Here is a 274114-nt window from a genome sequence, read left to right as displayed (position 1 = left end):
AGCTTACTCTAAGTTTGGAAAAGCGTTTTGTGATTTTGAGGTTGTTGTTGTTATCCTTCAGAAATGCGCGCGCATGCTCACGCTGCTGCAGTGAAGCACGCGATCGATCGGACTACAAACACACTCTTCAGGGGTCTTGTGTGTTGACAATTTTTTTAGTCAAATTTGTGGAGCCTTAACCCCCTTCAAGAAAGAACACACCGAATCTGCACGAATCACCTAAATCTACGTATTTTGGATAAAAAACGGAGACGCGTTTCCAGCACGGTTCACGGATAGCAAGCAAGCGAATTATGAGGTAATGTTGTTTACACCAATCGTCATGTGGACACTTTGTTTTTGCATTTACTGTGTTGCATCCTTTAAAACTCAGAGCTCATATATTTTCATCATTGTTGGCCAATTCTTAAACCACATAGGCTATTCTCTGAACCAATTGATTCCAGACTAGGCCTCTGAGTTTGGCTAAACCAGCCTGCTCGGAGGTCAAAGTCAGTCAGTCAGTCCAAACCATGCAGCAGCAAGTTGTGTAAAGATTAAAAAGTTTTTTTTTTTTTTTTTTTTTTTTGTGTGTCAGGCATGTTCTTTTGTCTGGCATTCATAGTTTGTGAGATTATCCAGCATCTAACACTTCCACGAGAGAGTCTCTTTGACTCTCTTACAGAGGTGTTAAGGGTTAACCTTATACAGGTTGGAGGTTATGACCAGTGAAAGGTATAGAGGTCATGCACAGCCATCTAAATATCTCTGCACATAATAGCTTAAGGGCTTGTTCATATATGTTGATCCTGAGTTGTTGTGTGCACTTTTTTTTTAAGAACTCAAAAAACAGTTACTTAAACTGGAGAGTTTAGCTGTTTTTTGTAAACCGGTTTCTTTCTGAATCTATTTAACAAGCCTACTGCATCAAATGATACATGCATTTCTAAGGACTCTAACTTATCAACAAATTATCAAAAACTTGCTCTAAAAACTGTTGTACACAATCCTCTGTCTTTCTTTATATATATGTTTTGCCACACAACATTTAAAAACTAAAGATCTTTAATGACAAAACAAATATAATCTTAGTAAGACATATTATTGTACTATATATACTGTAGAGAAGGGTTCACCTAGAAAACCTGTAAATCCTGGAAAACACATGGAACATTAGAAAAAAAAAACGTAAAATGACGGACAATCTGGTTATTCCTGAATCCGTTGCAGGCTGTTTAATTCCTAAAATGTATTTAAAATGAAAAATGAATTAATTAAAACTGAATCCATAAAATAATCTCATGATAGGAACCTCTAAAAGCTTCCATGAAGCGTCTGATGACCATATTTGGAACCTTTTCTTTTAGGAGTATATGGGTCATAAAATATGAGAATGTGCAAAAATGATATGGGATACACCACTAATTCTACCCAAACGTATAATACACACGCACCCCACACCACTACTAAACCTACCCTAACCAACAAATGCGTATCCTTTGCACGTAAAAACTCATTTTCGCGTATAAATTGCACGATAAACAGACTGCGTGCTATAGAGACGCATTTAGTGTGATCGGGTTGGGCCATTGATTTTGGTCCAATTATTATTGGACATTATTAGCACTTATTTGTATGATGGAGGAATTCAGGCGGCTGGTTTTGATGTGGGAAAAGGACTCTATAGGGCCAGAGGGCATTGAGAGAATTGGCCATGACCTCAGTGACTAACACCCTTACCCTAACCTGAGATACCATCACTAATTCAAGAGCCCGCCCTTGTTTTGATCCAATCAACGTTTCCCACAGAATTTAACTGTTAGTTTTAGATGTCTGTGATAAATTTGTGCTGTTCTCAAGATTGTGATGGGGTTGAGTCACCTGCAATATGCATGTATGTGTCTGTTATTTGTTCCATTTGTAGGTCTATTAACAGTTTTCAACATAGAAATATTGAAATATTTTTGTGATACCACAATAATAACATTTTGACTTCAGAGAGGGTATACTTTGATAGAAGAAAATCACATCATTTGGTAAATGTATCTAAATAGCTATTTCATCTAAAGCAATAAACTAATCCAAAATTAAGCTTGCTTCATATTTTCCTTCTTTTGATGACTCAATTTTTTGCATGCAAATCAAAAGCGTACAAAATTAAACTATAATAGATCACATTAAAATCAAGAGACATTTATCTAATTTAATCTAGCCCAGGCCTGTCATTAAAGCGCACTATTAAACCTCAGACCCTTGACAATTGCTCTGTATTCAATGAAAACCATGACTATTGTTCCCCTTTGTTTTGGATTATTTAACATGGTATGAGTTGTAATTAAAGTAGTCATGGACAGTGTTATTATGAAACTGAAGAATAGCGCTATCCCACCTGGACAAACACTCTTCAGTGTGACAAACTTCAGCTGGTCACGTACAAGTTTAATTATGTGTTCTAGGAACAACATAAAAGTCATTATTTACATGGCAATTAATCTCAGTGAACTGGGGAAATACAGTGTAATCTGATAGCTGTCTGTCCATGTCTATTGCACAACCTCTGACATGAAATGTACAGTAGAGTGAATTTGTCAATGAGCCCCTCTCACGTATAACAATGTATGACAATAGCATCGCTCTGTGGAAAGCATGTGCAGGGTATCAACTTACACGAGACCTTCACAAATACATTCAAAAGAGCTTTATTGAAAGAAATAAACTAAATTATTCAGCAAGGACGGATTCAATTGATCAAAAGTGACTAACACACAATGTATGAAAATAGTTATGTTACAAAAAATACTTGTTACAAATGATTTCTTTTTCAATAAATGCAGTTTTGAACTTTATTCATCAAAGGATCTTGAAGAAAAATGTCATGATTTCCGCAAAAAAAAGCAACACGCCTGTTTTTAACAATTATAATAAGAAATATTTGTTGAGCACCAAATTAGCATATTAGAATGATTTATTTGCAATCATAGGAATTCGTAATAAAAGGAACTTTTAATATTAATTTATATATTTAAATATATATTTTTATAACAAATGTATATAATTGAATAGATAACATGTATGTTACAGTGTAACAATATTTGTTTTTACTATATTTATGATCAAATAAATGCAGTAAGAATGGTTTTCATAGAAGTATCTTGGTGAACGTTCCGGGTTACTTGACTGTAACCCTGTTCCCTGAAAAAGCGGAACGAGATGCTGCGCTGCTTAGCGCATTGGGAATGTCTTTAATCGTGACCCGCTGTGAATATAGTGTGTAAACACGTCGATAGAATCGACCGGAAGTAATATAGCCTCGGTCGGTGACGTCATCGTCGCGCGCCCGCGTGCACTCGCGCACACTCGCGTGCACCCGCGAGGCTATAAATAGATGAGCCGCAGGTGCATCGTCAGGATATTTTGTCTGAAGAGCAGTCCTGGGACATCATCAGCACGGCAAAGTAGCGCAGCATCTCGTTCCGCTTTTTCAGGGAACAGGGTTACAGTCAAGTAACCCGGAACGTTCCCTTTCAAAAGCTACAATCGATGCTGCGCTGCTTAGCGCATTGGGAACGAGAATACCCACGCCGCCGTGCTTGAAGGTGTCTGGACTCCTTACGGTTGTGTAGGTGTGCTCACAAGAACGCAAGAAAGCCCTAGACATTAGCTTGTGATGTCGACTCAAGGACATGAGAGCCCGGAGTGGCATGAACATCTAAACTATAAAACCTTATGAATGTGTGCGGAGAGGACCAGCCTGCCGCATCACAAACATGCTGTAAGGGGGCACCCCTTGCCAAAGCAGTAGAGGAGGCGACTCCTCTGGTGGAGTGAGCCCTTAGACCCGTTGGCGAAGCTTGGCCGCGCGCCTCATAGGCAAGAGCAATAGCATCCCTGACCCAATATGACATGGTCTGTTTAGTAGCGGCAGCACCCCTGTTACTGCCCCCATAACAAACAAATAGTTGCTCTGACTTACGCCACTGGCTAGTACGGTGAACGTAGGCCTGAAGAGCACGGACTGGACACAGTCTGTGAGATCTCTCCTGCTCCAGCGTTGTGAACGGTGGAGGGCAGAAGGCCTCAAGAGTGACCGGATGTACAGCTGAAAACGGTACTTTAGGCAGGTAATCAGGATGAGGATGCAAAATCACTTTCACCATTCCTGGGGCAAAGTCTAAGCAGGATGGCGATATTGACAGAGCCTGCATATCCCCGATTCTTTTTAGAGAGGTTATAGCCATAAGAAAAACCATCTTGAGGGTCTGAAGTTTGTCAGACGCTGACTCTAGAGGTTCGAAGGGGGTCTCAACCAGACCCTCTAGGACTATAGCTAAGTCCCATGAAGGGATCTTGGTTCTTACGGGAGGCCTCAGTCGTCTGGCCCCACGAATGAAGCGAGCGAGCAAAGGATGTCTCCCAAGTGGCACCCCGTCAACCAAGGCGTGGCAAGCCGAAAGAGCGGCCACATAAACCCTGAGAGTGGCGGGGCATGTGCCTGTTGATAATTTTTCCTGCAGGAAATCCAGAACTGAAGCAATCTGGCAGTTGACCGGATCTGCATTATGTACAACACACCACCTTTCAAAAACACCCCATTTGTTGGCATAACTCTTTCTAGTGGAGGAAGCCCTAGCACTTAGAATAGTCTCAATAACGGCAGGCGAAAGCCCAGTGTCCCTCAGTTGGTACCCATCAGGGGCCAAACATGAAGGTTCCACAGGTCGGGCCTGGGATGGAGTATTGTGCCCTCTGCCTGGGACAGAAGGTCCCTCCTCTCCGGAATCGCCCATGGCGAGCCGTTGAGGAGAGATATTATCTCCGAGAACCACATTCTGTTCGGCCAACGCGGCGCTATCAATAAGAGGCAAGACCCTTGCTGGCGAACTCTGGCTAGAACACCCGGGAGCAGAGCCACTGGAGGAAACGCATACAGGCGCATTTTGGGCCATGTGTGCGCCATCGCATCCAGACCCAGGGGGGCTGGGTGACTCAGAGAGAAGTAGAGGGGACATTGCGCTGTCTGATGGGAGGCGAAGAGGTCCACTTCCGCTTTGTAAAATCTGGTCCAGATCTGATCGACTACTTCTGGGTGGAGTTTCCATTCCCCCGTCAGCAGTTTCTGTCTGGACAGTAAATCTGCTCCCACATTCTGGTGCCCAGGGATGTACACTGCCCTGAGTGACAGGAACTTCTCCTGGGCCCAGAGGAAAATCTGCCTCGCTATTTTGTTCAGATTGCGTGAGCGCAGACCTCCCTGGTGTTGTCCACCCGCACTAGGACATGACAGCCTCTCAACTGAGGGAGAAAGTATTTCAGGGCCAGAAATACAGCCATCAGCTCGAGGCAGTTGATATGCCAATCGAGCTGATGACCCTCCCATTCCCCTTGAGCTGGACGACCATTTAAGACCGCTCCCCAGCCCAACAGGGAGGCGTCTGTCGTTAGCAATCTGCGACGACAAGGCGCCCCTAGAGTGGGACCCAAGGCGAGGAACCGGGGTCTGAGCCACAGAGATAGTGTACGAAGCCCGTGGCGCGTCATTTTTATTTGCCTTTGAGGATTGGCCCTTGGATGAAATCCCCTGGCTTTTAGCCACAACTGAAAGGGTCTCATGTGCAATAGCCCCAAAGGAATCACCGTGGATGCTGAAGCCATGTAACCTAACATCTTTTGGTACTGACGAACAGTACGATCTTGACCTAGCCTGACTTTGCTCATAGTTACCCGAATGGTCTCGATTCGAGCGGGGGACAATTGTGCCCGCATCGTAATCGAATCCCAAACAATTCCGAGATAAGTCGTTCTCTGGGCAGGACAAAGAACACTTTTCTTGGTGTTGAGTCTCAACCCTAGAGAAACTAGATGAGCCAACACGATGTCTCTGTGTTGAAGCACCATCTCTTGCGATTGTGCTAGTATTAACCAATCGTCGATGTAATTCAAAATGCGAATGCCCTGGAGTCGCAATGGAGCCAGTGCTGCATCCATGCATTTTGTGTATGTGCGGGGTGATAAGGCTAGGCCGAATGGAAGAACCCGAAATTGGTATGCTTCGCCCCCGAAAGTGAACCTCAGGAACTTCCTGTGTTGTGGCAATATTTGTATGTGAAAATATGCGTCCTTCAGATCGATCGTGACGAACCAATCGTGATGTTGAATTTGCGACACGACCGTCTTGACGGTTAACATCTTGAACTTGAGCGCTTTGACTGTACGGTTTAAGCCTCGAAGATCTAAGATTGAACGCAACCCCCCGTCCTTTTTGGGGACCAGGAAGTATCTGCTGTAATAGCCTGACTCCCTCTCTGGCAGAGGAACATGTTCTATGGCCTCTTTGCTCAGAAGAGTTTGTAGCTCTTGTGATAGTACATGCATCAGCTCCGGTCTTACGGAAGTGGAGACCACGCCGTTGAAACGCGGAGGACGATGAATAAATTGGATTCTGTATCCTATTTGTACTATGCTTAATACCCAAGCAGAAATGCCTGGCAGAAGTTGCCACGCTGCCAGACTCTCTGATAGTGGTATCAGTTTTAATACTTCCTCTTGAGGGGATGTTAGATGTTCCGTGCCCTGGATGAAAGCAGGGAGCAACGGAACATCTAACATTTCGCTGGAAACCGCTGCCCCCCGAAGCACCAAAGGTGGCGGGGATGGAGAGGTTTTGTGAGGGTAACGAGAAGGGGCGGTCAGATATAATACGCGCCCCGTCCCGCGGGGGGCTACCCCCACCAGACTGGGCGCCAGACCATCAGGACTTCTTCTTTCTGTTGATGATAGTCCTGAGGTCTGGCTTGGGAGGTTGCTGAGCCTGACGAGCCTGTCTCCAGTTCTTACTAGGAGGAGCACGGCTCGCCACGCTCTGCTTTTTAACCTCCCTAGGTCTTGAAGGACCAGGGAGAGGTTGGGTGGCCGATGGCCCCTCCCCTTGAGTGCGGCGAGGAAGGAACTGAACAAACGCCTCCTCATGCTTCTTGACCTCCCTGAACCTGGTGACTACTGAGTTGACCGAGTCGCCAAACAGGCCAGAGGGAGAAACTGGAGAGTCAAGAAGAAAGACACGATCTTTATCTTTGATGCCTGTGAGGTTGAGCCACAGATGCCTCTCCGTGCTTACCAAAGCGGACATAGAACGGCCGATGGCACGGGCCGTTTGCTTAGTGGCACGAAGAGACAGATCTGTGGCTCGGCGCAGTTCAGAAAACGCTTCCTCATCTATCGTTGTACCCGCACTCAAGTCCTTCAAGAGGTCAGCCTGGTATGCCTGTAACACAGCCATTGTGTGCAGCGCAGCACCAGCCTGACCTGCAGCTTGGTAAGCTTTACCCACAAGCGAAGATGTTATTCTACACGGCTTTGAGGGGAGGGTGGGTTTTTTAAGCGAAGATGCAGACCCAGGCGAGAGATAGCTGGCGAGCGTCTCTTCAACCTGGGGCATCTCCGCATACCCTCGCGCCTTTGCACCCACGATAGTCGAAAAAGTCGACGTCGAAGGCACGAAGACACGAGAGGTATATGGTTTTCTCCATGATTTAGATAGCTCATCATGGAGGTCCTCGAAGAAGGGGAGAGACTGATGTTGAGGTCCCTGCCACCGGACAAAAACCTATCCTCAAGCTTACTGCGTTTGGGGGTCTCTTGTTCACGAGGCCAGTCAAGCTGCAATCTGGCCACCGCGCGAGTAACCACCTCGAGAAGCTCCTCAACAGATTTATCGTCGCGCGAGGAACGCTCAGAAGTTGGCTGCTCGAAGTCCGTAGACCCAAGAGATTCATTATCATCCCCCGCGTGAGCCGAAGAAGCACCGGGATGCGCTTCGGGATCACGCGAGGGAACGAGTGGATCTGGTGAACAAGCAAGCGAAAGGGACGGACCCGTCTCTTGCTCGTCAGCCAAATCCATTCGGGAGCCCCATGATGATAATGCGGGTGCGGACTGAAAATAGCCAAGACGAGCGCGAAGCATTTTAACAGTGAAAAGCTCACAATGCTCGCACTCCCCTGACTCCAATGCAGCGGCCGCATGCTCCTCCCCCAAACGCACAAAGCAGTAAGCGTGTGTATCCAGTTCTGACATGGGTCGAGAACATGGAGGGACACAGCGCTTAGCTTGCTGACTCATTTCTCTTTTTGCTTTTTGAACTCTTTAAATGACGTTAAGAGATGAGAAAGAGTGAAAATTCTGCACACTGTCAGGTATAAAGCTAAATAACTCCTAACAAAGATCTGTAGCAGAGAGAAAATAGATGCTTGCACACCAACACAGAGAGGTCTCTGAAGACAAAAGACCTGACGATGCACCTGCGGCTCATCTATTTATAGCCTCGCGGGTGCACGCGAGTGTGCGCGAGTGCACGCGGGCGCGCGACGATGACGTCACCGACCGAGGCTATATTACTTCCGGTCGATTCTATCGACGTGTTTACACACTATATTCACAGCGGGTCACGATTAAAGACGTTCCCAATGCGCTAAGCAGCGCAGCATCGATTGTAGCTTTTGAAAGGGAACAGCGTATATGTGTGCAACTTAATATATTTTATTTTTTAAATGTATTATATGAATCATTACAAATGCATGTAATAGAGTAATTATTATTACTATAATAAATGATTATTTATATTATTGTTTTGTTAAATTATAATTTAATACTGTAATATTTTTTCTATTTTTTATTACTGTATTTTATTATATTTTTGATATATTAAGTGTCATGATATATGATATATTAGCAAAATCATTGATCAAAGGCTAAAGACTGAGGTTTTGAGTGTCCACGTACACTGTAAAAAATATTTTAGCAATTTAGTTATTTCAACTTTTTTTTTTTGTGTAGAGATAACTAGATTGTCCAGACAACAAGAAATTTTAAGTTTTCTTGTCCTCAACTTATCGAAATAATTTAGTTAAACTAAAAAAAAAAACATGCAAAAAGATAACACAAAATAATGAGTTAAGTTTTTTTAAAGTGTAGTTTTACTTTTGAAGTGAATGTTTGAGAACCCCTGGGTTAGAAACTTGCTCTCCTGATGGATAGGCAGCCTGACTTCTTGGTGCTCTTTTACAATCACATTTACGTGAAATTCAATAGCAAAGAGCTTGTTCAGGTTTCTCTTTCAACTTAAGGTTGAGGATTGAGAGAGGTTTACTCTTGAGGGTGCACTAGCTGAACATGCATTAAGCCATAATACTGCAGAGAATAGAGAATCAGCACTATAGTATTTTACCTCAGATACTCCCCAGTAAACTACAGACACCCTGAAAATCTCAAGCAGACAAGAAAAAAGAAGTCAATCCACAGTAAATATTCATGTCAACAGCCAATAAATGAGCTGGTGAAGTTTCTGCCCTTGGCATAATTTCTGTAATGTTGCCTCTATTCATTATGGAGTTCTAATTCCACCAATAACAGTCCTATTTTGTGAACACTCAGAAAGCCATCTCTGTCTTGTAAGGCTTAAGTGGGCTCTCCAAATGTCGTCCTGGTTGGAGCTTTTATTGATGATGCAACCCAGTCAGGTTGAAAAATATGCTCTTGTAAGTAAGTATTTAGCCTTGTTGTAATGACCTAGATTGAGAGAATCTTATTTCCATTTTCTACACCAGTTTTAGAGTGCTTTTCTTCTGAAGTTACGTGCGAAAGTGAGGATTTTTATAGTCGATGAAATGCAAAGAATCACTGACATCTTTTTATCGCATCACTTTTAACAATCCTATATGTTCCTAATGGATTTGTTTTGTGTGTATCCATGCTGCCAAAACAGACCATGAGGACAAGGATGGCACACCTGGAGTGAATTCAGCTTTTCGAAGGCTGAATTGAGTCTTTTCTACTTTCGCTGCATCAATAGTCACATGACCAAGCTCTGGGAGCAGTATTCCCTGCAAGAGGACCTCTGGGTAATGTTCAGACCAGACAGTGAACAGGATTAACTCTACACAATCAATGCAAAACATTGAATCTGCCAAAATCCAATCTGCTGACTTCTCAATTATTTAAGCTTCCTTGCCTTCCCAATGGAGCTATGCTTAGCCTCCACCTCCTCGGTCGGGCTATTAAATGTTTCTTTAACTGAGCTAACTAAATGACAACCGATCTGGCTTGGGGACTATGTGGCAGGCTGACCCAGGGTGATTGACCTGATAATAACTTGTTTTCACTGGGTGAAAAACAGAGGGCCCTAACATGTCACTGCTTGACCCGGGCTGACCTCCAGTGAGATATTATAGGGTCAGCGTCTGTGTCAGGTCATCAGTGCAATTATGTTGCTTTGATGTTGGTGTGACTGTGTTACATGGGAGTGAAAGCGCTAAGTTAAAGAACTATTTTCCTTTACATTTAAGTATTTTTTTTTTCTAATGAAAACGTTCTACTGTTCAAAAGTTTGAGGTTAGTAAGACTTTGTTTTTGTTTTTGAAAGTGCTCACCAAGGCTGCATTTATTTGATCAAAAGTACAGTAAAAAATAATAATATTGTGAAACAATATTACTATAAAAAAAAAAGAAACAAACTTTCAAACAACAACAATGATGGCAAAGCTGAATTGTCTGTCACATGATCCTTCAGAAATCATTCTAATTTGCTGATTTGGTGCTCAAGAAACATTTCTTATTTTTTAACAATGTTGAAAACAGTTGTGCTGCTTAACATTTTTGTGGAAACCATGATAATTTTTTTTGTATTCTTTGATGAAGAGAAAGTTCAAAAGAATAGCATTCATTTGTCACAGTATACAAAAAATAGTCCATTTAATCAATTTAATGTGTCATTGCTGAATAAAAGGATTCATTTCTTTGAATTTTCTTTAATTATAAATGACGAAGAATTGTCAGACAGTGGTCATGTTACAGAGTTACTGCTTGTTTCAGGAATTGCACCACCAGAAGGTTCCTTAAACTGCAATAATACTGATCTTTGGTCTACAGATCTTTCTGTTGTCATACTGATATATCAGGAACATTAGCTGAATTAGAAGTTCCTGACCCTTTCTGACCCTGACATCTTATGATAAATGGATATTCATAACATAACATATCCACCTCCATATTCTCTAGTTTTGTATTGGCAGATGTATTTTCTAAATGACTCATATAAACCAAAAATGAACAAGCACAGTTTTTACTCCTTCTCCAAAGCTTTGTAAATATAGATTTTCAGTCTGGCTCTAAAATACCACAGTTAATAATTAACCATCAGGACATTTGTAAGAGGGGACCTTTTATACGATGGGTCAGACTGGTAAGGTTAATTGTTGGATTTGCCAACAGCAAATCAGCCAATTGTCCTTTGGTCTGCAGTAATAAAGATGGATTTTAAAATGAACTGCGCTGAGCTAATAAAAGAGCTCTCAATGTCTTTTCTGGCTTAATTGTTGGGTCAAACAATCCTTTCTAAAACTAAATGAGTTTTTTTGTGTACGATTTGAACAATGAATTATGAATTTAACAAAATGTGCACATTATGTTTCGACTTATTCAAAAAGACGACGTATTAAATCTCATGTACAAATTCTCAATTTATTTCTAAAACTAAATTGAAATGGCTGTTTTTCTGACCATTTTTGTTTTCCTGGCCATTTTTCGTTCATATGAAAACAAAATCTCTTAAATTAATTATTCACATTCGTTCAAAAACACGCAGCGATGTGATTATTTAATTGATTATTTTATTGAGTGATAAGCAGTGGGTTTAATCAGTGACATTATTAATAGATTCGCTAACTGGCGTCTTATCATCCCCATCTGCTTCCCTTAGTGTTTTTACACGTAGAAAAGACGTATTACATTGTCCAGTTGTATAATGTATGTAATAATGTAATTATGTAATTTTTTCCAATAATGTAATTTACTATGGCATTTCTCGAAGCAGCAATGACAATGGCGACATTTTTCACAATCATGACAGAAAATATTTTAGCAAAAACTCATTAGCAAAAACGCAGCACGATCTTCCTAATTTGGCGTCTGAACAAGACAGTTACCCAGAAGTCAACTCGGCGTGACGTCAGCTTCACATTCTCTATTGCGCTTCAACGGTTTAAAATCACTTGTTTTTAAACAGCAATGCTTACGAATGCATGCAAATGATAAGCTTTCGTGATGGCGCAGCACAGCAATGCCACATGAGGGTGTAACCGCGATAGAGACAATAGTCCAAAATCTCTACTGGTATCGCTCACCTCTAATTTTAACCCAGCGTACTGTACTGTTCATCTAATTTTGGTCAGTAATGTGTTTAAGAAAAGCAATATGTTTATATATTAATATGATTACTATGAATATTCTCATTGATTCACTGATTCATTGATCTCACAATATTTTTCCATTTTAATGTTTTATTTTGTGCCTCAATATGCAGAACTGTTGACCGAGGTGGTGACCACAAGCAGTCTTCTTACATTCATTCACACACACATCCCACCCCACCCATTCACACTGTAACCACCTTGAGTGATGTGAACACAGAGGCTCAGTGTTCGCTGGTGGCTTCCATCACCCACGGCTAGGCTTTTGCCCTCTACGCCCGCTGCCTCATGTGTTGACACGATAAGCAGAGTCCTCATCCGGCTATGGCGCTAAAAGTGCGTGTCAGTCCATGTTTGCGTTGACGTACGAGTGTGTGCATATGCGTCGACTTGTGTACGTGCACGTGTGCAGACGTTTTTAGTTTCAAAGCTTCAATGTGGCGGATGGGTCGCTGGAGTTGCCGGGTCACAACGGACGTGCGTGGATTTCCCTTCCCTTACCCCCTCCTTCTCCTCATTTGTCATCAAAGTCAGGGTACCCTCCTCCCCCCACATGCCACCGTGCACTTCCTCTGCTGAAAAGGGAGGGTTGACGTGCTTACGTTGAGCGCCAGCCACCCAGAGCTGCCATACATCACGATGAATGGCACTTATGTTAAATTGCCCCTTGATGCCTGTATTTCACATTTAGGTTAATGTTAGTTTGATGATTCAGGCTTCACTAAACTTTATTTTATGAATGTATGGGCTCTTTATGGATTTCCTGAACTTCATGCGTGAATTTGTTAATGAGCAGAGGAGTAAGAAAGCGCCGCCGTTCAATGCATAGAGCTACTGGATGAAATTGACAGTCGCTTCCTTAGCCTGCTTTATAGTCATGACCTGTTCATTTTCACTCAACTTAGATTTAGTGTAACATAAGCCCTCATCTCAGTTGTAAATCAATCAAGTGTGGAATGGCTTTTCCACAGCTTCCAACCATCAGCACAAATGGCAACCGAAACCGACACAGGAGAGCTGTGTGTTCAAAATCATTACAACACATTGTTATTGCCCTAAATCCAAACTCTGATCCACTTGGCAGCTGCTGTCAATCTTAAACGGAACTGATACACCGGGATCGGCCCGATATGTTTCACGTAGCAGAAAAGAATACTTTGACAAAGGCCTTTAGGAGCAGGTTGAAAAATCGGCAAGCCCTGACAGAGAGTCGAGTTGAGAACCATGCTGGAATGAGACCTCGCTCGCCTGAAGCCAAAGACAGCTGCCCACAAACTGCTTGCCCGGTGGCTGGGCGCTTGAAAGGAACTGCAGGTCGGTTCTTGTCTTCTGACGCCTCTGGGAACACTGAGTTCTCATGTAGTTTTCTAGAGCATTTGGAGGACTTGTCTTTCTGGTCAGGCATGGCAGCGGATGTGATAGTATTGCAGAAACTGGCACTTTGTTGAAATTGGCAGAAGATTTGATGCTCTCAAATGAATTCATGGTTGAAATGGTGCCCTGCAGACATTTATATTTTGTTTCTCACCACGTTAATCAACACTAAACCAACATATAAAATGGCGAATGACTTTCTCAGTTTTGTGAGAAACGTAATGCCAGATCTAAGTAACAAAACTAGCCCAATGGCCAAAGGTGGTTCAAAGGTAGAAGTCGTCATAAACCTCTATAGCGGTGAACGGAAATTACAACAAATATAACTTTTGCCCTCCCATTTGTATCGAAATCAAAGGGAAAAAAGGCATTTCAATGCCTTTACACAAGAGAAAGAAAATATTGAGGGTTTGATTAGGTTGGCCAGAGGAGAGAAAGATCAGATTTGCAGTCACTCACGCAGAAGCATTAACCAGGTTTCTGTATTTAATGCCAAGGTAAGGAAGCAAAGTGTAGTGTTATAAATGTACATAAAAAAATGGAAATATAAAAAAGTTTGCCAGATTTACAATGTTAATAACTGTGGAAATGACTGTTTTCATTAACAAGCTCAAAGCTTTCTACCAGTGCCCCCTTCCTTACAAAAATCTCTTTTTTCGTCTCATCGTCCAGCACTGTTTTATCATTGGCAGAATATGAAATGGGTCAAATATTTCAGTACAAGCATTTCAGTCATATATAATTTATGCAATATGTCAGACCTTTAACCAGCAGGGGAAAAAATAACCTGTGGTAACAGTTTAAAAGTAGCCCAATTCTTGGCAACCCTGAATATGATCAAATAACTCTTGGTACCGAACTCTTGGTATGATTGCAAGCCAACAGCAATTGGAAGAGAGCTCTATTAATAGATCACTGCTCGACTTAATGAAATTAATTGAAAAAATCAGAGAGCTTTTCTACTTCTCTATGTCTCCAAACAGGTGACAGCCATCTTTAGTGGTTATGACACAGCTTGCCCCTCCAGATGATGTTATATGGTCCTAATTGAGTTAATGAGTGATGCCCAGAGAGTAAGTGTGTTTCAGCACGAGCTTACATCAGTTTCAAGCTGTTAATGATCTCAACAGGGAATCACACTCTAAAACAATAAACTAATCAACTTGGAAAATGCGCTGGCCACTCACGTTACGGAGCGGCGATACCCAATGGGCTTCATGCGATGAGGGATTCCTCAATAGAGATTGGCTGCAACACACCGTTTTTGTGGTTTTGAGTGCTGATAGGTTGACATGAAACAGTTGATGGGGCATACGCACAAAAAGTCCTTGCTGCATGTAGAGATTTTGTCCTAAAAGAAAATTACATTTATGCTGAGTATATGATCATGTCATGTGGTATGCTTGATTGTGAACCCAAAGAAGAGCATTAGAGGGATTTGACCAAAAAATCATAATTTACTCAATACTCGCCATCATGTGGTTTCAAACCTGTATGATAACTGTGATGAACTGGCAGAATTTAAGTCATTATTCAATGATAATCTCCAATCATCTGTTAATTGTTCTGACTGGTTTGAGTCTTTGGCTGCATCTGAAATCGCATACTTCCCTACTATATAGTAGGCAAAAAAACAGTATGTGATAAAAGAAGTATGTCCGAATTCTCAGTGCTAATAATAAAGTAGGCAAGTAACCAGGTGACCTACTACTTCCGGCGAGATTCTGAAGTGTGTATATGAAGGACACTTTACTATCCCATGAAGCCACGGGAGAGGATTTATGAATGGCAGTGAAGTGACGTAACTGATGCTGGAAGGTCACATGATAATGACAGCATGGCGGATCGGATGTAGTATATCCAACGCATTCTCATCCTTTGGCGTCATATAGGTGACGCCATATGACATTTCGTCGAAATCTTACGCACATGGCATCCTTTAGCGTCAATATAACACGCACTGTTATGGGTAGGTTTAGGTCTGGGGTAGGGTACGGTTATGACGCCTTGGGATCTGCGTCTCATATTGACGCTAAACGATGCCATGTGCGTCGGATTTAGACGAGCGTCACCTGTATGACGCATTGGGTTCTGCGTCTCATATTGATGCTAAAGGATGCCATGTGCGTAAGATTTCAACGAAATGTCCAAAGCGTCACATGTATGATGCCAAAGGATGAGAACGGGCTGGTATATCTGAATTACATTCATACTACACACATTTATACTATATAGAACATACCTTTTTAGCAGTCGTGGAGTAATTACTTATTCAAAATAACTCAAGAGAGTATGCTATTTCGGATGTAGCCAGAATTTGAGGACTGGATCAGTCCATGAATGAATCATTCATAAGGGTTCAGTAAATGTGATCAGCTGATTCACTGAAAAGATCTGATTTAACAATTTGTTCAGAAATGGAACATTGCTACTTTAATAAACTCATATGAATGTGTTAAGGGGAGCTACAGTGATAATGTCAAGGTTTCTTGTCACATCATATTTACATTCATTGTAATAAAATTAGTTTCAAGGAATATTCTTAAAAATCAGCTTTTGTGTTCCATAGAAGAAAGAAAGTCATACAGGTTTAGAACAACATGAGCTTTATGACAGAATTGTCATTTTGGGTTAAGAGGTTTTCTCACTCTCAAAATGCCTACATCATTGAATTGCTTGCATGCTTTGGTCAAAAGTCTATGGCGCTAAATCAATCATTCTGTTTGTATTAACTGTGTCTATTTTTATGCCAGTAGAGCTTCTCCCCCATGGTGTGTATCCTGGCGCTTACCTTCCATTTAGTTTCTTAGTTTGTTTTATTGTCTTTCAACCACAAACCATTTATGCTAAGGCTGTGGGTAACCAGCTCTCGATGAAGACGCACAACATGAAAATCTCAAATGACAAACTCAATGTATTCATTGGCCATTGCAGTCAAGGAACATTCTGGTATGACATAAATCCATTCATGCCATGAACCACCGGTTATAACTTAGCAAACTTAGCAAGCACAGAATGTTCACTTGTTGATAAATGGAGGGCTTTAAAATGCCCTTTTTTGTTTATGGGTAACTACTTATGCATTATCTGCATGGTTTAAGAAAATGTCTATACAGATGAGAAAATCTTGATTCATGCCGACTTCATGGTTTAACGCACGAGACGCATTCATGAGAGATGAGCAGAAAGAATTTGCCGTGTAAATCGTTCACAAAACCATTCTTACGTAAATTGCCGCATTCAATTCAATGCAGTAATTCATGAATTGTGTATATAATGTGCTATTGTGCATGCATGCATGTGTATGTATGTCTATATGCACGTGTCCAGAGTGTCACGGTGGATGGGTGACAGCTGGAGGACAGAAAGCACTCCATCATTAGTACAAAAAGCTGGGAGGAGAAAGGGAGGAGCGGCTCGGTTAGCAGCACTGCACGCTCCTCTTTCAGTCTGCCAGGAGAGGTGGCAGTGATCAAGGACCCGCTGCTCTCCACTGTCAGGGCCAAAGGGCCGAGTAGCAGGTGTATGTCTGTGATGCCATTGGTGGGTGGAAATGTTTCAGTTGACTTATGTTGGAGATATTTGAGGAAAGTGTTTATTTTTTATCTCTTTATGATAGAATATTGTGATCCAGCAGCATTTGTGTGGTCAGGCTTTGGAATCTATTTCATATACCTCATCACCACTAAATCCAAATGATTTAGTCAAGCACTTTCTGTTTTGGAAAAGTCGGATATCCTGGTCCCATTGAGCAGAACGGCTAAAGCCAGGATCATAGTTTGGATTCAGTTTTGCCATAATTGTGCTTTGAGCTAGATAATATTTTGAAACATGGCTTAAATTTAATAGGATGAAATGACACTGCCGGTATTTCATATAACAACTGTCTAGACATCCACATCATTGCTATACGGCTTCTGTCGAATGAAACATTGTGCCTCCACATCTGTCTTTATTTTTATATGGCTCTTTCACTGTCTATCAGGCTGTGGCTTTTCTTACTCACTGGGTGTTTCTGAAAATCCCCAAACAAGAGACCTATAATAAATTTATTACCATATTTTCCCCCATGGCTAACCATGTATATTCTCCATGTTCTTGTTTCAGTAGTTCTGTGGGTAAAAAAATGAATTTATTTCTTACGCTAGACACGTTGCTGAAAACCATGCAATGTAAGCAATCAAATGCTTTGATACAACCGTTTGTGTTCTATGTTTTGAAGAAATACAGTAACCCATAAAAGAACTGCCCATGTAACTGCATTCATATGATAGATAGATAGATAGATAGATAGATAGATAGATAGATAGATAGATAGATAGATAGATAGATAGATAGATAGATAGATAGATAGATAGATAGATAGATAGATAGATAGATAGATAGATAGATAGATAGATAGATAGATAGATAGACAGTTCTTTTTGACCAATTTTAAAAATTGTTCACTTTACATATTAATGAATATTTATTTATTTATTTATTTTTATTTGGCGAGATTAGATAATTAGTTTCTCTATTATATTTTATTCTACTATATTCTATTCTATAATATATTATATTGTATCATATTCATAGGTTATTTTGATGGTACAGCATGATTTTATAATATTGTATTATAATAATAATAATAATAAATTTTGTTTCATTAATTAATTAATTTATTTTTATTTGGCGAGATTGGATAACTTGTTTTTTATGGGATATTTTATGGGATATATTATATTATATTATATTATATTATATTATATTATATTATATTATATTATATTATATTATATTATATTATATTATATTATATTATATTATATTATATTATATTATGATAAAGGTTCCTGGAAATAAAAAAAGAGGAGTAAAATGTGGGCAATATCCATAAAATTAGAAAGATTATTATTTTTTAATTCTCCCATTTTCTTGTCTTTCCATGAATTATGTGAGAAGCATGGCTGGAGGTTCGACTTGACTGTGTCTAATCACTTGGTCTTGTGTTTGAACTCGCAGGCTGATGGAGCAGGTCCCACAGTCTTGAATTAATTAACAGAGGGATACTCCCACTTTTAGGAGGCTGGCATGGCAGAGGCTGATGTTTTCCTAACAGTCTTTTCCACAGGGATAGGTTTGCACTCATCTTTGATAGTTAACCCAGGCTGACCTTTCCTTGACTCCCACACCAATTCTGACCTGCTTCCTATTAGTGGCTGTCCAGCCGTTCAGCCGGCCAACCGACTCTGTGGGCCGATTGTGCAGACATATTACACACACACACACACGCACGCACGCTCAGGGTGCTGGGGTGGAGGTTTCTAAAGTGGGAAGCCTAACACATCATCAAAACATGCTCGGAATAAACAGTGTGGGCTCATTTTTTCATTTTTGCGTCTGAATTATACAGTCTGGCCTTTTACAAGGGAGAATTTTAAATGTAATACGCTGTGTGGTTACTACAGATGCACAAAAAGTCATCTAAAAAATATCAACTCAGAAATACAACACAGCGGCGACTGCGTATGGACAGATTTAGTGAGATTTTGTGTTGACTCTTGAGTCGGAGGAATTTGTTTGTTTATCGGCATCTCCAACACACCATCACTTTTGTTTTGTTGTCTGCTATAAGGCCAAATTGTTGAAATAATGATTGTGGCTACGTAATCATGCTAATACAAAGGCTTATAAAAGCATTCTAATACAAAGCACTTCTGAACCTTCATGTTGCCACGGCTGTTTCAGAGTGATATTTCTCAGAAAATCCAAAGCCACAGTCGAGTCTGTCTGTGTGGATTGCCGTGTTTGAGATCCTCACTTCTCTTTAAACTTATTGTCCTTTACAAATTGTCTCATATGGCGGGGGAGCTCTGAATCAGGGCATCCATCTTCAGCGGCGCTAGCTGTTACTGTGTGCTGTGGTCGGCATTTATCTTGCAGACTCGCAGAGGCACAATAAACAGGGTGAAGAAACTGGCCCGAGGCTCTGCCGAGGGGACACACTTACTAAAGGACACCAGACAGCTACCACCTGCATCTGAGTCCCCATGGAGCTGTGCGTGTGTGTGTGTGTGTGTGTGTGTGTGTGTGTGTGTGTGTGTGTGTGTGTGTGTGTGTGTGTGTGTGTGTGTGTGTGTGTGTGTGTGTGTGTGTGTGTGTGTGTGTGTGTGTGTGTGTGTGTGTGTGTGTGTGTGTGTGTGTGTGTGTGTGTGTGTGTGTGTGTGTGTGTGTGTGTGTGTGTGTGTTTGTGTGTGTGCGGAGGGAGAGAGGGTTGTGAGCTGTATTTATGCTTATGTGTTTTTGGGCAGATTTTGTTGTCTGTTACAGTTTTGTGTTATGCATTTGCATGTGCTTTCAACAATAATGCAGCTGGGTTTTGCACCTGAATTCACCCTCAGGGATCAATAAAGTATTTCTGTTTATCTACAGTATCTATGGGATATATTTTGGATAGGAGGAATGATTGATACTGGACATCAGTCATTTAGATTTACATATCTATATTGTTTATTTGAAGTCTTTGCTAAAATAAAATGAATATCATGAGGGGGAAACAAAATATATATATATATATATTTTTTTTTTTACAGAAAAATAAATAAATATTAAGAAATATCCCAATTTTCATTATAAAAACAGTCATTGGTTTTGCCCACAATTGATACAAAGTGCTTTGATATCCCATTTGTAACTTCTTAAAGTAATTTAAGTAATTTTTAGCATAATTAAATCTTTTTAACAGTAAACAAAATATTTGCATTTTAATTTGCATATTAATATTGTTTGTTAAAGGTCTAGGCTCAGTTTTAAAAAAAGAAAAAAAATTCCACAAGGGCAACAATTCTGAAAAGTGTAAAATTTCTTTTAAATGAAAAAACTGAAAAAAGTAAAACAACAAATAATAAATTACAGAAATATTCACATAGATATACACAAATATATTCATCATAAGAATAAGTGTGTGTTTATATATATATATATATATATATATATATATATATATATATATATATGTATTTTTATATACACATACATGCAGTAGACACACACACACACACACACACACACACACAGAAATATTTTTTTTCAGGAAAGGGTCCAAACATCACAGGAACAATAAGAACATTTCTACACAATTGACACAATTTAAACACAATTTAATAAGCTTTATACCAGATTGCTACTTTAAAAAAAAATTATTTGCAGCATAATCAGATCTTTTACGCTTAACGTAATCTTTAAAAATCCAGACACATTGGGAGACCAAAACAGTGTTTCCTTATATTTTTCGTGCATGGCTAAATTAATTTAACATTTCTCTCCTATTAAAATACTGTATTGAATTACATGGTCAGACTTCTATGAATGGTGTTAGCAGAAGTGGTGGGAGTTCAGACCCCAGTCGGGACTTTACAATAATTGGACCAGATATGATTAAAACATTCCCCAGTCAGAGCTAGCCAGGCTGAGTTACTTGGAGCGCTGCATGTGTCCCAAACTATCAACAACCTGCCACATGCTATAGACTAATGTGGCATATATGAGCGACTGAAAACACCTTGTGTTCCTGCTGTCTCTCAATCTACATCACATTCTGTGATTGCCAAGGAGAGATCATTTTGATTGTCTACTGCATTTTACCCAAATAAACACACATCTGAAACCAATATCATTAAATATTTAACAACTGCTCCAAAGCAAATTCTGTTTATGAAGTCTATGTGATTGCACGATTAGACTTTATAAAGTGTTGCCAATATGAATTCCATGTTTGTGTTGACCTGTTGTGCAAGTACTAACATGTCTATGTGGTTTAGATGACTACATTAGAAGACATAAATCAACACCATAATAGCCGGCAATCTACGTCAGAAAAACTTCTAAAGTAAACTCTTTCAATCTTAATTATTACATTTAATGTCAGGGAGGTATTCTACTCATGACATTAATGATTGGCATGATAATCAACTTCAAATAACAGTATGGCATATTTTACTATGTGATTCAGACCATGTACTCAATTCTAAGTTGTGGTTCCTGCCTTAATATTTCAGTGTTTTAACAAAAAACTGTTCAACCTGTGTAAGTCCATGTTATGTCACTGGTGTAGCTGCAGAGAGAAGAAACCAATCCACAGCAGCTCAGACCCCATGATATGGAAATACAACTTTTCTCAGTTCAATAGTGCCCCCTAGATCTCGGCCTGTGAACTACAGTTCACTACAAGAGGAGAGACTTTGTGTACATAAATATATGTAGATGGGTAAAGTTTGTGACACGGTTATATTTTTGTTTTATTTATTTCATTATTTTATTTTATTTACGTTTTTTTTTTTTTTTTTTTTACCAAAATCCAACAGCATTTACATAAACAGTACACATCAGTCCCTTAGAAAAATAACAATAACTATGATTTAGATTTTTATTTCCTTTCTTTTCATATATCCCATTAACTAGTTTGAAATCATAATATCTTGGCTGACATTTTTTAAAATGTATTGCCATATAATAGGGTTGCTGACATTATTTAGAGTTTATTGATGTCTAACGCCTTTTCCAAACAACCAAATGATAATTATGGTGAGGGACGGTATTGATTGTGCTTTCAGTGATTTTCTTCTGCAGATGCACACTATTGTATTCAGTGACTGATATGTTAATGATTCCGAATTTTACTGAGGGCTGTTCGCGCTGTTTGACTGCAAAATGCAGTAATCTAATTTGTGTTTGTAATTTTATTAGGTGTAATCATAAATGCTCGTCAATGTCCAACAGCAGCACAATAGGGAAGGATGAGTGTGAGTTAAAATTAATGCTATTAAGAGAAGCTTGCCTTCAATCAAAAGGCCATAAAACTCATCATTATCAGGCATGACCCCTCTAGAGACACATCCACTCGCTCGCTAACCTGAGTTATGGCTCAAATCACTGCTTTCATATTCTACAAGATATTACACTACGTCCACGATCATTCCTGAGAACAGTGCTCAAATGTGTTTTAGTTTAAAATTCTTCTCATCTACGTCCTTTCCTTCTCCTAGTCCATCTCAGTGTCACATTTGGCTTACTTAGTTGGGGTTTGATAGACACTTAGGACCAAATTTACTAAATTAGGGTCTGGTTTAAGACATGCTTTTTGGGGGGGGTGTTAAAAAATGGCGCAAATACCAGTAATTTGACTAGTGTAAACCGTAGTAAATCACCTTGCTTGATTAATTTAAATGCTCTTCTGCCATAAAGTTTGTGAAAGGGAAGCTCCTACAAATGCATATGCAATAAGGTCAGCCGCAAAAATAACCTCGTCCATGCCTTTTCAGTGCAAATTTTTCACTGCGTGTCTTTAGTTAATCCCTTTTTAACTCCAAAAGTGCGTTTGCGCTGGCACAAGCTAGTAAATCTGGCCCGTATATTCAGTAATATTAACGATTTGACTGCACTGACAATATCAGATCAGAACAAAACTTCAACTGAGTTGAGCTGGATGATGACACTATTGTCTTTCTGCTTATAGCTAAATCAAATTAATTTCATAATTGACTAATTTTGCAACATCGACATTTGACACTGTTATTAGCCGAAATGAATCAACCTGGACTCAAGCTGAATAACAACACGTTTGGCTGCAATAGAGCTGCGTATAGCTAAATTGAGCTTGTTTAATATTTAACTTTACACAGTTTTTGAACTGAACTGAACCAACACTGAGCTGAATAATGACTCTGTCTTTTTTAGAAGTGTTTTACAGCAGGTTTTTTTTCTGTTTATTACTGTGAAGCTGCTTTGAAACAATCTGTATTATATACTGTATAAAGCGGTACATACTGTAAATAAAGGGGTAACACATGCCCTACTCCCTTCGAAGGGCAGAGCCCTTGATGTGGGGACTTTGGAGGGAGAAGGGCACTTGTTTGCCATCATGTAGCCGTTTGGAACGCACTTGGCGAAGGGAGCAACGAAAGACAATGTAATTTCCTCATTATTTTCACCTGGGATGTTCCCATGACAATGCAGCATGGTGTCCATCAGCTGAATAGCTGTTCCTATGACTGAAATTTCTTATTATTGCTGTTAACATAACTGCTGCAAATAAAAATATATTTTATACGGAAAAAAGGTTTTAAATATGCGTTATATATTTATAACTTTAAAACTTGCTGTCTTATCTTTGGACCCTGAATTAACTACACATTTCTTACCTATGAAACTTATTTAAACATAACATGACAAAAATGTGTGAAATATATCACGAAACAAAACAAAACAAAACATAAATTGTTCTGTTTGTAAGTTAACTCGAACTCTCCCGCCATCTAGCTTAAAAATGAATCAGGAGTATGTACTCGGTCACATGACCATGAATGATATAATGATGTCCTTGAAGTGACCATCGCATATAACCTTAGCTAACGGCCTTGTGGAAGGGCCCTTCAAGAAGGGATCCAGTTGTTCACTTTCGTTTGGAACACCCCTTCAAATGCCGTCCCCTTCCCAAAGGGCCCTCCAAGGGCACAAAAAGGCCGTTTGGAATATGCTCATAGAGCGCACAAAGACGAAGAATGCAAGGAAATAGTCCTTTAATTAAATAATACACAGGAGACAAGGCAGAAACACAGGGTAAGACATCCGCTACATGAAGACGAGACTGGACCAAGAACTGAATAAAACGGGGAGTATATATACACAGACTAATATATATATATACACAGACTAATTAACGAAAGACCCGTGAACTGGTTCATTAATCAAATACGCTAGGAAACCGAGTCAAATTACAGGGCACAAAGGCAAACAGGAACAGAACTAAAACACACACAAAAAAATAATTCAAAACAACATATATGTGATAGTACGCCCCCTCCCAGACAGGAGCGTCCTCGCGCCATAACGGTTAAACTGAGGAGGGAGGGCAGGGGTTCTGGAGGAGGACAGTGAACAGGAAGGGATGGACACAGTTAAGGGCAGGCAAAACAGTTATTGGGGGAGTGAAAGGAGAGAGGAGCCAGGGAGGGGCCAGGAGCAGAGGGAGCTGGATGATGAACCAGAGACCAGCCAGGGAATATGCCCACGCCAGCGTCAAGGGAGGGAGGAGCCATGTTGGAGAATCCCTTGACGATACCATGGCGACGACTGATGGAGACGGAGGAGTCCCAGGTGGATTGGATGAGACGGAGACCCGAGGTGACACCAGAGTATCGGAGGGCCGAGACGGAACTGCAGGCTCCCAGGACTGAGGTGGAGACGGGGACTCAGCTGGCCGGAGCGGAGCTGGAAGGAGTGAAGACCAAGGTTGCCTTGGTCCTCCGCTCCGCTCCGGCCTGCCGAGTCCCCGTCTCCACCTCGGTGGAGGAAAGGAGCCTGATGTAGCCAGAGGGATGGAGGGACGAGGCGCAGCCAGAGAACTGGAAGACTGCAGTGTAGTGGGGTCGACACCAGACCAAGTCAGGGCCGGAGGGACGAGGGAGCCCGGTGGAGTCCGAGGTCTGACGAACCCCAGTGGAGCTGAGGGAACGTGGAGCCAAGGACACACTGAAGGGTTGAGGTGGAGTCAAGGGCTCTACTTTAAACTAATCCATGCCATGAATGTCCACAGAGACCTGATCCAGCATTTTCTCGACTTCGGTGAAGCAGGGCTCCACTCCATGTCCTTGAACTCCACAAACAGTCCTACGGGAATGGTCGATGCAGCCGGCACACACATGGACAGACTCTATGGGAGGTTTTGACTCTGGCTTCTCGTGGCAGGCTCATCATTCTGTCTGTGGTGGGATCATGCGTAATCTGCGTCACGATTGTGGTTGGTGGCTGGCTGGTCGCTTGGCATGGAGTGGGGCTCTTGATGTCCTCTTCGGCCGGTTATGGTAAATGGTGATACGTTACATACCAGCACCCACTCCACAAACATGACAAATTGTTCCCTTGGTCCGTAAACTGGGAGATGTGCCTTGGTCTGGATAGCGAGTCTTGCACGCCAGGTTGATAAAGTGCAGGGTATGGTCTTCCAGTGTACGACCCCTCTTCTCCAAGTTGAGGGGAGTCCATGAGGTTAAAAAATAGATCAAAAGGGGAGAAGGATAATGCCTCAAAATTAAGTACTTGTTTGGGTTAGGTCTTCTGTCTTGGGTGGCTATATAAAGAGTGCATGAAGACGAAGAATGCAAGAAAATAGTCTTTTAATTCAATAATCCATAGGATACAGGGCAGAAACATGGGGTAACACATCCGCTACACAAAGATGAGACCAGACCAAGAACTGAACAAAACAGAGAGTGAATATACACAGACTAAATGAAGTAACTATCGAACGACAGTTGAACAGAATCATTAATCAAACACACTAGGAAACTGGGTCAAATTACAGGGTACACAGGCAAACAGCATTGAGAACTTTGTAAGTGTACAGACCGTTTAATAAGAAGATAAAGATAAAGACAGTCCACTTCGTGTATACAGACAGGAGCCATCTTTAGAAAACAGTCTCGACCAATCAAACCACGAACGCCATTCATACAGTTCAGAAGTTCACTGAACTTCATACAGTTCAGCTCACTTAGCACGTCGTTCGTGGTTTGATTAGTCGAGACTGTTTTCCAAAGATGGCTCCTGTCTGTATACACGAAGTGGACTGTCTTATCTTTATCTTCTTATTAAACGGTCTGTACACTTACAAAGTTCTCAATGCTTCGTTTTGCATGTAGGGACCCTCATTATGTTACTGTGTTCGTGTGGGGCTATTTTGAGCCTTGTTAGTGGTATTAACTAGCGATTTCTTTTTACTTATTAAATGCCCCCATTACTAGCGTTATACGCTAAACAGTTTTTAGAGATAAAACCTTTTACATTCGATCATCATGAAAACAAATCTCAGAGAACGGTTGACTAGGTACCAATGTTTTATTAGACCAAAGGTTCATTTTGCGCCGGAGTTCTCCTTTAACTAACATCAACAAACATTAATAAATACTGTAACAAATGTATTGCTCATTGTCAGTTAATGTTAGTTAACTAATTGGACCTTATTGTAAAGTGTTACCAATAAAGGTGACTTGATTTGACTTGATTATAGTTACTGGTCTAAACTACCATCCTGGAATTCCTAATATGCCCTACAGTACACTAACGATGCTTTAACCTCTGACCTTGGCTGAGAAAACAAGCATTGATTTGGAGAATCATAAAGGCAGGCACAGTGCTCCACGGGATCCCAGTCCGGACAATGGAGAACGAACCGAGGGCATAAATCCCCCTCCCAGCTGCGGGCCTGGTCCGATCCCCATGCAAAATTCCTGAGAGGGGTCTGGAGGACCCTTCAGGGCAGAGAGGGCTGGCAGGGTGCAGGGTTTGTGGGAGTCTGAGGAGCCTCAAGATTTAGGTGGGGACACGGTACCGCAGGAGGCCTATTTGATGCACATTCTTGACCCCCTCGTGCTTTTGGTGTCTCGTATGTGTAAGTGAGTAGGTTCAACGAAAGTTGGACCGCGCATCGCCCCCCTCGTTGTAGTCTCATCTGCGTCTCGGCTTGCCTCATGCCAGGTTTGATTCCCAGAGTTTCCATGGATGAAGCTCGGGGAGCAGGAGTAATAATGTGCGCCTTTGTGAGGAAGTTCAGACAGAGGAGCGGTGCACGCAGAGTTCAGAGCAAGGTCGCGGGCTCTACTCTAGGGCCAGACACACATCTCATATCAGCGACTCGAGAGAGAGGAGAGGCACTGTCTGTCTATGAGAGAAAAACAGCATGAATCACTACAGGGAGTGGGGATGGGGTAGACGGGACAAGAGACAGCGAACGGTGCAGATTTTGGTAGGCCCTCGAAACGCCTGCATTTTCAGTGAGGATTTGTTTACTGAGACGAAAGTGTACTTTGTGTCTGTTTGTTTTAATAGTTATCAGAGCTCTCTCATACTCTGGAATAGCACTGAGCATTTAAAGAGAAACAGGAGCGGATGTGGCTTCTCTGGATGGAGAGAAGAAAAAAGGATTTACATTAGAATGTCTTTACTGTCACTATTGAAAATGCAATGCATCCTTGCTGAATAGAAGTATTAATTTATTTTAAAAAAGAAAACCCTTATTGACCCCAAACTTTCGAAGGGTAGAGTATATCAATCTGGCCTTGTGTTTACTGATGAATCACAGTTCTGCTGATATTCAGTAAAACAGATCATGTAATTTGGGTAATTATTCGATTTTTGTTAACTAGCAGCAAATCCCAGTTTGGGAAACCCTGGTATAATATTTTAAAATTTAATTTATTCCTTTGATGGCAAAGCTGAATTTTCAGCATCATTACTCCAGTCATCAGCGTCACATGATCCTTCAGAAATCATTCTAATATGCTGATTTGTTGCTCACGGAAAAAAAAACAATTATTATAAAAAAGCTGAATAAAAGTATTAATTACTTAAGTATTTATTTGAAATAGAAATCTTGGTACAATAAGGTTCCATTAGTCAACATTAGTTAATGCATTAAGTTAACTAACTGTAACTAACAATGAGCAATACATTTGTTACTGTATTTATTAATCTTTGTTCTGTTCATTGTTAGTTCATGTTAGCTCAGGTCTATTGAATAATGTAATAGATGCACATTTTTATAATAATGAAATTAACATTAATTAGGATTCATAAATGCTTATGAAGTATTTTTTCATTGTTAGTTTATGTTATTTAGTTAATTAACTAATGTTAACTAATGGAGCCTTATTGTAAAGTGTTAGCAAAATCTTTTGTAACATTAAATAAATGTCCCTGTCATGTTTGATCAATTGAATGCATCTTTCCTTAATAAACATACTAATTTATTTATTTTTAAAATCTTACTGACCCAAAACTTTTGAAGAGTAGTGTATATCAAATATATAAAAGCGATATCACATTGTGATTGTGCGAATCACAGTTCTGCTGATGTTCAGTTCAACAGCACATTTGCTCAAGTGATTTAGGTAATTCTCAGGCATTTGTAGCACAGTTTACAAAGCCTGCGTTTTCAGTGAGGATTTGTTTACTGTGACAAAAGTGTTCTCAACGTCTGTTTGTTTTAATAGTTATCAGAGCTCTCATCACATAATACTCTGGAATAGCACTGAGCATTTAAAGAGGAACAGGAGCGGATGTGGCTTCTCTGGATGGAGAGAAGAAAAAAAGAGGTTTTCTGGTTTGATGAAAACCAAATCCTGTACGCTGCTGCTTCAGCAGAATACCAAAAGAGGAGAGAGGGGGACAGATGAAATTTTTGCCATGTCTACCGTTCTCTTCCTGCATCTTGATGTACAGCGAATTTAAGCAAGATGTTTAGCAATCGATTCCCTCAGTCAAATAGTAGATTCTCAAGCAGTTGTTTGTAGCATATTATAGAACGGTTAGTTTTTAAAACCAAATCCCTTTGAAATAAAATATTTCCTCCAAGAGCCCCCTGAAATTTTAAGTTAATATTTGAATAATTGAACAACTTATTCACATGTTCTCGGTTCTCTGATGTCAGTTAATGATCACATGGCTTGCAGGTTAACAAATAAAATATTTCATCTTTTTTTTTTTTTAGTAAGTGTTTTATTTTGAAATTAATTAATTAAATTGTACCTTTTTATAAGTATAATTTAAGTAATTTCGTCAACTCGCAAAGCCCGGTCAGGGAAATCCTGGTATACTTGTATAAAATGAATAATAATAATTAAACTATTTAATTATTAAAAAATATTATCTGGAAAATAGTTACTTTGTATTAAGTTGACAGTGTATTTTTTCCCCTCTCGATCCAGTATATGTATGAACCTAAAGAGAAACATTTTTAATTCAATTCAAATTTGTTTGTGTTGTACTTTTCAAATTAAATATCATTCCAAAACAGCTTTACAGAGAATGTTGTTTTACAACCTCCAGTGAGCAAGATAGAGGTGACTGTGGCAAGGAGAAACACCAGAAAGAAAGAAAAAAGATGCTTACAAACAATCAAAAGTTTGGGGTCAGTCGGTAAGATGTTTTTTTTAAATGTAATCTCTTATGCTCACCAAGGCTGCATTTATTTGATCAAAAATAAAGTAAAATTAAATATTATTACAATTTAGAATAACTGTTTGTTTTCTATTTCAATGTATTTTCAAATTTAATTTATTCCTGATGGAAAAGCTGAATTTTCAGAATCATTACTCCATGTCATGATCCTTAAGAAATCATTCTAATATGCTGATTTGTTGCTCGAGAAACATTTCTTATTATTATTAATGTTGAAAACAGGTGTGCTGCTTAATATTTTTGTGAAAACTGTGATACACCTTTTTTTAGGATTCTTGGATAAATAGAAATTTCAAAAGAACAGCATTATAGAAATCTTTTGTAATATAAATGTCTCTTTACTGTCATTTTTGTCAATATAATGCATCCTTGCTAAATAAAAGTGTTTATAAAAAAATTGTTTTCACTGACCACTTTCACTTTATATGGTAGTAAACCTGTTATATAAAAGCAATATCATGCTCTGTGGCCGAATCAGTTCTGCTGATGTTCAGTACAACAGCACATTTGCTCATGTGATTTGCTTAATTCTCAGGCATTTATAGCACATTATACAAGAGACGTCCCGTAGGTCTTCAATGCAAATGGTGCTCATCAGAAAGCCCTTTGATTGTGAAGCCTTTCTGGATGACAAGACCACAGTTCGATGATACAGGCTCGTGAAGAGGAGGAATGTGCATCTCTGCCGCGCTAGCAGGCAAGCGATCCCGCCTCAGCCCCACCGAGGGGGCGTCTCTGGTCACTGTCCATTAGCTCTGACTGGTACTGCCCGCACAATGGGCGCACTTTGTCCAGGCCTGTCAGGGATGCACTGCGGTAGGCATGAGGGGGTGGTTCGGGAACCTTTGATCCGCAGCAGCTCACTCACTGGGGTGTGCCGTGTTGGAAAACCGATCCTCTGATATTTCTGTCTCTGTGCATCACTGTGATCCAAACTATAGAGCGAAAGAGGGGGGAGGTCGAGAAAGAAAAAAAAATGTAAAAAATCTGCAAATTATTAAAAGTTCTGCCTTGAACTGCTTCGTGTAGCACGGGGGGGACACACACATTTTTTCCTGCTCTCTTTTTGTGTTGTATGTCTTAATTAGAAGGGCTCAAGATAAAAGAGATAAAAGGAGCTTTTGTGAGCATGTGTATCGGTAATGTTTATATAGATCTGACCCTGAGTCTGACTGTCTCAGACAGTATTGTTGAAAAGCAACGGGTTATGGCCTCTGCATGTTCTTATGTATCAAATGTACATGTTTGAACTCGTGCGTGCGTATGTGTGTGTGTGTGCGTGTGTGTGTCTGTGTGTGTGTGTGGTGAGGGTAACCACTTTAAAGTGCTCACTGAAGTGTGATGACACTGAGACATGCTGATCAGTGCGCCCGTGAAACGGAGAATGGGAGTCTGTGTGTGAGTTTAAAGGCATAGTTCACCAAAAAAAATTATTTGGTCACTGTTTACTCGCCCTCATGTTGTTCCAATTCAGGCAGGGGTGCATTTCCCGAAAGCATTGTTAAGCCAGCTATTGTGGCCAGTTCCGTCGTTATCAGCATAGTTCAACAAGTCAGTGTTTCCCGAAACCAGTTCCAATGAACAGTCGCAAACAGCATCGCAAAGTTGTGTGGTTGGAAGGACAGCTCTCAATCTGTGGTTAGAAGCAGAGTTTCTTGTTTGCATGACATGTGGACTTAAAGGCCCACTGAAGTGCGTAATTTCCACTGAAACAAGACAGGACAGGAGATATCGAACAGCTCCTCTCCTTTTTTAAAATAGCCAGTAGCGTTTCGTTTATATCACAGCTCGACCAAAGCTGTTGAGCTCAGTAAAGCCGCAGTTTCCTCATCTCTAACCGTTTCTCCTCATAATCTCCTCCATATCGCTTAATAGAGCATTCTGTGCAGAATTCAACTGGGTCCGATACGTTTTCTGATATGCTATCGTGTCTCCGGCTCAGAGCAGACTGTGTGCATGCTGTGATGGTTTGCGTGACACTGACGGGGAACCAGACTTCATTCGCCCCAATGGAAAGCATACGCTGTCTGAATGTTCCCTGTCCCCCCTCGTGCACTGTACCATTCACCATGTAGAAAATAGTAAATGTGCGAACAAGTGACCGATTTTAGCCGCTGCTTCAGCGTCTATTTTTAATGTAGAGGGCGGGACGCTTTAGATTCTAGGGAGCATTTGATTGGACACACAATCTGATGAGAAGCTAAACTGCAGAGTGCCATGAAGCTTAGCCCTCAGATGCCATCCCCATAATTTATATAGCAAACAATCTGGAAAAGAAAAGATCTCAAAACGGGTTACTAAGAAGCTATTACTCAACCACGTGCGTGACATCATTAACTAAAGTGGTTGAAAGACAAATTTGCAACAATGCGGTTTCGGGAAACAGTCGTGACTAGCTAGTTGATTTCTTTAATGATGCATCGTACTATGGTAGTGAAGCAGTGAGTTAAGCAGGGGGAAGTACCCCTGTTTGGCTTTCTTTCTTTGTAAAAACATGTTTTTTGTCTTTACAGAGAAAGTCAAAGGGGTCAGATGTTGTTTTGGAACCCCTTTACTTTAATTGGCAGAAAGAGTTGCAACATTTTTCTAAATAATATTCTTTTATGTTCCACAGAAGAAAGAAAGTCATACAGGTTTGGAAGGACATGAGGGTAAAGAAATCTTTTTTTCCTTTTTTGGATGAACTATCTCTTTCTGTCTGAGAGAAAATCCCAATGTTTGTCTATTCCCGTAGCTCCTCATGACTTTTAAACTCTTTGGTTTGTCTTTGAGAAATTTAAGCTGTTCCCAGAATGTATTTAATTCTATTGTGTTTTCATCCAGTTATCTTTCTTGCTTTCTTTCTTTCTCTCCATATCTTCCACCCTCGTCTGTCCTCTCCTCAGTTCCTTCCGCTCATTTGTAGATGGTCTCTTCAAATTCCTCTTGATAACAATTGCTTCTCGGGTCAAATTTTAACTCTTGGTGCGGCCCTTTAGACATCTATTACTTCCATTTAAATATTTAAGCAACAAAGTTTTACAAGCTCTCCCTTGGGTGCATTTAAGAGGGCCGATACTGCCTGCTCACTGTCCCATGATGAGATGAATGGCGTGGTGGTGGAGTCATCCCAGATCGGGTAACTGGCCAAATTATGGCAGACACTAAGAAGCGCTTCTCACAATGACCTACAGAAAACAGTAGACAAAAGACTCTATTCTAGAGCCGGACAATGAAGGAGGTCAGGGAAGACACCTGAGACAAGCGTCGGCCCATAGGACGGAGTATGACACTGTGAGGTGGACTCCCCAGATATACACAAAGACAGTATGCATACAAACACACATACATATGAAAACAGTTATCAAGAGGATACTACGTTGGCACTCATAAGAGTCCGATAGTGCGGATTGGCAAGATATTGTCTTCTCTCTTGTGCTTTTACTGATGATTAGAAAGCTAAGCTTCAATCAAATTTGCCAGAAAAGCTTAGATTTACTTTGTCAGATCATTTAGATATTCGCTTCGAAATATCAAGTTTGTTTTTCATGCTTGTTTCTATTCAAGGTCAACATTGAGAGAATAATATTCAAAGAAATGTTATTAAAACACATTTTTACTTCAACATCGACCATTGTGACATCGGATGTGTCAGAACTGAACGGATTAGATGAAATGACATCAAATGCTGGACTGAAAATGAAGTTTTCTGCTTTTAAACTGAAACTTGCATGTCTGTTCCTGTCATTTGCATATCACATGATTTCTAGTCTTATAATCATAATCATATTAAATTAAGCAACAAATTAGTCAATAATATTCTTAACACCTTGTGGTCCAAAATAATATATATATATAGAGAGAGAGAGACTTGTTAATGTTTTTTATTATTATTGTTATTATTATTTCTTATGCTCACCAAGCCTGGATTCATTCATTCAATAAAAAAAATTAAAAATATAAAATATAATATTTATTATTTTTTGTTCATACTTCTTAGTTCTGGTTCCTTCTGGTTTCAAGTTTTGAGTAAGGCTTGGCACTTTCAATTTTGGCTTGCTTTGACTTGGTTTTAAATATATACATTTGTGAAACTTTGAAAAACCTATAAATGTTTTATAGCTCTATAACGTTTACAAAAAAATGCTATAAAGCCACAAAAAAAAGTTTTTTTGCATCACTGTCTTATTGAGGCACCTACCCTTGAGTCAGGCGTGTGTCCCTGTGAGAGGCCTCCTCAGCCCCGCTCCATATCATCTGTCATCATCATACTCAAAATTCTTTCACCTGCACCCTAATCCCTTATTATTTACCTGAGAGCCAGGATGACAGCCATCTCTCTCTCTGTTTCACAATCGTATCATTTCACTGTTCTCTCTTTACTTTTGTGCAATGATGATTAATTTGAAGGGCATAACACAAATTGGACAGAAATTACACAGATGACAGACAGTAAGGGGTCCTCATCTGGGTGGAAGCCAAATGGACTAATTTGTTAAGAAGTTTTAGTAGGCATGTTATAGATGCCACACTGCTGTAGTCCATCTAAATTCCCTGCAGACAGGAACTGTCTGAATTTTTTTAGCGCGCTCTGTCCGTCCACATTATCTTTATGTGACCCTTTGACCTTATGAGGTTCCAAATAAGGTTTAATACGATTCTGTTTTCACAGGAGAGAGATTCATAGGTAAGCAAAGAGACTATTAATAATGCACTGTGGCGTTTTGTCAGCTACCAGTAAACCACAGATCAGAAGGGAAAATGTGAGGCCATGGAGAAAAAAATCTTCACCATTGATTCACTAGCAATTTCCCAGCATTGATTTCCCTTTGTTACCACCTTCCCATCTGAGACATTCTGAATAATTGATAAGAAAACGACATTCTCAGCCCAAAGCTTCCCTGTTAAACATGACAACTTGCTCATGGATGGTTTTCCTATAGCTTACGTAGAGTCTTGAAATGTACAATTATGGAGGCATTGTTTAGGTTTGAGGGATCATTAAAATGTTTTTATTTGTGTGTTCTGTTCACAATGTCAAGGATTTTTATTCTATTTCGTAATATTGCACAACTGTTGACACATTTTTTACTATATTTGAAGCTGTTTGATTCAAAAGCAAAAATTAAGGTTTCACAATGGCCCTTTAAATAAAAGTGTACAATACACTGTAAAATACACTGATTTTTGCTAGCTACACAAAATAAATATTGTGCCTGTTAACAGAAGACTTTTTACATGAAGAAAAAAAAATTACATTAGTGATGAAAATAAAAAATTTCGACAACTTTACAATTAAAAAAAAATACACGTATGCATTATTCTCAAAATATTATTTATATCATATATGCTTTAACCAAAAATAAGAGCATCACATTTTTCTTTTAAAACTTTTTTTTTAAAGCTGCTGGATGAGCTCCTATGGTAATCTAAATCATGCCACAACCCAAATAGCAAATGACATCTGGCCCAGTTGTGGCTGTAACAGGGAGTCCACTGAAGGCAAGTTGCAGAACCCAAGTGCAGTTTTATTAATAGCCAAAACCAAGATCAAACTTAAAACAAAGGCATGGCGTGGCATGAAACTCAAAACAAAAACATGAACATGACATGGAGCTTACCACCAGTGGTTACATGAAACAATACTTGACAAAGACACGTGGTAAACACGAGGCCTTAAATACACACGACTGAACAAGATACCTGTACACAATGAAACAATAACAGCACAGAACACATCAGGATCACATTAGGGCCAGGGAATCACATGACAAGACAGTGGCATTGTGACAAGAGACATGAAACAATAACCAATACTACCCGTGACAGTGGCCCATATCTCCCACATTCTTCTGGCCCCACATACTGCATGGAATGACGGTGATGACTGACCTGAGTGTGGTTGGCAATAGCATATCCGAGCCTCATTTGGGCCACCTATGGCACATATGGCTCAGTTCTGGCAGTGGCAGTTAAGGTCACAATACAACTCACACTAAATCCGGCTTGATGTGTATGGGTCAGATACGGCCCATATGACCTTTGCAGCTGCGTCATCATAGTTGGCCCAGATGAGGCCCGGATTTGTATGCTTGCTATCTGGGAAGTGCTGTCGATAGAGCTTAAATTACTAAATTGACTATATCACCTTTTTATGGATTTTATAAAAATAGCAATTTGCATTTATGAAAGTAGACTTCACAGAGTGCTTGACTTTTGCATTTTCAATACAAGATCGTGACCAAAAATTGATGCACCTCTTGATGGAAATAACATCACAACATGTATTTCCATCAAGAGGTGCATACATTTTTGGTCAAGATAATGCAAGAGTCGAGCTCTGTAAAGTCTCATCCAACACATCCCAAAGACTTTCAATGAATTTAACGTCTGCAAATTCATGTGTGAAAATGATTCTTCATGCTCCCTCCCAACCATTCTGTCACAGTTTGAACCTGATGATTCTTGCTATTGCCATCCTGGAATATGGTCATGATATGATCTTCTTACATGGTTGTTTAAGAAATGAAAAGCTACACACTCCATCATTTAGGGTTAGAAGAACTGTTGCCAAACATATAACATGCTAGAAACATAATAATCACTGCAATAATGATCCAATCATTGACTTTTATGCATTTGCCTATTTAAATCCAAAAAAAATAATAAAAAAATTGTATATACTGTATATATATACACTCACCGGCCACTTTATTAGGTACACCTGTCCAACTGCTCGTTAACACTTAATTTCTAAGCAGCCAATCACATGGCGGCAACTCAGTGCATTTAGGCGTGTAGACATGGTCAAGACAATCTCCTGCAGTTCAAACCGAGCATCAGTATGGGGAAGAAAGGTGATTTGAGGGACTTTGAACGTGGCATGATTGTTGGTATTTCAGAAACTGCCAATCTACTGGGATTTTCACGCACAACCATCTCTAGGGTTTACAGAGAATGGTCCGAAAAAGAAAAAACATCCAGTGAGCGGCAGTTCTGTGGGCGGAAATGCCTTGTTGATGCCAGAGGTCAGAGGAGAATGGCCAGACTGGTTCGAGCTGATAGAAGGGCAACAGTGACTGAAATAACCACTCGTTACAACCGAGGTATGCAGCAAAGCATTTGTGAAGCCACAACACGCACAACCTTGAGGCGGATGGGCTACAACAGCAGAAGACCCCACCGAGTACCACTCATCTCCACTACAAATAGGAAAAAGAGGCTACAATTTGCAAGAGCTCACCAAAATTGGACAGTCGAAGACTGGAAAAATGTTGCCTGGTCTGATGAGTCTCGATTTCTGTTGAGACATTCAGATGGTAGAGTCAGTATTTGGCGTAAACAGAATGAGAACATGGATCCATCATGCCTTGTTACCACTGTGCAGGCTGGTGGTGGTGGTGTAATGGTGTGGGGGATGTTTTCTTGGCACACTGTAGGCCCCTTAGTGCCAATTGGGCATCGTTTAAATGCCACGGCCTACCTGAGCATTGTTTCTGACCATGTCCATCCCTTTATGGCCACCATGTACCCATCCTCTGATGGCTACTTCCAGCAGGATAATGCACCATGTCACAAAGCTCGAATCATTTCAAATTGGTTTCTTGAACATGACAATGAGTTCACTGTACTAAAATGGCCCCCACAGTCACCAGATCTCAACCCAATAGAGCATCTTTGGGATGTGGTGGAACGGGAGCTTCGTGCCCTGGATGTGCATCCCACAAATCTCCATCAACTGCAAGATGCTATCCTATCAATATGGGCCAACATTTCTAAAGAATGCTTTCAGCACCTTGTTGAATCACTGCCACGTAGAATTAAGGCAGTTCTGAAGGCGAAAGGGGGTCAAACACAGTATTAGTATGGTGTTCCTAATAATCCTTTGAGTTTGTATGTGTATATATACACTCACCTAGTGAAGCAGTTACATCAAAAACGGCATGGTAATATTTCTCTGTGCTATAAAGTAAGACACTGAGAACATAACACCCTGACACAAACTCTCCATGGCTTGAGGTTTCAGGGGTGCATTGACTGTGAAGTTTATGAAAACAAACAGCAGACACTGGGCATTGAAGAGATCTCTGCTTACATATGGTTTGCATTTCTGAAATCTCTCAGTGCTATCTTTCAGTCCTTCTCACAGAGACATTCTCAGATGGTCGGAACGAAAGGCTCGGAAATCCAGTCTTAGATGGACTGGGAGGATCGGGACACTGGACAATATGTATCGAATCAAGCAATTCTCTTATTAAAATGCTAAGTGCTTGTTGCTTTTGGAATTTTTCAAAGGCTTCATTTAGGGGAAGTTGTTACGCTGGGAATTATAGAAGCAGTCGATGGAAGAGGACAAACGCCATCTGTGTAAACACACAAGATCTTAGCATGGCTAGCTGTAGGCGATGCACTGAATGGCCTACGCTAACTCTACTTTGCGAAAAAATGATGGTTAGCAGAGATGCTAAGTTAGTCAGAGACAGTAATTCTGCATGAGAAGCTTTAGCTCCATCACATCAAGGAAATTTAAGAGAGAAGATAGGAAGGTATTTCTTGTATTCTGTGCTGTGTATATGAAACAATGATAAATCTAAGGTCGGAGTGAACATAAAATATAACTACTGTAGCAAATCTGGCTGCTTTCATATGGATTCATTTCACCCGTATGTCCAAAATCCTGTTTCTATGCTTCATATATTGTAGCGTTGACTGCTCTTTCCATCAAAAAAACAAATGTTCTGTCATGAATGTTTTTTTTTCTTGACATTTGTATTGTGAATGTCAACTACATTGCGTTATTGTTGCCCTTTTTTGACAGGTCATCCTCCAACCTAATCTGATGCCGATAGTGAGATGAGATTTCAATCTTGCAATGCAATATCATCCAAGATGGTACAATAAACATATATTTCATGCACATCTGTCCTTGTGTGCCGTACCTGTCAGACAAACCACCTTTTCATCATAACCATGTCATAATGTTGGATGAATTTTTGATTTCTGGCCCTTTTTTTGGACACTAGAATAACATCACATTGAGAAGAGATCACAGAAAGCATATACTCAAATAATTGCGTGCAGATTTTCATGTCCACTGCCACAGCAGTTAAAAACAGCGACTTTTCCAATTGCTACTGATTTATGCATGTCCTTTACGGAGCTGTCACGACATCTCACAGCATGCAATAAATTCGTATTCTTGTTCAACTTGTTTTCCTATATCTGCAGCGCACTTTCTCCTGCAGGGCCAAACAGCTGTGATTTCTGTCGTTTACAACTCTATATCATCATCCACAGTGCTAATCCACAGCTGTGAAAACACACCTGAAATATAACTTAAATAGATATGAGAGGTTACATTGTATAATACAATAATTATATAATTTAATTTTGAAATGTAATATTTAATAATTATAAATTGTGTATGTGTATATATTACTTTAATATTAAATGTAAACATATAATATAATTAATATATAATATAATATAATATAATATAATATAATATAATATAATATAATATAATATAATATAATATAATATAATATAATATAATATAATATAATATAATGGCCACCCATTCCAGGACGTCTTCTTGCCTACAGCCCTGGATCGAATAATATAATATAATATAATATAATATGAGTATTAGAATTAATATTACCCTTGAGCAGGTTTTGAGCATTATTAGTGATTATAAATCAGTTAATTTCATCGGAAACATCCTTCCGCTGACAATTTGAACTTTGACCCAAAGAGGGAGTGAGTCCCTGACTAATTGAATTAGGCTTTTAATCTCAGACATCGCTTGTAAATATTGTTTTGAACTTCTGCCCCTCTTGAATCATCACTAACTTTTCATTGTATACATTAAATGAATGTGTTTTGCTTTGACCTTCCCTAAAGAGTGATTAAGTCATTAGGACTTTACTCTTTGCAATAAAAAAAAAGAATGAAAAACAAATAGGATCACATCTGTCTGTTTATCAGTGTACCTTGTTTTTTAACTTTATCCGCTTTAACTTTGCCTCCTTGTGGTTCTGTGCTGAACAGCAAGTGCACATTAATCTTTCCAAACCTATCAAATGTACTAAGAACAGTGCCAGGATCTCCGTGTTGCAGTCAAGTATGTGCAAGTATTTCCACATCACCGTCATCCACCTGTTTGATCTGTACCTGTATTGTTTTTCTCTCGTGTTCTTTATACGAGGCCCAAGCATGCATATCTGGCTCAGCTGTGTCCACATGGACATGTGTCTGTTTTATTTAGGAAACCGGAGTCAAGATCCCACATCAGTAGGAGGGACTTAGGGACACATGACAGACACGGTAAAGGCCATGACTTTTTGTGCCTTGGTCGGGGCCACGGTCATGTCACTTATTGCATTGCTCTGGAATGAAGTGTGAACAAAACGTCTGCCATCATTTGTGCTCCAGAAAAGCCCCATTTAAAAGCAGGAGACTGGCGTTCATCTCAGGTTTATGAGGAGCCTTTAACAACTCACACATCATATTGGTTGAAACAGCATTGGGAAAAATGGAAGATGGTTCTGGGTAATCCAAGTTAATGCACGACGCTTACCGCATCTGTACAGTTGCCATGATCATTTGTCGGTTGTGTGGAAATACTGCACACATCTAAAGACCTTTCATTATCACATTTCTCTCAGTTCGTATCAACCTTCTGCCAAGTGGCTTTCGCAGTCTTTAGGTTCCTTTCACAGACATCTTCAGGGAGCCAATTAAATGGCAGTGCGCTTTCTTTATTAAAGACTTAAAACATCATTGCCTATGGGAGACTGACAAGCCTATGCGCAGGGAGCTATATAGTTTGCCGGCTCTTGTGAAATAAAATTCATACATATTTACTGAGATATTCAAAAAAAGTGGCATTAAAAATGATTTCATCCGTTGGCATCGTGAAGAAACCGTGCAATTAAACAGGAGGGAAAATCTGTTTGTATTCCACAAACGGTTCCGTGAACGATTCCACTCAAAAACCATAAGAATCGGAAGATTTACGGCTGCCACTGACCCTGAGTGCTCGTGGTAGAAAGCCTCAGGAGAACCCGACTCAGGCTTCATGCCAAACACTTTAAGATTTAAAGAGGTGATGAGGAAACTATCCAGATGAGAAAGGAACACATACTGTAGGAGCACAATACCCTTTCTCTTCCCATCTAACGCACACACACGTGCAGAAATCCTTCAAGTGGCCGACCTGTTCTCTCCGCGCCGGGCCCGTCCCATGGGGTCGGGGTAGCTGTGGAGGTGAGGTGTTACTCAGTGGCCACTCAGCCGGTGTTGAGGATTATGTTTATAGAGATGGAAAAAGAAGGTTGTTTTCACTACGGGAACATTGACCACCACAGGAAGAGCTGTTGCCAGAGCCTCCAGTTAGGACCGGAAATAAAGAATTTGTCAGTGTAATCGGAAGGTAATTAGGTGAAGCTAAGCAGTCGGGCCAGCAGAACGTAGGTTGCCCCCCTTTGCTCTATGAGGTGTCAACTGCTAGCTGTCTTTGCTTAACCCACAGCGGTAGGGTTTGGGAATCTGTGGTGGAGCTGCCGGCTCGACCGCTCTGCTGAAGCAGTTTTTGTTCTGATGAGCCAAACAACATGACATGATCACAAATATCCTGGAAATAGTTTTAACCCAGCTTATCCTCTGCCAGGAAACAGGGTCATGCTCAGAGTCTTCGCATCATTTGTATTCTCAGCTGCTAATTGGCCAGCTGTTGAGTATGATGTCATTAAAGATAATGGAGAAGGAGAAAGATGCTTTCCATTCAGAAAGTCCTTTTTTGAACAAGTTGATACTTGTTCTTGTTGATGCTCAACTTTTCTGTTACACAATGAATAACGTGCATTATAATGTGCATTTGAAAATGCAACACAAACCAAAAATGTTTCCAATTTTGTAAAATGAAAGTTTATAATGCTTTAAGGTCTCCAGTTAATTTATTTGTATAGTGCATTGCAGAAAATCCTGATGGTAATGTTTGTAATATCTTAATTGTACGGTTGTTCTGTAAAATATTATTATTATTATTAGTAACTGTTTTTACAGTACAATAGTATTATTGCTATAGTAATTTATTTCTTCATTGGTTTGCTTAATTTTTATAATTTAATAAAATAAAAAACATTTTATTAATAATAATACATTGGTAAAACTTTAGTTTAGGGTCCAATTCTCATTATTAACTAGTTGCTTATTAACATGCATATTACTAGGATATATGGGCTGTTTAACAGTACTTATAAAGCACATATTAATGCATTATTCTGCATGACCATAGTCTACTTCCCTTAATCCTACCCAATACCAAAAGTCAAAAGTCGTAGTTAATAGTTAGTTAATAGTGAGAATTGGACCCTAAACCAAAGTGTGACCAATACATTTATTTTATTTGTATAGTCATATTGAATGGTTTCCATAAAAACTATAGGCCTATAGAGTTTTTCTATATCCTCTTGCTAAAATCGACTGCAAGACCACATTTTAAGGTTGAGTTTTCCTTCCTGTACCTTGATAAAGTTTTGATTCAGATTCACATTCTGCGATCTTGCATGCCAATGGTAAATATTTATATTTTTGTTGATAATCGTACACCCGCGGAACAAATGCTAACACAGCATAGCATTGTTTATCCTTCACAAATCTCTTCACAAACTGCACAGCTAACATCTAGATATTTAAAGTAGAAATATCCCACATCTGATCATTTGAAATATAATAAGTAACAGAATAAGAAAACTGTTGACCTTTTGTTTGTATGGTGGCAAGAACAGATTATTAGGCATTTACATGTAGTCATACTACCAGCTAACATTTATTGTAATGCTTTTTAAATGTAATTGTTACTTTTATTAGTAAACAAAAAAAAGCCTACTCCCATTAAAATGCCATGACACCACCAAAGGTCAAAGGTTGATTCGGTCAGGTGCAAAGGTTAACTTGCATTACACAGCTGTGGGTATCCACCGCCACTTCACCGGAATCAGCTGTGAGTGAGCTCAGCCATGGCTCAGGCAGGGCTGGTTCAACTTGGTACAGTCCAAAGGGGTTTGTATTCTCTCAGACGAGTGCCTGAGCTCACTGTCTGCTCCCCGAGCGCTGACCCTTCATGACTGAGATATTACTGCTCCGGGCTGTTGCTCTGTACAAACCCCCCTCCCACCCTTTCTTTTTCTTCTCCGCTTTTTTTGCTGTCGGCAGATTGAGCCTATAAATGGGGGGCTTTCAGGCAAGATCACAGGTGCTTATTTAGAAAATGACAATTTTGTCTTTCCATAATTTCATGTTACAGCATTAGCAGATCTTATCTAGAGCTGCTATCTTATTTCTGAGGTTGTGTAAGTTAATGAAAGATCATTTTCCCTGCTTCTCATACAGCATATATACCCTGCTGTAGGATCTATACTCTGTCGTTGGAAATCTGCTTAGTTCTGAACAATTACTTCAGCCGAGTACTTGTTCTTGCAGATTATTTGGCTTGAGTCACACGATACTGCTTAAAATTGTAATCCCATACCATAAAAAAACATTTTCAGTTATCTTTTTAATACATTTGAAAATGTACAAAAATACCACAAAAAAATAAAATAATAATAAGAGATTTCGATTAGTTTTAGTTGCTTATAATTCTTATATTTTTAAATTATATTTTTAGTCTAAATATATTTATTATGTCCAAAATATATATTTGGTATATCGCATACTGAAAATAATATACACTCACCTAAAGGATTATTAGGAACACCATACTAATACTGTGTTTGACCCCCTTTCGCCTTCAGAACTGCCTTAATTCTACGTGGCATTGATTCAACAAGGTGCTGAAAGCATTCTTTAGAAATGTTGGCCCATATTGATAGGATAGCATCTTGCAGTTGATGGAGATTTGTGGGATGCACATCCAGGGCACGAAGCTCCCGTTCCACCACATCCCAAAGATGCTCTATTGGGTTGAGATCTGGTGACTGTGGGGGCCATTTTAGTACAGTGAACTCATGTCATGTTCAAGAAACCAATTTGAAATGATTCGAGCTTTGTGACATGGTGCATTATCCTGCTGGAAGTACCCATCAGAGGATGGGTACATGGTGGCCATAAAGGGATGGACATGGTCAGAAACAATGCTCAGGTAGGCCGTGGCATTTAAACGATGCCCAATTGGCACTAAGAGGCCTAAAGTGTGCCAAGAAAACATCCCCCACACCATTACACCACCACCACCAGCCTGCACAGTGGTAACAAGGCATGATGGATCCATGTTATCATTCTGTTTACGCCAAATTCTGACTCTACCATCTGAATGTCTCAACAGAAATCGAGACTCATTAGACCAGGCAATATTTTTCCAGTCTTCAACTGTCCAATTTTGGTGAGCTCTTGCAAATTGTAGCCTCTTTTTCCTATTTGTAGTGGAGATGAGTGGTACCCGGTGGGGTTTTCTGCTTTTGTAGCCCATCCGCCTCAAGGTTGTGCGTGTTGTGGCTTCACAAATGCTTTGCTGCATACCTCGGTTGTAACGAGTGGTTATTTCAGTCAAAGTTGCTCTTCTATCAGCTTGAATCAGTCGGCCCATTCTCCTCTGACCTCTAGCATCAACAAGACATTTTCGCCCACAGGACTGCCGCATACTGGATGTTTTTCCCTTTTCACACCATTCTCTGTAAACCCTAGAAATGGTTGTGCGTGAAAATCCCAGTAACTGAGCAGATTGTGAAATACTCAGACCGGCCCGTCTGGCACCAACAACCACGCCACGCTCAAAATTGCTTAAATCACCTTTCTTTCCCATTCTGACATTCAGTTTGGAGTTCAGGAGATTGTCTTGACCAGGACCACACCCCTAAATGCATTGAAGAAACTGCCATATGATTGGTTGATTAGATAATTGCATTAATGAGAAATTGAACAGGTGTTCCTAATAATCCTTTAGGTGAGTGTATGTTCAATTATATTTTAAATACATTTGAAAATATAAAAAAATGGCAATAATAGATTTTAAAATATGTCCACATATTTTAGATAAGTTTTAGTTGCAGTTCTTTATATCTTTATATATATTTTTTTTTAAATATATTTTTAGTCTAAATATATTTATTATGTCCAAAATTTATATCTTGTAAATCGCATATAGACGGTTTCATCGAACGCACGCGCGTTGCCCGGGTTACGCGCTGGCCCGAAGTTAACTTCTGGTCTGTGTTTGTTAACCGGTAATATCATAATATCATAATATCATTCTCTGGTAATATGGCGCCGACTACAAACGCAGTGAAAATTAAGGTGATGAGCAGACTGAAGTTGGGCTCAGGTTGTTGTGTTGTGGGATGCAACCTGAGGCTCTGGGACAAATACCTTATCAAAAATAAAAAATTTCGTTTTCCTAAAAACGAAGGGAGACGGCGAGCGTGGATCACCGCTGTGCGATGAGAGGCTTGGCAGCCAGGCAAGAATTCAAGGATCTGTAGCACTCACTTCGTTACAGGTAACAAACTCATGATAAGCAACAGATAATTATGGAAGCTTGTTTCCGGCCATGAAGAATAAAAAAATAATAATAATTGAGACTTTTTATCTCATAATTGCGAGATAAGAAGTCAGAATTGTGAGAAATAAAGTTGCAATTCTGAGAAATAAAGTCGCAATTGCGAGAAAAAAAGACAGAATTGAGACTTTTTATCTCACAATTCTGACTTTTTTCTCACAAAAAGTCTATGGTTTCTACAGATGAACTCTGTTGTTATTGACTCTACCGGAAGTTAAGTTTGGGCCACAAAAGCGCGCATGCGCAGTAACGTTTGTTTATGTTGTTGCCGTTGAAACCGTCTATACCACAAAAAAAATGTTCGGTTACAATTTAAATACATTTAAAAACATACAAAAAACTGCAATAGATTTTAAAATGTTCATATATTTTTTTAAGCTTTAGTAACTTATAATTCTTTATTTTTTTTTTTTATATATATTTTTAGTCTAAATATATTTTATATGTCCAAAATATATATTTTAAAAATATATGTAGCATTTACCCAAAATGTATTTTAAGTCAAATGTATTTTCTGTATTTATAGTTGAATAAATAAATACATTTTGGCATCAAAATATATGCGTTTTGAAACAAAATATCCTTTTATCAAGTGTGCACTTCACAAATGTATAGCATATATATATATATAATTTTATTTATTTATTTTTAGAAAATTTGACTAAAACGTTCAAAAGTAAATAACAACAATAACATTACTAACAATATGGTATGCAAAATCTAATTTGAATCTGCAAATAAACAATGTTTTGGGGTAACAATATTAATAGTATTAAAGGGATTGTATTAAATTAGAAAAAAATGAAAAAAATACAAGCATTTACACTTGTGGTCTCAGACATTTGAACCCCTCTTTATCTTATAAACCACGTTTTGTCAGATGTAACTAAGGCATCATATACCAGGCAGTAAATCATGGACAGCACACAAGCCTGACAGGACTAGTGGAAGATTTAAAGTGAGTGGTCAGCACCCTGAAGAGGTGTGTGAAGAGTCAAGACACTTCCTGCTGCGTCCTTCACAAACAGGAAGTTTAAATCCTGGGAGCAGACAGTGTCTGAGACGCATACCGAGGTACTTGCGTTTGGAGAAATATTTTTACAGGATTAACCCAGGCCTCAGCAAACTATTTTCAGTCAAGGACTTTAGGGTCCACGAGAGTTGAAGAAAACATCTCGGAGGCTAGAGGTGAACTACCATGTGTTGACATTGTAAAAGTAGTTACCAAATATATATATATTTTTTTTTGTACAATTTCTTAGTTATATAATGATCAACTGAGACAAATTTCTTCTTGTTCTTCCCTCCTTCTTTTTTTTTTTGTTGAGGCTCCATAACTCAAATACCTCCATCAAACCTCACATGTTTTTCAGGGGATGTAATTTCACCCACTTAAGGATCATTAAAAAGAGATCATATTAAATATCGCCGGTTAAGAGGCGTACTGAGGGGGACAGAAATAATGAGGAGATTTGTTTGTCAGTCAAATTCTGAGCAGCTCAATCCCTTTAGCTGTCTGAGGGAGAGAGCGGAGGGCCTGCGCCGCACAAATGACCGAGGCTCTTTTTCTTGTGCGAATCTACCGATGAAATGTTGACAAAACAGACAATTTTGTGCAATTTTCTTCGTGGCACTCTCTCAGCGAGCCGGTCACTCAGAACCCCCTCATTTGATGTAGCACCACGCCGCGACCTTTGACATGTAGCTCGTCTTGGACTTCTTCTTCTGCGACGTAACAGTTGTGCCTTTCAGGTCAGGTGGACGCGGCCTCGGAGTTTAAGGCTGGAGGACTATAAAGGATCTCTTTGTGTGTCTTTCCCCTGTGGAGCATGAGCAGAGGGATAAGAAATGTGGTTAATGGCTCAGGAGTGGGCTAATCATCGGTTGCCATTACTGCTCCAATATCAGCAGGGATGACAGACTTATCAATGACAAAGGGCCCAGGTGAAGACCCAGACCGGCCCCCTCAGTTTTGATCTCTGGTCCGCAAAGCAGGAGCTTTCATTTGAGCTAAGCACCAGTCAGTATACTTCTCTCGCTCTTACTCTTTCTGTCTCCTTCTTTCTTTCTCTCCGGTTGTGCCAGGAATCACTCATCCGCTCTCCCCCCGTCCAGGCCCTCACGTTGTGTTCTCTCAAGCCTCAGCCATTATAGCCACAATTTGGCTTAATTTCTTAGGCAACTGCAATGTGATAATGCATCTCTGTGGAGAGGATATAGAATCTCATGATTGCTCTTTTCATTTAACCTTTTTTTGTTCCTCGTACATTGTGTACATGAAAACGGGCGGTCTGACGTTTACTTCTTTTTATATTATGACAACGAAATGATTGTGTTCTTTTAAAAACCACGACAGAGAATAATAATGTCCATTTTATTTGATCACTTGCTGCAATTTCAACAGTATATAGTCATAGTGTTAAGAATATACAAAATAAAATATAATCTAAAAAAAAAAAGATTAAATATAAATAACAATTGTTGGTGGTGAAAATTCAGCTTTGGCATCAAGAGAATAAATTACAATTTAAAGTATATTGCAATAGAAGGCAGTTGTTTTGAATTATAATATATATATATATATATATATATATATATATATTAGGGCTGTGAAACTATTAATCGCATCCAAAATAAAAGTTTGTTTTTACATGATAAATGTGTGTGTACTGTGTATAATTATTTTATATAAACACACATGCATGTATATATTTAAGAAACATTTGTTATTTATAAATAAATTGTTAATGTAATATATATATATATATATATATACACACAGTACATGCATGTGTGTATTTATATAGGCCTACACAAAATAATTATACACAGTACACACAAATATATTATGTAAACATAAATATATATGTGTGTGTGTATATATATATATAATTTCTTTGTGAAGACAACTGAATACAAACTGTGACATAATATAACCGTTATGTTTTCTATCTGCGTCGCCTTGTGCAAATGTTATAAAACACAAAAGCAGAATAACTCCAATCACCCATTGGGTGCCAAATGAGAGCGCTTTATTTCCTATATTCAATCACCTCATTGTTTCCGTGTGGGAACCCTTACATCAATATTCTTCAAGCATATATTGCATAATTATCATCTGTCATTACAGCTCGCTAAATAGGGGTGCAGAAGTGGCGATTAGGTGTAATATTATCAGGAGAAGAGACCATGAACTACAGATGGGAGTTTGAGCATGCCGATCATAACACACATGCATAACTGCCTGGGAAAGGGCTGAGTGTGATGTTAAATTAACGTTTTAGGATTACATCACAAACTTTTACATCATACTTCACAGTGATGATTGTGGGGTTTTTTTTGTCTTACAGAAACTCTCTTTGAATTTTTAGACTCCAAATAATTAGTCTTTTTGTTCATATTAATAAAAGCATTGTGGCTTGCAAGTATCTGAGGATGTTGGTCTGTGGGATTGTAAGCGGCTTATGAACACACTGAAATGTGTCCAGGGAGGAAGTTCGAAATGAAGAAAATTGAGTTTTCAACAAAAACATTGGTCTTTTTTAGCAAAGAAAACACTGAGAAAATGATTTGAGAAACAGATTTTTTTTTTTAAATAAGAAAAACACATTCAACAACCCTCAGCACACAGGATGTTAAGACGTTTTTTAAAAGTAATTTATTTCTAAACGTGTGAAATAATGTGAATTACACAGACAAAATGCATGATATATGAATGTGCTTAATAGTCTGATCGCCATATAGTATGTTTCAATCCCTAGCTTTGCCAAATAGTAACCTTAGAGGAATAAGTCCTGCACACACACACACACACACACACATGCACATGCACACCTGGACAACCCGAGCCTTTCACCGGCAGTCGTGGTGAGGAGCAGGTACTGACAGACTCAAACACCTGCTATTGGAAAGTATGTTCTCCCTCAGTGATCCTGGGTTTTACAGGACTGGGAGGCTATTGTTCTGTCCCGGTGCTGACAGCCAAGGTATTTCTGGACTCCTAGAGCACATACAAAAAAAAAAACACAAAAAAACAATGGCCAATTCATGTAAGTTAGTAGCCTATAGGAAAAAATAGCTTTACTATTTCAACTCACTTTCCAGCTTTGAAAACAGTGTGTTTCTATCATTTTTATAGTATAATGTGAACCAACGTGTTATTTGAATTAGAAAATGTCTGAATTCCTTTTTAATATCCTTATCTGAGGGTCAAGCTTGCCTTTTGAAGACATCTAAAGATCCGTTAACACCCCGCAGTGACATTCACCTGTGACACAGCGCTGGCTGGCCAAGAATGCAGTGCACCTGTAAACCTGAGTTACTCTGATCTCTATCTTCAGCATCAATCATCACTGGAATCTTTGATATATAACACTTTTTACGTGTATTAAATGAGCAAAGTATAAATCACATTAGTAATGACAAACATCCATCTCTTGGTTGATTTACTGACTGATACAATTGAACACTACTATTCAAAGGTATTTTATGCTCACCAAGACTGCAAAAATACAGTAAAATGGACAATTATTTAAGACAATTGTTTTCTATTGTAATATATTTGAATATATACTTTATTCCTGGGATGGCAAAGCTGAATTTTCAGCATCATTACTCCAGTCTTCAGTGTCACATGATCCTTCAGAAATCATCAAGTGATCAAGAAACATTTCTGATTATTAGCAATGTATCAAGCAGTTGTGCTACTTAATATTGAATTTATTTCTTTTTTAGGATTCATTGATGAATAGAAGGTTCAAAAGGACAGCATTTATTTAAAACAAATATTTTGATCGATATAATACAGAATAACAACTTCTTTCAAAACCCCCAAACTTTCAAACTGTAGAAATTCTTCAGTCAAATAATATCGATAGGCGTTTTAATCACATTCATTTGCTGTTTTGGATCCCTGATATGCAGACTTGGGAAAGTCTAGAAAATGACCAGTGAGGCCCGTCTTAAGCAGGAGGGGAATTTGCAAAGTCACCTGGGCTACAAACCGCCGCAAGGCACCTCTGAGCTCCGGGGCCACCCCGCTCGGGTCCCCAGCTCTGATCCCCAACGCCGACCCCGCTCAAAATCATCCCCATTAGCTTACTGCTGAGGAATTCTCGGTCAAGTGAATGGCACGGTGGCTAACAAAGCCCTGTTTCAAGGAAGATTACAACTTCAACAGGAAACCCTTTGATGAGTGAGACTGTTTGAAAATGTTATTAATATCACCATCACCCCTTGGGGTCAACAAAAACCATTTCTAATCACCCTATACCTGTGGCTATGGATTCTCTTGTGTTATTGTGTGTATGTGTGTGTGTGTGTGTGTGTGTGAGAGAGAGAGAGAGAGAGAGAGAGAGAGAGAGAGAGAGAGAGAGAGAGAGAGAGAGAGAGAGAGAGAGAGAGAGAGAGAGAGAGAGAGAGAGAGAGAGAGTGAGAGCGAGCACGAGAGAAAAAAAGGGAGAATTATCTTACTGTCAGAGAATAGAGGGGATACTTGTTTAACATGGACCGCGCTCAACAGCACGTGCGATGACAAAGCGATTTTGCTCCTTACAACGGTCACCCACCTGCACTCAGATTAGGTCAGATATTTGTTTCTGAGGCCAAGCTGTCCCTCAAATTAGATGATGAAAAAAGCTCATTGTGGATAACATTCTTTCTCGGCTGAAGTGGAAAAAAGTGTGGGGGGGGGGGGGGGGATGTAATACCTCATTATGCTGCTGTGGGAGGATCAATGGTGCGGTTTTAGAGACTTTAATTCCTGAATCTTTTTGGTTACATTAATTACATTTTTTTTTTTTTTGACAAAATTACCACCAGTATTTTTAAGACATCCGGGGGCCAAAATGATTTATGTCTGCCTGTATATTTAGTGCAAAAACTACAATATTTGAGGGAATAGAAAAAGCCAAATAAGGCATGATCATGTGACTGAAATGGCATGCAAATATTTTAACTAGATTTTGAAACACCTTACATTTTTTAACATGTCACAAATTTCAAGACAATTCAGTCCAACGTTCAATTTGTACACTTGGAGATGATTGTAGAATGTGCTCAGAGGCATCCTGTATTTGCAGTTTAAATATTTACTTCCAGTAAATAAACACATTATAAATGAACACATCTGTGGATTTTCAAACAGACCACTTTGCATACATTGGTTTAGTTCCAAATATATAGGCCTACAATTCTGTGCAGGTTTTTTTTGAGTTGGCTTTGTGATTGATAATGCCTCGGTCATGTTCTTCGTATAGTGAATTGGTTAGCTGAGTTCTTTAAAGCACCAGTACATAGGCCTACTTAGAGAACTAGAGAATTAAAAAAAAAAAGTTTGTTGAGGAACCAAGTTTCTAATATTGCATTGCATCCAGCTGAAACGTTTCGTCGACTGTCATAAAATTGTTATGTGCTGCAATCAGCATACAAACATATAATATATATAATACGTTTTTCTACATCATATTATAGAGACTATTATATAATTTATGGCTATAGAGTAGCCTTTGTGAACACGGTTGTTGTTTACCGAGTAATGTGAACGGACGTCTTCTGTTTTCGGCTACTTGTTAATTTAGGCGATGGCGCCCTCTGCTGTTAGATTTGTATTAAAGCAGCTTGAAACTTTCCAGCTGAAGGAGGCAGATGGGTTATTTTGACTTCATTCTGAGTTTGATGATTACACTTTATTTCGTTTAATTAAGAGTTTAGAATTTTGAAAATGCAAATATTAGGTTAACCAGGCCAGTTCTTATTTGTGTTTCATCATAAATGTATCATTTAATTTATATATCTCATTGTGTAACATTTTAGCTACTCTCCACCAATGATATGCAACAAAAATGATAATACAACGATAAGGATAATACAATAAACACATGTAACTGTAGTAGCCTATGTATACGTGGGGGGAAGATCTGTGGCCGGTTGCATAAACTGCTAAAACTAGTCTTACAAGTTAGTCTTCAATTGTTTTTCTTTAAGATGCTCATAACTTTTTAAGTCAGTTATATAAAAAACACAGATTGGTCTAATTTGAATATGTATATAATAAGACTGATTGCCCCCTGGTTAACTGCTAGTTGACAAGTTATTAAGACACAGTGTTATGAAACTGTCTCTGATTAACCTAATATTTGCGTTTTCAAAATGTTAACTCATGTTAAAATATTCTGAAATAATTAATGAAGCTATTTACTTTATTACTTTAATTCATAATGTATATTGTTGTATTGATTATTTATAATACACATATGATAATAATAATTATTATTATTAATATTATTATTTTACAATTGTATAATTATTATATTTATAAAATTAGAAAAGAAACATAAATATGAATAACTATAATCAATACTACTACTACTACAAATAGCCCTAATAATAATAATATCAATAATAATAATACATATAATAAATATGATAATAATAAAAATAATTATTATTATTATTGTTTATAATATTATTATTATTATGTAATATTATAATAACTCCTTTACTAGCCCTAATAATAATAATAATGCTAATAATAATTTTGTATTATTATAAAATATTAAATAATTATTTAACTTGCCCATAATAATGATAATAATAATTATTATTATTATTAGTATAGCCTTTATGGTCCTTTAACGATTTATACCGGCCTCCCAATCTCGTTTAGTCGGTATTCACGGAAATGAAGACTGGATACCCTTCATTGAAATTATTGCAACAACAAAGCTAACATCCTTAAACATACACTCCCCGACCCTTGTACCGAAAAGTCGGAGGGAAGGGGGCGAGTCCTACCGCTGATCCCTATAGCATCCACAGGAAGATTTCCTTGACAGTACGTCAAGAAACTCGAGAGACAGAGCGCGTCCACTTCCGGTTTGGCAGAGAGCTGGAAAAATAGCAACGGCAGAGGAGCACAGCTGGGGAAGGAGGAGGCCAGGCTGGAGCTAAAGCGAGTCGCTGTGCAGAGGAATGGGCGACGTTTGATCGGAGAAGGTGAGACGCGACTTTATTAACGGCGCATTATATCTGCTCAGACGTCACCGTTGGTTTATTTGGCGCAGTTCTATCGGACGCATCTAAATACATGCCTCTAACCGGCTAACTTGTTAGCATTCCGTGACAGCTTTGGTGCGAGCTAGCATGGCAGCAACTCGGCTGTCGCAAATGTAAGGAGGGAGAGTTCGCATGCAGCGCTGGGCAAATTAAACGGTCACGGGCCGTTTTACACCGTTCGATAGCTGTTCAACGAAGCTTACGTGTTTATTTTCCCTTCAGATGCAGTCAGTTAACTGCCAACCTCCACATTCCGCATTCCCCTCAATCACAAGCAAGAGGGCCACTTTCACACCCTGAATTTGTTTTAGACAAGTAAAACTTTTGATCACAGCCGTAGAAGTGATGCAAAAGTAACTTACGTTAACTAATTGAATTAAGGTATTAAAAATATCGAAAGTGTAAGACATTGGCTGTCACAGAAACCAGCGAGCTGCCTAACGTTACCTAGACCGTTTTCTAGATGCGTTTGAACGTGCCTGTTATGCTTACAAATTCTGTCTAAGTAGGCAGCTCACTTGGTTTTAAAAAACAGTCAGGGACTGATTCAATTCAATTGAGCTGTTACAGATTTATTTGACAAGGTGGTAATGATTTATTTGAAGTTAAAGTGAAACTACATTTAATTGGCTTAGTATCTAAACCATGATTCATGTATTAAATTCGTAACAGTATTGGATGCAGTTTACTGTCTTTAAGCCAAGGGTTAAGTTTGGGTCTGAGTTAGTTTCGTTTTTGTTAAATGGTTAGTTCACTCAAAATGAAAATGAAAATTAATGTGAATGGTGTCCCTAACTTAAATTCTGCCTGTCATTTTTGGGTGAATTGACCCTTTAAATTAGACATAATGTCATAATGTATGCAACTATAAGATAACTTTAAAATATTTTACTTTTTTTAAATGTACAGGACAGTAAAGTGTGAGTGTTTCAGGTGAATGTCAAAAACATAGTTTCACTTTAATAGGTTGTTCATGTGGCATACAAATTCCTTGTCGTTAATGTGTTTTAAATCTTTTTGTTAGAGATGAGTAGTTCTGTTTGTACTGTCCATCATTTTGGACTTTTATCATAAGACTTGGAGTAAAGCCATACACCACAAAATATATAACGGGTTTAAAGGGCAGGACAAATAGGGTTGTTCAACTCAGCTGGTAGTTCACATGTACAGCAATGATCCGTGAGTTATTTGATTGGTTACTTTGCTGTTAACAAGAGTAAAAGAACATGTATCTTTTATTTACCTTTCAACATTTAAGTTTTTTTTGCACTAGCTTTTGCAATACTGGTAATATTGTTGGTTTCTGTGTGATAAATTGCTTTCGTTTTTCTATCATTTGCAAGTCATTTTGGATAAAAGCAGCTGCTAACTGTATTTGGAAAATGCAGGCTAATAGGTAAAATGGACAGCCTGACAAACAAATTGCAAGAATAATATAGTGCAACAGTTGGGCTCCGGAAGTAAAAATCCCATTTAGGGGAACTGATTTTTAACAATTTTTACCATTTCACACAGAATGAGTTTTTGCTGTTAAAAACATGAGATGCAGATCAGTGGAACGGAACAGTTCTGAACATTCTTGCCTCGTCACGCTGCTGGTGTTTTTAAAAAACGTGGCGCTTCCATTGACACCCCCCATACCTTTTTGATAAAGGTATACGTTCAATGATGTTGAAATTAGCCTCTGGCATATGTTCAAGGTGATTGTGTGCCTGAAGAATTTATTTATTTGAGCAATAGTCTGAAATTGAAAGTACATTTTTTTTGCATTTGCTCATCAGGAAGTTCATAAGAAAGTGTCTTCATTGTGGTTTTCCCCATGTCCTTGTCATCTTAAAAGCCATGTTATGGCATCTCAGGAGTCATAAATGTCCCTCCTAACCACTCAAAATGTTTTCTCAACCAGGCTTGTCTGAACAGACGGAGCAAAACCAATTAAGCTGTGTGCATGAGTAGGCATTATTGTTTTGCACTCGATAAACCTTTCATTTTTGTGGCCATGTCTGCTTAGCTTCAGTATTAGCTGTTAAATGGTTTTGGTTTGTAAATTCTCCTGTTATGGCAGATTTATAGCCCAGAAAAAGAGAAGGATTTTTCTTGTACCTTACACAAGACATCACCTCCGCTGCTCAGGATCTAATGCTCAGGTTTCTGAATCTAATGACATCTGCTGTGAGTATAATACTTGAATGTTTTGGGAACATTGATGAGCAGTTTGTCCCTGAAGCTTGTGGTTCAGTGGGCTTTGGCTGTGTATTCCTTGTCTCTTGGCCAGCTTCAATGGGGATTGACTTGGGAAAGAAGAAAGGATGCCTTTGACCTGCGCACCCGAAGCAAAACAGAATGACTTGGTGGTATTTTTATCCACTCTGATTATGCCTGTTAGATATGCAAAGCCTGGCTGATTTCCCTTGCCAGTTCCTTTATAGCGATTCTTAATTATCCTTTCAAATTTGTGCAGCAGATTCCCTTTGATGTAGCTTTTCTTTTCTTGCCATTAAAATGGCTGGAGTCATGGATGGCGATGGGCGAAGGCACAGAATGGGCCTGGAGTATGTTCTTAATGCACATTGGCCTTTTTATGATCTTTCTCCTGTCACGATCAGGAGCAATACGTTAGTGTTTTAACTGAAGATTCCTTTGGTGTAGCCTCATGCCTGGGAACAGGGATGATACCCAGAGCTTCTGACCCATTTTTCGTTAGCTACCGCTGTGTTGTTGAGCTCTATATCTTGATGTATATCACTAGTAGTCACATATTTCTATAACCTCCACTGTCAAAACATTGCTGTAATGTTATGCTGCTAGCATATCAAGATATGCTGTGTTTACGAGGGTACTCGCCAAGATGGGGATTTTTACATAATTTTGTGTGTTGTCTGTTGAAGTGCAAGATGATATGAAAGATAACTCAATTTGGTACTTGCACACTGTTTGAGAGACGGCCCTGTGACTGCACAAAAATACAGAATTTAGTTCTCTTTTGCGTCCTCTTGCGCTTGAATGTTTAAATCGACACAACTATCACTTTCGTGATGGCGGACCCGATCAGGGCGGTGACAATTCCGTTAACTCTCCTGAGAATATTTCGTGCTGGCTCCGGTCCATTGGGCAGGCCTTATTGTCAAGCCCTGTTGTTGAATCAAAGTGTTGTTGAGAGAAGTCATATTGCTCAGCATTCTCGTGGTAGTTATTGAAAACAGTTCCCCAAAAAGTTTGCAAGCACTTCTGGCAGCTTTTCCGCCCTCTCACGGCCTATCGGTTTCCTCCTGCCAGACTGTGCATGTTAAGCATTTTTGGCAGTACTGGACTAGGTTTTATTTTGCAGAATAGGCTAAAAGCTGCTTATCTTGAAGCAGGCCTTCTGCAGCGTTCATTTGCCAATGCTGATATGGCAGTTTCCACTCTTAACGGCTTGCTCAGTGAACCGGTATAATAAGTTTTCCCAGTTAGCCATGAGTTTTTTTTTTTTTTACTGTTGTTTAGGGATTCTGGGTAGCGTGTGTGTGTAAATATTTCTTCTGTTTACTGATATTTGGGAATTAAATGGGGCTATAGTACAGATTTTGTTGTAATTGTGTTTAAAAAAAGGCTAATTTAGATTAACCTAAGAAAGATGAATTTGGCTGAGATGGTGTTGTAATTTCAATGTCTGATTTGGTCTGCTTAGTTAGTAATACAAATACTTGTAAAATTGCCGTTTTAGAATATTTAACTTGCTGATCCACTAGTTAAGAGATACAATAAGTAACCTATGGTTAGATATGAAGATGTGTCATGGAGTGAACCAAGGCAACTCGATCTCTTCAACTGGAACGGCTCTTTGATGCAAAAAAAAAAAAAAGCTTTGATATGCATATTATTGGCTGTTGCCAAATCTTTTACATGACGTTGGCGTCTTCTCATTTTGATGACCTTTAACAATCAATCTTTTCACCAATCCACCATATAATATGCCCCTACTTGCAATCCAGAGTATAGTGAGGAAGTAGTTTCATGATTTGATTGTTGTCAATGCTCAAGAGCTGTGTTAAAATCCCCCTCAAGTCACCCCGGCCTCAGGACACAAGCCTGAGTGTGAAACCTGCATTGCATCTCGCTGGAGTGTAGCCAAGACACTTGCCCCCTTGGGTCCACCAGATCAACTGAGTATACGTTGTTGGTTTTCAAGTTCAGCTTGGTTTTCATAGAAGTGGGGAAGTGGCACAGCTCCTTTTTGACATGGCTTCCCTCTGTGAACGTTTGAACGTAAAGGAAATAGAATTTAACGTCTACTAGCCTATATGTCTAACATGATTTTCCACATTTTTTTTCACACCCATTTTCTTTCCGGATTTCTTTCTCAATCTGTTTTTATGTAGGCCTACATGTTTAAAAACCGTCAGCATTCAGCAAATATGCATTTATCATGTAAACAATTTTTTTGAATATCTAATAAACGTTTAATTTCACAAACCTTGCAGACTTAGTCGAATCCAGCTGTCAGATATTCTGAAGTGCGCATTTGTAGCCTGCATGAATGTGTTACTCTGTGAGTGACGGTCGGTCCATGTGATTGAATGCGGACAGGAGAGTTCAGCTTCATTGAGACACACGATCGACAAACTTAGTTTAAACCCTTGATTTCAAACTATGCTGCACTATATTCAGTTGCCCACTATGTCATATTTATGACATTTTTACTGTGTGCTGCATGTAAAATTAGTGTTACCTTGTCTCTATTTGAAAAAAATATGATTCCCAGTATGCACAAATTTACCAGATTACTTGAGTGCCCTGCTGGTTACTGTTTACTTCCTTTCCATCTAAAGTAAGTCTGTTTAATTTAGAGATTTATTTTTTGGTTCATTTATACATAATATACAGTATATATTTGACAGTGTTCCTCTTACTTTCTGGTGAGTCCTCCCCCCTCTTTTCTCTTGACCATGGCAGAATGACAACATATGGGTGGTGAGACGGGTGTCTTGGCAAGCCCTGCCAATTGGAGAAAGTGTTTACTCTCCCAAAATTGCTGACTGAGACTCACGTTGAATCACTAGTCTAGAGAGTGAGAAGATGAGCCTTTAGGTGGTTGGAGGTGTAGGAGGGCCTGGGGAGAATGTAAAGAGGAAGATAAGAACAAGAAGTTTTCATTTAGGCCTACAGAATTCTTGCAAATTTGCTTTTTCCCATTTCTTTTTAAATGCAGCTTTTATAATGCGGTGTTCTGTTCAACATATTACTTGCAAGCTAAGTGGCTGCAGTTTTTACTTTTATGCTCTTATTGATGGATCACTCTTTCTCCCACATTGTTTTTGGCCATGTATCAACTTGATCTAATGAATTCTCTGCACACACCCTTGAAGATCTTATTGGTTCATTTCCCCCTGCTTTTTAGACGTTGCTCTTGATGACACCTTGTGAACTACTCTAATACTTGATGGATTTAAGTGGGTTTGAAGACCAGTCATGGCCATAGGCTGTCTTTGTCATTTAAATAGGTAGAGATGTCAGTTGAGTCTTTAACGTGCTTGAGCTTCAATCTATACATCACACGGGGGATTCATATTTTCTGTTTTGGATTAAAGTGTACATTAGATGCTTCACTAAAACTTGCCCTCTGGGGCCACAGTGCAACTGGCCATATATTCACTAGTCTTTTTTTCTGATTTATGAAGCTTTGTGAAATTAGTCAGATGTTGTGTCTTATTACGCATTTACTTGGGATGGACAATATATTGGCCACCATATCGGTATTGGCCAATATATTTTCATTTTTAATGTTATTGTTATCGAAGATATCGAGTAAATTAGGCCGAAATATTAAGGCTGATAGTAGGGTTGGGCCGATGGATCATGTTTAGACGGCATCGGCTAAACATCGTGTGTCCCCTGTTTCCATGGTGACGCGTCATGCTTGGCACTAGAGCTGGGTTTCGATTCAAATTTCAAGAATCGATTCGATTCCGATTCTCAAGATCTTGAATCGATTATCATTATTCGATTCGATCCGATCTGATCCGATTTTCGAGATTTAGATAAGTGTTTGTTTTTTTCCAGCTGTTACCTGAATTACAGGACTGTAGTTATAGTTATGCAACATTGATACTATTAGGCTATTATAGACATTTAACTGCTTGTTTTGAACTTCATGCATGTGTATTGAATGTTAAACAAGTTCATAATGATAACAAAAAAGACTGTTTATTATCGTGGTGATGTAGCTAGCCTACAGAGGCTTCGCACAGAGAGTGAATGAGAGAGATCGAGAGAGATCGGCAGAGCGCGTGCGATTACCTGCGTCTGTCTTTGAAGTCATATGTATTCGTGAAAAAGGTTGCCGTGTCAAAGGAAAGCAAAATATTTGTCGTATCATCCTTTTAACGTTAACGTCACGGGTATTTACCATAAATGCGCGTCAGGAGCAGCCCTGGTCAGCATTCCACAGCGCGAGGAAGCCGCGGGGAAATAAAATCAGCGAGTCACGCATTGAATCAATGCCATATTGGTCTCTAATAAGTGAAGCATCAGCTTCAGCGTTACCCATGCGACGCATTGCTGCTCAGCTGAGCCTTGAAAAGTGGAACTCAAAGTTAAAAAATAATTAACACCTTGTTTCATTACATCTCTTTTAATGAATCAGCTTTTTTGAACGTGTTCGTTGAATGAACGAATGACTCACTTAAAGCCCGTTGTTGTAACAGTGTGCGCGCTGAGTGAAAGCCTTTCAATGCGCATACAGGGATCTCCCAGTCGCGGCAAGTTAAAGTTCACGGGGAAAATGTAAGCCTATTATTAAATCGATCCTCTGAGTTACGGATCGATCTTTAGAAATTAATATGAAAATCGATTCAGAATTGGTGAATCGATTTTTTCAACACAGCCCTACTTGGCACGTGATTCACCACAGCCAAAATAGCGCTGTATGACAGATTTAGCGCTTTTATTTCTAAATATTAACAAACTTGCTTACCATGTCATGAACTATCTTCTAATCCGATTCTCAAATATGTGTAAGTGAGGTTTTGTCGTTTAAAAAAACGTTATAAATTATCTTGATCTGTAACGTGAGATGGGCGCCGTGTTTGGGCCGCAGTTCAGAGATTTCTGTCTGTTGGATTTATTACAGCGCATGAATTCACCAGTTTCTCCCGAAATGCATGAAAGTAAGTGGCCGGTGAACTGGGAGAAAAATAGAGTTGACTTTATAGTTATTTATACTTTGTCTCTCTGATATGAATAAAAACCGTCGTCAAATATATTTGAATGGGTTGTTATTGCTGCTTCCATAGACACCACTGTGTATTTTACAAACTATAAATTAGGGATGCACGATATATCGACCACATATCGATATCGGCCGATAAATGATCTTTTTTGATGTTATCGTTATCGGTCCGATAAGAAAATTGGGCCGATATATCAAAGCCGATAGATAGATTATTTACTTCAGTTGAGAGATGCGCGCTGTTTGCCATGATGGTTCTGAATGATTGGATTCACTTCGAAAAGGAAGATACAGTTCAGTGCAACATGTGCAGCACAAATCTGTCACATTGGCTTCATAACATTATAATAAAAACACGCAAAAGAATGTTGTGAATTGTTGTTCGCCAGTGTTTCAGCGCGACGAGCGCGTTGTGGCGGAAAGAGCGCGTCTATGGAGTTTAGCCTTCATGACAAGCACAGTCAAGTTCTCTTGAGCATTCGCAGCATTCTGCGACATTGTAAGTTGTAATTAGGGCTGGGCGATATGGCCAAAAAAATTTATCACGATAATTTTTTTTATATCAGTCGATATCGATAATTATCACGATAAATGTCAAATCTTTATTTCTTTCAAGTTTAAAGGCAGATTTTTGCTCTTAAGTGAAAGTTGTATAAACCAGAACGTTGTGGTTTTAAAAATCTGAGGTAGAACATTCAAACATTTGTCATTTTTCCTTAACAAAATAAATATCTGAATAGAAAAATATTTCTTCAGCACAGTTTGCAGTGCAGGCTGCAATATTCAAATTACATGTTTTGTCTCGAAATGCATATTTGACAGTGAGTTGACAGTAAATATACATCCTAACTCAAGCTAATGCTACTATGTTAAATTTATGTTCATTAACAAAAACAGTAACATCTGGGTTTTTTTTTTTTTTTAAGGACCACATTTTTATTTGGTAAAATGTAATATTCTGACTGTTTGAGTTTTATTAAAATTAACCATTGGTCATCCAGTATCATGCATTTATAGCACCTCACTATCATGGCAAAATGTAACTATGGTTTCTATGGTATTTGTATGAAAAACAGTAGCCTAACAGTTAAATACATTATTAAATACTGTAATTATATTCCATTAGTCATTTAATACATTGTCTACATTAATAATATTATACAATTCAATATGTATATCCCACATTTCATGGTGCAGTTAATATTACTAAGCTAACGTTACAGTAAATCCATGGTAGGCTAAATGGATTCAGTATCAATTCAGATTCTGACTTTATCGTTGCCCGCAGTGTTTCTCCTGTTTGTCAGCGGTGTTTCATCTGCCTTTAAACTGGTTTAAATCACTGAGACATTTGTGTTCTTCGCTGAATTCAATCGCTTCTCACTGGGTCTCGTGAGCGAGACGATCAGAGTAAACGCGTCTGCTCTAGTGAGCTCGCGCTGCGCTGCCGTTTGGACTTTGAGCCGAGCGGATAAACGGTCCGTGTGGCGCGCGCGGTTCAAATGAGTTTCGTTCCGCTTTTGGCGCATAAACATTATCGAACATTTATCGACCTCTTGATATCGTTTTATCGAGAAAAGTTATATCGCGATAATTATCGTTATCGTTTTATCGCCCAGCCCTAGTTGTAATATGTTTATTTTGTGTATATATATCTGATTAATCTAATATAGGATGCGTTTGGTTGAGTTAATGAACGATGCATTAGCGCTTCATTGTACCGGTGATCATCTTTGCTGTGATCATCTTTGATCATTTTAGCGTTGCACAGCTCAGACAGCAATGCACATTTATAACTATAATTGGGACTGTCATATACATGCCATTGTAATGAGAACACTATTGTAATAAAACGTTGTGAATTCTGTTTAGTTGCCGTTTCAGCGCGTTGTTGTGAGAATAGCGCGTCCAGAACAGGGATTAGCCTACACATTATGACCAGCACAAGTTCGATTATGCATTCACGTCATTTTGCGCAGATAAGTCGTAATATAAAGTTGATGTAATATAAATATCTGATTAATCTCACATATGATGCGTTTCGTTCGTGGATTTAAACAACCTGCTAGAAAAGTTCTTCAGTATTTGCCGGTGCTCGTTCTCTTCAGCTTCAGCGCGCGCAGATTAAACAACAATGCAAAACATTAAAAGCTATGATTGGGACTGTCATACAATTATAATTGTATTCACTATTGTAATACATTTGTAAATTCTTTGGGTTTGCATTCTTCAGCAACCGTTGAGTTGATTAACCTTCTAGCAATCACCCTTCTCTTCAGCTTCAGCGCGCGCAGCTCACACAGCAATGTCATTTGAAACAGTTAACCCTCTGGTGTTCTTCGGTCGTTTCCGACCGGAATTTTTTAAATAAAAAAATGTTAAAAATCGTAGCTTCATCGGAATGGTACGAAACTTGGTGACTTTTATGGTACTTAGTATATGAACACACAAAAAAATTGGGGACATGATTTGAAAAGTCTAAGTGGTCGTAAAAAAAATAGTCACACTCATGGCCTTCGGTCAAAAATGACCGGCCATAGGATATGAATGGGAAAATGGCAAAAATATGAAAATACAGAGGTTTTTTGTGCGTACAATCTACAAATCAGCCACGATGCAGAAAAAAAGCATAACACAGTGAAGGGGTGAATCTCTAAAACATCAAGAGTGCAAAACAGACAAATACACTCACACACACACACACTTATACACACAAAAACACACGCACACACAAATGAACGTGTGTCATTGCAAAAGCTAATTTTGGGAAATGTGTGAAATAAAAGCAATTATTCATCAATGTAAGGAATAAAAAGCACACAGATATGAAAGCATGAGACTGTAAGCCATCAAGGTTGCAAAATAGACATGCTCACACACACACACACACACAGACACAGACACACACACATAGGGAAATATGAGACTGGTGAAACTGTAACAGAGAAATGTGAGAATATGTGAAATCAAATCAATGAATCAAATAAAGGGGAGACATTGGGTCCAAAATGCAAAGGTCACACACTATGTCTCTCTCTCTTGAACACACGCACACACACACACACACACAGTGTAAGATCAAACGATGGAATTCTTCCCTAGTAACCTCCAGGCCTATTGCAGCACATATGTGCTCTTTTGATGTGTTTATTAGAGGTTGAATTCAAATCAAATACTGTCAAACTACCCATACTACTTCTGAATAGGATGTCTACTTCATAAATTGTATGAAAATTATGGAAATACATGGTTCAGATCACTCAAAACATATATGAAAATGGAGGCGCCCTTATATGGTCAGTAAGGAAGCTTGGCGTTCCATGCATCTAGTGAAAAAGTTTGGTATGCGCCAAAATAAAATCTTGACTGAAAGCTTATTTTTTGAGATATCAACCTAAAATTTGGAACACAACTTCTTAAGATTTTTGGCTTTCATTTTCTTGCAGTTTTAGAGTAAAATATATTTTATAATATATATATTTTATATAAAATATAAATAATAAAAATTTTACATTGTTCATTTTTATTAACTCAAACTTTCATAACTTTTTTTCTGTTTCACTTTCATAATTTCTTTCACTTCTACAATAATCTGGCAAATGTCTTCTTTAAAACAAGACCAACCATAGGTCTATATTCCAAAGCATTCTTGAATTACAACCATTTAAGTTTGGATAGTGATTTTCATGTCTATGCGAAAATAATATAATTTTTATTTTATTTTTTAAAAATAAAATAAAACAACCAAACAAACAAAAAACTTGACAAAAATAGTCTTTGAGAATCACTTATTATAAATTAAAATCCACAACCTGAAAAAAATAGGCAAATATGTGCAAAAACAACTAGAATTCACAAGCCTTTCTACAGAGGCTGTAAATCCATCTAGTGGTTAAAATATGATATTGCATGATAATTATGCTCACTACATCCACCAGATGGCTCCAATGTGATTTAAAAAAATGTTTTCTATAGGCCAAGGATCCACTTTAACCTGAAATACAGCATTAATTAAAAAATAATAAAAATAATATATATATATATAAATTTTCTATTATATTCAATGGGAAAAAATTGATCATAATTATTGCATAAATATTAATTATTTTCATAAAATTCTCTCAAAACACAAAAAAGAAAAAGAAAAAATATTATTGAACAAAAATAAATTTCATTGATTTTACTGAAAAAAAATAAAAATTGATTTCAGGGGTCCGGTCACTTTTGACCGCGAAGGTCTTGAGTGTGACTGGAAAACGAAGAACTCCAGAGGGTTAAGCTATTAAAGATGTTTACTATCAATGTAATATTAAAAATGTTTAATTTTTTTCAAAAACATTGCGTTATAATTAATAACTAACATTATTTTGTTCTCGTATTATTTTTTTATCAACGATATGGTTTGATTAAAATATTTTTTTCTTATTGTCCGTGCGGAGGCGATTCCATTTTATTGATCCATGGGACATGCATTTTGTTTCTTTATATGCAGCCCAATGTTATCCAATGACTTGTTTGCATTATTTCTGTATTTTATTTTTTGTTAGGCAATAGATTTTTTGATAACACTTTACAATAAGGTCTCATTTGTTAATGCATTAACTAACAGAGAGCAATAGCCTTTCTTATTGTTAGTTAATAAAATATGTGCGTTCATGTTAGTTCAAAGTGCATTGACTAATGTTAACAGATACAACTTTCTTAAAAATGTTTTATAAAATTGTTGGGTCATGCTAACTAATGTTAACAAAATTAAACCTTATTATACAGTACCATTTTTTACAGGGCTCCAGACTAACTTTTTGCCTTGGTTGCACTGGTGCGCCTAAGTTTGGTGCACCAGCACAAAATTTAGGTGCACCCAAATGTTTCCTCGGCTCGCGTCGCCTTTAACCCCACAATTTCAAGCTCAGCTTTTTATCATGCTCCATATACACTCACCGGCCACTTTATTAGGTACCCCATGCTAGTAACGGGTTGGACCCCCTTTTGCCTTCAGAACTGCCTCAATTCTTCGTGGCATAGATTCAACAAGGTGCTGGAAGCATTCCTCAGGGAGTTTGGTCCATATTGACATGATGGCATCACACAGTTGCCGCAGATTTGTCGGCTGCACATCCATGATGCGAATCTCCCGTTCCACCACATCCCAAAGATGCTCTATTGGGTTGAGATCTGGTGACTGTGGAGGCCATTTTAGTACAGTGAACTCATTGTCATGTTCAAGAAACCAATTTGAAATGATTAGAGCTTTGTGACATGGTGGAAGTAGCCATCAGAGGATGGGTACATGGTGGCCATAAAGGGATGGACATGGTCAGAAACAATGCTCAGGTAGGCCGTGGCATTTAAACGATGCCCAATTGGCACTAAGGGGCCTAAAGTGTGCCAGGAAAACATCCCCCACACCATTACACCACCACCACCAGCCTGCACAGTGGTAACAAGGCATGATGGTTCCATGTTCTCATTCTGTTTACGCCAAATTCTGACTCTACCTCTGAATGTCTCAACAGAAATCGAGACTCATCAGACCAGGCAACATTTTTCCAGTCTTCAACTGTTCAATTTTGGTGAGCTCTTGCAAATTGTAGCCTCTTTTTCCTATTTGTAGTGGAGATGAGTGGTACCCGGTGGAGTCTTCTGCTGTTGTAGCCCATCCGCCTCAAGGTTGTGCGTGTTGTGGCTTCACAAATGCTTTGCTGCATACCTCGGTTGTAACGAGTGGTTATTTCAGTCACTGTTGCCCTTCTATCAGCTCGAACCAGTCTGGCCATTCTCCTCTGACCTCTGGCATCAACAAGGCATTTCCGCCCACAGAACTGCCGCTCACTGGATGTTTTTTCTTTTTCGGACCATTCTCTGTAAACCCTAGAGATGGTTGTGCGTGAAAATCCCAGTAGATTAGCAGTTTCTGAAATACTCAGACCAGCCCAACAATCTTCTGGCACCAACAATCATGCCACGTTCAAAGTCACTCAAATCAACTTTCTTCCCCATACTGATGCTTGGTTTGAACTGCAGGAGATTGTCTTGACCATGTCTACATGCCTAAATGCACTGAGTTGCCGCCATGTGATTGGCTGCTTAGAAATTAAGTGTTAACGAGCAGTTGGACAGGTGTACCTAATAAAGTGGCCGGTGAGTGTACATTCATATGTATTATGTAAATGATTTTAAACAAGAATAAGGTGTAGGTAAATACTTTTTTTTTATTTGAAGCACAATTATACTGTATATAATTTTTTTTTTTTTTTGAAGTGCTTCACTGAGCTGCCAAACTAACTATTTTGAGTCTCTAGCTCAGGCTCGGTAGGCTCTACCTCTTGAGTCGGATGCCATCTCCGAGGAAGGACCAGGGCTTGGCATCTTACAGGGACTGGGGAGACGGGTGGCTGAAGTAGCTATTTTTCGTAATATTTTCGTAATATTTTCATTTTCCACTAGATATTTTCCTCTATATCTCATCAGCAATTTCGATTTCGGCAGCTCTGCAGCAGCTGAGCACTAAGGAGCGAATGTACAGTGACGTGACATCACTGCCAGATTCAAACTGCGTGCTTTCACGCTATGGCTGGCGCTGAGCCAAAGACGGACGCGCTCAGCGCTTGTCATAGGCTATATCACAACTGTTCAGTGTTTTTAATCACATAATGTTTATGTTAGGTTTCAGACATTTAAATACATATAATTTATAGCAAAACAATACAGTTATAGTAGGGATGCACCGATTTGAACATTTTGGCCGATACCGATAACCGATAATTCTTTACATTTGAAAGCCGATAACCGATATATTGGCCGATAAATCTAAATACATTTTTTTATATACTTTGATAGCCTGTATAACAAAAGGCTCACCATTAAAAGCCTTGTCTCAAACACCTTTAACATAAATCAAACCTATACAATACAGTATGGCCTAGTTTGAACCAGTGTAAGATTCCTTATCTTTTAAAATTAATTTTACACTCATATGGACAACTTTCTTTATTAAAACAGGGCTCTAGAGTGCGACCAAAATTTGTAAGGGTGCGACTAAAATTTTTCCAAGGTCGCACCGGTGCACCTAACGTCCTCGTGTCCGCTGCCTCTCCACGAGCGAAGCGCTTGTTCTCCTTTGTCGGAACTCACACTCATGGTTGGATCATATCGTGGTCTAAACCAATCAGAGACAGAGATAGGGCGGGTCTTTGCCTCTGATTGGCTGTGGTAGGCCTACACTGCTCCGTGCTGTGTGACTGAAATTGCGACCTGAGCACCAGAGAATCAGTTACGGCAATCAGCATCAGCAAAAGAAACGCAAGAAAACAGACGACGAACAATGAAAAGAAATAGACCCATAGAGTTTTTTCTTTAAGAAAAGTAGGCCTGTTTTCCCCAACACTCTCCCCGGTAGGGATGGGTACCGAAACCCGCGGTATTCAACTTCTGAAAGACCGCTGTATCGAACAGCTCGGACGTGATCGGTTCTGATGTCGGTAACTTACTAAAGAAATTAAGAAAATACACATACTATTTATTATTACTATAAAGACGTTATTTAAAAAAAAGAATTTATCTTGCGAGCCTTTTCTGTGTATAATAATATTACACCATTTTTGCTATTCGCAGTCCAAGAAAGAGCTAGATCTCTCACGCGGAGCCACAGCGGGCAAAACACGACAGCTCTGCTTAATGAGTGACGACACAGAACTAAACATTCAAACGTAGCCTAGTTACACTTTAGGTCTGTGATATTAGTCTGATTTTATTTTAGATGTCGGCTTCCAAAGATTAAAAAAATATATATTGAGGTAAAACCATTAAAAACTACAGCCACATTCGGTCTTGCGCAGCTTCCTTCCCTTCGCAGCAGTGCGCTGTCACTTCTCCCTAAAACTCAAACTTAACGACAGAATCAGCTCGTGATTGTTGTAAAATGCAGTCCAGCTACTGTTGCTAAATTGCGGGACGCGTTTAATAATAAAAGAGCTATTAAAAGCACAAAAGTCTGCACAACAGATGCTGTTCCCAAGGCGACGCGCGCTCCGAAACAGACCGTAACGAGACAAGCAAATTATACTTTGGGTTTCATGTGCGTGTCTAAACTATCAAATGTACACAAAAATATGTCACAATGACCGGCTTGTATTCACAGCTCTTGAATTAATAACTTCAGCTTTAATAAGCATTATAAATATGCAGTGTTTGCCATGATGGTTTTGAATTGCGTGAAATATGATTGGAATTACTTTGAAAAGGAAATACAGTTAAAGGGTTATGTGTAGGTTTTTACTTAAAAAAAATCTTTAAGATAGAGTCTTCATTTGTACATTTATGAGCCAACCATAATGTAATAGAAAGAATGACACCATGACTGTCCACCACGGTTGCCTCTATCAGCCTGTAGGCTCAATTGTGTGTGGAGGAGTCAGGTCCGAATTGGTGTGAAAATTCACAAAATGTGTCGTCATGCGCGTTCTCGTCTACTTGGGCTTACATCCGTACGGCAGCCATTAGTAAGCAGCGGCAATCGCTAGCAGTAGTGTTTCAAATGGACTCTGCGGATGGAAAGAAGCGACCAGCCTCCAGCACAATCCAGATACCCACGGAAACTCCTTGTAAGTAAAAAAAAAAAAAAAAAAAAAAAATCTAGTGCGGCCAACGAGCGTGCGCACCGAGAACGAGCATGAGACTGGCTGCAGTTTCTCTAACGGCCACTGGTGTCAGTAACGGTACGAAATTTCAGAACTTCCGCAATGCTCCTTTAAGTGCAACGCAAGTCTCTCTTGGCTACACTATAGGCTGTAAAATAAAGCTGTGAATTCTTGGTTCGCCCTGTTACGGGATGAGCGCATCCACACCTTCATGACACGCACAGTCATGGGCGCTGGTGCATTTGCAACCTATTGTGCAATTGTAAGTTGTAATATCATGTTTATTTTGTGTTTATATATGATTTATCACATATAGGATGTGTTTGGTTAAGTTAGTTAACGCGGTAGTAAAGCGCTCCAGTTTACAAGTGATCATATTTAGCTTCAGCACGTGCAGCTCAAACGGCAATTAATGTTGCATTAACTATGACTGGGACTGTCATATACATAATGAGAACACTAGTAATAAAACGTTGTTAGTTCTTTGGGTTTAGGCTAGTTAGCGTGTTTCATCCAGCACAGGAGTTACACATTCTGACTAGCACATAATTAGTTAATTTTGTGCAAATGTAAGTTGTAATAATGTTTATGTTGCATAAATATCTGATGAATCTAATATAGGTTCTGTTGAGTTAATTAACCCGCTAACAAAGCGCTTCTGTTTCCTGGTGTTCATTCAGCTCTTCAGCTTCAGCGCATGCTGCTCAAACAGCAATGCTGTTATTTGAAACAGTATTATTAGTTTAAGATGTTTCTTTTTCAAAAATAAAAACAAATTATGAATAACTAGCACTTTTTTTCCTCGTAATATTTTCATAAACAATATGGTTTAATAAAATAATTTCATACTACATACTGTCTGTATGTAGACTAGGGGTGTAACAATATATTGTGTGACAATATATCGCAATGCAAAAATGCAACAATATGTATTATGGATAGTGACAATACATAGGCTATTGTGTATAGTTCTCAGTGTTTTCTCAAGTTTTCAGAGTTTTAGTTTTAGTCAGTACTACATTAAACTACTATATATAATGTTGAATATAATCTATAATAATGCAATGGGGGAATATTTGTGGGTCCTGATAATGCCAAATGTCTTATTTTACCAGTAAAAAGTGGCCTACATTATTTTAAATATATCTAGCTAGTGACAGAGTGCAAGAATATTCGTCTAAAATAATTCTGTATTTTCAACTTCAGAATCATGAATATTTTTATTCTGGTGTCACTATTGTCCTGTGCATTGGGTTTCCAGCACCAAGTCCAACACTATTCATTTACACACCCACAAAGTAATATCAAATTTAGCATTTTAATCAATAGTACTTTTTTTGTTAACCTTTTATCATGTCTTGGAGTATCGCAATAATATCGTATCGTGAGTTCAGGCACGTGATATGTATCGAATCGTGACACGAGGGTATCGTTACACCCCTAACGTAGACTATTCCATTTTATTTATCCATGGCACATACATGTTTCTATACATGTAGTCCAATGACTTGTTTACGTTTTTTAGGCATTATTGTATTTCTTTGTAAGGCAATAGATTTTTTTATTTTAATTTTTTTTTGATAAAGAAATTTGGCCATCGGAGTGTAAAGTTAATTTTAAAAGTTAAGGTTTCTCACACTGGTTAACTATAGACTACTGTATATGTTTGATTTATATTGAAGTACCTGGGACATGCCTTTTAATGGTGAGACTGTTGCTTTTGTAATCAGGCTCTCAAAAAATTATATAAAAATTTAGATATATCGGCCAATATATCAGTAATCGGCTTTCAAATATAAAGCATTATCGGTATCGCCCAATAACCCTTTAAGTACTAGTATGACCAACTAGCAGTTAGTCAAAGGGGTAATCAGTCTTACTTTTTGGTTGCATTTGCATTGTACAACAGCATGCTTACTCTGTGTAAAAAGACTGGTGAATTGTGGTTAGACACTAGGCAGGTTGGTGCCAAAGGATCAATGGCATATTTTGTTTGTTTATAGGGTTAATGTGTAGATTTGTACTGTACTGTTCTGAAATGGCTGATTATTACTAGATCTTTATATAATTGGACCACACAAGGGTTGAGTAACTCAAAACACAATACACATTGCAATACATAAGTCACAATGAAACACATCACAATATCATAATTGGATCGCAATCAAAACTGTACCAAACATGTGAGCAAGAATGAACATGCAGGATCCGTTTCAATATCTTGGTTTATTCCAGAAATATAGGTTCAAGAGGGTTATGCTTTTTAATGTGCTTCTTTGTTAATTTAACCATATGAAATTTAGAAATGAACACATAAATATAACACAATGATACAAAGACCTGTACACTGGGGAAAAAGAATCCTGGGGAAAATACTTTGTCTGTTGATAAATGGCTGTACAGCAATGCCCACGTGTCTTCATGCTCAAAACTCAACGCATATTTCCACAGAATCAGGATGGCTGTTATTCATAAAATTCTACTAATTCAGTCTTTTGCATTTTTTTATAAGTATGTTGGCTAATTGGATTATATATGCAAATACCAACAAGATTGCAGTACTGTCAGCTTTAACAAATTTCACCTGGAGATTTCAACAACTGTGAAAAAGTATGCAAATTCCATCTGTGCTTAACATATAGTATATACCATTAGTTTAGCTTAATCTTTTTAATATCTATAAATGTGTTTCCTCACACATTGTTTTCTTTCATTCAGGTTCTCTACAAACCAGGAGAGACGTCAGTGAGTCATGGAGGACTGTGGTAGCCTCATAGAGTTTGATGTACCTGAGTTCAGCAACACCGTCCTGAACCAGCTCAATGAGCTCCGTCTCCAGGGCAAGCTGTGCGACATCATCGTGCACATTCAGGGCCAGCCGTTCCGAGCCCACAAGGCTGTTTTGGCCGCCAGTTCACCATACTTCCGTGATCATTCAGCACTAGGCACAATGAGTGGCCTCTCCATCTCCGTAATCAAGAGCCCTGAGGTGTTTGAGCAGCTGTTGGCCTTCTGCTACACTGGCCACATGGCATTGCGCCTACGTGATGTCATCAGCTTCCTCACGGCTGCCAGCTTCCTCCAAATGCAGGCTGTGATTGACAAATGCACACAAATTCTTGAGGGTATTCACTCCAAGATAAGCATCCCAGTGCCTGATGGGACAGATCCAGATGACGATTGCACCTCCTCAAGGTCTGGACCCAATGGTGTGAAAGATGGTGGTATCTTTTTAAACCCCACTCAGATTTCGCCACCCTATTATCCTCGCCAGAATCATTGCGCCGAAGGGCGGAACTCAGGTAAGGGGATGGTGGAGGAGGGTCAGTCAGACCGAGGGAGCAGCGACGGGATATCTGAGCAGGAGGTGTCCATGGAGGTTGAGTCGGAACAGATAGAACTCATCGGGAAGGATGGGCACGTGACAGATGTCCATATAAAGCTGGAAAAAACCGACCGGCCCAGCTACTCCGATAGCTCGTCGGCAGGTGACGATGGCTACCACACAGAGCTAGTGGATGGTGAGCAGGTGTTGGCTGTCAGCGTGGGATCGTACGGGCCTGTGCTTTCCTCTGCCAGATACACTTACTCGGCACTACCTTCCCCCTGTTTTGTCAGCCTGAGTTCCTCTAGCCCATCTCGTTCCTTGCTCAGCAGCGTCCGGGGTGGTCGTGCCCGACCGAAACGTCCCGTGCCTCTTCCAGCCGATCTACTAACTCAGCTCAAGCCTGGTGCCGACGAAGGAGATCCACCTGCGACGGCAACTACCTTCGAAAACGACGTAAGGGAGCGTAGTTTCCGTGGACAGTGGTACCCATACAACGAGCGGCTCATCTGCATCTACTGCGGCAAGTCCTTCAATCAAAAGGGCAGCCTGGACCGTCACATGCGTCTGCACATGGGCATCACGCCCTTCGTCTGCAAGTTCTGCGGCAAGAAGTACACCCGCAAAGATCAGCTGGAGTACCACATCCGCGGCCACACGGACAACAAACCCTTCCACTGCCAGATCTGTGGCAAATGTTTTCCCTTCCAAGGCACACTCAACCAGCACTTGCGCAAGAAGCACATGACCTCTGGCACAGAAGTTAATAATCACACTGACTTGCTGGGAGAGGCACCAGATGGCCAGAGAGGGGAGCAAGAGGATACCTCAGAGGGCGAAGTAGCCTCCGGAGCAGCGTACCCCGATGATTTGTCGATAAAAACCGCCAGCGAAGAGAGTGGCAAGTGTAGTCCGGAAGAAACCCCTGCGTCCAAACCCCTGCGTGGATATTAAGCAAAACCTTTTCCATTTACTTGGTTGTTTGTCCTACTTATCTAATAAGGAAGCTTAAATGGTTACTCTTTTCATAATTAAGCCCAGCTGTTTCTAAAGAACGACAAGAAATAACCCGCCTTGCGCATTTTCTACTTGTCCATTTTTGTGGAAGTTCTACACAGGACTAAGACGGAGAGAAAGAGTTTTTAAGGAGTTGTTTTTTTGTTTTGTTTTTTTTAAAGGGAAGGAGTCCTATAATCGGGGAATTAAATAACTGGGGAGGGGGTCTCTGTAATCAAGGCCTCCTAAGAGTTTTATCACATTTTTATATATCTATATATATTTCCATGTTTTTCAACATATTTACAGAGTAATATAGGCATGTTGCAATAATGAATAATGTGAAAGCTCAGATGAGATGCTTGTCATATCACGCTTTTACCTGACCTGTTTTTGCACATGTGGCCTGTAGTAGGTCACTCACTCACAAGGAATGGTTTATCTGCCAGTGCAAGGCTCTTTGTGACACATCTGTTCAATACCTCATTACACAACCTCAACATACTCATAATGGACAGTATTTGTAGCTTGTCATCAACTCCAGCCAGGTTTTACCTCATAGCAAAGAACCTGAACGGAGGGGAAGAAGCTTCTCTCAATAAAGTTCTGTTTGTTTTTTAAAGGGTTGGAATGCGGAGGCAAAAAACCCTGATCAAAACATCTCCACTTTATACTACTTCAGTGAAATATTCTTTAGTGATTGTATGAATTCTGGATGAATCCTGTTCAGTTTTCTCTAGCAGCCATGTTATGTATGTCTATGGGAAAATTGCTAGTACAAGGTGTAGCTGTGGTGTATTTTCAGGATCTAGGATCTACTACATGTGATGCTGTTTTCTTCCACTTTTTCATTATTATAATGCCATATTTTTCCTAGAATCACAATCTGTCGTTATGGACTCTTTCTGTAACATTAGTCATTTGGTTAGAATATCAATGGTATAGTTGCAAATTTGTGCTTGAGTTAAGTCAAATTGAATGTTAAGTCAAATTTTTAACTTTTTTTTTGCTTTTGTGCCTCCTTTCTTTCTTTCTTTCTTTTGCACAAAAAAAACAATTCTATTTAGCAATTTGAGTTTTCCCAGACACGAGGAGGGTGGGTGTGCCTTTATTATAAATTAATATATTTGTGAATGCTTTTCTAAAAGGGGTTCATTCAAGATATGAAAATTGCCTAAGGGCCATACCATCATGGGAAGAAGGGAAAAAAAAACTTCTTGGTGAAATTTATAGTATTAATGTCCACACTTGATCAGTGATTAAAATTTCAAACAGCTTTACTTGTTTCGCTGGCTCGAAAGAGCTTCAGTTTTTTTCTAGTAACTTTTTGTGGAACGGACAGCTGTGATAAGAATCTCTCTTAGGCTTCTCACACTTAATGTTATCTGTTGATTTACAGACCAAAACGTATGGTGTTTCAGTACAAGAAATTAATAATTGAACAAGATTCACTTACTGCTGGTATGCTTTTGTTAATGTTAAATAGTATGGAGGTGTATTGTTTATGCTGGGAAGTATAGTGTTGGGTTTCATACTACAATAGTGCAGTAATAAGATAAACCGGCAGTGTCAGTACCACTGTTGTGAGCACTTTTATGTGTCGAACATTATGAAGAGAGAGAGAGCCCTGGACAATATCTCTTCCTATCCATTTTCACTGTTATGTAACTGGTGCAAACCGTCATACCTCACACTTCTTTTTTTTTTTCTTTTTTTTACCTGTGATTGAATAAGGCTCCTTGTTGTATCACATGCCAATTTTAGATACATTTTGTTATTTCTCATCACCACACTGTCTTATTATTTCTAAAAGATAAGCCGCTGCATACGATGCAAAACAAGTAAAACAGCTTTTCTTCGTGAGCAATATGCTAGACTATTTTATAGTCATCACTACAGTTGAGCATCTGCCTCCCTGTCTGCAATATATTTGATTTATAGTTTTGGATGATGCTCAGACAGATTAAAACATGCTCGCCCTCGTTCTCTCAACATTCAAGTGTTTTCAAGTTTGCTTGACATACCATTTAGATATTTACCTTACCACACCCTCCATAAGTTCACTTTAACAACCACCAAGGATACTTACCATAAGCAACATACCCTTTTGTTTAGAGACTGCGGTATTATCCTACCAAGACAACTCCTTGATTCTGTGAACCGTCACCAGTATCACGCCTTGGGCAAAACTTGTTTCTGAAAGTATAAGTTAAACTACTCTGTGACTTACATTAATGGTGCTCTTCTATGTTTTTTTTTTGTTTAGTGTTGCAGTCACTTTCTTTAGTTAAAGTATTTTCAGCACTGCGGTAAAAGTAGGTGGGAAACTTCTGTCATTTTTTTTCTCTTAAAATCAATGCATTTTATTTTACTCAATTCATATTTTAGAATACTAAATTATTTATAATGTGCCATTAAAATCTCGTCATGTGCTTGTAAAACTGGCAGATGAGTGAGAATGAACCTTATACCTTTGATTTTTTTTTTTTTTTGGCTCTGAGCTTTGAATCAATGGCAGTTTTGAACAATGAGCCAAATGTGATAACTCTATTACAGTTAACAAGAGCTAAAACGCTCAATGCCGTACTACTGACAGAGCATGTTTGGTGTCATTCTGTGACATGTTTGTCATTTTGAAGCATTGTAAGCCTGACTGCTTTGTTCGCTGAATATGTTTAGATTTGCTCTGTTCCTTTATCATAATGTACCTGTTCATGACTTTGGCCACTAACCAAAGAGCAAACCAAAAATTGTAAAGGGTTTGTGTAGTATGTTGCGCAGTGGATGAGAGAGACCAAAACCAAGCCCTGGAACAAACGATTCTGTTTTAGAGGTGTCCGTACATATTTTTCTTCTCATTTCCCAACATCATAATGCCATTTATTACACACACTGGCGTTAAGCAGAAAAGTTTTGTTTTACAATGAATGAAGCTGTAAGCATTAGCTTTGCTTTTGAAGAACAGACTTTGGATGTTGTTGTGTGGTCTTTAAAGAGGTGATGGTACAAACAGAGATGTTTTGTTGAGGACGTTGATTGAACTGGTGCCTTGCTATGAAACATAGGCTACACTACCATTTGGGGTCAGTATGATTTTTTTTTTTAAGAAATGTTTATTTTTATTCATCAAGGATGCATTAAATTGTTTAAAAGTGACACACTGAAGACATTTTATAATGTTACAAAAGATGGTGAACAGAAGAGACTTCTTTCAACATTTCACATTTAAAAAAATCTTACCGACCTCAAACTTTTGAATAGTAGTGTACGTGATCACTTACTCAGCAGGTCATTGTATTTTAACAACAAATATTGAACTAATGGGTTATACACAAAAGCAATATGCCTGCTAGATCATAATCAAAACATGCAGTAAGGGTTCTTTTTTCATGTCTTTTTTTGTTTCTATGGGGAAACATCCCCTTTGGAGGGGACTTGTATGCATTGAAGCAACAGAGATTTTCGCATCAGAGTCATTATGCAGTTTGGACTGAAAGTGAATATGCTGAAATAAAATGGGACAATCAAACAGCTTCACAATATGGAAGCTGCCTCTTAAAATAATAAAAAAAAAATCATTTTTGTCAGTTGGTTTTTGCTTGGCTATAATCTCATCAGAATAATGATGCTTTAAGGTTAGCAGATCGCTGTATTATGTATATTGTTTGGTCTAGAGAGGGGAAATATGCATGCCGGCCCACTTATTGTTCAAGTAGAATTGCATGGTGACCTCCGCGTTGTAAAACGAAACTACAAATTACCTTTTTTTTTGTCTTAAGACTTGAAAGTGATTTTCATTTATAGCTATATCTTTTGTGATATTTCACCTGGCATGCACTTAATGACTCTTTCTTAAATAATAATCAATAAATGTATTCCATGTGGGATTAATTGACCATGTAATACTCCCAACTTATGGGACGCATAAGGCCTCAAATATTTTATCGCTTGGGATGCGTTTCTCCTTTAATGGTGCTTTACAACTGGTCAGGTTTCTTTTCAGTTTTTATAATGTGTAAGCAAAAAGGTGATGTTAAATCGGTGATATGGAACAAGACATACTCTTGTTAAGGATTTTTAATGAACTGTAGTCATACTCCGCCAACTGACCTAGATACTCATGGTCCATTTTCACTCGCTTTGTTCACATAAAACCAGTTCAGTTTGTGCCATGCACAATCGTCAAAAAAGAAGTGTTTACAGGGAAGGCTGTTGGACTACTTTTTGATTGTGCAGCTCGTCCTTTTTAACTGTTGAAAATGTTGACTTTACTTCAGGTAGTTTATGAACACTGAGCTAAACCTAGAGATATTGAAGAAAAGGAAATCTTGAAGTCTTCCATCGGTTCTACACTTCCAACATGTCTCCACTGTGTAATATGCAAAAGCAATAACCTTTTTAAAAGCATTTTTTCTTTTTCTTTGGTGTCTTTCTGCCTCAGATCGCAGGAGTATCATGTGTCAAAATGAATGCGTTCAGGAGCTGAGGTCATTCATAATGAGATTTTTTATATATATATATATATATATATATATATATATATATATATATATATATATATTCTTTTATGTGAAAACTTGGACAGGTTGGGCAAATATGCTTCTACAGTGTGGCTTGTTTTTGCGGTTACAACAGTCCATGTTTTATTTGTACTTCATTTACCTGACACCTCAGTGTCAGTGGTGAAGTCGCATCTTTTTTTTTATCCATGTCAAATATGAAAGGGATCTTTGAGATATGTAACCTGCCGCTATGGTGTGTGCTAAAGATCTTCTTTCTTCATGCATCGAGATTAAACAGCCAATCAGAGGACTTCAGCAAAATTGTTAACTCAAACTCTTGTTCTCTCATGTATCCGGGACATTGCAAAAAAGTAAAAAAAAAAGTAGAACTCAGGGTTTACTAGTATTCAGAAAATGCCATTTTGGATGCGCAGTGATCTTTGTGTGTCCAAAACTAAGCTTGCACTTTTACTTCAGGTGGGGAAACAATTCCTCAGTCATTGGTTCCCAAAACAGTCTGCCTCACAGGTGTAGTATGATGCACCTGAATGTTTCCGTTCTTGCTCTTCCTGAATGCATGGGACGAGTGCGGAGTTTCACAGCTGAGGAAAGCAGATCTTTAGCTCTCATCGTATCAGTAGCACTCTGTCCAACCTTCTGTTATCCACTATATGTACAACCTCACAACCCAACTGTGAACCTCAGAACTCTACTGTTTTATACAACTATGAAGTACATGAAGCTAGCTGACGCCGATGCTGTAACAATTAACTCGCCATTTATGAATTTTATTTTATAGCATGAAATATAAAAGTATATTTATTCAAATTCTATATTTTACTCATAATCATTCTGTGCTGCTTTTTATGTTCGTTCTTAAAGCTTGTATATTGCTTTTTTATGATACAAAGAAATGTCAATAGATTAAACAAATGCATTTGTTTGTACAATAAAGATGCTGATTTGGCTAAATGTCTGGACATCCTTGCTTTGCTCATTCTAGTAAAATATGCATTGCAATTTGTGTGTTTGTGCTTTAATGCTGATGTCCACTAGATGGAGCACATGCACAGAAAAAGTCCTGTTAATTAAAATGGCAATAATAATATGCTGAAGCTATGCAATTACAGTATCCACGTAATAAACCCCATGCATATTAATTTTGGAATAAATCATTCACTTTTCAATAATGGTATACAACTTTTTTTGTTCTAATTTAGTTCAAAGTTAAACTTTTTAAATTTAAATATATTAAAATAATTACATTGTATGTGTATTGCAAATTAATACATTTTAAAAGACCTATGTAAATTCTATGTCAAAATGCAATGCAATTGAAATCTACAAATTATTGTCCGTTAGGTGACATTTGCCTTGACTCCATGGTGTGTTAAACTGATCTAGATGAATGATCAGATGGACTACCAGCTGGTGGGGACAACATTGACCTGGTAAACCTTGATCAATCTGGTTAGAGCTGGCAAACCACATTGGACCAGTAACAAACCAGCTGCCATGTTCCAAAATCCAGACTGGCCACCATAAGCTGCTTTGATATTTTTTAATGCAGGGACATAAATCTAATTCAAAGTCCTAAATCACGTTTTTATATACATAAAGAAATGTCCCACTTCACCTGAAAATAAACATAAATAAAAAGTTTAAGTGAAAACCAGTGCACATAGCCTAACTATTCAAATGTGTATCATTATAACTTTTTGTGGTATCACAAAAACTTAAAGGCTAAATTATAAAACTTTAAAAGTAAACTTTTAAAGATTATAAAGCCTATAGGCGCAGTAAATAATAGCATATAAAATATCTCACAATACAAATTTGAAAAATCAAAAGAATAGCTCTATTTCTTCAATAATGAAAAAAAAACACTACATTTCTTCAAAGGAAAAATAAAATAAAAATGTCACCCTTTTAAAATAAAAATATGTCCACACATATTTCCAACGCAGAGTGCACAAAACAAAGAGAAATATATTAACCTAATTAATGATTGGTTATTCAATTATAGTAGGCGGACCCTGGCCTGACGATACTCGATTGGTCAAAGCTTCTGTCTATCAAACGTACAGCACTTCCTGATGTCGATGCCCAGCTGTTGGCAAATGACCCGCATCTCCCCCATCCGGCTGCATCGAGTCTATACACCGGACTGCCCTCAGTGTTTGACATCATACCTGCTCAAAACACGCTGCTTTGCCAGGACAACGTCCATGTATGGAGTAGAATAACTGAAATAGGCTTAAATAGTCCAGTGGATGAGAGGGAATCCTTTCAAATGGGATTTTTGTGTCCTTAAGGTCGTGCTGCAGTACAGACACATAGTCTACGCTTTGCGTTGAGCCGCGCGTGCATCTCAACCGCGGACGAGGACGGTGGCGGTGGCGGTGGCGTATTTCCATTGACAGGTGAGTTGTATTGTACGTGCCGTTGGCATCTGTATCTCTATCTGTATAGAAGATGAAGCCCAAAATGAAAACGGTAGCAGCAGGGATGGCGTTGCGTCACGGGGGGTCGTCTGCTGTCTTCAGCTGGGTACCACACTGTCAATATGATGCATGACGCCATTACATCTAAAACAACATGCTTATAAATGCAGGATGCTCGGTATTTTGTTCAGATGTTATGATGCCAATTTGCTGTAAGGATACTCTTCTATTTGATGTCTTATGCAAACTGGAGGATGGAATAAGATTTTTTTATGTGGTGGCCCATCAATATTTAGAATTAAGCTCTGTCAGTTAGACCAGCACTGTGATATTATTAAAACAACCATTATAAATATGAATGAGAATGAGAATCACAACAATACAGTAACTGACATTATGACAGACAGCTTAACCAATAAAATACTCCCTGAAGCTGTTCTCTATGAATCTGATGACATTTTATTTTGTGGTATTCTCAGAAAGAACCAACCTACTGTGTTTGTTTACGTGGCTGTCAGTTTTGTCCTGGAGAGAGACTACCTTGACTTTGGAAAGCACCTGTATTTACAGTAGTTCTACTTTCACATTGGCATAGTGAAAAGTGCTGAGAGTCCAAGGTACATATTGTAATTATAGATCTAGTTTATGTACGTTTTACAAATATTTAAGAGTATAGCAATTTTAGATGAGTGATTAGCCTCAATATAGCAACTTATTAGAATATTAAAAAAGCAACATACAATTTATGTTATATATGTTAAAGTAAAATCGATTTACTGCCTTGGAATTCCTTATCTGGCGAAGACAGAATGATTTCTGAAGTAATGGGATCAGAAGTAAACACACAGTGTGTTATCTAGTTTGTGTGTGTGGATTATTTTATTATATTCATATTTTAGTTTTTTCTGGGAAAATGTAAATGAATTTACAAAAGTTGCAAATTTCCCATATATGTAGCTTTCGGGCACACACTGCACTTCTGTCTTTTTGCAAAGGCTAATACAATATGTCACTACACACATTCTCCAGCAGTGGATCTTAATTCAAAGGCCTCCTATTTAAGCTTTAAGAGCTTTAAGAGATTTTCTCCAAATAATATAGTTCAATTAATTAACCATAGTTTAAGATCAATGTAATGTAACAACAATAATAACAGCCATCCTGTGGCCCCTATGGAAGTTTGCTGAGGCCCTCTAGTGGGCCACGGCCCCATGTTGAGAACCATTACACTACCGAAATTGTTTGTCAGTAGCAGAGTTAAGTAGAACGATCCAATTGTTTTTTTTCTAAATTATACAAATAGCTTTAAATAAAATTTGTGAAGTTATATTGTGGTTCAAATACACAGTTTGTCCAGAAAGGTTTGTTACTTGGGTGTAATAAGATTTAACAACTTAATTACATAATTCCTAATGTATAAGTAGTTAGTCTACTCTAAAATAGTAAGAAATGTCATGAAACTGATTGTATTATTCAATATTATACTTATCTGTTAAAGGTAAATCTTAATGACTTTAGATGAGTTATGAATGTCATATTTACTTCTGCAGAGCTTGCAGACTTAATTTATTCCATTTGCATTTAAATTCTTCGGCACCTCATGTTTATTTATTGCATTTAGTTCTCTCCACTTTACTTATTGTAGGCTACTTATCTTACTTATTTAACAACACTGACAATGTTATCTTTTCATCAAATAGTGGTGTGACTGTGTTATTTGTAAGTTGATTTAGCTCTGCTATCTCAAATCAACATTTACCCTAGTAGACATTTACCTTTAAATTGCTGTGTATTGCTCCCATACTGGAGTTGATGGCAAACCTTCAAGATTGTGCTAGTGAAGCCAAATAATCTGCTATACTATATTTTGTTGTTTGTTACGCCTCCGTGAAATCTGCTGTCTACTGCAAGTGCTGATGAGAAAATTATTGTTTCAGGAGCAACCCATGTTTTCTGTTTGTTTTAGACCTTAGAGTTTTGTGTGTAGCTTGACTGGTAGAGCACAGCCCTAGTATTGACAAGGAAGGTCATGGGTTCAATTCCCAGGGAGCACTGATATTGATAAAATTAATACCTTGAATGCACTGTAAGTCACTGCCTGTCACATGAAATAAGTGTATTATATTGTTGAGATTCATACTTTTGCTACTAGAGAAAGATATTAGGTTCTCTGGAATCAGAGACAAGAAACATTGGCAATGTTGAACATGTCAGACATCCAATGTGGCAGATTGTTGCCTGCAGACTGCTCTGCCCTCATGTGTATAATATAAAAAATATGAACAGTGCACACATTACAGCTCTTTCTGTTGCCATAGAAACTATAGATGTCTCAACAGCAGGTGATTCAGCTCAGATGAAACGGGGCAAAATCACACTGTGAGTCTTTAGAGAACAATATTGTTTCAATAACAATTTTATTTGTTTTAATATTTTTTAAGATGGTTATTTGAGCTATTTTGAGCAGTTTTATTTTAGTCTTTTTAGTGACGTAATAGAGAATAATACGCTTGATATTATTATTATTATATTATTATTTTGTTTGTAACTTATGCGTTTATATTATATTATATTATTATTTTGTTTGTAACTTTTTTGATTGTAATTAATCGTCAGCATAAAATTCATGATTGTGACAGGCCTAGTTATATATATTAGCCTAATACTAATTATTGCGATAACAGTGACTTCACTTCTATTTAACCCTCTGGGGTTCTTCGTTTTCCAGTCACACTCAGGACCTTCGCGGTCAAAAGTGACCGGACCCCTGAAATCAATGTTTATTTTTATTCAGTAAAATCAATGAAATTTATTTTTGCTCAATAATATATATTTTTTTTTTTTTGGTGTTTTGAGAGAATTTTATGAAAATAATTAATATTTATGCAATAATTATGATCAATTTTTTCCCATTGAATATAATAGAAAATTTATATATATATATATATATTATTTTTATTATTTTTTAATTAAAGTCCCCATGAAATCAAAATTGACCATACTTACTTTGTTTGCCTAAATTGATCGTTTTGTGGTGAACAATTCATCCATGCAAGTCTATCCACACAAAAAATGTTTTTGGCTTCGTAATCTTTAATCAAATTTTGAAAATGCCCCTCCCCTCTGCATTGGAGGACCTTGGCCGATGACGTAGGCTTTACGGTTTGGGTGTCTGCTTAACATCCATAACCACGCCCCTCCAACTGACAGTAGACAGGCTGAATGAAAACACCTACTTTTCTAGATCCAATCGGGTGCTAGTTGGAAAAAAAGCCACGCCCACTATTTTGCCTCATTTAGTATTCCGTTTCTCTCGTAAATACGTCACAACACTGGAGAAAAGCCGTTTGCAACTTCCGGTTCACGGGGACTTTAATGCTGTATTTCAGGTTAAAGTGGATCCTTGGCCTATAGAAAACATTTTTTTAAATCACATTGGAGCCATCTGGTGGATGTAGTGAGCATAATTATCATGCAATATCATATTTTAACCACTAGATGGATTTACAGCCTCTGTAGAAAGGCTTGTGAATTCTAGTTGTTTTTGCACATATTTGCCTATTTTTTTCAGGTTGTGGATTTTAATTTATAATAAGTGATTCTCAAAGACTATTTTTGTCAAGTTTTTTGTTTGTTTGGTTGTTTTATTTTATTTTTTTAAAAACTGCAAGAAAATGAAAGCCAAAAATCTTACGAAGTTGTGTTCCAAATTTTAGGTTGATATCTCAAAAAATAAGCTTTTAGTCAAGATTTTATTTTAGCGCATACCAAACCTTTTCACTAGATGGAAAGCCAAGCTTCCTTACTGACCATATAAGGGCGCCTCCATTTTCATATGTGTTTTGAGTGATCTGAACCATGTATTTCCATAATTTTCATACAATTTATGAAGTAGACATCTTATTCAGAAGTAGTATGGGTGGTTTGACAGTATTTGATTTGAATTCAACCTTGAATAAACGCATAAAAAGAGCACATATGTGCTGCAATAGGCCTGGAGGTAACTAAGGAAGAATTCCATCGTTTGATCTTACACTGTGTGTATGTGTGTGTGTGTGTGTGTGTGTGTGTGTGCGTGCGTGTGTTCAAGAGAGAGAGACATAGTGTGTGACCTTTGCATTTTGGACCCAATGTCTCCCCTTTATTTGATTCATTGATTTTATTTCACATATTCTCACATTTCTCTGTTACAGTTTCACCAGTCTCATATTTCCCTATGTGTGTGTGTGTGTGTGTGTGTGTGTTTTGCAACCTTGATTGTTTACAGTCTCATGCGTTCATTGCTGTGCGCTTTATTTCTTACATTGATGAATAATTGCTTTTATAATTGATTTTTCCCAAAATTAGCTTTTGCAAGACACGCGTTCATTTGTGTACATGCGTGTGTTTTTGTGTGTATAAGTGTGTGTGTGTGTGAGTGTATTTGTCTGTTTTGCACTCTTGATGTTTTAGAGATTCCCCCCTTCACTGTTGTGTGCTTTTTTCCTGCATCGTGGCTGATTTGTAGATTGTACTCACAAATAAACTCTGTATTTTCATATTTTTGCCAATTTCCCATTCATTTCCTATGGCCGGTCATTTTTGACCGAAGGTCCTGAGTGTGACTATTTTTTTTTATGACCACTTAGACTTTTCAAATCCTGTCCCCAATTTTTGTGTGTGTTCGTATACCAAGTACCATAAAAGTCACCAAGTTTCGTACCATTCCGACGAAGCTACAATTTTTAACATTTTTTTATTAAAAAAAATCCAGTCAGAAATGACCGAAGTACCCTATCAATACTTACTATATATATATATATATATATATATATGTTGATCATTATGGTCATGATTAGATGTAATGTAAAAGGTTGCCATATAGGGATAGCCTATATCAGCCACCATATCGGTTTTGGCTGATATATGTTATGATAGACAGTATGATATATGTTAAAATATGATAACATTTTGATTGTTATCATTATCGATCCAATAAGAAATTTTGTCTGATATCTTAAAGCCGATAAATAATGGATTATTTTATGTTATCCATGGCATTTGCAGTTTTATTCTTTATTCGCAAGTATGTTGTCCAATGACTTGTTTGCATTATTTAGGCATTGTTTTATTTATTTGTAAGGCAATAGATTTTTTTATAAGGAAAGTTGGCCATAGTAGTGTAAAATACATTTTAAAACTTACACTGGTTCAAACTACGCTGTATATGTTTGATTTATGTTGAAGTGCTTGGAACAGGGCTTTTAATTGTGAGACATTTGTCTTTGTAATCACTAATCAGGCTCTCAAAAACTGTAACATTTTGGATTTAGATTTATCTGTCAATATTTCGGTTATCGGCTTTCAAATATAAAGAATTATCGGTATCGGCCAAAATGTTTATATCGGTACATCCCTATTGCCATAGTTAGTGAAGTTAGAATAACTTAAAGCTCCAGTCCGTAACTTTTTGGGGTTAAAAAATGATCCAAAATAAATTTTTGAGCAAGTAAATTACCAGCCAGTGTTCAAAACTATATGCTTGCCGTGGCTCGGTTCAAAACGGTAAGCTTGTAATAATGTTTTTAATTCCAGTGGTACTGGTGGATTTCCGCGGGAGATTCGAGCATGTCTTTGCGTCATTACGTCACATCTGTACACATAAAGAAGGAGTCTCGGCTAGTATAAGCTATATTGCGTGTGAGGATGCTGGAGGTGGAGATTTATAGCCTTTTCTCACAGCACTTGATATAATTAAACTTATTAATTTGATGGCGGATCCAGAAAGGTTCAAACAACAATCATCAGTGATAACTGGAGATTCACCCGTTGTAAAATGCAAAAGACTTTGGAGTGAGAGTTTGGAAAAAGAGATTGCAACCGGACCCATGCGAAAACAAGGATAAATATTTGAAGGGCATTAAATAGTCACGCAATGCTGATGTTGAACATTAACAATTTGAGAACAAAGTATAATTTGCACGGTTTGACGTGATATGATAAGCGATCGTTAGATTTAATCAGCACGATTTACTGCAATGCTTTTTTTCCCTTAGTTGGTCAGAACAAAAGTGGATGTTACTTACTTGTTCAGATGACATTTTCCGGTGAAAATTCTTATGTTGGTCATACTTCCAAAAAGTAGAATCTGTGATTCTTAATGACAGTATCAACACCGGCGCGGCGACTGACAGCCACACATTCTCCTCAATACATTGGATTCATCCGCGCTGTGCCGTGCCGAGGCACAACTCTTGTAAAGTTGATAATTCCAGATGTGGATAATTCCACATCTGCAATTGCAGATTTCGAACAGAGATGGCGACAAAGAGGAAAAACTGTGGACTGCAGCTTTAAAATGATCTTTTTGGCACTTTTATTGATTAGAAGGTAAAAACAAGACAGGGAATAATGAGTTGAATATGTCCACATGACCACTACAGGCTTCAAAAATAGTTTGTATTGACCTTTCGTTTGGTTTTAAGCCTAGTTCTTTGCACAGCCGGTCCATCTTTTCCAGCTCACTGCTTATGCTGAGCACATCAGCATTTATCATCAAAAATGCAGAAGGTGTTTCAGTGGGAATTCTGTAGTTTCTCTCCACCACCAGTGAGAAGCCACCAGGCAGAGAGTACTTCACTGTACTGGTCCAGCTGTCACACATCTGGATCTGGGCCATTTTCAAGTTCTTCATGGTCATGCTTTGTATTTAATTGTGGGTCAGAGGGAGTTGGAGACACTTTGAGAGACGTGACATGATGGCACATAGGTCACTCAGTTCTGTGTATGTTAGAGACGTGTCCAAAGATGTTCTCTGAACTTGGCTTTTGCACTTTACCTTCTCGGGATGCTCATTGCTTGATGTTTCTGTTAAAACAGCACCTGTTGCTGATCTTTCTTCTGGTGATGAGTTGAGTATTTTGCTTTTCTTCAAAATGTTCATCTTCTGACATCTTGGTGTCATCTGATTGAAGCTCTCGTTATTCTGCCAGGATCAGTCCCCACTGGCCATTTTGCTGATTTAACCAGGTCTGTGTAGAAGCCAGTTAGAAGCTGTCAGTGTCGTAGTAGTACTCTACATCTAAGGTTTCCCAAACACTGCGGACACCCGTCACTCTTTTCAGCATTAAAATAAACAGCATTGAGAATATCATCAGACCTAATATATTTTGCAGCCTATATGTGGATAATCTCACAATTGAAAGGCAACTGCAGTGATGTATTCACAAAATATATCAGTGGTCAGTTGAAAATGGATTCAAGTTCTCTAAATCAAAAACAGTCTGTACCCACTTCTGTATCCAGCGATCCCTTCATGATGATACAGAACTCTTCATTAATAGAGAACCGATTAATGTTGTTAAGGAAATCAAGTACTTAGGTCTTCTATTTGACAACAAAATGACTTTCATTCCTCATTTGAAATCACTAAAAAATCAAGTGTCTTAAGCTATTAATATAATGAAAGTATTGGAAAAAAAACAAAACGGGGAGCAGATTACATTGTTCTTTTGAGACTCTATAGAACACTAATCCGTTCTCGTATGGACTATGGAAGCATACTATATGACTGCCAGAAAATCATATAAGCAGATGCGTGACTCAGTACATCATCAGGGCTTACAACTTGCCTTGGGAGCATTTAGAACTTCGCCTGTGCAAAGTTTGTACATAAAGGCAAATAAAACCAATCCAGCCTATTCTACAGTCTTTAACCCACAATTTACTCCTTTGTATGAGAACAAACCTAAAAGCATCAGATCCTTTGCTATTCGTTTTAAACCACATTTGGAGAACTTGAATACAAATTTGAACATTTTAAATCAAATTCAATTCTATATCTCCCTGGAAATTAAAGAAGCCTAATATCAATTTTGATTTGGCTCTTCAGAGGAAAGGAGTGACTCATCCAAATGTATATAGACAGCAATATTTGGACATAAGAAACCAATTCCCTTTTCACGTACCTATATTCACAGATGGTTCGAAGCTGGAAAATTGTGTAACAGCAGCAATGGTGACTGGACATCAACGCTATGAAATCCGTATTCCAAAACAGTGCTCAATTTTCTCTGCTGAAGCACGTGCTTTACTTTTAGCTTTGGAACATATTGAAAATACACAACAAAAGGATTCTATAATTTTTACAGACTCAAAATCTTGCCTTCAAGCAATAGACTCTTTAAAAATTGATCATCCTTTAGTGGACTGCATTTTAACCAAAGTGGATTATCTACTAAATCAGTTTTTCAGTATTATCTTTTGCTGGGTTCCAGGCCATGTTGGACTTTCAGGAAATGAACGCGCTGATGCAGCTGCTAAGGAAGCTCTTAATCAGGGAGTTAATGAATGTCAAATTCCTCATTCATATATCAGACCAATTATTAATCGATACATATTAAATAAGTGGCAAGAAGCGTGGAATATGTGCAAGAATAATAACTTGTACGAAACTCATCCGGAAATTACAAACAGACTTTTTATCACTCTTAAAACTAGACTTGATCAAGTGGTCTACACCAGATGTTGTATGGGTCACATAAGTTTGACCCATATTTTTTTACTTAAAGGTGAAGACCAACTTTATGCATGTTTTGTAAGATTCCCTTATCTGTCAAACATATTTTATTGAATTGTCCTGGACTTAAAGGGTTAGTTCACCCACAAATGAAAATTATGTCATTAATGACTCACCCTCATGTCGTTCCAAGCCCGTAAGACCTCCGTTCATCTTCGGAACACAGTTTAAGATATTTTGATTTAGTCCGGACTTACATCATCAAAGTAGTCCATGTGACATCAGTGGGTTAGTTAGAATGTTTTGAAGCATCGAAAATACATTTTGGTCCAAAAATAACAAAAACTACGAATTTATTCAGCATTGTATTGTCTTCCGGTTCTGTTGTCAAGCCGCGTTCAGTGATGCTGATGACGTAAGACGCTACTGACGTGTTATCTGGTGCGCCCGAGCTTCGTTTACAGTGACGCACGCTGTAAACAAAACAAACTTTGCAAACATGTCTAAGGATTTCGACACAGCAGTGTTAATTTTGTCAGCAAATTTTGATTTAGTTTTAGTCTTAGTCTTTTGACTAAAATGCCATTTAGTTTTAGTCATATTTTAGTCATTTGAATTGTTTTAGTTTTAGTCTAGTTTTAGTCGACGAAATACAATAACATTTTAGTCGACTAAATCTACAGTAGATTTAGTCGACTAAAATATAATGGGTTTAGTTCAATTGTAATGCGTTAATTTAGAATTTCTCTAAAATTTCCAAACCCATATACTCCCGGAGAAAACATCTATTAACCTGTTAATATGAATGATTTTTAAGTTTGAACATGCAATACAGATACAGATTTAACTGCTGTTACTTAAAAAATATCTTAAAATGAAATAAAACCACTTTTCCTAAAGTACAACACAGTCTTCTTTACAATGAATGATATATTCATTCCTTATAACTACTTACACATCATTCTTTATTCTTTCAAGCAGACATATTTATTTGTATGAATTAAATATAATTAATCCTTATTAAAGCTATTAACAAACAGTGAATGCTTTTCTCTTTTTCTTTTGTTGCTTGATCAAAATTAAGGACACGGACCGCATTAGGTTTATTGCCACTGTCACTTTAAGACGTCGGATCATGTCCAATGACATGCGGATACAATTGCACTGATGCACATCCGACACACTCACAGTTTAAGACATAACCAGCATAGTTTACATGAATACTCTCCAAAAAGGACATTTAGACATACTGTTGTGTATTTCTCCATTCAGGCACGAAAGAGAGCTCAATTCAGTAGCCTACTCGCGCGCTGTATGTGTATTGTGCATGACTGCACGCTTCGGGTTAGGTGTGTGCGCACAGAAAACCGCACCGAATAGAGCTCTTTTTTGCATCGTCACTCTTATTCAGAGATCTATATGTCTGCTCTACTCATTCTCCCAGACGTTCACATTTTTTAACGTTTTATGACCGCGGGGTAGATCACGTTACAGTAGCCAAATGTGCGCATCTACCACACACGCAGGACATCAGTTCTGACGGATCGCTTCCCAAATCGTCACTATCTAACATTTTCGTCTAGTTTTTATTCGTTGACGAAAATGTCAATAGATTTTCGTCATAGTCTTTGTCATTCAAAACTAGGTTTTATTTAGTTATCGTCTCGTTTTCGTCTGTGAAAAAATGTCGTTGACGAATAATTTTCGTCGTTATTTTCGTCAACGAAATTAACACTGCGACACAGAGGAAGACTTGCATTTTTTTTGCCCAGCCATATTTATTTGAACACGAATACACGGACGCACCAGATAACACGTCGGCTGCATCTTACGTCAGCAGCGTCACTGAACGCGGATTGACAACAGAACCTTAAGACAATACAATGCTGAATAAAGTCGTAGTTTTTGTTGTTTTTGGACCAAAATGTATTTTCGATGCTTCAAAACATGCTAACTAACCCACTGATGTCATATGGACTACTTTAATGATGTCTTTATTTGCTTTCTGGACAAGGACAGTATACCGTACATACATTTTCAATGGAGGGACAGAAAGCTCTCGGACTAAATCTAAAATATCTTAAACTGTGTTCCGAAGATGAACGTAGGTCTTACGGGCTTGGAACGACATGAGGGTGAGTCATTAATGACATATTTTTTGGGTGAACTAATAACCCTTTAATACAAGCAGAATGCTCTTTTATGAAATTACTTCACTTAAGGACATATTTAATAAGATTATGCCTGAAACGGTTTTTTATCATATGTTAATTTAAAAAATCTTGTATAATATGACTTGCTGTTTTTGTATTTGTTTTTTATTGTATTTATATGATATTTGTATTTTTGTAATTGAATTTTTGCCATGAAAATAGCTTTGAATGCTGACGTCGCATTAAATAAAATAATCTGAATCTGAATCTGCTGACAGGCGTTGCTCTGTCTGCACTTCCAGCTCATACTCCATCTTCACTGGAACCTGCATGGTGTCTTCAAACACTTTGAGGATTTTGTGGTATTATTTTTTTGTAGTTTCCACAAAAATATTCAGCAGCACTACTTTTGTGCTGACTCAACATTGATAATAATAAGAAATTTGTCTGAGCACTAAATCAGCATATTAGAATGATTTCTGAGGGATCATGTGACACTGAAGACTGGAGTAATGGTGCTAAAAAGTCAGCTTTGCATTACAGGAATACATTTAATTTCAAAATATAATCAGACTCAGAAAGAGCTTTACTGCCAAGTATGTTTGCACACACAAGGAATTTGTTTTGGTGACAGAAGAAGCTTCCAGTGCACAGTCACAACAACAGTACACATATAGTAAAATAGGAAATAAAGATATGTGAATAAGATACACAAACTGTGTGTGTGTATATATATATATATATATACACATGTGTGTGTGTAAATTTGTATGTACAGGTGTGCTATATACAAACAGAATAGAAGCCCCTTTTTCACACACTGGATGTATGCTATTCTTGGAGGGTGGACAGGGGATCACCAATAATCCTATATGGTATCACCAATAATCCTCCCAGCAGTCTAAACCGTCCTCTATTGAGAATGAGAATGTGACGTCACACGTTTCACTCCGCGTTGCATTGTGGGAACGCGTCGCCATCTTGGAAGGATACGCTATCCGTTGTCATGGTTACTTCGACAGTGAGACCGAGAGAAATAGCGACAGAGAGAGAGAGCAGCTTGATATTTGTTTGCATTTTTGCGATAAGGCACAGTTTCTTGGGAATAAATGAAGAAGGGGAAGCAAAAGGAAAGGGGCTCTATCGGGAGAGACTTAATAACAACACCAAGCAGCGTTATTTAGAGAAACTACTTGACATCAACATGGACCCGTACGACCTGCTACAGAATGGACGAAAGACCCAAAGCACTACCACCTTTCACATACCCTGACATAGTCAATTACCTGGTTTATGGTATCAGTGCCTAACGTTACTGCCTACACCATGCAAGAGTTCAGAAGCTGTCATTAGAAGCTTATGTACAATTCTGCTGCGGCTGGGTGCAAGACTTAGAAACCCCCAAACCTGTAACGTTAAACTGCGAGAGTTCAGTCATCCTTGATGTTTCAGGCCTCATTCATATGTGGAAATAAATCTGATATGAATCCGATACGTGCATTTGCACCTGCCGTGCAACGTCAAGCGGACAGATTGGACATTCCCCTGTCAATGCGAGTCGTACGTCATTAAAAAAAGTGTCTTTTTAAAACATTTCGCGGTACAGATATATCTATAACAAATTAAACAACTCTAGTTGAATAACAGAGTATTAATTTCGTTCGTTTTTGTTAAGTAATAGGCGAACTGTGCTGAAATGTGTTGCTTTTGAAATCATGCTTTGCTCGCTGTTGCTGCTGTCAGTTTATTGACAAGCAGTTTCTCTAAATAAAGCTGGCTAGCATTGTTATTTAGTCTCTCCCGATAGAACTGTCATGTTGATAAAAAATAACGACTAGTTTCAACTTTCAATGCATAAACTCACTCGTTTATTTTCCGGAACCCACACAAACAACCGCGCACCTACGGTGGCCTCACAGTGTCAAAATGTGCAACGTAAAACAGACATCCTGAATAGCAGAACTAGAACTGTATATATGTATACTGTATGTATTATGTGAACACAACATTCCCCCCCGCCTCCGAATGTTCAAACGTGAAAGGTAGCAACAAAGTCTTCGAAGTGCCCAGGGTGCGTACGAACCCTGACAGGCCGGGGCTCAGAAACAAGGGGGGCCGGCAGCGGGGCTGAAGCAGGAGCGGTGCCCTGAGCGGCCGGAACAGCTTGGGCGAGAGGTGCCGCCATGGGATCCGGCACATGAGGGGCCGGCTCAGTTGCTGGGTTGCTCTGCTCCACCCCTGCCAGGTGAGGTTGGTGAAAAGGGGAGGGCACTCTGCGCAGGCAGCTAGCTTGCCAACGGGAACCATCAGTCAGCTGAAATGAAGCCGAGCTGCCGACTGACCTGGTACGGAGCCAACCAGAAGGATGACAGCTTGTTAGCTCTGTGGGGCCGGCGGGCTCTGACCCAGTCTGACACTCTGATAGCAGGCCACTTAGCCTTGTGCTTCTCATCGAACCTCCGCTTTATGGAACTCTGTTGTCTCTTGACGTGAGCCTTTACTGCTGCTGGGCATGGCCGTGGGCCCGCGGCCATTGGTGGACGGAGTCTTGACAGGGGAAGCACAAGCTCCCTTTTCAGCATGAGTGCGGCAGGGGAGACCCCTGTTGTAGAGTGGGCAGTTGCTCTGTAGTGAAGGAGGGTCTGTGACAGTGCGGCCATCAGGGAGTATCCCTCAGACATGTGAGCAAGCAGTCCATTTTTCAGGGATTGGTTGAATCGTTCCACCCCTCCGTTGGCTTGGGGGTGATAGACGGAGGTTCGGATATGGGTGACACCCTTGTTGGCAAGGAAGGTGGTGAACTCCAAGTACAGGAACTGAGGACCATTGTCCGTGGTAATTGCACGAGGCAAGCCCCAGCGGGAAAACAGCTGGTTGAGAAAGTTGACCACAGCAGCAGAGGTAACCGTACCCATGGGAGCCACTTCAGGCCAGTTGGAGTGCAGGTCGTAGACCACTACGAGGAACCTCTGATGGTGTGGCACATTGTACAGCTCACCACAGATATCAAGCTGCAAGTGGTCTCATGGTGCAGACGGCCAGTCTACTGGCTGTAATGGAGTTGAAGCGGGTGGCCCAGTCTTCCCACTGGTGAGGCACGCTGCACAGGAGCGGATAAGTACCTCCAGGTCACGGTCCATGGCGGGCCACCACACGACGTCACTGCACCGTTGTTTGGCTTTGACGATGCCAAGGTGTCCCTGATGTGCCATTTGCAAGACACACCCTCTGAGGGCCACTGGGATGACAGCACAGAGGCCACGAGCGATGCAGGCCTCACCCCAGCATGACAGTTCATGCTTCACTCGATAGTATGGCTCCAGTTCTGGTGGGACGCGGGCAGGCCAAGCATTTTGGATATAGTCACGAAGCATGCTGAAGACTGGCTCGGCTGCTGAGGCGGACTCCAGGTCGCGGAGGGAGACCGTGTCCTTCAGTGGTGAATGGACCAGGTGTACTACCTCCTCCTCATCCTCTGGAGAGACAGCAGAGCACTGGATGGCGGCAGGGCGGGACAGAAAATCTGCTACAACATTGGTCTTGCCAGGCGTGAATTGTAACTGAAAGTCATATTGCTGCAGGCGGTCTGACCATCTGTAGAGGCGAAGGGGCCTGTGTCCTCCGCCCGAAGTGGACTTCAGGGCTGTCAGGGCCTGGTGGTCCGTCCGTAGGGTAAAAGACCGTCCATACAGGTACAAATGCCACCTCTCACACACCCAAATGCATGCGAGGGTTTCCCTCTCACCCACTGAATATTTCTGCTCGGTGGGGCTGAGCGCCCGGGAGGCGAAGGCTACGGGCCTCTCCGTGCCGTCATGGAGCTGTGACAGAACGGCGCCCAGAGCCACAACAGACACATCACAGGTCACGAATGTGGGGCAGTCCAGCTGGAAGTGTGCCAGGATCGGAGATGTGGTGAGGAGACGCTTCAGTTCGTCAAACTCTGCCTGGTATTCAGAAGTCCAGGTCCAGGGAGCATCCTGCTTGAGCAGCATCCTCAGCGGGGCTGTGACAGAGGAGTACTGTGGCAGGAAACGCATGTAGTAGGCTGTCATCCCCAAGAACGAAGCCAGCTGCGAGGCTGTCGTGGGGTTGGGGACTGCGCTGATGGCTGCCACATTCGACTGGAGAGGGGAGATGCCATCTGCCGATACACGGAACCCGACAAAATCAATGGCTGGTGCGGAGAACGTACACTTCTCCGTGTTCAAGGTGACATGATGGCGGCTGAGGAAGTCAAAGACCTGTTCCAGGCGGGCGTTGTGTGTGTCAACATCTGGCCCGTGTACCACAATGACGTCCAAATAGGCCACGGTACCGGGACAGCTGGCGAGGATTGTGGACATGATCTTCTGGAAACAGCTTGGCGCTAGGGGTGTAACGATATTTGAACCGAACCGAAAAACCGCGATACACCACTCACGATACGTATCGCGATACTCTCATGGCGAACCGAACACGCCCCGCCCCCTGCTGCCCCGCCCAGCCCCGGCTCATTGCACCTCATGTGTTATGTGTACACAACGAATACAGGGCTGTTGCCTAACCACCATTAACCACATATAATCGCAATAAGCTCAGTGTTTTGTTACTTTTGATAATAAGCAAGGTGTAATCTTTTAAATTATGTCTATTTGATCACGAAATGCAAACAATAAAAGCCGTTTTGGCGCTCTTAGATGTGGCGTGACAGATATCACTGTATGCATGCGGCAGCGCGGAGCGCCATCATCTCTTCCTCAGTTACAGAATAAACATGAATGGACACCCGAAGGTATGTTGAAAGATACAGTATACTTACTGAAAGGCATCATAACTCGTGTAAACACTCAATCAGTGTTTCAACAGCGGAAATACGTCAATAAAACGCTTAGTTTTTCACATAGCTTTATATTTACCTCAGGCAAGTCATTCAGTGTCCACAGCTTGCTGGTTTGCTAACTCTTTCACTAAATAAATGCTATATATTAGCCTATATATTATATTTTACTTAACCTGTTTATGATATCTTGATTATTTAATGTATGTTTAAAATAGTTGTCATGAAAATAACAGCAACTGTGTAAATTATTATATAACATTAACAAATTAGAGTAAAAACATGTTAATGTAAAAATTGCCTTATGTGCAGTTTACATGTTTTCATACAATTTGTTATTTGAGTGTTGATTATTATTATATCATTTAGGCTAAAAGTCTAGGCTCTGTTGTTAAGCTTTAATGTTATAGTAATGTGCAAGTAAGGGCTGTAGTTTACAGCATTAGCAGATAATTTTGTTATCCTTGAGAAACGTTTACTTGTAATGGAATTAATTTAAAGACAAGGACACAATTTGTTCATTAAAGCACTGTTTAATAAAAAATAAAAGCAATTTTAGCTTTCTAAACCCCCCACCCCACCGAAATGAACCGAACCGAACCGAACCGAGACCTCAAAACCGTGGGATGAACCGAACTGTCAGGTTTGTGTATCGTTACACCCCTACTTGGCGCTGAACTGAGCCTAAAAGGCATCCTCGTATAGCGGTACAGGCCAGTATGGGTGATAAAAGCCGTCAGGTTCCGACTCTCCGGGTGCAGAGGAATTTATAAGTAGCCCTGACGTAAGTCCAACTTAGTTAAGACCCGGGAGCCGTAGAAGTGGGTTGTCAGTTCTTCTGTCGTCGGAAGAGGGTACTTGTCAGGCACCACTGCCTTGTTGACCTGGCGAAGGTCAACGCAGACTCTCAGTCCACCTGACTTCTTCCTGGCGATGACGAGGTTGGACACCCACGGAGAGGCATCAATGGGTTCTATGATGCCATCAGCCTGGAGGCGTTGGAGCTCCTGTGTAACGCCGTCCCGCAGAGCCAGGGGAACACGCTGAAGGGGCTGGACCACGGGAGGCACACTGTGGTCCAGGAGTGGTTTGTGTGTGAATGAGGTGAGACACCCAAGGCCATTGAACAGTTCAGGTCGGCTTTGTTGCCAAGGGGAACCCACTTGTAGTATTCGTGTTTCGTTGTTGTCCTGTAGGGTAAAGCCAAGGCTGAGAAAGAGGTCAAGGCCCATGATGTTCTCACCGTGGCGTGTGATGTGGAATGGGAAGCGGTCCACAGTTGTAGAGGTGTAGCGAACTGGGAGGTAAAGTAAGCCAACCACGTCGATTTTGTTGCGGCCGTGGCCACAGAGAGCAGTGGATGGGGGCTGCATCTGTCTGTTTGGGAAGAGTAGGTTACAGGTGTCAACATTCAGCAGTGACACCTTGGCCCCAGTGTCGAGAAGAAGAGGGACACAGCGGCCATCCAGGTATATGGGGCACCTGGAAAAGGTCCCTGGGTGGGGGCCTGTGGTGCGCACTGGCACCACCGGGTCATGTGACTGTTCAGAGCAGTCAGCCGGAGCAGACCGGCACCATTTAGCAAAGTGGTTAGGTTTCTGACAGCGTCTGCATGTTTGGCCCCAGCAGGGCAGACCTGAGCCCTTGTGGCATGACGGGTGGAGCCACAATTCCCACAGCGTCTCTGCTGGCGTGTTTGCTGGGGCTGTGCAACCTGTATAGCAGCAGGGTCAGCCAGGTTGTCTGAGCTTGATAGCTGTTTCACTGGCTGTTCAATAATGGCAGTATGAGACTTGTTTTCTGCTATTTTAGCAGCACATTGAGTTGCCGCCTCCACTTGTAAGGCGAGTGTTAATGCATCCTCAAGTGACAGTGTTGCATCTTTGAGTAACAACTCCTCCTGGACTCTGGGATTAGACGTTTTTTCAATGAGCTGGTCTCGAATAAGATCATCCCTCATGACGCCGAAATTACAGCGCTGTGCTAAGGCTTTTACTACTACTACAAACTGCCTAGCAGACTCACCAGGGCGTTGACATCTTTGTCTGAACTCCAGCCGCTGAAAGAGGATGTTCTGTGACTTCACAAAATGTCCTGTCAAAGCCGTGATTACAGCATCGTAAGTGTCCAGAGTACCATCGAGCGTGTTGAAAATCCTGTTCCCCTCCGCTCCCAGCAAGTGCAGTAGGATAGCGCGCTTCCTCGCACTAGTAGCGTTATCCAATCCAATGGCTAAAAGGTACAGTTCAAAAGACGTTCTCCACTGATTCCAAGGAACGACAGGTTCGCCAGGGAGGGGCAGAAAATAGTCCGGAGGTGGCAGAGAAAAAACCGGTGAATCAGCCATCCTCGTCGCCAATGTTATGTTGATAAAAAATAACGACTAGTTTCAACTTTCAATGCATAAACTCACTCGTTTATTTTCCGGAACTCACACAAACAACAGCGCACCTACGGTGGCCTCACAGTGTCAAAATGTGCAACGTAAAACAGGCATCCTGAATAGCAGAACTAGAACTGTATATATGTATACTGTATGTATTATGTGAACACAACAAGAACCCCTTTCATTTCTCTTCCTTCTCCATATCTTCCAAAGAAACTGCGGTGTATCGCTAAAATGTAAACAAATACTAAGCTGCGCTGTCTCTCTTTCGCTATTTCTGGAATGTTTAGTCGCGCCTCTGTGAAGTTCTGAAGGCGTTGCCCCTGGCAACCGATAGCGTCTCCTACCATCATGGCCGGCCGGCTCAGACCCCGCCCAAATCGGCACGTGACTCCTCACTCTCAATAGTCTTCTGATGTCTGATTCTGAGCTGAGGCAAACCAGACAGTTATTGAAGTGCAGAGGACAGGCTGAGTAGAACTGCATCAGCAGCACCTGTAGCAAATTGAACTTACTCAGCTGGCAAAGGAAGTTGAACTTCTGCTCGGCCTTTTTCACAATGAAGTCAATGTGATTGTATCATGCACTGCAGGTCCTGAGAGATCCTCTCATCGAAGAAATCAGGACAGAATGGTCGAAAGTGGACAAACGAGACGGATTAAAACACCAGGTGTAAGGAATGTGTCTCCCTCGTCGTCTTGTGATCCGATCAACCAAAATGCCTCTTAATAACAAGTGTAAACAGTGCCCTTGTCTTCTGTTTCCTTAAACACATCCTCTTCATAGGGGGGAGAGTGGGGGTGCTGGAGGAGGCGTTGATGGTTGTGCAGAGTGACCCTCAGAGTGGGTCTGGGGTGTGAGATTGAGATTTTAAAATCTGCAGTAAAACTCATTCAGGGCATCAGCCAGTTGTTGATTCCCTGCAGAGTTGGGGGATGGAGTCTTGTAGTTTGTCTTTCAGGCCTTTCCACACTGAAGCAGGATTGTTGGCTTTTTAGAGTAGCTCCTCTTAGCCACTCTAATCTCTTTTGTCAGTGATTGTACAAAATTTTGTCCCAATTCCTATAGGGATCTTCTTTGGCCTGGCGAAGCTGTCTGAGTTTCGCTGTGAACCATGGTTTGTCATTGTTGTATGCTAAATAAGTACTGGTAGAAAGCTTCAAAAACACTCTAGTGCACTCGAAAAAGCCTTGTAATTCCCACTCTGCTTCGTTGATCCATCTCCTTACAGTCCTTACTACAGGCTTGGCAGATTTAAGTTTCTGCCTGTAGCCTAGGTGGGGAGAAGATGAACCAGACAGTGATCAGAGAGACCTAAAATGCTCTTGGGGCATAGCGATATGCATCCTTTATTGTGGTGTAGCAGTGATCCAAAATATATTTGTCTCTGTTGGGGCATGTAATGTGTTGTCCGTGGATGAGGTTTGCTTGATTAAAGTCACCACAAAGAATAATCAGCCAGCTGTTGCAGCACTGCACTCACACAAACTTGCGGAAGACTGTCACGAAAGAATGAAACACTTCGGGACAGCATATATTAACATAGAAAAGGGTTATAAATTGTAATAATATTTCTGTTTTACTCTCTTTTTGATTAAAAAAATTAAGCCTTGGTGAGCATAAGAATCTCCTTTAAAAAACATTGAGAAATCTTAACAACCCCACTCTTTTGAACATTAGTGTAGCTACAGTATGTCTAATTAATGCCATTAGGCATTCATATTCAAGCCATGTGGACAAATACAGCCGAATAAACTAATACAGGCATCCCTGTGGACGGCAAACATGAGTGTTAACAGTATTGATTGAATTCTTTACACTCGATTACGCTAGTTAAATGCTGCTGCTTTCAGGTAAACAGCAAGTGTATCCACGCCTCTGGCTGGTGTATTTTAACTTTGAAACACTATAGTACATTTTATCAACGTTTGCAATTGTATAACTTGATGCCTCACAAGTGTGTTTGTTTGAATTAGTCTGAAACGGAGGAATTCAATCTTTATGATTTCCCAAAGGTATTTGTATTTTAGTCACAAGTCTTTCTGTTGTCTCTCTTTCTCTTTCAGTATTTCTAAAGATCTGCCGCTTGGGATGGCCTTCACCAACACTACCATGCAGATATTAGCCATGTGAAAGATCTGGCGGAACATAATGGGTATGAATGTCTGTACAAATTGTATTATAGTGTTTACCGATCACTTGTTTTGGAACTAAATGGTCATGAAAAACCTACATGTTTAGTACAAAAACACTGACTAACATTATAAGTAGATTGTAATACAAATAAAAAAATTATGATATCATGACCCATTAAAAAGAAATTAGTAGGTCTGTCAAAATTAATTTTGTTATAAATTGTTTTCGGTTAGGGTTAGCAGAATCCATTTTTTTCTGTCATCCTTTGGCTGTGCTACAGTATATGATCGCATGCTGCCATTCATTAAAGTGCCATTAAACCATTCAAGCGCGATAAGACGCATACAAAAATAACTATTGGCATGTTGTCTGTGAAGCAGCTCTCTGTGAACAAACACCTGAAACACGCGCACATAATGTTGTGTCAGCGTGCCAGCACCACATTGAGTTCTCTTTCCTTTTGCGCTTGAATGGACGAAGACACACAATGAGTTAAAAATGAATGTAAAGAGTTGTGAGAGAAGCGTCAGATCCGTGGCAAAAAAAAAAGTGGATAATAACCCTGGGGTGCCATACTTGGGGGATCACAACCTTTTGTTTTTTTATTACTGCAGGTATGTAGACTCGCATGACTTGGACTTGACTTGGGACTTGTCTTGACTCGAGAATTGAATGCAAAGACTTGAGACTTACTTGTGTCTTGCAAATCAATGACCTGGTCTCACCTCTGCAATACTGTTCTGAAATCAATCCTAAATGCAAATAATACAAATATAATATATAAAAATAAAATGCAAATATAAAAACTTTAACACATCTACAAGTCTCCCAGTGGTTTGAACGGGATATAATGTTAGCTTCTGCAGTTGATTTCACAAAACATACAGTTGATCAGTCTTTTTAATCTACATCATGTTGTTAATTTTAGCATATTTTGCTGGCCCTATGTGTTTTTGGATAATTTTAATACATTTAAAACCTTTTTTAAAGGACAGATTTGTTTACTTTTGCACTGTAAACATTTTTCGTCAACTGTTTAGTGGCCATTTAATATACAATTTTAAATGTGGTTCCTGAAGCACAACCAAAGCAACAATCTGTAGATATTTCTTGTGTTACCCGTGCACTTAAATTCTGGACTCTGCTTATGGCCATACAGACTGAAACATTTCATTCAGTACTACAGAGGAGAGCAGCACGGCAGGGTCTTTTCATGATATGGCTATGATATGTATGAACAAGAAATGGCTGGCTGACTGAATGTAGGGCAGATCCAGGAGTCATTTTGAGGGGAGAGAGGCAGTATTTGTGGTGACGTCCTCCCTCTTCTGGCTATATTATGCATTGCTCCACAGAATGAGCAGATCCCAAATAGAGTAATACTGTGTTAAATCATAATTATGACAGTAAAAGAACAGTTTTCTTTTAAAGTCACAATTCCTATTTAATGGGGTTAGTAAAACAAAATCAAAATCTTTCCAAATAGCCAAGTACACCAAGTCGGGCATGAAATAAGGTGAAATATGTGTGTTGCAGGGATGGCTGAGAGGTCGTGTGTGGCGGTGAGCAGCTGAGGTCGGCTGTGATCTGGGTCTTCTCTTCTGACTGAGAGCATGTACAGGAGGAATGGACTTCCTGCCAGCGTCAGCATCACCTCTCGCCACACACAGGTACTAAAACATATCCCATTTGTTTTTACGAAAGAGTTTAACCACGACAGCATCTGTCCTGAAATGTATGGTTATTTATGACAGTGCGTGCTTTCTTAATTTATCTAAACCTTTTGACCTGGCAACCTTTTTTTTTTTTACATAGCTGTGAAATATAGTTTTATCTCTCTTTTTTATATTATTTAATTGAATTTAGTCTTATTGCCAGGATTAATATCAGAAACATTAAACTGTGCATAAAGGATTATAAATGAGAGATTTATTGCAGCTGATCATTACAGCTTCGCGTTGCGTGTGATTGTTCAATGACAGCGCCCAAGTTAGATCACTTGATATTGGCTTGCTAAGGGGAATCAGATCAGAGAAATAGCAGGTTGTTGGTCCATACGTGCTGGTCCGTTCAAATGCACACTGGCAGGATGCTGCTCCAGTGAGACAGTGTTATGTCATTGTCATGCTGTGTGAACTGGAACTCATCTAGAGAGTCAGTGATAGGTCAGTAGATGCGACACATTTATTTTTGTGAAGCAAATTGACACAGTTTCATAAGGTAAGAGGTTAAACAAATTTCTGTGAAGCCAGAGGTTTTCTGCGCTGGGACAGGGGGCTTACTAAAAGATTTTTCAACACCATTTTCAGATTGATCTAGCCCAAACGAATCGGCCAGTTAGGAGTTTAATTGCAGTTGTGGTGCATTATGCCTCATTTTCTCTTTGTAAAACAGTAAGATTGTGAAATATTATTACAATTTAATGTTTTATATATATATATATATATATATATATTAAAATGTAAATTCTTCCTGTGATGGCAAAGCTTTTTTTTAGCAATCATTTCTCCAGTGTCATTTGATACTAATATGTTGATTTGGTGCTCAAGAAACATTTTTTATTATTATCAATATTGAAAACAGTTGTTCTGTTTATTTTTGTGGAATCCTTTTTCAGGATTATTTGATGAATAGAATGTTCAAAAGAACAGCATTTATTTGAAATAGAAGTTTAGTAACATAATTTCTTTACTTTCAACTTTCAATTTAATTGAATGCATACAAAAAAAAAAAAATCTTACGGACTCCAAACTTTTGAATTGTAGTGTACAGCGTTTGTAATAACCAGAAACGAGGGCATTAACGAATCTGCTAGCAATTAAGAGTGCACACAGAACAGATAAGACACTGAGAAGATAAGACTGAGATTTTACATCAGTACGGATATTACTGGATGGAATGGGGAGACTTCAAAGGGGATCTGTCAGGATCATTTGCAGTGGAGAAATCGTTCTTTTCATAGTGACTGTATCTGTCCTTCTCAGGCCTTTGTTATGTGGTCTATTTTTGTCTGGCTTTAATTATCATATGGGTTGGATTGGCTCATTGCCTGTTAATAAAGTGATGTGGTTGCATTCTGATCCACTTTTACCATCTGGGCTGAATAATCAAATGGAATAAAGTAATTCAAATGGACAATGGTAATTAAACTGATTAAATGTCCGCAGGAAGAGTGCAACTGGCCATGATTCTTTGTCCATGTGGATTTTATAGGTGTATGAAATATCATCCCTGATTTTTCTCCTGAAGTTTTTTTCTCCCTTTCCTGCCTAACTGTTTTCCTCCTGTGTTTACAGGACAGCAGTAGTTCTGAGTCCCTGGATGGACGGAGCTTGGACTCTGCCAAGAGCTTTGACGCGGTGGTGTTTGACATGCTCAAAGTGACACCTGAGGAGTTTGCTGTAAGTTTATAAATACTCCAGTTCATACCTGGTCTCATGAGAAAAAAACACGGTCATGCATACTTTTTTTTCTTACCATTAATTAAGTTTCTGTAGGTATGAATTGCTGCATTTTCTATGTGAAATGACCACTAGGGGTGCTAAAAGCCCTACCAATTTAACTCCCATTGACCAATACAGAGAGGAAGTTCTGTTCCTCACACGAAGCTTATGTTCGGTGTCTTTTGAGGTTGAATGTTGTTTTAAAATTATACTTAAAATCCAGGTAGATGATATGGGTTTAGGGTTGTAGGAATAAAATGCATTACTTTTGGTTGATTTTAACACTAGTTGATAGTCGACATTTATCTGAGATAAGTTTGAAAAAATAAAACTCATTTTTGTGCCACTCAGTGAGGGTTTGACATGGAACCTGCAGTGATTTGAAACTAGGGCAACACATTTCAGTTATTATTTATTTATTTATTTATTTATTTATTCATTTAAATACTTATCAGAGTTTATCAGTATATATTATTAGACCATTGCTCACACTTATTCATGTCAATACCAACTCTGACTTTAAGTGCACAGTGGCCTAGTTTTTACATTTTAACTTTCCATCCCATAATTATAGTCAAGGCAAGTATTTAATTACCTATTCATTTTATGTCTCTTTTTATATTTATAGAAACCCACTATGCTCTATTAAAGGGGAACTTGGCAACTATTTCAACTTAATAAAACCGTTTAGAAATCATTTGGATGGTTAAATAACCTGTTCTGGTGAGAATGGTGACTTTCCCCGCTCCCCCCAGCGTTCCCAGGCGGAAAACCAACCTTGCAACATGGGGACTAACGTCCCGGTAAGTTGAAAATAGGAAGTCTCGTGAGAAGCGAGAATGAGTGAGAAACACAAAATGCTTTACGGAAATTCGACATTAACACATACGCCATATGATACTGTGTATGATGTATTATCCACCTCGGTAGACATAGCTCAACACGATAAAGTTGGCCGGCTCCGATAATAACAAATGCACATGAGCAGCGGTAGAAAGGGGGAGGAGGGTGCCACAAGTGAGTTTTTTTTACGACAGTGTTGTGAAATCTATGCCCCACAGCTGTAGGCGGAGCTCGATGAGACAACATGCGACAACAAAAGTGAAAATCAGCGAAGAAATGGCTAGAGTTGCCAAGTTCCCCTTTAAAGGTGCATTAAGTAACTTTTTCCACTGCAAAAAAAAAAAAAAAAAAAAACACACCCCTAAAAAAAGTCAAAAGTACTTTTGTACAATATATTTAAACCTGTACATTCACACAAGATAATCACTGACGAAAACGTGCAAGTAAAAATGCTAAAAATTACTTGCTGCATCTTTTATGTGCCCTGCAATGTAATTTTAAATGTTAAAGGTGGGGTATGTGATTTTCTTTTTTGACCATTTTTTTTTTCAAAATCACTTGAAATCCTATTCCTAACCCACTTACAGCCACTGAGTTAGAAGCACTGAAATGAAAATTAAGCAATTTAATCATCTGTGGAACGGGCAGGACTCGAAAAACTCCAGCCAATCATTTCCAAGACCACCTAGAATCATTGGACAGAAAATGCGTCAATCAAACGGTTTTACCATACCCCCATCCCCCTCGCGCGCGTGTCCCCTTCGTGTAGCATACTTAAAGCTCGCGACCCAGTCACAGTAAGTGCAAGTCGCCCCGGTACAGAGAGAGAGAGAGTAAGTGCAATCTCGCGCATCTGAGTTTTGCAGATGCATGATTGCGCGTCCATTTTTTTCGAATGGGTGGAGTCAGGGCCAGCGTTGGAGGACAGAAGGTAGGACCTTTTGAGTTGTATATTTTCAAAATCTGCCGGCCGTTTTGCAAATCCCATACCCTACCTTTAATGTAATATTTCACCCAACAATTTACTTTTTCCGAATTCATTGAAATGGTGACCACAGCTGACACTGGTATCCATCTGCTCTTACTGTATGGAAAAGAGCTGCCTGGACGTTCTGCTAAACATCTCATTTTGTGTTCTTCACAAGAAAAAAAGTCATACAGGCTTGGAACAATTTGAGATGATTAAATTATGAAATAATTTTTATTTTTGAGTGAGCTATCCTTTTGAAGCTTGAAATTGTTGTCAGTTTAACATTGTAGCTTTTATTTTGCAGAGTCAGATCACTTTGATGGATGCTCCTGTATTCAAAGCGATACAGCCTGAGGTGAGACAGATATCCATGGCAACTACATACACATCCTCTGTGTTTATCAATCCGCATGAGCCTCACAGCTGTGAACTGATCTCATGTGCTCTCTGGTGCTACAGATTAGTGTGACGTGGCACTATAGCAGTCACACACAAACACACACACACACACAAAGACCACAGTGCCCACAGAGTCTAGCTCCACATTCTTCCATTACTTTAACCAGAGCTTATCCTCTGCAGTTACAGAGCCCTCAGTACTTTCCTTAATTAACATTTTATGTGAAGATGGGAAGGTGCTCATAACAGTTATGATAGATTTGGACCAGGATCAGTGAGAAGTTTTTCCACAGGTAAAAAAAACAGGTCTGCCAAGGCACTTTTCAGTTTTCTGCGGGTTTTGTGTAGTTTTCAGCGAGATCAATTTTCATTGGGCATTTAGCAGGTTAGCTGTTATTCATAACATAAGTGTTTAGTATTCATATGTTATGTGGTCTATGGTTGTATGGCAGGTTCGGGAATATATAAAGCAAACAGAGAGGCACTACCAATAACATATGAACCTTTGTAATGAATATGTATATTCATTCTTTCACAAAATTCTGACAGAATGAAGATTATGAATATTTTCAGGCTATAAATGCCCTTAGATCAGTGGTTCTCAACCAGGGGGACCGGGAACCACTAGGGGCCTCAGGAAACTCAGGAAAGGGGGCTGTAGGATGACTTAAAATTATTCAAATAATAATTATTATTATCTTAATCAAATTGGATAAAAATACTTAAAACCAAAAATCTAATTAAACTGGAAAACAATTTCATCACAAAGACACATTCATTGTGGAATGTCATGTGAAACGACTACATAACATGAAAAATTGGATAGCCTGACTCACATTTTAGGGTTTATATGAGTATGGTGAGAAAACAGTTTTACCATTTTATCATGAAGAAATATTAGCCAGGCTTCTTTCAGGTTTCTGTCGTGTAGACAGTCTACCCAGTGATGGCGTAATGCTTGAGCAGAGAATGATTTGGCAGTCTGTTTGCCAATTAGTCTTAACCAAGCTACTTTTCTTAACGTGAAGTCTGGAATCATTTGGTTTCCATTCATGGTGACCTTGGTGTGGATCTCTGGCCTTTTTCAGAGAAATGAGCCCATGGATCTTAACATTTAGTAAGAATGAGTCAGGGTTGTGTAAACTTTATCCAGAGTATGAACTAGTGATGTATGTCTCGAGACCGGTCTTGGTCTCGAGACCGGTCTCGAGACCACTTTTACGTGGTCTCGGTTTTGTCACGGCCTTGACGGTCTTTGGTCTCGGTCTTGTCTTGGTCTCGGACCTCTCGGTCTTGTCTAGGTCTCGCTGTCTCAGACCGACATAGTGGTCAGGGGATTGAGCAATACAATACTACAATATCCACGACGATATCCGCAACGGATTGAAGCGCGCGTCCGAGTGAAGACAGTGCGGTGCGCGCGAGCCACGCGAGAAAACACTGTATCCGCGCCACTGATCGCAGCGGCAACGAGCACTTTAATCACTTGATTTAAAAAACACATATCATGTACAGTTTTTGATATATTAATATTTAGTAAAACACATATCAGTGACATGATGGGATTTACCTTCATTCAGGAGATTTTGGGTAACTGCACAACTGACAGATGACTTTGAGCGCACCGCCAACGGTCTGTGTGTGTGTGTGTGTGTGTGTGTGTGTGTGTGTGTAACCATAGCGACAAAAACTACCAACTTTCGGATCCTGCACTTAAGCCTATAATTTCGTTTTTAAAAATATAATTATGTATTTAAAAGTTGCAGAATGGATTCATTTGGAGACTTCGAAATCAGCAGAGATAGGCAGGCAAATGCAAAACAACATTTGACAAGTTATTGCTTAGCTTCAACACTAATGTTTTTTTCCCCTCCGGTCTCGACTTGGTCTCGGTCTCGACTTGGTCTGTCTTGGTCTTGGTCTTGGTCTTGTCTTGGTCTCGATACCATCTGGTCTTGGTAGTGTCTTGGTCTCGGTTTAGGCGGTCTCGACTACAAGTCTAGTATGAACTAGCATGAGTGATGTGAGTGTTAAAGTAGGATGGTGATTGGCCTACATCTTCGCAGGCCTTAGTTAACATGACATCATCTCTGTGAGCCGTGTGCATTGAGTCAGTGTGGATTTGAGTTCTCTTGTTGGAATCATTTCTCACTAACAGCCACAGACATTCCAGAGGGAATCCATTTAAAAAAGACCGTGGGTTTATTGTTATTTATTGTTTTTCCACGTTATTAGGTAGCTTTATGAGTTTCTCAGCAACCATTGCTGTGTGGTTGGTTTGGTGTGTTGAGAATTTGGATTTCATGAATAGGAGACAAAATAGGGCCAGAAACTTCAGTGCTTGCTTAATCAAAATCAGATTTATTTTTTATATTTAATTATACTCTACCATTCAATGATTTAGGGTCAGCAAGAGTTTTTTTGGAAGAAATTAATACTATTCAGCAGGGATACATTGATCAAAGGTGACAGTGAAAACATTTGACAGATTTTCTAAAGATTTCTATCTCAAATAAATGCTGTTCTATTGAAATTTCTGTTCATGAAAGAATCCTTAAAAAAATGTTTTCAACATTGATGATAATAAGAAATGTTTCTTGAGCTCTAAATCAGCATATTAGAATGATTTCTGTTGGATCATGCGACACTGAAGACTCGTGTAATTCAGTGTTGCTATCCTCAGGAAAAAATACATAATAAATGCAGCCTTGGTGAGATTACTATCAAATACATTAGAAAATACCCTAACTTTTGAACAGTAGTGTATAGTTTTGCAACACAGTCTAGATATTTAAAATCTAAAATCTGTATTGTTTTCTAGCAATACACTTTAACTGTAAAAGACTGTTAAAAATGTGAGAGTAAAAACCTGTTTATTGGTTAACATAGCTGGGTTTCCATTCAAACGTGAAGCAAATATTTTCAAAGTTCAAAAAAAAGAAAGAAAAAAAAAGTTGTTCGAGCGGTTGACGGTTGTTTGAGTGGATGGTAACCTAGTAACCAACTGTAAATAAAACACCATCAGCGGAAATAGCCGATTAGTCACGTGGGTTTAATGTTCGCTACGTCAGAATTTATTCAGCAAATGCGTTTCCATCTCCCATTATTCGAATTTACTCTTTTTTGTTTTTTTTGTCATATCACGATGCGATACTTCAAAATGTTTTATTTAAAAAGCTACTTGTGATGAACCTTGATTCATTGTGTGGTTTTCTCTTTACCACCAGTGTTATGGTGGATGTCATGTAAAAAGTACAGTTTAAGTAGCAACATGGTCTTGCTAGTTCATCAGAAAAAGGCTGTAGGGTTTACTTTATTTTTATTGTATTTTATTTTTAAATTGTAATATTTACAGGTTGTTCTATGAATATGTTTACTTTTTATTGTATTTTTACTCCATTTTTCTGGCAACCATAGCTGCCAGTCAGTAGTTGCTAGCTAATTTGAGATATTGTGTCAGGTTTGTAGTTGAGTAACAGAGAAAAATAATTGGGTAACACTTCATTTTAAAGTGTCATTGTTACATATGTTACATGTAGTTACTATAGTAATAACTATAAATTATGCATAATTACATGCAACTAAACTAAACCAAACCCTAATCCTAACCCTATAAGTATATGTAGTTACTTATTATTACTCAGTACTTAAATATATAATTACAATGTAACAAAGACACCTTAAAATAAAGTGTATTTATTAATGTTCATTTTGGGTACAAGTTTTAAAGTTTGACAGATGTGGCAGCATAATACAATTCACTAAATTAATTGAGATTTATTTAATTGCATGTATTCTTAGGTGTCGTAATTTTTTTTAAATGTTCCTTTTTTATAATGAGGAAACCAATGCAATAACAGGGTTGAATGTTTAATATTGCACACTGTTATTGCTCTTCTCCCTGTATCATCTAAAAAACAACTAAATGAAAGGATACTTAAAAAGGCCTGCTTTTTGTGCAGTTTGAATGTGTAGATATTTGGCACCAAAACATTAGTCTGGATTGAAAACAGCAAAGAAGTATTTTACCGATTTTACCTCATCCTCCCTCTGAAATCTCTTCAGTCACGGGTGAAAATGTTTTTTTTTTCTTTTCTACAGCTGACAGCGCTGTCATGTTTATCTTCTTGTACTCAAGGTGTTGCCAATGGTTTTATTGCTGAAAAATGTCAGTTCTTGACTCAAAGTGGTGTTAATTGGTGTTGAGGGAAATTATTTCATTTGTGGAGTATGAACTTGGTTTATGTCAAGATGAATCTTCCCCCTTCATTCCTTTAGACATGTTTGCATTGCGACAGCTTTCTGCACACATACATTTTTCAGTTGATTGATTTTTTTAAAAAGTAACAAAACTTCTATCATGGTATTCCTTCTCTGAAGAGGACTAGAGTGTGAAACACATTGAATTAATATCCCTACAGAAGAAGTTCCCACTGGAAAAGAGCTAATTTTAAAAATGCTGAGTTTGACCTCCCCAGCCACTAATTCAGGACCCGTCCGTTACACTCAGTCTTTCCGACCCTGACATATTTAACAACGTAAGTGGTCTTGTTATTGTTGAGCCGTTTGCCTGTAAGTTCCATTGGCCTGTGGAAATACTAGTATAAGTACATTTTTTGCGTTCGACCACATGCACATACATTCATTCATCAATATTTCAGCTGCATGCTTCAAGGATTATTGCGGATTCTAAAAGGAGATGTTCGTGAAGTTGACACGGGCATCTGGATTAATAGATTTCAGATGTGCGTCGGTTCTAGAACCACTACATTTTTAGTGCTGTGTGAGTAATGTGAGCAGACAGAGTCTCTTTGCATAAAGTGGTGTGCTGTACAGTTTTCTTTGGCTACAGACATTTTAAAGAAATGATAGTCAGAAAGTTTGTAGACTTTGCATCATAAGTGGTCTTGTATGTGTAAAAACAATCTTTTGAGATAAAATGACAATAAAACATACTGTAACTTTCAGAAGTCAAAATAGTCTGAAGAACTAGTGATATAAGAGAAAAATGAAGCATAATTCATTAATCTTTGTGCTATACATATGGCACTGATCATTTCAGTTATATTTCAGTGGGATTGTTTGGTGATCCTGTCACAATGTAATGCTGACTCTGCAAAGAGGCTGTTATTGAAGGATGGAGCAATTAAAGTATATGTGATGAATGGTGTAGGTATAACATCTACCTGTAGGGGTGTTTCTTAAAAGGGCCAGCAGCAAAAAGAAATACAGTATATATATAAAAAATATATTATTCTTAGGGTCAGAGAGAAGGTTGTAAAATGATAATGGAAAAACTGAAATATGACTATTTTGGGTGCAAAATAATAATTGAAATGTACAACTAATATACACTAATCAAAGTTTAAGACCAGTACAATTTTCTAATGTTCTTGAAAGAATGCTGACCAAGGCTGCATTTATTTGATCAAAATAATTGTGAAATATTATTACAATTTAAAATTAATGTTTCTATTATTTGTATTATAAAATGTTATTTAAGCTGTTATTTATTCCTGTGATGGTGAAGCTGAATTTGTAGTAGTCATTACTCCAGTCTTCAGTGTCACATGATCCTTACTAATAATTTTAATATGCTTATGCTCTTTGATGCTCAATTTCTTTGATGTTCAAGACACATCTCTTATTATCAATGTAGAAAACATTTGTGCTGCTTAGGGAAACCGTGAACCCTTTTTTCCAGGATTCTTCGCATGATAGTATTAATCTATTTAAAATAGAATTCTTTTGCAAAACATAAAAGTTTTTACTTTTTTTTTTTTTTTTTTACTTAAATGCATCCTTGCTGCATAAAAGTATACATTTTTTATTTTCTTTTTTTAAAGTATAAAACAAAAATAAAATCTTATTGAACCCAAATGTTTGAATGGTAGTCTATAACCAAACAAGACTTCTTGTGTCCCACTCCCTGACTGTTCAATCCAACAAAATGTGTGGCTTTAAGTGATGACTTAGCAAACAGACCCAAAATTATTTTGGTAAGGTAATGTACCCAGACTGAGCTGCTTATTCACATGGAAACCCCACTCCACTCAGTCCATGGCGAAACTGAAATGCCTTCGAATGTTTCCATCTGCTCTTAGTCTGCACGATACTATAAAAGTGTTAGTGTTCATAGCTCTGTGAACCTAAGGAAGCTTAGAAGCATGTAAAGTCCCCATGCAAAGCTTTTTATGTCAAAGAGATGAAGGCAGTGGGTGTGTTTTTGTTCTGTGCATTCTTTTCTCTTCTATTCTACAAAATGTAATATTCCTATAATTCATTTAGAAATAATTTCTAAATAAGCCTACAACAAAGGCCTATAACAAATAAGGTATGGGGCCTATACAGCAGGTATGCATTAAATTGATCAAAAGAGAAACTAAAAACTTTTACATTGTTATAAAAAAATCTATTTGAAATATATACTGTTCTTTTGAACTTTTTATTTATCAAAATAAATAAATAAATACATAATCATGGTTTCCACAATATAAAACAGCACAGCTGTTTTAAACTGTGATGATAATAAGAACTGTTTCTTGAGCACCAGATCAGCATATTATTATGATTTCTGAAAGATCATGTGACACTGAAGACTGGAGTAAAGGTGCTGAAAATTCAGCTTTGCATCACACAAATACATTACATTAATGTATTTCAAAATGTATGATAAAATAGAAAACACTGGTTTTAAATTGTAATAATATTTCACAATATTACTGTTTTAACTTTATTTTTTATCAAATAAATGCAGCATTAGAGACTTCTTTCAAAAACATTAAAAAAGCTGTACTGACCCCAAACTTTTGAACGGTAGTGTAGATAAAATGACATTGCAGTTTTATGTCACTTGCACATCTTAGACTTAAATATTACAACACTGTTGAAAGGTTAAATTGACTATTTGTTTGTTTAGGAGCTGGCGAGCTGTGGATGGAACAAGAAGGAGAAGCACAGCCTTTCACCCAACGTTGTGGCCTTCACGCGGAGATTTAACCAGGTAAGCAAATCTGCACTAGCAAAACTTCACTGAAGTATTAATTCCCTGTTTGCTAAACTTGGTGGTGACTGGAGCTAAAGACTAACCTCCTGCTGTATGTGTAGTTCTGGCACAAGGAATTGTAATTTTAAGGTATTTTGTTTGATTTAGATAATACTGAATATTTCACTGGTAGTTTCCTGATATAATGGTCATTTCAAAAAGATCTCAGGATTGTTTCCTTATATAGCAGCTTGAAAGACATATTTATAGCAGTTAACAGAGGTATAGAGTGTAAAATTGCTGATCAGAGGTGGATTTACTGTTCAGCGCACTCTTATTCATGTATCGCCCTATCCAGGGTGTAAGACTTGGCTCCACCTGCACCACCAGAAATAAAACATATAATGGAGGTCAATGTGTCGTCATTATACTGAAAGAGGAATGAGAATACTCTATTGTGACACTGTATTCTAGTTGCAGACATTGCTGATTTGGCATGGGTTGTGTTCAGAAATCTCACTGTATTGCTAATAAAGAAGATTTAATGTAGATGATTTAGGCTCTAAGTTTAACACATAAGACTTTTAACGTAATAGGTGTCCACTTGTACACGCTTAATGGATTTCACAGCTTTGGCTGTTTTAAATGACATGATACCTCTTTACTGGATATTACAGTTCTCTTACGAGAGGTTTTCTCGTATTGCGTAAGTTTAGCTTACGCTACGGGTAAAGTTCATCTTTTCTCGAGATACTGAAGCCAAAATTATCCTTAATTTTGTAAACTTTGTCAACGTAGTGCAGCAGCTGCAGACCTAGAGGTTTGTCTAGCGCGCTCATTGGCTGCTCTGCGGCAAGTGCAGCAGCCTACCAGTGAGCCTGGCGTGACGTTACGCCCAATGGTGACGCTTCGCGCCCACTACGCGTCACAGCCCGCTCAGTGGGTGTGGCTTAGCGTATAAAAGCAGGGCTCGGAGGCTGCTTCCCTGATTTTCATCACTTCGGCGAAGCTCCCGCTCAAACCCGTTTTTCTTTTGGCTCTGTCATCAGTCAAACGTGTGGGGGACTTACACGCGCTATCTGTTACCGCAGCATGCCTTGAGTTTGGTCCAAATGACTCTAAAGTCATCCTCAAACCAAGACATGGCTATGTCCCGAAGGTGATTGGCACTCCCTTCAGAGCACAGGTCAGTTCTCTGTCGACTCTGCCAGCATCCGACAGTGAGAGCAGCGCCAGCCTCCTCTGCCCCGTTAGGGCACTGAGAGCTTACGTTACGCGCTCCACCCCTTTCAGACGCCCCGAACAGCTTTTCGTTTCGTTTGGTGAGTGCGCCAAAGGTCTCGCCGCCTCGAAACAGTCCCTATCCAGATGGATAGTGCACGCTATTGCTGCTGCTTATGCGTCAAAAGGTCTGCAATGCCCTCTGGGCATCAGGGCTCATTCCACAAGAGGCATGGCCTCGTCGTGGGCATGGTCCAGTGGAATTTCCATTCACGACATCTGTATGGCGGTGGGCTGGGCCTCCCCGTCTACATTTGTGAGATTCTATAACATGGAAGTTCCCGCCTTGCAGGCTAGACTTCTGTCAGTCTAAATATGTGTATGATCTGCCCACTTTAGCTCTCCTGGTTGAGCTGCACTTATATGGGTTAATATATGTAACATGCAGCCCGGCGACGCCGCTCTGCATTCCCCATGGGTGCTTATGTTTATACATGTGCCTGAATTCCCACTTTTCAGTGTTCCCCGGACTCCCTGGGACTCATAGAGTGGATTCTTGGCGCGCACGGCCTTGACAAAGGGTTCCCGTAGCGTAAGCTAAACTTACGCAATACGAGATAACCTCTCGTAAGAGAACGTACTCGGTTACCTAACGTAACCTCGGTTCTCTCTAGAGAGGGAACGAGTATTGCGTAACCGGCCGTGCTAGCGCCACGAGCGATTTTCACTTCAGATGATGAAAACCAGGGAAGCAGCCTCCGAGCCCTGCTTTTATACGCTAAGCCACACCCACTGAGCGGGCTGTGATACGTAGTGGGTGCGAAGCGTCACCATTGGGCGTGATGTCACGCCAGGCTCACTGGTAGGCTGCTGCACTTGCCGCAGAGCAGCCAATGAGCGCGCTAGACAGCCTGCTCTAGGTCTGCAGCTGCTGCACTGCGTTGACAAAGTTTACAAAATTAAGGATAATTTTGGCTTCAGTATCTCGAGAAAAGATTAACTTTACCCGTAGCGTAAGCTAAACTTACGCAATACTCATTCCCTCTCTAGAGAGAACCGAGGTTAGGTTAGGTAACCGAGTACGTTTTGTAGTGCAACAGGTGCTTCAGATAGACAAATGCTGGTCCATATAGTTAATTCATCCAGCAGCTGCTGCATTAACTCATTTAAATAACAGAATATATAAGAAACAGAACTGGAAACATCTAACAGAAATGTCTGTTGATGGGTTTTTCTAAAAAAAAAAAAAAGTCCAGACTAATGGCATCCACATTTCTCTTTCTACTTCAAAGGTTTTAGGTGTCTTCTACAGTGGCACACTCATGGACATTAAAGGCATTACTTTATTGTTTTACAACAGTGGATCTTAAATATTCAGACAGAACACCATCTTTTGAAAAAATCAAAACAACATCCAAGAACCACCTAGTCAACAACAATTTCCCTAAAAAAAAATCAGCATTGAGCAAATTGACATGTCTTTGAGCGCAAACTTTGAGTAGATCTGAACTGGTTCAAACGGTTGCAATTCATGAATGCTTTGGAATACAGACCTAAGGTTGTTCTCTTTTCAAAGAAGACATTGCATAAGTGAAAGCACTTCAAAAAATGAAAGTGTCAAAAAAAGTTTGTTTACTGTAAAGCAAATGTACTGAGCTAATAATTTTTTTTGTTTCATACAAAATCTAAATTGTACGAAATAATTTTGACTCAAAAATTGAGAAAGCTAAAAAGTTTAAAGTACCGTTTGGATGGTAAAGCAATGTCCAATTTCAAAGCCGTTTTGCCAGGATGAATTTTGAGTGTTTACGCTTTCAAATTATAGATGCATATATCTACCTTATGTATGATTACTAAAATATGTAATCGTAAAAGAAAGCACGACAAGTGTCCAGCTGACAGTTAACCGGATATGGGCCATCTGTGAACTTAATGCATTCATTTATAAGAAGTATTGATATTCCAACTCCTACTCTCTCTCTCTCTCTCTCTCTCTCTCTCTCTCTCTCTCTCTCTCTCTCTCTCTCTCTCTCTCTCTCTCTCTCTCTCTCTCTCTCTCTCTCTCTCTCTCTCTCTCTCTCTCTCTCTCTCTCTCTCTCTCTCTCTCTCTCTCTCTCTCTCTCTCTCTCTCTCTCTCTCTCTATATATATATATATATATATATATATATATATATATATATATATATATATATATATATATATATATATATATATATATATATATATATATATATATAGATATATTTACACCAAATATCATGGCCGTACGCAGGGTTTTAGAAATACCAAAGTTCCACAGCACCACAGTACCACAGCGTGTCTGCCCCTAATTTCGAATTTGATCACCATTGGACATTGCAATACAATGTCATTATGCCAATCAGGCTTCAGTATTGTAGGAGAAAGGTGTTTCCAGTGTCATCGATGACGCAGCGTTGAGAGACTGATAATAAAAGGGAACAATAACTTTAAAAAAAAACAATAGATTTTGTCAGTCTTTTTCATTTTCATCTGTCTCAGTGGGAAAAAAAGTAAATACATGGTGATGAAAAATAGCTTTTGGGTTTTGAATGACAAAATAGAATTGAATAGGTAAATGATAACAGAATGATAATGGAATATTCTCGTTTTTAGGTGAACTATCCCTTTAAATTTTTAGCACAGACCAGCCATGAACCTGGAAATATGAAGTTGTAGACACTTGGGGGTTTCTTGTCAAAAATAGAAGAATTAAGGATAATTTAGTAGTATGCACATAATAATATAATGTAATTATGTTATTTCTTTCTTGTTTATATTTTGAAGGGCATCTTTCGGTTGTTAGTTAATGTGGCATTGCCTTGAGTCCCTGTGTCCTCTCTCTGTACACACACACACACACACACACACACACACACACACACACACACACACACACACACACACACACACACACACACACACACACACACACACACACACAATAATGACCTGACCAATTCATCTATTCCCACACCCTTTACTGTACATGCACAACTCTTTCTTTATCCCCAGTTCTGAAAATAAGACTATAAATATCGGCTTATGAAGGTCAGTATACAATAGGAATGAATGAGATTTATTTACATGGCATTTCATTTTGAAAGAGCTTAAATGTCTTGGAAGTGGCCGTTTGAGGTCTGCAATTACATTTGCCATTTCGGTCTTTTTAATGTCATCATTAACAACAAATGTCTTATATTTCCAGGAAAAAAGAAAAGATTCAGTTATGCTGCCTAGTCTTATTCTAAAAAGGTTTTCTGGCAAGCTTGTGAATAAGAGGAAATGCTGTCTCTATCTCATAAATTTAGATAGATTTCCTTTATTTTTTTATGATTTATTTATTGTTAATCTGTCTGCGTCCATTTTTGAGTTATGTTTGCTGAGAACATTTGGTATTTGTCAGCAGAGCAATTATATAACATATAACTATAAATGATGTAAACCTTCAGGCTCTGCCTTCACTATAAATGGTCTGAATCCTTAGTCTATTGTGCAGAGATGCTATTGAATTTCTACTAGTGCATTGTATCTCAGTTCTTGTCTTGAGTGCTGTCAATCAATTAAAAAAAATTAACTAGATTAATTTTGTCTGTCAAATCGCACGCCTTTGACGGGTCAGTGTGCAATCAGACGCCCGACCAGGCATAATATGAATACTTTGACTTGCCATAGCATCGTGCGTGTGTCAGGACAATTCAATGCGTTAAACTGGACAAAAATGTATCGCATGCGTTAACGTTGACAGCACTAATTTACATATGACCTTTTCTTCTCCTAGGTCAGTTTCTGGGCAGTGAGGGAGATATTGACGGCTCAAACACTGAAAATTCGAGCAGAAATATTGGGCCACTTCATCAAAATTGCCAAGGTGAGACATTCTTTGGTTTTCACTGTTCCCTCAGACAGTGTAGCTTGGTTACTTTATTCATCATTAGTTCTCTTTGCTTTGTGCTTGTTGCCATGGCAGCAGATATATAACCCTATAACTTTGATCAAGTTCAGTAAAACATTTATTAATATTTGTATTCACATCTGAATTGCATTTGATATCCTGGTAATTGTCTTTGGCACTGGCGTTACTATAACTTGTGTTATTAGAAATTCATTAAACATAAAGGTTTTTGTGGGCACTTTAACAATGGGCAAATTTAATGATGTTATGCAAGTCTTGATGGATTAAAGCCTTCTGTTTTTGACCAATGAGAACGAGGAGAGGGGTTGTGCAGGAGTGGTAAGTGTTTATGGCATGAATCGAGAATGGTCTCCAACTGTTAGAAAGACGGAGCCATTCGGTTTCTTAATTGTCTTCAAATGACGATAACAAACAACACAGGGAGAATATAACAAGTATCAAATAGTGTCAAAAGTGCCTATAGTGTCAAATATGTCATCACTGTTACTCCTGAACCAAATACTGTAATTTCTCATCACAGCTATTTTCTCATCTGAAAGTGATTAACTACACAGTTCAGTATAACTGCTATTCTTAATAACTTCTGTCATATCATTTCACGCAAATTTGACTTTTTATCTGTCTTGTAATTGCTTTTAAAATGTAATTTATTACAGATAGCAGAGTTGCCTTGGAAATTAATGTGTGAATGAACTGTAAAATGATATTTTAAAATGAACTTTTTCAAATTAAAAGTTGTGGTTTTATATTTCCAGTCCACTTCTATTGTTCATAGTAAATTGCTATCTACTGAATATTTAAATTGACAGTAGCATGGAATTTATTGCTTTTGAGTTTTGATTTCCAAATCAAAATAACACTTATATGATCAAGATTAAAATTTTGATTGGAATGTCTCAAATAAAGTCCAGTAATTTTTATTCTGCATGTCCTTATTAAATAGGATATTTTGCTTTAATAAAAGCATAAAAAAACTTCAATTTTATACATTTAAAAATAAATATTTCTATTGAATTGATACTTGAGAAATTTCACAAACAAACGATTTAGATGCTTATCTTTTCATTCATGCCAACAGTCACACAGAGAGCCACAGACTGCTGTGAATTCAATCAGCCTACATGCTCTCCTGAAACTCAGTGTACCATGATACAGGAAACCCGCTGAATGACTCCTTATGGTTGAACACTCACCCTGCTCTACCTGCCAAACCTGAAAGAGCTGCATACCCTGCTACCTGCGGACATGCCCTAGTTAGCCTGAGTGGGCTACTCTAACGGCTACGCTAATGGATAAAGCAGATCGGCCAATGACTAAAAGAAAAAAACGTAGTGCTGCTTTCCTTTATTCCATAAAGGTGGCTGAAACAGTGCTTTACAGAGGTCAGCCTAGAAGAAAAAAAAAGAAGAATGAGACTAGCGTGACAAGACCAGATCAAAACATTGAGTGAAGACCGAATATAAATGAATATAAAACAAATCTTTGTACACTGACTTTAAGCTTATCGCATGCCGGTCAAAATGACCTTCTTTTTTTTTCCAATTAATTGAATGTATGGTCTATATTTACATTTGATAATGTTTTTTTTATTTAATATTTAGTATTTTAGGGGATTTTATGGTATTAAATTATATTTATACAGTAGTTCTAATCATATTTATTACCTGTTAACCACTTTTTGAGCGTAGACTTGAAAATAATATTTCCAACTAAAACTTTCATAAATATTGAATGTTTTGAAGCACAGACTTAAGTTTGGTCTGTTTTTAAAGAAGACACTTGGCAGATTATTGATAAAAAAAAAAAAAAAATGTATATAAAAAAATGTATTGTTATGAAAAATGCACAAAAATATGAAAACTTGTTTCTGCAATGGAATAAAAAAAATTGGAGGTAATTGTGACTTATCTCACAATTCTTACTTTTGTTTTGAGTTGCGTAATATACAGTCTGAATTGTGAGATATACTGTAAACTCACAATTCTGAGAAAAAAAGTCAGTCTTTTTTCCTCAGAATTGGACTTCTGAGAAAATAAATCACAATTGCAAGGAAAAAAAGTCAGAATTGTGATTTTTTTTTTTCTGCAATTCTGACTTCTTTTCTCAAAATTGCGAGTTTATATCCTGCAAATCTGACATTTTAACTCTCAATTCGAAATTCGATTGTGAGATTAAGAAGTCGCATTTCTTTTACATTTTTATTTTTTGTTATTTACTTTTTACCTTTTCGAATTTAGTTCAGTTAGTTAGTTAGTTAGTTAGTTAGTTAGTTAGTTAGTTAGTTAGTTAGTTAGTTAGTTAGTTAGTTAGTTTGTTTGTTTGTTTGTTTTCACATAGAGAGTACCAAAACCTCTATCAAGTTTTGTACCATTACGATGAAGTAAAAAAAAAAAAAAACACCAGACCTTGAAATTGTTCGGTCAAAAATGGCCAAAGAGCATCAGAGGTTATGGAAATCAGAAGGCTTTTAATTTAGTGGCTCCTGATTTATATGAAGACTACAGTCTTATGTAAGTCATGTAAGTGGGTTATGTTTATTAAGACTGTGTGTTATCTGTGTTTTTTATAGAAACTGCTTGAGTTGAATAACCTGCACTCTCTGGTGTCGGTGGTCTCAGCCCTTCAGAGCGCACCCATCTTCAGACTGAGCAAGTCCTGGGCGGTAAGCAAGACCTATGCAAGGTTTGGGTGTTTTATTTTATTTTATTTTTTCATTTTGTTTTTGATTTTGTACATCTATATTTATACATTTTTATTTATGCATCTAGTCAACAGTTTAAATAATATTTATTTAAATAGAAATTCATTAAGCCATAAAATAAAAGGTTTTTAAGTATAATAAATATTGCTTGCATGGAAATTTAGTGTTTAGTTTTGATATACCTGAATATGATAATAAATAGGGATGTCCCGATCCGATACTCAGGATCGGTATCGGCTCCGATACTGCCATTTTTGCGGGATCGGGTATCGATCAGCATCGATCAGACGAGGCCGATCCAAATCCGATATTGTGGGTATACTATTATGTGTTATTGTTAAGCCCCACAAAAGGCACAAAAACATTCTAAAGTACCATAACGTTTTCGTGCACTCTATTATAAGTGTTCTGAAGCCATTATGTGAGATATAAATTAATATTTAAGTCATTAAATTCAAGTTCACGTAAACTTTTCCCTCTCGCGGCTGTCAGTCATTCTCCATTCAGCATTCAAACAGCGCGTCGCGTTCGGTTACAGTCAATGATGAAACTATCTTCAAGATGATTCAATGTTAATACTATTATACTTGATCTGTAAGATAAAGGTCTATGTTTTCGCATAAAACAACTTTATCTTGCTGGACTTTATTGCTGTAACTCAATCGTGTTACTCTCTACCGGGTGTCGGACGCTGTCGGTTTGATCACAACACTAGAGTCAGAGCACTATAATTGTTCTTCACGCGCACAGTAACTGAAATTTAAAACTGTTAAAAGAAAAGGCTCAATAAACGATTGCATAGATAGATACTGTATAATACACTGTCCATCAATATGTATCTCCGTTGTGCTTTTAACTTTTCAAAGCGGACTCGACGCGCTGCGTGCTGTAACTCCACGTGGCTTCAAGCGCATCATTCTCCGCTCGGGATGCGCATAAGCGCTTTGTGCCGCACTGTATTGGAGCCTTTCATATCATAATGCAGTGACGCAATTAAAGCTTATTAACATTAATAATTATTAATGTTGCTGCCTCATTAAATAGCTGTGCAATACACTTAAAACATGTCTCAATTGTATAGCAGATTTAGCTATATCTAAAATAATTATCTTTTTCATTTTTGTTATCTTGTTTTTCATGAATGTATTTTACAACAATAAAAAGAGCCATGTGTATTATCCACTAATCTAGTTTATAATAGCATTTTTGTCATAGATTATGATCATATATTTTGGGGATTTGTTGTTTATCTTTATAATGAAGCTGTCTGTATTAAGTAGATTGTGTTTAACACACACAAGAGTGATAATCAGTTTAACACACAGTTATAGAAATTCTACTTGATTTAAAAAACAAAAACTGTACTGGTATTTACAATGTAGAATGCTGCTGTTTAAATTGTTTTAACTTTAAACCTGTTGGTAGCTAGCTAGCTTTAAGTACTGAAGTACCTGTATTTTCTTTCATTTATATATTTCTTTATTTTTTTGTAGTGTTTGAATAAAGGGTGGCAATCTTTCATAATCAACTGTTGTTGTGGACTATATAGGAGGTATATTTTAGCTGGCTAATTGAGAAAATTGCTATATTTTTTATTAGTTTAAGAATAAAATAAAAATATCGGATTAATATCGGTATCGGCAAAAGCCAAAGCTGCGGCATCGGTATCGGTATCGGAAGTGAAAAAGTGGTATCGGGACATCCCTAATAATAAATTATGATTTTTTTTTTAATTTGTGAAATAGTATTAGAGTATCATAGCCTCTGCAGAACATACTAGAGGAATTGTCCATACTATTTTGTATAGGGCGGAGGGCGGAATCTCTCATTTAATATTCTGTTGACTTACAGGGGATTTATTGTGTATAACCACCAAATGCTAGCCTTTCTGCTGCTTTATAATTTAGCTGACAATGCAGTGTTTGTGTTTATTTCTCCTGGGAGCCCTAGTGCTCTTGGATTTCCATTGATCTTATTTGCAGAGATGCAGATGAGAAGACTGTCTGAATGCATGAGGACAGGGAAAGAATTGGATCCCTTTCTGAACATTTAAGTGGCTTGGAAAAATTTGAAAGGGCTGTTTCTGAGACCTTGTTTAACGTTGCCAAAGCTTTAAATCTATTTATAAGTATTCACATTACCCCAGTTTTAGGTCCAAAACCTTTTGACCTCTTTTCTTCAGGGGAAAGGCTAAACTCTATATGCTGTACTGACAACACTTACAACCAGCCCAATGAGTAGGCTACAGCTTAATTAGCTGGGTACGTCAGGATACTTGTAGAAAACAAAATGCATTTAATCAACATTTACAGTATAATTATTATTGAAATACATTTTTTTCATGCTGTAAACTCGCGCTCGATCGATCCAATGGCGGTATTCGATCAGCACGGAAGGTCTCTGCGTGTTACTGTCTTTCCGCGTGGCAACGGGATTTTTATTAAATGCAATACATTTCTCATATGTATTTTCTCGTTATAGACTCAATGAAAAGGTTTTTAATGATATCTGTACATCATTAAATATGCGTGAATGTTTGACTATTCCTTTTAACTCTAATGAAAATAAAGTCAAAGTCTGTTAGAATAATCAAATATAACAATTTATTATGTCAGGTAAATCTATTATTACAATTTTATAATCAATTGAAAGATAATCAATGCAAACCATCAAATGTTCTAGAACAAAGAGGAAAATCTTTTACCTGACATTATGAAATACATGAATACTGAGTCTCTGCGACCCTCAGCATTCACAGGCCGATCTGAGATACAGAAAAGGGCCCTGATCCTTCCGCTGCATTTCATTATACAGTATAGCCAGACCTCATTTCATATGTAAACATGAGTTCACAGTGGAAATTTACTGTGTTCACCCTCCCAGACTTACTGGGGGCAGAAGTTGATTTACATGGTACCATTTGCTAACATTGGGAATTAGCATTGAGTTCACACCTTCTGAGAGCAGGAGGGTTTACCCATCCACGCTCCTTTGTGTGTATGTTATCTAAAAACCTTATTACCTTTCGTTTTACTTATTTGGAAATAGGACACCTGTACCAGTCACACTGAGACATTTCAAATAATACTAAACACATGTATAAAACTGTATGATAGCTGTATGAAAACCATATAGATTCTTATGCGAGTTTGGGTGATCTCTGCAAGAGTGGGGGATGTGGGGAAGAAGTGTGTGTGTGAGAGTTCAAATGTTAATTTGCAGCAAGGTCCTTCGTCTCATAGACCAGTGGTCAGGTCTATCTCTTCAACCAGTTTTTCCAGTCTTACAATGCTCAATCAATATTTTATCTGTAGGATCTAGGTCGGCATATCTTTAAAAAGCATTAAAAGCTTCTTAATTTGTATGGCAGAAATGCCACTTCTTTCAGATTCTATTTAAAATCATTCTCCATACTTAAATTGATGGCTCGTTTAATTTCTGTCTCATTACTTTTTACATGCATGTTACTTTGAGAATCATGATATTAAAAAGGGGTAAACAGTGTAAACAAATAAAGATCCAAAGAAGCCTTAATGATGGCAGTTTTAGGCAGTTTTCCTATTCATTACTTATTTTGTTGAGAGATGTCAGTGGTAGAGAGAGTTCAGACTCACTGGGGACCTTATTGATGAGATGTAAGCAGCTTCCAGAGTTGACATTCCACATTTAGCCACAGCACTTCTGCAAATTGACAAAAGATGGAAAAAGAGGGAGCATGTTGTTTAGAAGTAACTGCGGCAGGACCGTTTGTCGGATACCACAAGCTCAACTTTCTTGCCATGTATTTAGCTTTGCCACAGGGGAATTTTGACAATTACATAGTTAAATATATATAATATTCTGTTTAATAAAGCAATTTATTTAATATAATATTTGACAACAAGGTTTATTCAATTTATCAGTGTAATTCATTGATCGGGCTGAACAGTTCTAAGAACGGTAAGGAATGGTTAACCGTGCTAAACCATGCTGGTAGAATGCGTTCAGTGACATCGCTTCTCAGGATTGGTCACTTTTCTATTGCCTGGCTACCAGTTTCTCTGTAGCTGTCAAAGCGTGCTGTTTGAGCAACACAAACACAAATCAATAATGAAATTAAAAGAAATATCTGATCATCCTCCATAATGCGGTCACTATTTACACCTCCCACCATCTGTAAACTCTTGCGTTACCAAGGCACCGACTGACACATTTGTATTACATTCCAAAAAGCTCTGTTATCAGCGCCACAGTGGAAAATGAAACCATATACAGTATGTAACGGCTGGTCCGGATCGGCTCGGAATGGAATGGTTAAGCAAAGAGAGCGGTTTGGCCTGATGCTGGAAAAGCTGCTATTGGTTCTGTTTACACCACAACACTCAATTTATTTATATAGATATATACACAGACATACACTGATTGAGCCAAAACATTATGACCAGTCACAAGTGAAGTGAATATTGTTGATCATTTCCTTATATGGCCACATACTGTATTAAGGTCTGGGTAGATTCTCTTAAACGTGTTGGATGCAGGAGAAATAGGCAGGAATAAAGATCTGAGCGACTTTGGCAAAGGGCCAGATTGAAACGGCAAGGCTTGTGGGTCGTTACTGGTCAGCAGTGGTGAGAATATACCAACAGTGGTCTGAGAGGGATAAACCACAAACCGGCGACAGGGTGTTTGGCGCCCAAGGATAATCAATGCACAAGGGACACGAAGGCTCATCAATGCATGTCGTGTACGTGTGCACCCTTTACCTGGGGAAGTGATGGCACCAGGATGCACTGTGGGATGCTGACCAGCTTGTGAAGGGAGGGTGATGCTCTGTTTAATGTCCTGCTGGGAAACCCTGGGTCTGGACATTCACGTGGGCGTAAATTTGACACGTGCCACGTACAGTACCTAAACAAGGTGTTGCCCTGGCCTCCAAATTCCCCAGATCTCAATCCAATCTGTGGGATGTGCTGGACCAACAAGTTCGTTCCACCGTGGCTCTACCTCGCAACCTACAGGACTTGAAGGATCTGCTGCTATCGTCTTAATGCCGAACACCTGAAATGTAACTTTTATTTTCAATCAAATCAATGTAATATATTTTTGTTCAATAATATTTTTTCTTTTGTATTTTGAGAGAATTTTTTGGTACTAATTACTATTTTTTCCCATTGAAAATATAGTAAAAAAGTCTATTTTTTTTTTAGTATGGTACATTTCAATGAAAGCTGTATTTCTTGTTAAAATAGAGACGATATTAAAATCCAATTTTTGAAGTCAGATTAGTGCCATCTGGTGGGAGTAAAAAAAGGAATATTTACGTAATACCCTGGTGTAACCACTAGGTTACACCATTATGAAAGACTACTTTTTAGGCTTCGATTTTTTTATGTTGATTTGAAGTGTCAGTTTTTGCATTAATTTTACTACAGTCAAACCTGAACAAGGAGAAAGACATTTTGTTACACATAACATCAAAATTCTATTAAAATGTAACAAAAATAAACAGGAATGCTTTACCAGAGATTTTAACATCTTATTTGAGTTCTCTGGCTCAATTTGCCATGTTTGTGAGTGTATTTGAGTTGGTGTGTCTGTTTTAGATTATAACCTCTTCCTTGCTGTCCTTTTTTGGGGGGGATTGTGGCTGAATTATTGATTTACTGAATTATTGCAAAAACTTGCTTTGTGTTACAGTCACAGCAGTTCATAGAATCACACGATTGTTATGAGTACTGTGAGGCAGATGGATCAATGCCAGGTCACAGACCTTAATCAGTGTTCCTTGCATCACATAATGCTTCAAGTCTCACTAAAGACAGGCATGTCACATTGCCAGACACTGTGTGCCTGCACCAGCTACAGGGATAAATTCTGATTCATTGCAGCCCTGTTTTAAGAGGTTTCTTTTCCATGCGTCCCAGAACCCTGAAGCTTGTATTCGAAAAAATCTGCACATTTGAACTATGGTCCGGTTTTAATTATAGATTGAAGCATTTCATCTGTTGTCCTGTTCATAATGAAGAGGCACTTGCGTGTATTTGCTGACGGTTCTGCCTGACTATAATGACTGTTTTCGGTCTTGCTGTGCAAATGGTTTATGTTTCACTGCCCATGGCACAGACTGGAGTGAGTAATTCTTTATGTCATTTGTTCCAGCCAATTTCTGAACCGCTTGCCTTCAAGGCCATGTTTCCACTTATTTGAAGATTAACTGCTGATTTCCCAGTAGGCATGCAATGAATTAGGACCAATACGGTGCTCGCTGGTATACATTTTGGAGCACATTATATACGAAGATACAGATTTGAAATGACTTTATCATTATTTTCAGCACTTTTAGGTTTATAAGTCTGTTCTGCTTTATGCGATGAATGCTGCCTGTCTGTCAAGAAGTAAAAATGAAACGTAAATAGTAATGCATATAGTGGGGTTCATAAGTCTTAGATCACTTGAAAAATCTTGAATTTGTTTTACCTAGAGGAGATTTAATCAAAGTTTTAGGATTTTGAAAAATTTAAAACAAAGGAAAGTTCAGGTTATGACATTGATTGTAAAAAATAAACGAATAATTCGGCACTATTTGTTGGTCACTAATTAAATAGTTTTGTGACATTAATCATGTGATTCTTTGTCAAGTCAAGTCAAGTCAAGTCACCTTTATTTATATAGCGCTTTTTACAATACAGATTGTATCAAAGCGCTTCACAGTGATAACATGAAAACAATATAACAAAAACAATATAACAATATAACAAAGTTTGTTTCTAAAAGAAATTGCGTCAACGTCCACCTTAAGTAAGGCAGATCAATAATATTATTGAATATTAAATGTTAAATGTCCCCAACTAAGCAAGCCAAAAGCCAAGGCAACAGTGGCAAGGAACCAAAACTCCATCAGGTGACAGAATGGAGAAAAAAACCTTGGGAGAAACCAGACTCAGTCGGGGGGCCAGTTCTCCTCTGGCCAACGAAGGAACAGTGCATGATTCGGGCAGCATTACAAGTCAGATTGGATCGGAACATTTAGAGTATTTTTTGGAAGTCCAAGTATGCACGCCGGTCTTAAGACGAGTTGTTGAGGATCAGTGGCGTCCACCATAGAGAGTCCATATCGCCCGTGTTAAGTCGTCACTTCATAGGCTTTGTGATTGGAGCATCTGAAGTCTCCGTGAGAGGCTGGATACAAACTGGAGCTGACGAACGCCATTTTCTCGGGACTCGCGTCCCGAGATAACAGCAGAAAAGCAAAGGGAAAATAATTAGCGTAGCTGCTGTTCATAATGATGATTTCCATAACACAGGCGTAAAAGACAAAACATGAATACAGTGACTCTTGCGTCCCAAAATCACCCCCCTCCGTCCCCCACTCAACTCAGCCCAGCTTACTGACCTCTACGTCCCTCCTGCTGCTGAGACCTAACCACAATCTCACAATCTCTCCGCAACCCAACCATACGCGCCAACCCGTTGACTAAGGCTGTCGAGCCCCACTGGTGCGTGAATAGGCAGTTTCAGTGGACAACGGTTCCGTATGGCATACTACCTACCGCAACACAATATCTGCCCAACCACCCGTCATTCACGCAATATACACAGGAACGTAATGACTGCAAATACTATGCAACCTATACAGATAACCTACAGTCTCTTCAAGTTTTATAGTATTAAATGCATTTGACCTGATTCAGCAGTATAATAAAAGGTAAGCATTATGTAAATGCTTGGCTAAAAAGATGCGTCTTTAATCTAGTTTTAAACTGGGACAGCGAGTCAGAGCCTCGAACAATATCAGGAAGGCTATTCCAGAGTTTAGGAGCTAAATGTGAGAACGCCCTCCCTCTTTGTAAAGACATTCAAATGCTTTTTAGATCATCTCAAATCTTTTTGGATAACATGATCAGGTTTGAGACATACTTGTGGTGTTTTTTTGGATTTTACTTTTAACATAAATGGTTATTCAATGCATGATTTATTTATTTACCCCAAAAAATCCAATTATTTTGTCATTTACTACCTAGTCCCCTTCAAATCTTTTTAACACATTAATTTATTTCTTCTTGTTATTCCTATAATATGGTTCATGATAAATTATGCAAAATATATGCATAATTTTCAGTAGAAGTCTCAGACTTTGAGAGCCCACTGTATACAGTCTGGGAGTATTAAGATGAGACAGGCGTCAAGAGGAAAGATACTGGAGATGGGAAGTAAAATAATAATTTGTTAGCATGTTCACTGAAAGAAGGAAAGATGTCAAGCTTTTGGTAAAGAGATAAGATGAAGAAGGGCGAGCTTATGTACAGTGAAGACAGATGGCCCCTTGATTCCAGAGTATGTATCCCAGCATTCTCTCAGTGTTGCAACACTCACCAACTGCCAAATACAAGTCAAAACTTGGCTTTGGCTAATCAATAAAACCAGTTGGCCATTAATTTTAAATGGGATTGGAACATAGCACATACTACCGTTTCATTTCTTTTCCCATCCTTTTTTTCTTGCACAATTCTTTCTCCTACTTCCATTAACTTTTAATTGATCCCCTGTTCCCGCTCTATTTCCAGTTCTAAAATAAATAAAAAGACAATATTTTTTAACTGCACCTATAGTGAAGACCCACATCCGCAGTTATTCCGAATGTGTCCCTGAGCTCAATGCTGCTCCGTCTTTACAGCTTTTGATGTATGGAGGCTTTAACTGCTAAAGCACAGTAATGGCCTTCATGAACTACTGTAATCAAAGTCAGTCATGTGTTACTGCAAAATAAAATAAAGATGTTAGTTGTTGAAGGAATCCCCTCACGTTCATCGCCCTCGGAAGGGATTGTTTAGCACTGTATCTATGGAAATGAGTAATGCCAGTGTGGCATGTTCTCAAGTCCCTGCGTGCTGCTGTGGTCGTGGGGGCGGGTGATGGAGGCTTGATAAAGAAGATCAGAAAAAGCTTTTGTTTTGGCATTTGATTGCTCTAGCTCAGACAGAAAAATGACTAGAGTAGCTGCTGAGATGGTACACGCATACACACACATGGAAATCACATTGACTGAAATATGCCGGTGCACTTATAATGCATTTATCCATTCCTGTTCATCATTTGTAATAGCTTTGTAATTCATTTTTCCTTAAAATATCATAAGCAGTCTCACTTAGCTCGCAGTACTTCTTCAAATCTTTGTCATAATATTATTATTTCCACACCAGGCTCCCTGATTGATGGTATTGTGATCTAACTTCCCTGCCATAGATTATCTCAGCACCATTTAAAATCAAATAAAATCCATTCTGCTTCCTTTGGCAAATAAAAGGGGGGAAGGGGGGAAAAATCACTTTTCTGTTTCTCTGTTACAAGTTTAAAGGAGAAGAATCCAAGTTGAGGTTCATTAAATTCTTCAGGTAAATTTTAGGCCAACTTCTAAATGCTTTCCACTCCCTAACTGTATTGCTTGAGTATGAAGCTGTTGTAAAATAAATGTATCCAAAAGTCATGTTGATTGGAGCAACTCGGCTTATAAATGACTAGTATAATCTGTCAACAGTCACTCAGTGTTTTGGGGATGCATGATATATCTATATAACGATCAACTATCTTGTATGGAAGAGAGATATTTAAATAATGCACTTCACTCAAAATTTGATATTGCAATTACAATGTTTACTATTTCCTACCAACCTTTTTTTAGTCTAAAGCAACTGAAAAAAAACATTTGAAAAGAGTAACACCAGAGGAACATGTTGAAGTACTTTGTGCAGAACTTGATGTGATAAAGCCATGGGTGATGGAATTTTTTAGTTAATGAGCTTTTCGTTAATCCTAACAGGGGTTTTGCACATGGTCATCCCCACTGATGTTTTTCAATAGCACATGTGCTGCAAGGAAGCGTTGGGTGAATTTATGCTACTCATAAAGACCTTCTAGACACTGAGCCTGTTTCATGTGCTTTCCATAAATGAGAAATATGCCCAGTGCCGATAGCATATGTTTGTATATCTGGAGTTTGAGCTCTGGGAACTTTTCTTCTTAATACAATTTCATTAGTCTCCCAATAGGGTTTCTTGTTTTTCATATTTATCATATTTGCAGACAGCTTTATTTAGATCAGAAGACTGAGTGGGACTCCCCTCTGACAAAATTCACAAAACGGCGCCTCCCCAAGTCCCCCTACTTAAGTTACTGGCCCAATGGGGAGTAACTCTCGTTTATTTTCCAAGGGCAGTATATTTAAGTGAATGAGGCAGAGCTGAGATTATTTTTTTAATAATAATAATAATTATTATTATTATTATTGTTATTATTAGTTAATACATAATTATTATTAATATATTTATTGCCAAATGTTTTTCATCTCAGATACCTCTATTAATTCATTCAAATATTATAAAAAGATGATAAACTTGCCAAGTAAAAAATAATAATGAATACATTCAAATGTATTTCAAATGTGTTTAAAATTTACTCAAAGGCATAACTGGAAAAGTTTTCTTAGTGATGACTTTGAATAAATTTAAATAGATTTAAAATTGATATTAATTCAAATATGTATCATCTTTTGTAATCTTATTTTAATTAACAGAGGTAACTAACATAAAAATATTTGCCAACAACAATACTAATTTTGTTCCCTTTGAATACACTTCAAATTGTATATATTAATATTTTTGTTTTTACTTTTTATTCATTCCTTTTTTGTTCCTATCCTTCACTCAGACTTTCTATTTCACACTTGAGAATTAGCCATTAGCTGTTGCTAATTTGCTGATTGAATGAACTGTTTGTTTCTTGTTTGCTTTCTGTTCTTAACAGTTGATCAGTCGAAAGGACAAGGCCACCTTTGAGAAGCTTGACTTTCTGACGTCAAAGGAAGAGAATTACAACCGTATGAGAGAGTACACCAGGTCCCTCAAAATGGCTCCCTGCATCCCCTACCTAGGTGAGTGTTAATAAAAGTCATGACAATATTCAGTCAGAAATGTCTTGAGAGGCTTTGTGGATTGTTTTTAAAAGTTTGCTTATTAATAAGGCCATAACTAAAACATAAGATGCTTCCTTTGAACAGAAACATAATTTGGGTCAGATAGAGGAATGGGTCATTTCTTTGCAATATTGACTCATTTAATGCTAGCAAACACATTCTACTTCAGTATAATGCTTGTTTCTTGACATGTAGATGATTGGTGATGGCAGGGTTCATTTTAAGTTGACTGTGAACACCTCATTATAATTTTTTTTTGGCCTTGTCTCATCTGCACATACTCCAGTGTCCAGCAGAGGGCATATCAATACACCTCTCCAGTTCAGGAATGATTGAGAAATGTGCCATATCCTGTAAAGAAAATTACATTCGTCAAACTATTTCATGGGGTTTTAGGATTTCTGCTAAAGCTCAAATATTCTGTATTTGCAATAGAAAAACCACTGCGCAATCCATGAACTTAAAAGCTCCTTGACTTCCTGACCATTTTTGTAAGATGGAAATTAATGAAATCATATTGAAATCCAGATTGGTACATTGGTAGCCGCTTTTTCTCTCTCATGAAAAGACATCTGTCCAAGACTCTCATGGATGTTGCAGAAGCCCAGTGAGGAATTATTTACACACGCATCAGTCTTCTCTAAAGGCACTGACAGCACTTGGAAATGGATACCTCCCTCAGGATTGTCCAACATGGTCCAGATCTTTCACTCAATTACACTCTTCCGTCTTATTTATCAGCAGTGATGTCTGGATGACTAATCCAGCTGTTAGCCGAGAGCCCGATCTGATCAGAAAGGGGTCGTGTGGCTTTATGTTTAGGTGGCATTTTGGATGTTTGGCGGTCTTGTTTTACGAGATGCACTTTTTAAGATGAGGTTTTTTGATTTTGAACTGCACAACATAGACCGTACGTCATTGCCACATGCTTGAGGCCCGTGCTCATGGTCACAGTTTTTCAGGTGTTCTTGTGTCATTGTGGTATGCGAATAACTAAAAGACTGTTCAGAAATAACTTCAGTCGGCTGTAACTCAAATTATCTCTTGGTCTGTAACTTGTGGGCTGGTTCATTTCTAGAGGTCTGAAATGCACAAACATACAGTCACTGTAATTTTTAAGAAGGTAAACATGTGGAAAGAGCTGACGCATGCCGTCCCAGCCGCACACATCTTTCTCATTAACCGAATTTCCTTTACATAATCCACACTGAGTGTCTGCTTCCACTTGGGCAGAGTGTCGGTAAACTACGTCCCACTCATCACGTGGCTCTCTCAGACGTCACAGAAAAAGAAACCACTGTACCTGGTGCCGGTACCTTGTGGTTTAGTTGCAGGGAACTCCGGTAACATATTCCCATTTCTGAGCAGCAAGCAGTTGAAACCGCAGGGACGGAAAGACTGTCTGACGTGGCTGAGGTTGTGCAGGCTGTCACTTCAAATCTTGTCAGTTTCCACTGCGCTTCTCCAGTGGCCCGTTCCATTTCCCATTGGGACAAAGGAAAAAGGAAATTAAAGGGTTTGGGATTTTTTCAAACACTCTTTTCATGCTTTTTGATGTATTTAATAGAACTTGTGTTATTGGTTTTAATAAAAAAAAAAGTTCATACCTTCAGTTTGTTCCAAAAAAAGTATTCTTAGAGCCATTGGTTATTTATTTCTTTATATAGATTAATACATTGGAATAATGAGTAATATTATATTTAAATATTACTTCTGTGAATTTTGGCTTTTGAGCTGATTGAAGCGAAACTGTTTTTTGACTGCGTAACATTTTTGTTTCCCTGTTAATTTTTTTTAACAAACAGTCCTAAAAGAAGTTACTAGAAATATGGGGATGTTATTCGAGTTCCACTCGAGCTCACATATCACTTGAGGTACAAATAAATATGACAAGTTGATTGCTACCTCAGGTATATCCTAGCCTGGCTCCGCCCCTTCTACGTACTTCCGCCCAATTTTCATTTTCCTTCAGTACTACGTCTGGGATTGTGTTGTATTCTTTGGTTTTCTCCGATCAACTTTTTACCGGGCAAATCAGCAAACAGAGGGAGTGGCTGAGAACGATGACGTTGATGTCGTGCGCTAGTTTGAGTCGTCATTCGTCACGACCAAATGTTAGCGATTGGTTATGGTAGATCCAGAGTGACTCTGGGCAGATCCAATAGTTTTAGACTTCAACAGAGTACCCGCCTACAAGGAAGTTAACGCTTGTCAATGGAGCGATGCCAGACTCTATGTACAAATGAAATGTACGAGAGTCTGGTGGGACCAGGCTAAGTATATCCTGCTTTGCACTTAGAATAGAAGTCTATTGGAAGAGTGCACTACATTAAGTTAAACAAAATAATGATACTGTTTAGAGAGTTTAGCCAAATAATGATACTGTTTAGAGAGTTTAGCCATAACTTCCCTAACAATGGAAATGTGGAGTTTAACAACCATTAGCCTTAATGAAGCTTGAGGACTGGAAATTCTGATCCAATTTGCTTTCCAATTATTTGTACAGCTTTTTATTACAGTTTCACATTTACCGCTCTTTAGTGACTTTTTTGCTGGGCGAAACCCAGTAATTTCTATACGAATCAATGCGCTTGTGAATTTTGAGTGAGGGTGAAAGTTTTCCCTATGCATATTTAGCAATGGGTTCAAGTAGGTCACACAAATTTACCATGTTGACTATTAGAAAGCTCCTTGATTTGAAAATGACTTGAAAGTAAGAGCTGTGCTTCATACATCACTACACAATTGACACTGGATAATGGACCTTTTTTCTGTAAAAGCAAAATTGTATGTCGATTCATTAAAATAAATGTACCGGTAATTGTATTACACTACTCTGATTTAGAATGGACAGAATTCTAGATCTAATGACCTGGAGATAAAATATATTTTTTTTTCATGTAGATCAAAATATTCTTATTTCTGGTTATAAACCCTAAAATACTATCACCTCTTTGACTTCCATTGTAAGTGTATTACCATAGACAGGGCAAGTTATTAAATTAAATTGTTATTCAACAGCAAAGTGTTATTCAACAGCAAGCCACAGATACATAATCTCAGTTGAGCTTGTTATATATATATACATGTACAACATTTATGATAACACTTTATTAGTTTAGGGTTCAATTCTCACTATTAACTAGTTGCTTATTAGCAAGCATATTACTAGAATGTTGGCTGTTTATTGGCACTTATAAAGTAATGCTTTATTCTGCATGACCATTTTCTACATCCCATAATCCTTCCCAATACCTAAACTTAACAACTACCTTACTAAATATGAATATGCAGTAATTGAGGCAGAAGTCTTATACCTAATAGAAAGAATTGGACCCTAAACTAAAGTGTGACCCCATTTATTATTTGGTCAAAGAGCTATTTTGTTGTTTGAGTCTGTAGCATTTTTGAATGAATTGTTTGTGACTTTTCCCTTTACTTTGGCACATAAACTTTCTCAGTAGAACTGCAGCTGTAGAAGATTGATTTTTAATCCATTCACGGACAAAGCACGTGGCTGTACATCTTTTATTGCAACGGTATGACAATACCAGGGGAAATGTTACACTTACAGTATATTACAAATTACACATTATTTTCAACAATATTACGTGTATATGTACATAAATGTGTTGGGTCTTCATTTGACACCAGCAGCTAATTTACACAGTAAATACAGTTTAGATTGAGAAACTGATGACTGTTTTAAGATGTTTAATTGTGCATTATTTTACACTGCAACCTTTATATGAATTTTAAAAATGATATCCCTGAAATAAATTATGAGTCATTCATCTCATCAGGAAACATATATTCTCTTAGCTCTGAATAAACTAGGGATGCGTAAGCTATTTATCACTGGATTGGATGTCCTGTGTCTTATTTGTAACAACGAATGAGTACTAATCAGTTATTTTACATATTTAACAAAAGCAATCTAACAGACAACAGATTCACAATTGCACTAAATATTTAAAGATGAACAGGTTTCATTTGATTTGATTGAACTAGAGTGGAAACGCACATCATTTTCATTATATATATATTTTTAGATGACCTCCTGGTGACTGATTGAAAACAGGCCAAGTCATCAGACACTTCATTTTCTGTGATAATGGATGTAAATAGCACTTAATAGAGATTCCTTTTGTAGTCTCTGATAAATTGGTGTTCCTCCCAGTTACGTCATCCAAGACCCTGTTTGTTCTTTTGCTATCATATCTATGTAGGAAGCAAAACAATTTAAAAACCACAGTCTAAACGAATTGCACTTTATAGGGTGGATGGCGACCATGGGGGAACAATTGTCAGTTCATTCCCTGTTTTTATGTGCTTCTCAGTGGAAGGTGTTCGGGTTGGGTCGTATCATCATCACGACCTTCTTGAGGGAATAGGCGCCTCCTCTGAATTCAGCCCAGTACACGCCGTCCTGATAGCGGCTGCGGTAGTGCCCTCCCCTGTACCACACGCCGTTCAGATTTGAGTGGGCACAGGCATTATACCACCAGCCTCCTTTTTGATAGTGTGCACAGTTGCCTGAGATAAAACATTTTATATATTAATTTATATCAATTATAGAAAAATTAGGACAATCTGTAATTGATTGACTGATACCTGTATATACATCATGATCCCTGTCCAGAGTGGTGAACTGCTTCCCGTTGTGCCAAGTTAGGGAGTCACCGGCATTGCCATGATAACGGCCCACCTTGAGCCTGTAGAAGTCCGTCTCAGGCTCAAGGCGGAAACTTGCGTACTCTGCAAACGTCTTGCGTCCAGACCAGTCCTCCAAGGTGACCAGCAGCTTGTAGTTCCCCTGGTTGGTTATCCAGTATATGTTCTCCAGACCCAGCCAGTACTCTCCATCAATGTTTCCAAATCCTTGCTGTAATAAAACAGAGGAGCGCCTGCCATTGAGTATTAGATGGACCACGTAAAAAGTTTTTTTAGTGTACATTACTTAGACTGTATTATTTTGTCATCTCCTTAAGGCTGAAAAATTGCCACTTGCTGTAAGGTTTGTTCTTCTCTCTCTTGTTTTTTTTCTTGTTTTACTGGTAGGGCTTTTATTTGCCAGCACATTCTTTGCATCATTAGACATCTTTCTGAGCCCAAGCACTTGTAATTCTCTCTTTACTTGTGTTTAATACTGTATCTACAGGGCTTTGAAGATGACTGGCTTTTTTCTCTGCACTTTGCTTGTTTTCGCTATGGAATAAAACAAATTAGAAGATAATTGTGACTTTTTCGCTCACAATTGCGAGTTATAAAGTCAGAATTGGGGGATATAAACTCACAATTTCAAGTTATAAAGTCATAATTGCGGGATATAAACTTGAAATTCAGAGAAAAAAGTCTTTATAACATGTATAAAAAGTATTTATAATTGTGAGAAAAAAAGTGAATAAAAAATGTAAATATCCCACAAAATATCCCAATGGTGGAAATAAGCTTCCATACAGATGGAACACAATAAAAAAAAAAACATTTCTTTAAAAACACTTCTTTAATTCTATTATTCTAGAGAATGTTTATAAAAACGGCTTTGAAAACTGAATAAGTAAAGAACATTATTGAATGATTCATTTGTATATTACATATGCCATACACAAAGCATATAGATCATTTTAATGTTCGGAGAATAATTGCGCAAGTTTTCATTTGCATTGATGCATTTCAGTGCAGTGTGGTAGTTTCTGCTTGGCATATGTACCTCATTAAACCTCTTTAAGTGCAAGGGTCTGTATGTTCACAGCCATCCGGGTCAGCTTATGTGAAGCAGCTAAAAGTTATAGACCATGTGATGTTAAGTGACAAAGGTAAAATGTAAGCAAATTGTTACCACAGGAACATAAATTGACCTGTTTGTTGAACTTGCCACCATTGGCAAAGGAAGACATATATCACCTCTATCTATTACAGAGATATTGTATGTTTAATTCTTATTTCCCTATTTTTTCCTTTAGATTACCTTTGTTTGCTTTCATCTAATGCTCGTTCAAATGTAATCTTTAAAAACTCTAACAATTTAATAACACTGTTAATTGTACTCTAGCATTCAAAAGCTTGGGGTCAGCAAATTTTGATTTTTAGTTTTTTGAGGGAGAGAAATTAATACTTTTTAATTCGCAAAGATGCATTAAATTGTCATATGTATAGTGTAAAAAAGATTTAGATTTCAAATAAATGCTGTTCTTTTGAACCTTCTAATCATCAAAGAATCCTGAAAAAACAAGTATCATGGTTTTCACAAAACTAATAAACCCTAATAAACTGTTTTGAGCACAACATTGATAATACCAATAGCACCAAATAATAGCACCAAATCAGCATATTAGAATGATAATAGAAAGCAGTAATTTTAAATAGTAATAATATTTACTAATATACTTTAACATTGTTTTTTTATCAAATAAATGCAGCCTTGGTGAGCATAAAGGCCAATTTCATACTGTTTCATACAGTTTTCATATTTATACTGTTATTTTAATATCAGCTGTTTATCACTTATCGGTCATAACATTTAGTTAATTACTGGCTCACCTTATATGTTTCCCAGTTTCTGAAGAAGTTGACGGAGCCATCCATTCTTCTCTGGATGACCGTCCAGCCACCAGGGTCATGTCTTTGATCACACCACACCTGCATCAGCTTGTTGGTGTTCTCCGGCTTCACTAGGTGCATGCCACTGTTAGTGTGGCCGTCCTCCAGAGCCTCCAGACAATCCTTCCAGGGACCTAAGAGGAGGGGAAAATCATTCAGTATTTACCCCACTCAGTCACTCCCAGATTATTTAAACAAGATGTATCCCCACATACTCAATTCCCAGAGAAGTTCTGTCTTTTTATAGGAAGTCTCCTGTCTGTTTCTGTCAAATCTCATACTGGGAATGTGACACTGTGACAGACTGAGATATTATTTTGCTTGAAGGGAAATTCAGGCGCAAAGCTGAAACAATTGCGTAATCCAAGAACGGCAATCTCAGGATCTCCCTGAACACAGTTCTCAGTTGTATCTACTCCCGCTAGGTCTCTTGTTCATCCGTGGCACAGCTGGAAAAGCTCTTAACGTAAGAAGAGGATTGACCTTGGCTGCCATTCTGGCCTGGGAAGTTGCCTCTGCTATTCCAGCCAAACATAATGCTGCCACGAGCGCCAGAGAAAGGCCCATTTTGTTAAATAATGCAATAGCAAGTAGATTAGCGAGCACTTCCAAAGTTCCCTGGGCATAGAGTAGTGTTTTTATAGGGATGCGTCAAAAATGGCTCCAATTTCCAAAGTTTTCCAATGAAAAGCAGAGTAAGAGACCATCCATAAAGAAGTTGTCTTCAAAATCAAATTTTCTCTGATCTTCAGTTTTAAATGGTAAAAACTAGACGGGGTGATTAATACCCTGCTAATGGGGAATATTAGGGCTGTCAAAATAACGTAAAAAAAAATAACGCAGATTAATCCATTCCGTATTGACCTTTGACACGGAGCCGTTCTAGCCACCATTCGACTGTAAAATAAAGGAGGGAGACGAGAACGCGCTGCCTGGATCATTGATTGGAACATTTACTTCAAAAAAACGGCTTGATGTAAGTATTGATAAAAATAAAGTCGTCTGCAATGTCTGCCGCAAGGAATTTGCATATCAAGTCAAGTCAAGTCATCTTCATTTATATAGCGCTTTTAACAATGGATTGTTTCAAAGCAGCTTTACAGAGATAAACATATAATTTAAGGTAACAGATTGTTTTGGCGTTATAGCGGTTCTTGAATAATGTTACTTCCAGCTAAAGTTAACTTTGATTGATTCACCTCCGTCGAAGTGATCAGACTTTAAACGCGAGCCTGTGATTAACGCTGACGGCGTTCACATGCTCATTCAGAATTCTATAGTTATGTGCTTTTTAAAATATGTGCGCAGGTTTGTAATTCAAACAAACTACTTTTCTTGCCTATAAATTTTGATACAGAATTTTGTTTTATTTTATCACTTCGGGGTACGCGAGCCGGAATTCACAACGCTTTATCTGTAGAGTGGGAAAGGGATCCTCCATAGGGAGAGGATAGTGGATACTTCAGCACTGCATTGTCATCGGGTCCAGGGAAAGCTCCCTCGTCAGATCTGGACACGGCCTGGATCCGGCAGGCTGCGGGAAAACCTCGGGATAAACAAAGACACTAATATTAGCGTAGATGCCATTCTTCTTATGATGTACCGAGTACATCAAGATTTAAGGGAAGTGTTCCCAGTTCCGGCTGACCTAATCTATGCAGCCTAACATTGAATTTATAGAAGTCTATAATGTATTATGTGTATGCTAGGTCAAAGAGATGTGTTTTTAGTCTAGCTTTGAACTGACAGAGTGTGTCTGCTTCCCGGACAATGGTAGGAAGACTGTTCCAAAGTTTTGGTGCTAAATAGGAAAAGGATCTACCGCCTGCAGTCGATTTAGATATTCTAGGTATTATCAACTGGCCGGAATTTTGAGATCGCAATAGACGTGAAGGACTATAATGCGTTAAGAGCTCGCTCAAGTACTGTGGAGCTAAACCATTTAGTGCTTTGTAGGTAATCAACAATATTTTAAAATTTATACGCTGTTTAATAGGGAGCCAATGCAGTGTTGACAGAACCGGGCTAATATGGTCATATTTCCTGGTTCTGGTAAGAACTCGAGCTGCGGCGTTTTGAACTAGCTGTAGTTTGTTTATTAAGCGTGCAGGGCAACCACCCAGTAGAGCATTACAATAATCTTAGCCTCGTGAGACCATCCTGATCTCGCGAGCTTTCAAGGTTTCACTCGCAGATCAGTCTGGATACTTTCCGTTAAAGAAAATTTGGGAGCAGTTCACCAAACGAACGTCCAATCAGCGTTGGCTTTGAGGCGGGTTGAGGTGTGACGCAACGAGAAGCGCGTCAGTTCAGTCTAAAGAACATGTCGGCTTCAGCGGATGAAACTAGCATCAGCGTGGCTATCGAGCAAGTTTTATCGGAATTACAGAGTATTTCTTCACTGAAAGAAGAGCAAAACACTGCTCTGGAGGCTTTTCTCAGAGGAAAAGATACGCTCTGTTAGTACGTCATATGCTTCGTTGATCTGATTGGTTGATTTGGCCCGTCTATCACCAACATAGGCCAATCAGCTAACCAGTATTTTCGCCCCTTACCAAAACTACTTCAACGGAAGGTTTCCAGATGGATATGCGGAGCAAATCCATCTGGCGGAGTCAGGTTACAATAATCTAGCCTTGAGGTCATGAACGCATGGACTAATTGTTCCGCATTTCCCAATGAGAGCATATGGCGTATTTTAGATATATTTTTAAGATGGAAAAATGCAGTTTTACAGATACTACACATCGTGGCTTTCAAAAGAAAGGTTGGTATCAAAGAGCACACCCAGGTTCCTAACCGACGACGAAGACTTGACAGAGCAGCCATTAAGTGTTAGACAGTATTCTGGGTTATTACGTGTGGAAGTTTTTTGTCCAATAATTAGAATCTCTGTCTTTTCAGAATTTAGTAGTAGGAAATTACTAGTCATCCAATTTTTTATATCAGCTATGCATTCCGTTAATTTTGTGAATTGGTAAGTTTCGTTGGGTTTTGAAGAAATATACAGCTGAGTATATCACTGGAGTTCGTCAACTCTAAAGTACCACATCAATGCAAAGCATCCAGGAGTTAATGTTAATCCGGAGGAACGACCTAGCACGTCCCGTGATACCAACTCTAGCGGTCAATGTCATCTTCAAACTTAAACCACACTCGAGCAAACACTGAAGTGCAAACTTAGCAAATATGTGTGCGTGAGTGAGTAAGTGAGTGTGTGTGTCTGAGAGAAAGCGTGTGTGAGACGAGTGAGTAAGTGTGTGTGTGTGTGGTAACAGTGACTGGCTGAAGGAGAAGTAGAAGTGAGGCAGATCGCAGATGTGTGTGACTACAAATTTAAAATTGTTGCTTTGTTGATTTTTGTGTGTGAAATGTGGTAAAAGGGGCTGATTTTTTTTATTGAAGGTTTATGATCAATTACACAAAATAGCCCTGGAATTGATATTGCACTATGTTAAACTTTAGTTCTCTTGCCTGAGTTTTTCATGGCACATACAAGAGAAAAAGTGTTGACATTGTGTTCATTTATTCATTGTGTCCCCTAGGTTATAACTGTGGCCTGAGATGCCTTGTACAGTGAAAAAAATATATTTTTTATTTATTTCCTGAGCATATTATTATTAGGTCATATTGTTGATTGTTATGGCCATTATTTGAACAGTGAAAATAATAATAAAAGAGTTTTTGAACTTTAAATGTCACTAATGCTGATTATTCATTGATTCGTTTGAATTGAAATATGTAAAATACTTTCACTGCAAAAATGATGTATGCGATTAATTTAGATTAATTAATCACAGAGTATGTAATTAATTAGATTAAAATTTGTAATCAATTGACAGCCCTAATATACACTCACCTAAAGGATTATTAGGAACACCATACTAATGCTGTGTTTGACCCCCTTTCGCCTTCAGAACTGCCTTAATTCTACGTGGCATTGATTCAACAAGGTGCTGAAAGCATTCTTTAGAAATGTTGGCCCATATTGATAGGATAGCATCTTGCAGTTGATGGATATTTGTGGGATGCACATCCAGGGATCATTGATTGGAAGCTCCCGTTCCACCACATCCCAAAGATGCTCTATTGGGTTGAGATATGGTGACTGTGGGGGCCATTTTAGTACAGTGAACTCATTGTCATGTTCAAGAAACCAATTTGAAATGATTCGAGCTTTGTGACATGGTGCATTATCCTGCTGGAAGTAGCCATCAGAGGATGGGTACATGGTGGCCATAAAGGGATGGACATGGTCAGAAACAATGCTCAGGTAGGCCGTGCCCAATTGGCACTTAGGGGCCTAAATGTGCCAAGAAAACACCCCCCACACCATTACACCACCACCAGCAGCCTGCACAGTGGTAACAAGGCATGATGGATCCATGTTCTCATTCTGTTTACGCCAAATTCTGACTCTACCATCTGAATGTCTCAACAGAAATCGAGACTCATCAGACCAGGCAACATTTTTCCAGTCTTCAACTGTCCAATTTTGGTGAGCTCTTGCAAATTGTAGCCTCTTTTTCTTATTTGTAGTGGAGATGAGTGGTACCCGGTGGGGTCTTCTGCTGTTGTAGCCCATCCGCCTCAAGGTTGTGCGTGTTGTGGCTTCACAAATGCTTTGCTGCATACCTCGGTTGTAACGAGTGGTTATTTCAGTCAAAGTTGCTCTTCTATCAGCTTGAATCAGTCGGCCCATTCTCCTCTGACCTCTAGCATCAACAAGACATTTTCGCCCACAGGACTGCCGCATACTGGATGTTTTCCCCTTTTCACACCATTCTTTGTAAACCCTAGAAATGGTTCTGCGTGAAAATCCCAGTAACTGAGCAGATTGTGAAATACTCAGACCGGCCCGTCTGGCACCAACAACCATGCCACGCTCAAAATTGCTTAAATCACCTTTCTTTCCCATTCTGACATTCAGTTTGGAGTTCAGGAGATTGTCTTGACCAGGACCACACCCCTAAATGCATTGAAGCAACTGCCATGTGATTGGTTGATTAGATAATTGCATTAATGATAAATTGAACAGGTGTTCCTAATAATCCTTTAGGTGAGTGTATATATATATTTAAATGTATAATATCTTGAACCAGACTATGCTGGTTTGCTGGTTTCCCAGCCTGGTCAAGCTGGTCTGCTGGCTGGTTTTAGAGGGGTTTTGGGAACTAAACCAACTTGGCCGGGCTGAGACCAGCTTAATTGCTTTATACCAGCTTAAAGCAACTAACAACAGCAAAGGGGGAAATTTCCATTCTGGTCTAGGCTGGGTTATGCTGGTTTGGTTGTGGTCTATCTAATGGAGCAGCACAAATATGCTATTCACTAGCAAAACCTAGCTGGTGAAACCAATTGTGGTTGTTAATTATGGTCTTTTCTGTAGGGAAAGTAGTCAAACCTACAGTAAACACAACCTGAGACTTAAACTTATAGTTTTGCTCTCAAATCACATGATCTCATATGTTCCATTATTATTTGTGTATTTTAACTTGTGTGTTAGGTTTGATCTTACATCTCCGTCTTAAAGCGCTGCCGAGGCCTTGTGGTTTACTTACAGTAGTCTGGAACATTTTAGTGTTTACTCTCATCCTGTAGCTTATAAAAAGCAGGCCTCATGCCCAACGGCTGTCCCTCATTCACAGCCACTCCAACCCCTTCATCACTCTGGTCGGTATGTTTAAAAATTAGCTGGATGTGTCTTGTACCGAAACATAGGGTGTTGCTCCAGTCGTTTTTTTCTTGCATTTCACTTGTAGTGTTATTTAAAATGGTTCATTTTAGTACTTATAATTTACGCACTTACAATTGAGATATTTCTGGTTGTATTTATGAGAACAGACCTCAGACCGCTGGATTCATATCCTCAAGTGCACATTCCACTGAGCCGGATTTTGTCTGTTTTTCTGAAATCTCTCTGGCTGGCTGATTTTCACAGCATGCCAGAGTAAGAGCCATCACACTACCTGACAAATTTAAGATAACAACACAGACGGGGCTCATTAGCCCCTTACCGTGAACAAAACTGAATCCATTCCAGCATTCCCAATCTCTGGAGGAGCATGTATTAAACCACTTGCTTTTTTATTTGGGTCAGTCGATTTTTTGGAATCTCAAGAGACATGCCTCACATAGACAAATTGAATAGACATGCATTGGAGTGCAAAGGTCTGAGAACGCATTGTTCCAGCCTAAAAAGTTCTATTGTAAATGAAAAAGAAATATTTATGATTCTTCATTTTTTTTTGTTGGTCACAGAATTGACCATGTGATCCCTTTGAACCGATGGTCCAGTGGGAATATATTTTATTTATACCGTTCAATATTACATTATTGTTATTAATAACATTAACAGACTTGGTTTATTCATCCCAAACTAATTCTGGATTAGAGTTTAAGTTTTAAAATTGTGTTTTGTGTTTGGGGCTGAATTTTGATTTTTACCTTTATAAAAGCACCTCACTCCACATACTTTGCCTCATTATCTTGAAGCCACCAATTTCTTGCTCTCCCTTGGAGAAGTCTGCTTGTCAGCAAATTACAAACTTTCCCTTTAAGCCCCCTTCTGTTTAATTGGTCGTAGAACATTTTACACCATGGAAACTTGCCACTTAATGCACAATTAGTGCCAAGAACAAGTATTTGAAGAAAATAAAGATCACGACAAGAACAGAACAGCTAAAAGCAGGTTCAGAAGTACATATTTTGAAGCATTTGTTTCTAATTAGAACAACGATTTTAGTGAGTAGGCGAGTCACTTCTTAACTGTTTCTGTTTTACAGTGACAATATTTTGGTGTACTTGTTCAGGGGGCTTTACAGAAGTTTAGACCAAGGCAGCTGTTATATCTGGCAGACAAAGGGACACAGTTTAGATTAGTTGTGTATGAGGGAGAGATGGAAAAAGACAGTGCTGTGAAAGAACAGACTCACACATTGTAAGCAAAAAGTGTCTAATGGCAGAGAAGGCAGCATGAAAAGAAAATCTGCTTTTCACTACAAATACTCTAGCTAACATTCACAGAGATGAATGAGGTGATGAACTCGGGATGAACACAAATCCATCAAGTCAAGTGAACTTTAGATGAGATATGGTAGGAAGAAGGGAGGAAGTGGAAACGGAGAGGCCTTACAGATTTTTAGTGGTGTGGGTCTTGTTAAAACAACTTGGCAAATCCATCAGCAGGTCATTTCTCTCCAGCAGGAAGACCCAGACCTGATAGAGCGCTGAGCTTTGTGTGGGATGTCTGGGTCACCCATGTCTGGTAGCACTGGAATAAATGACTTCACTCCAACAGAGTGCTGCTTCCCTCCTTGCCCTGCTCTTTCTCCTATCCTCTTATTTCTTTTCTCATCACTGCAACTTAATTGTCTTTACGACAGCATTTAGACTGTCAACCAATTCTATTTTTGTCAGATTGAGTCTTGTTGCGTGTTTGTAAACAGCAAATATTGCTTAGCAGATTGGATTTTTGACTTCCAATTTATATGTGGTTCTAAATCTTAAGGTGCGGTCACATAAAATGTTCTATTGTCAGAAGTGTAGCCATGAACCACAGATCACACAGACGTCACATTTATACCAAGCAGCTTTCTTTTCAGCTTTCCAACTTGATCCTGTTGTGAAATCTGTGTGGGGAAATATTTCACCCTCATGCGAAAAAAATAATAAAGTCCTTAGAAAAAAATCACTTAGAATTGAAATGCCTGGATTTTGCTCTTTAAAATTCCCTGAATGATGTTAAATGTGACCACACCATTACACCAAAATTATGCCAAAAGTTGAGTATCCTCGTAAGCACAGTCTTAAAATGAGTTAAATGATGTCTTATAGAGTGTAAAGAGTTGTGAGATAATAGGATGTGTCAGATCCGCGTCATGTGCGTCAGATCTTAAAGTGACAGCAGCCTAATAAACCTGCTGCTGTCTGTCATTAATGTTAATCAAAGAACAAAAGACAAATAGAAAATCACTCACTGCTCTTAAATGAATAACTTTTGTAGCTTTAATAAAAAATTTATCTATTTAATTTATAAATCATGCAGTGAAGTATGAAGTGTTGGATAAATTGATTCTATATCTCTAACTACAAGTGAATATAACTATATTTCTGGATATTTCCTACCTTTTAGATAAAATATTTCAAATATACTGTCTTTATGTTGTTTTAATTAGGAGATTAATTGTGAAATTACTGCAATATAAAAAAATACATGAAAAATCGCAATTATAGAAAAATATGTGATTAATTCGTTTTTTAATTTTTTTTAATCGGTTGACAGGACTACTTTTTTCTGAATCTCTTTTTTTAAATACCCTTTCATATATAGTATCTATGTAAGTCTAAGCAAAGTAAAAGCTGCAAGATGTCTCAAGCAATTTTCAAACACAGTTTTTTGAAAGAAATGAACATAAATCAGAGGGTGAAATTGCCATACGCCTCATACTGTGCACACATATATAGTGTAAATGCAGACTCATCCTTATGCCATTTCCCAACTCAGCCACTGTAGACTTTTTCTGACCGTCTTTCCTTGACTTCTGTCCAGAATCGTTCTTTCTATTTCCTTCCAGAGCTCTTTTTCGTACTGTAGTCTCATTGTGAAAGCTTGACTCTCATTGAGGAGAGTTTGTGTAACCTTTTGCTATTAATGCAGGCAGACCTAGCCAGGAAATTGCTCATGTCACCAGATGGAGTGGAAATACAGCCACTGAAAGCTGCCTTTTTCTTTTTCGCTGTCTTGACTAGTTTTACATTTTAAATAGACACGATATATATGCTGCTGTTGGGGTTAATAAACAAAACATTATATCATGATATTATTATGTGCATTGCAATCAATGAAACAAAAGTATACATTAAACTGAAGTAGGTTTTTTTTTTTTTTTAAATAAACTTTTTTTAACTTTTCTACATTATTTCACTCAAAAGAAATTGGGCTTTTCTCTTTTTAGAGCATTAAAAGCATGTATAAAAGAAATTGCAATCAGTCTGAAATTAGATATATGGCATTCAATTGATCTTGACTTTTTTTTGTCCTCCTACAACAATGTGTGTGACTCAACACAAAATATTTTGTTGATGTTCATCATCTGACCAGATTTACTAACTGGATGTTGGCATTTCAAAGCTGAGACAACAACAGATGGTTTATTGTCACATCTCTGTGTGGGAGTCGCTATGTAGAGAGAATTTGAGATGAATGAACAGTGCTGAATAATGTATGAACAGTGCTGAATAGGCAGTGCTGAATAATGATAGAAGACTGAATTTATTTGGTGAAAAATACCATAAAAATTGAAATATTGTGAAATATCATTATAATTTAAAATAACTCTTTTCTCTTTGAATATATTTTAAAATATTTTATTCATTTAATGGCAAAGTTGAATTTTTAGCATCATTACTCCAGTCTTCAGTCTCACGGGATCCTTCAGAAATCATTCTAATATGCTGAATTGATGCTGAAGGAACATGTATATTTATTATCAATGTTGAAAACATTTTTCCAGGCTTTTTTTGATTATTAGACAGTTCAAAGGGACATCATTTATTTGAAATAGAAATATTTTGAAGTACTAAACGTATCTTTACTGTCACTTTCTTGATCAATTGAATGCATCTTTGCTGAATACTTACTGGCCACAAACTTTTTCAATGGTAAAGTTGAATGGTGAATGTGTTCTGTTGGAAAGTTTTGTAAAACCTATAATCTTATTTCCTCAAAATGCAAGTATTTCGTTTCATTTCAGTTTTTCCCTTCAAATAGTACATGCACCACTGAAGGAATGAAGCTGCGACTCACCTGAGGGTTTGTTTGTGGTGGACGGGCTGTGAGTTCCTCCTGGCATGGTGGGAAGAGGGGCGGGTGGCACTTTGAGGTTCTGATCGCTCTGGATCTCGTTGGTGATCTGGTTGTTGCGGTTAAACGTAGGCTTATTGAGGGGTGGTGAGGGTCTGGGTTGAGGTTGTGGTTGGGGCTGAGGCTGGACTGGTACCCTAGGGACCACAACCGGTGGTCCCCTCTGACACTGTGCCTCGAGAAGGGCAATGAGTGCCGACTGGTTATTGGCCAGTGAGGCGAGGTGCTGATACTTATGCTCCAGATCTTTATAGCGGTTTGTAAGCTGCAGCATCTCGGAGGTCTGGTTGAGAATCTTGTTCTCCAGTTGTGACAACTCCAGCGCGTTGTCCCTCTTACGGATGATCTCATGCAGCAGCTGCATGTATAACTGTGTCACTCTGGAATTCATGTTACGGGACTCCTTGCGCAGAAGCTTCACCTCGTTGACGATGCCGCCGTCGACTTCTACAAGCTGCTGCAGAGTTTCGATTTGTCTCTTCTGCTTGTGCAGCTCAGAGTTGAGAAGTTCCAGCTCCTGCTTATTGACACGGTTCTCCAGCATGGCCTCAGGCTCCTTGGAGTTCACACAGATGGCTCCCGTAACCTTCTGCTGGGGTACGATGAAGGTGTAGGAGCACTTGTCCTGCGGAGGAGGCTCGGGGGCCCGCCGTGTGCGAGAGGTCGATAGGAATTCAACCTCTGGACCTTCATCACTGCTGTCAAACTCCTGAGTGCTGCAATCCGTTTCAGGAAACTGTCTACTCGCCAGGAGCAACACCAGCCATACTAGCACAGGAACATCCATGGCCACACACACCTGTGAAATACATCAGTGGAGAAGGAAGAATGACGTTCATTTTTGAATTGATTAAAAATAATATTTTTTTAGAACCTTAAGTTGTTTGCCATGATCTTTTTTTATTGATTCTTGGAAAAAAATGTTAACACAACTGTTATTAATTATTATTTATTTATTATAAACCAATATGCAGAAACATGCAGTTAAACAGAAAAACAGAAAATTGTGTCATAGAAAGAACCCCTGCTGACCCCCATGACTTTGTGTCAAGGGCAGTTAGGTCTCTTAAAATCAGATCTTTTGACCTTTTTATGACAAGATTAGTTCAGGTTGTAATATCACGTGGTGCAACATACTATTTATAAATTTAATAGGTCATGATACACTCACCTAAAGGATTATTAGGAACACCTGTTCAATTTCTCATTAATGCAATTATCTAATCAACCAATCACATGGCAGTTGCTTCAATGCATTTAGGGGTGTGGTCCTGGTCAAGACAATCTCCTGAACTCCAAACTGAATGTCAGAATGGGAAAGAAAGGTGATTTAAGCAATTTTGAGCGTGGCATGGTTGTTGGTGCCAGACGGGCCGGTCTGAGTATTTCACAATCTGCTCAGTTACTGGGATTTTCACGCACAACCATTTCTAGGGTTTACAAAGAATGGTGTGAAAAGGGAAAAACATCCAGTATGCGGCAGTCCTGTGGGCGAAAAAGCCTTGTTGATGCTAGAGGTCAGAGGAGAATGGGCCGACTGATTCAAGCTGATAGAAGAGCAACTTTGACTGAAATAACCACTCGTTACAACCGAGGTATGCAGCAAAGCATTTGTGAAGCCACAACACGCACAACCTTGAGGCGGATTGGCTACAACAGCAGAAGACCCCACCGGGTACCACTCATCTCCACTACAAATAGGAAAAATGAGGCTACAATTTGCAAGAGCTCACCACAATTGGACAGTTGAAGACTGGAAAAATGTTGCCTGGTCTGATGAGTCTCGATTTCTGTTGAGACATTCAGATGGTAGAGTCATAATTTGGCGTAAACAGAATGAGAACATGGATCCATCATGCCTTGTTACCACTGTGCAGGCTGCTGGTGGTGGTTTAATGGTGTGGGGGATGTTTTCTTGGCACACTTTAGGCCCCTCAGTGCCAATTGGGCATCGTTTAAATACCACGGCCTACCTGAGCATTGTTTCTGACCATGTCCATCCCTTTATGGCCACCATGTACCCATCCTCTGATGGCTACTTCCAGCAGGATAATGCACCATGTCACAAAGCTTGAATCATTTCAAATTGGTTTCTTGAACATGACAATGAGTTCACTGTACTAAAATGGCCCCCACAGTCACCAGATCTCAACCCAATAGAGCATCTTTGGGATGTGGTGGAACGGGAGCTTCGTGCCCTGGATGTGCATCCCACAAATCTCCATCAACTGCAAGATGCTATCCTATCAATATGGGCCAACATTTCTAAAGAATGCTTTCAGCACCTTGTTGAATCAATGCCATGTAGAATTAAGGCAGTTCTAAAGGCGAAAGGGGGTCAAACACAGTATTAGTATGGTGTTCCTAATAATCCTTTAGGTGAGTGTATATGGAATAACAAAATATATTTTACCTTTACTTTTACCATTGTTTAGCAAATTTCCGTGAGCGAAATCAAGTCATTTCAAAAGGAATCCACACGATCAGGAATTTCACGTACGGATGAAAGATTTTTCAATGCATGTTTTGCAACAATTTTAATTTGGTGTTGTGGATTTGCCACTTTGACCAACATTAAGCTGCTTGGTTAGACCTTAGTGTGAGTTGTGCTCCGTACATCACTACACTATTGACATTTTTTAGTGGACATTCTTAGTTTTCATTGACCCTCAGGTCAAGCTTTCACATCACAACAATTAAAGTTGCTTTTGTGCGTATAATTCCTTAAGTCATTGCCGGAACCATTGGAACAGTAATCCTTTAAATCTTTACTTTAATACCACAACCCTCAGGGTATAAGGATATATTTGTTTCCATCCTAGAGGCGTATGGGAGGTATGAGGCTAATTTCCTCCTCTATCTGTCTGGACAGGCCTAGCTTAACCGAGCTAACACAACCCCAACTGATCTAGACAGAAGATCTGACACCTCACTCAACCTCAGTCATGCCAGTGAGCTCACTACAGAGTCGGTGGGCTGCCCCTGTTTCTAACACAGTCATGGAAGCTCTTAAACTTTGGGGACAGATCAGGTTTCCCTGGGAGAAATGGTCTGGCAAGCCACCATGTTTCTCCAGCACTGATGGAGAAGCAGACAGGAGTGTGGCTGACCCTGAGTAGGGAAATAATGAGGCTCTGCAGCCCCATATTCTGTAAGTTCTTGGCTTCGCTGGAGCTACTGGACTTGAATCTCACTCAAACACACTCTTTGCATCCTCTCTCTCTCATATGAAGTGCTGGCAAGCTTGATTGATTCTAGTGAATCAGTTCGTCCTAAACGTTTCTCTCTCATGTTGCATTGGAATGTCGGATGATTCATCGTTGCAAATCAATTTATTCAAGTTCATGTAAATGAAGAGATTCCAAAAAAAAAGTGTTATATTAATTCGTTTTTTAATTTTTTTTGACACTTTTTTTTTTGTTCAATATTGTATCTTAAACAAGTAAAACCCCTATTTTATGTTCTAAAAATACAGCTCATCACAGTTCTTTTGCAAGAACTGAATCCAACATCAGCATTAATTCGCTTTTGGTGCAATGGCTTGTTAGCAGTGTTTATTTTAGTATTATTTAATAAGAGTATTTTATATTATTATTATTATTATTATTATTATTATAGTATTTATTAATATTTTGAATTAGCTTTTATTTTTGCGTTTTTAGTTTATTTTAATTTTAGCTTTAGTTTTAGTGATTTTATGTGCTTTTGCGTTTTTGTTTTTCCTTTAAATATTTCTTTTTAGCTTTATTCCAGGTTTAGTTTTAGTAATTTTGACATTAAAACTCATTTTAATTCAGTTAGCTGAATTTCAGATTTATTTTAATTAATAAAAACAACTCCTAATAGTTTTAGTACAACTACACTGTTGTCATAATGAGGCCAGTTTTGACCACACATGCGAAATCAAATATCCTGTTGAACAATGAAGCTGCCTCAATTGCAGGGTGACACAGAGAGTTTAATGCTGCTGAATGGATTGTTTGGTCAGCATGGGTGTCCTGGCAGGAGTCTGCTCTGATCTGGTAAGCTGCCATATAAATGAGTTCTCGATGACGGCACTTGGTTATCTGAACCTTGCCATAGGCTTAAACATCACTGAGGGAGAATGGAAAATCTGATGTAGTTCTAGTTCATACAAGCAATGGGATTTTACTCTGATTAAGAATGTATTACACATAATGCATTGTGCAAGGCGTGCATAAACCTTGCCTAACAAAGCTTAAAGCAAGAAAATTGATATGGCATTAGGGCCGGTTCACGCAGAGCAGGTTTTTGAGTTCCACTGCTCTGATTTTTAATTGTTTTCTGTGTAAACATACTCTACATGGACATATTTGACCGTCGCGCTATGTCTCGCTACTTTTCAGTGTCTTACAAATGAGCACCATAGAACAACGAAGTGTCAAGTTTTCAAGATATTCAACTTTTTTAAAACGCATCACAAGACCCTGGGCTAATTTTTTCGTTCTGTTGCATCTTACGTTTAAATGTAACTTATTGTTTTTAAACATAAACATATTGATGGACCTATTTGACCTTTGTGCTGCATTTATTTAAAACAGCATGTCAAGTTAAAAGAAAAAAAGAAACTTGACTTGAGACCTGTTCTTTTACACTTGCGATATTAAATGCAAGAACATTTTTGTGTGAATGGCACTTTAAAACGTAAAACGTGCAGTGCTTGGTCTGTTTGTATGAATGATAATTATGTTGCTATGATAGATGCGAAGACGGAACAAATTTGACACTTGCTTCCAATGGATGACTGTCATTTGAATTCAGTCTCCAAGAAGGTACGACGTGATTGATTTATTTAATCACAATGAAAATACCAGTTACATAAAGACCACTATTAGAAGCCCTGTAATAACACAACACATGGCCTTTTATATTCATGAAATGAAGCCACTTTGTGTTGTTTACCTCAAGTTTCAAAGAGAGCAAGGATATTATTGGGAAAGCAGCCCTGGGGTGTGGAAGGAGAGAAAACACGTCTCCTAAGAAAATATAACTAGCGCTTCATCTTTGGGAGCTTTAATTGAAAGCTGCTGGTGGATTGAGTTGTGGATTGCCGCTGTTCAACACCTTTCTGACCCACTGCGAGCAAGTTCTCTGATCTCCACACACATACACAGATTCACTACTCATGCGTTGTTTCTGACAAATGCAGGCAAGTAATAAGTTATTCAGCGTCTTACATCATATTGAATAATGTTTAAAACTGAAAAATAGAATGACATTTCTTTATATAACAGTTTTATTGATAACATTGAGTACCTTACTTTTGAGACAATTCCTTTTAATCATTGTATCTCCGAGTAACACACAATAATGGTATTTTGTTCCTGAATGTATCAGTGTTTTTGAACGAATCAGTTGAGTTGAAAGATTCAATGACTTGTTCATAAAAACTATCACTTGTTTCATGAGTTAATTAATTAGTTTTTTTTAAATAAATCAATTAAGTGAATGATTTAATGACTCACTCATAAAGACCGTCTCTTGTTTCGTTCATGAATGAATCAGTGGTTATGAATGAATGATTTGAATAAATGATTCAATGACACACACAAAGGATTTTTTTATTCCTGAATGAACTTGTTTTTTAATTAATCGTTTAAGTGAATGATTCGATGACTCACTCAAAGGCAGTTATTCTGTTCCTGAATGAAACGGTTTTTTGAATTAATTGACTGAGTGAATGATTCATTGACTTGATTATAAAGACACTTGTCACTTGTTTTGTTCACGAATGAATAAATGTGTTTTAATGAACAGTTGAATGATTCAGTGACTCACTCATAAAGACAGTCACTTGTCACCACCTACTGACTTAACAGTGTAACCTGCAGAAAGACTCTGAGAAAAAGAGTCACTAATAAAAGTTTCTAATGCACACTAACACTGTGTCTACACTGGACGAGAAAAAGCAACCATTGCAAATCTATTTGTTCTTTGTGTCAGAAGTAGAGCGAGCCCTTGAAGTACATCAGAAATGGAACAGAGCATCAGTTTACTGACAGGAATTTGTTGTATTGCCGCATCTAGTGTAGACCGCATCACTGAATATAAAGGTTCTATTTGCTTGTGTCGCATTGCGTCGAGCCCCTCTCGCCTGGTGTGGACTAGACACGGTGTAACAGTCTGTCTCAAACACAGACAAGTAGTTTGGAGAGAACTGTTGTAGAGCAGTTTCAAAAACTATAATTATTAATGACCTGGATCAAAAAAAAAATAATTAGCATCTTATACTTTATAGATCTCTTTTTCTCCAAAAGCTTGTCCAACATATCTTGTCGGCCTGTTATCATCATGGCACGAAAACATACAAAGCTGACAGCAGAGTTTTTGGGGAATTATCTGGAGTAAAGGAAATTTCAGTGCTCATTAGTTTTGTTTTTTAACACATTCTGGGAGGATAGCCAGAGGGGAGTCGATTCAGTGTTAACATTAGGGAGATTTTAGAAATATTAGCACTAATGGATGGATTTTTACTGAATGAAACAATTTACCTCCAGTATTAACATTTCTGCTTGTCAAGCTGTCTCTGTGTTGTGGAGGATAGAGGATTTATGCAACGCAATTCAGGTTGTTTATTTTATTGTGGCTGTTTATACACAGTAACCAAAATAACAGACCTTTGCTGATGAAGTCAGCAAATGCACAGGAAACCTGCAATTTGTCTGTCCACATCATGACTTCACCATTGGGACAGCGCAGAAAAATTCATCTAATAGTCAGCTCGCATTGCAATTCTTGATGTCTCTCTCTATTTATCCCTCTCTTTCTCCCAGCTTTGACAGGACCCTTCATGTTCTTACTGTTTAAACTGCACACAAACATGAGAGATGCTGTTGACGTAGTATCTGTCTTATTTGTCCTGCCAAATTATTTTCGTATTTCCGGCCACTGGTAGTAAGTTATATAATCCTCACAGAAAAAAAAAAAGATGTAAGACATGCAGTACTGTAAACTTCCTGCTGTTTTCTGTCTCTTGGAAAACATGTCATTCTTATATCCCCATTCTTCTGTCTGGACACGTTTGATTAAGACTCTTGTCTCGTGCTCCTCACAAATTGCTTTTGTCTCTCTAATCTTACTGACAGATTGATTGTTGGAAATTTTAAAAGCTGTTGATTGACAAGAATGATCTACAGAGACGCCTATTGGAAAATCCATCTTAAGCCGGTAACTGTGTTTTGAAACATGGTAGCTGTCTAAACTCATCATTAGCTGGTCCAAGCAGGTTATTAATGTTCCAAAAACAATCCTTACCTCCTAAACTGACTGACTGCTGTGACCAGCTGGTAGCTGGTCGGTTGCTGATTCCAGATGGTTTGCAAGCTAGTGACCGGCTAGAAACCAGTTACCATGTTCCAAAACACAGTAGCCATCTAAAATTGGATTTTCCAGCAAAAACAGCTGCTCCAATCAAATCGGATTCGGTTTCTTTTGATTTGAATATTCTGGCATAATCAATTCTGATTGGTCAGCATATTAGAATGATTTCTAAAGGATCATGTGACACTGAAGACTGAAGTAATGGGTATTGAAAATTCTGTTTTGACATCACAAAAATAAATGACTTTTTAAAATATTGTGATAATTCCACAATATCACTGTTTTTGCTGTATTTTTCCATTAAAATGAATGCAGCCTTGGTAAGCATAAGAGACTTCTTTCATTTTATAAAATGTTGTTGGCCCCAAACTTTTGAACTGTAGTGAATCTCTCTCAAGTGAAAAAGAAAATGGTTTCCTAAACGGAAAAAATAATGATGGTTTCCACTAGAGAGTGTATTTCATGAGAGGCTAAGGAACCCCCTTGTGCCGCTGTAACAGACCAATAATGATAGGTTGGACTTGCGACTTGTTGGATATACTGACAGAGTGTCGGACAGCGGGGCATTACAACAGGCAACGTCTCGTGTGAGTTAAGGCTGCGGGCGGTATGTGGTTTCACTGTGGTGTGTGAGCATGTGCCTATGTTTCTGTGCTCGTGTGTGTGTGTCTAGGAAGGGGAATACCTGTGGTTTCTTTGAGTGGAACATAAGACATTTAAGAGTGTGTGATAAAGAAATTCAATGGAGACCCCAAGTCTAAGAGCTAGGACTCCCCAACCAGCACAAAGAGACAGCGGAAATGCTTTCCTCTGTGGTGCAATGTCTGTGTGAGCAGCAGGGCAAGAGAAAGCACATCTGCCTCATCCAGAGAGCTGTCATTACTCCCTTGGTGGGAATAAAATCCTCCAGAGTCTGTCCTTCTGACACGCACCTTGAGAAGTGTCCCGACAGGCCAAAGTGAAGTTTACCTCGTCCAGTGTTCCATTACAGATGTGGCATGACTTACAAGCTACAGCATGTCTGAACTGCTATTGAACTATTCCACATACGCCTTATAAAGGATAAAGAAATAAAAAGGAATATTTAGTCAAACTTATACTTAAAATAATAATTTGTTAATTTGATAATAAATTTGATAATTTGTTATTAATATTAATGCTTAAAATTATTAACCAACTATGATAATTAATCAACTAATTAACTGTTAAACTAATTTTTTTTCTGAAATTGCCCAGTTATGGCCAAGTCAAACTCATGAATTGAAAAGGACTGATCATAACCAATAACATTAGTGCAGTGTGCAGTCATTTACATTAACTGGTATTACTCTTGTTAGGTCTGACTTTCTGTTGCACAATAGCAGTGTTTGAGTCATTGATTAGGGAGTAAGGGGACACAACTGCTTGATGTCTTCTTTCAGTCTTTCCCTATCGCTCCATCATCCCCTTGTTCTCTCGCCTGCCCTTCTCATTTCAACCTTAGCGTGGAATTCCTTGAATTCCGCCCCTCCTCATTAGAGTGAGCCAAGCTGCCACACACACAAAGACAGAGGCTGATGAAGTCCTCACCTCACACTTGTGCCTGTGTGCCTCTCACAAATTAGCTCTGACTGTGAAGTTATATCTATGTAGGCTAGCAGAGCACACAGACTAATGAGACTAAAGACAGGCCCTTTGCACATTTAACAATGGACCTTTTTTTGTGTGTCATGTGTAAATGTTCTACAGTGTCATGTTCTATTTAAAGGGATAGTTCACCCAATGTCATTGTATAGTAGAACACAAAATTATGTCGATTCTGAAGTTTAGCAGAATGTTGAAGTTGCCCTTTCCCACATAATAAGTAATTGATGACTGAAATTGTCAAGCTGCCATAAAAGTACCATACAAATTTCAAGTCTTCTGAACCCTTTGTGTGAGCAGCAAACTGAATTTGAGTTGTAATTAACAAATTAACATTTCAAATTCTATTTCAGTAATAATTTATTTTAAATAGAAAACACATGTAACATTATAAATGTCTGATCCTTGCTGAATAAATGTATTTAAAAAAAACTTACTGAATCCAAACTTTTGAATAATACTCTACATTATTAATGTATTTGGCAGCATTTAATACAAGCAATTTACAACTTTAAAACAAGCATTTAAACAATTTAGGGATGTACAAATATTTACGAATCCTTTTAGGTTCATAGAATATTAAATTACTGGAATTAAATGAATTTTATTGTATTAAATCGGTGAGATTATGTTACAAATATATGAATAGTACAAATTAAATAAAAATAAACATTTTTGCATATGTAAAGACATGCATCCATATTATACTTTTCAGCGTATTTTTAATAGTTCTTACATGTATTAATATAGTACTAAAATTGTGTACGAATACCTGCAAATATTAATATTTATGAGATAATGAGGTCAGGTTACTAAACCAGGATTTTCCAAGCTTTACAGTCCCAGGGTCCCTGCACCCAGACGGACCCCCAGTATGAAAAATACAGATAGATTTTGTTAAGACTTTTAATCACTTTGATTTAAAACATTTTCATTAATATATTCAAAATCTACTTGTTATCCTTTCTGCGAACCCCCTGGAGTACCTTCAGGGACCCCTAGTTGAAAACCCTGGGTCTAGACCATTGTATAAACAATCCCGAGTGCTTTGTATACAGTTGCAATTATGAGCTTTGTGTATTTTGTTGCCATGGCATGCCCGTCCATAAAGAGAGTACTAGAGATACTCTGATTTTGAAAACTCGTAAGCTCTCTCCTATTCAAACAGAACCATGGCTGAACAAAGCCTGATTGAGAAGTCTGCCTCCGTTCTGATCCCTACAGATGGAAAAAAGCTTCCTGGGGAATAAAACAAAGAGACACATCCACAGTCAACTCTCCTGCATCCTGTCCCTTCCAAACATTTTGGGATGTGTAGCTTACTCTACCTCCCTCCATCCCTGCCTTGCATCCCTGTTCTTTTCCTTTCTCTAATTCCAAAACTTATAATTAAAATTCATAAAACTGAAAGATATATTGTGTACAACACTCCCCCATCGCATTTCTTGTCATGCTGTTTTAAACCACTTTAGTTATTCCTTTTCCGTCATTCACACCTCAGTGTATTCATAGACTACTTGTCTAGACTGTCTTTCAACACGTGGGAAACGACTCTTTTTGATCTGAATGCTCACAGACGTCATTATTGACGCAGCCACTTTGTTGTCTTAAATTGCGTCCGGGGTCCCTTGCTGGTAACAGCCATTGTGTGTTTATGACAAATGAACCGCTAAAACACCATCCCTAAATTTCTCACTTATATTGTCCTCAACGACCCCATAGAACTTTCTTTCAGCCCGTCAAAGATTAACCCTCCACTTAAACCATCAGAAAGAGATGTCGCCCAGGGCGACAGACCTTATCCATTCATCCCATGACAGGATCGGAGTGGGAGGGCGAAGCTTAAAAACTATTACCAAAGCACATAGAACTCAGTGTGTTACAAAAAGTTGACGCAAGCTCTCAGCCAAACATAAACAGGTGTTTAAAAGTTCATTCCCAGATTAGCACAAGCATTGTAGAGAGACGGATGCAATTACACATGTTTAGAGAGCAAGCGGAGCCTCTGGGCTCACCTTAACCTTACCAGTTGATTCCAGTCTATTGCACAGCACCTTCTTGAAATCCGTCAGTGTCCAGGAGAAACCGTGCAAAGTGCCTCTGTGGAAATAGTCATCACAACTTGTGGAGATTGCTCTGTGGGGTTTTCCTCTCTCTTCTCCCACTCACTCTCTCTCTCTCTTTCTCTTTCTCTCTGTCTGTCGTAATCCCCCACTGTCTCTCTTTGTTAGTATGTCCTTGGTGTCAGTGGAAAGGTCTTCAGTTTTAAAGCCCTCAATTAAACACCTCTGTTTGTCTGGCGACGCAAATCCTGCGAATCCTTGCTCAAGAACTCTGACAAGTACCTCTTCAAGAACTCTTCTCAAAGAGAAGTGGTAAAACCCTATTAAACAAAGAGGAAAATTCTGACTTTTAAGATAGCAAGTCTTTGAATTTTACTCTAAAAATTATCACGGTTTAAAAATTCTCAAGTATTTTAAGGAGCTTGAGAGGAGTGGGCTTTGAAGACCTCAGAAGATCAGCAGATATCTCTGTTAGGTGCTGTAGATGTAGGTGCCTCTGTGAATTTGTGGTATTGAAAAGCAAGAAAAGTCCACCAGCATGTTCTTCTCAGCCCTCAGGAGGAGTTTGTGTGTTCCCTGTCAGTCTTACTGGACTAAGTCCATCACCTCTGTTGCACTAACTTATTCTACTCCTCTCTCTCTCTCTCTCTCTGTCCCTCTCTTCATTTCCAACAGGCAGTGGATTTGGGGTTGGTCCACCCCCTCTCCACTTCTCTCCTCCCCTTGGCACAAAGGGATCTGAAAGCATGATCCCCCACCCAAATTCACAACCCCTGTTATTCACTTCTCCCTGTCTGTCTATTTCCGGACGGTCGACTACCAGCTGCAACTGTTGTCTGGAGTTCAGTGATGTCACGTTGATCAGGTCCTAATTGGGCATGGATATATCTAGGTTATGATCTAGGCTAGAATGATGGGTAGCAAAATCAAAATGATAGGAAGAGAGACATGGGACATGGAGACTTTTAAATGAGATTATGGACTTCTTTCTTGGTTTTACGTTGCAGTTGGTTTATAAAAAGTAATAATAACAGTGATTGACCTGTGCATCTCTTGGTGATGCAGGGATTCATACTGACAGTGTCTTGTATATTTCCTTTATTTCTGTCTTGTTTATTAAAGCCTTCAAAATTAAGGAAAACAATTATTATAATAATTAAGATATGTATATATATATATATATATATATATTAGGGCTGTCAGTTAAACGCGTTATTAACGGCGTTAACGCAAACTCATTTTAACGGCATCAATTTTTTTATCACGCGATTAACGGTCTTTTTGGCTTAGCAAACTTTGTAGTTTTATTCACATGCTTTTGCAACAGGACGCGCCATTCATTTCAATGGCTTGTGCCGCGCGAGGACGTTTTGTTGCTTCATCGACCAAAGCGCAAGCGGATCTAGCTAGACCGGAAACAAAACAATAGGCACGCCGCACACACTTGTTTGGGTCTGCGAGCCGGCCAAATAGTTGGTTAACGTTACGTTTTGAGTGGATGACGAGTGCGAGACGCCGATAAGATTCTGAATGGAAAGTTTACTTTTAAAAAGTTGCCAAATGGTTCCATTGAGACCAAAGTGATCTGTGTGTTTTGTCGTTGTGAACTGAGCTATCATCATCGCAGCACGTCCAGTCTGAAATACCACTTGATGGCCAAGCACACACACACACACACACACACACAGCTGATGCGAATTCTCCGCCCCCTCGTCAATATTAGGACCTCGTCAGTATTTCTTTCACCCTTTTATTGATGGACAGTATCACATTGTGTGAGAGATTATTTGCTCCAAGTGAGAATGTTAGTGAATTTGAACACAGTATATTGTTTTCAATAAAAAACATTTACACAAAGCAAGCCGATCCACTTTTCCATGTTGATAAGAGCATTAAAATGAGAAAAAATAATGGGACTAAAAGAAATCAAGAGACATTTAGAATAGATAAAAACGTGTGATTAATCGCGAGTTAACTATGACATTAATGCGATTAATCGCGATTAAATATTTTAATCGTTTGACAGCACTAATATATATATATATATGAAGAGTTCAGATGCAAAAGCCTCTAAACGCCACCTCCGTCAAAAATGAGATAATGACATTGAGTGAAAGCTATCTGAACACAGTACACGTTCAACAAATATATTTGCTTCAAATCCTCGAAATCTCAGCCTCAGCCCATTCAGAAATATCAGTTTGTCGGCAAAAGCCTCTAGACGCCACTTCCCTTTGGCAGCAAAAGCCACTACATCCCGAGAACCAATCAGAAGGCGCGAGCCGCGCGAATCAGTACAGGCTGTTTCAATAGAGCGGTGCGCTGAGGAGACGGATTTTTTGAGACGGCTGAGGAGATTGTTTTGTTTTTGGATTCAGATTTTTTACATTTTTAAGATGGAGTACGATGAAATGGAGGAGCCTGTCCTACTGACATCAAAAGGCAGAAGAGAACGTCGTTTATCTACCTCAAAACTCTTCCCGTTAATTTACAAGGCAAAAGAAAATCGGTAACTTTACAGTGAAAATAGCTTGGTCGCAAGTGTAGCATGCACTCATAACAGTTCTTGGTGCAGTGCTGTAACTTTGAAGGAATTTGATTTATTATACTTGAGATATACATTATAATATTACTTTACATTATTTAAGTCTTATAAGCTTCTTATACAAAATGCACAGATATTGATGTTTAAGAATGTTGCTCTGTTCTACTTGATTATACAAACTAAAACTATTAAACTATTTTAATCGCCAATTCTTTTTGCCAATGTGGTTGTACTGTGTGAATCGGGGGGGCTTTTGTCTTTATTCAGACAGGGCAGAAAGGTGACTGCAGAGAAATGGGGTGGGATTTGCAAATAATCGCAGATCTCATTCAGCCCCCCTGTAAAGAGGTGTGTTTACTGTTTAGTTTTGAAATGAATGTGCTCTAATCTTTTTCAGTGTTTCTAGTTACATTTGTATTGATTTTTCAGCTATTTACTATGTCTTGTCCCAAAGAGGTGGATTTAGAGGTTTTTGCGAAAAAAGCACAAGTGGATTTAGCTGTTTTTGACGCAAAAGAAAATCTAATTTGTTAAAAATCACTGAATTGACTCAAGTGACATTTTTGAAAAAAAGTTATTTTATTCAATGACTAATAACCTTATCAGTACCTTTAAAATGAAACTACTGGACGTGAACATAGGAGCCTGATAAAAAATGCTCATTTAAAGAAAATAAGTCTGACGGATTTAGAGGGTTTTGCATCTGAACTCTTCATATATATATGTGTGTGTGTATATGTGTGTGTGTGTGTGTGTGTGTGTGTATATATATATATACATGTATGTATATATATATATATATATATGTATGTGTATATATATATATATATATATATATATATATATATATACATGGCTGAATTTCTCAAGTCATTCTACACTCAAGATTAATTTAGCATTTCCCTGCATTTATAAGCATTTCTCCACACTTTATATGGACTATAATGAAACCTCTTGCATACTGTGGTGGTCCTGTTAAAATTCTTAATTTCCCCAAACAGGAAGTCAGTTTGGGGGTATTTACAAGCTGCCTGATGTGGGATGTTTCTCTATGGAACGTTCACACTCCAAAAGACTCACAAGGTGTTCTCAGAGCAGATGTTGAACAGAGACTGTGCTTCATGTAAGGTCAAAGCTCACCTGGTTTTTACTTCATCAGTAGGAACAGCTGAGACCTTTGAGGTGTAAGACACATTGACTGACTGTGTGTCCCATTTTCTTCTGTCTCTGATCAATCAAGATCCATTACCTTTAGACTGTGAACAGACTTTTCTGCTCTTATCTGTAAGGTTTCAGCAGGGGAAATGTAAAAAGGGTTGTAATGAAACTTGAGAAAGATCTTTGAATTCTGAACCAACAGAGAAATGTTCTAAAACAATTCACATGTTACTTCATTCAATTCAATTTTAGAATTAATTAAGCAAGTACTGAAAGCATAGTTCAGTGCCTAAACTGCTTTTTTAACCCGTTTAAATACTTCATCTTAACCATATTAAAGAAAAGAAAATGCAGACAAAAGGGTAAAATCCATAAATTATTCCTTGGATTTTATATCTGTACGCTCTTAAACCATTTTGTTGGTGCTAGGTACAGAGTCATGTTTTACTTGGCAGAAATCTTCCTCTGGAGCAAAGTTCAGAGTATTAAATGTAATAACTGATATCCCAAATGTCTTGGAAATAAACTCCTACTTTTTCCTGATGTGATTTGCCATTTAAGAAGCAGTAGAGTTTTGAATGAAAAATGATCTATCTATCTATTGATCGATCGTCTGTCGGTCTATCTATCTATCTATCTATCTATCTATCTATCTATCTATCTATCTATCTATCTATCTATCTATCTATCTATCTATCTATCTATCTGTCTATCTGTCTATCTGTCTATCTGTCTATCTGTCTATCTGTCTATCTCTATCTATCTGTCTATCTGTCTATCTGTCTGTCTGTCTGTCTGTTTTTCTGAATATCTCGTTCTCTCTCTCTGTCAAAATAAATGACATATTTAGTACACCAAACATGATGTATAAGATGATGAGCAGATTCTGCACATTTTAGTTAGATGTTGAGAAATTCAGGGTTGTACATTTCAGAATGAAGTAATGAGAGCACAGTTACTATGGCAACATTTATTTATGTCAGAGACACATGTAGTGGTGTCGGACCAAAAGACTTTATAAGGTAACCTCTTGAAAGTGATCTTTGATCAGAAGTGTTATTAGATGTGAACATCAGTTTTCCACATGCTAGCGGTGGGAAAAACTGCACCCATGTGTTGATGATTTTGGGTACGTTTTGTCTCATTTACAATGTGACGCAGCGCTGTGGTTTGTACATAGAGCTCTCTAATCTGTCATAGACTCACATTCTTTGAAAAGGACTATGTGCTTGGATTTTATTCAAAACCAGTGTGTAACTGTGGACTGCTTCTCTTTCCAATGCTAATCCAAAACAGGCGCATCAATTCTAGCAAAAGTAGTTTTCTATGTGACCAGACCAATCAATGCTTCTCAAAAACAAAATTTGGCCATGAGAGTCCAATCAAGGGAAGATTCTCACTTGATAAATATCCCATAACAATCTCTGCTGAAGTTGTTAGCGATTTCCCTTCAGGTGAGGAAAGGAAAATACAAAGTGATCTCAAATGAATAGTTCCCAGACTGTGTCTCACTTCATAAAGAAAACATCAGATTAGCATCTGTTGCCGAACAGTGATTTCAATGGAGAAATAATTATGTGACAGACACAGGTGAAAGCTATAAATGGGGTTGTAATCAGTCTCTAAATCAAATCCACCCACTGCGAATCATCCCATAATATACTTGGTTTCATTTCCCTTCCAGATGTGTTTAATTCATACGGCGTTAGATTGTGAACATTAGCTCATAGCTTTCCATGTATAACTAATAATTGTTATTTACACTCAGAGGAAATGTTTATTGCACAGAGATTGTTCTTGCTTAGCGTAAGCTGCAAGTTTTTAGATGAGACCCCTGTGAGACTACTTGTCTTTTTTTTCTGTGAAGCAGAAGACTTAGGTCTTCAGTTTATTTTAGCTAGTTTCCAAGGCAACATTACTCATTTTCATTTAGTTTAACTTGATGTTCTAAAATAACTCTAACTCTGAATAAAAGCTCTTTCTTGGGACCCGGGGCCTCTTCAAATTTAGTTTCATTGGGCCACATTTATCAATCTAATGTAGAAACGAGCACAGATCCGAGCGCAGAAATCCTCTTACGACAGGGTTCATGTGTGATTCATGAAATATTCATGCTGACATTCTAATCTTAAATCGATTGAGCTTCAGTTGTCGGTCAGGAAAATCATCTAAATTAACAAAATGCTCTCATTACAGTTGGATTAAAGATGTACTATGCTGCAGGCAAGTTCAGGCTATACCTCAAAAACTTGCGTATACACGAGCTGAGACCTGAAGTGAGATTTGATCGTAGCTCACGTCTATATTGAGAAATGCCAAGTTTTGCGTGGAAATGGCCGTACGCCCAGTTCCCTATCGGTCAGTCACTACAACGTAGGTCAGACTGACCAATAGGAATCTCGCTAGAGAGGCCAATCTACTTCGAGTGAAACTAAAACAAGCCAATGCACATTGGCATGCAATCATTTGCATCAGCTGCGCGTCCTCGTCAGCGCGGGTATTTAACAGCAGCTGTTATGATTGCACGCTAGCTTTTTGCTTCGGAGCCAAACGCTTCATGGTAATCCTACAGAGTGTGAAACTTGGCAAGCCTTCGTTGGATCTCTCCTTGTTCGGTGCGGGCGTTACAGCACGGCAGCGCGAGCAGTCTTGTGTCCTCTCTCTTCTGTCTGTCTTTTTTGTTTTGTTTTTTTGAGCAAATTCAAAAAAGCTGTTTTAACAGCTGGTAAGGTGCGCAGTTCAGCGCTTAAAGGCTGTTCTCACAGCCGGTAAGACCTGCCAGCGAGAGAGAGAGACAGCGCGCAGACGGGTGCACATTCCCGTCTGTGTTCGCAGTGGCTGTTCCCCTGCGTGCTTCAGCACCAGTGAGAGTAGTCCCTAAAAGAGCTTACACAGATAGACAGCGTCTTTAAAAAAAAAAAAAAAAAAAAAGATGACTTTCTATCTGTGTGTTTCTGGATGCGGTCGTTACCTGGGCTCACAGGATGGTCACAAGCGCTGCCTCGTGTGTCTGGGCATTGAACATGCTGAGGCAGCGTTTGTGGATGAGTCATGTACCCATTGTGGGAAGATGACCATCGCGGAGCTACGGTCGAGACTCCTGTTCCTGCAAAGGGGCGGAGTCCCCGTGCCTCTGCCTCGTTCCAATCCTCCTCGGAGGGTTGCTTCGGGCGGGGGCACGGGTGACCTGAGGATCACGGTGAGCGCGTCTCCTTCGGGGAACCAACCCCCTAGGAGCCCTCACCCCTCTCATGCTCCGCAGCCAGTTGAGCTTCCATTGGAGAAAGCTGGACCATCCTCGAGGTGTGTACCGGTTGTCTCCTTTGGGGCTCCCAGTGACCAGATGTCGATCGCTGCATCGGAGGGTGGGTCAGACTTCTCTGCGGACGACGACTCGGCACCGCTGCCTCCTTCGGGGGTGCCAGCGGTGCCTGAGACGGACCCGGAGATGATGGCCATGCTCTCCCGGGCCGCCAACGGGGCCGGGCTCGTGTGGAATCCTCCACCGTGTCCCGAACCCTCGAGGTTGGATGATTGGTATCTCGGGGTGGCGCGCGCTGGTTCTCAGCAACCCACCCCAGTGCCTTTCTTCCCGGAAGTGCATGAGGAGCTTACGGGAATGTGGACGGCACCTTTTACTGCCAGAAACCGTTCCGGTGGCTCCTCCTCCCTCACCACCCTTGATGGCGGGGCAGCTAAGGGATACACGCGCATCCCGCCAGTGGAGCGGGCCGCTGCAATGCAGCTGTGCCCTAACTCCACTCGGCGCGGAGAACCGTGTCTTCCTTCCCGGGCCTGTAGGTACTCGTCGGACCTATTCGACGAGGCTTACAAGGCCTGTGGGGAAGCTGCCTCTGCCATGCACGCCATGGCGTTGCTGCAGGTCCATCAGGCCAAGGCACTGAAGGACCTGCACGAGGGTGGTCATGATCCACAAGTTCTCCAGGAACTTCGTGCCGCAACGGACCTCGCGCTTCGTGCGACGAAGGTCACCGCGCGGTCAGTGGGTCATGCGATGTCCACCTTGGTGGTCCAGGAGCGCCATCTCTGGCTGTGTCTGGCAGACATGAGTGAGGCTGAGAAGCTCCGGTTCCTCAACTCCCCCGTGTCCCAGACCGGCCTCTTCGGCGACGCGGTCGAGAACTTTGCCCAGCAGTTCTCGGCTGTACAAAAGCAGACTGAGGCCATCAAGCATATCCTGCCGCGGCGGTCAGCTGCTGCCTCCAACCCACCGCCTGCGGCTCCTCAGTCTGCTCGTCGCCGGGGGCGTCCTCCTGCGTCTGCCCCTGCTCCCGCGCTGCAGCAGCAGCCTCCACCTAAACGGCGCCGTGGAGCCAGTCGCAGGCAGGCCGCCCCGCCCGTCCAGGCCCCCGCCAAGAAGGGTGGCAAAGCCAGAGGTAAGCGGCCCCAGGACGGGCGACCCGGAGATGGAAGGGACTGCTCTCCAGGAGACTTTCCCCCGGAAGAGGGCCGGGTGGAAAATCCTGTGTTTCGTTTTGTTCCGCCGCTGGCCTTAAAACCAGCGGTACCCAAATTTTCAATAAAAGAGCAGTTTCTACCATCTCTGGGTCCGAAGAGGACCCGGAGAGCAGTGGGAGGACAGAATCCTCACCACTCTCATCCGCCTCCTCTGTCGCCAGTGAGCAGCAGTGTGCAGTTCGAGAACGCCACCGAGCCGCCTCCTGCACCTCCTGCCCCGTGGAACCAGGTAAGTGCTGCACAGCACACACAGACCCTGCTACGGGCCGCCTCCCAGAGAGAGCCTCCCGAGCCACGTCCCTGTGTTCCACCTCGCTGCCCCACTCCGGGTACGCCTACAGTCCCTTTGGTCCCGCTTGCACGGTCTCTGAGAGCCTGGTTAGCGCTCCCCAGTCCGTCTCGCTGGCTCATTCGGACCATCAGGCTCGGCTATGCGATTCAGTTCGCCCGGCGTCCCCCCAAGTTTCGGGCCATCCACTCCACTACAGTGAGAGCAGCCGATGCCCATGTCTTGCGTGCGGAGATCGCAGTCCTACTGGCGAAGGACGCGATAGAGCCGGTCCCTCCAGCCGATATGAGGTCAGGGCACTACAGTCCCTACTTCATTGTACCCAAGAAAGGTGGTGGGTTACGACCGATCTTGGATCTGCGAGTTTTGAATCGGAGCCTCCACAAGCTACCGTTCAAAATGCTCACGCAGAGACGCATTTTCGGATGCATCCGTCCCCAAGATTGGTTTGCAGCGATCGACCTGAAGGACGCGTACTTTCATGTCTCGATTCTTCCTCGACACAGGCCGTTTCTGCGCTTTGCGTTCGAGGGTCGAGCATATCAGTACAAGGTCCTGCCCTTCGGGCTGTCCCTGTCTCCCCGTGTCTTCACGAAAGTCACGGAGGGGGCCCTTGTTCCCATGAGAGAACAGGGCGTTCGCCTCCTCAACTATCTCGACGACTGGCTTATACTAGCACACTCTCGAGATCAGTTATGCGAACACAGGGACCTCGTGCTCACGCACCTCAGCCAGTTGGGCCTTCAGGTCAACTGGGAAAAGAGCAAACTCGCCCCTGTGCAGAGGATCTCTTTTCTCGGTATGGAGTTGGATTCGGTCGCACAGACAGCGCGCCTCACAGAGCAGCGCGCTCAGTCGGTGCTGAACTGCTTGAACACGTTCAAAGGCAGGACAGCGGTCCCACTGAAATTTTTTCAGAGGCTCCTGGGGCATATGGCAGCGGCAGCAGCGGTAACTCCGCTCGGCTTGCTTCATATGAGACCGCTTCAGCACTGGCTTCACGGCCGAGTCCCGAGATGGGCGTGGCATCATGGCACTCACCGGGTGGCAATCACACCGGCCTGCCGCCAGACCTTCAGCCCGTGGTCAGACCTCTCGTTCCTTCAGGCAGGAGTCCCCTTGGAACAGGTCTCCAGGCATGCTGTGGTTTTCACAGATGCCTCTGCCACCGGCTGGGGTGCCACGTACAACGGGCATGCAGTGTCAGGGGTGTGGACGGCTCCCCAACTGCATTGGCACATCAATTGCCTCGAGTTGCTAGCAGTACATCTCGCTCTGAGCCGCCTGAAAAGGCCGCTACGGGGCAGGGACGTGCTGGTCCGTACGGACAACACTGCGACCGTGGCGTACATCAACCGACAAGGTGGTCTACGCTCCCGTCGCATGTCGCAACTCGCCCGCCATCTCCTCCTCTGGAGTCAGAAGCATCTGAGGTCGCTTCGAGCCATGTATGTCCCTGGCGTGCTCAACCGTGTGGCCGACGAGCTATCACGAGCTGTGCTTCCGGGAGAATGGCGACTCCACCCCCAGGTGGTTCAGCTGATCTGGAGAGAGTTCGGAGAGGCTCAGGTAGACCTGTTTGCCTCTTCAGAGACCTCCCATTGCCAGCTGTTTTACTCCCTGACCGAGGGAACACTCGGCTCGGACGCACTGGCACACAGCTGGCCCCGGGGCCTCCGCAAATATGCGTTTCCCCCAGTGAGCCTACTTGCACAGACACTGTGCAAAGTCAGGGAGGACGAGGAGCAGGTCCTTCTGGTGGCTCCCTATTGGCCCACCCGGACTTGGTTCCCAGAACTCATGCTCCTTGGGACAGTCCCTCCCTGGCCCATTCCTCTGAGGAAGGATCTTCTGACTCAGAGACGGGGCACCCTATGGCACCCGCGTCCAGACCTCTGGAAACTCCATGTCTGGTCCCTGGACGGGACGCGGAGGTTCTAGGTGACTTACCCCCTGAGGTACTTAACACCATCACTTCAGCACGGGCGCCGTCCACGAGACGTGTTTACGCCCTGAAGTGGAACCTGTTCGTCGAGTGGTGTTCTTCTCGCCGAGAAGACCCCCGGAGATGTTCGATAGGGTCTGTGCTTTCCTTCTTGCAGCAAGGGTTGGAGCGAAGGCTGTCTCCCTCCACCCTCAAAGTACATGCTGCCGCTATTTCAGCTTATCACGACCACATAGATGGCAAAACGGTGGGGAAGCACGACCTGGTCGTCAGGTTTCTTAGGGGGGCGAGACGATTAAATCCTCCTCGACCCCCCTCCATACCCTCTTGGGATCTTTCCCTGGTGCTTCGAGCACTTCAGGATGTTCCCCTTGAGCCTCTGCAGTCAGTAGACTTAAAGCTTCTTTCCATGAAGACTTTGCTACTGGTTGCACTGGCCTCTGTCAAGAGGGTAGGAGACCTGCACGCATTTTCGGTCGACGAATCGTGCCTAGAGTTCGGGCCGGGTGACAACCATGTGGTACTAAGACCCCGGCCTGGCTATGTGCCCAAGGTTCCTACCACTCCCTTCAAAGACCAGGTAGTGAACCTGCAAGCGCTGCCTTTGGAGGAGGCAGACCCAGCCCTGGCTTTGCTCTGTCCCGTTCGCGCTCTGCGTATGTACGTGGACAGAACTCAAAGCATCAGGACCTCAGACCAGCTCTTGTCTGTTACGGAGGCCAGCAGAGGGGAAAGGCTGTCTCCAAGCAGAGGATGGCCCACTGGATAGTGGATGCCATCGCCTTGGCTTACCAAGCTCAAGGCGTGCCCTGCCCGCTCAGGTTGCATGCACACTCCACGAGAGGCGTTGCATCCTCCTGGGCGCTGGCACGTGGCTCCTCGCTAACAGATATCTGTAGAGCTGCGGGCTGGGCGACACCTAACACGTTCGCTAGATATTATAGCCTACGTGTAGAGCCGGTCTCCTCCCGTGTTCTCACCCTAAACGGGTAGAAGCACCGAGAGGCCCGGCTCTGTCGGCTTGCTGCACCCTACTGTGCACCCTTATTGCTCCAGAGTGAAAAACCTGTTGAGTCCTCCAAAAACCCCTCGGCCCGGACATGGCGGAGCGTCCAGGTGCCAGGCCTTTATCCGCTGAATCCTTGAGAACCGGATCTGGGCTGGGTTCCATATGTGTGACCCTACGGGGATCCCATATGTGTATATTTTCCACGGCTGCTCCTAACGGAAGCCCGTGTCTTTCCCTTGGGCTAAGTCACCCACTATCTCATATGTAGTACAGCCTTCGGGCTAGTCCATATGTATTCCCCACATAACTCCTTGAAGTAAGTGGCTTCCGCAGCGTCCTCCTTCCTAACTGAAGGGCACGCTTTCCCAGTGTTATCCAATAATCTCACTGTATGGGTTATTACGGAACAACAGTGACAGATACACTCTGTGTGTAGCCTCCTCCTATCGTCCTTCTAGGCAAGAAGGTGTAGAGGCTTGCATGGGGCGCTGGATGGGGTGCAGCAGCTGTGGCGCTTTGGTAGGGATTCCTATTGGTCAGTCTGACCTACGTTGTAGTGACTGACCGATAGGGAACGTCTCGGTTACATATGGTAACCCTCGTTCCCTGAGGGAGGGAACGGAGACGTAGGTCCCGTCGCCACATCTGCTGCCGCCCGCTGGGGCGGCCAGCTTTTTCAGGTTTGGCTCCTCAGCAAAAAACTAGCGTGCAATCATAACAGCTGCTGTTAAATACCCGCGCTGACGAGGACGCGCAGCTGATGCAAATGATTGCATGCCAATGTGCATTGGCTTGTTTTAGTTTCACTCGAAGTAGATTGGCCTCTCTAGCGAGATTCCTATTGGTCAGTCTGACCTACGTCTCCGTTCCCTCCCTCAGGGAACGAGGGTTACCATATGTAACCGAGACGTTTTCTGTCGTACGTTCGTTTCATAAATGATGCCCATTGTGTTTTTCATCCTTTTAACTAATCAAAATATTTACAGTACATAAACATAATTTTCAAATGAAAAGAAAATCTCTTTGAGATGTTTACAAGAAGCACAGCAGGATATAACTGAATTAAAAACATGCTTGTTGCTTGTTAGGAAATGTTAGGTTAATTCCTTGCAAACGTAGGTGTAATTTAAAAACAATAATTAATGCATAAAGTAACATTTTGATTAAAATAGTTGGGGTTGCTAGATATGCTCAAATATTTTTACATCGCTTAAGTGGATGAGGTGCTCTAACTGCAAATCAGAACAAAGTGGAAAGCTCCCAACTAATTCCTGAGAAAAGCGAGAGACGAACCAAAATAGCTCAGTGCTGAAGTCATCAATTTAGAGAGGACCATGACTGTCACTATAAATCAGAAATGTTTGACACGTGCAACATGAAAGATCTTGCTGTTCTTGCAAGCATAAACATCTCATAAAAGCAAATAAACATTGGTTGCAAGCTGTCTGACAACATTAATTTGCAACTACGTCAAATACAGTAACTGTCATTTGAGGATTTGCAGACTGTTAGGTTAGTAAAATAAGTTGACATGTACTTGCAAAGTTATTATTTTCAGTATAATGTCTGTTGGGGACCATCAAAATAAAGTGTTAGCAGATATTTAGGCAACAGTCTACTAATACTTTAATGACTGGTAGTTGACATGCAGGTGCAAAGTTACTTATAGTTAGTAGAATGTCTAAAGTGGACTCGAAATAAAGTGTTACCTTGGTTCTTTCTTCTTAAATGTATTTGGTAACAAGGTGCTGTTGTATACAGATGGCCTTTGAGCCACTTAATCACACAAAGAGAACAGTTAGGGATATCGGTCTTTCTGTTGTGACTTGAGAGCACAGAGAGTGTTAACTTCAGATAATCAGAGGGTAGAAAAGCAGTTTCAAAGGAAACAGGAATGATAATAGTTTATCTTGAGGATTGCGGCCTCCAATCTGTTATACCTAATGCAACGTACCCTGTTCAGCGTGAATAAACAAAAGGAGCGTGATGTCATCCATCTCGTAATGCCAGGTTTTGTATTTCTTCAGCAGTCAAAAGCCTGTGTGAGATGATCTGTGTTATCCAGGATGATATGAATGTTCCAAAGAGCATAGTTTGCTCACCTGGTCACTGATTTGCTTGGTTAGTGACCTAAAAAGTTCAGAATTATTTGTAAAAAAAAATATTACAACAATATTTTCTCATTTAAAAAAAATTAATAAATAAATAATAATAAATTTATCAAAAGCCTAAAACTTTTATTTAAAAAAATCCCTGATTTGGACATAGGCTATGTCTTAAAGGCACTTTTATTTTATTGTTAGTATTCAATTCTAGCTTATTTTATATATATATAATTTTTTTAAATTTTTGTATTTTATCAAATTACATAATTCTGACAGATCACATAAATATTCTGCTCAAAGTTTTGGGATATCTATCGTAGTATTAAATAAAAAAAAAATTAATTATTTTTTTTAATTATATTTTGAAAGAAATTATAATTTTATTCAGCAAGAATTAATTAAATTGCTCAAAAGTGACAGTAAAGACTTTTATAATGTATAATAACATTACAAATATGCATCAAATTTTATGCATCAAAGAATCTTTGTATCAGTTTCCACAAAAGCCGCACAACTATTTTAATACATCTTTTCCATTACATGAAGAAATTACTTTTTAAAATATACAATCTTTTAAATTGTAATACTACTTCCAAATATTACTGTTTTTGCTGCATATTTTGATCAAATAAATGCAGCCTTGATGATCATAAGAGACTTTGGTAAAAAATTACCAACCCCAAACTTTTGAATGTGCAGAACGTGTTAAATGATTATATGTACACTTTAGACATATTATCCGTAAAAGGTTGTAAGAGTTCAAAAGTTTATGGAAAAACAAGTGAGATGTGAAATGTACAACAACATTTCGATCCTGAATTGACCTCAGATTAAAGACGGATCTTTGATCTGCAGTGATCATGCATGAATGCCTATTTGCTCAAGTTTTCCAGGCATGGAAAAAGTGAGGATCTGAGGTCATGGACAGTTCCTCAGAGCAACAGTTCCTGCTGTTATTGTTCAAGAAATGTTGAGTTTTTTTTTTTTTTTTTTTTTTTTTTTGGGGTGGGGATGCAAATGATTGTGAGGCAGTGATAATTAATTCACTGTTTTATGGCACAGATCTTTTCATGGATTGTGCGTGTCTGTGAAGATAGAAAGGGCTTGCAGGGTGAAAGTCTAATTATAGCGGAGGTGGACCAGACCAAGAAAATGATCTGTGACATCATCCCAGCTGCAAGAATCAAGAATCATGGGGGATGTGTACGTAGGCGTAACTTTCATGTATTTAGGCTGTAAGAAGTGCATTCAGTCCATTGAAGTCTTGTTAAGTGGAGGTTGACAAGAACTGTGTGCATTTGTTCAAGGGGAACTTTTTCCATAAAAGCATTGACTTTTAATTTGCGCCATTCTGCACACATTATAGGAATGAAAGAGGTGAGGAACATGCAAAACCAGGTCAGCCTCTTAAGCAGCGCCACCGCACAGATTTTGCTGGGTAAACATTAGTCAGAACAAGGCTGAAGTGTTCTCCTGTCTCCATTGATGATGGATGTGCCTGCGTTGACCTCAGATGACCTCTTCACCCCAAGGCCTCAGATTACTCATCCTTTCCACTCTGAAATAACTGACATTGCCACCATGAAAAGAGGTTTGTTGTCAGCAACAGCAAGAAATTGACCATGCAATTTACTTTAACTTGTGGAAAAGATGGTTTTATTGGTTATTAATGTTGATTAGCCCAACACAGAGACATTCTATAACCAATAAACAATATCAATATTTGTTTTATTATATCATCATAATATATGCGAAGTTGGGCTGTCAAAGTTAATATGTAAAATTAATTTAATTTAATTTATTCAATTTGACATTTAAATAAATTAATTAAATTTAAATTTAAATAAATTTATGATGAAATTTGATTGTTGAATCTCAACCAATTAAATATTAATAATTTAATATAAAAAATATTATATGAATCAAATTTTATTTTATTCAATGTTTTGTTTTATTTCGCTTTTTGCAGCATTGGAAATCTTAATCTGTTTATTTTTTTGTGAGACGAGTAAACCGAGCTGTTGCATCATTTTGTAAAATTGCTGAATAATTACACAAAGGGCTATTATTTCATTTTCTTTTCTTAAAAATTTTTTGCATTATATATTAATTATAAGAAATTAGATTAATCGCAGTTAAATATTGATTGATGTGATTGAAAGCCCTAATTATAAGTGGAGGGGAATAGCAGAAATTTGCCAGTCAGGACGTACTTCCTTTTCTCATCCGCCGTAAGCTTCCAATTAAATGTAACCGACCGTGGAGCTGAACATTTGATTTTAAACTGTTTATTTTGGATGGAACTTTTGACTAGTATTTCTGTACATGCAGCTAAATGTCTCCATAGCTGCTTCTTGTATTAGTCCTGGCTTAATACTGAGCTGACTCAGAGCTGTCTGCCTCACCTGCGAGTAATATTTAAACATGGACCCTCCTTGACACCAACACGTTCACGCTTGTAACAGTAGCCCTACCTCAAGTCATTTTCCATAGTCTCATAGGGGCCTGAGCACATGTGCTTTTGTTGAAAAATGAGATCAGGCTATTGATTCCACACCTGGTCGTCTGACATTGAGTGTATAGAAAAGTGGGCTGGTTTGTGTGGGGGCTATAGTTTGCCATGATGATGTGTGTGTGTTTGTATAGGAGAAACAGCTGCAGTCATTGAGAGACACTTTATTTTCCTGTTTTAGGTTTTCTAAGGAATCCCTAAAGCTTTTGTGTTGACTCTTCAGTATTAATTGGAGACAAATTGCTTATCTTAAATTTCTTACCTCTTACAGAAATGCATAAAGTGTTGAACTTAAATGGTTTTGCATGTTCCAGTCCCCCCATACAAAGCCTCTCTTTCACCATCATTAATTTCCTTCCCAAAGTATGCTGGAGTTTTCCTTATTTCCTAAGTTTTATTTTCCTGCTGTGCCTAACATGTTTGTTTTTTTCCTCGAGCCACATGTGGCTGGTGCGATTTACAGTTATTTTAGCCGGCTACCCCACAGACTCCGCTCCACAAAAATTGCTCAGGCACTCGGTGATAAAAAATTTAAAAAAAAATGAGTGATATGAATTTTAATCTATCTTACATCCACTTTCCACATTTTGATAGTCCCGGACGGCCATAAAAATGTCTACTTCATAATGTCTTTGTGATTGCCTCGGGGAGTCAGAAAGTTGGCAGAGTGAATATTATTGTGAAATTGTCATCACGTCCTGCCCAGGTTTCTTTGAGTCTCATAAAATGTGCAATTGAGGGGAATACCAGATTCGCGATTTCATTCAGAACTCGAAGTCACTGAAGAAGATCAGAAGTTTCCACATTTCGAATCAGTCAGATATTTGCAGTGGTGGAATGTAACGAAGTACAAATACTTCGTTACTTTACTTAAGTACATTTTTCACGTATCTTTACTTTACTTAAGTAAAATCAATAGTGCATACTTATTACTTTTACTTCGTTACATTTTGCAGCAATTATTATACTTTCTACTCCACTACATTTCTACAATGTTCTGTTACATTTTCGTTACATTTTCTGATCAGTTTTTCCCCTGCCAAAACGTCATCCTGACCGTCCGTTCGTCGCACGTTTGTCTCACCAGTGAAGTTTCGTTGCCATATCAACCCGGTCACACTAAATGCGTCTCTATAGCACGCAGTTTATACAATTTATACGCGGAAATTTGTTTTTATCTGCATAGGATACGCATGGGTAGGTTAGGGTAGATTTAGTAGTGGTGTGGGGTGCGTGTGTATTCTACGTTTGGTTAGGATTAGTATGGCAAGCCAAGAGGTTCAGAATTACGCCATAAATTAATCGCGTTTACAGCCAAACCCCGTCACATTAAGCTTGATGTGATGTATATTGCCTAATTGCAAGCTTGTTCAGAAATGGTGACAGAAACTTAAAAAATAACGGCTTTTCCATCATTATTGAACATCATTAATAGGAGTATTAGGTTGAATGAGTTAGGATTAACTGTTTTATTAATCATTAGAATATAGACATTAAGAGAATAAATTGTTATGCAAGTACTTTTACTTTTAATACTTAAAGTACATTTAAAATCAGGTACTTTTTACTTAAAGGAGAACTCCGGCACAAAATGAACCTTTGGTCTAATAAAACATTGGTACCTAGTCAACCGTTCTCTGAGATTTGTTTTCATGATAATCGAATGTAAAGAGTTTTATCTCTAAAAACTGTTTAGCGTATAACGCTATAATGGGGGCATCTATTAAGTAAAAAGAAATAGCTAGTTTATACCACTAACAAGACTCAAAATAGCCCCACACGAACACAGTAACATAATGAGGGTCCCTACATGCAAAACGAAGCATTGAGAACTTTGTAAGTGTACAGACCGTTTAATAAGAAGATATTTTATGAAGACAGTCCACTTCGTGTATACAGACAGGAGCCATCTTTGGAAAACAGTCTCTACTAATCAAACCACGAACGCCATTCATACAGTTCAGAAGTTCACTGAACTTCATACAGTTCAGCTCACTTAGCACGTCGTTCGTGGTTTGACTACCGGTAGTTGAGACTGTTTTCCAAAGATGGCTCCTGTCTGTAGGGTTGTCATTGTGATACTTCTACTTTCACTAAAGTAAATATGTCTCTGGTTATATGTACTTTTACTTAAGTACTGAGATTCAGTACTTCCTCCACCACTGGATATTTGACATCAGTTTAAGGGCCGTCAGCTATATTTACAATAGGATCCTGTTATTGTGCTGTAATTAATTGCATTAAATGCTGATTATCTTAGTTTTTAACTTGCCGTTTCTCCACTGTCATGCTGTTTTTGTAGGGATGCATCTTCATCTTTCAGCTGTCAATTTCATTGTAAAAATGTCACGCTTGGCACATCCGCTTTAAATGTTCATGTTTTTTTTTTTTTGTGTGTGTATACTTCATATACAAATCATGACTTACAGCTTCCATATGGATTTTTTTACAAGACAGGCCTCTATACATCACAAGGAAGGAATCTATGGAGGAAGAGTATAGTGAAGCTTTTAACAGATGCCTTACATTAAGTCCCCAGTGAGACGCTGAGCTAAAATATAAGAGGGCAAAACCATTCCTGAGATAATGCAGGATAAACAGAGAGGGTTTCAAAGGCGAAGGTAAAATGTTTCCAGTAATTATCCGACTAAGGATAAGTCCTCAGGCATTCTCTCCAAGACATCATTTTACAGCAAACTAGCTGAATGTATGGAAAAATTCCATCTACTGGAGATTGTCACTCAATGCTGTCACTTTATATAAACACTGTGCTTGGGGTTAAAAACCATCTAGTTCAACTGTTGAGGAAGAGCGAAGGTGCAAGATAAACCGTTTTCATTTCAGACCGTTATCTGGAAACACTGCCAAATCACTTTAGATAGTTTCATTTTCCTATAAAAATAACTTTCAACTGCCAATAACAACCAAATCAGATTTATTTCATAGGAGGAGTGGAAGCATCAACTATGAAAAAATAGCTTAAGATATTTTCCTTTTGACAATCAAATACTTTCCTTTTGACCTTTTGTGGAAAATTGGGAAATTGAAACCACACACTTTGAATGTGCTTGATCCATTAACAAAATTAGCTGAAAACCGGAGAATTGCCTGTTTAGGAGCACCTTTGATGTATGGTAATTTCTGATAATTATGTTTAATAATGAATTGCAAGTAGCTCATTCTTAACCCTCTGGGGACCAGGGTGTTTTTGGGGCCCTTGGGATGTTTTGACATGCACTGACATTTGTGCTTTTTTCAGTTATTTATAAACATGTTAATGGCAAAGGTGTAAATTCACACTATATAGCACAAACGGAGCTACCATGATATGTGAGCAACATGTATGTACATGTTTGTATTTTTAAGAGAATAATGTTTATGCGTGGTTATTGAAAAAAATAAAAATGAAAGTTGCTGAAATAAGACCACAAAACACATATTGATTATTTCTTCACAAGACTTTTGAAAATTGTATCACATAGTCTAGTATATTTGCTCCAAAACTATGTGAGAATTATCCTGATTACTCATTCAGATAAGTCAATAAAGTCTTTTACATTTTTAATGATGTGTTTTATTTGAGAAAGCTTTATGTAAGGAGGCGTGATCTCTCATTAATATGTATGGCATTCCACACCTGAGATATCAGGCCATATCATTATCAGGAGCCTTGCACAAAGAATGAGGAGATTTAAAAAATAATGGCTTTTAGATTGTTTGGATATATTTACAACACACACACACACACACACACACACACACACACACACACACACACACACACACACACACACTGCTTAGAATAAGTGAACACACCCATGCTAATGTTGACTAAAAAGAGGAATAAAAAATCTTAATGCCTTAATTAAAAAAATGAGGAAAACTTCAACCTTTAGGGACATGAATAATGTCCTTGAATTCTTTGTCAATGAATAATGTATCGCAAATAATTAAATGTTCTTCTTTAAAATACAGGGTGCATACGTCTGGACACTTCTATCACACACCCTTTACCATATAGACATGGTTTTATTTCAGTTCAAAGTTCAAAGTTAGAGTTGGAAAGTTAGTTTGATATAGCTTGCATTGGAACAAACACTTTAACATCTTAGTTGATTAGTTTATTGACAAAACATACTATATATTTAACATATGAGCAGAAACTCCTAACAAAAGCTTATTTGATGTCTATTTTAGAGTAAAAACTTTATCCAAAACTAGTCGAAATGTTGTCTTTTATTTAGTCTGTAACAGTGCATATCTGTGCGTTCATTCATTCATTCATTCATTCACACACACACACACACACACACAAACATTATTCACATTTAAACAGTATGCTATTTTTCCGTTTACAGACACTAACGTTATTCTATATCGCGATTAGAACAAAGCACTTGCATAAAACACTTACTTCTCAGCTGAATCTGTTGCTCATCCTCGAAGTGAAAATAAACCAGCACTTGTTCTGTGGTAAATGTCCCAGGATTGTTCCTCATATAGGAGTAGTACTGCCTTGAGGAGTACTGCCTCAAGACGACAGTAGATTAATCTGACAAAAAAAATAGTGTTTTCAGAGTTTATGGGCATTAACGCGTCTCAATGTGTTGCTTCACATATTTGCGTTTGAATAGCGCGTGCTCTCCGTGGGCGTGTCACATTACCAGAGATAATGAGCTGAGAGAAAGATAATTAGAACGGCTGACACGTCTCTCTTTTTATATAGATGACATAAACGGAGAATATTTATTTTAGTTTTGAATCGGATCATTTTAAAGTAACTCAAAACTCAAATGATTTAAAAGATATATTCCTTATGGCTGGGTGAATAGTATTAGCTGTGTTGTGTTGAAGATTAGAGACGTGCTCCAGAAAAAAAGTTCACGGTGACGGAGAGGCAGAACGCACACCCTGTTTATTTTCTTTATTTTACAAAAGCACAATATTTTATTTCGATTGTATGTGGGCACATAAAAAAGTAGACATTTAACAGATTATTTTCTCATGTTTCTTAACTCTATATGAACAGAAATTATGGTAGTACTTTAAGTCTATTTTTCTGCAATGTGAAAAAAAAATCAAGCAAAACGCACCGGCGCGTTTCTGGTCCCCAGAGAGTTAAAGGTATAATTCACCCAAAAAAAAAAAAAAAAAAATGAAAATGTTGTCGTCTTTTACTCGCGCTTATGTTATTCCAAAACTGTATGACTTTCTTTTTTCTGTGAAACACAAAAGAAATAAAAATAAAAAGGTCCAAAATAGAGTTGTCAAAAAGTACCGACTTCGGTATTCGGTACTGAAATTTTTAAATTGTGACGCTTCGAGCGCTGTTGAGCGGAATCATAAACACCTCTGATTGGCCATTGTGTTCAATCAGAGGTACAGAAGTCGGTACTTTTGACAACTTTAGTCCAAAATGTGTTTTTGTCCATACAGTGAAAGTCAGTTTTAAACCCCATTGACATTCAATCTATGGACAAAACCATTCAAAGCGATTTCCAAAATATCTTCTTTTGTGTTCCATGAAGAAAATACGGTAAGTAATACAGGTTTGGAAAATAGATTCATATTTATGCTGAATTGTCCTTAAATTTGAAGTGTCTATAAAAATTGTGAGTGACATTTGATGTCCGGAGTAAAGCATGACTTGCGTTGATGTCAAGCTGGTGGAGTGTTTTTTCTGAAGTCACAGCTGAGAACAAGGTGTGCTCTGTTAATGCCTGTTTGGGTTCAGGTCTGCTAGTTTTAATGCTCGTTGCTGCCGGGAACGGATCAGTAGTGATGTGGACAGCACTGCAGGCGACGTTATGCTTAACGTCATGCTTTAGATATTGCCTTGTTTGCTTGTGTTAACTGTAGTGGGAGCGGGGAGGTGATCCCTAGTCAGTGGCCCTCTATAGGCTAGTGTGTGGACGTCAACTATCAGCACCTCCAGATATTTAGAAGAGTTGGGTTTTGTTTTATTCAACAGTGACATGCTTGCTGATTGTTTTAGACGTTGAATATTTAGGGAAAGTTCCCCCAAAAATATAAATTCTGTGAACAGTTACTCACCCTCATGTTGTTTCAAACCCATAAGACTTTCGTTCATTTTCTGAACACAAATTAAGATATTTTTAATGAAATCTGAGAGATTTCTGTCCCTCCTTTGAAAGTCTATTCATGGTTCTAAGCGTTCATAAAAGGATCGTAAAATAAATCCATATGACTCACACAGTTTGAGGACATGAATACATGAACTTCATCGTCAGAGCCGCTCTGAGAGTCACTTCTTGAGCATTTTACCGTTTCATTTGAGAAAATCTACCTTCATATCAGAAACACACACAAACTCAAAGATCTTTACGGCAACCCGTCAAAATAAAAGTACGGTTCACTTGAAATTGTGACAGAAATATATTACTGTTGTTATTGTTTTTAAATATAAGTTTGTTTAATTTTATATGATCAAAAGATAAATTAATTTAATGTTTTATGCCTTTTAAAGTAAAAAAAACTTTTTTCTTAGAAACTAAATTTATTTTTGAATTGATAAATTGTTGTTTTATTAATTCAATTAATTAGACATGGTTTTTGATTATAAAATGTTTATTTAACCATTAAAATGGAGTCCGAATAAAAAAAAAAATAAATAAAAAAAAAGGAATCCAGAAAAATTTAAACGGAAAAAAACTGAATTTGGGAAAAAATAAAACCGATTTCATAGGGCCCTATTCAATCCAAGTCTTCTGAATAGACATGATCGCTTTGGTTGAACTTGCTTGATGGGTGACAACAAACCTCATTGGTTCTTGTAGAAGCTCAAATGTGCTGGAGTGACATGCGAGAAAGAACTTAATTGGTCCTTGTGCATCAAAAAGGCATGCTTGAGTCTCCATGACCATATTTGAATGCTATATGTATGTCCGCTGATCATTGATTCAGATGAACTAAAGTCTTATGAATTTGGAACAACATGAGGGTAAGTAAAAGATAACAGAATTTTCATTTTTGTGTGAACAATCCCTTTAAAATTAATTTCCTATTGAAATGGTAGCAAGTTTAGTAGAACATTTTGATTTAACAGGGTCTTTCAAAATAGAATTTTGTTCAAATGAGATTATCTAAAGATGAAATATTGCCAGTTGCCAGTCATCAGCAAAGCACTTTGCTGTTAAACAGAGTTTCATCCTGTCATGCTAACTCTCAGATCCTGTGAAATGTGAGCAACGTGCGATGAGAAACAGTGTGGTACATGTCATTCTCCTGCTGAGTGGATGACTTATTTCTTTCTGAGAATAGGAAAGCCTTTCAAGATATTGTTTTTTTTTTTCTCTCTATTTGAACACAGCAAATCACTGTCGCAATAGGGGGGCAAGTGCCTTGTCCCAAAACAGACGAACCACAATATGGGACCACATTAAGTCAATTACATGAATGCTTTTTATGGAATCATTTTTAATCAAGGAACCATTTAAAAATAACATAAGTCTGGTGACCATACTAGATGGCATCAGATCTTTAGTTTTCAATAGATATGAGTAAGCGAGATGCAGTACAACATTTTCAATTTGTCCTCCCTCGTCCATTTTTTCTTCATTGATGCAGCTTGAATATGTCAGCCTAAGCTTTGCCTGTTGTTCTGATTTCAAGCCAGGCCAAAGATCAGTGTGAGATAATTTCCTGTCTGCAGGAGAAGTCCATGGGAAAGCGATAGAGAATTACAAACCTCTGGAACAAACACAAATCCAGATTCAAAGGCACGTCCCAAACAAAGCCACTAAAATGAATACCGGTACAGTAATTAGAAATTGGGATTTGTCTCAGCTGTCATTTGAAATGGCATGGAGGTGAGTAGATGACTGTGTGAACTGTCCCTTTAATGAAAACAAATAAAAGTATTTAGTCTTTATTCTCTCTCTCTACATCATATATTTTTATATGACATAATGTATTTTATTTTTTTTATGTGAGGTTTGTATCAACCCAGCTATTAATGTTTTTCCCTTTTGATGTAATGAACTTCGTGATAATGACGTCATCATTCTTTATCATCAAGTCTCAACATATTTTGTTATGTTTGTAGGGGACATGTTTAAAATCTAAATCATTACTATTTTTAAAGTCAACATGAAATGAAAATTCAACTGTTTTCTAACTTTAATAAATAAGTTATTGTATATCGTATAATAACTCTTAAGTTATTGACTTTTTCAGTAATCCATTTCACTCTGATGTGTCACAATACGCAAGTTAAGATTTTTAGCTACTTCCGTTACTTCCAACTTGTAATGCTGTAAAACTATTACCTTTCTATAGGTTATTTCTTTAGATTATTATAGTCTTTAGATTATTTAGACTATAACTAAAGACTATCACTTTTTTCACGACAAACATTTTTCCTCTGTACAGATGAAAACATTATCAAAATGATTCCTGTTCACACAGATCCGTAATTGGCAATGTCACTTTGAATGTAGCCTAAGTGTAAGTGGCCTCTAAGTTAATAACTAATCATTTTTACAACGGAAATGAATCAATTCAAATCTTACTTAAGCTAGACAATGACTTCCCTCTAGAGCTGCTGTACAGCCAAAACAATCTTTGTTGCATTCATTTCCTATTATCACTGTAAAGCTGCTAAAAATCTGTATTGTAAAAAGCACCAAATGAAGGTGACTTGGCTTGACTTAACTTGACTAAAGGCAAAATTATGTCCCGAAATATTTTCAAATAACAAATTGCTAACACTCAAGCATTCTTTATCTGATAAAATGTATTTATTTATTTAGTTTTTACTGGAAAAAAGGCACCCGTTTCATAAAATGATCAACATTCAGTCAACTTTCTGACTTACTTGAAAGTAGTTTAGGAACTTATCATCTTTGTTTTGACATCAAGGGCATTGAAGACCTCTGTCTTTGGAGGCTTTAGGCCTCAAATTATGTGCTATTGAGTTGTAGCATGTGTTCAGATATGCACCATTAACTCTTCTGTACTGATGTTTGGGTGACATTGCTCAAGACCTTTGTGTCAATGAGAGCGGCAGGGGTGAGACCTCCTCTCTGAGGAGGAGTGGGTGAGGTGATAGGAGCGAGATGCTCAGTATGTGATCACTACACTTGAAAGAGAGTCCTTGTTTGTTTTGGACCAGCGTGGCCCCGCACACACAGAAAGGGACTGTTCTCCATCTTCAGGGCTCTTGGCTGAAGACTCAGCCTTGGGGCAAGATACTCCATTCACCTTCTGTTCTCTCTCTATTTTGGTCAGCTCTTCTGTTTCTACACCCCCTTTTTAGATGATTCCCATCCTTATACAGAACTGGAAAATTGGGGCACTATTAGCTGGATGAGACGCTTTTGTTCAAGGTACTTCGTTTTCAAGAGCAGCTTGAGTCTCCTGCTGCGCAGTATTTGTTTTCTTTGAATTCATTTGTTTGGCTTTTTATTTTTTATCCAAATGAGCTTAGAAGAAAATAAACCCCCTGATCTGGCATTAGAGGCATAAATAGCCAAAACACAGTTGTTTTCTGTTTCAATGTAAAAGAGTGCTAAAATATTTATTATTATTATTGAGACTTCAGTTGCTGTTTCGACTCAATTCAGAATTCCTCTCTGTAATTGTTTCATATAAGCATATAAATCATTTTGAATATCCATTTCAAAAACTGCACTTAAAATGACAAATGTGAAGGGCTCCTGTTTTAAATGAGAAAACCAGAGAGGTGTTTTCAACCATAGAGGCGGATGGAAAAGGAAGCAATTCATGACCCTGTGACCTCTAACTCTTAATTTTATTTCCATGTTAAACTTTTTTATGCTTTTGGGTGGTTTTCCAAAAGTTCCTTATTTTTCTAAAAGTGTAGTCTCTAGGTGTAAACTGCTCCCTTTGTCACCAGCCTTGTACATTTTACGAGTGTAATGAATCAGTTCTTGTCATTAATTCTTCCATCGTGGGGAAAAATGTGGAATTCTCTTACAGAAGAGAGAAATCAAGAGGTATTTCCACCAGGGCTTAAAAAATCAGAATCAGTATTTTAACGTTTCTGTTCTGCGTTCCTTCTGTAACATTATCGTTCCGAAAAGGGTTTGATTAGAAAAAATACCGGTTAATAACGTTATTTTTTGTCTTTTCTTTATTTATTTATTTTTGCTTATTCTTTATACCAGAGCTTGAATTGAACTTTACTAAGAGCTTGTGACTAAACCTAACTTCAGTGGATCCTCAAACTGTTGTCAAAACCTCATAAAGATGCTCCACCCACCTCAATCGTGATCAAGTCCTGGACGCATTGTGGAGACTGTCTCTGATCATTTGCAGTGCAAGGTTAAATAAAAAAACTGGTTATTTAAAACCACAATACTAACTTTTGTTTAATCATTAAAAAAAAAAATCCTGAATAGTAACGGTTCTACACTAACCTGCAATTTTCACTGGTTTCAAAACACCACCAGCTGGATATAACCTGTTATGGTAACATATCCTCGGATAAACTCCTGCGATCCAACAGCTAATGCCGGCACATTGCCTTGCGATTTACATACGATGACTTGACAATTGAGCGCGGACATTTCACTCACACCGGATGTGTCAACGTCACATTTGCATAGGCTGTACTATTTGAATTCATGATTGATTGATTGCCAAATTAAAACCGATTAATGGTCATTTCAAATAAGCGTTTCTGTTCAGAACATTTCAACTTAATTTCGATTTTGTTTTCGTTTATGTTCCTGTTAAAATTTCGTTCGTTTCCGTTTTTGTTTTCGTTCCTTGAACCGGTTCAGAGCCCTGATTTCCACTAACTTGCAGAATATGAGGTGTCACATTCACTCAGATTTCAGAAATACAGTTTTTAAATTAAAAAACCCATCATGGTCTGTGTAATATTCAGGTATTTGTTTGACATAAATGTAAAAATATAAAAACTCAATAGCTCAGAGTTATGACAGCTTTAACCGCCTCAGTGTAATTTTCATTGTAAAAACATTTTGAGTCACATTCTTGCAATGTATGATTTCATTCTGTAGTTCTCTTTTAGTTTAATAGCAATAGCATATTCCGAATATACCAAAATATGTTATCGTCATTAATTTTTGTGTCCTACGCAATTGCTTTGAAGGATGAAAATGTAGGCCAGTAGCACTTTTAAATGTAAGACTGCTTTCGTCTGTCAGTATTTTGATTTATGTTCACTTCTTTTAGGGTTGTAAATAATTCTTTCTCTCCCTTTGTCCAAAAAATGTAAGCTTGACGCATTATAACTGCCTATAATCTTGCACTGTAGGCCTTAGAGTTACTTTCTTATGGACCGATATATATATATATATATATATATATAACAGATTTTCTATCTAAAGTCATACATAATCACAAGTTCTGACTTTTTTAAGAATGTTTACATGGACAAAAACAGACTTATTTATTAATTATTTTAATTCTTATCCATTCAGTGCACACTTGTTTAGCATTTATATGTTTGCTTTTCAGCACATATATTTTCATGTGATTTTCTGCCTTTATGAATCCAGATTTCTCCCTTAGTTTTAACATATGATCGGATTGTCATAAATTCCATGGATCTAATCCTGTGTGCATTTTATAAATGAAAACCCTGGTTTTGTGATTTTTTTTTTTGCATGCTGATTTTGGAAGCGAGGTAACTTCCACGTCCCTTAAGACAACTCTCCTTTCTCTCTTTCCACCCCTTCCAACTATTGATACTAGATAAACAATAGCTCAGTATTACAACCCTGAGCGCTACGGAAAAATCCAGGAGTTGGAAACCTCAGAGGGTCGGTGGTGTGGTGAGATGAGGTTCCAAGCAAAGCACATACTGTACCCAGTGTCTCAGTGTGAGGGACTCACCATTTGTTATTATTTCCCATGTTCAGCAAGTATGGTAATACCTTGCAGATTAAAAGAAGGGCCTCAATCAACCGCAGCTAGCTTTTGCTGACAGTTTTGGGGGTCACAAAATAATGGGGCTTTTCCATTTTCCGCTGTACATGAGGTTTTTTAAATTACTTGATTTAAACACAATATGCTGTTGTCAAAGTGAGCAAACATTGGGACAATTTTGTGGGACTTGTTTAAAAAAATTTCTGGCCTTCTTAAAGGGATAGTTCACCTGAAAGTGGAAATTTCGTCATCATTTACTCACCCTCATATGATTCCAAACCTGTATGACTCTCTTTTATTCTGTGTAACACAAAAGAAGACTAAAAGACTGAAAAATGTTTCAAGTGGTTTTGTCCACACAATAAAAGTCAATGGGGTCCAAAACAGGATTTTTGTTTAGCACTTTCTTCCTTCTAACACTATATATTGTATGTTAACTGCTGGGCCATAACCATAAGGTTACCTTTTTCAACTGCCAATCTTGAACATTTGGCTACATCATTGCTTAATGTAATATATTATTAGCATAATATTCATCAGTGAAGCTGTACTCTTATCAGGACATCTCATAGCTCATTCATCTTTTCATGTTTGATATATACACTCACCCTAAGGATTATTAGGAACAACATACTAATACTGTGTTTGACCCCCTTTCGCCTTCAGAACTGCCTTAATTCTACGTGGCATTGATTCAACAAGGCTATTGAAAGCATTCTTTAGAAATGTTGGCCCATATTAATAGGATAGCATCTTGCAGTTGATGGAGATTTGTGGGATGCACATCCAGGGTACAAAGCTCCCGTTCCACCACATCCCAAAGATGCTCTATTGGGTTGAGATCTGGTGACTGTGGGGGCCATTTTAGTACAGTGAACTCCTTGTCATGTTCAAGAAACCAATTTGAAATGATTCGAGCTTTGTGACATGGTGCATTATCCTGCTGGAAGTAGCCATCAGAGGATGGGTACATGGTGGGCATAAAGGGATGGACATGGTCAGAAACAATGCTCAGGTAGGCCGTGGCATTTAAATGATGCCCAATTGGCACTAAGGGGCCTAAAGTGTGCCAAGAAAACATTACACACACCATTACACCACCACCACCAGCCTGCACAGTAGTAACAGTGGTAACGCAGTGGTAACAGCGCCAAATTCTGACTCTACCGTCTGAATGTCTCAACAGAAATCGAGACTCATCAGACCAGGCAACATTTTTCCAGTCTTCAAATGTCCAATTGTGGTGAGCTCTTGCAAATTGTAGCCTCTTTTTCCTATTTGTAGTGGAGATGAGTGGTACCCGGTGGGGTCTTCTGCTGTTGTAGCCCATCCGCCTCAAGGTTGTGCGTGTTGTGGCTTCACAAATGCTTTGCTGCATACCTCGGTTGTAACGAGTGGTTATTTCAGTCAAAGTTGCTCTTCTATCAGCTTGAATCAGTCGGCCCATTCTCCTCTGACCTCTAGCATCAACAAGGCATTTTCGCCCACAGGACTGCCGCATACTGGATGTTTTTCCCTTTTCACACCATTCTTTGTAAACCCTAGAAATGGTTGTGCGTGAAAATCCCAGTAACTGAGCAGATTGTGAAATACTCAGACCGGCCCGTCTGGCATCAACAACCATGCCACGCTCAAAATTGCTTAAATCACCTTTCTTTCCCATTCTGACATTCAGTTTGGAGTTCAGGAGATTGTCTTGACCAGGACCACACCCCTAAATGCATTGAAGCAACTGCCATGTGATTGGTTGATTAGATAATTGCATTAATGAGAAATTGAACAGGTGTTTCTAATAATCCTTTAGGTGAGTGTGTGTATATATATATATATATATATATATATATATACCACACATGTTTTGTCTGGTGCATAAGAGCAAAAAAGCTCCTCAGGCTTGTGATCCTGATGAGTACAGCAAAAACTCTTGAAATTAATCAGAAAGGGGTTGGAGGTTTTATCTTCAACGGCTTTGACACTCACCGCTGCGCTACACTTGAGGTCTGTAATGAGCCACCTCAGAGACAAGGATCTGAGAGCGCCTGGAAGAGTGGAGGAATGGAAAGTACACCCCAGCCTCCACTGTGGTCCCCGCAGAAACTCATGAGCTCATTGTTTGGCTAGACATCTGCATCTTCTTTGAACAGTAGCCTGACCACATCCTTAGGGCTCCACCGTTCCTTTGCTCCCTGTAGATCCGTGCTGCTATCACTTTACCTCACTTCTTTTATTGAGGGAATGAAGTATCACTGCCTTCAGTTGAGTAGTATTGCACAGTTATTGATTTTCTGATTGTTTACTAACAGGTTTGCTAACCACTGTGTCCACCTTTGCCATTGGTCAGACTTACCGATGGCCACACCCCAAACTTGCATCATTGGTTGTGCCACTGTTGCTGTGTCAGGATGATTGGGATTCTTAAACAAACAGGGCAATGTTTAATGTAATGGACATAGGCCAGTAAGAGCTGTGTGTGTAAACCTCACTCCCCTGGCCTACAGAGGCACGCCAGCGACTGACGCTAACGCTCTTTAGCTTCCTTGTTAGCGTGTCTGCCTCCCTCACCGGAGACCCCGGTTTGAATCCCACTTGGAGCGGGTTGAGTAGGACCGGTAACATTTGGGTGCCATTGACCCAGATGGGAGTGAAGTTTGAGAGGGTGGGTGTAACGGATGAAGGCCAGTAAGAGCTGTGCATGTAAACCTCCCTCGCCTAGCCTCAAGAGGCACGCTAGCAACTGACGCTAACAGCTGCAGTCTTTAGCGTCCTTGTTAGTGTGCCTGCCTCCCACACCAGAGACCCCGGTTCAAATCTTGCTTGGAGCAGGTTGAGTAGGACCAGTTACATTTGGTGCCATTGACCCACTCCCTTGACCTCACTCCTTTGGCCTGAAGATGCGCGCTAGCGATTGACTCTAGTGGCTGTGGTCTTTAGCCCGGTTCGAATCCTGCTCGGAGTGGGCCAAGTAGGACAGGTGACAATAGCACCACAGCGTTTACACTTTCCTGGGAAATCTAATGAATGGCTTTCACAATGTCATCTTTGTATATTAAGATGTATATTTTCAGCATCATTACGCCAGTCTTCAGTGTCACATGATCCTTCAGAAATCATTTGAATATGCTAATTTGGTGCTCAAGAAACAACTCTTAATATGTGGCTTATTGTACTCTTTATACTGATAATGCTGTCATACTTAACTTTTTTTATGGATTTTTGTGTAAACTGTGATACATTTTCAGGATTTCTTGATGAATAGAAAGTTCAAAAGAACAGAATTTATTTTAAATATAATTTTTTATGTCCTGCAAATGTGACATTAGATCACTGTGGACTTAAAGGAGATATATTGAAACCTAGTTGCAGATACTGAGACATTTATTTTTAGCTGAATTGGCACTGTCTTGTATAAATTCATAATGTTGTTTTAGCATTATTATTTTTTTAGCATTGTTGGAACAATCTGTTGGTTCTTTATATGAGCTCACGATGATGATATTTTTGTTTAGCTCTAAATCCAACCAATCATCCAGAATAAAGTTGTCTTAATTCAACATTTTATGCAGGGCCATGTGTTTAAAATGGCAGATTAAATGTGATTTAGCTGTATTTCATTCCAGTAAACAAAACTGACAGTATTTAATCTGTGATATTCTCCGTAAGTGATCTCAGAGGAATGTGCGACAACAGACTGACTCATGTCGAGTATTACTGTCTTCACCACATCAAAGAGCCTAACAGCGACACTTGCATAAGGCTGTCACTTATAATTTCAGTAGTGTTTTTGCTATCTGCGTGCGTGCGTGCGTGCGTGCGTGTGTGTGTGTCAGATAGTTTGTTGTGTGTTCTAAGTTGCTCAGTGCATATTTGTTCGTACTCTAGTGTTTTTCCAGTGTCTCCGGCTGTTTCATGGACACTCCTTGAGTCAAGGCACAATAGGATCTTTTATCTCAATATGCAATATATAAACTCTGTATTGAAATCGCTAGACATGCCAGCATAATGAGTTAGTATGTTGGTGAGAGGCATTGTAAGCTAAGTCTGCTCTAGGTAGCATTATTCTGCCTTGGCAGATTGTGTTTCAGGTAGTAATAGACAGTATAATTGTCTGAGGTTGTCATCACTGTCTGTATTCATTTTACAGTTGTATGAGCAGATTGTTAAGAAGATACAAAAGTATTTTCCTGGCTCTAAAGCCGCCTGCAAGAGCCAAACTCATTCTTTCTATCTGCGTGCGCATTCACCTTGAGTAACAGTACCGTGTGTTGATTTAAAATATTCTTTTGGCTGCTCCCAGTTTTACACTCTGTTCTGGATCCGTAATAGCACCATACTTGGCTGTGCAGCTCATGAAAAGTGTTTTGGGATTCACTGGCCGTGAATCCCGATGCGAAAAAATCCAGATGCTCTAAATAAAACATTAAAGTTAACCGTACATCATCAAATGCATTAATCAATCTTGTATGTTTTGCTCGTCCCTTAGTAATCTGTCTGATGTTGTTCCGGGTGGCAGGTGTTAACACTTCCATTCTCAGTCATCCCAGTTGTTCGTGCAATCTGGAAAGCCCCTGATGGGAAAACCATATCCCTTGAGATAGCACCCTGCAGCCCCACTATCACTTGTGAAGTCACACCTCTGGAATGTTTCTCTGCCACTGGCCAGGCCGCAGTCTCAACACCCTTCAAGCTGTTTGCTTGAAGACATGCATTTTTTTCCCATAGCCGGCTATAAATGCAGACAGCCCATGTAATTAAAGGCCTCAAACCACTTTAAATGTACATAATTGTGGAAATATGTATTTTTAATGTTCCCTCCATCCCTGTGCAGACATCAGAATCTAGGAATATTACTATGATTATCAATAAACATTTTCAAAAAAGGTGTCTGTATTTGTGAAATTTATTTAAAACAGGTGCATAGACTTTATACTGACACCTACTGGTGTGGATGCAGCATCATACGCAAACAAAAGTTTAATGCTATTGTATAAATACTGCAAATACTACTGTCAGCCATAAATAATTTACTCTGCAAACTAAATTATTTGATAAGTGGGGGTTTACTGAGATAAAACAAGTAATATTCAGCTGGTCATGTGATCTCAACATGGCAGCCTCCATGAGGCGGCCCCTTCCTTGTAAAATAAAACACTTTTATTAGATGACTTATGAGTCTTCATCTCATGTTATGAAATGTTATCATGTTATTTTAGGTAAACTTTAATGTTAAAAATGTTACATTTTATTATGAAGTAGTATTACCATGTGTTAATTAGTTATCATGAACTATCTATTTTTACAGCATGTATTAATCTTGCAAGTTTATAAATATACTTTAGTTCATCGTTAGTTAACCATCAGTCTTCATCTCATGTGAGTGTATATGATTTCAAAAATGTTTTTAAGAGCATAATTAATTTTGGAGTGAAAGTTATTTTAGTTAAATTTCAATTACTGTTAACAAATTTAAACTTTTTGTAAAGTATTAATGCAATAGGTATCATGAACTATCTTTTTTTTTTTTTTTTTTTTACAGCAGTTGTTAAAGAGTTCACAGTTCACCCAAAAATGAAAATTCTGTCAGTAATTACTCACCCTCATGTTGTTCCAACCCTGTAAGACGTTCGGAACACAAATTAAGATATTTTTGATTAAATCTGAGAGCTGTCTCACTCCTCCATAGATATGTTATTGAAACCTGTCAGCCCAGAAAATTAGTAAAAACATTGTTAAAATAGTCCAAGTGACTACAGTGGCTCAACCTTATGTTTATCAAGCGACGAGAATACTTTTTGTGTGCAAAAAAATAAAATAAAAACTTTATTCACCCATTCGTTTTCTTCTATATGTTTTCTGAGTTTTCTGAGAACGGTCGACGCTGGTCATGAGTGTGATGCTGACCAATAGTGAGCACGAATAGTTGAATAAAGTTGTTATTTTAGGTTTTTGCGCACAAAAAGGATTCTCGTAGCTTGATAAACTTAGGGTTGAGCCCCTGTAGTCACTTAGACTATTTTAACGATGTCTTTAACTAACTTTCTGGGCCGGCAGGTTTCAATTACAATAGAAGCCTGGAGGAGTGTTTGTGTTTTTTTATTAGAGAATTTGTGTTCCGAAGATGAACGAAAGGCTTAAGGGGTTGGAACAACATGAGGGTGAGTAAATACTGAAAGAATTTTCATTTTTGGGTGAACTAACCCTTTTATCTTGGTTAATTTATAAATATTATATTGTTCATGGTTAGATAATGCTCGTTCATAATACAATAACTAATTTTAATTAAAGCGTACTGTGTAAAAGCTACAGAAAACTTGAATAAATCTACCCTCTGAATAGTTTCTGCCTGTCATAAGCCGTGAACATGATGCTTTTATTTAATACCATAATGCATCTGGCACCACTACTTTGGTGCACTTTGTTTATTTGAACATAATACTGACTTGTTATAATCAAAATTTTGTCCATTCACAGCCCTTGGGTATTTCTTCGCAAGTTGGCGTTTTGCAAGTAACAACCAAAATAGTTCTTACATTGCATCATTGAGTTAAAACAAGTCAAGTCTGCTCATTGTCATGTTCATTATTCAAGTTTTCCACACAGCCTGGTTCTCCTCAGGGTTTTGAGGATGGAGATGGGGCTTGTCTGACTTGAATAATACTTGGCCGTTGAAGCAGCAAAAAAAAAACAAAAAAAAACAGCTGGCATTTGTGGTGTTTTACCTGCCTTCTACTAACCTTTGCGTACTAAAAATATGCTTTTTCTAACGTCAACACTTATGCAAAATATATAATTGAAGTTATACAATAGGTTCTTAGAGCAGAATGGATAATCACCAGAATTTTTTAAGGCATCGTTGTATTAAGAAATGTCTTTGGCTTAAGAAGTTTCTTCTTGTGTTGTTTGCACAAGAAAAAACAAAAACATTTAAGCCCAATCTGACAAGACTTTCTTTTTTCTTTTTTTGCAATGTAACCCTGCTAGTTATTATCAACAAATCGACCCTCAACTGGTTTATAGGTACACAACTTATGCACCAAGAACTAATGTGATCATTATGAGCACATTAAAGCAGTTTTGGTCAATCAAATCCAGCTGCTTTAAAATGCAGTGACATTCATATATATAGAACGTTTTTGCGGTGTATTTTGTTATGTAAAATTGCCTCTTCTGTAATAGCTGTATGTAATGTAATTTTAGTATTATTTGTATATTGAATTAGCTTTTATTTTTTGTATTTTTACCTTTCATTTGTTTGTTTTATTAATATTAGTTATTTTTATTAGATTTTGTTTTTTTACATATATTTTTATTTCAATTTTAGTTGTATTACTTTTAGTACTTCAACTTATTTTAAGCAAGTTTGTGATTTTTTTTTTTTTTTTTTTAAGTTTAAGTTACTCATCTAATATTTTATTTTTATTGTAGGATTATTTCAATTAATGGAAACAATATTTTAATAGTTTTAGTTAACAACAACAAAGCTGGTTTAAAGTGCATATTATATTTTTACACTGTCTGGCATATGAAAACAGCACTGCATTAATTTCTATATTGATTTTAAATTCATTTATTTATTTTTATCATGTTATTTGTTATAAATATATAGTCAAAGATCTTGACTGGGCTTCCAGCCTGATCAGTGTCCTAAATGCTTTTGATATTTATAGACCAAAATCTGTGGCTCTCCCATTTGAGTATCCACTGTGGTGATCATATTTACTTATTATTAGTAATACGTCACAGGTGAACCCTATCAATCATTGATCATCTGAGACATGTCAGAATTTATTTTTTACACCAAGATTTCTGTTGTGATATTTTCAGTGAAACATTTCCTCAGCCATTGTGATTTATACCACCTCTCTCTCTCTCTGTGTGAAAGTCTCACTGTGTCCTTAAATTCTTGGCTCGAGAAATGCATGCGAGTGTTATATTTCAAAGAGCATAAACCCTGAAGTCTGTAAATGTCTTGGACTGTAATGGTCCCTGGTTTTAGGAGACTCAGTGCTACGACACACTCCCTGTTCTATTCATGGACATCAGTATTGGACGGCTGCTCCGTGACTGAATTCCACGGGTGTTCAATTATGCACGTCCTGATTTTGCCAAGTTAGACGCCTTCCTGGGTCAACATATATATTGTCAACATTCCTGTTTGAAAATTTAATCCTATCCCTACCCCTAAACCTAACTCTACCCATAAGTTGTCCCTAAAATCAGAGGGAAAAGATAGTGCCTCAAACTTGTCCCTCAAATCTGATTGGTTGATTAGGATGTTATTCCAGGATCAACAAAGATGTTGATCCCAGGAGCATGTTGCACTTGATGAAATCAGGTTCTGCGTTCAATTATCACTTTCAGGTCCTCCTTATAGGGATTGTTATGGAATTAAGAGACATTGGTTACTCCTGACAGATCACTGCTTTTTTGTTTCTTTCTCTGATGGCACAAAACCCCTATTTTTGACCCTTTTTGACAACCTGAAAGAGGTTGACCGTGCCGACATTAGTGATTGACAGCAAAGAATAATCTGTCTCTTTCCATACATCAATGACATCACAGAAAACTAAGTCAATTTCCTTTCATGCTGCAAATTCTGTAAATACTATACTGGTTCTCTAAACTGGTTCTCTCTTTGGTTGCGAGTTTTGAAAAGTTACTTCAGGTATAGAATAAGATTTCCAATCTCTTTTATTACTTTATTACGTTTTTAGCACTCCAAGCCTGACTGATAACTGTGAAACGTTTTCTTCTACCTCTTTCTGTCTTTCTCTTAATGGAGCTTAACCTTGTTTCATTGGAAACCAGCCACTGGAACACTCATTTCCAGGAAGTCTTATTCACTCTTATTCATTGTGTCCCAGAAAGTCTCGAAAGCCTAGAATAGATCTGACTGAAGACACATATATAATTATTTGTAATTAGAATATGGTTTATGCCAAATAGCTGGATTTTTTCCCCATTTTGTCAAGCCAGCATAATATATTTCCACTTTGTATATCAAGTAATTTTACTAAATATAAAATCTTAATGACAGTGAATCAGTAACTAGCTACTAAAACATATGGACAAGAAAATGGATATTTTGTCCTTGCTGACTTGAAGAAATTTAAGTTTAAAAATGACTTCTACCTCAAAAATGTTTAACATTTGTTTACAATATTTGCTTTATTTTGAGCACAATTTTTAAGTATGTCTGACTGTATTTCACATTTAAATAATTTCTTGCTATTTTCTTAAATAGATGATTAGAGAATTATTTTTCTACACTCTCTGTGTATGTAACATCATAGTATTGACCAATAGATGGCAGCTGAGCTCATTCACTTTCATTACCAGGGGAGTTTTTTTGCTGTTGTAATTGAATCCAGTAAGAGGTCACTGGAGGTCAATGAGCTACAGTACTCACAGGAAGTTTGTCAGGGTCAATCTCAGCTGTACAGCTGACCTCTGACCTCCCTGACCAACATGCTAACTCAACACATGCTTTAGGCTATTTCTGTGACTTTAATGCCAGTTTTAGTGTTTGCTATACTTCCAGATCATTTATTGGTCCAGCAGATTTTTTGTCAATCGAGTGAACCAATGATTTAATTGCCCATAAAGAGAGCCATTTACTTAAAGGTGACCTATAATTCAAAATTGAATTTACCTTGGTATAGTCAAATAACAAGAGTTCAGTGCATGGACATGGCATAGAGTGAATCTCAAACTGGACTGTTTTCGCGTTCTCATTTAATTCACGTTTATGAAAAACACCCCTGAAAAACGGTCGGTTCTCCACACAATACCGACTGTGACGCAAAAGTCGGGATCATTAATATGTACGCCTCCAAATATTTGCATAATGCCAGCCCTCAATGCCAGGCGGAACTGCGCAGCCGAAGCATGGCAGTTGCTCAGTGTGGATGTACACATGAACACAAAAGTATTTTCCTTCATCTGAGCCTCTGAAGAAACAATGGGTTAATTTTATTTTCTCTGGAAATTTCCAAACATTTCACCGACTGTTTCCTCAACTTGGGCCAATACAGAGCTGGCCTCGGATCGAGCTACCAAGCAACACTTTCTGATGTGTAATTGTTCAAGTTCAGACGGGTAATCTTTCTCTCAAAATCGTTCAATACTGTTTATGCATCACTAAGTCAAGCCAGTGACTAAAATATCAGCTTCACATCGTTTCTTTTAGTAGGATGAAAATAATCGTATTTAAATTGTGAACAAATTATATACAGAAAGCGATCAAAGAACAATCTTTCCACACAGCGCGAGTTTATCTGGACACTTGCCAAACTCGTTATGAAATCAATGACGCACGTTACTGCACAACGAAGCTCTTACTGTATTTACATCATCGTGTTTGCATTGGTAAAAGCAGAGAGAGTGCAGAAACTGCTTTGCAATGATAAGATCTTCATTCTCGCGATCAACACACTGTCATCTGCTCAATGCTCATCACGGCAACATTTTATGTGATGGGAATAGATCTAAATACTTTAAAAACATCTCACGATTCGTTAATCTCGATAGCTGTTATAGTAAAAACGTATAATAGCAGTAGTAAAAGTATTCGGGAGAGAGTTTCACATGTAATGCGTAGCTATTTCATATGTAAGCATGTCAGCCAATCACAGCAGTGGCCGCGGTTACACTGAATCCCACAGCAGACACGCCCCTTCAAACAGAGTGTTCAAATCAGAGGCTAAAAGCAGGCTAGGAAAAATGCCATTTATTTCTAAATTATGATTATTTTTTATCTAAAAAACATACTAACATTATAAGGGTAACCCAGGAAACATTATAAAATAATAAAAAAAAACATTCTAGGGCACCTTTAATTCCTGAATAAATCAGCCACTTGAACGAATGGAATTAATCAATGACTTACTCATTTAGACATTTACTGCTACCTACTGGCAGTTTTGGTTTCTTATTTAGTGTATCATTTTATTGCATTTTTTTTTTTTTTTCATTTTTCCATATTAATACATTAAAGCATTAAAGGTATAGGTATAGTTAAAGGATAAGATAAAGGTATAGTTCACCCAAAAATTAAAATTCTGTTATCATTTACTCACCCTCATGGCCGTTGAAGCCTAAAAGTAAAATACTATGTTGAATCAAATAAATAAATAAAAAATTCTAAAGCTACTTTTTGTTATGTCTATTTGATGCTTTTCTCATTTAACACAATTATGACTTTAAATGATCTTTTGGGGGTGATTAATTAGTAGGGGTGGGGGAAAAAATCGATTCTTAGATGCATCGCGATGCGGACGTGGACGATTCTGAATCGATTCACAATTGTCAAAAATCGATTTTCAAAAAAAAAAAAATTTTTTTAGATATATATTTATAATAACGTAATATTGACGGAACGCGAAAGACGGAACTCTGAAGCGCGGAAGTGCAGTGGCCGGACCGTCTGTGGCGTGCACATAACAGACGCGGACGCGATGGCTGAGCGCCAAATCCAAACACCCTCCTCGTTAAAAGCTGACGTGTGGAAATATTTTGGCTTCTGAAGTTGAAGGGGGAAAGGAGCTGGACAAGAGCCACACTAGTTGTAAGCTTTGTAGAGTAAAACTAAAATATTTCGGAAACAAGACAAATGAAGCCAAATGACACGTTTCCAGCCAGAGGAGGAAAAACACTCGGCTGTAACGTTACCGGTCGTTGTTATATTATTAATTTACTACAAATATGCTGCTTGTTCAGACACACATGTATTTTCCTGTTGGTTCTTTGCAATGTTAATAAAATATATTGTACGTTAATTCTTTATGGGTCATTACTTTGTACTTTTAAAGCAAAGTATTTATAGTCACACACACACAAAAAAAAGATTCTGATAATCGATTTAGCATCGAATCGCAGCCCTCTGAATCGTAATCGAATCGAATCGTGAGGTGCCTAGAGATTCCCACCCCTATTAATTAGATTAATTAATCACCACGTCGTGTAATTTCGATTAGAATTTGTAAACGCTTGACAGCCCTAATATTTATGGACATTACCGTTAAAAAGTTTGGGGTCGGTAATATTGATGTTTTTGAAAGAAGCATCTTTTGCTCACCGATGTTGCATTTCTTTGAATAAATACAGTAAAAACAGTAATAAGCCGCGTTTCCACCGCAGGAACTTTCCCCAGGAACTAGGGACTTTGGGGTGGTACTCTGCAGGAACCAGGGTCTAAATGAAGTTCCGGGTAAATATTTCCCCATCCGAAAGTCCCTGCTGGCGAGGTTACGGTAGTACTTTTTCAAAGTTCAGAAACTTTCAGGGGTGGGACTTGGGCGCTGATTGGTTGAGTTCATGCCGCATTTTGATTTGTTGACTCCATGCAGCATTTTATTTCAATCACAATCTTTTTTTTTTTTTTTATCTGTTGCGGTGCGTGCAGTAACAGTTGTTTAGCCTACTATTCGTATCAACAAACAAGTTTTAAAAATATGACCGATGGACCGACGACGAGGTTCAGGCTTTATTAAGCTTATATTCAGAGAATGAAATCCATCGGGAACTGGAAAGTTACGTGCAGACCTACGTCAGCGGACTATTTTCCTAATCTTCCCGGTACTTTAGACAGCGGTGGAAACGCAGACAGCAGGTCTGGGGGGAAAAAAGTTCCTGGGACAAATTGTTCCGGGTAATTTCGGTGGAAACGCGGCTATAATGTCAAATATATTGTTAAAATTCTTCTATTCTATAGAAGTTTTCTATTTTAATATATATATATATATATATATATATATATTAAATTAATGTATTTCAACATATTCATTTTGTTGAAAACGGTTCTGCTGCTTAAGATTTTTGTGAAAACTGATCTTTTTTTTAAGGATTCTTTGATTTAATAAAAAGTTCAAAAGAACAGCATTTGTTTTAAATAGAAATCTTTTGTAACATTATAAATGTCATTTTTGATCAATTTAATGTATTCTTGCTGAAAATAAATCTTAATTTCTTTTTTAAAAATCTTACTGATCCCAAACTTTTGAATGGTAATATAGTATTCCAGTAGTATTCCATATAAGGTTAACCCTGCATTTTTTTTCAACTGAAATCATAGTTTCATGCTAATGACAAACCGATAAAAGTCTATTTCAACCAGACAGAATCAGACAGAAGTGGTAATAGGCTACACATCAGATCTGGGCAGTAATGAGAGCTGTCAACCACAAAGAAGATCGGTTTATTCAGGCTCAGGACCAGGTGTCAAAACTATCCACTTCTGGCCATTTGAGAAGAACATTGACCATATTTTACAAGTGTATGATTACAGAGAACAAGTGTGGCATCTGGTTTAACAATAGAGTGGGAGAAAAGTTGTGAAGCTACTGAAAGTTTTTAGCTGCACAGATTCACTTTACTGAGCTAACTTATCCTGCTTTCTTCACTCACTGAGAACATCCACTCTCACCTTCCTGTAATTTAATAGTTAAGCCACGGATAGTCTTTAGGCTTGGCGTGAGAAAGCAGACTCATCCCACTGACTGTGTAAAGTACATCTTCACTCTTCAGTTTTTGACTAACTGCACTCATTAACAGACTCGTAACCTCTACCTGCTTATTAGCAAGCTGCTTCATGAATCCTGTAGAGGAAACAGAACTCTAGCAAGCAAGCAAGAACATTCAGGCAATAGCTCCAGGCCACTCTTTTAGACACTGCATGCCATTTAGTTTTCTCCCTGTTACCTGACAATTACCAGTGTTCATGAGAATCCTGGAGAGAGTTCTCTCTGAACTAAATGTGTAGATGTAGTAAAAGAGTGGAAAATGGAAAGCCTTGAAGTTTCACAACACTGAGTTCAGCGCCCTGATGTGTGGATAGTATGTGATTTTTTTTTTTTTTTACATGTTTAAAATTAGAAGTTTGTTGTAAATCCATCTTTAAGGAATACTTCACCCCCAAAAAATAATCAATTACAGTACTTCTTATAACCCATTCCATGAAGCGCAAAAGGTGAAGTTTTGAAGAATAACCGATAGTCCATTCAGAGGTTTGGGGTCGGTAAGATTTTTGTGCTCACCAAGGCTACGTTTATTTGATCAAAAATACAGTAAAACAGCTCTGTTAAATATTCTACAATTTAAAATAACTGTTTCATATTTAAAATTGTAATTCTATTGTTAAAATGTAGTTAATTCCTGTGATGGCAAAGCTGAATTTTTAGCAGCCATTACTCTGGTTTTCAGTGTCACATGATCCTTCAGAAATCATTCAAATATGCTGATTTGGTGCATTTCTCATTGTTATCAATATTGAAAACATTTTTGCATTTTGCTAATATTTTTGGAAACCATAATAAATGTTTTAGGATTCTTTGATGAATGGAACGTTCAAAAATACAGCATGTATTTGAAATAGAGGTATTGTAATAGATATAAATCTTTTTTAACATTATGCTATATAATTTATAACTTAAATAAATGTAAAGTATTATTTTCATTTAAAAAGTTGTATTGACCCCAGACTTTTGAATAAGTCACAGTAAATAAGAACTGTCAAGCTTCAAACTGTCAGCATAAAAGTGTCATAAAAGTCCATACAAATCATGCACTATACATACAGTCTATATATATAAAAAAAGTGACCAAGACAGTTTTCTGAATTTCACCTTTTGAGTTACAATTGAAAGAGAAAACATTAATTATGAATGAAACGATCTCCCTCTCAACCCATGTATATAAACACTTTTTCTTCTCTGTTTACATTAGGAATTTACCTGTTTGATATGACCTACATTGACTCCGCCTACCCTGCTTCTGACAGCATCATCGAGACTGAGCAAAGAACCAATCAGATGAACAATCTACTGCGCATCATCTCCGACCTACAGGTGTCCTGTAACTATGGTACGTTGCTAATAAAAAACGTTAATTTTCATATTACATTATTATTTTTGCAAGTACCATTTACTTTTTGCATTTCATCTTATATTTCATCACAATATTTTTTTTAAATATTAATGTTAAGATGTTGTTGAAGAAAGTTCAATCACGACAACTCGGAATAGTTTTAGCATGTTATTGAATATGGCGATGTTAATGCTGCTTCTGCTGTTGATTATTGCTGCTGCAGAGCAAGTATGCACTTGCTACAGCTAACAGATACACAGACACACTGCTGTTAGCATGTAAGATATGCTGCTGCTGCATAAATAGTCATACATAAATCCTGTAGCAGATAGGCAGGTGGAGCTGGGGGAGGTGGGGGGTTTCAGAGGAACTCTGAAGGACTGCAGGACTAGCTTACAACAAACAAGGAACCAGACTTGGTTCAGAAATGTTGAGCAAGCAATCTCATTGGCTGCAGGATCAGCAGAGGCAGATTTCATGTAAAGGACTTATCAGCCGGCACCCTCTAGAGTTGCATGATTGAACTAGAAATAAAAAAATAACAAAGAAATTGTAATATAAATAAAAAAGGAAAGCAAAAAAATTATAAACCTGCACACAGTCTATGTGCTGATGGCAGATAATTTACATTTCATCTCCACATTTATTCACACCACAGATCATTTGGTCATGTTACCACACGTGCAGAAGTATTTGATGTCTGTGCGCTACATCGAGGAGCTTCAGAAGTTTGTGGAGGATGACAATTACACGTAAGTTACCTAAACACATTGTAATGCTCAGTAGCCTTTATTCAGCTGAATTGATTGTTTTGGGTGATTTTTGCTTTGCGTTCTGCCCTGCAATTTATTGCATTTCTTAAATGTTTATGCCAGCTTTCACTTTAAACTACCCACATCTGAAAGACGCCCGTAAATCAAGACCCTCCCTTGTTTTAACACTTCATTTTACCCAGCTGCCTATAGTATTTATTAAAGCATGTGCTGTCTGTGGACTTTAAGCCTTCTTGGTTTGGCTGCATGGCCCAAAGACCGACCAAGCACCTAATTTTCCCGGCCACAGCTGCACCAGCTTGGCATGACTTCACGCTACAATATAATCCTTATTTCCTTTACATTATGTACAATTTATTTTCCTAGCACAGTCTTATTTAATATGGTTTTCTGAAGAAAAAAAAATGTGCCATACACATTAGGTGATGTATGACAAAATAAATGTAATGAAAAAATAATTGTAAAAGTACCATTTTAGAAATGCTTCAATGTTACATGCTACACGTGTTATGCATTATGCATACATGTGGCTTTCTGCCTCTACAAAGACAAGCATAGCATTGATGTTTTCATCATCATTAAATGACTTTTCCCTGTTTCCTCCGGTAGTTCTCTTCAGACCTACTGTGTGGTCCTGTCTGTCTGTCTTGCACAAAGGGCAGGTGGTTTTATTGCGGTCCAATTTCTTGCTGTCTAGACACTTATAAACGCAACATTGGGAATTGCAAAACTCTGGATGCCCATATTTCCACTGTTTCCATGTGGATGTGTTAGTTACTTTCCAGTTAGGTGTTGACTGTTTCAAGTGGGGTGTCAAAGTTTATATATATGTATATAGGGACAGAAAGAACTGTACCATAATTGTGACAATGTAATATGTTTTTTTTCTGATTTATGCAGGCAGATAAAAGACCGGACATTTGTATAATACTGTGAGATATATATTCTGTATATATCAAGATCTTCTTGAGTTGTTTCCTTAGAGGAAAGAAGGATTATTTTGCTTTGGTGTAATTTACCTCACTGAATCATTTCTAGAGCCCCATTCTGACTGACGACAGTAATGAGTTAAAGCTGTTGGTCTGGTAAAGCTTTCAAACACAACTCCATATGAGAAAATGAAGAAAGACACCTTTTTGGCACAGTGACATAATTCACAAGTTTTTTCCATGCTTCGTTAAAAAAATTACTTGCCTGGCTTACTTCAGTATCAGATGAAACTTCTCAAGTGAAACTAAGCCATGCAGACAGACACAAGTGTTTACATAGAGTCTGTACCATATTAATGAGAAATACATGAAGTCATGAAGATGTAATACCAAGGGCACACTATTTCAGATGTAAATAAAGAAGCTTTAAATTATTTGTTTTAACATCTTTATCTGGTTCTTGAACTTGAGTTTTAAAATAGTGTGTCTGGTCAAAAGATCACTAAAATAATGTATTGTACAAAATACAACTGTTTTTACCCAAAAAGGTCCTATTTATGCAAGAATATTCATTGCACCATAATTAAGTGCCTAAATTTAGACATACAGACAGTCACTGGGCTCCATGTGAAGTTGTCTCAGGCACTTTGAGTCCTCTGACAACACCAAAGGATGCAGGGCCGCCAGAGGAGAATGGGTTTGGTGGAATAGATGGGACTGCAGGGTAATAGTTGTGTTTGTGGGGAATGATATCATCGTCTGGCAGTCTGTGGGGTTGGAAAACCTCAGCGATCCAGTGTAACAGTCTTAAAACCATTAGCCTACACTTACAGCATGTCCTGCCATCTGGCACTGCTGTTACAGCGAGCTCTATGGAGCTGGCTATAAAGAGGTCATTTGCAGAAATGTGTTCCATTTATGCCTAAAAAGTGTTGTTGTTGTTTTTTTTTTGTTTTTTTTTCATTCCTTTCTAAAGCACACATAAATGTGTGTTTTAAATGTGCAGCATCCAAGTGGATGCTGCACATTGGTGGTGGTTGAGGAGATTCCCCCTTCTATGTGAAGCGCTTTGAGTGCCTAGAAAAGCGCTATATAAATGTAATGAATTATTATTATTATTATTATAAACTTTGAAACAATTTTTTTTTATCTCAAGCCCAATGTACCCGGACCAACATCATTTTTTTGTTGTGTCCTGTGTGCTGTGTGTGTGTGTGTATATATATATATATATATATATATATATATATTAGGGCTGGGAAAAAATTAATCGTAATTAATCGCATCCAAAATAAAAGTTTTGTTTACATAATATATGTGTGTGTAGTGTGTATAATTATTTTGTATATATAAATACACACATATGCATATATATATTTAAGAAATATTTGCATGTATATACTGTATATATATTTATACATCATTTATATTATATATAAATATACATATTTTTATATGAATAACACATTTTTCTTAAATATATACATGCATGTGTGTGTATTTATATATACAAAATAATTATACACACTACACACACATATTTTATGTAAACAAAACTTTTATTTTGGATGCGATTAATCACGATTAATTTTTTCCCAGCCCTAATATATATATATATATGTGTGTGTGTGCGTGTGTATGGTCACACTTTAGATTAGGGTTCAATTCTCACTATTAACTATTAACTATGACTTTTGCCTTAATAAACTCCTATTTACTGCATATTAATAGTTAGTAAGGTAGTTGTTAAGTTTAGGTATTGGGTAGGATTAAGGGAAGTAGAATATGGTCATGCAGAATAAGGCATTAATATGTGATTTATAATTACTAATAAACAGCCAATATTCTAGTAATATGCTTGCTAATAACCAACTAGTTAATAGGGAGAATTGGTCCCTAAACTACATTCCCCTGTTATATTCAAAATATTTTGAGGAAGGTAATGGGGTGAAGCTCAGTGCAAAAAGGATAATAACAGCAAATACTAATCTTAACTTGAGGAACTAACTTTCACCACACTACATTATTTACAGCTATTATTTGTGTGCTTTGCTTCAAAAACAATAGTCTTTCTGTAAAAATGATCTATATTGTCTTTTCCCGTATCAGAGCATAATTGTTGAGCTTGAAAAGGACATAATGAAATACTGATGAAGACTGTACAAATGTTTCTGTAGTTTAAACCATGTGGCCAAAAAAATGATATTTTATTGACTATAACCCTGTCACAACCCTTTTATGCAGGCTATCGTTGAAGATTGAACCTGGGAACAGCTCACCTCGTCTGGTATCCTCCAAAGAAGACCTTGGAGGTAATTCTTTAATGCCTTCATCCTTTCAGTTTACTCTTCTCAAACTCCTCCTGTAAGTGGTTAACTCTGGTCTTTTTTCTGAGTTATGATCACCAGTGGAACAATGGAGGACCGTCAGTAATTTAGCTGAAGTATTTCAGCTGTACCTGACAGGAGAGGTGCTGGTATTCTGCAGTATGTCTGGAAATCATTGTTGGTTGGAGGGATTCTGAAGATGTGTGTGTTGGAGGGACAATAAAAGAGTAAGACCCATGTAACCTAGCATTCATGAACCTAGATCAGCCCCACAGATGCTTGTTTAAAAAGAGCGACTTTTCTTCAATTCTCCCATGAGCTTATTATTTTCTGTCTGGTGGATTAAAACCACCTGCCGTCTGTAGAGTGGCTCTGAAGGAGCCGTCTTTCTGGATCATGGTGGCCTTTTCTAATGCATAAGCTTAAGGCTTTTTCTCTTTTCAGTCCTGCAAGCATGAAGTTTAAAACCCAATGTGGTATCAAAGACTACCGGTACATAAACAAAATATAAAAACACGAATTGTGTATAAAAACAAACTGAATGAGTAAAATTGATTTGTGCCTGGGAAAGACACATTTTTATTTCCTTTAAAACATATTATTTTTTATTACTGTAACTTGGTTAGTTTGTGTAGTAAATAATGAAAATAAATAAAATATAAAAATAGCCCATTAGTGCCCCCCGTTCACCTTAACAGGAATGACGTTATGATGTTTAACATCCATTGTGCAAGTTTCGTTTTCAATTTTGTATACCCTTAATCACACAAATTTCACTCATGGAGCAACACAGCAGTACAGAGTAGAAATATGTTTTAAAAGACTGTTTGGTCCTTGTACGTCAAGACAAGGAACTTAAGTTAGTGAAGAGTTTGAATGAGATCATGGTGTATGTCAGTTCCTCTCAAGAGAGGCTGAGCAATTAGGATGTTTCCTATTTTTGACTATCAGATATTTGAGTGGGAAATCAAATTACATTGAGCATTTTATGGTTGTAACAGCTGTGGCAGAACTGGCCAAACTCGTGGAGAAATCTAGGTTGAGATTGGATATGGAAAGAATATGTTTTGTATCAAGCATTGTCAAAATCAAGATTTTTTTTTTTTAATTCAGGGATGTCAAGTTTAATTCATTTGGATTTTTCTACATATACTGTAACAAAAAAAGTTGAACGAGTAAGTTTATGGCTTGAAATTGTTTCTAAATGTAAGCATGCAATTTAACAGGAAACGTTTCCAAGTTGCATTTTATACTCAAATGCATTATTTGTGATGATTTATTTAAATCATTTTATTTAGTTTTATATTATATGTTAATTATTAATTACTAGGGTGAATTCCGATCGGAAGTGAGTATCCCTATGCCCTACAGAGCCCTTGAAGTGGAGGGAGCAGGGAACTTGTGTGTCATAATGAAGCTGTTTGGAACGCACTTGGTGAAAGGAGCAATGAAAGACATTTCCTCATTAGCTTCACATGGAACGTTACTACGACAAAGCTAGTCAGCGACAACAGGAATATCTGATTATTGCTGTTTAGGGTAAACAGAACAGAATCAACATTAATGTATTGCAGATATCATTAATGTTAATATTTTCATGTACAACATAATTTGAGAATTTAGTCTGATTCAAGGGGGAATCAGAAAGCCAAATCCTGACTGGCGAGAGGAGGAGCTGGGGAGGGAGGAGGGTAATTCGCTCCTGAGAAACGCGATAGCTGCTGATAATACTGAAGGAGCTTATACATGTATACAGTGATAGGCGTCGTATTCCTATAGGTAGACGTGGATCAGCTGAGAGTCACGCTACGCTTGGTTATTGTCCATTGTCCATTGCCATTGCCATAGTGGCCAAGTCTCTGTTAGCCACTATGTTTTCCTGGCCTATATATCTAGTGTTTGAAAGGCCTTTAATGATTCACTCCCTACTGGCATCACTTAGCTTCTCTCTTCTGATTGTTAGTTGGGAAGAAATCCTATTTTCATTTAGGTAAAGGGTCTTCTTACCCATTACGAGACCTATTAACGTACTATAAAAGACAGTAGGGAATGTTATGATTAACATAATACTCCTAATACTCAAAAGCCATTTACAAAATGTCCACACACCCCCCTCTGGTTTGACTTTACTGTGGAAAAAGGCCTGTAAACATGACTGCAGGGAACATTTTCACTGGCCGTCCACTTATTTTAGCTACTTCAGAGTGACATTCTTGTTTACCAGGCCAGTAAAGCTGTGGCTGGTTCGAGAAACTGAGCCGTCCTCTTTGACATGATGCCTAACTTGCAGCAGTGGAACTATGGGACTGTTTTCAAATGTTTTAGTCCTGTTAACTTTCTGAGAGCCATATCTTTTCTAATTATCCACAGGCTTTAATTGTTGCTTAGTAAGCATTTTGTGGTTGTTTGTTTTGAACAGAACAGGAACAGGCTTTACAAATGCAGCTACAATCTAGCGATCTATGTTTCAATGTAGCTTCAATGTTTTAACAAGTAAGGAGATCTTTAAGACCTTGATATGGAGTGTGTGTGCGTGTGTGTGTGTGTGTGTGGAAATGTTCCTCATGAGGAAAACAGCTTATAATGTTATGTGGACGAAAGGAGATGAACCCAAAACAGACAGAGTGCAACGAACAGGGGGTTTATTGGAACAAAACAGGAAAACAAAACCCACGAGGGGGCAAAACACGACTAAGACAAGGAAAGGATGGCAGACTAGACTAGACAATGACTGTACAATAAACTGACAAAACTTCAAATAAACGTTCACAAAGACAAGACTCTACACTAAGTACTCACGGGTAATAAATGGCAAGGTATAGCAACAAAGAGCGATCTGACAACATTCAGCATAGATAAAGCAATGAACCGACACAAGACAGCAAACACAAGGGGAATAAATACCAAGAAACTAACGAGGGGAACAGGTGACGCTGACAAGGCAATCATGACTAAACACGGATAACAAGGGGGCGGGGTTACAAGACGAGACAACACAAGCACATGGCCAAACAATTGGCCATGCGCTTGTACACAAAACATTGGTTCTGTCATGATCCTGCCACAAGACTAAGAATAATCAATAACATGATGGCAGAATCATGACATATAAATCACACTGAATGATGAAAATGCAGAACGTTTTCTGTGATGGGTAGGTTTATGGTTAGGGGATAGTATTTACAGTTTGTACAGTATAAAAATCATTATGTCTATGGAAAGTCCCCTTAAAACATGAAAACGTGTGTGTGCATGTGTGTGTACAGGACCCTCAGAAGTGTATAACCTTAGTCGGTATAACCGACGACCGACCTGTCCTGATACATCAGTGGTTGCCCACCTCCCAACACCACCCCCTGCCCGACACAGAAAGAGCCACAGTCTGGGGAATAAGTAAGTACCACAGTACATTGTGTGGAAAGTTTACCAATCACAACACAAGGAATTCAAATAAATAAAAAACAATATAACTTTGCTCCAAAATGGAGATAAAAAGCAGTTGCCTTTAACCTTTTTAAATTTTAGCGTCGTTTTAAAAAGAGTACTTATTACAGGAATGATATTACGTGTAAGTGTGAAATTAATGTAATGTTTTCAGACACAATGAAATAAGAATGTATTATATTTTAAATTGATATTAAATGCAATTAGCTGAACCGTAGTGTTCTTTTTTTACCCACTTATGCTTATCTTTATATATAATTTCACAGTTCTATTTTCTTTGGAAATATGGTTTGTTTACTAATGAACTGATGAGCATTTATCGTAAACTAAAATATGATTTGATGTAATTTCTATTGAAAGGTGTCAAGTATTTAAATTAAGTTGCATTTTAGTGCTTTTCAAATATGTTAACTTTAAATGTAATATTGAATAACACTACAGTTAAACCTATAATCAAGTACCTTGCATGTGTTTTAGTATGTTAGTCAACACATCAAAATAAGTGTATTTTTTTTAAAGAATGACAAAAGAGTAAAACAATGATTTAAAAGAACTTTTTACTTTTAATGTGACATTTTTACAAAGTGCACTTTTTTAACGAGTACTTAAGTGTGTTAAGAAACAGTCATAAAAGTGTACTCTCTTCAAGTTCACTTAAGTGGCCATTTATTTCATTAGTATTATATTATCTGCAAGTTCACATTCAATACAACTGCACAGCTTTTTCACAAGGGAACACATTTCTTAATCTGACTGCCTCTCTCTGTTTCACTTCACCCGTCTCGTCACAGTATGATGTGCCAGTTTGGTGTAGTGGAGAGTAAAAGTGCGACATTCCCTGCAAAAGAAAAGGCTCGACACCTACTGGATGACAGCTTCTTAGAGTCTCACAGTCCTGTCAGAAACCACACACATGATTCAGTATTTACCAACGGCATCTCACTGGGTACTGCAGTTTATTCCTATTGTACACAATCTCAGTCTTTGTTCCACTAACACAGGATTAGTGCAAGGATGTCTGTGTCCTAATTTAGGAGTGTTCCACCATTACCACCATAAAATATTACTGCTGTGTTGGAATTGTATTTGTCTTTTATTTTTCACCACTAGATGGGAGTGGTGTTCAAGATTTTGTGCAGTGGGTTTTTGCCTTTTGAAAACTTAACATTCATTTATTCTTAAAGACCTGTCATCTTCATTGTGGATTTTTTTTTTCTGTTACCACCTTTTCTGAATTTATTATAAGAAAAAAAGATAATATGTTTGTTTTTCTTGACATTAATCTTTTCTCTGTCCCTCTGCAGGCAGTAGAGAGAGCTCTTTTAGTGATGAATTATCAAGTACTGTTGAGAGGTAAGGCTAATTACACATCATTATTATTCATTAGAATAGAATATAGATTGCAATTAGTGTTGTGTTGCATGTGTGTGTGTGTGCGTGTCTGTCTGTCTGTCTGTCTGTCTGTCTGTGTTCTTGTATATATGGTTTTGAGGATGCAAATGTGTATAATGATATTATTTACAACGTAATTACAACATAATCATGGTTCACAAGGGTGCATACTAAATGTTTTTTTTTTTTTTATTAAAAAAATGGCAAAAGTTTTCTATGATGGTTGGTTTAGGAATAAGAGATACAATGTACCGTTTGTACTAGAGGTCTGCACGGGCTTTAAACTGAAGCCGGAACCCGGCCCGTACCCGCGATCATTTAACCCGACCCGACCCGACAATTACATTTACATATTAAGCCCGAACCCGAGGTCCATTCTGTTTCTCACAGCAAATACCATTTTTGCAATATGTTATGTTGTATTTAATGATTGCTTGACATATTAAACAAATACATGTAGGCGCAGCGGCCCTATCAGCAGGCAGCACAGCAGTAAGAGAAAAAACTTACCAATTACGTAACTTTGCTGTGGTCGAACAGGTGTAACAGTCACACATTTCTCTGGAACTCAAACTTTAAACTTTAAAAAGTTCACGCACTGTGTTGCAAAACTATTTACACAAACATCCTTCTCAGATGTACCTGTCTTTTTGCTGTCATACGCCAAGACAGCTTTGCAAGCTCTACACTGCACGTAACCACTGGGCTCTTTACTGGTTGAAACGACAAGATCATAATGCTTCCAGATTGCAGCTTTTCCTGCATCATTTGGAACTGTCATAAGTTTTCCCTCAGTAATTTTTTGCTTTATCAGACTCATGGTTTGCTTGTTGTCGTCTGCTGTCTGTCTGTATTGTGACTGAAATAGCGCGTGAGAGCGGTAGCACATGCGCAAAACAGTTTTGTGATATAAATGATATGATAAAATAAAACAAATAATTTAAAAAAATTATATATATATATATATATATATATATATATATATATCATTATCATTATATTTGAGAGAGAGAGCCTGTGTCTGACTGTGTGTATGCACATATTTCACATCTGCGCACGTATGTACTTTCTCTCTCTCGCGAACTATATATAGCCTATTTAGTTTTTCTTAGTTAAACCCGAACCCGACCCGAACCCGAGGCTGTTCATTAAACATTTACCCGAACCCGACCCGAAACCCGCACATTTTTCGGGACCCGTCGGCCTCGGGTCGGGTAGCAGACCTCTAGTTTGTACAGTATAAGAACCATTATGCCTATGAAGAGTCCCCATAAACCACATATTCATGTGTGTGTGTGTGTGTGTGTGTGTGTGTGTGTGTGTGTGTGTGTGTGTGTGTGTGTGTGTGTGTGTGTGTGTGTGTGTGTGTGTGTGTGTGTGTGTGTGTGTGTGTGTGTGTGTGTAATTTGTCCTTTTTCCCTCTTAAAGTTCTACACATTTGCTGTTTTACGTAGCAATGTTCAGAATGTCCAATGTCAACATTTATTGTTATTTATCTGTGACTATTTTCTTAATACAAATGAAAAACACATCCCTCCTTCTGATCACTTTCAGAGGCCGTATGTACGCAACACTTGGTCCAAACTGGCGAGTCCCAATCTGTAACTCTCCTAGAAGCAGAAGTTATATGTATAGGTAGGAAACCTTGTAGCTGTTAATTGTGTGTCTATAAAGTACACAACTCAAATTCATACTATTGTCTTTTTAAGTATTCAAATGGGTCTTTCTTGTGTACAACTGCCTTTTTTCCAATTGATTTGCATATCCTTATTACATTATGCTTGGGGAAACCGTGAGGTAAAGATGATCCTCTTACTTCCTCATCAGCACCCCAGGGTCCGTATCCAGCTATGAATGCAGTTCTTTGAGCAGCATAACCATTGAAGGACCCCTGCGGAGAAAGACACTGATGAAGGAGGGTAAAAAACCAACTGTAAGTGTGCAGTCAAATTTATCTGTAAAATTTCAAACATTAAACATGACCAGGTATTTTTATCCCATATCCCAATAATGACTAGTAGGTTAACCTTGTTGAAACTATTAGATTAGACATGATTTTGATGAATTTGTACATCACTCATTTCTTATAAAGGTAAGTTTATTGTCAGTTTAAATGTGAAATTTATTGTAGAAATCATATAGATGTGTTTTTGGTTTGAGGCTTATATAGTTATTAATTACTCAGTGTTTCCGCTACATTCATTCCGCCGTGGTGTCGGGCCGCCACACCAAAAATCATCCCGCCACGGCTGCAGCTTCTCAGTGAGGTCCGATATTGTGCTAGCCTGGGTTTCCCCATACTGCCTTACCGCAGCGCGATTTTATTCACGCTGCTAGGTAGTCTGGATACCATGGACCAAATTTTCGCCTCATCTAGGGAACCAATCAAGTGTCACAGCAGCGGCTCCAAAGCTACATATATAAGCGAGCAATTCTTTACAAAGACAAATTGAGCGTTAGCGTCAGTTCTGGCAGGCCAGGTAGTCAAGCCGCTGCTTATGCTATCAACACTGTCCCGTCAGCTGATCTGCTCCAGCTGAGCTGCATTAGCTGGTTGACTCCCCTCGCTGCTCAATGGAAAAGCTCAAACAAGGCGCCCTATTTAAAGCTCATTCACCTTGCTCATACATGCTTGCTGCTCGCTCTGCTGGCTCGCTGCTCGCTTCTGCTGCAATATTGACACAGGATTCGACGTGATTCGTTCTCCATTCATCTCTGAAGTTTTCACGAAGCTAAGTTCCTTTTAATATTCATTGCTAAAAGCATCGGTGTGTTGGCAACATGCTTGTTGTTAATGCTATCCGTGTGGCATTTGGGCTTATCTAATAGTCGTTTTCGTAAAAATGCTATGCGATCATATTGGCTATGTGCGTTACTATTGTTGTCATTGGCAACTGATCGCGTTGCTCATGCTGACTTTTACCACTATGCAGCGCAGATTCAAGCAGCTTGCTGTGATAGGAATTAACTTATGCGGACTGCCTCCGGACCGTATACAGCTCATTCTTACGCATTGTGCAGCAACTACGGCGGCGACACTCGCGCCGGTTTAACCCTTTAAGCTATGGGGCGGTGGTTTCTGCTGCTTACGAACGATACCTCCGTCCCGATGTTCGGGATATTCTTGACGCCAGAAAGCCATGAGCTCAAGTCTCTAATTTGTTTCGTTAATAAAACACATTTGATCATTAATTTGCTCGCGCTCTGCTCAGTTCTTAACTGTCACCGTCCCACAGGTGGGACGTTTGCCATTATATTTTTAAAACAATAATATCTTAGTTAAAACCTTAAGTAATATTGACAAACTATATATCATTTGAAAGCTTACAATCTCTAGTTTCCATATTTGGTGATTGATTTTCAAAATAAATTACAGAGGAGCCGTAATTTATCAATTTGCAACAATAATATTTTCATACTCCTAAGGCGTGTTCAGACCTTTATTTTGAAATAGCAATGAACATGAAAAATCATGAAAAAAATTGTAGAAACCTAGTTTGTTTTCATGCCAAGAGTTCAAAAGATAGCATCCATTCAATTATTTTAGAAAAAAAGGTCTGAAAATGTTTTAAATATAAAGAAAAAAATAATAAATTCACCATTTGTGATGTGGCAGCGAGCTATGACGCACATGCGTGTTCTTTGTATGTGTTTATTAGAGGTTGAATTCATATCAAAATCTGCCAAACTTTCCCATACTACTTCTGAATAGGATCTCTACTTCATAAATTGTATGAAAATTGTGGAAATAATGGTTCATATCACTCAAAACACATTTGGAAATGGAGGCGCCCTTATATGGGCAGTAATGGAGTCTGGTTGTGACCTAGTGAAAAAGTTTGGTACTGCGCCCAAACAAAATCTTACTGAAAGCTCATTTTTTGAGATATCAACCTAAAATTTGAAACACAACTTGTTCAGATTTTTGGCTTTGAATTCTCTGCAGTTTTAGAGTAGCCCAGGTTTTGAAAATATATATTTTATATAAAATATGAATAATTAATTTTTTTACATTGTACATTTCCATAAACTCAAACTTCTATAACTTTTTTTCTGTTTCACTTTCTTAATTTATTTCACTTCTACATAAATCTGCCAAATGTCTTCTTTAAAACAAGACCAATCTTACGTCTATATGCCAAAGCATTCTTGAATTACAACCATTTATGTTCGAAATGTGCATTTTCATGTCAATTCAAAAAAAGGGGGGTGACAGTTAACAGGTTAACGCCCCTGAATGCGCTATCAGCTGTTAATTTATTCATCTAGCTCGTTCTCAGAGGTGGATTAGTCATCTATCCATAGAGCTTACACTGTAGACTGTCAAACAGTTTAAAGAAAGATAATCTAGGTAACAGCATGTTTTAGCTATTGCGGTCTTGATTAGTCATTTCAGTAATTAATTAATATTTTTACTATTATAAATCGCTAAATTAGGGCGGCTCAGTCGACACCGTTCGAGACACTCAATTTTGTTTTGGGGGGAATAGCTCATGTAGTCAAATAAATCATCCTCTGTATCACAGAGGATTGCCAGGTGTGGTTTTGTTTGGGGGGATATTTTAGCTCTCACAGTCTAAAACTGTGTGAGCGTTCCCTAATGCTGCTGCTGCTGTCCTCTGACTCTCTGCTATTTCATGGTGCTCATGAAAGGTCAGAGGACTCCCTGAACAGAGCCATACCGCCAAATTTCAATTCAAGTCAAGTCACCTTTATTTATATTGCGCTTTTTACAATACAGATTGTATCAAAGCGCTTCACAGTGATAACATGAAAACAATATAACAAAGTTTGTTTCTAAAAGAAATTGCGTCAACGTCCACCTTAAGTAAGGCAGATCAATAATATTAAATGTTAAATGTCCCCAACTAAGCAAGCCAAAAGCCAAGGCAACAGTGGCAAGGAACCAAAACTCCATCAGGTGACAGAATGGAGAAAAAAACCTTGGGAGAAACCAGACTCAGTCGGGGGGCCAGTTCTCCTCTGGCCAACGAAGGAACAGTGCATGATTCGGGCAGCATTACAAGTCAGATTGGATCGGAACATTTAGAGTATTTTTTGGAAGTCCAAGTATGCACGCCGGTCTTAAGACGAGTTGTTGAGGATCAGTGCCGTCCACCATAGAGAGTCCATATCGCCCGTGCTGAGTCGTCACTTCACAGGCTTTGTGATTGGAGCATCTGAAGTCTCCGTGAGAGGCTGGATACAAACTGGAGCTGATGAACGCCATTTTCTCGGGACTCGCGTCCCGAGATAACAGCAGAAAAGCAAAGGGAAAATAATTAGCGTAGCTGCTGTTCATAATGATGATTTCCATAACACAGGCGTAAATGACAAAACATGAAGACAGTGACTCTTGCGTCCCAAAATCACCCCCCTCCGTCCCCCACTCAACTCAGCCCAGCTTACTGACCTCTACGTCCCTCCTGCTGCTGAGACCTAACCACAATCTCACAATCTCTCCGCAGCCCAACCATACGCGCCAACCCGTTGACTAAGGCTGTCGAGCCCCACTGGTGCGTGAATAGGCAGTTTCAGTGGACAACGGTTCCGTATGGCATACTACCTACCGCAACACAATATCTGCCCAACCACCCGTCATTCACGCAATATCCACAGGAACGTAATGACTGCAAATACTATGCAACCTATACAGATAACCTACAGTCTCTTCAAGTTTTATAGTATTAAATGCATTTGATCTGATTCAGCAGTATTATAAAAGGTAAGCATTATGTAAATGCTTGGCTAAAAAGATGCGTCTTTAATCTAGTTTTAAACTGGGACAGCGAGTCAGAGCCTCGAACAATATCAGGAAGGCTATTCCAGAGTTTAGGAGCTAAATGTGAGAACGCCCTCCCTCCTTTAGTGGACTTAGATATCCTAGGAATGACTAGAAGCCTCGAATTTAGTGATCTTAAAGAACGCGATGGATTGTAGGGCGATAGAAGGTCCATTAAATACACAGGAGCTAAACCATTTAGGGCTTTATAGGTCAGTAATAGTACTTTGTAATTGATACGGAACTTGATAGGTAACCAGTGTAGAGATGATAAAATTGGTGTTATATGATCATATTTTCTGGACCTAGTAAGAACTCTAGCGGCTGCATTTTGCACTAACTGTAGCTTGTTTATTGAGGATGCAGGACAACCAGCTAATAAAGCATTACAGTAATCTAGTCTCGAGGTCATGAATGCATGAACTAACTTTTCTGCATCGGAAACAGATAGCATGTTACGTAATTTAGCAATGTTTCTAAGATGGAAAAAGGCTGTTCTTGTAACATATGAAATATGATTTTCGAAAGACAAGTTGTGGTCTAGTATAACACCCAGGTCTTTTACCGTAGAGGATAAAGTAACAGGACATCCTTCTATATTAAAGTTGTATTGTAAGTGGTTTTGTGGATAGTTTTTTGGACCAACAAGTAATACCTCCGTTTTATCTGGATTTAGTAGCAGGAAATTATGCATCATCCAGCATTTTATATCTTTAAGACACTCTGTCAATTTTGATGAGTTAGTGTTTTCATCTGGCCGTGATGAAATATATAATTGAGTGTCATCAGCATAACAGTGGAAATTAATTCCATGTTTTCTTATAATATTACCAAGTGGCAGCATATATATTGAGAATAGCAGAGGGCCTAACACCGATCCTTGCGGCACTCCATAGTCTACTGACGTTATCTTCGATTTTTCCCCATTTAAACAAACAAAATGGTAACGGTCTGATAAATACGATCTGAACCAGCTTAATGCCTGTCCCTGAACACCAGTGTAGATTTGTAGTCGATCCAAGAGTATTTTATGATCGATAGTGTCAAACGCAGCACTAAGATCGAGTAGAACTAATATTGAGATACAGCCTTGGTCAGAAGCTAAAAGTAAATCATTTGTAATTTTAACTAGCGCAGTTTCTGTGCTATGATGCGGTCTGAATCCTGACTGAAATTTTTCATATATCTCATTTTCTTGCATGAAAGAGCACAATTGAGCGGACACAGTCTTTTCTAGTATTTTAGACATAAATGGAAGATTTGAAATCGGTCTGTAATTTGCTAAGTTATTTGGATCTAATTGCGGTTTCTTAATGAGAGGTTTTATTACTGCCAGCTTGAATATTTTTGGAACATGACCTAAAGATAAAGACGAGTTAATAATATTAAGAAGAGGCTCTTCCACTACAGGTAACACTTCTTTCAGAAATTTAGTTGGTATTGGATCTAATAAACATGTTGTTGGTTTAGATGCAATGATAAGTTTATTTAGCTCTTCCTGTCCTATAGTTGTAAAACGGTGTAGTTGTTCTTGAGGGGCGATAATTGAGGCTGAATCATAAGACACCATAGAGGATTGTACATTTACAATTGTGTTTCGGATGTTTTCAATTTTCTCATTGAAGTAGTTCATAAAATCATTACAGCTATACTGTAACGGAATAATTTGCTCGGGTGATGTCTGTTTATTTGTTAGTCTAGCCACGGTGTTAAATAAAAACCTTGGATTATTTTGGTTATTTTCTATAAGTTTGCGGAGATGCTCAGCCCTGGCTGCTTTTAGAGCTTTTTTATAACGTGACATACTGTCTTTCCACGCGATTCTAAAGACCTCTAAATTAGTTTGTTTCCATTTACGCTCTAGGTTACGAGTTTCTCTCTTGATAGCATGCGTAGCACTGTTGTACCATGGTGCTTTAGTTTTCTCTCTAACCTTTTTTGATCTAATTGGTGCAACAATATCTAATGTACTAGAGAAAATGGTGCTCAAACTGCTAGTCATTTCCTCTAGTTCATCTGTTTGTTTGGGTTCTCTGAGCAGCTGAGATAGATCAGGTAAGCTATTTGAGAATCTATCTATAGTGGTCGGAAGGATTGTTCTGCCTGGTCGATAACGTGGCGCAACATGACAAATTTCAGCAGTGCGTATTATACAAGTTACCATGTGATGATCGGTGAGATCGTCACTTTGCGGTATAATATCTATATCGGTTAGATTGGTTCCATATGATATAATTAAATCTAGTGTATGATTTAGACGATGAGTGGGACCACTGACATTCTGCTTGACCCCAAAGGAGTTTAATAAATCTGTAAACGCAGTCCCTAACGCATCGTTTGTGTTATCTACGTGTATGTTAAAATCTCCAACAATTGCTTTATCGGCAATTGCTTTTTAACATTATTGCTTTATCGGCATTGACCAATAGATCTGAGAGAAAGTCTGCAAACTCTTTTAGGAAATCAGTGTAGGGCCCTGGAGGTCTATATACAGTAGCCAAGGCTAGAGATAATAGGGATTTCTTTCTTACATCTAAGAGCGTAACGTTTAGCACCAGTACTTCAAACGAATTAAACCTGTGACCTGTTTTCTGAGTAACATTAATAATATCTCTATAGATTGTTGCAACACCGCCGCCACGACCGATCAGACGGGGCTCATGTTTATAACAGTATCCTGGCGGGGTAGACTCATTTAGACCGAAATACTTGTTTGGTTTAAGCCAGGTTTCAATAAGGCAAAGTACATCGAAGCTATTATCTGTGACCATTTCATTTACAATAACCGCCTTAGGTGTGAGCGATCTAATGTTTAGAAGACCTAGTTTTAGAAATTGTTTTTGTTCACTGATATTTAGATTTTCAGGTTTAATTACAATAAGATTTTTCCTAGATCCTACAGTGGATTTATTATTTGGCCTCACTAAACGAGGAATAGACACAGTTTCTATATAATGTTCTACACTACTTATATCAATTAAATTGGCACAGCAAAGACTGTGATTTGGAATTTGATTTTCTAGTCATACGGTGTGTAACGTCTTGGAGATGTTGTCCGACAGAACAGCCGCTCCGATTCTGCTGGGGTGCAGGCCATCAGCACGGTAGAGCCTAGGTCGCTCCCAGAACAGATTCCAATTATTTACAAAGAGCAGTTTTTGTTCATTACACAATGACATTAACCATTCATTTAGTGCAAATAATCTACTGAACCTTTCCTGTCCTTGTCGGTACGTGGGAAGCGGTCCAGACACGATGATCGTTGCCTCAGGCGCTGTGCTGCGTACCGCCTCGATCAGGCTCCTGTAGTCCTTCTTCAGAACCCTGTCTGCCGCAGCCTGATATCGTTTGTTCCAGCGTGAAGCACCACAGCTCCGACGCGCTCTTCACCGTTCAGGATCTCGGGAACCTGTGCGGCGACATCAAGAACACGAGCACCAGGAAGGCAGTGAGTGCGCACCTTACCCTTACCTGAGGTAGCACGGACATGACGGACCATGGAAGTGCCGATGATCACGGCGTCGTCGCGTTCCGACTCGCGAAGAGGGGAGAAGCGGTTCCGGGTGGAGATCTCGAAGACCGGGAGGGGCGGAGAGGTTCTTGCTCTGGTCCTGGCTCGTGTCTTCCGCTGTGGGATCACCCAGGGTCCATGGTGTTGGGTTGGTGCCGGAGTGAATGATGCCAGAGATGATCGCGTCCTCCTGGGCAGAGAAACGCACGGAGTGGACGAAGTCGGAGTCAAAAAGTTACTAACCACTGACTTGTGTGCATCGGCGCGTGACGTTTCAAGCGCTGATCGCCGATCCCGCAGCTCGGCTTGCCTCTCTAGCAGACCACGGATCTGTTTCTCCACCGATTCAAGCTCCAATCGTACCGAAATCAGTTCGAATGTGTCCTCACCTGCACTAGGAGGTAACGTTAGACACACATCTGATATGTTCGCCATAACAGATGAACAGTAGATTAGTAGTGATACTACCAATATCACTAGTAATTTAGGACTGAAATGCCGGTAATAACCTGTATCCTTTCAGTGAAACGGGTGTAAAATCAGACGGTCAATAGGCGCGAGGCCACGCGTGAAATGCTAGCGGACTAAAGGCTAGTAGCCGAGATTCGCAAAGTTGGGTCTAAGTAGCGATATCAAAGCAATCCGATTGTTTTTTATAAGGAATAGTATCGAGGATAAGTTCCCATGATATAAAAATAGAAAGTGCTTGTTTATAAATGAGTGGTAAAAAAGAAAATCAGGAACAATTCAGGAACATCAACCTGTTTGCAATGTATTCAATTAAATTCTAAATTATTTTGTCTGTGTGTTCTTGACTTAATGGACCTGACAGAAATTGAGCGTCAGTTCTGGCAGGCCAGGTAGTCAAGCCGCTGCTTATGCTATTTGCTATCAACACTGTCCCGTCAGCTGATCTGCTCCAGCTGAGCTGCATCCATACCGAGAAAAGAGATCCTCTGCACGGGGCAAAGTTTGCTCTTCTCCCAGTTGACCTGAAGGCCCAGACGGGCTACATGGCGGAGCACCAAGTCCCTGTGTTCGCAAAGCTGATCTCGAGAGTGAGCTAGGATTAGCCAGTCGTCGAGATAATTCAGAATGCGAACCCCGTGTTCCCGGAGGGGAACAAGGGCTGCCTCGACGACCTTCGTGAAGACGCGAGGAGACAGGGCTAGCCCGAATGGGAGAACTGCGTACTGATATGCCTGCCCCTCGAAAGCAAACCGCAGGAACGGTCTGTGTCGAGGGAGGATGGAGACATGAAAGTAGGCGTCCTTCAGGTCGATCGCTGCAAACCAATCCTGGTGCCGCACACATTCGAAAACGCGTTTGGCGGTGAGCATCTTGAACGGCAGCCTGTGAAGGCAGCGGTTCAGAACGCGCAGGTCCAGGATTGGCCGTAACCCACCGGTTTTCTTCGGGACAATGAAGTACGGGCTGTAGAAGCCGGTCCTCATTTCGGCTGGAGGGACAGTCTCGATCGCACCCTTCGCCAGCAGGGTGGCAACCTCCGCTCTCATGATAGGGGCATTGAAGCGGGGAGGAGACCGCGCGAACTGAATCGCGTAGCCGGGCCTGATCGTTCGCGCGACCCAGCGGGACAGGTTGGGAAGTTCTAGCCAGGCTCCCAAGGACTGTACCAGCGGGGTCATGCGAACTACAGACTTCCCGTCGGTGGAGCAGCGAGGCGGTATGGCTGACCCAGACGTGGACGGCATAGCGGCCCGGTGTGGGGGTACAGCCATAGACCGCGTCCTGACAGAGGAGACCAGGGAAGGACGAACGTTCCACGGGGGTCTGCTCTGCCAGGGGTCTGGCGACAGAGGAGGATGAGAGCGGCACGGTCCGGGGACGGCGCGCACTGTCATCCGGCTCTGGGACAGAGGAGGACGAGGGGTGCATGAGCCGGGGGCGGCGCACCGTGTCGTCCGAGAACTCTGTGTGCTCAGGGATGAATGTGTCACTTCTTTCTTTAACCACATAAGGGTGCTGCCCACCCGAGGGTGAGCAGCGGGGAGTGGAGAACAAAAGATTCTCCCCCGGCCCTCCACCGGGGGAAGGAGTGGTCCTGCTACCACCTCCTGAGAAGTGCACATCATACCTGAGCAGCCCGTCTCAGGAGCGCCGCTTGGCCCGGCGTTTAGCGGGGGGCGGGGCGCCTTCTTACGGCTTCCTCCGCGACCGGGCCCAGGTGAAGGCTGCTGCTTGGGCCGGGCGGGAGGGGCGGGAGCCGCAGGAGGGAATATACTCAACAGACTGAGTATTCTGCCCGGTCGGCTGGGTGGAGGCAGCAGCGGGCCGTCGGGGCAGAATGTGCTTGATAGCCTCAGTCTGTTTCTGAGCAGTCGAGAACTGTTGGGCAAAGTCCTCAACTGCCCCGCCGAAGAGGCCGTCTTACGATATGGGGGTGTCGAGCAGCCGAGACCGCTCGGCATCCCGCATATCGGCAAGGTTCAGCCACAGGTGTCTCTCCTGGACCATGGCTGTGGACATCACCAAACCCAGGGAGCGTGCGGTCACCTTCGTCGCTCAGAGAGCAAGGTCGGTGGCGGCGCGCAGCTCATTGAAGAGCCCTGGGTCCGTCCTACCCTCGTGCATGTCCCTGAGCATCTGGGCCTGGTAGACCTGCAGAATGGCCATGGCATGCAAAGAGGTGGCTGCCTGTCCCGCCGCTCTGCAGGACTTCGCCACTAGCGTAGACGAGTACCTACAGGCTTTGGATGGGTGCTTAGGCTCGCCACGAGAAGAAGCGCTCTGAGGACACAGTTGCATCGCAACAGAGCGTTCAACCGGGGGGAGCCCAGTGTACCCACGGGCAGCCGCCTCATCGAGGGGAGGAAAGGCGGATGAGATCAACGAGCGGTCACGGGAAGAGCTGGAAGTCTTCCAGGACTTCGAGATCTCATCATGCACGTCCGGGAAGAATGGTATTGGGGTTTGACGCGGACGGGGGTCCGCGGCCTTACCCAAGTACCAATCATCCAGCCGCGAGCGCTCGGGACAGGGTGGAGGTGTCCACTCTAAACCGATGCTCGCGGCGGCTCGGGCGAGCATGGCCGTCATCTCCGGATCCGACTCAGGCACAACCGTATGCACACCGGAAGGTGGCAGCTGTGCTGAGTCTTCACTTCCAGAAGAATCAGACCCACCTTGTGATGCTGCGATTGACATCGCGTCCTCCTCTGGAGCGCCAAAGGAAACCCGCGGGGCATCCGAAGATGGTCCCACGGGAATCCCTTGAGCACTCGCGGGTTGCAACACAGGAGAGGGTGCGGCTGGGCACGGACGGATAGTCGGCGCTTTGTTCCAAACCGTCACCCTCAGGTCACCCTGGCCACCAGCCGAAGTACTGGCTCTATTTCTAGAGTCAGTAGAACGGGGGATGGATGAGGGGGCTCTCATTATTGCGAGATCACCGAGTCTCGACCGTAATGTTGCGATGGTCATGTTCCCACAGAGAGAACATGAGTCATCCACGAGCGCTGCTCTAGCGTGATCAATGCCCAAACACACTATGCAACGCTCATGCCCATCAGAGTCGTCAACGAGTCTACCGCAACCAGAAGTGCACGGGCGAGGCATCTTTAAAAAGACGTGCCGCGTGCAAAGAAGCTCTGACTGTGTTGAAGCGCCCGGGGAGAAACACACTCACTGTCAAACCACAGACAGATAAGCAGGAAGTGCGCGCTCGCCGGAGATCGCCGTCACACCAACACCAGAGAATCTCGCTCGTCTTGAAGAACTGACAGTTCAGGAATGGCTTGTGGAACGAAGGATCAACTTGGCACCGAAGCGAAAACATGCCTATTTGCTGCCAGCGTTCTCCTTAAATACCCACGAGGTGAGGCGGAGTTACGCTATGCAAATTCCGCAGACCCATGGCATTTCTTTGCCATTGGCTCGTTTTGTAGTACTCAAAGTCGATTGGCTTTCTAAGCGAAACCCCATTCGTCGTCATCCGACGGAACTCGGAGTGACAACGAAAGGGAACTGTTTTTACTGTATTTTTCAATCAAATAAAAGCAGCCATGGTGACTGTAATGTATATACTTGGCTCGGGTACTTGTGAATCCACGTCTTTGGAAAATGCTTGAACTAGACTTTAGAAGTCTAAGTTTAAATGGGTCTGTCTTGGTTATTAGTAAATTAATAAAGGAATAAAGATGGATATACGGCCAATAAAATAGTCATGTCTGTTAGAGTTAATAGAGAAGAGCACTTAATCTGTCTCTTAAGTTGATTTGCACTCTTGTTTTCTTTACGCCAGCTCTCATCCTGGAAGCGCTACTGGATTGTCTTATCCGGCTCCATTCTCATCTATTTTGGTTCTAAAGCTCTAAGAGCAAATGAGCGAAGACATGTAAGTGATTAATTATTACTTCAATCCAGTGAGAAAACAGAGTTCAATTCAATTCATTTCAGTTCAATTCACATTTATTTGTATAGCGCTTTTTAAAATACATATTGTCTCAAACCAGCTTTACAATTTAGAGTGACATGTAATTAAGAGCTTTATTTACTGTATATTTTATTATTATTATACTGTATTATTTACTGGCATCTAAGTCATTATTTAGACTTTACATTGTCAAATAATTAATATGTAGTCTATTATCATGCTAATTAAAACAATTTAATTATTTTATCCAAACTGATTTAATTAATTTGGGAAGGGGTTTTTCTGTTTGACACGACCAATGGCAGACGGAGAAGTTTGAAAACAGTCATTATTTTATTTACACACTTCAGCTTTAAGAACGTAATTTAAATCAATTATGTTCAACCTAACTGCATTTGGAAAACAATTCAGGGAATTATCAGTGTTGCTTCTTCAAATTCAAACTTAAATTAAGTTTACATTTAAATTAACTTCTTTGCATAACCTCTTTGTAATTGTGGCTTTTTATCTCAAGTATAAATCCAGGCCATGTAAAAAGATCACGCTGACAGGTTGGATTGTGGTGCTGCCAGAAAACCCTGAACATCCAAATATTTTCCAGCTCACTGATCCTGAAAGAGGTACTGTGACTCATCTAGTCACTAATGAACATTTACTACTTGTGGCTTAAAGAGTTAGTTCACCCAAAAATGAAAATTCTGTCAGTAATCCCTCACCCTCATGTTGTTCCAACCCCGTTAGACGTTCATCTTCGGAACACAAATTAAGATATTTTTGATGAAATCTGAGAGCTGGATCACTCCTCCATAGGCGTCTATGGGATTGAAACCTGCCGGCACAGAAAAGTTAAAGACATTGTTAAAATAGTCCAAGTGACTACAGTGGCTCAACCTTAAGTTTATCAAGCGACGAGAATACTTTTTGTGCGCAAAAAAACAAACAAAAATAACGACTTTATTCACCTATTCATTTTCTTCTCTGTGGGCCTCGAGTGAGTTCACGTAGTGTAACAGCGCGTAGGCTCACTATTGGCCAACGCTGGTCATGTGTGTGATGCGTGTGACGTACAACAACAGAAGCGGTGCGCTGTTACACTACGTGAACTCACTCGAGGCCCACAAAGAAAAAAAAGAATGGTTGAATAAAGTCGTTATTTTGGGGTTTTTTTTTAATGCAGACACTTTGTTGAATGCTGTGGTGGGATTTCCTTGTGTCTTATTCAGCTGCAACAACACCATACTTTATTTAACTAGCCTTTGGGGAGGAAACTTTCACAGCAATCACACACAGAATATACACAAAAGTGATGAATTATCTCCCACGAAAGAAATGAGTCATTGCTACAATAAAATGTATTCAAGAAATGACTTTTTGGCTCTATAAATGGCAGATTTGCAATGTCACACAACTTAATTTGAATAAACTCATGCAAGTTCATTTGTTTTAATCTTTGGTTTCAGGTAATGTTTACAAGTTCCAGACTGGATCACGTTTCTCTGCCATTATCTGGCACAGACATCTAGCTGAGGCTTGCAGGACTACAAGACCACAGGTAAGTGTGTTCTCGTATTAAAATATTAATTTTTAATACAGGTTCTCGTATTTAAAAAAAAATTGCGTAATTAACAAGCAATTCAAGGAATATCACATTGTTTTCCGCAGATACCAGCAAACCTCATGTCCTTTGAATAGCTGCTTTTTGGAAAGTCGGAAACAAATGAGAGGAACAAACCTAATGGAGAAAGACATTATAGTAGAAGAGTTTGTGCGAAGGTGATGTTCATGTTAAGACTGAAAGGCCTAACATATTTGGAAATGTGGCAGCTGTATCTGGTGAAAAAGTCCAAAATGTATTCAAACATTGTTGACACAGCTGTATCGAGAGGATGGTCTTGTCTCGAGTTTAGCTGTACCCCTTTACAAGAAGGTTTGGTAACACTTTATTTTACAGTGTCCTTGTAAACGTTACATGTAATTACTATAGTAATAACTTTAAATTCTGCATATTTATATGCAACTAACCCTAAACCAAACCCGAATCCTACCCCTAACCCTATAGTAAGTACACATAGTTAATTAATATTACTCCGTACTTAAATGTATAGTTTCACTGAAACATGGACACCTTAAAATAAACTGTAACCTAAGGTTCAATTTGTTAACATCAGTTAAGGCATTAGGTTTCATGAATTAACAATAAACAACCATTTTGATAGCATCTAGGTTATTGTTTGTTTATAAATATACTATTCATTGTTAATTCATGTTTGTTCATAATACAATTCTTTTTATTTATACAATAATATATGATTGCTGTTAACAAATTGAAACCTTATTGTTATTTTTACCTGACAAACCTAAGGTACACGTGAAATGTAAATTACATGTATAAAATAACTTTGTCTAATAGATGTCTTCATGTGATTAAGTGCCAAAATGATGACCTTTGTATTGTTAAATCTCGTATAGATTTATGTTCCATTCATGTTAGATTTTAGAGCAAACGTGAAATCCCTGGACAATGAGCATAGGCACATGACGTGTCTACTACATACATCAAATATTAATGACAGAAGAGGAAATAAAAAAATATAGATGCACTGTAGAGACATCACAGTTGTCTCGTTTTCCTGTGGGTAAAAGAAAGATTTGTTTAAAGTGCCCCTATTATGCTATTTTAAAGGTTTCTAATTTTGTTTTGGAGGTCTCCTGGATTACGGTTTACATGCATCAAAGGTTAAAAAACACTTTAACTTTCTCATGTATACATTGCACATCACTTTATTTCTCAAAGAGTCTGAAAATGGTTTGTTTGAAGATTTCTTCTCACTAACCCCTGCTTTCCACGAGCCCACTCTGCTCCGATTCGTCAGACGGCCCAGTCTGTTCTGATTGGTCTACCACTCTAAAATGCCTATTGCCATATCTGAATTTCAGCTCCGGAGGCTTCCTCAGTGTTATGCATCATGCAAAATTGTTTCATTATTTCATAGGTATGTATAGCAGGAAGTGAGACTGAACTGCTGAAACGAGTCTTCAGCAATTCCAGAGTCGTTTCTTTTTTTAGGAGACAATAACTTTATTTGTCATGCACTTCGATCTTTAAAACTTTGCAGACCTTTTACATTAACAAACAGATATATTACACACTACATGAAAGGTAATATTTGAAAAATAATAGGGGCAATTTTATATTTACGAGCACATTATTTGATGAAAATGATGGATTTTGTTTAGGTTTTATAGACATAATGTTGTAAAATAAAGTCCCGGGAGACTGAAGGGAAGCAACTGTTCTGATCAGAGCAGATGATGGTTTAATGGTGGATAATGTATTCTTTGGGGAAACCACAATGATGTTTTGAGTGATTGTTCAGTATTCACATTATCTAAAACTTCAGTGTAATATTATTTTTGGTTGTTTCTTTCTTTCTTTAAATGGAATATATCTAAAGACGTGTATAAATTGTAAAGTTCTTTGCAAAGTCTAGTATTTTGCACGGTCACAAATTTTTATAAGGCGCAGGAATGAAACTTATTCCTCCTTAAATGTGATATTAAGGCACTGAATATGAAGTGTAGAATGCTTTGTATATTGCAAATGGCAAAAGAAAATTATATTTTGTTTGGATATCCTGTAAGATCTCTGGAACATGCATGGATGGTTTGGATTAACTCACAGGTTTTTGTGTCACTTCAGTATCAGTATACATGTGTAACATTATTTAGACATTCCATCTACATGACATGACAGCTAAACAACTGTGAATCACTTCTCTTGAACAAGTTGAATCAGGCTTTAATTCTTTACACGGTATCATTGGCTAACCACAAGAGCCGGAACAAATGCAACGTGTGATAAAAATGATGGATGGAATGCTGCTCCCACAGGTTTTGTTGGTTTTGCATCACGCAAGCAACCATTTCAGCTGTGACTGACGGAACTATGTTAGATAGTCCATCTGCACTGATGTTCTCAACAAGTATTACTAAACTAAGATGGTTGCTCCCTCTTTGTTTTTCGTTTTTGGATTTATGGTTACCTTACCATCTGAAATTTCACCTATATTTATGTCCTCTGCTCATGGAGTAGTTTGGATGTTTGACTGTTCTGCTCAATTCTCACAATGTGATGCCACTGAATCTTTATATGGTCTATAATCTGAACATATAGACCTTTTACTAACTCGATACTTTTTGTGTTTGGTGTTTTGTCTTTATGGAAATATATGCTTAATGAAAAAAAACTGGTTTGACTTATTTCACACTTACATGCCATAATCCTGTAATATCTTTATCATTGTGATATGAACTATACAATCCTATTAAGTGGGATAGCTTTTATTTCACATTTAATAAGTGTTACTTGTTGCATTTCAGCTGTGATGTTATGGGGACTGTGTTTCCGGAATATTTAGAGCCAGAAACAACTTGTGACTTGTCTGTGAATGCTATTTTGACATGTATGTTTTTTACTTTCTGCATGTGTTATATTTGTCTGTCATATTTATTTATTTTTTTCATTTACCCTGCAGTTCTCATGAATTCTCATTTCAGGGCAGAGAATAATGTGGTAATTGGTGGACATTGTTCTAAAGCTGTGTAATTTTTTAGTCTTTAATTTTGTTTATTAGGGTGTGCAAAAATAGTGTGAGATGATCAAGCCCGACAAGGTTCAAGAGTCTCAAGCAGAGTCTTTACCCTTATATTTAACCTTTATTTAAAATCATTCAAGAGAATTCTGCAGATTTTCCCCAATATTAACTCAGAAAATGCAGTCTAGAAAAATGCTATTTATCTGCCCAAAAAGAAAATATTGTTCTTCCCCAGTTTTCAGTCAGACTCAGACCACTGCTCACTGGGGGCCTTCCAGCAGATAGAATAAAGGCATCTGTGGTTCCATGAAGAAACTTTAACATTATGAAAACTTTCAATTGCACAGAAGGTTCTTTATAGTTTAAAAAAAAAATAGATCATTAAAATGTTCTTTACACTAAGAACAAATGGTTCTTTTATGAACTGTTTACTGAAAGATAGGGAACAAAAAAATTAATGAAAAGTTAATTAATTAATGTTTATTATATTGGGATAGGATAGTAGAGACAATTGACAGGAAGCAAAGGGAGAGGAAGGGCGGGCACAGGAAAGGACTAATCAGGACTTGAACTCGGATCATTCTGAAGCTCAACCACTCTCCATTTCGGAGTGCTGCCCAGGAGTCAGTCGGATCGAACTTGTACAATGGAAAAGGCAGAGAATTGCATGTCAAAAAAGAAAAGTTCTTGCTGCACTTCCACTTGGAAAGTGACAGCTTGCAGAAAAGTTCTGTTTCAGATTACAAAGATACTTTTTTTTTTCTCTAGCAGTGGTTTAGCATGCTGGTTTCAAACACCAAAAATTTCTAATTAGAATATATTGTCACATTTTTGCTGAATATTTCATACATTTTTTGTGTTCGTTTAACTGTTAACATTTGGTGAAAAGCATAACACACTGGTTTGAAGTATCATAACGGCAGGTTCCACTGTAACAACAGAAGTTCAGAACAGACTTATCAGCATTGTTTGAGTCTGTTGGGGCAGGTTAAACAGGTCCTTTTACAGTACAGACCCATCCTTTTCAGGGAACTCAACTCGCTTTACTTGATTTGCATCTTAACAAAAGCTTGATTGCATCAACAGAGCAAAAATAAAACAACTTGAGGCGATGAAGCTCTTAAGCATATCAAACAGAATCTATTGTGTCAGTTGAATTCATTCTTGTTAAGCTTGTTCAGTCACTGGAATTGTTTGATCAGTCTTTTCATGGTTTGATAATAGGAAAAAAGGCCAAAACTCCAAGTAAAATCACGAAGCCCAATCCAAGTTTCATTGGAAAAACTTAAATTTACATTTACATTAAACATAATAGTTTATGACTCTCCTCTTTTTTTCTGGGAATTCGGCAGAAGATGTGTTCAAGTCATTTTTGCACTACTAGTAATGTAAAAGTACCTTGAATGCAATGCAAGTCACTTTGGAAAACACATCTGCTAAATGCATAAATGTAATGTAATTTAATCATGAGCATCTAAAATGTGTTTTGATAAACATCTCAGCCAACAGAGAAGCTTGAATTTGATCAGGATTGTTTTAGATCAAGGTAAGCGAGTTCCATTGAACGAGTCAACTCAGTCATAACATTTTTGTATAGTATAAAAAACAGGCTATATTTTATCTTAATATAGGGAAACCGGGGAGTGTTGTAACATGGGATCAGTTGTAACACTGTCAGTTTGGCAAGTCAGAAAAGATCTGCGGTGATGTCATCAATATCATACACTCCCGTCATCTTTTTGAGCTCATAGGAGAAGTGGCATGTGACTGTGAGCAACACTGTAGAGCAAAGATGAGTGGCTTTACAGTTTTGGAAAACACTGTCTTCTGTACTGACTTTAATTAAAGCCAGATGGTCTAAACAGCTGTAACCTGCTGTGAACAAACACAAGTGGCATACTGGAGCAAAAGCTAAATGTGAAAAAAAAAAAAAAAACTGTTAACTCTTTCCCCGCAATTGACGGAACTTTCCTGCTTTTCTATGTTTTCACTGTTATAAGGTAGGGGGTGCTATGAAACATCTTCTGAAAGAGTACAGAATCTCCTGATCAAAACACAGGAGAAGAAAAGGCAGCAACAAGTAGAGGTAGGAAAGTTCGGTCCTGGGGCCTGTTCTTCGTACGTCGCTAACTCAGTTAGCTTGATTTGATTGTTGGCGATTTGGCATGATCTCGGATTGTTTGGTTCTTTGACGCTCATCCTGGACTTGCTGTCATAGCAAGAGGTGCGCCTGCTTGAACCTGCTCGTGAGCAGGCTTATTTCATGTTAACAGGATTAGATCGCGGCTTTATGAGTGGAGCTGATACGGGAAGTCTTTTAGCGCAGCGCGATAATGTACTTTTTGAGAGATGATGTCATTTAGGCCTACATCATTAATTTGTTGGAAACGCATAAATGTTCGACTCGTCGGAGTCTGGCTTTAATAACAGTGCAGGCAAGTTACTATTGCAATTCTTATCCAGATTAGTATTATATCAAATTTTAAAAAGGCAGTTGACTGACTAAAATCTCTTAGATGGTGTGTGACTAGTTCCATATCACAAATACGGCCAGGATCTGTGCATGACTCAAGAATTTTCAGAGATTTATGCACATTATTTGAACATGGTAAGGAAAAATATAAATATCAAGCTCACTGTATTACATACATGCTTATCCTAACAGAACTACATTTTTCCATTAAACAGGTGATTACAACAGGATCCTGCTTGGAGACATCCTGCTTGGGGTTTCATGACCCCATTCCCTGACCCAAACCCCAGACCAGTTACAATGCAGCTCTAGCCAGGACAAGGGCACACAATGAAGTGAACTTTAGCCAACTAAAGTGTCTGAAAAGTCTGAGGGCTGCACCTGACAGGGCCTGTGACATTGCATGGGCCATATTACACAACATTGCACCATCAGAAAAAATATAAAACATTTCATTAAATGTTTAATAAAAGACCAGACAAATATGCTTAGTTCCTTGATTTTTATTTTAATTGTTCTTTGTAAAGAAAAGCCAGTGATCAAGTAATCTTTTGCCTGCAAATAATATATATTGTACTCTGTGTGAAATAATATATTAGCACTTACTCTGAAGTTCCTATGAAGCAACTCTATCTCTAGTGCCAGTTTTTTTTTCCTTTAAGTTGTCAAGTATTTTCAAAATGCTCTGTTTTCTAGGGGTAGGGGTAAACCTGTCAACACATGGCTTATGCATCAAAAATTAAAGGGAAAAGTACAACACTGCCCACCTCTGCATCACTGCTCTTCTGTAGATGTGGACTCCAGCAACCCAACGTGGTTTGACAAACAGGTGGTTTGCAGGACCACCACCTGTTTGTTTTTCTTTTCTTTTCTTTTTTTCTCAGCCTTTTTCTTGGTTGCTTTTATAAACAGGCAAACATTTATTAACAGTGCCTTTTTAAAAGAGATTAGTTAGTGCAAATTACTATTATGTAGAATATTCTAGTACTTCACTTTTACTTGTTCCCATGTAGTGGGTGGTGACTCTGACATTACAATGAACAAAGTTATTAATTATTTAGAAATTATTAAAATGTCAAAATATATACTTTAATAAGTGATAAAAATATCTAACTACAAACTTAATTTGTCTGCTACTTTTTGCCAGCCCTCTCTCCTGGCTTTTGCACAGGATCAACTTTGAGGTGTTCCCTGGCGTTTTAATTAAGTTTTCAAATTCTGCATATCCTTCAAGCAATAACTCTTGCTCTTCTGTGGAGAAAAAAACTGAGCGCGCTCTTTGGCCACGGTGAGCAGCCAATAGCAGCGTTGCTGATCAATGTTTCTACTATCGATACATATCCCCTTTTAACCCAGCGCATGAACGTCTCAGGTTACTACTGTAACCATAGTTCCCTGAGAAAGGGAACGAGACGATGCGTCATCGACGCTTTGGGGAACGCCCCCAGCGTGAATGCGTCTGAGCATCAATGTCAACTAGTCCAATGGAAAGAATGAGCGTCACGGGCGGGTGACGTCATGACCAGGAAGGCATAAGAGCACATCCGATGAAACGCGGCATTAGCTTCAAAAAGTCGAAGCAAGCCGATCACAGGGATGCAGGAAGTATGGCAGGGTGACGCATCGTCTCGTTCCCTTTCTCAGGGAACTATGGTTACAGTAGTAACCTGAGACGTTCCCTTTCGAGGGAACTCGCGATGCGTCATCGACGCTTTGGGAACGAGAATACCCAAAACGCCAGAATTCCAAGTACCTGAGTGTCAGTCTGTTGGAACTAAGCACTAAGCACCTGAGAACCTGGGGCAGCATCCAGGTCCAAACTGTAAAACCTGAAGAATGTGAGCGGTGAGGACCAGCCTGCCGCATCACAAACGTCTTGGAGAGAAACCCCAAATAACAAGGCTTTAGAGGCCGCCATACCCCTCGTAGAGTGAGCTCTGACCACCAAGGGACACGGATGGTCAGAGTACTCGTATGCAAGTGAAATAGCCTCGACTATCCACTTACTAACCGTCTGTTTAGAAGCAGGAAGACCCTTCTTAGGTGATCCAAAGCAAATAAATAACTGGTCGGACTTCATCATTGAAGATGTCCGATGAACATAAGTATCCAGTGCTCGCACTGGACACAAGAGGTTCAGCCTTTCCTGGTCCGCAGATGTAAAAGGAGGAGGACAGAAAGCCTGCAGCACAATAGGCCTCGGAATCAAGGTCGGCACCTTAGGGACGTATCCCTGTTTCGGATATAAGAATGCCTTGACCATCCCCGGTGCAAACTCAAGGCAGGTGGGGGAAACCGAAAGGGCCTGAAGGTCTCCAACTCTCTTAAGGGAAGAAATAGCTAGCAGAAAGATAGTCTTGAGGGTAAGAAATTTCTCTGAAACCGAATCTATGGGCTCGAACGGAGCCCTAGACAGGCCTTCTAGTACTATAGCAAGATCCCAAGCTGGCACCTTAGTGCGAGTTGCAGGCCTCAGCCTCAATGTGCCACGAAGGAAACGTGTAATCAGGGGGTCTCGACCCAACGATGTACCCCCCACCAGGGCGTGGTAAGCCGCAATGGCCGCCACGTAGACCTTGAGCGTGGAAGGACATAGACCTGACGTAAAGCGCTCCTGCAGGAACTCGAGTACTGTGTTCACAGAACAGTTAACTGGATCCCACTGATGTCGGTGACACCATACAGAAAAAACTCTCCATATAAGCGCATAAAGTTTCCTAGTAGCTGGAGCTCTGGAGCTTAGGATGGTCTCAGCAGCCTCAGCTGAGAGACCACTCTCTATGAGTTGGGCCCCCTCAGAGGCCAAACCCACAGGTTCCAAATCTCTGGTCGAGGGTGAAATATTGTGCCCCCGGCCTGAGACAGAAGGTCTCTCCTGATCGGGATCTCCAAGGGAGGACCGTCTAAGAGATGGATCAGGTCCGCAAACCAGATCCGACTCGGCCAGCGTGGTGCTACAAGCAGTAGGCTTATTCCGTACTGGCGGACTCGTTCCAGAACTCCTGGGAGCAGAGCAACAGGGGGAAATGCGTACAGACGTAGCCTCGGCCACGTCTGCACCATAGCATCCAGCCCCAGGGGGGCTGGGTGAGTAAGGGAGAACCAAAGTGGACAGTGCGTCGTATGCTGAGACGCAAACAGATCCACCTCTGCTTGGCCGTAAAACTCCCAAATTTTCTCCACCGCCTCGGGGTGGAGTCTCCAGTCCCCTGGCCTCAGCTCCTGCCTCGACAGGATGTCTGCCCCCATATTCTGGTCCCCAGGAATATACACTGCCCTCAGGGAGAGTACCTTCCCCAGAGACCACAGGAGGATCTGGTGCGCCAGTTTGCAAAGCGGACGCGACCGCAGACCCCCCTGACGGTTCAGATAAGAGACCACTGATGTGTTGTCTGTTCGTACAAGCACATGATGGCCCCTCAGGTCTGGGAGAAACTGTCTCAACGCATTGAAGACAGCCATCATCTCCAGGCAATTGATGTGCCACGAAAGATGATGACTTTTCCACAGACCCTGAACCGAGCGGCCTTCCATTACCGCTCCCCAGCCGGTGAGGGAAGCATCTGTCGAGATCGTAACACGATGGCAAAGAGCTCCCAATACCGGACCCTGGGTTAAGAACCAATGTTTCCTCCATATAATTAAGGCACGAAGGCACCGCCGCGTGACCTTGATCATACGAAGTGGGTTTCCCCTCGGGGAGAACCCTCTGGTCCTTAGCCACCACTGTAAAGGTCTCATGTACAGCAGGCCAAAAGGTATCACGTTGGACGCTGCCGCCAAGAGACCCAACAGTCTCTCGAACTGTTTCACAGTGCGTGACTGGCGTAGCTTTAGCTCTTTGGTGGCTGTCAGGATAGCAGCTACACGAACGGGCGATAGAGTGGCCCGCATCGTCACTGAATCCCATACCACACCAAGGAAAGTGGTTCTCTGTACTGGAGAAAGAACACTCTTCTTGGCATTAAGCCTCAACCCCAACATCTGCATATGAGCGAGAACGACACCTCGGTGCCGAACCGCCAACTGCTCTGATTCCGCCAGAATCAGCCAGTCGTCGATGTAGTTCAGAATACGTATGCCCTGAAGCCTGAGAGGGGCTAGAGCTGCATCCACGCATTTCGTGAACGTGCGGGGTGATAAAGCTAGACCGAAAGGAAGAACCCGATATTGGTATTCTTTGCCCCCGAAAGAAAACCTTAGGAACTTCCTGTGCTGAGGGAGGATGGAAATATGGAAGTAAGCGTCCTTCAGATCTATCGTGACAAACCAGTCCTCGGACCTGATTTGAGTCACGATCTGTTTGAGTGTCAGCATCTTGAACTTGAGTTTCTGTACTGAACGATTCAACAGACGAAGATCTAAAATGGGACGCAACCCCCCATCCTTTTTTGGAACAATGAAATAACGGCTGTAAAAACCCGACTCTCTGTCGGGTGAGTACACCTGTTCTATAGCTTCCTTTGCTAACAGGGCCTTTACCTCTTGCTCCATTACCAGAGCCTGCTCGGGATCTACCACTGTGGGCAGCACCCCGTTGTAACGAGGAGGACGAGAACCAAACTGGATTCTGCATCCTTTCTCTACAATCTGCAGGACCCAATGAGAAATATTCGGCAGAAGCTTCCACGCTGCCAGAAAATTTACTAAGGGAACCAGCCTCTCGAGGCTGGTCTCTGGTGTTATCGAGACAGCCAATTCCGGAGCCTGAAACGTAATGGCAGGAACTACCTGAACTGGCCGCTCTAAAGCCCCCCTCAGAGGGCGCGAAACCGATGCTGTGCCGCAGCATAGCATCAGCGACTCGCTGAAGACCGCTGCGCCCTGAACCACCGAGGGTGGCAGGGTTGGCAGAACGGGCTCGTGAGGACCCCGAAATGGAACGGGCACCGTATAATGAGGTGTACACCGCTCTATTTCGGTCGGGGCTGTCCTCACAGGCCTGATGCATGAACATCAGGACCTTTTTTTTTTTTCTGAGCCGAAGTCTTCTTCGCCTGAAGAGCGGTCCTCAGATCCGGCTTCGACTTAGAAGACTTCGGCTGAGAGGGTTGCGTCTGTCTCCAGTTTCCACGTGGAGGTGCACGAGACGCAACACTCTCTTTCTGATGCACACGATATGATGAGCTAGATGGCTGGGGCTGCTCACGCCCAGCAGCCCCAGGGGGCTGGACACGGCGAGGGATAAACTTTTTGAAAGCGTCCGCTTGCTTCTTTGATTCCTGAAATCTCTCGACGACCGTGTGGACTGCGTCACCAAAGAGACCAGAAGGTTCAAGCGGAGCATCTAACAAAAAAGCACGATCTTTTTCTTTAATCTCCGAAAGATTCAACCATAAATGTCTCTCAGTAGCTACCAAAGCTGCCATAGACCGCCCAATTGCTCTGGCGGTCTCTTTAGTAGCCCTGAGAGAAAGATCGGTAGCCCGACGAAGTTCTCGAATATCGTCATGACTAACTCCCTCACTATTATCCAGATCCCCCAGCAGGTCAGCTTGATAAGCCTGAAGCACTGCCATAGTATGCAGACATGCTCCAGCTTGACCTGCTGCCGTATAAGCTTTGCCCACTAACACCGACGTGGCTTTGAGCGGTCTAGTGGGCAAAGCCGAGGCTTTCAGAGACGATGCGGGACCAGGGGAAAGATAGCTGGCTAAATTCTGTTCCGCCTGGGGCATCGCCTCATATCCATACTCTTTCAGCCCTCTAATTCTTGAATAAATATTAACTTGAGGGCTGAAAAGTCGTGATGAGTATGGCTATTCCTATTCCATGATTTTGAAATCTCATTGTGAAGATCAGGAAAAAATGGAAGCCCTCGTGGTGGAGATGAAGCAGTAGAAGATAAAAAGCGCTCATCTAATTTACTCTTAGGACGAGCGCCCCTATTATCAGATGGCCATTCAATCTTTAATTTATCTACAGCCCGCGACATAACATCCACCAGCTCATCATATGCTGGGGAAATAAATTGTGAATCTCTTTCCCCCATGTGTGTGCTTTCACTCTCCAAACTCATAGCATCGACCTCCTCGGAGGAAGAGCAATGAAGTAATGGATGGCTCTCTCTCCGGGCGGAAGAAATCGCAGAGCGTGCTTCCGACACCGGGGGGGGGGGATCGCTGGATCTTTCGGGTAAGGAAGGAGAAAGAGCCCTCGGACCCGTCTCCAACCCCTCCGAAAGATCCTTTTGCGATCCCCAGGAATGCATTCTCCGCGCTGCCTCGGCAGACGCGGTTCCTGATCCCTGCGGATCGCGAGCCTGCCCACTCTCTTTATCAAAGAGTGACACGCGAGAGCGGAGCATGCGAAGCGGTAACATCTCACAATGCTGGCACTCAGCCCCCTCGAAGGCTGAGACCGCATGCTCCACTCCCAAACAAATGACACAAAGCTCGTGTGTGTCCCCACCTGTTAAATAACGCGGGCAGGGAGAAGCACACTGTTTGTACACTTGTTTAGTTTCCATCCTTTTCCGCAACAGACAACAGTAAATAGACAGAGACAAAATGACACAGATCGCTTGCTGAGACACAGAAGCTAATGCCGCGTTTCATCGGATGTACTCTTATGCCTTCCTGGTCATGACGTCACCCGCCCGTGACGCTCATTCTTTCCATTGGACTAGTTGACATTGATGCTCAGACGCATTCACGCTGGGGGCGTTCCCCAAAGCGTCGATGACGCATCGCGAGTTCCCTCGAAAGGGAACGCGCAATTATCTCAGATAACTCAATCCAGCTATACTAATCATAACCGGCAGGAGTGTTCGAAGAACCTAATTAGCCGGATCATGATTAGCACGATGATATTATCTTGGATGTCTCGTTTGATCTCGGATGTTTTAAGCAACGTACGAAGAACGGGCCCCTGGAGAGAGCCGCTGTCCTGCAGAGTTTAGCTCCAATCCTAAAAACACACCTGAACAAGCTAATCAATATCTTCAGGATTGCCCAGGCTACAGGCAGGTGAGGGTATTTTCAGGGTTGGAGCCAACTCTGCAGGACAGCGGCTTTTTTAGGACAAATTGCCTACCCCTATAGACCTATATAAGCAGCAGTCTATGGTTAGAAGATGCATATAATAACGATCATCAACATTAAACAGCATATAAATAAAAACTGCCTAATGTTACCAAATGAAATGTTGACCCAGGACGAGCTAGAGGACTCTGAAGTTTTAGGGTGTTGATGGACTCGATCTACTTGATATATGTTTTGATCATCGTTCTGAATCCCATTATTAATCTTTGACAAAAACGCAATTTTCATAGCTTTTTGCTATTTTTTAATGAAACACCCATATTCAAATGTTGATAAAAAAGGAATGCATGAAGCTAGAATAAGATGGTTTTCTTTTGTTTAAAAGTAGAGGCTCTGTTTTTTTCTTTTCATATATTGCATGTTCAGATTTTCATACAACAAAATATTCTGGGGGCCATGAAAGTTTTGCAAATTATCAAAAATGCTGGCTGTGGCTGGCAACTTAAAAAAAAAACTTGCTGGGAAAGAGTTAAAAAAGTAATAATGATATAGCTACAATGTACAGTGGCAGTTATGCACAACACAACGAAAATTTAAACGGCAAACATAAATTAACAACACAGTGAAATCAAGCCCCAACTGAATCAGCGCTTCGTCTTTTATTTCTCATTTATTTTCTTCTTATTTTTTTATTAAGTGCTGAGTTTGAACAGTTTTTACAGTAGGCCTACCAAAATATTTCCATGAACCCATGATGTTCCTTTGGGCCAAAACAGAGTGGTTAATTTAACGGTGCCATTTCAATAGACTCAGAGGCAAACTAACATAGCCTACAGGCTTAAGGCTACTAGTGGCAATAGACTAACGAAACCCAAATATTGAACAGTTAGGCCTGGCTACCAATATATTTGTGCAATCAACCCATTTCGCGGTGCCATTCCTAAGCCACCAAACATAGCCTACAGACTTTAGGCTATAGCCTATAATGGCAAGGACTAAAGAAATCCAAATTTTAAACCCCTTGAACTTTGCACATCATATTGTTACTGTTGAATTGGCCATGATTCATTTCACGGCGCCGTTTCTCGGCCATATAAATGATAAAGCTAACATTAGGGCTTCATGAAAATGCATGATGAACATTTTCATGAAGACCATGACCATGACCATCGCATGGTCCATTCCTTAACGTGGGGTAGTGGTTTGCGTGTCTCTATGACCCTGAGAGCTATGCCAGCGGGAGTGTAAACTCCTGGTAGGGCTTCCCAGGCTGGACAGGTCGAAGGGTAGAGGCCAGACTAAAATGAACCACCTCTCCCCGAGGCCAAGGGGTTTGCTTAGGGCCAACAACCCTAACTGTAAAAACAAAGTGTTACAGAAACATAGACGGAAATTCAAGGAGGACGCGACTTGGAAGAGGAGGGGCCTTTATTACGGAGGACTATGACACGTTGGAAGTCCGACAGGAAGCTGCAAGGCTGACCCCTTTCTGACGCCCAAGAGGATTACCTGGAACCTGGAACATCCGCACTATGTACGACACTGGGAAAGCAGCGCAGGTGGCAAGGGAGATGGAGAGGTATAACATAATGCTGCTAGGATTGTGCGAGACCCTGTGGGTACAGTCTGGTCAGCTGAGGCTGAAAGCTGGAGAGATGGTACTGTACTCTGGACACGAGGAGAAGGACGCCCCACACCCTCTGATGCTGTCCAGGGAGGCACAGCGAGCTCTGGTTAGCTGGCAACCAGTCTGCTCACAAATCATCACTGCCACACTCTCCACCAAGCAAAAGAGGATTAAGATCCATGTGGTGCAGTGTTATGCTCCTACCAACGACGCAGAGGAAGAGAAGAGGGACGAGTTCCCTTTCGAACGGTCACTTCGTATTGCGTAGCTATACGCAGTGGGGAAACTCCTTTTTCTCGATTGACTGAAGCCTTTATGTAAAACGCATTTGCAGCTGCACAGCTAGAACATGAGCGTCTGGCTCGCTCATAGGCTGCGCTGCGGCAACTGCACATCCAATGGCGCGGATGTGCACACGCCCCCTTGGCGGGCTCTGACGTGCGACCAATGAGATCACTCTGCGTCATACACGTCAGAGCCCGCCAAGGGGGCGTGTGCACATCCGCGCCATTGGATGTGCAGTTGCCGCAGCGCAGCCTATGAGCGAGCCAGACGCTCATGTTCTAGCTGTGCAGCTGCAAATGCCCGCCAAGGGGGCGTGATCTCAGTCTATAATAGTCCCCGAATTCGCCATTATAGCAGATTTTACTCCTTCAGTGACAAACTTCACGTCTCTGACCATTTATTGAGCCTTCGCCGTCGAACAAGCCCTTCAGCCACAGCGAGCTACAGTTCAGCTCCTGACGCCGTCTCTCCTGTGGCTATCCGGCGATATCCTTTTCAATATCTGTTTATTATGTGTCTATATCTGTACCAGCGTTGTTCCATATGCCTCGTGTTTAGCGAGGCCTACAAACACGCGAGCTGCATCTCATGCCTGGGACTCTACCACGCAGAGAATGCACTCTCTGTCGGCGGATGTGCGGCCTGCGGGTGCATGCCTATCTCCGTGCTGCGAACTCGGCTAGCTATCTTCGAGACGGCGGCGCCGCGTCACCCGCACTTCCTTCTCTGGCCCTACTTACAGCCGAGGAAGAAGAAGCGGCGCAGCCAACGGCATCCAGAGAGCACGGATGTTTGTGAACGCACGCCGGCCACGTCCCCGCGTGCTTCACTCTCTCCAGCTCAGTCATCTCCGGTCCTGTTCGAGGGAGATCAGCCCCACACGCAAATGCTTGTGCAGTCAGTCTAACATTCAATGTGTGCACAAATCACAATATATGGGTTCACGGTCCCCCTTCACTAGGCGGCCCCTCCCCTGTTGTAACACTGACTTCCCCACACGCATATGCTTGTGCAGTCAGTCCAACATTCAATGTGTGCACAAATCACAATATATGGGTTCACGGTCCCCCTTCACTAGGCGGCCCCTCCCCTGTTGTAACACTGACTTCCCCACACGCAAATGCTTGTACAGTCAGTCCAACACTCAATGTGTGCAAAAATCACAATATAAGGGTATCAGGTCCCCCTATGTTAGGTGGCCCGTCCCAATCAGTGTGTCAAACCCTAGCCACACGGGTTATAGCCTAGCAAGCTATACCCGATGTGTCGAGTTGGGTCATAAACACTATAAAGCGAGGGTACTCGCTCCAATTCGCTCGCAGACCCCCGAAATTTCAGGCGGTTCTCGAGACTTCGGTGAGAAGCAACGTGGGTCACGTGCTTCGCACCGAAGTACCGAATCTATTAGCAAAAGGGGCGATAGAATTAGTCCCCCTCCGTGCTAAAACATATGGGTTTTTACAGCCGCTATTTTCTGATCCCGGAAAAAAAGACGGCGGTCTCAGACCCATTCTAGATTTGAGACATTTGAACAAAGCTTTCATGAGACGGCCGTTCAAAACGTTAACTATCAAACATATCCTCGCGCAAGTGCGCCCGGGGGATTGGTTTGTCACAATGGATCTGAAAGATGCTTACTTTCATATTCAAATAAATCCTCGTCACAGGCCATTCTTGAGATTCGCCTTCGAGGGCCAGGCTTATTAATACACCGTTCTGCCGTTCGGTCTATCGTTGCCACCCCGTACATTCATGAAGTGTGTGGATGCAGCGCTTTCTCCTCTGAGACATCAGGGAGTGCGTGTGTTTAAATTATCTCGACGACTGGCTGGTGCTGGCACAGTCGAGAATCGAGCTATTAGCTCACAGGGATTTGATTCCCGGCCATCTAAAATGCCTGGGTTTCACAATCAATGTTTCAAAAAGCCAACTAACCCCCAGCCAGAGCGTGATCTTTCTGGGCACAGTTTTAGACTCGAGAGCTATGACAGCGCGACTCACACCAGAGCGCGCGCTCTCGGTGCGAGCGCTTGCAGGCACTTTCAGATTGCGCGAGCGCGCGCCACTGAAGAAATTTCCGAAACTGCTTGGTGTCATGGCAGCAGCATCGCCAGTACTCCGCATGGGATTACTGCGCATGCGCCCGATGCAGCATTGGCTGAAACGCCGTGTGCCAACTCATGCATGGCAGTCAGGCAGCTTGCGCGTTATGGTGAATCACGGTTGTTTAAGAACCCTGATTCCCTGGCGGGCTCAGAACTGGCACCACGAGGGGGTGATTTTCGCCTCGAGAATCAACACCCACTGCAAATTGTTCTTCTCGAAGAACAGGGACGCGCTGGCCCATGTCTGGCCCAACCGTCCCCTTTATGCCTTTCCCCCCCGTCTCAATGATTCCACAAGTCATCAAACGGGTCAGAGAGAGCGGTTGCCCAGTCCTTCTGGTGGCCCCTCTCTGGAAAACCAGACCGTGGTTCCCGGAACTGGTTCAGTTATCGGACACAATCCCATGGCCTGTCCCACTGAGGAAAGACCTCCTCACACAGGCGAACGGGACATTGTGGCATCCGAGACCCGATTTATGGGCCCTCCATGTTTGGCCCCTCAACAGGTACCCAAGGACCTTCCTGAGAAGGTTTTAAGCACTATATCTAAAGCCAGGGCCCCGTCGACTCGGCGCCTGTATGCTTCAAAATGGTCAGGTTTTTCCAGCTGGTGCTCGAAAAATCAGGCTGACCCAGAGTCATGTGAGATATCTGTGGTTCTCTCATTCTTAAAGGAGCTGCTGGACGCGGGTCGCTCCCCGTCCTCGCTCAAAGTGTATGTGGCAGCCATAGCAGCACATCATGTTCTTACGGCTGGCCAGTCACTGGGAAGAAACGACTTGGTCGTAAGATTCCTGGAAGGTGTGAGGAGAATGAACCCCTCCAGACCTCCGTCTGTGCCGCCTTGGGACCTCTCCACGGTCCAGGGGGCTCTGAAAGGTCTGCCTTTCGAACCGCTCCAATCGGTTGATCTAAAAACCCTCTCGCTGAAGACCGCTCTCCTTATGACGTTGGCATCTATCAAGCTCTCTGTGAGCCCTGCATGTTTGGAGTTGGGTCCAGATGACTCCAGAGTCATCCGCAAGCCCAGACATGGTTACGTTCCTAAAGTGCTCTCAACACTTTTCAGAGCACAGGTGGTGACATTATCAGCCCTCCCTCCTTCTGCAGAGGATGGAGAGGTTAATCTTCTCTGCCCTGTCAGAGCGCTGAGAATCTATCGGGAGCGTTCTGCGTCTTTTAGACAATCAGAGCAGCTTTTTGTCTGCTTTGGTGGTAGATCCAAGGGGGATCCAGTCACTAAGCAAAGACTGTCTAGATGGATAGTGGATGCTATTTCTATGGCTTATACCGTAGTGGGTGAAGTTTGCCCTATAGGTATCAAGGCCATACGACCAGAGGTATGGCCTCGTCATGGGCTTGGTCATCTGGCGAGAAGGGTCTGGCTGCAGACTTGCACGCTCAGACACGAGCGCTTCTGCTGCAAGTGACGTCACTTGCAGTCGACACCTGCTCTCCGCTACCGGCTGTGGCGTCACTTGCAATCCCTTGTTCTCCGTGTTATTTCACAGAGATGATTGATGCCAGATTTGAAGATAGCCAGCAAGTGGTGTTTGGATCAATCTAGTGCACTGCATGGTTCTGCTCATTTGCCCAAAGTAGAGTGTATGGAGGAACAAGACGTTGCGGAAGCCATTGAGAGATTAGAGAAGGCTGAGTTTCCACAGGACAGAACCGATGCTCTGGAACCCTTTTGCTTCATCTTTACTGTAATGAATGACATGCAAATGTTTCTTGAACATGCAGTCGATGTCATGAAATTAAAGGTAAACTGTCGAACTACACTAGAGCAAAGTGAATAATGTGCTAATGTGTTTTTATATATGTTGTATATTGTCTATTTTGTACCTTGTATTTGTCTGTTTTGCACATTAACTGTGTGTAATAACTGTAAATTGACATTTTACAATAAAAAGAAAAAAAATGCATCATCTTGATGTTTTTCATCTACAAACTGTTCCCACAAAGTTGGGAGCAGGAAATTGTCCAAAATGTCTTGAAAATAATTAAAAATAATTAAATATATAATAATAGTAATATTATTACTAACTGAGTTTTGATTTCTAAGTGATCAATTTATGTACAAGTGTTTTCCCACATGATTATTGGCTGTAGGTCATCAGTAAATTAATGTGGCATTTAAATGCCAGTGTTTCCCAAATTAAACACAAGAGCTGTTAGTTTTGAATGTGTGTAATGTATGAGAAATGTGTTTAGAGTTTTGCAAATAGTTTGTTTTTCAAATGCAAACTGAGTGCAAAGCATATAGCCTAGCCTAATGTCCTTGTATTTTTGCAGACTTGGTCTAAAGATTGGGTACATGAGTGAATGGTTTCACTGAGTGAGCCTCAAATTCCACTTGTAGTGTTTTAGCAATTTGAAAAAAGCTGTCAACAAAATGACAAATGACCAAAATGACCGTGTCTACACGTTCAAAAGAAATACGTAAAAAATTGCCGCGGACAAACACTGCGTGTTGACGCGGTCAAATTTCACGGGTTTCGTTTAAAGACTATTGGCTCCGATCGCGTTCCGTAGAGAGCAGGCGTCGATTGCAAGTGACGTCACTTGCAAAGGAAGCGCTCGTGTCTGAGAGTGCAAGTGACGTCACTTGCAGAGGAAGCGCTCGTGTCTGAGCGTGCAAGTCCGAGAGTGCAAGTGACGTCACTTGTCTGCAGCCAGACGCTATTGCATCTGGCATGCCCATTAGTAGGGGTGTGACGAGACGCTTATCTCACGAGACGAGACTAGACACGAGATTGGGTTCACGAGAACGAGACGAGACGAGATTTTTGCACAATTTTTCAGAAATCCTCAATGACAAAATTCATGGCTGGAAAAATAGTATGCAGGTGCATTTTTCAATGTTTTAACTAATAATCTTCTAATGCATGTCATTTCAGGTCTACTTTATGAGTATGAATTATCAAATGCATTGAAAGAAAACAATATTCAAGCACTGTAAAAGGTTTTTATTGACTGGCTTTTCTCCTGTATAATTTCACATTAGTCTCTTCAGACCTTACTGTACATTTAAGAGCTTTCAGAACTTCTGATTGAGGCTGTGTGTGACCTCCTAACTGAACTCCTTTTAACACACATTTAACAGAGAAATAAAAACCGTATAAATAACAAAAATAAATAACTGTTTTCTCTTAGTCTTATTAAGTGCAAACAATAAGTGCGAGTGCAACCATAATCAAAGTTAGCACACAGACTCTTTATAATTGTTGTGAAATTGCGGTTTTATTTTGCACCGGCAGTTATAGGGTTAATGCGGTGAGTTGGGAAAAGGCCGAGAGAAACGAGGCTGGTGTGTTTGTCTCTACAGTTGTTCTTGCGTTCCGATTATAAGTTCAGAAACGGAGCCTCCCTTGTCTGTTGTCCTTTGTACGTTACAGTGCTCTCTCAATATTCGCAGTGCCAACAGAGACCAGAGCCGCAAATAAACAGTCCAGAGATGGGTATTGGGAGACGGATTATTTTATGTATGCAGCCTAATTTGTGCGCAATGCACATCAGGGAGCTTGTGTTTTACTTTCACTTACAAATTCGTGACCGCGCGTATAGGGAGCAGCGGTGCTGAGCGCGCATTCTAAATGATAAGACATTTACCAGACGTTTTTAGTCTGTTGCGCAACGAATCCTCCGCCATCGTCATGCGATCAGTGAACTGTGATTCGTGCTGCACTGATTGCAACGGCAACTCGCGCTGGATGAGCAGAGCAGACTTTTGCATTAGTTTATAATGGTTTTTATTTTTTTATAAAAACAACAAAACGATAGTTTAGGCGAATGTGAGTGTAGCGGTGGAATATTAATGGGGATATCGCGAGACAGCTTTTTCACTCGACGAGAAATCTCGTCATATTTAGTCTCGCGAGATCTCGTGGCACGAGATCTCGTCACACCCCTACCCATTAGTGATATATGTGATGCGGCCGGCTGGTTCTCGCCTTCCACATTTATGAGTTTCTATAATAGGGAAGGGCCTTCCCTGCAGGCGAAGGTGCCTTCGGTATGATTAAGACCCGTCGGTGGCCGGTCTTGTCATATATTACTGTGCACTATCACATTCACATATATATACACAAAACCCGCTGCTGGCCGGTTGTATTTCATGCATAAACCCGCTGTTGCCGGTTATATTTACATATATATAAAGCCCGCTTTTGGCCGGTTATATTACATATATAAAACCCGCTTTGCCGGTTATATTCCATACATATATAAAACCCGCTTTGGCCGGTTATAATTTCATATATAAACCCACTTGACTGGTTATATGTTCATATACTAATAACCCCGACAGTGTCTGGGTTCATTGGTGTAGTATGTTGGGTTATTTCTAACTGAAATGTACTATTTTAGACCTGACGGTGTCTTGTCTATTTATACATAATTATGCGGTTATGGCTTGTTCTGTATGCTCAGGGGCCTGAGTTGCAGTGGCAGCCAGTTACTCAGTGCGGCGTTTTGCATGGCGTCCCCACTGCGTATAGCTATGCAATACGAAGTGACCGTTTGAAAGGGAACTACTCGGTTACTCACGTAACCTCAGTTCCCTGAGTTAGGGAACGAGTATTGCGTAGCCAGCCGCACTATAGTAACATGGCAAGTTGTCGCTTCAGTCGTTAAACCTGCTATAATGGCGAATTCGGGGACTATCATAGACTGAGGTCACGCCCCCTTGGGTCAGAGGCGCCCGCGCCATTGGATGTGCAGTTGTCGCAGCGCAGCCTATGAGCGAGCCAGACGCTCATGTTCTAGCTGTGCAGCTGCAAATGCGCTTTACATAAAGGCTTCAGTAAATCGAGGAAAATGAGTTTCCCCACTGCGTATAGCTACGCAATACTCGTTCCCTAACTCAGGGAACTGAGGTTACGTGAGTAACCGAGTAGTTTTATAGGTAGCTGCAGAATTTTCTGAACAATTTTAATGCCAAGATAGGAGCAGACAATGCAGGCTACGAGGAGGTAATGAGAACCCAGGGACTGGGACAAATGAACGAGAACGGGGAACTGTTTGCTGACCTCTGTGCCCTCAATAGCCTCTTCATCGGAGGCAGTGTCTTCCAACACAAACGCATCCACAAGGCCACCTGGAGATCTCCACAGAGAACCAGATAGACCATATTTTTTCGACCAGAAAAGAAAACAGAAATTCCGGCGATCGCTTGAAGACGTGCGGGTGAAGAGAGGAGCAGACGCGGCCTTGGACCACCACCTGGTGCCACCATCTTTAGTTAAATATAGATGATTCAAAGAATGTCACATGTGTGTCTCTCACTTGTAGTGAGAGAAGATTCTGTTTATGTACCTGGGGAGGCAGAAGAGGGAGACACTCCAGAGAACAGACGAACAAGGACCTCTGACCTAGATGTCAGAAGGCCATTTGGTGCAGGGGAGCTTAGTGGGCCAACTAGTGACGTCTATGGAAAACTACTGGGAGGAAGGCTCTATGGGGAAGAAGGCCTTGAAACTAAGATAAAAGCTAGTTCAGTCTGTCTGGGGGTGTGTCACTCTTCTGCACAGGGTAACAACTGTGTATTAGACTGCTCCTATTCTTGCAAGAATAAATACTTCTATTTTATATAATTTGACTCTGAGTGTCTCTTACACAGTGATGTTTGTTTGAGATGAATTTTTGCCACAACAATTTGGTGTCAGAAGTGGGATTCCTTGGAAGTGCCTTCTGGACCTGAGAGCGGACGGTGTTTGGCCACCTGGACTGAGCAGTTCCAGCTCTACCTCGTAAATTTCAGAGAGAGGGGCCGACCGCTATCAGGGCCAGGAAAAACTCCACTGGAATCAATTGAAAGAACCCGGTGGCAACAGAAGCATCTCTGGTAAGAGACAGTTCAATTTATTTTCTTTTGGGTAAGTTAATTAAATTCAGTTTAATTGGGGAGAAGAGTGAAATTGAACCATATTGGCTGAAGGCTGTTTCTGTGGTACGTAATCTGAGATTAATTGAGATCTATATAGATCAAGAAATTTCAAACAGATCTGTTTGAAATTTCTTGATCTATATAGATCTCAATTAAACTAGGGAAAATGATACGAGGGAAAATGATCTGAGATTATTTGAGGTCTGTAACAGAACAAGAAATTTCAAGCAGATAAATAGTCTGGGATTAAGTGAGAACTGTGACAGATCAAGAGATTTCAAACAGATAGGTAACCTGAAAATTAATTGTTTTTAGGTGCTGAGGCTAATTAGGGGGAACCAGAACAGTTGTTTTTGGTAAACCATAATTAGGAGGGCACTAATAGTGCAACCCGACCGATTTGGGTTAAAAGAAAGAATCGGGTCTGTTGGGGACGCCTAACAGATTAGAGAAAACGCGCGTTGAAGAGAAATCCACAGGGAACAGAAAACAGCCAGTATGGGAAAATCTCAGAGTAAGCATGCCAAATTTGATACACCGGTTTTCTGTAGAACTAGGAAAGTATGGGGGGAAATGTATGTTTTAGATATTGAAAAAAACTGAGAAAATACCATGATTTCCCCAGGGAGGGAACACTGAGCACAAATAGACTAAGAGTGTGCGAGAATCAGTGGAACAGGGCAGCGGGACAAAAGGTTGTTGTGGCTGCGTTCAACATGTGTGTAAAAAATGTGAACAGATAATGGATTGTTGGCTTGAAGATAAAATGTCGAACTGCCAGGAGAAATAATGTTTTCTACTTCTTCATCCAGTAAATGGATGCATGACATTAGATGTCTATAGAACTTAAATTTATATGACAAGGATTGAAGTAGCAAGAAGCAATAAGGCTGTCTGTGTGAAATAGAGGGAACTGTAAGTGAGACTTGGTGGAAGAGGGAAGTGAAAAAAACAAAAAGGTTGGTGTGTGAGATATGTTTGTGTGGGGATTGTGCAAACAATCATGTACTGGTTAGATAATGAAGGAACTGGCATGTTTGAGAAAAGAAAGGAAAGGATAATGAAGGAACTGGCATGTAGGGAAAAGAAAGGAGAAATATAGTAGAAAACTATATGTGATGAAAATAGACATGGTCTGACAGAATTTATGGAAGTCAAATTAACTGTTTAAATGGTATGAAAATTCAGTTTTAGAATAAAATAAGGCATTGTATGATTGACAGGGATTAACGTGATATGAAGAATGTTTTAAGCAGAATGGGGAACAATTCTATATTTTTAATGGTAAAATAAAGATTGAAATAATGTTCTGCCAATAATGATGAAGAGTATGATTTGGCTATTGTGATTGAATCCGCCATTGGTGGATGGTCAAAGGAATACAGAGAACTGCTTATCAGTGGGTCTGTTTACATTCCTGAATGGGACACACACTGCTTCAAGGGTGTGCAGTAAGTTGGAGCCGTTTGCAAGCTCACAGTGATCAAACTATAGTCAAGGACAGGTGTCTGATGCTGTAGTTGAGGCTGACACATGAACCCACTAGATGACAGAGAGTGTTTTAATGGTGGTCATCAGGACCATTTAATACGTAACTGTAAATGCCCACCGAGAAGGTGTTTAAAAATGTGATAAAATGACACATTTCTGATAATAATGTGGGTTTGAAAGTAGATCAGTGTTTAAATGACGACATTAACATTTTGTCTGAGAAATAAGAGATAAAAAAAACAAGGTCAAGAGATTGAAGACTTAAGGAATTCCTTTTAAAGGAAAGATCTAAAGCACCGGTTGTGAATGGATAAGTACCGGTTGATGTAAAATTACAGATAATGACTAAAAAGAAATTTGAGTTGCGAAATATATGAAAGTAACTAAAAGGATGATTTTGTGGATTCTAATAGCAGATTGATAAACTCCTAGAGAAAACACTGAAGTCAGAGATTAAACTATGGTAATTGAGATTGAGAAATGTGAAACGTTATTGAGAACTAGAATAATTACCATTATGTAAGAACAAATAAGCAGAAGCAGTAGGGTACTGAATTAACAGTTGCTAAATGTAAAATGTGTTGAAAGGCATCTGATTGAACAAACAGCTTGAAAAGTTGACCATGAAAGAGCTAGAAGCTGATGTTTTGCTTTCAAAAGATAAGTTTGCTATTGGCTGTAATGAAACAGTTTGCTTATCTAAAATCTGATGTGTGCTGTGCCTGAAACTGCCAGTGCGACAGAGACTCAATCTGAGAGGAAATTTGTAATGTCTAAATTCCCTGAGGTGGGCAAAAGACAAATATAAATAATATGTTTATTTGAAACCGTATGTAATTTCTGGCAAAGATGCCTTAAGCTGGGATAGAGTTAAAAGATGGTAGATAAAAATTTGATGTTAGAAGTATATGAGAGAGCAGTGTACCATCCAATAGAGTCTCAGAGTCTCTCTCATTCAATGAGTCAGCTAAAAGCTGTTATCTGTGACTGTGATAATAAGTAAAGCACAGTGTTTCAGTTGAAGAATCATAGACACAGAGATGTTAAAAGAAACCATTTAGAGAGCAATTTGCTTTAAAAGTAAAACTGAATGACTTTAAAGAAGTCTTTAAAATAATAATGCAGATCTTAAACGATAGAAGACATTTTATTTTAGTTTAGGACCAGTAACTTCTTTGTCTCATTTAGTCTCCACCATTCAGGACCGATGGCTCCGGCTACAGATGAAGTACACTGAATGTACGGTTGTGATCTAAATTCACTGAGTATAATCTAAGCAGCTAGGTTTCTGATTTTAAGATGGTTAATGGATTTAAGTGATTAAATACTGCTGTTATTAACCTGTCTCCCTGTGTGAACACCATTAGGCAATCGGAATGGCTCTGGTGACTCTTGAACGTGCCTTTCCTAAGCTCCAGAAAACAGCTGAGTTCTGTTGAAGAGAACTGATTGTGTGATGGGAAAGAGCGGTCACCAGTGGGCACGAGTGACCATCTCTATGACGGGTAAGACCTTCTTTGGCCAGACAGGGGGCAACCTAAGGCAGAGGGGTCACGTAAAGTCATTGGGCATCTCCTGAATGGAGGTGTGTTATGTGAGACAGGTATGAGGGTTGAGCAGGAGCTGTGAGGCCAGCAGCGTCCTTATGCCGTTACAGGGAGATGAAGCTGTGACGAGTCACGGCATGTCTGCCCCATAAAGCAAAGCTCCTCTATATACCACTCGCCAGAAGAAACCGCATTAGTTGTATGGCTTGTTTTTTATTGTGACAAGCGTCTGCAAATGTGCCAGGGGAAAACACCCTGATGGAGATTATAGATAAAGGGCTAACAGGAGTGGGCTTTCAAGAGCCAGCTGAGGCCATGAAGTGATTCCCATTAGTTGTTGTGGAGACAGTAGCAAAACTTTTTATGTACTGGTTGCCTTATGGGCAAGGAAAATCATAGTGTTGATTTTGAACTAATAGGTCTATGACATAGTTTTAACTCTTGAAGGTCGTTAGACATGGTGGTGGCTAAAGATGAAGACAGCTTTTGATTTAAGGAAAGTCTGGATGACAAAGGTGAATGGTCAAAGGTTATTGTAATGAATACAAATTTTGTCTAAGTTACAGCCTTAGGAGGCTGGTGGAAAAATTATTTGTTTATAGTGAGAGAGACTGCCTGAGTTGGAGGAAGGGATGGTAACTGTGTCTGTCTTTCTGTTATCGGCCTGCCTGAGCAAGCTGAAGAAAAATAATGATAGGGAACCAAAACAACCCAGCTGACTTGTCTAGAAATCAAATGAATAATGAACAAGACATGCTTTGAAAGTGGTTAAGAGACCATGTAAAATTAGATAGAAGCTACAGGAAAATAGAAAGGTTAAAATCTTATTTAAAATTTAAATCTTTTAGCAATAATATAAAGAAAAGTGAACATTGAGAATGAGCAGTTAACATATGTGTGTCTAGTATGAGTGCGTGTGATGGTGACAGCACTTTATGTCTTGTATGTATTAGTTTGGGGCACTAATATTCCGCCTGAATGGTGTGTATATTGCGTCATTAACCTCTGGAATGAGTTTATCATTACAGATGGGTTAAGGCAAATGACAAATTTTAAAGAAGCTGATAATTCTGATGAAAAGACAATACAGAACATGGGACAAGCTTTAAGTTGATTGGCCATCAAGCTCTGTCTGGTAGTAATACTTTTGTCATACATAATGTAGATTTGAAGATCAGTTTAAGTAAATTGGAATTGTGTAGTTGTAGATCACCATCTGGCATGGGCTGAGATAAATGAAAATGTTGAAGATTTGAGGGAAACAACAAAGTGACACATTGGCTAAGTCAACATGAAATTATCAAGAGAGCCCCTCACATTTATGATTATTGTGAACAAAAGGGGAAATATGATTGACTGACATTGATCAAGTCTGTACAGCACGACCTGACCTGATAGGGAAAATTGATGACTTTGGAAATGTTTGTAGATGACTGACTTGAGAGACCAAACAACAGGCCTGAAAAGCAGGATACGCTGTGAGACTGAGGGCCGTTGCCTTTCAAATACTTCGATAAGAAGATGAGATTGTGGCTTTAAGTGAAGAATGTAATATTTTTGTTTCAGAGGCAGAGAAAGATGTCTGGAGGAAATTTGTCTGAAGGACAACGTTTGGGTTAGTGTTGATGGCAAACTTTATAAAAAACACTATGTTAAATGTTATGTTAAATTGATGCTCGAGTTGTGTCGTGCATCAAGAGGGAGATGGTATAACAATTGCCAAATATGGTTTATTAAGGGGTTCACATATGCTGAATAAATGTTGGGAGAACACTAGGGGTAATTGGATAAAAGCCCTGAAAGAAGCCATTTTTCTGCCTAGCAAAATTGATGTCTGTGAGTGTGCCGCACACACCAATAACAAAGATTGTTTCAACAGGAAACACCAGGGAGAACAGTAGACAAAAGAAACTACGTACTTTACTATCTGACAATAACCTCGAAATTTGTTTCTCTTTACAGAGAGCATGCAGGATTGGGAGACAGGGCAAAATGTGCCCAATAAAATGATGGCTATGGATGAATTTGGCTAACTATCCTGGCCTGGGTTATTATTGTAGCAGAAAGGTGCCACACCTGCGCAGCGCATAACTTAAATTTTCCTTTTACAGAATGTCAGGATGGATTGGATCAAACAGAACTAATTCTGTTCCAAATGTATAAATATTGTGTTGTGGACATGAGCAAAGTGGGTTAAGTGTTTTTCAGGGTAAAAGGACCCCGAGTGCTATTAAGTGAGCAAGAGATTATCCGGAGATAATGTTTCAGGTTGTTGATTCCACAGGTCACACCAAAGGGGACGAGCTGCTAGACAAGCGGTCACTAACAAAATACTTAAGGTCTCCATCCAAAGGTGAAAGCAGGCAAGAAATGGTTCACTCCAGTGGGGGTGCGGTCGTGATTTAAGGGAAAACCTTATAAGGATCAGAAAATGGTTGGAGAGTGTGACACCTGGGTCCAAGCCTCTCACCTTAGACAACACCAACAGGCCTCAACCATTATATAGAGCACAAAGTTAGGGATCAAATGCTCGGGCTAGTAACAGCCTCCCTCACCTTCGAGGGGAAAAAACCACGGCAACGGCTCGCAAAGAGTCACCCTGGAGAAGACGGAACGTCCATGGGGCAACGACCAACACACCTGGAGGGACCAACTGCCAACTGAGGGTTTAAGGTTAACAGAAGAATCTGTTTTTGTGATGATTTTGATGATTTTGTTTGATTGAATCAAACTAGGTATGGATTTGATTGTAAATGTAGAAAATCTATTGGTTGATGTGTCCGTATTAGAGATATTAGAGTTAATTTTGAACAACTAATTTGGTTAAGAGGAATGGATACAATTATAAGACTTCTCTGGTTAGATTTGTTAAACAGCGTTCAATAGAGCTTACTAAATTGAATTAGAGGTTAATAAAATATGGAGATGGGCATAGATTAATGGAAAAGGCTTAATGGTAGGAGTTAGGATTGCATGTGTTATGATAGTTTTGTTATTCATGGGTGAATACGATAACAGAGACAGGTGAAACCTGCTGTCTGTTCAATTGGTGAAAATGACAGTCTATCCTAAGGATGAACAAAATTATGCGACGATACAGGTAGCAGAAGCTACAGTAAGATGTGTGTTAAATGTATGTATGTTTTGTTTGTTTCTCTTCTATTTTTCATTTTCTGAGAAAGATTAAGGGCGAAAGATTTAAGGAAGGTTACAAACAGCAGTCATCCGTGTTACGAGGTGGCGTACAAGGACAGGGTTTGAAATGAGGGATTTTATTCTACTTTTATTCATTATATTTTATTGATGTTGTATTTCCTACTAAGCTATAAACCATTTCTTGTGTATGATGAGTTGACTGAGGGTCCGACCCAGGTTGGGGATGCAATGACATTGTTCATTCGTCTAGCCCGGTCTCATAATAGACCGTTATCTTTGCTTGCTATAAAATTAAGGGCCTATCCTTACAAAAAAACAGCCTAAGCTTTTTACTTTTCCAAATGTTATTTCACAAATGTTTAAGAAGAGTGATCAGTTATGTGGAAACCAGAGATGAAGAGTAGTGTGATGATATGACTTAAAATTTGTCTTTTTGTTTATTATTGTGATTATGGGTAATCAGAATGATAAAAAGTGAGGAGTTGTGGTGGCAATTTTAATGATATTCATTGATCTTTAGTTAAATATAGATGATTCAAAGAATGTCACATGTGTGCCTCTCACTTGTAGTGAGAGAAGATTCTGTTTATGTACCTGGGGAGGCAGAAGAGGGAGACACTCCAGAGAACAGACGAACAAGGACCTCTGACTTAGATGTCAGAAGGCCATTTGGTGCAGGGGAGCTTAGTGGGCCAACTAGTGACGTCTATGGAAAACTACTGGGAGGAAGGCTCTGGGGGGAAGAAGGCCTTGAAACTAAGATAAAAGCTAGTTCAGTCTGTCTGGGGGTGTGTCACTCTTCTGCACAGGGTAACAACTGTGTATTAGACTGCTCCTATTCTTGCAAGAATAAATATTTCTATTTTATATAATTTGACTCTGAGTGTCTCTTACGCAGTGATGTTTGTTTGAGATGAATTTTTGCCACAACAAGGCCATCAAGGCAGACATCAACACAGCCACTAGCATGCTTCACAGCCTGTTTGCGAAGATCTGGGAGAAGGAGGAGATTCCAGAAGAGTGGAGAGAAGGCCTTATAGTGAAACTGCCTGAAAGAAAGGAGACCTGACCGATTGTGTCAACTACAGAGGGATTATGCTGCTGTCAGTAACAGGAAAATAGTTGAACAGAATCATGCTAGAGAGAATTAAGACTGCAGTGGATGCTCCGCTCCGAGACCAATAAGCACGTTTCCGAAAGGACAGATCCTGTACATACCACATCGCCACCCCACGTATTATTGTGGAGTAGTCGCTTGAGTGGAACTCAGCCCTCTACGTCAACTTCATAGACTATGAAAAAGCCTTCGTCAGCTTGGACCGAGAGACTCTGTGGAAGCTGCTCAGACACTACGGGGTGCCGGAGAATCTGACCACCCTGATTCGAAACACGTACCAAGACACGTCATGCAGAGTGATACGTGGCGGCCTGCAGTCGGACAGCTTCAAAGTGAAAACAGGAGTTCGACAAGGTTGTCTGGTGTCACCTTTCTTGTTCTTGCTTGCCATCGACAGGATAATGAAGGGAACAAGATAGCGTTAACGTAAATCCAGTCAGATCGTCCATTCATTGAGTGAGCGTGTACGGGTCGGCCAATCTGGGGTGGATTTCCCAAAGCCAACTATGGTCGCAAGTTCCGTCGTTACCAATAGAGTTCAATGGAAATTGCGATCATAGTTGGATAACGATGCTTTTGGGAAACGCACTCCTGGTCCGGTCCGTTAAAATTAACTTTTGCAAATAACAATTGTGGTCCTGGGCTGCATTTCCCAAAAGCATCGTAAGCCTAAGTTGATCGTAAAAACGATCGTACGACTGATCTTAATATTATGGTCTGTTTCCCAAAAGGATCGTAACTTAAGTAGCACTTGAAAATCTTAGTAGAACTATGAGTGCTCTGGAGTAATCGTAAATCCCCCAAGTGCATCGTAAGAAGAGTTATGAGGTCACCTACAGGACAACCGGCAGATTACACTTTTTATCTAGATTTAACAGATTACACTGCAACGTGGGTATAATATAAGGTTTTGATTGTACTTTATTGTACACTTTGTTGTACTCGTATTTTGTTTAAATGAAATAATTAAAAAGGGAAGAAAATATAAATAGGCCTACACATCTAAATTGAATGAACAAAAAAAATCATACAATAAGTAATCTGGGAAATATGCTTTAAAAACTGGGCAAAATAGGGATGAATTAAAAAAAAAATCTGTCAATGACTTGATGACGTGCACGAAAACCAGCCATGTATTGGGCATTTCTTGCGGACCTCCTTCCCTGATCTTTGAACATGGTTGCAGTTAGTTTGCAATGTCCTCCCAGATGTTTTGTTTTTCCTTATTTGTATGGTGTCCTTTAAATCTGTTAAAAATAAAATCTTTGTTTCCCTCTATCTCCTCTAAAAGGACATTAATTTTATCTTGTTGAAAGGTATCTTCTCTTTTTTTTTTTGTTCAGCCATTTTGTCAGTGCCTCCCTTGTATAGGTGCTTTATATAGACTTGTCTTGATTTCTAATCCACAACAAATGACGATTATTAGGTTAAACGTTCAGAATACGATTCCGTATAAGGTTATATTTCAGCACTTCGAATGGACAGCGACACTTAAGTTCTTGTTAAGTGCATTTTTGGGAAACACGCGTTGAATTGCGGCGAGCGTTCGTAACCTTGCACGTAGAGAGCGCTCTTAAGAGCTAAGACACATCGTTATCGGGAAACCCGGCCCTGGACAGTGAGTGACCTTACACATTAAGATAAAATCGGATTTTCTCCAGTCATTGTTAAAGAAATGAGCAAATAAAACTTGCTACCTAGCATTAGTGAAGCGGCCAGAGGAATCTTTCTGCCTCCACCTAAGCTCCGCCCACACAAAAACGTCACAATGTTTACTAACTGAAAAGGGGTCTATATGTAGGGGCCTACTGTCATATAAAGGGTGAATTTATGGTTGTGTCTCAATGAGTCATGATCCTAGCATTAATTTTAGTGCTTCTAATGGGGTTGAATTATCTGTATACAAGTATTTACAATGCAAAAAAATATTAAAGCTGAAGTCGGCAAGATTTTTTTTATCCTATTCAGTGAATAGGATCAAAAAAATCTTCCCGACTTCAGCTTTAATATTGTATTCACTGAAACCGACACTATGCTCCGACAGAACAACATAAATCAGCCGGTTTAAAAAAACAAACAAAAAAAACCGAGCCTGTTATTTGTTTTGCAAAAAGCCACTGCTCCCGGTTCTTCTGGTCCAATCAGCGCAGGGCTGATTGTCAATCACAGTTCGTCTTGCACGCCACAGATCCCCCCTCGCGCACGTTACAATATCACATGCACACGCCTGAAGTTCGGAGGCGTGATGGCGGAGAGAAAATCTACTAACAAGCTTCCAATTCCTCATTAACAACCAGAGCTAGAAGGTCCAAAACAACCAAGGAAAATAAAATGATGCTTTGATGCTGAAGAGACAGGCGCGTTCATAGAAAATCTGGTGCACACTCGAACTCGATGGGAGGGTGCTCGGTGGTAGTGGGGGGCTAACTGTCGGCATGAGAGTTGTAAGTTAAACAGTCAACATTTCTCTCAATCTGCCAGACTTGCTAACTGCAGTTTTAATTATCTAGCACTAAAAAAGCTATCTCTCTCTCTCTCTCTCTCTCTTCCGGTGAGGGTGAGGGCCATTGTGTGTGGTGGCGTTGGAGAGCGTCTCTTCCTTTTTCTTTTTGATTTTGTTTCTTTTCTTTGTTTCTTTTCCCCCACGTTATGGTTTAAAAAAAAAAAAAAAAAAAAAAAAACAAGTGCCGGTATGGCAGCCGTTCCGGCGCAAGGAACGGCCTGTTTATCCCTTCGTAATGGGTGCAGGTGTGTGCCAGAGGCGGGTGTAACAGTTGAAGATTTGTTGGTGGCGGTAGGACAGAAGGTTGGTTTTGATAACATAATCTCTGGCTCGCGAATGAACAAAGCGGTCGTAGTGTTTTTGAAAGCCGAAGCGTTGGTGAATAAATTGACTGTGGACGGATTGTGGGTGAAAGAGGCTTTTGTTCTGGTTTCACCGCTGTCTGCCCCAGCTACTAAAATCACAATTTCAAATGTCCCACCTTTTGTTTCCAGCGACGCAATAATAAAAGAACTTCTACGATTTGGGAAAATTGCAAGCCCCATGAGAACGATTCCATTAGGGTGCAAAAATGCGACGCTAAAGCATGTTTTATCTTTTCGACGTCAAATTTTTATGTTCCTAAGCTCCCAAGATCGATCCTTAGAAGTTTCTTTCCAAATTAAACATGAAGATAATTCGTACATGGTGTACGCGAGCACGGAGAGTTTGAAATGTTTTGATTGTGGCGATGTCGGACATAAGCGCTTCTCGTGTCCGCATAAAGTGTGCGATGAACCTCAGCCTTTAACGATTGCATCTAGAGCTGAAGAATCAAATGGAGAATCTCAAGCGATTGAAAGGAATAAACAAGACACTGTGCAGACTGATAGAGTGACGGAGGAGGTGAAGGAACAGGAGGAGGTGAGTGGATTTGTTTCTAAAAGCGCGAGTGATGAACAGCCTGGGTGTAGTTATGCTGTTGAAAAGCCTGTTAGTGCTTGTGGAGTTACGGATAGGATGGTGGATGAATGCAGTGTAGAGGATGTGCTGCAAAACTCTTTAGTGACTCAGGCTAAATGTCCAGAGGAGGACGCAGGCGATGAAATGGATGGTTTATCTCAGAGCACTGAAGATGGTGTGAGAGATGAACAGTGGGCTGAGATGGAAAGAGCAAGAGAAAGTGATTTGTACACTGTTGAACAGATTAATGTTTTTCTTGATGAAACAAAAGGGAAAGCAGGAGTAGAAATTGGTGATTTTTTTCCTGATCTTGAAAAATTTGTTTCTTCGGTAGCTTGGGCCCGAAAAATGAGTAATTACACTGAGCTCTCTCAACAGAAAAGGTTTCGGCTTAAGAAATATATTACATCTGCTAGACAAAAACTGAAAATGTTTGGAAAAGAACCACTAACGAGGGGGAAAGTTAAAGACTCATGATGGGTTTCACTTTTTCTTTATTTTTATTTTTTTGTTTTCTTTCCTCTCTCTTTCTGATGGAGATCTTACGAGTAGGATCACTAAATGTGAATGGGATGAGGGATATGAAAAAATGTGTTTTTCTTTCTGAGATTATTCATTTGAAAGAGTTAAATGTTATTTTTTTGCAAGAAACCCACAGTAATTTAGATAATGAAGTTGACTGGGGGCTATGGTGGAAGGGAGAGCATTTTCTTAGTCATGGGAATAATCTAAGTGCAGGGGTAGCAATTCTTTTTGCTCCTTCTCTCAATGTCAATATCTTGTGGATAAATGAATTGGTACCTGGAAGACTCATGATTGTTGGAGCTGAAATACACAATATTAATTTCATTTTTGTGAATATTTATGCTCCAAACAGAGGCATTGAGAGAATAAGGCTCTTTTCTAAATTAGAACAGTTTTTAAGACAACAAGACGATGGAGATTTCGTTGTTTGTGGTGGAGACTGGAACTGTACCTTAGATTTCATAATAGATAGGACTGGGGAAGAACCACATCAAATGTCAGCTACTTGTCTTGCAAGATTGGTAAAGAATTTTCACTTATCAGATGTATGGAGAGAAAATAATCCATTAGTTACACAATACTCTTGGGTGAGCTTTAGTAACAACACACTTTCTGCTGCTCGTTTAGACAGGTTTTACCTATCTCATAATATGAGGAACAGGACTCTGAATTCAACTATTACTCCTCTCCCTTTTTCAGACCATAAATTAATCACAGTTGAGTGTAGTCTCATAACAAAAACTTATAAGAGTTCTTATTGGCATTTTAATGTTAAATTGTTAGAGGATACTTTCTTTTGTGAAAATTTTAAGAATTTTTGGGAAGTTTGGAAGACTGAGAAAGGAAGATATGATAATATTATTCAATGGTGGGAGATTGGGAAAGTGTTTATAGTATTGCCAACAATATTCTTCTCATTCTACTTTGTGTTTAAAGAAAACATTAGAGAGTTTGGAGCAAGAACTTAACATTATTGAAGGGAATATGATTGTAAATGCTTCTCCTAGCTTGAAGGATATGTGGACTGAAAAGAAAAACTGTTTGAATGAAATCCTTGATGAAAAAGTCAAAGGAGAACTTATAAAAAATCGTTTTCTAACAAAAAGAGACATAGATGCTCCTACGTCCTTCTTTTTTAATTTAAAACGGAAAACTAAGCATGGAAAGAAGATGTTGTTTTTAAAAGATAAGGATGGACATCTTGTTTCAGACCCGGAAAGGATGCGTAGACTTGCAGTGGATTTCTATACTGAACTATATTCTGCTGATTCCTTAAATGATCAATGTAGACATGAACTTTTAAAAGATCTTCCTGAGATATCTACAGAAAAACAACAACTTTTGGAAGCACAACTTCCTTTTAATGAACTGACCTCAGCAGTAATGGATCTCTCATCAGGGCGTGCACCAGGAATTGATGGACTTCCTGCCGAGTTTTATAAACGCTTTTGGACTGTTATTGGTCATGATTTTTTTTAAGTTGCCCAGAAATGTATAAGTGAAGGATGTCTAACAAGAAGTTGTCAGCGTGCTATTTTAACATTACTTCCAAAGAAGGGAGATTTGACGCTACTAAAAAATTGGAGACCTGTAGCTCTTTTATGTTCAGAGTATAAGATTCTCTCTAAATGTCTTGCTAAAAGGTTAAATGATGTATTACATGAAATTAGTCATACGGACCAATCATATTGTGTTAAGGGCAGATCTATTGCAGACAATTTACATCTGATGCGGGATCTGTATGACTATGCTTTTTACAACAATGTTGATGTTGGGTTTTTGTCGATGGATCAAGAGAAAGCCTTTGACAGAGTTGACCATCATTTTCTTTTTTGAGACTCTTAAGGCTTTTGGATTTGGAGAAAATTTTATTTCATGGATAAAATTGCTTTATAATGAGGCAACTTGCTTGATAAAAATAGGTGGTGGTCTCAGTGTCCCCATACAGGTTCAGAGGGGTATTAGGCAAGGTTGCCCTATTTCAGGGCAGCTTTATACTGTAGTATTGCTTTTGAGCCGTTACTCTGTAAATTAAGAAGAGAATTAATGGGGATGCAAATCAGAGAAATAGATTCTTCACAGTTTATTAAAATGTCTGCATATGCGGACGATCTTACAGTCTTAATAAGAGGTAATCAAGATGTTAATGTTGTTAAAAAGTGTTTAGAAACTTATGAAAAAGCATCTTCTGCTAAAGTTAATTGGGGCAAAAGTGTGGCAGTATGGTGTGGGCATGACAATAATGGTCCCATCCTTCCTGGAGGTTTGCAATGGGGAAGGGAAGGTTTTAAATATTTAGGGGTGTTTTTAGGATCTGAAGAATATAGGAAAAAGAATTGGGAGGGACTAGTGGAGAAAACATGTGCTCGGTTATCTCGATGGAAATGGTTGCTCCTCCTGCTTATCCTATAGGGGTAGAGTTTTGGTCTGTAATAATCTCATTGCTGCTACTTTATGGCATAAAATGATGATATAAGAACCTCCAGAAGAACTGATAATGGACATTCAGAAGAACACTAGTTGATTTTTTTTGGTCCGGGTGTCACTGGCTAAAAGCACCAGTACTTTATCTGCCCAGGACGGAGGGAGGTCAAGGACTCATTGACATCAGATCTAGAATTAAAGCTTTCAGACTCCAGACAGCTCAAAGACTCCTGTATGGTGAAGAAGTGAGCTGGCGTGGGGTAGCCCATTGCCTCTTGAGAAGAGCAGGTAAAATGGGTTATGATCGTCAACTGTTCCTAATGGACATTAATAAGCTGGACTTAACTGGTCTGTCATCGTTTTACAAGTCAATGTTGAGAGCGTGGACTCTTTTAAAAGTTTGCAGAGATCTAAATGGTGAACAGAGCCAGTGGTTACTGGAAGAACCCTTGATCTTTAACCCAAAAATTGATTTGGATGTTCTAAAATCAACTTCTGTGAGGCATGCTTTATGGACTGCAAACATTGTAAAGATTGGACACTTATTGACTGAAGATGGATGGATTTCTGCAGAGACTCTGGCTACCAAGCTTGGCATAAGATCAGTCCGAGTTGTGCAGAGGCTGTTGAACCATCTTTATGAGTGTATGCCGGTGGACTGTAGAGACTCTTTATTTTTACGCAAAAAAGAAAATGCTGTTTCTTCTTTCCCAGAACTGGATGTTACAGCTGTGACTGGATTGTGGCAAGAAAGTGAAGGTGGCATTCTATCCTTTAAGACACCTCAATTGGGGAGTTTCAGAGACATTGGGAAAAAAGCTACTTATATGATGTGTGTAAAAGTTCTTCATCTTCATGCACTTGAAAATGTAAAAGAGACTAAATGGACAGAATGTTTTGGACCAGACTCTTCCCCGAAAGGTAGCTGGAGGACCATGTACAAGCCCCCCATTGAAAAAAAGGTCTGGAGACCTGCAGTGGCGCGTTGTACATGGTATTATAGCTACAAACAGATACAGAGCACATTTTGATCCACTAGCGGGGATGGGATGTCCTTTCTGTGAACAGCAAGAGACAGTTTTTCATTTGTTTGCTGACTGTAGTAGATTATTGCCTCTCTTTGAAATTCTTGGAGGCTGGTGTCAGACATTAGGAGAGGTTTTCACACTTGAGCTGTACATCTATGGACCTAAATATAAACGTAGTAAGAGGGAGATCTATCATCTACTTAATTTTATTTTCGGACAAGCAAAGTTAGCTGTTTGGCTCTCTCGTAAAAGTAAAATAGGTGGTATGGGACAAACTGATGTAGTACTGATTTATAAGGGTTTGATGAAGTCAAGGTTAAGAATAGAATTTGAATACTATCGACTGAATGAGAATATTGAAGACTTCAAGTTCAAGTGGGCTATAAATAACTGTATTTGCAATGTTGACTGGAATGGTGATTTACAAATCTATGTATAATATGATATGATGATAATGCTTGTAAAAAGGTTTATGGGAGGTTGTTATTTATTTGTTTTCTTTGTTGGCTAAATAATTGATTGAAGATTGTTTTTAAATTTTTGTAATTAAAGTTGTTCAAAGGTCTCTCTCTCTCTCTCTCTCTCTCTCTCTCTCTCTCTCTCTCTCTCTCTCTCTCTCTCTCTCTCTCTCTCTCTCTCTCTCTCTCTCTCTCTCTCTCTCTCTCTCTCTCTCTCTCTCTCTCTCTCTCACACCGACACACATTGTAAGTGTGCTGTGCGTGTAAGTAGCGACGTACCTATGCCAAGTAATTAGCGAATTTTGCCTACAGACCCTAAGTGCTTTAATGTGCATCGTCGTGTACTTTTCAATCAATAACTGAAGGGCTGTTGCCTGTTGCATCAAATGAACAAGTCACGGATTCCTGATGGCTCTTTGGCTTCAAATTACGTGCAGTAGCCAACAAAGGATCTTTAACACATGGAGGAACCTGTTTTGTTTTTACATCTTGATGTACCGAATTTAGCTTGTTCATTTTTCGTACCTCTGTACAGAATAGGCTACATCCTAGGCTACACTACAACGTTTCCATATCGCAAAGGTAGTCCTACTGTTACTATTTCATCTATTTTTCTATTTTAATTTATGAGTAGGCCTAATGATCATCACCAGGGATAATTCTGCAATTTTGACTTCAGTCAGGCAAGTCAAATAAAACTTAGATTAATTGCAACTAATGTTTACAGCGTAATGAAACGTGTTGAACAATGTTTTTTTTTATGTAGGCTTAAATAAATATATTTTAAATAATGACAAATAATTAAGTGTGAGATGATAAAAATCCTTTTAAAGAGAAATCCGCAACACTTTACAATAAGGTATCATAATAAATGCATCATAACGAACATCGAACAAACTATTTTTTTTACAGCATTTATTAACTTTTCTTGCTGTTAATACAAATGTTCATGTTAGTTCACAGTGCATTAATTAATGTTAACAAATATATATATATATATATATATATATATATATATATATATATATTAAAAACACTTGTAGTTAATGTTGAGATTAACATTAACTAAGATTAATACGTGCTGTAGAAGTGTAATTGTTTGTTCGTATTAAATAATGTTAAATGAAACATTATTGTAAAGTGTTACTGAGAAATATATACTTCATAAAACATTAACTAAGATTAATACATGCTGTAGAAGTGTAATTGTTTGTTCGTATTAAATAATGTTAAATGAAACATTATTGTAAAGTGTTACTGAGAAATATATACTTTTAAAAACATTAACTAAGGTTAATACATGGTGTAGAAGTGTTGTTAATTGTTTGTTCGTATTAAATAATGTTAAATGAAACATTATTGTAAAGTGTTACTGAGAAATATATATTTTTTAAATCTGCTTTTATAGGCTGACTACTGTATTCGTTTCGTTTTCGTGCATTTTTTAATCCAACGACAGTTTTCTATAAATTAATGAAGCTAAAATGTGACATTTACCATCAAGTAAAAAATACTTGAGTTAGAGTTGAATTTTGAGATGATTGTTAAGATGGGCTATTATATCTGATCTGAACAAAACGTTGTCTGTCTTCTCAGCCTCATGGTTTTCTTGTCACATGACAACAAAATAGCTTCCTGGTTACAATACAGATACAATACAGCCTAACTATATTTTAAACTGTTTATTTATAAATAAACAAATATAAATACTGTTTATTACGTTTTTTGTAACTAATAATAATCATAATAATACATTACTTGGGCCAATTATTATTATTATTATTTTTTTTTTTTTTTTTTTTTTTTTGCAAAAATGTAAATTCTATCACTAATTAAAGATGTAATAAAATCACACGAGTCTGTTTTCACCCGCTATAATTTAAACATCAAAAACATGATAATTGATTCAGTTGAATATGAGCTACAATTTATAAAGGCTATTCCACGTGCACGAAGAGGTCCCAGGAGCTCTAAAAGAATCATGCATCGACTTCAAATGATGAATGCAGCCAAGGAAAACGTGAAGAATGGAAAATTGCTGGAGAGAAAGTGGAAAATAACACAGGTAAGACTAATAAAAGTATCCTAAACATTTACCTGTCAAACTGTTGGTCAGGCGAAGGTGACTGGTTTTATTAAAAACAATTTATTTTAGGAAAAATATTGTTCTACTTATTGCACTTAAGACTGATAGCACATGCAGATCAAATAACAAAAAAAAAAACAAGCAAGTGACGATCAAATTATAGGATGAAATGCACCTAAGCGAGTGACGTCATTCCTTATGGTAACGTTACGCGGTTTGTATCAGAGTCTATGGTTTGTATCCATGGCAACGCTCAGCTGCGTAGTGAGACAGTTAACGGTCCTCCTCAGACGCCGCCTTGTGTTTTCTCTTTCGTCTGTCTAAAAGGTATTTTTAATTTTTAGATTATTATACATTAGTTACCATAACCACTGTCCATCTTTAAATTATATGAAAATGTTACCTTTTAAAACGTTTGCTGAAGTTGTCCGCAATGTACCGCTGATAACGTTAACCGTTATGGTAACACTAAGCTAACGTTATGTTAAGCTGAAATGAGACAATGTTATATTTCACATAATGGATATAAAGACATATAAAATCATAATACTACTGAATATGTTCATTTTGTTGTTTTAGGTAGATGCCAAAGGGGGAGAATTGCATCGGATTAGCTAATCCCACAGCTGACGAGAAACACACACACAGCTACCAGCGCATTTGAAGACACACACACACACACGGAAATAGCACCTTTACAATTGTTTCAATAAATAATTTACTTTGTTCCTTACACTGTGTCTGTTTTCTTTGGTTAGCCAGAAGTAAAATAAAATAAAATAATATTCAGGGAACTTAACGCGAAAGTCCCATAAACGTCCCGAATGGCCGCTGGTGGTCCTGGGAACGTCCTCTTGAACGTCCGGAGGACGTCTTCGTGAAGGTCTTCGCGGACATCAAGCGGACCCTACACGGGGACGTTCGGGGGGACGTTCGCACAGGCCATTTAGGGGACGTTCTGGGGACCTTTTTTTGTTAGCTGGGTGTTACGTTACTGTTGATCATCTGTCTATCATCCTATAAAGCCCGCCCTGACAATTTGATTGGTCCGAACAGCTTTGGTTCGGGGATAGTCGTGCAGTGTGAAAAGAACAGTGACCCGACTAACTTACTTTGAAAATCGTGCTGTGTGAACTCGGCACAAGAGTTTGTTTGTTTGTTTTTTAACATTTTGCATTGTTTTTGACACATTTATTTGCTTTTTTTCTACAGATGGGAAAATGTATGGCACTTCTTTCACTATTATTTATTGTCACTGTTTTTGGCATGCTGGTTTTGGTGTACATGGACAGTCCTACAAATTACATACACTACCGTCCTCCAAAAATAAAAGCTACTCCAACAAATAATAAACAAAAAATCCCGGAGGCTTCAAATTCGATAACGCCCATCAATGGCTCAAAGCATTTCATGGTGTCTGCGTTTATCGACCACAGACTGGACGGGGTCATTCGAGTCATCAGCATAATCAACAGAAACAGTCTTCAGCCACTTTACTGTGTTTACTGCAGCACTGAACATGACTGCAGAACTGTTCAGGCAGATGTCCAGATACACACAGACCATTTTAGCTTTCCGTATGGTGCCTCAGATGTGATTTGTAAAGGTAAACACATGCAAAATGCAACACATGTCCTCGTAACAACTGATGAGAAAGATTCAGTTGACCCCAAGATGGAGTATCTGCCAATTCAAAATAAGGTGGCAAGAGAGACTTTCAAGTTTAACTTCACGATTTGCATCTCCAACCTTTTTGGCAACTACAACAATGTACTGCAGTTTGCTCAAACTATAGAGATGTACAAGCTTCTGGGTGTACAGCATGTGGTCATCTATAAAACGAAATGTGGACCAGACCTGAAAAAGCTTTTAAAACATTATGAAACAGAGGGGATACTGGAGATTGTTTCATGGCCTATTGACAAGTTTCTGAACCCGTCTTTAGGCTGGAACATCAAGATGCACAAGGGCGATGTCCATTATTATGGTCAGTTAGTAACACTCAACGAGTGCATTTACAGGCACATGTATCAATCCAGGTACGTTCTCCTGAATGATATTGATGAGATCATCATGCCGTACAAACACACCGATTTACCACCTCTTATGGAGGATCTTCAGTCTGCTCATCCCAATGTTGGGGTGTTCCTCATAGAGAACCACATATTCCCCAAAACACAGTTTGAGGACAGTGGGAAGTTCAAACGAGCAGAATGGAATAATATTCCAGGTGTCAATATCATGGAGCACATTTACAGAGAACCTGATCGAAAGAACATTTTCAATCCCACAAAGATGATTGTCAACCCAAGGAAGGTGCAGCAAACCTCAGTGCATTCCACTTTGAAAGAAACTGGAGGTTGTTACCATGTACCGTTTAATGTATGTAGGATTGTTCATGTGAGAGTCCCACTGCAGGGGCATCTGACCAAAGACCAACTGTTTGTAGACAAAAGAGTCTGGGACTTTGAGCAAGAACTGATACCGAACATTGACCAGACATTGAAGCTTTCTGGTCTCCTGAATGTTTCCAGATAAAATGTTTGTATCAATGTAAATAAAGCCTAAACTGTATTGAAATGTTATATTTTCAAATAGGCCTAACTGTAGGCCTTGAAGTTTTCACTTAATATAAACCCAGTCACATGACGTTCAGAAACATTTTTCTCTTTTCATGTAGCTACTCATGGCGGAGCAAGTTAGTAAAATTAATATGTTTATAGCAACGTACCCAATAACACATGATTTGTTGCTGCCTTCGAACACAAGAGTGTGACAATACTTGTGACAAATGACTTATTATTCTGCAAAATAAAAATAAATAAACTGGTGACTGCATTACAGAAGATTATTGCAATCACACTATGTGTATGTCAAGCTAATGCTTCAAGCATAAATTACTGAATTTTGGGAAAATTAAAATATGTTATATGGATTTGTCAAAATAAAATATTTTGATACTCCGATATCAGATCTCGATAAAAAAAAAATATATTACTGGATAAGTAACCTATTGATATCATATTTGTTTAGTCAAAACAAATGTTGATGTGTGGATCTCTGTTTCGGCCTATAGCTCATAAATGCAAAAGTTCTTAGTGAAATAAATTTTGTATATGCAGTTATCTGTTAAAATATTTTTACAACCAGATGTGAACAAAAGTTGCAATGGATCAATATATAAATATTAGGTAGATACACATTATTATTACTATTATACACATTATTCATCAATTTTACTCTCCCAGCCACAGTGAAGTTATGAGGAGATAGATATTCCTTTTATTCCTACACACCTGAAAAGTTTTCTAGAAGGTACTTAACTAACAATAAGACCTTTCAGCTGTGCTGCCATTCTGGATAGCAGAATAATAGGATGCAGGAGAAGAAAGTGCAGCACTCTTACCTCAGCAACAAAAGAAAGACAAAATTGTTGTTTACTAAAGTCATTTTTGCTTATTTGTATGGTTGAATCGAATAATCAAAGGTCAGCAGCAAAGACATTGGTTAATAAAGTGAGATTAAATACATAAAGTATATTTGTATTATTTAACATAATTATTGCAGGTTTGTGCAATATTCTGAGTTTGCATTTCACTGTTTTTATTCATTTTAAGAAATACTTAATCTGTTTTTGTGATTAGTAAATGCATGCTTACATTACTGTAGTCTATAGCTACAATAACCATCATGTTTACACAGCGCACACCGCACAAACCTTGGCACCTCACTACCGATTTTGCTTATCTGCCTGGTTGAATCGGATCATTAAAGGTCAGCAGCAAAGACATTGGTTAATAAAGTGACATTATTTACATAAAGTATATTTGTATTATTTAAGATATATTTTAGAAAAAGTAACAGATATTTTGTTGTAAATTTAAAAGAAATGTGTTAATACTAGTTACTTGAAAAAAGTAATGATTACATAACTTGCATTACTTCAAGACAGTCTTGCTGAAGTTCAAACTAAGCATCAGGTGATTTAAGTGACTTTGAACGTGGCATGTTTGTTGCTGCCAGACGGGCTGGTCTGAATATTTCAGAAACTGCTGATCTACTGGGGTTTTCACGCACAACCATAGGACTGTTTATAGCCAGAAAAGAGCCATGAAAACCAGACTGGTTCGAGCTGATAGAAAGGCAACAGTAACTCAAATAACCATGTGTTACAACTGAGGTCTGCAGAAGAGCATCTCTGAATGCACAACACATTAAACCTTGAAGCAGATGGGCTACAGCAGCAGAAGACCAAACCGGGTCCCAGTCTTGTCAGCTAAGAACAGGAATCTGAGGCTACAATTCGCAAGCTCACTACAATTGGACAATAGAAGATTGAAGTCAGAATTTGGTGTAAACAACATGAAATCATGGATCCATCCTGCCTTATATCAACGGTTCAGGCTGCTGGTGGTGGTGTTAATGGTGTGGGGGATATTTTCTTGGCACACTTAAGTCTCCTTAGCAGGTCCATGTCCATCCCTTTATGACCAGTGTACCAATCTTCTGATGGCTACTTCCAGCAGGATAACAGGTTTTTGCATTTCAAATAGGGCCAATTTATGGGCTTCTCCTAGGCTTAAGTTTTTAAATTACAAAGGGCCTACTGATGTTTTTGTTATTGTATTTTCAATATTATAGGCTATCATTTGTAAATAAACATACCGTTTGTTTGAAAAAAAAACCCCATATTTTGTCATCCTTGCTGCAAGGTTACAAGAGCGATAATATCATTAAATGTGAAGGGGGGCCCTAAAATATTTTCTTGGGAAAAAGGGAGTCTCAGACAAAAAAGGTTGGGAACCACTGCTCTAAACTGCCTCGTCTCATCCAGGAGCCACACGTGGAGGTTCCAAAGATCGGGACGAGGGTGCCCCGTCCCTGAGAAAGGAGGTCCTTCCTCAGAGGAATTGGCCAGGGAGGTGATGTCGCGAGGAGTACAAGTTCGGAGAACCAGGTCCGGGTGGGCCAGTGTGGCGCGACCAGAATGACCTGCTCCTCGTCCTCCCTGACCTAGCGCAAGGAGGCTCACTGGGGGAAACGCATATTTGCGGCCCCACGGCCAGCTGTGCGCCAGTGCATCCGTGCCGAGCGTGCCCTCTGTCAGGGAATAATACAGGGCGCAATGGGTCGAGTCGTGAGAGGCAAACAGATCTATCTGTGCATCCCGGAACTGGACCCAAACCAGCTGAACCGACTGGGGATGGAGTCACCATTCTCCAGGGAGGGGCTGAAGCCGTGGGAGCTCGTAGGCTGCACAGTTCAGGGCTCCAGGAATAATGGGTCGAAGCGACCTCAGATGCTTCTGACTCCATAAGAGGTGGCGGGAGAGTTGCGACATTCGGCGGGAGCGCAGATCATCTTGATGGTAGATGAACGCTACTAACGCGGTAATGTCAGAGTGGGCTAGTACGCGTTGACCTTGAGCAACGCAAGAGCGGTGCAGAACAAGGCATACTGCCAGCAACTCGAGGCAATAGACATGCTAAGGACGCTAGGTCCTGTCCCGGAGCTGGCCCCAGCCCGTGGCGGAGGCATCTGTTGAGAACAACATGCCCGGAAGCTTGTTTCAGGGGCACTAGCCCGTAGAAACTGAGGTTCGACCACGGGGTGAAGGTCTGACGACAGGTCGGAGTAACTGGTACTCGGAGCACGCCGTGTTGCCATGCACCCCTCGGGACTCAGGCGCGAAGCCAAAGCTGAAGCGATCTCATATGAGCATTCTGAACGGCAATGTTGCGGCTACAGACGCCATATGCCCCAGGAGCTTCTGAAAAAACTTCAGTGGAACTGCACTCTTGCGCTTGATTGTCTCAGGCAAGTCAGCAGTGGCTGAGTGGAGAAGGCGACCAAGTCAATACCGAGAAAAGAGATCCTCTGCACGGGGCAAAGTTTACTCTTTTCCCAGTTGACCCGAAGGCCCAGACGAGCTAGGTGCCGGAGCACTGGGTCCCTGTGTTCACAAACCTGGTCTCGAGAGAGAGCTAGGATAGCCAGTCACCGAGAAAGTTCAGGATGCGGACCCCGTGTTCCCACGTAGGAACAAGGGCTGCCTCGATAACCGTTGTGAAGGCGCGAAGAGACAGGGCTAGCCCGAATGGGAGAACAACGTACTGATGCGGCGCCCCCTGACAGCAAACCGTAGGTACGGTCTGAGTCATAGGAGATCGGAGACATAAAAGTAGGCGTCCTTCAGGTCGATCGCTGCAAACCAATCCTGTGGCCGCACACATTCGAAAATGCGTTTGGCCAGGAGCATCTTGAATGGCAGCCTGTGAAGGGGGCGGTTCAGATGCGCCGGTCCAGGATTGGCCGTAACCCACCGGATTTCTCCGGGACAATGAGGTAGGGGCTGTAAAACCCGGACCTCATTTCGGCTGGAGGGACAGTCTCGATCGTACCCTTCGCCAGTAGGGTAGCAACCTCCGCTCTCATGATAGGGACATAGCCACCGACCATAGTGGAGCGGACTCCCCTGAAGCGGGGAGGAGACCGTGCGAACTGAATCGCATAGCTGAGCCGATGGTTCGCACGACCCAGCGGAACAGATTGGGAAGCTCTAGCCAGGCTCCCAAGAACTGTGCCAGCGGAGTCAAGCGAACCACAGACGTCCCCTCGGTGGTGCAGCGAAGCGGAATGACCGGCCCAGACATGGGTGGCATAGCGGCCCGGAGCAGGGGCACGGTCATTAGCCGCGTCCTGACAGAGGAGGCCAGGGAAGGACCAGCGTTCCACGGGGGCCTGCTCTGCCAGGGTTCTGGCGACAGAGGGGATGAGAGCGGTACGGTCCGGGGACGGCGCGCACTGTCATCCGACTCTGAAACAGGAGGACGAGGGGTGCACGGTTCGAAGGCGGCGCACCGTGTCGTTCGAGAACTCTGTGCTCAGAGACGGGAGAGTCAGTTCTTTCTGAGAAAAGAGGATTCTCCCCCAGCCCTCCACTGGGGGGAAGGAGTGGGCCTGCTACCACCTCCTGGAAAGAACTGAGTCCCATCTCTGAGGAGCCCGTCTCAGGAGCGCCGCTTAGCCCGGCGTTTAGCGGGGGGCGGGGCTGGAGAGGGCTGTGGCGCCTACCTGCGGCTTCCTCCACAACACAGCCCGGTGAAGCCTGCTGCTGGGGCTGTGCGGGAGGGGTGGGAGCCGCGGGAAGGGGCCCTCGGCTGTGGGCAGACTGAGGGATCTGAGCCGACGGCGGGCCAGCAGCGGGCCGTCGGGGCAGAATATATTGGAAAGCCTCAGTCTGCTCCTGGGCGGTTGAGAACTGTTGGGCAAAGTCCTGGGATATGGGGGTGTCGAGCAGACAAGTCCGGTCAGCACCCTGCACATCAGCCAGGTTCAGCCACAGGTGTCGTTCCTGGACCACATTGGTGGACATCACCTGACCTAGGGAGCGTGCGGCCACTTTCGTCGCTCGGAGAGCAAGGTCAGTGGCGGCGCGCAGCTCATTATAGAGCCCTGGTTCAGTTCTGCCCTCGTGCATGTCCCTGAGCATCTGGGCCTGGTAGACCAGCAGAATGGCCATGGCATGCAGTGAGGCGGCTGCCTGTCCTGTAGCGCTGTAGGATTTCGGAAGTGTAGACGAAAAACTACAGGCTTCGGATGGGTGCTTAGGATCGCGCCGAGAAGAAGCACTTTGAGGACACAGTAGCATCGCAACAGAGCGTTCAACCGGGGGGACCCCAGTGTACCCATGGGCAGCAGCCCCGTCGAGGAAAGGACGGGCGGAGGAGATCAACGAGGAATCGCTGGAAGACATGGGGGTCTTGGAGGATTTCGAGATCTCCTGATGCACATCTGGGAAGAAAGGTATTGGAGTGGATGCTGACAGGAGTCAGCGGCCACACCCAAAAACCAATCGTCCAGCAGCGAGCGCTCAGGACAGAGTGAAAGGTTCCACTCTAGTCGGATGCTCACAGCGGCCCGGGAAAGCATGGCCGTCATCTCAGGATCTGACTCGACAAATGCCATATGCACACCCGAAAGTGGCAGCACTGTCGAATCTTCACTTCCTGAAGATTCTAGCCCTCCCTGTGATGCTGCGACGGACAACAGATCCGATTCTGGAGCGTCAAGGGAAACCTGCGGGGCACCCGAAAATAGACCCAGGGGAATCCCCTGAACATGGAATACGGGTTGCGGGATCCCCTGAATACGGGTTGCGTCACTGAAGAGGGGGGCGTGGTCCACGGACAAACAGTCGGCGGTTTGTTCCACACTCTCACCCTCAGGTCACCCTGGCCACCAGCCAAAGTAGCACCTCACGTGGAGAGTGTTAGATCGGGGTGTGGATGAGGGGACTCTCACTCTAA

The 274114-nt window shown here is 39.6% G+C and overlaps 5 protein-coding genes across 6 annotated transcripts; 3 read left to right on the top strand and 2 right to left on the bottom strand.

Annotated features, from left to right (window-relative positions):
- The first annotated feature begins 53013 nt into the window (after positions 1 to 53013).
- On the top strand, positions 53014 to 74033 carry zbtb34 (zinc finger and BTB domain containing 34). The gene is made up of 2 exons (XM_056237488.1): positions 53014 to 53127; positions 71755 to 74033. The coding sequence occupies exon 2, from the start codon at positions 71789 to 71791 to the stop codon at positions 73313 to 73315; it is 1527 nt and encodes a 508-aa protein (XP_056093463.1). The 5' UTR covers positions 53014 to 53127; positions 71755 to 71788; the 3' UTR covers positions 73316 to 74033.
- Positions 53052 to 227081, top strand: ralgps1 (Ral GEF with PH domain and SH3 binding motif 1). 2 transcript variants are annotated; one of them, XM_056237485.1, is made up of 21 exons: positions 53052 to 53127; positions 100225 to 100313; positions 101831 to 101964; positions 103591 to 103695; positions 105855 to 105905; positions 112869 to 112952; positions 117957 to 118046; positions 120661 to 120753; positions 131572 to 131698; positions 201876 to 202013; positions 202675 to 202768; positions 205963 to 206030; positions 209312 to 209438; positions 210281 to 210435; positions 210794 to 210842; positions 212436 to 212516; positions 212709 to 212814; positions 224439 to 224531; positions 225085 to 225190; positions 226031 to 226122; positions 226233 to 227081. In XM_056237485.1, the coding sequence occupies exons 3-21, from the start codon at positions 101908 to 101910 to the stop codon at positions 226260 to 226262; spliced, it is 1746 nt and encodes a 581-aa protein (XP_056093460.1). In that variant the 5' UTR covers positions 53052 to 53127; positions 100225 to 100313; positions 101831 to 101907; the 3' UTR covers positions 226263 to 227081. The 2 variants fall into 2 exon arrangements, with proteins under 2 accessions (XP_056093460.1, XP_056093462.1); XM_056237487.1 differs by lacking the exon at positions 53052 to 53127 and adding an exon at positions 80260 to 80282.
- Positions 78353 to 93138, bottom strand: si:dkey-191c17.2 (uncharacterized protein LOC100005628 homolog). Its single transcript, XM_056237509.1, is given in 7 exon segments — positions 78353 to 78461; positions 86750 to 87114; positions 87160 to 87231; positions 87233 to 87396; positions 87932 to 87936; positions 91230 to 91299; positions 93033 to 93138. Coding segments are annotated over 7 exon segments (891 nt in total).
- On the bottom strand, positions 135255 to 159898 carry angptl2b (angiopoietin-like 2b). Its single transcript, XM_056237489.1, has 6 exons — positions 159682 to 159898; positions 159199 to 159555; positions 148152 to 149007; positions 138284 to 138477; positions 136355 to 136625; positions 135255 to 136276 (listed from the first exon to the last, which is right to left on the bottom strand). The coding sequence occupies exons 3-6, from the start codon at positions 148993 to 148995 to the stop codon at positions 136077 to 136079; spliced, it is 1509 nt and encodes a 502-aa protein (XP_056093464.1). The 5' UTR covers positions 148996 to 149007; positions 159199 to 159555; positions 159682 to 159898; the 3' UTR covers positions 135255 to 136076.
- A 39934-nt stretch (positions 227082 to 267015) lies between the features above and the next one.
- On the top strand, positions 267016 to 268510 carry si:dkey-56i24.1 (glycosyltransferase family 92 protein). The gene has a single exon (XM_056237490.1). The coding sequence runs from the start codon at positions 267018 to 267020 to the stop codon at positions 268341 to 268343; it is 1326 nt and encodes a 441-aa protein (XP_056093465.1). The 5' UTR covers positions 267016 to 267017; the 3' UTR covers positions 268344 to 268510.
- The last annotated feature ends 5604 nt before the right edge of the window (positions 268511 to 274114 follow it).

Source organism: Rhinichthys klamathensis, unplaced genomic scaffold (genome assembly GCF_029890125.1).
Source record: "Rhinichthys klamathensis goyatoka isolate OS25496 unplaced genomic scaffold, OSU_Roscu_1.1 h1tg000487l_1, whole genome shotgun sequence".
NCBI classification, from domain to species: Eukaryota; Metazoa; Chordata; class Actinopteri; order Cypriniformes; family Leuciscidae; genus Rhinichthys; species Rhinichthys klamathensis.
This window is presented reverse-complemented; position numbering and strand designations above follow the sequence as displayed.

Coding starts and splice junctions, on each gene's coding strand:
- zbtb34 (XM_056237488.1), top strand. CDS start 71,789: ATGGAGGACTGTGGTAGCCTCATAGAGTTTGATGTACCTGAGTTCAGC.
- ralgps1 (XM_056237485.1), top strand. CDS start 101,908: ATGTACAGGAGGAATGGACTTCCTGCCAGCGTCAGCATCACCTCTCGC. Junction 118,047..120,660: donor ACTTCATCAAAATTGCCAAG/GTGAGACATTCT, acceptor TGTTTTTTATAG/AAACTGCTTGAGTTGAATAA. Junction 210,843..212,435: donor TTATCAAGTACTGTTGAGAG/GTAAGGCTAATT, acceptor GATCACTTTCAG/AGGCCGTATGTACGCAACAC.
- angptl2b (XM_056237489.1), bottom strand. CDS start 148,995: ATGGATGTTCCTGTGCTAGTATGGCTGGTGTTGCTCCTGGCGAGTAGA. Junction 138,478..148,151: donor CACCACAAACAAACCCTCAG/GTGAGTCGCAGC, acceptor CCCTCCTCTTAG/GTCCCTGGAAGGATTGTCTG. Junction 136,277..136,354: donor GGATCATGATGTATATACAG/GTATCAGTCAAT, acceptor GTTTTATCTCAG/GCAACTGTGCACACTATCAA.
- si:dkey-56i24.1 (XM_056237490.1), top strand. CDS start 267,018: ATGGGAAAATGTATGGCACTTCTTTCACTATTATTTATTGTCACTGTT.